Source organism: Caloenas nicobarica, chromosome 2 (assembly GCF_036013445.1).
Source record: "Caloenas nicobarica isolate bCalNic1 chromosome 2, bCalNic1.hap1, whole genome shotgun sequence".
Lineage (NCBI taxonomy): Eukaryota > Metazoa > Chordata > Aves > Columbiformes > Columbidae > Caloenas > Caloenas nicobarica.
In genome coordinates, this window is record NC_088246.1 from 164,278,228 (window position 1) to 164,487,187 (window position 208,960).

Below are 208,960 nucleotides of genomic sequence, written 5' to 3' on the forward strand. Positions count from 1 at the left end.
TACCAGAAGATTCCCCCATGTGCGAGGGAGAGTCCCCATATGCTGAAAGACAAGCTGGCAGGGAAGAAGACTGGCCTGTCCTTAACTGAGGAGTTTGGCTTGAACTCATGAGAAAAAAGAGAGCTTTTGACGTCTGCAAGAAGAGGCAAGATACTGAGGAGGAACACCAGGATGTTTTGAGTTTATGCAGGGGGAAAATTACAAGGGCTAAAGCCCAACTAGAACTTAATCCAGCTCCTGCTAGAAAAGACAATACAAACTTTTTGTTATATGTTTTTGCAGCAAAGGGAGATGTCTTGCTCTTTGCAACTGCTCAAAAAGAGGTTGTAGTGAGGAAGGGATTCAGTCTCTTTTCCCAAGTACCAAGTGACAGAACAAGTAGAAATGGCCTCAAGTTGTGCCATGGGAGGTCTAGATTGGATATTAGGAAAAATTTTTTTCCAGGAAGTGTTGTCGGGTATTGGAACAGGCTGCGCAAGGCAGTGGTGGAGTGACCATCCCTGGAGGTGTTGCAAAGATGCGTAGTTGAGGTTCCTAGTGACGCATGGAAAGTAACCTTACAACCTGTAAGATTGTAAAGCAGGTATGTTTGTTTCGGTGCTGTACACACGCGGAAATAATTTTCACCAAAGACATGTGCAACTTTCCAGTAGCCGTGAGCTTAGTTAAATACTGCAAAGTGTTACATATTCATGAAAGTTCTAGGAGCGCCTACACATATTCATAACCTGTCCCCGAGAAGGCGGTTCTTATTACAATGAGTTCCGGGAAATCATTTCCATAGTCTCCACCTTTGATCCCTCCTGGCTGAGCCTGCGCAGTGATCGTGGACCGGGGTCGTCTTCTCTGTACACGTTCACCTCTGGCCTGGTGTGCTGAGTTGGCTGGGACTCAGACTGCTGAGTTGGTTAGAACTGGCGTATCTCCTGTCCTGTGCCCAGGTTTCGGTTATCTAATTCAACCAAGGATGCACCAAGGATGCACCCAGGATTTTGTCTCTGTGCAAGGCCTGTAAAGTCATCAATAAACTTTTGTTTCTCTTACACAAGGCTAAGCAAAGCTAGGCAATTGTAATATGGGTTAAGGGTTCTAAGCGTTGTGGGTTAAGGGTTTGCTCTCTAAGCGTTAGCTCCTGAAGTGTTAGTTCTCTAAATATTAATTAGTTAAGTGTTAGTTAGTCAATTCTCTGTATCACTAGGGCCATGATTTAGAGGTGGGCTTGATAGTGTGGGGTTACCGGTAAAGACTCCATGATCCTCTACGTCTTTTCCAATCAATGTGATTCCCTAGCACAGGGCCTCAGGACATGCTGGGGTTTGACAGGCTGGAAAGCAGCTTTCTGCGCACGACTTTGTGGTGCTGGTGGAGGAAAAGCCGACAAGGAGGCAACAATGCAGCCTTGTGTGAAAAGAGGCCGAGATTCTCCAGGGCAGCTTTGGGATGAGCATTGCCAGTGGGTTTCAAGGTGGTCATGCTGTCTTTCAGTGTTGATGAGGCCCCTTGTTTCGTCTTGTGTCAAGGTAAGAGCTCCCCCAGTGTTACAAGGAAATGTTCTTAGTGGAGGGAGAGTAGTGCGGGACCACTGAAATACCAAAGGTACTGGAACATCCTTCGTATGAGCTGAAGGTGAGAGAGCTGGGAGGGTTTTAAAGACAGGAGACAAGGCAGCACAAGGAGATGTCATCAGTGTGTCTAAATACTCAAGTGAAAGGGAACAAGGACAAGGGAATGAGTCTCTTGTCATAGGTGCCCACGGCCAGGCCAAGGGTGAATGGGGAGAGTTGAGAAGCCGTGCCATTTCCTTGGAGGAGAAGGCAACACTTTTTCAGTGAGAGGATGCTCAAAAAGTGGAACCGCTTGCGCAGAGAGATACTGGAGTCTCTGTCCTTGGAGATACTGAACATCTGTTTGGAAACTGCATGGACAGCCTGCTTGAGCTGCTGATGCTTGAACAGGTTGGGTTGAACGAGATGATGTCCAGAGGCTCCTTGTGCAGTCAATGATTCTGTTTGCTGTGATGGGCAGCGAGTGGTGCTGGGGAAGTGATTTGGACAAGTACGTGCTGCCATGGGGAGACTGGATGAGAGGCCAGGGTAGAAGTGCATGAGCGCGCCCAAGCCTTTTCCTTGGGCAAGTGAAGGGTTTGTGTGACAGCCAGGCAGGCCACCAGGTGCATGTGGGTGGTGTTCCTGATGACGTATTTCCTAATAGACGTCTTGTAGCTCTTTTCCACCCACCATGATGGCTCCTTGAGCCCTGGCTTTGTGCCAGGTGAGACTGGACAAGCCATGGAAGAAGAAAGCAAGAGGAGACATCTCAGACTGGGATGCAAGAGAACTTTATTGAGGGAAAAAAAAGGAAGAGGCTGGAGTACCAAGTGGAAGAGAGCAAGTTGAAGCTCAAAGAAAGATGTGGGAGAAGAGGAGAAGGTCCAAGGGTAATGTTTGCAGGCAGCTGAGGCTGGCGCCTTCCCTCCTTCCATGCTTGGTGTCTTCAGAGGAGGAGGCATGGCTAGCAGGTCCCCGTGCCAAGAAGGGTCCAGTGGTGAGTCCACAATCCATGCCGCAGCTTCAATGCGGTAGGTGGTGTGCGTCAGGGGTGGTGGTGACAGCCCTTAGCAGATGTAGCCGCCCCTTCTGCCGCCGCAGGAGCCCAGGCCTCCGAAGCCACCCAGGCCTCCGAAGCCGCCCAGGCCTCTGAAGCCGTAGCCGTAGCCGAAGGCGCCGGAGTTGATGGCAACTCCCTGGGCACCAAGTTCGTTGCCCACGGCAGCCGATGAGGAGGATCCGACAGCGGTGCTCTGAGGGTGGGAGGTGAGGATGGGTCCTGGCAGGGTGACCAGCACGGCGGGAGGCTGGATGACGACGCGGGAGTCCTGGCACTGCAGGGCACAGGGCTCGTTGCAGCTGTTGGCCAGCGGGGTGGGTCCGCAGGGGCGGTAGGCGTCGTAGCAGGCCATGTGTGTGGTGCGGAGGGGCCCTGGAAGGGACGAGAGGCTGTTGAGCAAGCGCAGGGGCCTGGGGGTGTGAGGAGCGGTGTTGCAGGAGGGCGAGGGAGTGGGGAGGCTGGTGTGGGGCTGTGGGGAGGCGTGAGGGCTGCTGAGGCTGGGGGCAGAGCGTGCTGGAAGAGAGGGGCCAGGCGGGGCAGGAGAAGGAGGGGAAGGGGGCTGAGGCTCACCTTGTTGAGCGCGGAGGGAGGAGAAGGCGTCAGGAGAAGTGCGTGAGGGAGAGAGGCGCTGGGCCGGCTTTTATGCTGGTCCTGGCTGGGCGGGACAGCCTTTGCGCATGACGGCATTTTGCAGCCAGCAGCTGTTGGATGCCACAGCCTGGCCAGGAATGAGGAGGGTGTGTTTTCCTTGCGCAATGCTCCAATTTCTTGTCCTTGTCTTGAGGACGTGTCCACTTGTCCGTGGCGGCAGCTTTGAAGTGTGAGCATTAGAGGCCGAAGACTTGGTGTTGAAAGCGCATTTCAGGGCAGGCAGAGGATGCGGCCAAAGCGTAGGAGAGGTGGGGTGTCGTCAGTGAGGTCATCCCATGGCACTCGTGTGGTTTGCGGTTGCATTGTGTGGAGGGGGTCCCTTTTCCTCACAGCCCTGGCAGACTGGTCTGGGCTTTGGAGCTGTGCTGGGCCTGAGGAATTGCCTCTTCCATGGCGGAGGATCCCTGCCCTTCTTGCTTCCATCTCACTAAGCCTTTCCTTCCACGCTTGTTGTGCTCTCTGGGTGTCTTGGTGTGTGTCTTGCTTATGAGCTGGGTGTGCAGGGTTGATGTTTCAAGGTTTTATTAGTGAAGGAGATTACTCCTGCTACATAGAGAGTGTTCTGGTGTAGACGACAAGCTCACACTGTTTCTCCCAGAGAAAGTGGCTGCTCATGTCTTGGACGACTGTAGTCTTTGAAGACTGAAAAAGTGTCTGGACGGCTGAGCCCCAAGAGTTGTGGTACTGGAGGTAAATCCATTTGGTGGCCATTCACAAGTGCTTTTCCCCAGGGCTCAGTACTGGGGCCAGTTCTGTTTAATGTCTTTCTCCTTCATCTGGACAAGGAGATTGAGTGCACTCTCAGTACGTTTGCACACGACACCAAGTTAGGCAGGAGTGTTGACCCACTTGGCGCTATGAAGGCTCTACAGAAGGCCCTGGACAGGCTGGAGCCGTGGGCTGGGAGCAATTGCATGAGGTTGAACCAGGCCAAGTGTCAGGTCCTTCGCTTGGGTCAGCACAGCCCCATGAACGCTACAGGTTTGTGGAAGAGTGGCTGTAAAGCTGCCAGGTGGTAAAGGACCTGGGGATGTTGGTCGACAGTGGCTGAATACGAGGCGGTGTGTGCCCAGGTGAGCAGGACAACCACCAGCATCCTGGCTTGTCCTAGCGCGTGTCAGGGCGGGCAGAGGATGTGGCCAAAGCGTATGAGATGTGGAGTGTGGTCAGTGAGGTCATCCCATGGCACTCGTGTGGTTTGCGGGTGCGTTGTGAGGAGAGGGCCCCATTTGCTGCCACCTCTGACAGGCTGGGCTGGGCTTTGGAGCTGTGACAGGCGTGAGCGACTGCCCCTTCCATGGTGTTTGATGCCCCAGCTGCACTCTGCCATCTCATTAAGCCTGTCATTAGGCCTGGCCTTTGGTCTTGATTGTGCTCTGTGGGTGTCTTTGTGCCCTCTTGCTTGTAAGCTTGTAGCTGTGTATATTAATTTTCTGTGGCAAGGTTTGGTTGGCATATGGGCTTCATGGTTTTCTTCTGTGAGAAGGTACCAGAAGATTCCCCCATGTGCGAGGGAGAGTCCCCATATGCTGAAAGACAAGCTGTCAGGGAAGAAGACTGGCCTGTCCTTAACTGAGGAGTTTGGCTTGAACTCATGAGAAAAAAGAGAGCTTTTGACGTCTGCAAGAAGAGGCAAGATACTGAGGAGGAGCACGAGGATGTTTTGAGTTTATGCAGGGGGAAAATTACAAGGGCTAAAGCCCAACTAGAACTTAATCCAGCTCCTGCTAGAAAAGACAATACAATCTTTTTGGTATATGTTTTTGCAGGAAAAGGAAGCTAAGGAGAATCTCCAACTTGTAGTGGATTCAGGGAGCAAGACATCTACAATGGATGTGGAAAAGGCCTTAATGCCTTCTTTGCCTCAGTGGCTAATTGTAAAACCAGTTGTTCTCTGTGTAGCCAGCTCCCTGAGCTGGAAGACAGTGATGGGGCATAGAACGAAGCCCCAGGAATCGAAGGGGAAATGGTTGGTGAGCTGCTACACCACTTTGATACACCCAGGTGTATGGGGCTAGATAGGTTTTCCCCAGGAGCTGTGAGAGAGCTGGCGGAGGTGCTCCCCAAGCCACTTTCCATCATGTATCAGCAGACCTGACTCGCCGAGGAGGTGCTCACTGACTGGAAGTTAGCAAATATGACACCTATCTAGGAGAAGGGTCCAAAAGAGGAAGCGGGGAATTACAGATGTGTCAGTCTGACCTTGTTGCTTGGTAAGGTCATGGAACAGACCATCCTGAGTGCCATCATATGGCAGGTACAGGACCAGCAGGTCATCAGACGTAGTCAGCGTGGGTTTATGAAAGGCAGGTCCTGCTCGAGCAACCTGATCTCCTGCTATGACAAGGTGACCTGCTTTAGTGGATGAGGGCAAGGCTGTGGATGCTGTGGAGTAAGATTTTGGTAAAGTCTTTGACATCATTTCTCCTGGAGAAAGCGGCTGCTCATGGCTTAGACGGGCATAGCCTTCGCTGGCTAAAACACTGGCTGGATGGGTGGGCGCAAAGAGTTGCGGTGACTGGAGTTAAATCCAGTTGGTGGGCGCTCACAAGAGGTGTTCCCCAGGGCTCAGTACTGAGGCCAGTTCTGTTTAAGATCTTTCTCCATGATCTGGACAAGGGCGTGGAGTGCCCCCTCGGTAAGTTTGCAGATGACATCAAGTTGGGCAGGAATGTTGATCTGCTGGACAGTAAGAATGCTCTAGAGAAGGATGTGGGCAGCCTAGATCGAGCAAAAATGACAATTGTATGAGGTTCAACAAGGCCAAGTTTTGTGTTCTGCACTTGCATCAGTACCAGCCCGTGGAACACTAGAAGCTTGGTGAAAGAGAGGCTGTAAAGCTACCTGTTGGAAAAGGACCTGGGCTACTGGTGAGCAGCTGGCAGAACATGAGCCAGCGTGTGCCCAGGTGGCCAGGAAGGCCACCAGCATTCTGGCCTGTGTCATCAGTAGTGTGGCCAGCAGGAGCAGGGCAGTGGCCATCCCCCTGTATGTGGTGCTGCTGAGGCTGCAGCTAGAATGCGGGGTTCAGTTTTGGGCCCTTGATGACAAGAAAGACCTTGAGGTGCTGGAGCGAGTTCAGAAAAGGGCAATGAATCTGGTGAAGGGTCTGTAGCACAAGTGGGATGGGGAGCAGCAGAGGGCCCTGGGAGATTCAGTTTGGAGAACAGGAGGCTGAGGGGAGACCTTCTTGCTCTGTGCAACTACCTGAAAGGAGGTCGTAGAGCGGAGGGTGTTGGTCTCTTGTCGGAAGTGACAGAACTGGAGAAAGCGGCTTGAAGTTGGCCCAGGGGAGGTTTAGTGCGGCTATTAGGGAAAATGCCTTCCCCTAAAGGGTTTTGGGGCATTGGAACAGGCTGCCCAGGGCAGTGGTGGAGTCACCATCTCTGGAGGTGTGTAAAACTGTGTAGATGTGGTGCTTGACGACACGGGTGTGTGGTAGACTTGGTATTGTTAGGTTAACAGCAGGACTTGGTGATCTGAAAATTCTTTCGTAAGCCAACCAATTCCGTGATTCTACAAGACTAGCCAGCCAGCTCCAAGGCAGAGCCACTGCTGGCTAAAGCTGAGCCAGCGAGCAATGGTGGTAGCACCTCTGTGGAAACATGTTTATGAAGGGGCAAAAACTACTTCAGAATAGTAGCTGGAAGAGAGGAGGGAATAAAGGTGGGAGACAAATCTCTAGAGACAGCAAGGTGAGTGAAGAAGGAGGAGCAGGAGGTGCTGTAGGTTGTGGAGCAGAGATTGCCCTGCAGCCTGTGGTGAAGAACTGGGCTGAAGCAGGTTGTCCCCCTGCAGCCCGTGGAGGTTCACAGTGGAGGAAATGTCCACAGTGGAGGAGATAAGCACCTGCAGCCCGTGGAGGACCTGACGCTGGAGCAGGTGGGTGCACCCACAGGAGGCGTGACCCTGTAGGAAGCCTGTGTTGGACCACAGCCTTGGCAGGACCCGTGCACCCATGAGGAAAGTCTAAATACTTAATGATTCTGTGATTGTGCTTGTGGTAGAGCTGGGGAGTCACGCTGGGGAAGAAAGATAGTCAAGTGTGTGCTGGCCTTGGGAGGTCTCATCAGAGGCATGTTGAGGAGAGTGTTCTGGTGTCCAAGTCTTTCTTTGATCCAGTGATGGGCTTGTGTCATATTGTGGAAGAGCTCCGGAATACTGGTCTGTGTTCTTGGTGGTCTAGGTGGTGCCATATTTCCTGGGAGAGGTCTTGTGGCCCTTTTCCCCCCTATCCGGTTTGCTTCTTGAGCCCTGGCTTTGTGCTGGGTGAGGCTGGAAGAGCCTTGAGAGAAGAAAGTAAAGTGAGACGTGTCAGGCTGGGATGCAAGAGAACTTTATTGAGGAAAAAAAAGAGTGCAAAGGCAGGAGCACCAAGTAGAAGGTGACAAGTATAAGATGCACGTAGGGCGACCATCAGCTGAGGTTGCTTCTGTGACCTAGATGTTGCCAGAGCACCAAGATCTTCCTGGCTCCTTTAGAGGAGGAGCCATGGACAGCAGGTCCCCGTGCCAAGAAGGGTCCAGAGGTGAGTCCACAATCCATGCCGCAGCTTCGATGCGGTAGGTGGTGTGCGTCAGGGGTGGTGGTGACAGCCCTTAGCAGATGTAGCCGCCCCTTCTGCCGCCGCAGGAGCCCAGGCCTCCGAAGCCACCCAGGCCTCCGAAGCCGCCCAGGCCTCTGAAGCCGTAGCCGTAGCCGAAGGCGCCGGAGTTGATGGCAACTCCCTGGGCACCAAGTTCGTTGCCCACGGCAGCCGATGAGGAGGATCCGACGGCGGTGCTCTGGGGGTGGGAGGTGAGGATGGGTCCTGGCAGGGTGACCAGCACGGCGGGAGGCTGGATGACGACGCGGGAGTCCTGGCACTGCAGGGCACAGGGCTCGTTGCAGCTGTTGGCCAGCGGGGTGGGTCCGCAGGGGCGGTAGGCGTCGTAGCAGGCCATGTGTGTGGTGCGGAGGGGCCCTGGAAGGGACGAGAGGCTGTTGAGCAAGCGCAGGGGCGTGGGGGTGCGAGGAGCGGTGTTGCAGGAGGGCGAGGGAGTGGGGAGGCTGGTGTGGGGCTGTGGGGAGGCGTGGCGGTGGGGAGGCGTGAGGGCTGCTGAGGCTGGGGGCAGAGCGTGCTGGAAGAGAGGGGCCAGGCGGGGCAGGAGAAGGAGGGGAAGGGGGCTGAGGCTCACCTTGTTGAGCGCGAAGGGAGGAGAAGGCGTCAGGAGAAGCGTGTGAGGGTGAGAGGCGCTGGGCCGGCTTTTATGCTGGTCCTGGCTGGGCGGGACAGCCTTTGCGCATGACGGCATTTTGCAGCCAGCAGCTGTTGGATGCCACAGCCTGGCCAGGAATGAGGAGGGTGTGTTTTCCTTGCGCAATGCTCCAATTTCTTGTCCTTGTCTTGAGGACGTGTCCACTTGTCCGTGGCGGCAGCTTTGAAGTGTGAGCATTAGAGGCCGAAGACTTGGTGTTGAAAGCGCATTTCAGGGCAGGCAGAGGATGCGGCCAAAGCGTAGGAGAGGTGGGGTGTCGTCAGTGAGGTCATCCCATGGCACTCGTGTGGTTTGCGGTTGCATTGTGTGGAGGGGGTCCCTTTTCCTCACAGCCCTGGCAGACTGGTCTGGGCTTTGGAGCTGTGCTGGGCCTGAGGAATTGCCTCTTCCATGGCGGAGGATCCCTGCCCTTCTTGCTTCCATCTCGCTAAGCCTTTCCTTCCACGCTCGTTGTGCTCTCTGGGTGTCTTGGTGTGTGTCTTGCTTATGAGCTGGGTGTGCAGGGTTGATGTTTCAAGGTTTTATTAGTGAAGGAGATTACTCCTGCTACATAGAGAGTGTTCTGGTGTAGACGACAAGCTGACACTGTTTGTCCCAGAGAAAGTGGCTGCTCATGTCTTGGACGACTGTAGTCTTTGAAGACTGAAAAAGTGTCTGGACGGCTGAACCCCAAGAGTTGTGGTACTGGAGGTAAATCCATTTGGTGGCCATTCACAAGTGCTTTTCCCCAGGGCTCAGTACTGGGGCCAGTTCTGTTTAATGTCTTTCTCCTTCATCTGGACAAGGAGATTGAGTGCACTCTCAGTACGTTTGCACATGACACCAAGTTAGGCAGGCGTGTTGACCCACTTGGCGCTATGAAGGCTCTACAGAAGGCCCTGGACAGGCTGGAGCCATGGGCTGGGAGCAATTGCATGAGGTTGAACCAGGCCAAGTGTCGGGTCCTGCGCTTGGGTCACCACAGCCCCGTGAACGCTACAGGCTTGTGGAAGAGTGGCTGGAAAGCTGCCAGGTGGTAAAGGACCTGGGGATGTTGGTTGACAGTGGCTGAATATGAGGCGGTGTGTGCCCAGGTGAGCAGGACAACCACCAGCATCCTAGCTCGTCCTAGCGCGTGTCAGGGCGGGCAGAGGACGTGGCCAAAGCGTAGGAGAGGTGGAGTGTGGTCAGTGAGGTCATCCCATGGCACTCGTGTGGTTTGCGGGTGCGTTGTGAGGAGAGGGCCCCATTTGCTGCCATCTCTGACAGGCTGGGCTGGGCTTTGGAGCTGTGACAGGCGTGAGCGACTGCCCCTTCCATGGTGTTTGATGCCCCAGCTGCACTCTGCCATCTCATTAAGCCTGTCATTAGGCCTGGCCTTTGGTCTTGATTGTGCTCTGTGGGTGTCTTTGTGCCCTCTTGCTTGTAAGCTTGTAGCTGTGTATATTAATTTTCTGTGGCAAGGTTTGGTTGGCATATGGGCTTCATGGTTTTCTTCTGTGAGAAGCTACCAGAAGATTCCCCCATGTGCGAGGGAGAGTCCCCATATGCCGAAAGACAAGCTGGCAGAGAAGAAGACTGGCCTGTCCTTAACTGAGGAGTTTGGCTTGAACTCATGAGAAAAAAGAGAGCTTTTGACGTCTGCAAGAAGAGGCAAGATACTGAGGAGGAGCACGAGGATGTTCTGAGTTTTATGCAGGGGGAAAATTACAAGGGCTAAAGCCCAACTAGAGCTTAATCCAGCTCCTGCCAGAAAAGACAATACAACCTTTTTGGTATATGTTTTTGCAGGAAAAGGAAGCTAAGGAGAATCTCCAACTTGTAGTGGATTCAGGGAGCAAGACATTTACAATGGATGTGGAAAAGGCCTTAATGCCTTCTTTGCCTCAGTGGCTAATTGTAAAACCAGTTGTTCTCTGTGTAGCCAGCTCCCTGAGCTGGAAGACAGTGATGGGGCATAGAACGAAGCCCCAGGAATCAAAGGGGAAATGGTTGGTGAGCTGCTACACCACTTTGATACACCCAGGTGTATGGGGCTAGATAGGTTTTCCCCAGGAGTTGTGAGAGAGCTGGCGGAGGTGCTCCCCAAGCCACTTTCCATCATGTATCAGCAGACCTGACTCGCCGAGGAGGTGCTCACTGACTGGAAGTTAGCAAATACGACACCTATCTAGGAGAAGGGTCCAAAAGAGGAAGCGGGGAATTACAGATGTGTCAGTCTGACCTTGTTGTTTGGTAAGGTCATGGAACAGATCATCCTGAGTGCCATCATATGGCAGGTACAGGACCAGCAGGTCATCAGACGTAGTCAGCGTGGGTTTATGAAAGGCAGGTCCTGCTCGAGCAACCTGATCTCCTGCTATGACAAGGTGACCTGCTTTAGTGGATGAGGGCAAGGCTGTGGATGCTGTGGAGTAAGATTTTGGTAAAGTCTTTGACATCATTTCTCCTGGAGAAAGTGGCTGCTCATGGCTTAGACGGGCATAGCCTTCGCTGGCTAAAACACTGGCTGGATGGGTGGGCGCAAAGAGTTGCGGTGACTGGAGTTAAATCCAGTTGGTGGGCACTCACAAGAGGTGTTCCCCAGGGCTCAGTACTGAGGCCAGTTCTGTTTAAGATCTTTCTCCATGATCTGGACAAGGGCGTGGAGTGCCCCCTCGGTAAGTTTGCAGATGACATCAAGTTGGGCAGGAATGTTGATCTGCTGGACAGTAAGAATGCTCTAGAGAAGGATGTGGACAGCCTAGATTGAGCAAAAATGACAATTGTATGAGGTTCAACAAGGCCAAGTTTTGTGTTCTGCACTTGCATCAGTACCAGCCCGTGGAACACTAGAAGCTTGGTGAAAGAGAGGCTGTAAAGCTACCTGTTGGAAAAGGACCTGGGCTACTGGTGAGCCGCTGGCAGAACATGAGCCAGCGTGTGCCCAGGTGGCCAGGAAGGCCACCAGCATTCTGGCCTGTGTCATCAGTAGTGTGGCCAGCAGGAGCAGGGCAGTGACCATCCCCCTGTATGTGGTGCTGCTGAGGCTGCAGCTAGAATGCGGGGTTCAGTTTTGGGCCCTTGATGACAAGAAAGACCTTGAGGTGCTGGAGCGAGTTCAGAAAAGGGCAATGAATCTGGTGAAGGGTCTGTAGCACAAGTGGGATGGGGAGCAGCAGAGGGCCTTGGGAGATTCAGTTTGGAGAACAGGAGGCTGAGGGGAGACCTTCTTGCTCTGTGCAACTACCTGAAAGGAGGTCGTAGAGCGGAGGGTGTTGGTCTCTTGTCGGAAGTGACAGAACTGGAGAAAGCGGCTTGAAGTTGGCCCAGGGGAGGTTTAGTGCGGCTATTAGGGAAAATGCCTTCCCCTAAAGGGTTTTGGGGCATTGGAACAGGCTGCCCAGGGCAGTGGTGGAGTCACCATCTCTGGAGGTGTGTAAAACTGTGTAGATGTGGTGCTTGACGACACGGGTGTGTGGTAGACTTGGTATTGTTAGGTTAGCAGCAGGACTTGGTGATCTGAAAATTCTTTCGTAAGCCAACCAGTTCCGTGATTCTACAAGACTAGCCAGCCAGCTCCAAGGCAGAGCCACTGCTGGCTAAAGCTGAGCCAGCGAGCAATGGTGGTAGCACCTCTGTGGAAACATGTTTATGAAGGGGCAAAAACTACTTCAGAATAGTAACTGGAAGAGAGGAGGGAATAAAGGTGGGAGACAAATCTCTAGAGACAGCAAGGTGAGTGAAGAAGGAGGAGCAGGAGGTGCTGCAGGTTGTGGAGCAGAGATTGCCCTGCAGCCTGTGGTGAAGAACTGGGCTGAAGCAGGTTGTCCCCCTGCAGCCCGTGGAGGTTCACAGTGGAGGAAATGTCCACAGTGGAGGAGATAAGCACCTGCAGCCCGTGGAGGACCTGACGCTGGAGCAGGTGGGTGCACCCACAGGAGGCGTGACCCTGTAGGAAGCCTGTGTTGGACCACAGCCTTGGCAGGACCCGTGCACCCATGAGGAAAGTCTAAATACTTAATGATTCTGTGATTGTGCTTGTGGTAGAGCTGGGGAGTCATGCTGGGGAAGAAAGATAGTCAAGTGTGTGCTGGCCTTGGGAGGTCTCATCAGAGGCATGTTGAGGAGAGTGTTCTGGTGTCCAAGTCTTTCTTTGATCCAGTGATGGGCTTGTGTCATATTGTGGAAGAGCTCCGGAATACTGGTCTGTGTTCTTGGTGGTCTAGGTGGTGCCATATTTCCTGGGAGAGGTCTTGTGGCCCTTTTCCCCCCTATCCGGTTTGCTTCTTGAGCCCTGGCTTTGTGCTGGGTGAGGCTGGAAGAGCCTTGAGAGAAGAAAGTAAAGTGAGACGTGTCAGGCTGGGATGCAAGAGAACTTTATTGAGGAAAAAAAAGAGTGCAAAGGCAGGAGCGCCAAGTAGAAGGTGACAAGTATAAGCTGCACGTAGGGCGACCATCAGCTGAGGTTGCTTCTGTGACCTAGATGTTGCCAGAGCACCAAGATCTTCCTGGCTCCTTTAGAGGAGGAGCCATGGACAGCAGGTCCCCGTGCCAAGAAGGGTCCAGAGGTGAGTCCACAATCCATGCCGCAGCTTCGATGCGGTAGGTGGTGTGCGTCAGGGGTGGTGGTGACAGCCCTTAGCAGATGTAGCCGCCCCTTCTGCCGCCGCAGGAGCCCAGGCCTCCGAAGCCACCCAGGCCTCCAAAGCCGCCCAGGCCTCTGAAGCCGTAGCCGTAGCCGAAGGCGCCGGAGTTGATGGCAACTCCCTGGGCACCAAGTTCGTTGCCCACGGCAGCCGATGAGGAGGATCCGACGGCGGTGCTCTGGGGGTGGGAGGTGAGGATGGGTCCTGGCAGGGTGACCAGCACGGCGGGAGGCTGGATGACGACGCGGGAGTCCTGGCACTGCAGGGCACAGGGCTCGTTGCAGCTGTTGGCCAGCGGGGTGGGTCCGCAGGGGCGGTAGGCGTCGTAGCAGGCCATGTGTGTGGTGCGGAGGGGCCCTGGAAGGGACGAGAGGCTGTTGAGCAAGCGCAGGGGCGTGGGGGTGCGAGGAGCGGTGTTGCAGGAGGGCGAGGGAGTGGGGAGGCTGGTGTGGGGCTGTGGGGAGGCGTGAGGGCTGCTGAGGCTGGGGGCAGAGCGTGCTGGAAGAGAGGGGCCAGGCGGGGCAGGAGAAGGAGGGGAAGGGGGCTGAGGCTCACCTTGTTGAGCGTGGAGGGAGGAGAAGGCGTCAGGAGAAGTGTGTGAGGGAGAGAGGCGCTGGGCCGGCTTTTATGCTGGTCCTGGCTGGGCGGGACAGCCTTTGCGCATGACGGCATTTTGCAGCCAGCAGCTGTTGGATGCCACAGCCTGGCCAGGAATGAGGAGGGTGTGTTTTCCTTGCGCAATGCTCCAATTTCTTGTCCTTGTCTTGAGGACGTGTCCACTTGTCCGTGGCGGCAGCTTTGAAGTGTGAGCATTAGAGGCCGAAGACTTGGTGTTGAAAGCGCATTTCAGGGCAGGCAGAGGATGCAGCCAAAGCGTAGGAGAGGTGGGGTGTCGTCAGTGAGGTCATCCCATGGCACTCGTGTGGTTTGCGGTTGCATTGTGTGGAGGGGGTCCCTTTTCCTCACAGCCCTGGCAGACTGGTCTGGGCTTTGGAGCTGTGCTGGTCCTGAGGAATTGCCTCTTCCATGGCGGAGGATCCCTGCCCTTCTTGCTTCCATCTCACTAAGCCTTTCGTTCCACGCTCGTTGTGCTCTCTGGGTGTCTTGGTGTGTGTCTTGCTTATGAGCTGGGTGTGCAGGGTTGATGTTTCAAGGTTTTATTAGTGAAGGAGATTACTCCTGCTACATAGAGAGTGTTCTGGTGTAGACGACAAGCTGACACTGTTTGTCCCAGAGAAAGTGGCTGCTCATGTCTTGGATGACTGTAGTCTTTGAAGACTGAAAAAGTGTCTGGACGGCTGAAGCCCAAGAGTTGTGGTACTGGAGGTAAATCCATTTGGTGGCCATTCACAAGTGCGTTTCCCCAGGGCTCAGTACTGGGGCCAGTTCTGTTTAATGTCTTTCTCCTTCATCTGGACAAGGAGATTGAGTGCACTCTCAGTACGTTTGCACATGACACCAAGTTAGGCAGGAGTGTTGACCCACTAGGCGCTATGAAGGCTCTACAGAAGGCCCTGGACAGGCTGGAGCCGTGGGCTGGGAACAATTGCATGAGGTTGAACCAGGCCAAGTGTCGGGTCCTGCGCTTGGGTCACCACAGCCCCGTGAACGCTACAGGTTTGTGGAAGAGTGGCTGGAAAGCTGCCAGGTGGTAAAGGACCTGGGGATGTTGGTCGACAGTGGTTGAATATGAGGCGGTGTGTGCCCAGGTGAGCAGGACAGCCACCAGCATCCTGGCTCGTCCTAGCGCGTGTCAGGGCGGGCAGAGGACGTGGCCAAAGCGTAGGAGAGGTGGAGTGTGGTCAGTGAGGTCATCCCATGGCACTCGTGTGGTTTGCGGGTGCGTTGTGAGGAGAGGGCCCCATTTGCTGCCATCTCTGACAGGCTGGGCTGGGCTTTGGAGCTGTGACAGGCGTGAGCGACTGCCCCTTCCATGGTGTTTGATGCCCCAGCTGCACTCTGCCATCTCATTAAGCCTGTCATTAGGCCTGGCCTTTGGTCTTGATTGTGCTCTGTGGGTGTCTTTGTGCCCTCTTGCTTGTAAGCTTGTAGCTGTGTATATTAATTTTCTGTGGCAAGGTTTGGTTGGCATATGGGCTTCATGGTTTTCTTCTGTGAGAAGGTACCAGAAGATTCCCCCATGTGCGAGGGAGAGTCCCCATATGCCGAAAGACAAGCTGTCAGGGAAGAAGACTGGCCTGTCCTTAACTGAGGAGTTTGGCTTGAACTCATGAGAAAAAAGAGAGCTTTTGACGTCTGCAAGAAGAGGCAAGATACTGAGGAGGAACACCAGGATGTTTTGAGTTTATGCAGGGGGAAAATTACAAAGGCTAAAGCCCAACTAGAACTTAATCCAGCTCCTGCTAGAAAAGACAATACAAACTTTTTGGTATATGTTTTTGCAGCAAAGGGAGATGTTTTGCTCTCTGCAACTGCTCAAAAAGAGGTTGTAGTGAGGAAGGGATTCAGTCTCTTTTCCCAAGTACCAAGTGACAGAACAAGTAGAAACGGCCTCAAGTTGTGCCATGGGAGGTCTAGATTGGATATTAGGAAAAATTTTTTTCCAGGAAGTGTTGTCGGGTATTGGAACAGGCTGCGCAAGGCAGTGGTGGAGTGACCATCCCTGGAGGTGTTGCAAAGATGCGTAGTTGAGGTTCCTAGTGACGCGTGGAAAGTAACCTTACAACCTGTAAGATTGTAAAGCAGGTATGTTTGTTTCGGTGCTGTACACACGCGGAAATAATTTTCACCAAAGACATGTGCAACTTTCCAGTAGCCGTGAGCTTAGTTAAATACTGCGAAGTGTTACATATTCATGAAAGTTCTAGGAGCGCCTATACATATTCATAACCTGTCCCCGAGAAGGCGGTTCTTATTACAATGAGTTCCGGGAAATCATTTCCATAGTCTCCACCTTTGATCCCTCCTGGCTGAGCCTGCGCAGTGATCATGGACCGGGGTCGTCTTCTCTGTACACGTTCACCTCTGGCCTGGTGTGCTGAGTTGGCTGGGACTCAGACTGCTGAGTTGGTTAGAACTGGCGTATCTCCTGTCCTGTGCCCAGGTTTCGGTTATCTAATTCAACCAAGGATGCACCAAGGATGCACCCAAGATTTTGTCTCTGTGCAAGGCCTGTAAAGTCATCAATAAACTTTTGTTTCTCTTACACAAGGCTAAGCAAAGCTAGGCAATCGTAATATGGGTTAAGGGTTCTAAGCGTTGTGGGTTAAGGGTTTGCTCTCTAAGCGTTAGCTCCTGAAGTGTTAGTTCTCTAAATATTAATTAGTTAAGTGTTAGTTAGTCAATTCTCTGCATCACTAGGGCCATGATTTAGAGGTGGGCTTGATAGTGTGGGGTTACCGGTAAAGACTCCATGATCCTCTACGTCTTTTCCAATCAATGTGATTCCCTAGCACAGGGCCTCAGGACATGCTGGGGTTTGACAGGCTGGAAAGCAGCTTTCTGTGCATGACTTTGTGGTGCTGGTGGAGGAAAAGCCGACAAGGAGGCAACAATGCAGCCTTGTGTGAAAAGAGGCCGAGATTCTCCAGGGCAGCTTTGGGATGAGCATTGCCAGTGGGTTTCAAGGTGGTCATGCTGTCTTTCAGTGTTGATGAGGCCCCTTGTTTCGTCTTGTGTCAAGGTAAGAGCTCCCCCAGTGTTACAAGGAAATGCTCTTAGTGGAGGGAGAGTAGTGCGGGACCACTGAAATGCCAAAGGTACTGGAACATCCTTCGTATGAGCTGAAGGTGAGAGAGCTGGGAGGGTTTTAAAGACAGGAGACAAGGCAGCACAAGGAGATGTCGTCAGTGTGTCTAAATACTCAAGTGAAAGGGAACAAGGAGAAGGGAATGAGACTCTTGTCATAGGTGCCCACGGCCAGGCCAAGGGTGAATGGGGAGAGTTGAGAAGCCGTGCCATTTCCTTGGAGGAGAAGGCAACACTTTTTCAGTGAGAGGATGCTCAAAAAGTGGAACCGCTTGCGCAGAGAGATACTGGAGTCTCTGTCCTCGGAGATACTGAACATCTGTTTGGAAACTGCATGGACAGCCCGCTTGAGCTGCTGATGCTTGAGCAGGTTGGGTTGAACGAGATGATGTCCAGAGGTTCCTTGTGCAGTCAATGATTCTGTTTGCTGTGATGGGCAGCGAGTGGTGCTGGGGAAGTGATTTGGACAAGTACGTGCTGCCATGGGGAGACTGGATGAGAGGCCAGGGTAGAAGTGCATGAGCGCGCCCAAGCCTTTTCCTTGGGCAAGTGAAGGGTTTGTGTGACAGCCAGGCAGCCCACCAGGTGCATGTGGCTGGTGTTCCTGATGACGTATTTCCTAATAGACGTCTTGTAGCTCTTTTCCACCCACCATGATGGCTCCTTGAGCCCTGGCTTTGTGCCAGGTGAGATTGGACAAGCCATGGAAGAAGAAAGCAAGAGGAGACATCTCAGACTGGGATGCAAGAGAACTTTATTGAGGGAAAAAAAAGGAAGAGGCTGGAGTACCAAGTGGAAGAGAGCAAGTTGAAGCTCAAAGAAAGATGTGCGAGAAGAGGAGAAGGTCCAAGGGTAATGTCTGCAGGCAGCTGAGGCTGGCGCCTTCCCTCCTTCCATGCTTGGTGTCTTGAGAGGAGGAGGCATGGCTAGCAGGTCCCCGTGCCAAGAAGGGTCCAGAGGTGAGTCCACAATCCATGCCGCAGCTTCAATGGGGTAGGTGGTGTGCGTCAGGGGTGGTGGTGACAGCCCTTAGCAGATGTAGCCGCCCCTTCTGCCGCCGCAGGAGCCCAGGCCTCCGAAGCCACCCAGGCCTCCGAAGCCGTAGCCGTAGCCGAAGGCGCCGGAGTTGATGGCAACTCCCTGGGCACCAAGTTCGTTGCCCACGGCAGCCGATGAGGAGGATCCGACAGCGGTGCTCTGGGGGTAAGAGGTGAGGATGGGTCCTGGCAGGGTGACCAGCACGGCGGGAGGCTGGATGACGACGCGGGAGTCCTGGCACTGCAGGGCACAGGGCTCGTTGCAGCTGTTGGCCAGCGGGGTGGGTCCGCAGGGGCGGTAGGCGTCGTAGCAGGCCATGTGTGTGGTGCGGAGGGGCCCTGGAAGGGACGAGAGGCTGTTGAGGAAGCACAGGGGCATAGGGGTGCGAGGAGCGGTGTTGCAGGAGGGGGAGGGAGTGGGGAAGCTGGTGTGGGGCTGTGGCGAGCGTGGCGGTGGGGAGGCGTGAGGGCTGCTGAGGCTGGGGGCAGAGCGTGCTGGAAGAGAGGGGCCAGGCGGGGCAGGAGAAGGAGGGGAAGGGGGCTGAGGCTCACCTTGTTGAGCGCGGAGGGAAGAGAAGGCGTCAGGAGAAGTGTGTGAGGGAGAGAGGCGCTGGGCCGGCTTTTATGCTGGTCCTGGCTGGGCGGGACAGCCTTTGCACATGACGGCATTTTGCAGCCAGCAGCTGTTGGATGTCGCAGCCTGGCCAGGAATGAGGAGGGTGTGTTTTCCTTGCGCAATGCTCCAATTTCTTGTCCTTGTCTTGAGGACGTGTCCACTTGTCCGTAGCGGCAGCTTTGAAGTGTGAGCATTAGAGGCCGAAGACTTGGTGTTGAAAGCGCATTTCAGGGCAGGCAGAGGATGCGGCCAAAGCGTAGGAGAGGTGGGGTGTCGTCAGTGAGGTCATCCCATGGCACTCGTGTGGTTTGCGGTTGCATTGTGTGGAGGGGGTCCCTTTTCCTCATAGCCCTGGCAGACTGGTCTGGGCTTTGGAGCTGTGCTGGGCCTGAGGAATTGCCTCTTCCATGGCGGAGGATCCCTGCCCTTCTTGCTTCCATCTCGCTAAGCCTTTCCTTCCATGCTCGTTGTGCTCTCTGGGTGTCTTGGTGTGTGTCTTGCTTATGAGCTGGGTGTGCAGGGTTGATGTTTCAAGGTTTTATTAGTGAAGGAGATTACTCCTGCTACACAGAGAGTGTTCTGGTGTAGACAACAAGCTGACACTGTTTGTCCCAGAGAAAGTGGCTGCTCATGTTTTGGACGACTGTAGTCTTTGAAGACTGAAAAAGTGTCTGGACGGCTGAGCCCCAAGAGTTGTGGTACTGGAGGTAAATCCATTTGGTGGCCATTCACAAGTGCTTTTCCCCAGGGCTCAGTACTGGGGCCAGTTCTGTTTAATGTCTTTCTCCTTCATCTGGACAAGGAGATTGAGTGCACTCTCAGTACGTTTGCACATGACACCAAGTTAGGCAGGAGTGTTGACCCACTTGGCGCTATGAAGGCTCTACAGAAGGCCCTGGACAGGCTGAAGCCATGGGCTGGGAGCAATTGCATGAGGTTGAACCAGGCCAAGTGTCGGGTCCTGCGCTTGGGTCACCACAGCCCCGTGAACGCTACAGGTTTGTGGAAGAGTGGCTGGAGAGCTGCCAGGTGGTAAAGGACCTGGGGATGTTGGTTGACAGTGGCTGAATATGAGGCGGTGTGTGCCCAGGTGAGCAGGACAACCACCAGCATCCTGGCTCGTCCTAGCGCGTGTCAGGGCGGGCAGAGGACGTGGCCAAAGCGTAGGAGAGGTGGAGTGTGGTCAGTGAGGTCATCCCATGGCACTCGTGTGGTTTGCGGGTGCGTTGTGAGGAGAGGGCCCCATTTGCTGCCATCTCTGACAGGCTGGGCTGGGCTTTGGAGCTGTGACAGGCGTGAGCGACTGCCCCTTCCATGGTGTTTGATGCCCCAGCTGCACTCTGCCATCTCATTAAGCCTGTCATTAGGCCTGGCCTTTGGTCTTGATTGTGCTCTGTGGGTGTCTTTGTGCCCTCTTGCTTGTAAGCTTGTAGCTGTGTATATTAATTTTCTGTGGCAAGGTTTGGTTGGCATATGGGCTTCATGGTTTTCTTCTGTGAGAAGGTACCAGAAGATTCCCCCATGTGCGAGGGAGAGTCCCCATATGCCGAAAGACAAGCTGGCAGAGAAGAAGACTGGCCTGTCCTTAACTGAGGAGTTTGGCTTGAACTCATGAGAAAAAAGAGAGCTTTTGACGTCTGCAAGAAGAGGCAAGATACTGAGGAGGAGCACGAGGATGTTTTGAGTTTTATGCAGGGGGAAAATTACAAGGGCTAAAGCCCAACTAGAACTTAATCCAGCTCCTGCTAGAAAAGACAATACAATCTTTTTGGTATATGTTTTTGCAGGAAAAGGAAGCTAAGGAGAATCTCCAACTTGTAGTGGATTCAGGGAGCAAGACATTTACAATGGATGTGGAAAAGGCCTTAATGCCTTCTTTGCCTCAGTCGCTAATTGTAAAACCAGTTGTTCTCTGTGTAGCCAGCTCCCTGAGCTGGAAGACAGTGATGGGGCATAGAACGAAGCCCCAGGAATCGAAGGGGAAATGGTTGGTGAGCTGCTACACCACTTTGATACACCCAGGTGTATGGGGCTAGATAGGTTTTCCCCAGGAGTTGTGAGAGAGCTGGCGGAGGTGCTCCCCAAGCCACTCTCCATCATGTATCAGCAGACCTGACTCGCCGAGGAGGTGCTCACTGACTGGAAGTTAGCAAATATGACACCTATCTAGGAGAAGGGTCCAAAAGAGGAAGCGGGGAATTACAGATGTGTCAGTCTGACCTTGTTGCTTGGTAAGGTCATGGAACAGACCATCCTGAGTGCCATCATATGGCAGGTACAGGACCAGCAGGTCATCAGACGTAGTCAGCGTGGGTTTATGAAAGGCAGGTCCTGCTTGAGCAACCTGATCTCCTGCTATGACAAGGTGACCTGCTTTAGTGGATGAGGGCAAGGCTGTGGATGCTGTGGAGTAAGATTTTGGTAAAGTCTTTGACATCATTTCTCCTGGAGAAAGTGGCTGCTCATGGCTTAGACGGGCATAGCCTTCGCTGGCTAAAACACTGGCTGGATGGGTGGGCGCAAAGAGTTGCAGTGGCTGGAGTTAAATCCAGTTGGTGGGCACTCACAAGAGGTGTTCCCCAGGGCTCAGTACTGAGGCCAGTTCTGTTTAAGATCTTTCTCCATGATCTGGACAAGGGCGTGGAGTGCCCCCTCAGTAAGTTTGCAGATGACATCAAGTTGGGCAGGAATGTTGATCTGCTGGACAGTAAGAATGCTCTAGAGAAGGATGTGGACAGCCTAGATTGAGCAAAAATGACAATTGTATGAGGTTCAACAAGGCCAAGTTTTGTGTTCTGCACTTGCATCAGTACCAGCCCGTGGAACACTAGAAGCTTGGTGAAAGAGAGGCTGTAAAGCTACCTGTTGGAAAAGGACCTGGGCTACTGGTGAGCCGCTGGCAGAACATGAGCCAGCGTGTGCCCAGGTGGCCAGGAAGGCCACCAGCATTCTGGCCTGTGTCATCAGTAGTGTGGCCAGCAGGAGCAGGGCAGTGACCATCCCCCTGTATTTGGTGCTGCTGAGGCTGCAGCTAGAATGCGGGGTTCAGTTTTGGGCCCTTGATGACAAGAAAGACCTTGAGGTGCTGGAGCGAGTTCAGAAAAGGGCAATGAATCTGGTGAAGGGTCTGTAGCACAAGTGGGATGGGGAGCAGCAGAGGGCCTTGGGAGATTCAGTTTGGAGAACAGGAGGCTGAGGGGAGACCTTCTTGCTCTGTGCAACTACCTGAAAGGAGGTCGTAGAGCGGAGGGTGTTGGTCTCTTGTCGGAAGTGACAGAACTGGAGAAAGCGGCTTGAAGTTGGCCCAGGGGAGGTTTAGTGCGGCTATTAGGGAAAATGCCTTCCCCTAAAGGGTTTTGGGGCATTGGAACAGGCTGCCCAGGGCAGTGGTGGAGTCACCATCTCTGGAGGTGTGTAAAACTGTGTAGATGTGGTGCTTGACGACACGGGTGTGTGGTAGACTTGGTATTGTTAGGTTAACAGCAGGACTTGGTGATCTGAAAATTCTTTCGTAAGCCAACCAGTTCCGTGATTCTACAAGACTAGCCAGCCAGCTCCAAGGCAGAGCCACTGCTGGCTAAAGCTGAGCCAGCGAGCAATGGTGGTAGCACCTCTGTGGAAACATGTTTATGAAGGGGCAAAAACTACTTCAGAATAGTAACTGGAAGAGAGGAGGGAATAAAGGTGGGAGACAAATCTCTAGAGACAGCAAGGTGAGTGAAGAAGGAGGAGCAGGAGGTGCTGTAGGTTGTGGAGCAGAGATTGCCCTGCAGCCTGTGGTGAAGAACTGGGCTGAAGCAGGTAGTCCCCCTGCAGCCCGTGGAGGTTCACAGTGGAGGAGATGTCCACAGTGGAGGAGATAAGCACCTGCAGCCTGTGGAGGACCTGACGCTGGAGCAGGTGGGTGCACCCACAGGAGGCGTGACCCTGTAGGAAGCCTGTGTTGGACCACAGCCTTGGCAGGACCCGTGCACCCATGAGGAAAGTCTAAATACTTAATGATTCTGTGATTGTGCTTGTGGTAGAGCTGGGGAGTCACGCTGGGGAAGAAAGATAGTCAAGTGTGTGCTGGCCTTGGGAGGTCTCATCAGAGGCATGTTGAGGAGAGTGTTCTGGTGTCCAAGTCTTTCTTTGATCCAGTGATGGGCTTGTGTCATATTGTGGAAGAGCTCCGGAATACTGGTCTGTGTTCTTGGTGGTCTAGGTGGTGCCATATTTCCTGGGAGAGGTCTTGTGGCCCTTTTCCCCCCCTATCCGGTTTGCTTCCTGAGCCCTGGCTTTGTGCTGGGTGAGGTTGGAAGAGCCTTGAGAGAAGAAAGTAAAGTGAGACGTGTCAGGCTGGGATGCAAGAGAACTTTATTGAGGAAAAAAAAGAGTGCAAAGGCAGGAGCGCCAAGTAGAAGGTGACAAGTATAAGCTGCACGTAGGGCGACCATCAGCTGAGGTTGCTTCTGTGACCTAGATGTTGCCAGAGCACCAAGATCTTCCTGGCTCCTTTAGAGGAGGAGCCATGGACGGCAGGTCCCCGTGCCAAGAAGGGTCCAGAGGTGAGTCCACAATCCATGCCGCAGCTTCAATGCGGTAGGTGGTGTGCATCAGGGGTGGTGGTGACAGCCCTTAGCAGATGTAGCCGCCCCTTCTGCCGCCGCAGGAGCCCAGGCCTCCGAAGCCACCCAGGCCTCCGAAGCCGTAGCCGTAGCCGAAGGCGCCGGAGTTGATGGCAACTCCCTGGGCACCAAGTTCGTTGCCCACGGCAGCCGATGAGGAGGATCCGACAGCGGTGCTCTGGGGGTAAGAGGTGAGGATGGGTCCTGGCAGGGTGACCAGCACGGCGGGAGGCTGGATGACGACGCGGGAGTCCTGGCACTGCAGGGCACAGGGCTCGTTGCAGCTGTTGGCCAGCGGGGTGGGTCCGCAGGGGCGGTAGGCGTCGTAGCAGGCCATGTGTGTGGTGCGGAGGGGCCCTGGAAGGGACGAGAGGCTGTTGAGGAAGCACAGGGGCATAGGGGTGCGAGGAGCGGTGTTGCAGGAGGGGGAGGGAGTGGGGAAGCTGGTGTGGGGCTGTGGCGAGCGTGGCGGTGGGGAGGCGTGAGGGCTGCTGAGGCTGGGGGCAGAGCGTGCTGGAAGAGAGGGGCCAGGCGGGGCAGGAGAAGGAGGGGAAGGGGGCTGAGGCTCACCTTGTTGAGCGCGGAGGGAAGAGAAGGCGTCAGGAGAAGTGTGTGAGGGAGAGAGGCGCTGGGCCGGCTTTTATGCTGGTCCTGGCTGGGCGGGACAGCCTTTGCACATGACGGCATTTTGCAGCCAGCAGCTGTTGGATGTCGCAGCCTGGCCAGGAATGAGGAGGGTGTGTTTTCCTTGCGCAATGCTCCAATTTCTTGTCCTTGTCTTGAGGACGTGTCCACTTGTCCGTAGCGGCAGCTTTGAAGTGTGAGCATTAGAGGCCGAAGACTTGGTGTTGAAAGCGCATTTCAGGGCAGGCAGAGGATGCGGCCAAAGCGTAGGAGAGGTGGGGTGTCGTCAGTGAGGTCATCCCATGGCACTCGTGTGGTTTGCGGTTGCATTGTGTGGAGGGGGTCCCTTTTCCTCATAGCCCTGGCAGACTGGTCTGGGCTTTGGAGCTGTGCTGGGCCTGAGGAATTGCCTCTTCCATGGCGGAGGATCCCTGCCCTTCTTGCTTCCATCTCGCTAAGCCTTTCCTTCCATGCTCGTTGTGCTCTCTGGGTGTCTTGGTGTGTGTCTTGCTTATGAGCTGGGTGTGCAGGGTTGATGTTTCAAGGTTTTATTAGTGAAGGAGATTACTCCTGCTACACAGAGAGTGTTCTGGTGTAGACAACAAGCTCACACTGTTTGTCCCAGAGAAAGTGGCTGCTCATGTTTTGGACGACTGTAGTCTTTGAAGACTGAAAAAGTGTCTGGACGGCTGAGCCCCAAGAGTTGTGGTACTGGAGGTAAATCCATTTGGTGGCCATTCACAAGTGCTTTTCCCCAGGGCTCAGTACTGGGGCCAGTTCTGTTTAATGTCTTTCTCCTTCATCTGGACAAGGAGATTGAGTGCACTCTCAGTACGTTTGCACATGACACCAAGTTAGGCAGGAGTGTTGACCCACTTGGCGCTATGAAGGCTCTACAGAAGGCCCTGGACAGGCTGAAGCCATGGGCTGGGAGCAATTGCATGAGGTTGAACCAGGCCAAGTGTCGGGTCCTGCGCTTGGGTCACCACAGCCCCGTGAACGCTACAGGCTTGTGGAAGAGTGGCTGGAAAGCTGCCAGGTGGTAAAGGACCTGGGGATGTTGGTTGACAGTGGCTGAATATGAGGCGGTGTGTGCCCAGGTGAGCAGGACAGCCACCAGCATCCTGGCTCGTCCTAGCGCGTGTCAGGGCGGGCAGAGGACGTGGCCAAAGCGTAGGAGAGGTGGAGTGTGGTCAGTGAGGTCATCCCATGGCACTCGTGTGGTTTGCGGGTGCGTTGTGAGGAGAGGGCCCCATTTGCTGCCATCTCTGACAGGCTGGGCTGGGCTTTGGAGCTGTGACAGGCGTGAGCGACTGCCCCTTCCATGGTGTTTGATGCCCCAGCTGCACTCTGCCATCTCATTAAGCCTGTCATTAGGCCTGGCCTTTGGTCTTGATTGTGCTCTGTGGGTGTCTTTGTGCCCTCTTGCTTGTAAGCTTGTAGCTGTGTATATTAATTTTCTGTGGCAAGGTTTGGTTGGCATATGGGCTTCATGGTTTTCTTCTGTGAGAAGGTACCAGAAGATTCCCCCATGTGCGAGGGAGAGTCCCCATATGCCGAAAGACAAGCTGGCAGAGAAGAAGACTGGCCTGTCCTTAACTGAGGAGTTTGGCTTGAACTCATGAGAAAAAAGAGAGCTTTTGACGTCTGCAAGAAGAGGCAAGATACTGAGGAGGAACACCAGGATGTTTTGAGTTTTATGCAGGGGGAAAATTACAAGGGCTAAAGCCCAACTAGAACTTAATCCAGCTCCTGCTAGAAAAGACAATACAATCTTTTTGGTATATGTTTTTGCAGGAAAAGGAAGCTAAGGAGAATCTCCAACTTGTAGTGGATTCAGGGAGCAAGACATTTACAATGGATGTGGAAAAGGCCTTAATGCCTTCTTTGCCTCAGTCGCTAATTGTAAAACCAGTTGTTCTCTGTGTAGCCAGCTCCCTGAGCTGGAAGACAGTGATGGGGCATAGAACGAAGCCCCAGGAATCGAAGGGGAAATGGTTGGTGAGCTGCTACACCACTTTGATACACCCAGGTGTATGGGGCTAGATAGGTTTTCCCCAGGAGTTGTGAGAGAGCTGGCGGAGGTGCTCCCCAAGCCACTCTCCATCATGTATCAGCAGACCTGACTCGCCGAGGAGGTGCTCACTGACTGGAAGTTAGCAAATATGACACCTATCTAGGAGAAGGGTCCAAAAGAGGAAGCGGGGAATTACAGATGTGTCAGTCTGACCTTGTTGCTTGGTAAGGTCATGGAACAGACCATCCTGAGTGCCATCATATGGCAGGTACAGGACCAGCAGGTCATCAGACGTAGTCAGCGTGGGTTTATGAAAGGCAGGTCCTGCTTGAGCAACCTGATCTCCTGCTATGACAAGGTGACCTGCTTTAGTGGATGAGGGCAAGGCTGTGGATGCTGTGGAGTAAGATTTTGGTAAAGTCTTTGACATCATTTCTCCTGGAGAAAGTGGCTGCTCATGGCTTAGACGGGCATAGCCTTCGCTGGCTAAAACACTGGCTGGATGGGTGGGCGCAAAGAGTTGCAGTGGCTGGAGTTAAATCCAGTTGGTGGGCACTCACAAGAGGTGTTCCCCAGGGCTCAGTACTGAGGCCAGTTCTGTTTAAGATCTTTCTCCATGATCTGGACAAGGGCGTGGAGTGCCCCCTCAGTAAGTTTGCAGATGACATCAAGTTGGGCAGGAATGTTGATCTGCTGGACAGTAAGAATGCTCTAGAGAAGGATGTGGACAGCCTAGATTGAGCAAAAATGACAATTGTATGAGGTTCAACAAGGCCAAGTTTTGTGTTCTGCACTTGCATCAGTACCAGCCCGTGGAACACTAGAAGCTTGGTGAAAGAGAGGCTGTAAAGCTACCTGTTGGAAAAGGACCTGGGCTACTGGTGAGCCGCTGGCAGAACATGAGCCAGCGTGTGCCCAGGTGGCCAGGAAGGCCACCAGCATTCTGGCCTGTGTCATCAGTAGTGTGGCCAGCAGGAGCAGGGCAGTGACCATCCCCCTGTATTTGGTGCTGCTGAGGCTGCAGCTAGAATGCGGGGTTCAGTTTTGGGCCCTTGATGACAAGAAAGACCTTGAGGTGCTGGAGCGAGTTCAGAAAAGGGCAATGAATCTGGTGAAGGGTCTGTAGCACAAGTGGGATGGGGAGCAGCAGAGGGCCTTGGGAGATTCAGTTTGGAGAACAGGAGGCTGAGGGGAGACCTTCTTGCTCTGTGCAACTACCTGAAAGGAGGTCGTAGAGCGGAGGGTGTTGGTCTCTTGTCGGAAGTGACAGAACTGGAGAAAGCGGCTTGAAGTTGGCCCAGGGGAGGTTTAGTGCGGCTATTAGGGAAAATGCCTTCCCCTAAAGGGTTTTGGGGCATTGGAACAGGCTGCCCAGGGCAGTGGTGGAGTCACCATCTCTGGAGGTGTGTAAAACTGTGTAGATGTGGTGCTTGACGACACGGGTGTGTGGTAGACTTGGTATTGTTAGGTTAGCAGCAGGACTTGGTGATCTGAAAATTCTTTCGTAAGCCAACCAGTTCCGTGATTCTACAAGACTAGCCAGCCAGCTCCAAGGCAGAGCCACTGCTGGCTAAAGCTGAGCCAGCGAGCAATGGTGGTAGCACCTCTGTGGAAACATGTTTATGAAGGGGCAAAAACTACTTCAGAATAGTAACTGGAAGAGAGGAGGGAATAAAGGTGGGAGACAAATCTCTAGAGACAGCAAGGTGAGTGAAGAAGGAGGAGCAGGAGGTGCTGTAGGTTGTGGAGCAGAGATTGCCCTGCAGCCTGTGGTGAAGAACTGGGCTGAAGCAGGTAGTCCCCCTGCAGCCCGTGGAGGTTCACAGTGGAGGAAATGTCCACAGTGGAGGAGATAAGCACCTGCAGCCTGTGGAGGACCTGACGCTGGAGCAGGTGGGTGCACCCACAGGAGGCGTGACCCTGTAGGAAGCCTGTGTTGGACCACAGCCTTGGCAGGACCCGTGCACCCATGAGGAAAGTCTAAATACTTAATGATTCTGTGATTGTGCTTGTGGTAGAGCTGGGGAGTCACGCTGGGGAAGAAAGATAGTCAAGTGTGTGCTGGCCTTGGGAGGTCTCATCAGAGGCATGTTGAGGAGAGTGTTCTGGTGTCCAAGTCTTTCTTTGATCCAGTGATGGGCTTGTGTCATATTGTGGAAGAGCTCCGGAATACTGGTCTGTGTTCTTGGTGGTCTAGGTGGTGCCATATTTCCTGGGAGAGGTCTTGTGGCCCTTTTCCCCCCTATCCGGTTTGCTTCCTGAGCCCTGGCTTTGTGCTGGGTGAGGTTGGAAGAGCCTTGAGAGAAGAAAGTAAAGTGAGACGTGTCAGGCTGGGATGCAAGAGAACTTTATTGAGGAAAAAAAAGAGTGCAAAGGCAGGAGCGCCAAGTAGAAGGTGACAAGTATAAGCTGCACGTAGGGCGACCATCAGCTGAGGTTGCTTCTGTGACCTAGATGTTGCCAGAGCACCAAGATCTTCCTGGCTCCTTTAGAGGAGGAGCCATGGACGGCAGGTCCCCGTGCCAAGAAGGGTCCAGAGGTGAGTCCACAATCCATGCCGCAGCTTCGATGCGGTAGGTGGTGTGCGTCAGGGGTGGTGGTGACAGCCCTTAGCAGATGTAGCCGCCCCTTCTGCCGCCGCAGGAGCCCAGGCCTCCGAAGCCACCCAGGCCTCCGAAGCCGCCCAGGCCTCTGAAGCCGTAGCCGTAGCCGAAGGCGCCGGAGTTGATGGCAACTCCCTGGGCACCAAGTTCGTTGCCCACGGCAGCCGATGAGGAGGATCCGACGGCGGTGCTCTGGGGGTGGGAGGTGAGGATGGGTCCTGGCAGGGTGACCAGCACGGCGGGAGGCTGGATGACGACGCGGGAGTCCTGGCACTGCAGGGCACAGGGCTCGTTGCAGCTGTTGGCCAGCGGGGTGGGTCCGCAGGGGCGGTAGGCGTCGTAGCAGGCCATGTGTGTGGTGCGGAGGGGCCCTGGAAGGGACGAGAGGCTGTTGAGCAAGCGCAGGGGCGTGGGGGTGCGAGGAGCGGTGTTGCAGGAGGGCGAGGGAGTGGGGAGGCTGGTGTGGGGCTGTGGGGAGCGTGGCGGTGGGGAGGCGTGAGGGCTGCTGAGGCTGGGGGCAGAGCGTGCTGGAAGAGAGGGGCCAGGCGGGGCAGGAGAAGGAGGGGAAGGGGGCTGAGGCTCACCTTGTTGAGCGCGGAGGGAGGAGAAGGCGTCAGGAGAAGTGTGTGAGGGAGAGAGGTGCTGGGCCGGCTTTTATGCTGGTCCTGGCTGGGCGGGACAGCCTCTGCGCATGACGGCATTTTGCAGCCAGCAGCTGTTGGATGCCACAGCCTGGCCAGGAATGAGGAGGGTGTGTTTTCCTTGCGCAATGCTCCAATTTCTTGTCCTTGTCTTGAGGACGTGTCCACTTGTCCGTAGCGGCAGCTTTGAAGTGTGAGCATTAGAGGCCGAAGACTTGGTGTTGAAAGCGCATTTCAGGGCAGGCAGAGGATGCGGCCAAAGCGTAGGAGAGGTGGGGTGTCGTCAGTGAGGTCATCCCATGGCACTCGTGTGGTTTGCGGTTGCATTGTGTGGAGGGGGTCCCTTTTCCTCACAGCCCTGGCAGACTGGTCTGGGCTTTGGAGCTGTGCTGGGCCTGAGGAATTGCCTCTTCCATGGCGGAGGATCCCTGCCCTTCTTGCTTCCATTTCGCTAAGCCTTTCCTTCCATGCTCGTTGTGCTCTCTGGGTGTCTTGGTGTGTGTCTTGCTTATGAGCTGGGTGTGCAGGGTTGATGTTTCAAGGTTTTATTAGTGAAGGAGATTACTCCTGCTACACAGAGAGTGTTCTGGTGTAGACAACAAGCTGACACTGTTTGTCCCAGAGAAAGTGGCTGCTCATGTCTTGGACGACTGTAGTCTTTGAAGACTGAAAAAGTGTCTGGACGGCTGAAGCCCAAGAGTTGTGGTACTGGAGGTAAATCCATTTGGTGGCCATTCACAAGTGCTTTTCCCCAGGGCTCAGTACTGGGGCCAGTTCTGTTTAATGTCTTTCTCCTTCATCTGGACAAGGAGATTGAGTGCACTCTCAGTACGTTTGCACATGACACCAAGTTAGGCAGGCGTGTTGACCCACTTGGCGCTATGAAGGCTCTACAGAAGGCCCTGGACAGGCTGGAGCCGTGGGCTGGGAGCAATTGCATGAGGTTGAACCAGGCCAAGAGTCGGGTCTTGCGCTTGGGTCAGCACAGCCCCATGAACGCTACAGGTTTATGGAAGAGTGGCTGGAAAGCTGCCAGGTGGTAAAGGACCTGGGGATGTTGGTCGACAGTGGCTGAATACGAGGCGCTGTGTGCCCAGGTGAGCAGGACAGCCACCAGCATCCTGGCTCGTCCTAGCGCATGTCAGGGTGGGCAGAGGATGTGGCCAAAGCGTATGAGATGTGGAGTGTGGTCAGTGAGGTCATCCCATGGCACTCGTGTGGTTTGCAGGTGCGTTGTGAGGAGAGGGCCCCATTGCTGCCACCTCTGACAGGCTGGGCTGGGCTTTGGAGCTGTGACAGGCGTGAGCGACTGCCCCTTCCATGGTGTTTGATGCCCCAGCTGCACTCTGCCATCTCATTAAGCCTGTCATTAGGCCTGGCCTTTGGTCTTGATTGTGCTCTGTGGGTGTCTTTGTGCCCTCTTGCTTGTAAGCTTGTAGCTGTGTATATTAATTTTCTGTGGCAAGGTTTGGTTGGCATATGGGCTTCATGGTTTTCTTCTGTGAGAAGGTACCAGAAGATTCCCCCATGTGCGAGGGAGAGTCCCCATATGCTGAAAGACAAGCTGGCAGGGAAGAAGACTGGCCTGTCCTTAACTGAGGAGTTTGGCTTGAACTCATGAGAAAAAAGAGAGCTTTTGACGTCTGCAAGAAGAGGCAAGATACTGAGGAGGAACACCAGGATGTTTTGAGTTTATGCAGGGGGAAAATTACAAGGGCTAAAGCCCAACTAGAACTTAATCCAGCTCCTGCTAGAAAAGACAATACAAACTTTTTGGTATATGTTTTTGCAGCAAAGGGAGATGTTTTGCTCTCTGCAACTGCTCAAAAAGAGGTTGTAGTGAGGAAGGGATTCAGTCTCTTTTCCCAAGTACCAAGTGACAGAACAAGTAGAAACGGCCTCAAGTTGTGCCATGGGAGGTCTAGATTGGATATTAGGAAAAATTTTTTTCCAGGAAGTGTTGTCGGGTATTGGAACAGGCTGCGCAAGGCAGTGGTGGAGTGACCATCCCTGGAGGTGTTGCAAAGATGCATAGTTGAGGTTCCTAGTGACGCGTGGAAAGTAACCTTACAACCTGTAAGATTGTAAAGCAGGTATGTTTGTTTCGGTGCTGTACACACGCGGAAATAATTTTCACCAAAGATATGTGCAACTTTCCAGTAGCCGTGAGCTTAGTTAAATACTGCGAAGTGTTACATACTCATGAAAGTTCTAGGAGCGCCTATACATATTCATAACCTGTCCCCGAGAAGGCGGTTCTTATTACAATGAGTTCCGGGAAATCATTTCCATAGTCTCCACCTTTGATCCCTCCTGGCTGAGCCTGCGCAGTGATCATGGACCGGGGTCGTCTTCTCTGTACACGTTCACCTCTGGCCTGGTGTGCTGAGTTGGCTGGGACTCAGACTGCTGAGTTGGTTAGAACTGGCGTATCTCCTGTCCTGTGCCCAGGTTTCGGTTATCTAATTCAACCAAGGATGCACCAAGGATGCACCCAAGATTTTGTCTCTGTGCAAGGCCTGTAAAGTCATCAATAAACTTTTGTTTCTCTTACACAAGGCTAAGCAAAGCTAGGCAATCGTAATATGGGTTAAGGGTTCTAAGCGTTGTGGGTTAAGGGTTTGCTCTCTAAGCGTTAGCTCCTGAAGTGTTAGTTCTCTAAATATTAATTAGTTAAGTGTTAGTTAGTCAATTCTCTGTATCACTAGGGCCATGATTTAGAGGTGGGCTTGATAGTGTGGGGTTACCGGTAAAGACTCCATGATCCTCTACGTCTTTTCCAATCAATGTGATTCCCTAGCACAGGGCCTCAGGACATGCTGGGGTTTGACAGGCTGGAAAGCAGCTTTCTGTGCACGACTTTGTGGTGCTGGTGGAGGAAAAGCCGACAAGGAGGCAACAATGCAGCCTTGTGTGAAAAGAGGCCGAGATTCTCCAGGGCAGCTTTGGGATGAGCATTGCCAGTGGGTTTCAAGGTGGTCATGCTGTCTTTCAGTGTTGATGAGGCCCCTTGTTTCGTCTTGTGTCAAGGTAAGAGCTCCCCCAGTGTTACAAGGAAATGCTCTTAGTGGAGGGAGAGTAGTGCGGGACCACTGAAATGCCAAAGGTACTGGAACATCCTTCATATGAGCTGAAGGTGAGAGAGCTGGGAGGGTTTTAAAGACAGGAGACAAGGCAGCACAAGGAGATGTCGTCAGTGTGTCTAAATACTCAAGTGAAAGGGAACAAGGAGAAGGGAATGAGACTCTTGTCATAGGTGCCCACGGCCAGGCCAAGGGTGAATGGGGAGAGTTGAGAAGCCGTGCCATTTCCTTGGAGGAGAAGGCAACACTTTTTCAGTGAGAGGATGCTCAAAAAGTGGAACCGCTTGCGCAGAGAGATACTGGAGTCTCTGTCCTTGGAGATACTGAACATCTGTTTGGAAACTGCATGGACAGCCCGCTTGAGCTGCTGATGCTTGAGCAGGTTGGGTTGAACGAGATGATGTCCAGAGGCTCCTTGTGCAGTCAATGATTCTGTTTGCTATGATGGGCAGCGAGTGGTGCTGGGGAAGTGATTTGGACAAGTACGTGCTGCCATGGGGAGACTGGATGAGAGGCCAGGGTAGAAGTGCATGAGCGCGCCCAAGCCTTTTCCTTGGGCAAGTGAAGGGTTTGTGTGACAGCCAGGCAGCCCACCAGGTGCATGTGGCTGGTGTTCCTGATGACGTATTTCCTAATAGACGTCTTGTAGCTCTTTTCCACCCACCATGATGGCTCCTTGAGCCCTGGCTTTGTGCCAGGTGAGACTGGACAAGCCATGGAAGAAGAAAGCAAGAGGAGACATCTCAGACTGGGATGCAAGAGAACTTTATTGAGGGAAAAAAAAGGAAGAGGCTGGAGTACCAAGTGGAAGAGAGCAAGTTGAAGCTCAAAGAAAGATGTGCGAGAAGAGGAGAAGGTCCAAGGGTAATGTTTGCAGGCAGCTGAGGCTGGCGCCTTCCCTCCTTCCATGCTTGGTGTCTTGAGAGGAGGAGGCATGGCTAGCAGGTCCCCGTGCCAAGAAGGGTCCAGTGGTGAGTCCACAATCCATGCCGCAGCTTCAATGGGGTAGGTGGTGTGCATCAGGGGTGGTGGTGACAGCCCTTAGCAGATGTAGCCGCCCCTTCTGCCGCCGCAGGAGCCCAGGCCTCCGAAGCCACCCAGGCCTCCGAAGCCATAGCCGTAGCCGAAGGCGCCGGAGTTGATGGCAACTCCCTGGGCACCAAGTTCGTTGCCCACGGCAGCCGATGAGGAGGATCCGACAGCGGTGCTCTGGGGGTGGGAGGTGAGGATGGGTCCTGGCAGGGTGACCAGCACGGCGGGAGGCTGGATGACGACGCGGGAGTCCTGGCACTGCAGGGCACAGGGCTCGTTGCAGCTGTTGGCCAGCGGGGTGGGTCCGCAGGGGCGGTAGGCGTCGTAGCAGGCCATGTGTGTGGTGCGGAGGGGCCCTGGAAGGGACGAGAGGCTGTTGAGCAAGCGCAGGGGCGTGGGGGTGCGAGGAGCGGTGTTGCAGGAGGGCGAGGGAGTGGGGAGGCTGGTGTGGGGCTGTGGGGAGCGTGGCGGTGGGGAGGCGTGAGGGCTGCTGAGGCTGGGGGCAGAGCGTGCTGGAAGAGAGGGGCCAGGCGGGGCAGGAGAAGGAGGGGAAGGGGGCTGAGGCTCACCTTTTTGAGCGCGGAGGGAGGAGAAGGCGTCAGGAGAAGTGTGTGAGGGAGAGAGGTGCTGGGCCGGCTTTTATGCTGGTCCTGGCTGGGCGGGACAGCCTCTGCGCATGACGGCATTTTGCAGCCAGCAGCTGTTGGATGCCACAGCCTGGCCAGGAATGAGGAGGGTGTGTTTTCCTTGCGCAATGCTCCAATTTCTTGTCCTTGTCTTGAGGACGTGTCCACTTGTCCGTAGCGGCAGCTTTGAAGTGTGAGCATTAGAGGCCGAAGACTTGGTGTTGAAAGCGCATTTCAGGGCAGGCAGAGGATGCGGCCAAAGCGTAGGAGAGGTGGGGTGTCGTCAGTGAGGTCATCCCATGGCACTCGTGTGGTTTGCGGTTGCATTGTGTGGAGGGGGTCCCTTTTCCTCACAGCCCTGGCAGACTGGTCTGGGCTTTGGAGCTGTGCTGGGCCTGAGGAATTGCCTCTTCCATGGCGGAGGATCCCTGCCCTTCTTGCTTCCATTTCGCTAAGCCTTTCCTTCCATGCTCGTTGTGCTCTCTGGGTGTCTTGGTGTGTGTCTTGCTTATGAGCTGGGTGTGCAGGGTTGATGTTTCAAGGTTTTATTAGTGAAGGAGATTACTCCTGCTACACAGAGAGTGTTCTGGTGTAGACAACAAGCTGACACTGTTTGTCCCAGAGAAAGTGGCTGCTCATGTCTTGGACGACTGTAGTCTTTGAAGACTGAAAAAGTGTCTGGACGGCTGAAGCCCAAGAGTTGTGGTACTGGAGGTAAATCCATTTGGTGGCCATTCACAAGTGCTTTTCCCCAGGGCTCAGTACTGGGGCCAGTTCTGTTTAATGTCTTTCTCCTTCATCTGGACAAGGAGATTGAGTGCACTCTCAGTACGTTTGCACATGACACCAAGTTAGGCAGGCGTGTTGACCCACTTGGCGCTATGAAGGCTCTACAGAAGGCCCTGGACAGGCTGGAGCCGTGGGCTGGGAGCAATTGCATGAGGTTGAACCAGGCCAAGAGTCGGGTCTTGCGCTTGGGTCAGCACAGCCCCATGAACGCTACAGGTTTATGGAAGAGTGGCTGGAAAGCTGCCAGGTGGTAAAGGACCTGGGGATGTTGGTCGACAGTGGCTGAATACGAGGCGCTGTGTGCCCAGGTGAGCAGGACAGCCACCAGCATCCTGGCTCGTCCTAGCGCATGTCAGGGTGGGCAGAGGATGTGGCCAAAGCGTATGAGATGTGGAGTGTGGTCAGTGAGGTCATCCCATGGCACTCGTGTGGTTTGCAGGTGCGTTGTGAGGAGAGGGCCCCATTGCTGCCACCTCTGACAGGCTGGGCTGGGCTTTGGAGCTGTGACAGGCGTGAGCGACTGCCCCTTCCATGGTGTTTGATGCCCCAGCTGCACTCTGCCATCTCATTAAGCCTGTCATTAGGCCTGGCCTTTGGTCTTGATTGTGCTCTGTGGGTGTCTTTGTGCCCTCTTGCTTGTAAGCTTGTAGCTGTGTATATTAATTTTCTGTGGCAAGGTTTGGTTGGCATATGGGCTTCATGGTTTTCTTCTGTGAGAAGGTACCAGAAGATTCCCCCATGTGCGAGGGAGAGTCCCCATATGCTGAAAGACAAGCTGGCAGGGAAGAAGACTGGCCTGTCCTTAACTGAGGAGTTTGGCTTGAACTCATGAGAAAAAAGAGAGCTTTTGACGTCTGCAAGAAGAGGCAAGATACTGAGGAGGAACACCAGGATGTTTTGAGTTTATGCAGGGGGAAAATTACAAGGGCTAAAGCCCAACTAGAACTTAATCCAGCTCCTGCTAGAAAAGACAATACAAACTTTTTGGTATATGTTTTTGCAGCAAAGGGAGATGTTTTGCTCTCTGCAACTGCTCAAAAAGAGGTTGTAGTGAGGAAGGGATTCAGTCTCTTTTCCCAAGTACCAAGTGACAGAACAAGTAGAAACGGCCTCAAGTTGTGCCATGGGAGGTCTAGATTGGATATTAGGAAAAATTTTTTTCCAGGAAGTGTTGTCGGGTATTGGAACAGGCTGCGCAAGGCAGTGGTGGAGTGACCATCCCTGGAGGTGTTGCAAAGATGCGTAGTTGAGGTTCCTAGTGACGCGTGGAAAGTAACCTTACAACCTGTAAGATTGTAAAGCAGGTATGTTTGTTTCGGTGCTGTACACACGCGGAAATAATTTTCACCAAAGATATGTGCAACTTTCCAGTAGCCGTGAGCTTAGTTAAATACTGCGAAGTGTTACATACTCATGAAAGTTCTAGGAGCGCCTATACATATTCATAACCTGTCCCCGAGAAGGCGGTTCTTATTACAATGAGTTCCGGGAAATCATTTCCATAGTCTCCACCTTTGATCCATCCTGGCTGAGCCTGCGCAGTGATCATGGACCGGGGTCGTCTTCTCTGTACACGTTCACCTCTGGCCTGGTGTGCTGAGTTGGCTGGGACTCAGACTGCTGAGTTGGTTAGAACTGGCGTATCTCCTGTCCTGTGCCCAGGTTTCGGTTATCTAATTCAACCAAGGATGCACCAAGGATGCACCCAAGATTTTGTCTCTGTGCAAGGCCTGTAAAGTCATCAATAAACTTTTGTTTCTCTTACACAAGGCTAAGCAAAGCTAGGCAATCGTAATATGGGTTAAGGGTTCTAAGCGTTGTGGGTTAAGGGTTTGCTCTCTAAGCGTTAGCTCCTGAAGTGTTAGTTCTCTAAATATTAATTAGTTAAGTGTTAGTTAGTCAATTCTCTGTATCACTAGGGCCATGATTTAGAGGTGGGCTTGATAGTGTGGGGTTACCGGTAAAGACTCCATGATCCTCTACGTCTTTTCCAATCAATGTGATTCCCTAGCACAGGGCCTCAGGACATGCTGGGGTTTGACAGGCTGGAAAGCAGCTTTCTGTGCACGACTTTGTGGTGCTGGTGGAGGAAAAGCCGACAAGGAGGCAACAATGCAGCCTTGTGTGAAAAGAGGCCGAGATTCTCCAGGGCAGCTTTGGGATGAGCATTGCCAGTGGGTTTCAAGGTGGTCATGCTGTCTTTCAGTGTTGATGAGGCCCCTTGTTTCGTCTTGTGTCAAGGTAAGAGCTCCCCCAGTGTTACAAGGAAATGCTCTTAGTGGAGGGAGAGTAGTGCGGGACCACTGAAATGCCAAAGGTACTGGAACATCCTTCATATGAGCTGAAGGTGAGAGAGCTGGGAGGGTTTTAAAGACAGGAGACAAGGCAGCACAAGGAGATGTCGTCAGTGTGTCTAAATACTCAAGTGAAAGGGAACAAGGAGAAGGGAATGAGACTCTTGTCATAGGTGCCCACGGCCAGGCCAAGGGTGAATGGGGAGAGTTGAGAAGCCGTGCCATTTCCTTGGAGGAGAAGGCAACACTTTTTCAGTGAGAGGATGCTCAAAAAGTGGAACCGCTTGCGCAGAGAGATACTGGAGTCTCTGTCCTTGGAGATACTGAACATCTGTTTGGAAACTGCATGGACAGCCCGCTTGAGCTGCTGATGCTTGAGCAGGTTGGGTTGAACGAGATGATGTCCAGAGGCTCCTTGTGCAGTCAATGATTCTGTTTGCTATGATGGGCAGCGAGTGGTGCTGGGGAAGTGATTTGGACAAGTACGTGCTGCCATGGGGAGACTGGATGAGAGGCCAGGGTAGAAGTGCATGAGCGCGCCCAAGCCTTTTCCTTGGGCAAGTGAAGGGTTTGTGTGACAGCCAGGCAGCCCACCAGGTGCATGTGGCTGGTGTTCCTGATGACGTATTTCCTAATAGACGTCTTGTAGCTCTTTTCCACCCACCATGATGGCTCCTTGAGCCCTGGCTTTGTGCCAGGTGAGACTGGACAAGCCATGGAAGAAGAAAGCAAGAGGAGACATCTCAGACTGGGATGCAAGAGAACTTTATTGAGGGAAAAAAAAGGAAGAGGCTGGAGTACCAAGTGGAAGAGAGCAAGTTGAAGCTCAAAGAAAGATGTGCGAGAAGAGGAGAAGGTCCAAGGGTAATGTTTGCAGGCAGCTGAGGCTGGCGCCTTCCCTCCTTCCATGCTTGGTGTCTTGAGAGGAGGAGGCATGGCTAGCAGGTCCCCGTGCCAAGAAGGGTCCAGTGGTGAGTCCACAATCCATGCCGCAGCTTCAATGGGGTAGGTGGTGTGCGTCAGGGGTGGTGGTGACAGCCCTTAGCAGATGTAGCCGCCCCTTCTGCCGCCGCAGGAGCCCAGGCCTCCGAAGCCACCCAGGCCTCCGAAGCCATAGCCGTAGCCGAAGGCGCCGGAGTTGATGGCAACTCCCTGGGCACCAAGTTCGTTGCCCACGGCAGCCGATGAGGAGGATCCGACAGCGGTGCTCTGGGGGTGGGAGGTGAGGATGGGTCCTGGCAGGGTGACCAGCACGGCGGGAGGCTGGATGACGACGCGGGAGTCCTGGCACTGCAGGGCACAGGGCTCGTTGCAGCTGTTGGCCAGCGGGGTGGGTCCGCAGGGGCGGTAGGCGTCGTAGCAGGCCATGTGTGTGGTGCGGAGGGGCCCTGGAAGGGACGAGAGGCTGTTGAGCAAGCGCAGGGGCGTGGGGGTGCGAGGAGCGGTGTTGCAGGAGGGCGAGGGAGCGGGGAGGCTGGTGTGGGGCTGTGGGGAGCATGGCGGTGGGGAGGCGTGAGGGCTGTTGAGGCTGGGGGCAGAGCGTGCTGGAAGAGAGGGGCCAGGCGGGGCAGGAGAAGGAGGGGAAGGGGGCTGAGGCTCACCTTGTTGAGCGCGGAGGGAGGAGAAGGCGTCAGGAGAAGTGTGTGAGGGAGAGAGGCGCTGGGCCGGCTTTTATGCTGGTCCTGGCTGGGCGGGACAGCCTTTGCGCATGACGGCATTTTGCAGCCAGCAGCTGTTGGATGCCACAGCCTGGCCAGGAATGAGGAGGGTGTGTTTTCCTTGCGCAATGCTCCAATTTCTTGTCCTTGTCTTGAGGACGTGTCCACTTGTCCGTGGCGGCAGCTTTGAAGTGTGAGCATTAGAGGCCGAAGACTTGGTGTTGAAAGCGCATTTCAGGGCAGGCAGAGGATGCGGCCAAAGCGTAGGAGAGGTGGGGTGTCGTCAGTGAGGTCATCCCATGGCACTCGTGTGGTTTGCGGTTGCATTGTGTGGAGGGGGTCCCTTTTCCTCACAGCCCTGGCAGACTGGTCTGGGCTTTGGAGCTGTGCTGGGCCTGAGGAATTGCCTCTTCCATGGCGGAGGATCCCTGCCCTTCTTGCTTCCATCACGCTAAGCCTTTCCTTCCACGCTCGTTGTGCTCTCTGGGTGTCTTGGTGTGTGTCTTGCTTATGAGCTGGGTGTGCAGGGTTGATGTTTCAAGGTTTTATTAGTGAAGGAGATTACTCCTGCTACATAGAGAGTGTTCTGGTGTAGACGACAAGCTGACACTGTTTGTCCCAGAGAAAGTGGCTGCTCACGTCTTGGACGACTGTAGTCTTTGAAGACTGAAAAAGTGTCTGGACGGCTGAACCCCAAGAGTTGTGGTACTGGAGGTAAATCCATTTGGTGGCCACTCACAAGTGCGTTTCCCCAGGGCTCAGTACTGGGGCCAGTTCTGTTTAATGTCTTTCTCCTTCATCTGGACAAGGAGATTGAGTGCACTCTCAGTACGTTTGCACATGACACCAAGTTAGGCAGGCGTGTTGACCCACTAGGCGCTATGAAGGCTCTACAGAAGGCCCTGGACAGGCTGGAGCCATGGGCTGGGAACAATTGCATGAGGTTGAACCAGGCCAAGTGTCGGGTCTTGCGCTTGGGTCACCACAGCCCCGTGAACGCTACAGGCTTATGGAAGAGTGGCTGGAAAGCTGCCAGGTGGTAAAGGACCTGGGGATGTTGGTCGACAGTGGCTGAATATGAGGCGGTGTGTGCCCAGGTGAGCAGGACAGCCACCAGCATCCTGGCTTGTCCTAGCGCGTGTCAGGGCGGGCAGAGGACGTGGCCAAAGCGTAGGAGAGGTGGAGTGTGGTCATTGAGGTCATCCCATGGCACTCGTGTGGTTTGCGGGTGCGTTGTGAGGAGAGGGCCCCATTTGCTGCCATCTCTGACAGGCTGGGCTGGGCTTTGGAGCTGTGACAGGCGTGAGCGACTGCCCCTTCCATGGTGTTTGATGCCCCAGCTGCACTCTGCCATCTCATTAAGCCTGTCATTAGGCCTGGCCTTTGGTCTTGATTGTGCTCTGTGGGTGTCTTTGTGCCCTCTTGCTTGTAAGCTTGTAGCTGTGTATATTAATTTTCTGTGGCAAGGTTTGGTTGGCATATGGGCTTCATGGTTTTCTTCTGTTGGAAGGTACCAGAAGATTCCCCCATGTGCGAGGGAGAGTCCCCATATGCTGAAAGACAAGCTGGCAGGGAAGAAGACTGGCCTGTCCTTAACTGAGGAGTTTGGCTTGAACTCATGAGAAAAAAGAGAGCTTTTGACGTCTGCAAGAAGAGGCAAGATACTGAGGAGGAGCACGAGGATGTTTTGAGTTTTATGCAGGGGGAAAATTACAAGGGCTAAAGCCCAACTAGAACTTAATCCAGCTCCTGCCAGAAAAGACAATACAACCTTTTTGGTATATGTTTTTGCAGGAGAAGGAAGCTGAGGAGAATCTCCAACTTGTAGTGGATTCAGGGAGCAAGACATTTACAATGGATGTGGAAAAGGCCTTAATGCCTTCTTTGCCTCAGTGGCTAATTGTAAAACCAGTTGTTCTCTGTGTAGCCAGCTCCCTGAGCTGGAAGACAGTGATGGGGCATAGAACGAAGCCCCAGGAATCGAAGGGGAAATGGTTGGTGAGCTGCTACACCACTTTGATACACCCAGGTGTATGGGGCTAGATAGGTTTTCCCCAGGAGTTGTGAGAGAGCTGGCGGAGGTGCTCCCCAAGCCACTTTCCATCATGTATCAGCAGACCTGACTCGCCGAGGAGGTGCTCACTGACTGGAAGTTAGCAAATATGACACCTATCTAGGAGAAGGGTCCAAAAGAGGAAGCGGGGAATTACAGATGTGTCGGTCTGACCTTGTTGCTTGGTAAGGTCATGGAACAGATCAACCCGAGTGCCATCATATGGCAGGTACAGGACCAGCAGGTCATCAGACGTAGTCAGCGTGGGTTTATGAAAGGCAGGTCCTGCTCGAGCAACCTGATCTCCTGCTATGACAAGGTGACCTGCTTTAGTGGATGAGGGCAAGGCTGTGGATGCTGTGGAGTAAGATTTTGGTAAAGTCTTTGACATCATTTCTCCTGGAGAAAGTGGCTGCTCATGGCTTAGACGGGCATAGCCTTCGCTGGCTAAAACACTGGCTGGATGGGTGGGCGCAAAGAGTTGCGGTGACTGGAGTTAAATCCAGTTGGTGGGCACTCACAAGAGGTGTTCCCCAGGGCTCAGTACTGAGGCCAGTTCTGTTTAAGATCTTTCTCCATGATCTGGACAAGGGCGTGGAGTGCCCCCTCAGTAAGTTTGCAGATGACATCAAGTTGGGCAGGAATGTTGATCTGCTGGACAGTAAGAATGCTCTAGAGAAGGATGTGGACAGCCTAGATCGAGCAAAAATGACAGTTGTATGAGGTTCAACAAGGCCAAGTTTTGTGTTCTGCACTTGCATCAGTACCAGCCCGTGGAACACTAGAAGCTTGGTGAAAGAGAGGCTGTAAAGCTACCTGTTGGAAAAGGACCTGGGCTACTGGTGAGCCGCTGGCAGAACATGAGCCAGCGTGTGCCCAGGTGGCCAGGAAGGCCACCAGCATTCTGGCCTGTGTCATCAGTAGTGTGGCCAGCAGGAGCAGGGCAGTGACCATCCCCCTGTATGTGGTGCTGCTGAGGCTGCAGCTAGAATGCGGGGTTCAGTTTTGGGCCCTTGATGACAAGAAAGACCTTGAGGTGCTGGAGCGAGTTCAGAAAAGGGCAATGAATCTGGTGAAGGATCTGTAGCACAAGTGGGATGGGGAGCAGCAGAGGGCCTTGGGAGATTCAGTTTGGAGAACAGGAGGCTGAGGGGAGACCTTCTTGCTCTGTGCAACTACCTGAAAGGAGGTCGTAGAGCGGAGGGTGTTGGTCTCTTGTCGGAAGTGACAGAACTGGAGAAAGCGGCTTGAAGTTGGCCCAGGGGAGGTTTAGTGCGGCTATTAGGGAAAATGCCTTCCCCTAAAGGGTTTTGGGGCATTGGAACAGGCTGCCCAGGGCAGTGGTGGAGTCACCATCTCTGGAGGTGTGTAAAACTGTGTAGATGTGGTGCTTGACGACACGGGTGTGTGGTAGACTTGGTATTGTTAGGTTAACAGCAGGACTTGGTGATCTGAAAATTCTTTCGTAAGCCAACCAGTTCCGTGATTCTACAAGACTAGCCAGCCAGCTCCAAGGCAGAGCCACTGCTGGCTAAAGCTGAGCCAGCGAGCAATGGTGGTAGCACCTCTGTGGAAACATGTTTATGAAGGGGCAAAAACTACTTCAGAATAGTAACTGGAAGAGAGGAGGGAATAAAGGTGGGAGACGAATCTCTAGAGACAGCAAGGTGAGTGAAGAAGGAGGAGCAGGAGGTGCTGCAGGTTGTGGAGCAGAGATTGCCCTGCAGCCTGTGGTGAAGAACTGGGCTGAAGCAGGTTGTCCCCCTGCAGCCCGTGGAGGTTCACAGTGGAGGAAATGTCCACAGTGGAGGAGATAAGCACCTGCAGCCCGTGGAGGACCTGACGCTGGAGCAGGTGGGTGCACCCACAGGAGGCGTGACCCTGTAGGAAGCCTGTGTTGGACCACAGCCTTGGCAGGACCCGTGCACCCATGAGGAAAGTCTAAATACTTAATGGTTCTGTGATTGTGCTTGTGGTAGAGCTGGGGAGTCACGCTGGGGAAGAAAGGTAGTCAAGTGTGTGCTGGCCTTGGGAGGTCTCATCAGAGGCATGTTGAGGAGAGTGTTCTGGTGTCCAAGTCTTTCTTTGATCCAGTGATGGGCTTGTGTCATATTGTGGAAGAGCTGCGGAATACTGGTCTGTGTTCTTGGTGGTCTAGGTGGTGCCATATTTCCTGGGAGAGGTCTTGTGGCCCTTTCCCCCCCTATCCGGTTTGCTTCCTGAGCCCTGGCTTTGTGCTGGGTGAGGTTGGAAGAGCCTTGAGAGAAGAAAGTAAAGTGAGACGTGTCAGGCTGGGATGCAAGAGAACTTTATTGAGGAAAAAAAAGAGTGCAAAGGCAGGAGCGCCAAGTAGAAGGTGACAAGTATAAGCTGCACGTAGGGCGACCATCAGCTGAGGTTGCTTCTGTGACCTAGATGTTGCCAGAGCACCAAGATCTTCCTGGCTCCTTTAGAGGAGGAGCCATGGACGGCAGGTCCCCGTGCCAAGAAGGGTCCAGAGGTGAGTTCCACAATCCATGCCGCAGCTTCAATGCGGTAGGTGGTGTGCGTCAGGGGTGGTGGTGACAGCCCTTAGCAGATGTAGCCGCCCCTTCTGCCGCCGCAGGAGCCCAGGCCTCCGAAGCCACCCAGGCCTCCGAAGCCGCCCAGGCCTCTGAAGCCGTAGCCGTAGCCGAAGGCGCCGGAGTTGATGGCAACTCCCTGGGCACCAAGTTCGTTGCCCACGGCAGCCGATGAGGAGGATCCGACGGCGGTGCTCTGGGGGTGGGAGGTGAGGATGGGTCCTGGCAGGGTGACCAGCACGGCGGGAGGCTGGATGACGACGCGGGAGTCCTGGCACTGCAGGGCACAGGGCTCGTTGCAGCTGTTGGCCAGCGGGGTGGGTCCGCAGGGGCGGTAGGCGTCGTAGCAGGCCATGTGTGTGGTGCGGAGGGGCCCTGGAAGGGACGAGAGGCTGTTGAGCAAGTGCAGGGGCGTGGGGGTGCGAGGAGCGGTGTTGCAGGAGGGCGAGGGAGTGGGGAGGCTGGTGTGGGGCTGTGGGGAGGCGTGAGGGCTGCTGAGGCTGGGGGCAGAGCGTGCTGGAAGAGAGGGGCCAGGCGGGGCAGGAGAAGGAGGGGAAGGGGGCTGAGGCTCACCTTGTTGAGCGCGGAGGGAGGAGAAGGCGTCAGGAGAAGTGTGTGAGGGAGAGAGGCGCTGGGCCGGCTTTTATGCTGGTCCTGGCTGGGCGGGACAGCCTTTGCACATGACGGCATTTTGCAGCCAGCAGCTGTTGGATGTCGCAGCCTGGCCAGGAATGAGGAGGGTGTGTTTTCCTTGCGCAATGCTCCAATTTCTTGTCCTTGTCTTGAGGACGTGTCCACTTGTCCGTGGCGGCAGCTTTGAAGTGTGAGCATTAGAGGCCGAAGACTTGGTGTTGAAAGCGCATTTCAGGGCAGGCAGAGGATGTGGCCAAAGCGTAGGAGAGGTGGGGTGTCGTCAGTGAGGTCATCCCATGGCACTCGTGTGGTTTGCGGTTGCATTGTGTGGAGGGGGTCCCTTTTCCTCACAGCCCTGGCAGACTGGTCTGGGCTTTGGAGCTGTGCTGGGCATGAGGAATTGCCTCTTCCATGGCGGAGGATCCCTGCCCTTCTTGCTTCCATCTCACTAAGCCTTTCCTTCCACGCTCGTTGTGCTCTCTGGGTGTCTTGGTGTGTGTCTTGCTTATGAGCTGGGTGTGCAGGGTTGATGTTTCAAGGTTTTATTAGTGAAGGAGATTACTCCTGCTACATAGAGAGTGTTCTGGTGTAGACGACAAGCTGACACTGTTTGTCCCAGAGAAAGTGGCTGCTCACGTCTTGGACGACTGTAGTCTTTGAAGACTGAAAAGGATCTGGACGGCTGAAGCCCAAGAGTTGTGGTACTGGAGGTAAATCCATTTGGTGGCCATTCACAAGTGCGTTTCCCCAGGGCTCAGTACTGGGGCCAGTTCTGTTTAATGTCTTTCTCCTTCATCTGGACAAGGAGATTGAGTGCACTCTCAGTACGTTTGCACATGACACCAAGTTAGGCAGGCGTGTTGACCCACTAGGCGCTGTGAAGGCTCTACAGAAGGCCCTGGACAGGCTGGAGCCATGGGCTGGGAGCAATTGCATGAGGTTGAACCAGGCCAAGAGTCGGGTCCTGTGCTTGGGTCACCACAGCCCCGTGAACGCTACAGGTTTATGGAAGAGTGGCTGGAAAGCTGCCAGGTGGTAAAGGACCTGGGGATGTTGGTCGACAGTGGCTGAATATGAGGCGGTGTGTGCCCAGGTGAGCAGGACAGCCACCAGCATCCTGGCTCGTCCTAGCGCGTGTCAGGGTGGGCAGAGGACGTGGCCAAAGTGTAGGAGAGGTGGAGTGTGGTCAGTGAGGTCATCCCATGGCACTCGTGTGGTTTGCGGATGCGTTGTGAGGAGAGGGCCCCATTTGCTGCCATCTCTGACAGGCTGGGCTGGGCTTTGGAGCTGTGACAGGCGTGAGCGACTGCCCCTTCCATGGTGTTTGATGCCCCAGCTGCACTCTGCCATCTCATTAAGCCTGTCATTAGGCCTGGCCTTTGGTCTTGATTGTGCTCTGTGGGTGTCTTTGTGCCCTCTTGCTTGTAAGCTTGTAGCTGTGTATATTAATTTTCTGTGGCAAGGTTTGGTTGGCATATGGGCTTCATGGTTTTCTTCTGTGAGAAGGTACCAGAAGATTCCCCCATGTGCGAGGGAGAGTCCCCATATGCCGAAAGACAAGCTGGCAGAGAGGAAGACTGGCCTGTCCTTAACTGAGGAGTTTGGCTTGAACTCATGAGAAAAAAGAGAGCTTTTGACGTCTGCAAGAAGAGGCAAGATACTGAGGAGGAGCACGAGGATGTTTTGAGTTTTATGCAGGGGGAAAATTACAAGGGCTAAAGCCCAACTAGAACTTAATCCAGCTCCTGCCAGAAAAGACAATACAACCTTTTTGGTATATGTTTTTGCAGGAAAAGGAAGCTAAGGAGAATCTCCAACTTGTAGTGGATTCAGGGAGCAAGACATTTACAATGGATGTGGAAAAGGCCTTAATGCCTTCTTTGCCTCAGTGGCTAATTGTAAAACCAGTTGTTCTCTGTGTAGCCAGCTCCCTGAGCTGGAAGACAGTGATGGGGCATAGAACGAAGCCCCAGGAATCGAAGGGGAAATGGTTGGTGAGCTGCTACACCACTTTGATACACCCAGGTGTATGGGGCTAGATAGGTTTTCCCCAGGAGTTGTGAGAGAGCTGGCGGAGGTGCTCCCCAAGCCACTTTCCATCATGTATCAGCAGACCTGACTCGCCGAGGAGGTGCTCACTGACTGGAAGTTAGCAAATATGACACCTATCTAGGAGAAGGGTCCAAAAGAGGAAGCGGGGAATTACAGATGTGTCAGTCTGACCTTGTTGCTTGGTAAGGTCATGGAACAGATCAACCCGAGTGCCATCATATGGCAGGTACAGGACCAGCAGGTCATCAGACGTAGTCAGCGTGGGTTTATGAAAGGCAGGTCCTGCTCGAGCAACCTGATCTCCTGCTATGACAAGGTGACCTGCTTTAGTGGATGAGGGCAAGGCTGTGGATGCTGTGGAGTAAGATTTTGGTAAAGTCTTTGACATCATTTCTCCTGGAGAAAGTGGCTGCTCATGGCTTAGACGGGCATAGCCTTCGCTGGCTAAAACACTGGCTGGATGGGTGGGCGCAAAGAGTTGCGGTGACTGGAGTTAAATCCAGTTGGTGGGCACTCACAAGAGGTGTTCCCCAGGGCTCAGTACTGAGGCCAGTTCTGTTTAAGATCTTTCTCCATGATCTGGACAAGGGCGTGGAGTGCCCCCTCAGTAAGTTTGCAGATGACATCAAGTTGGGCAGGAATGTTGATCTGCTGGACAGTAAGAATGCTCTAGAGAAGGATGTGGACAGCCTAGATCGAGCAAAAATGACAGTTGTATGAGGTTCAACAAGGCCAAGTTTTGTGTTCTGCACTTGCATCAGTACCAGCCTGTGGAACACTAGAAGCTTGGTGAAAGAGAGGCTGTAAAGCTACCTGTTGGAAAAGGACCTGGGCTACTGGTGAGCTGCTGGCAGAACATGAGCCAGCGTGTGCCCAGGTGGCCAGGAAGGCCACCAGCATTCTGGCCTGTGTCATCAGTAGTGTGGCCAGCAGGAGCAGGGCAGTGACCATCCCCCTGTATGTGGTGCTGCTGAGGCTGCAGCTAGAATGCGGGGTTCAGTTTTGGGCCCTTGATGACAAGAAAGACCTTGAGGTGCTGGAGCGAGTTCAGAAAAGGGCAATGAATCTGGTGAAGGGTCTGTAGCACAAGTGGGATGGGGAGCAGCAGAGGGCCTTGGGAGATTCAGTTTGGAGAACAGGAGGCTGAGGGGAGACCTTCTTGCTCTGTGCAACTACCTGAAAGGAGGTCGTAGAGCGGAGGGTGTTGGTCTCTTGTCGGAAGTGACGGAACTGGAGAAAGCGGCTTGAAGTTGGCCCAGGGGAGGTTTAGTGCGGCTATTAGGGAAAATGCCTTCCCCTAAAGGGTTTTGGGGCATTGGAACAGGCTGCCCAGGGCAGTGGTGGAGTCACCATCTCTGGAGGTGTGTAAAACTGTGTAGATGTGGTGCTTGACGACACGGGTGTGTGGTAGACTTGGTATTGTTAGGTTAACAGCAGGACTTGGTGATCTGAAAATTCTTTCGTAAGCCAACCAGTTCCGTGATTCTACAAGACTAGCCAGCCAGCTCCAAGGCAGAGCCACTGCTGGCTAAAGCTGAGCCAGCGAGCAATGGTGGTAGCACCTCTGTGGAAACATGTTTATGAAGGGGCAAAAACTACTTCAGAATAGTAACTGGAAGAGAGGAGGGAATAAAGGTGGGAGACAAATCTCTAGAGACAGCAAGGTGAGTGAAGAAGGAGGAGCAGGAGGTGCTGTAGGTTGTGGAGCAGAGATTGCCCTGCAGCCTGTGGTGAAGAACTGGGCTGAAGCAGGTTGTCCCCCTGCAGCCCGTGGAGGTTCACAGTGGAGGAAATGTCCACAGTGGAGGAGATAAGCACCTGCAGCCCGTGGAGGACCTGACGCTGGAGCAGGTGGGTGCACCCACAGGAGGCGTGACCCTGTAGGAAGCCTGTGTTGGACCACAGCCTTGGCAGGACCCGTGCACCCATGAGGAAAGTCTAAATACTTAATGATTCTGTGATTGTGCTTGTGGTAGAGCTGGGGAGTCACGCTGGGGAAGAAAGATAGTCAAGTGTGTGCTGGCCTTGGGAGGTCTCATCAGAGGCATGTTGAGGAGAGTGTTCTGGTGTCCAAGTCTTTCTTTGATCCAGTGATGGGCTTGTGTCATATTGTGGAAGAGCTCCGGAATACTGGTCTGTGTTCTTGGTGGTCTAGGTGGTGCCATATTTCCTGGGAGAGGTCTTGTGGCCCTTTTCCCCCCCTATCCGGTTTGCTTCCTGAGCCCTGGCTTTGTGCTGGGTGAGGTTGGAAGAGCCTTGAGAGAAGAAAGTAAAGTGAGACGTGTCAGGCTGGGATGCAAGAGAACTTTATTGAGGAAAAAAAAGAGTGCAAAGGCAGGAGCGCCAAGTAGAAGGTGACAAGTATAAGCTGCACGTAGGGCGACCATCAGCTGAGGTTGCTTCTGTGACCTAGATGTTGCCAGAGCACCAAGATCTTCCTGGCTCCTTTAGAGGAGGAGCCATGGACAGCAGGTCCCCGTGCCAAGAAGGGTCCAGAGGTGAGTCCACAATCCATGCCGCAGCTTCGATGCGGTAGGTGGTGTGCGTCAGGGGTGGTGGTGACAGCCCTTAGCAGATGTAGCCGCCCCTTCTGCCGCCGCAGGAGCCCAGGCCTCCGAAGCCACCCAGGCCTCCGAAGCCGCCCAGGCCTCTGAAGCCGTAGCCGTAGCCGAAGGCGCCGGAGTTGATGGCAACTCCCTGGGCACCAAGTTCGTTGCCCACGGCAGCCGATGAGGAGGATCCGACGGCGGTGCTCTGGGGGTGGGAGGTGAGGATGGGTCCTGGCAGGGTGACCAGCACGGCGGGAGGCTGGATGACGACGCGGGAGTCCTGGCACTGCAGGGCACAGGGCTCGTTGCAGCTGTTGGCCAGCGGGGTGGGTCCGCAGGAGCGGTAGGCGTCGTAGCAGGCCATGTGTGTGGTGCAGAGGGGCCCTGGAAGGGACGAGAGGCTGTTGAGCAAGCGCAGGGGCGTGGGGGTGCGAGGAGCGGTGTTGCAGGAGGGCGAGGGAGTGGGGAGGCTGGTGTGGGGCTGTGGGGAGCGTGGCGGTGGGGAGGCGTGAGGGCTGCTGAGGCTGGGGGCAGAGCGTGCTGGAAGAGAGGGGCCAGGCGGGGCAGGAGAAGGAGGGGAAGGGGGCTGAGGCTCACCTTGTTGAGCGCGGAGGGAGGAGAAGGCGTCAGGAGAAGTGTGTGAGGGAGAGAGGCGCTGGGCCGGCTTTTATGCTGGTCCTGGCTGGGCGGGACAGCCTTTGCACATGACGGCATTTTGCAGCCAGCAGCTGTTGGATGTCGCAGCCTGGCCAGGAATGAGGAGGGTGTGTTTTCCTTGCGCAATGCTCCAATTTCTTGTCCTTGTCTTGAGGACGTGTCCACTTGTCCGTGGCGGCAGCTTTGAAGTGTGAGCATTAGAGGCCGAAGGCTTGGTGTTGAAAGCGCATTTCAGGGCAGGCAGAGGATGCGGCCAAAGCGTAGGAGAGGTGGGGTGTCGTCAGTGAGGTCATCCCATGGCACTCGTGTGGTTTGTGGTTGCATTGTGTGGAGGGGGTCCCTTTTCCTCACAGCCCTGGCAGACTGGTCTGGGCTTTGGAGCTGTGCTGGGCCTGAGGAATTGCCTCTTCCATGGCGGAGGATCCCTGCCCTTCTTGCTTCCATCTCGCTAAGCCTTTCCTTCCACGCTCGTTGTGCTCTCTGGGTGTCTTGGTGTGTGTCTTGCTTATGAGCTGGGAGTGCAGGGTTGATGTTTCAAGGTTTTATTAGTGAAGGAGATTACTCCTGCTACATAGAGAGTGTTCTGGTGTAGACGACAAGCTGACACTGTTTGTCCCAGAGAAAGTGGCTGCTCACGTCTTGGACGACTGTAGTCTTTGAAGACTGAAAAAGTGTCTGGACGGCTGAAGCCCAAGAGTTGTGGTACTGGAGGTAAATCCATTTGGTGGCCATTCACAAGTGCGTTTCCCCAGGGCTCAGTACTGGGGCCAGTTCTGTTTAATGTCTTTCTCCTTCATCTGGACAAGGAGATTGAGTGCACTCTCAGTACGTTTGCACATGACACCAAGTTAGGCAGGCGTGTTGACCCACTTGGCGCTATGAAGGCTCTACAGAAGGCCCTGGACAGGCTGGAGCCGTGGGCTGGGAGCAATTGCATGAGGTTGAACCAGGCCAAGAGTCGGGTCCTGCGCTTGGGTCACCACAGCCCCGTGAACGCTACAGGCTTGTGGAAAAGTGGCTGGAAAGCTGCCAGGTGGTAAAGGTCCTGGGGATGTTGGTCGACAGTGGCTGAATATGAGGCGGTGTGTGCCCAGGTGAGCAGGACAGCCACCAGCATCCTGGCTCGTCCTAGCGCGTGTCAGGGCGGGCAGAGGACGTGGCCAAAGTGTAGGAGAGGTGGAGTGTGGTCAGTGAGGTCATCCCATGGCACTCGTGTGGTTTGCGGGTGCGTTGTGAGGAGAGGGCCCCATTTGCTGCCATCTCTGACAGGCTGGGCTGGGCTTTGGAGCTGTGACAGGCGTGAGCGACTGCCCCTTCCATGGTGTTTGATGCCCCAGCTGCACTCTGCCATCTCATTAAGCCTGTCATTAGGCCTGGCCTTTGGTCTTGATTGTGCTCTGTGGGTGTCTTTGTGCCCTCTTGCTTGTAAGCTTGTAGCTGTGTATATTAATTTTCTGTGGCAAGGTTTGGTTGGCATATGGGCTTCATGGTTTTCTTCTGTGAGAAGGTACCAGAAGATTCCCCCATGTGCGAGGGAGAGTCCCCATATGCCGAAAGACAAGCTGGCAGAGAAGAAGACTGGCCTGTCCTTAACTGAGGAGTTTGGCTTGAACTCATGAGAAAAAAGAGAGCTTTTGACGTCTGCAAGAAGAGGCAAGATACTGAGGAGGAGCACGAGGATGTTCTGAGTTTTATGCAGGGGGAAAATTACAAGGGCTAAAGCCCAACTAGAACTTAATCCAGCTCCTGCCAGAAAAGACAATACAACCTTTTTGGTATATGTTTTTGCAGGAAAAGGAAGCTAAGGAGAATCTCCAACTTGTAGTGGATTCAGGGAGCAAGACATTTACAATGGATGTGGAAAAGGCCTTAATGCCTCTTTGCCTCAGTGGCTAATTGTAAAACCAGTTGTTCTCTGTGTAGCCAGCTCCCTGAGCTGGAAGACAGTGATGGGGCATAGAACGAAGCCCCAGGAATCGAAGGGGAAATGGTTGGTGAGCTGCTACACCACTTTGATACACCCAGGTGTATGGGGCTAGATAGGTTTTCCCCAGGAGCTGTGAGAGAGCTGGCGGAGGTGCTCCCCAAGCCACTCTCCATCATGTATCAGCAGACCTGACTCGCCGAGGAGGTGCTCACTGACTGGAAGTTAGCAAATATGACACCTATCTAGGAGAAGGGTCCAAAAGAGGAAGCGGGGAATTACAGATGTGTCAGTCTGACCTTGTTGCTTGGTAAGGTCATGGAACAGATCAACCCGAGTGCCATCATATGGCAGGTACAGGACCAGCAGGTCATCAGACGTAGTCAGCGTGGGTTTATGAAAGGCAGGTCCTGCTCGAGCAACCTGATCTCCTGCTATGACAAGGTGACCTGCTTTAGTGGATGAGGGCAAGGCTGTGGATGCTGTGGAGTAAGATTTTGGTAAAGTCTTTGACATCATTTCTCCTGGAGAAAGTGGCTGCTCATGGCTTAGACGGGCATAGCCTTCGCTGGCTAAAACACTGGCTGGATGGGTGGGCGCAAAGAGTTGCGGTGACTGGAGTTAAATCCAGTTGGTGGGCACTCACAAGAGGTGTTCCCCAGGGCTCAGTACTGAGGCCAGTTCTGTTTAAGATCTTTCTCCATGATCTGGACAAGGGCGTGGAGTGCCCCCTCGGTAAGTTTGCAGATGACATCAAGTTGGGCAGGAATGTTGATCTGCTGGACAATAAGAATGCTCTAGAGAAGGATGTGGACAGCCTAGATCGAGCAAAAATGACAATTGTATGAGGTTCAACAAGGCCAAGTTTTGTGTTCTGCACTTGCATCAGTACCAGCCCGTGGAACACTAGAAGCTTGGTGAAAGAGAGGCTGTAAAGCTACCTGTTGGAAAAAGACCTGGGCTACTGGTGAGCCGCTGGCAGAACATGAGCCAGCGTGTGCCCAGGTGGCCAGGAAGGCCACCAGCATTCTGGCCTGTGTCATCAGTAGTGTGGCCAGCAGGAGCAGGGCAGTGACCATCCCCCTGTATGTGGTGCTGCTGAGGCTGCAGCTAGAATGCGGGGTTCAGTTTTGGGCCCTTGATGACAAGAAAGACCTTGAGGTGCTGGAGCGAGTTCAGAAAAGGGCAATGAATCTGGTGAAGGGTCTGTAGCACAAGTGGGATGGGGAGCAGCAGAGGGCCTTGGGAGATTCAGTTTGGAGAACAGGAGGCTGAGGGGAGACCTTCTTGCTCTGTGCAACTACCTGAAAGGAGGTCGTAGAGCGGAGGGTGTTGGTCTCTTGTCGGAAGTGACGGAACTGGAGAAAGCGGCTTGAAGTTGGCCCAGGGGAGGTTTAGTGCGGCTATTAGGGAAAATGCCTTCCCCTAAAGGGTTTTGGGGCATTGGAACAGGCTGCCCAGGGCAGTGGTGGAGTCACCATCTCTGGAAGTGTGTAAAACTGTGTAGATGTGGTGCTTGACGACACGGGTGTGTGGTAGACTTGGTATTGTTAGGTTAACAGCAGGACTTGGTGATCTGAAAATTCTTTCGTAAGCCAACCAGTTCCGTGATTCTACAAGACTAGCCAGCCAGCTCCAAGGCAGAGCCACTGCTGGCTAAAGCTGAGCCAGCGAGCAATGGTGGTAGCACCTCTGTGGAAACATGTTTATGAAGGGGCAAAAACTACTTCAGAATAGTAACTGGAAGAGAGGAGGGAATAAAGGTGGGAGACAAATCTCTAGAGACAGCAAGGTGAGTGAAGAAGGAGGAGCAGGAGGTGCTGTAGGTTGTGGAGCAGAGATTGCCCTGCAGCCTGTGGTGAAGAACTGGGCTGAAGCAGGTTGTCCCCCTGCAGCCCGTGGAGGTTCACAGTGGAGGAAATGTCCACAGTGGAGGAGATAAGCACCTGCAGCCCGTGGAGGACCTGACGCTGGAGCAGGTGGGTGCACCCACAGGAGGCGTGACCCTGTAGGAAGCCTGTGTTGGACCACAGCCTTGGCAGGACCTGTGCACCCATGAGGAAAGTCTAAATACTTAATGATTCTGTGATTGTGCTTGTGGTAGAGCTGGGGAGTCACGCTGGGGAAGAAAGATAGTCAAGTGTGTGCTGGCCTTGGGAGGTCTCATCAGAGGCATGTTGAGGAGAGTGTTCTGGTGTCCAAGTCTTTCTTTGATCCAGTGATGGGCTTGCGTCATATTGTGGAAGAGCTCCGGAATACTGGTCTGTGTTCTTGGTGGTCTAGGTGGTGCCATATTTCCTGGGAGAGGTCTTGTGGCCCTTTTCCCCCCTATCCGGTTTGCTTCCTGAGCCCTGGCTTTGTGCTGGGTGAGGCTGGAAGAGCCTTGAGAGAAGAAAGTAAAGTGAGACGTGTCAGGCTGGGATGCAAGAGAACTTTATTGAGGAAAAAAAAGAGTGCAAAGGCAGGAGCGCCAAGTAGAAGGTGACAAGTATAAGCTGCACGTAGGGCGACCATCAGCTGAGGTTGCTTCTGTGACCTAGATGTTGCCAGAGCACCAAGATCTTCCTGGCTCCTTTAGAGGAGGAGCCATGGACAGCAGGTCCCCGTGCCAAGAAGGGTCCAGAGGTGAGTCCACAATCCATGCCGCAGCTTCGATGCGGTAGGTGGTGTGCGTCAGGGGTGGTGGTGACAGCCCTTAGCAGATGTAGCCGCCCCTTCTGCCGCCGCAGGAGCCCAGGCCTCCGAAGCCACCCAGGCCTCCGAAGCCGCCCAGGCCTCTGAAGCCGTAGCCGTAGCCGAAGGTGCCGGAGTTGATGGCAACTCCCTGGGCACCAAGTTCGTTGCCCACGGCAGCCGATGAGGAGGATCCGACGGCGGTGCTCTGGGGGTGGGAGGTGAGGATGGGTCCTGGCAGGGTGACCAGCACGGCGGGAGGCTGGATGACGACGCGGGAGTCCTGGCACTGCAGGGCACAGGGCTCGTTGCAGCTGTTGGCCAGCGGGGTGGGTCCGCAGGGGCGGTAGGCGTCGTAGCAGGCCATGTGTGTGGTGCGGAGGGGCCCTGGAAGGGACGAGAGGCTGTTGAGCAAGCGCAGGGGCGTGGGGGTGCGAGGAGCGGTGTTGCAGGAGGGCGAGGGAGTGGGGAGGCTGGTGTGGGGCTGTGGGGAGCGTGGCAGTGGGGAGGCGTGAGGGCTGCTGAGGCTGGGGGCAGAGCGTGCTGGAAGAGAGGGGCCAGGCGGGGCAGGAGAAGGAGGGGAAGGGGGCTGAGGCTCACCTTGTTGAGCACAGAGGGAGGAGAAGGCGTCAGGAGAAGTGTGTGAGGGAGAGAGGCGCTGGGCCGGCTTTTATGCTGGTCCTGGCTGGGCGGGACAGCCTTTGCGCATGACGGCATTTTGCAGCCAGCAGCTGTTGGATGCCACAGCCTGGCCAGGAATGAGGAGGGTGTGTTTTCCTTGCGCAATGCTCCAATTTCTTGTCCTTGTCTTGAGGACGTGTCCACTTGTCCGTAGCGGCAGCTTTGAAGTGTGAGCATTAGAGGCCGAAGACTTGGTGTTGAAAGCGCATTTCAGGGCAGGCAGAGGATGCGGCCAAAGCGTAGGAGAGGTGGGGTGTCGTCAGTGAGGTCATCCCATGGCACTCGTGTGGTTTGTGGTTGCATTGTGTGGAGGGGGTCCCTTTTCCTCACAGCCCTGGCAGACTGGTCTGGGCTTTGGAGCTGTGCTGGGCCTGAGGAATTGCCTCTTCCATGGCGGAGGATCCCTGCCCTTCTTGCTTCCATCTCGCTAAGCCTTTCCTTCCACGCTCGTTGTGCTCTCTGGGTGTCTTGGTGTGTGTCTTGCTTATGAGCTGGGAGTGCAGGGTTGATGTTTCAAGGTTTTATTAGTGAAGGAGATTACTCCTGCTACATAGAGAGTGTTCTGGTGTAGACGACAAGCTGACACTGTTTGTCCCAGAGAAAGTGGCTGCTCACGTCTTGGACGACTGTAGTCTTTGAAGACTGAAAAAGTGTCTGGACGGCTGAAGCCCAAGAGTTGTGGTACTGGAGGTAAATCCATTTGGTGGCCATTCACAAGTGCGTTTCCCCAGGGCTCAGTACTGGGGCCAGTTCTGTTTAATGTCTTTCTCCTTCATCTGGACAAGGAGATTGAGTGCACTCTCAGTACGTTTGCACATGACACCAAGTTAGGCAGGCGTGTTGACCCACTAGGCGCTGTGAAGGCTCTACAGAAGGCCCTGGACAGGCTGGAGCCATGGGCTGGGAGCAATTGCATGAGGTTGAACCAGGCCAAGAGTCGGGTCCTGTGCTTGGGTCACCACAGCCCCGTGAACGCTACAGGTTTGTGGAAGAGTGGCTGGAAAGCTGCCAGGTGGTAAAGGACCTGGGGATGTTGGTCGACAGTGGCTGAATATGAGGCGCTGTGTGCCCAGGTGAGCAGGACAGCCACCAGCATCCTGGCTCGTCCTAGCGCGTGTCAGGGCGGGCAGAGGACGTGGCCAAAGCGTAGGAGAGGTGGAGTGTGGTCAGTGAGGTCATCCCATGGCACTCGTGTGGTTTGCGGGTGCGTTGTGAGGAGAGGGCCCCATTTGCTGCCATCTCTGACAGGCTGGGCTGGGCTTTGGAGCTGTGACAGGCGTGAGCGACTGCCCCTTCCATGGTGTTTGATGCCCCAGCTGCACTCTGCCATCTCATTAAGCCTGTCATTAGGCCTGGCCTTTGGTCTTGATTGTGCTCTGTGGGTGTCTTTGTGCCCTCTTGCTTGTAAGCTTGTAGCTGTGTATATTAATTTTCTGTGGCAAGGTTTGGTTGGCATATGGGCTTCATGGTTTTCTTCTGTGAGAAGGTACCAGAAGATTCCCCCATGTGCGAGGGAGAGTCCCCATATGCCGAAAGACAAGCTGGCAGGGAAGAAGACTGGCCTGTCCTTAACTGAGGAGTTTGGCTTGAACTCATGAGAAAAAAGAGAGCTTTTGACGTCTGCAAGAAGAGGCAAGATACTGAGGAGGTGCACGAGGATGTTTTGAGTTTTATGCAGGGGGAAAATTACAAGGGCTAAAGCCCAACTAGAACTTAATCCAGCTCCTGCCAGAAAAGACAATACAAACTTTTTGGTATATGTTTTTGCAGGAAAAGGAAGCTAAGGAGAATCTCCAACTTGTAGTGGATTCAGGGAGCAAGACATTTACAATGGATGTGGAAAAGGCCTTAATGCCTTCTTTGCCTCAGTGGCTAATTGTAAAACCAGTTGTTCCCTGTGTAGCCAGCTCCCTGAGCTGGAAGACAGTGATGGGGCATAGAACGAAGCCCCAGGAATCGAAGGGGAAATGGTTGGTGAGCTGCTACACCACTTTGATACACCCAGGTGTATGGGGCTAGATAGGTTTTCCCCAGGAGTTGTGAGAGAGCTGGCGGAGGTGCTCCCCAAGCCACTTTCCATCATGTATCAGCAGACCTGACTCGCCAAGGAGGTGCTCACTGACTGGAAGTTAGCAAATACGACACCTATCTAGGAGAAGGGTCCAAAAGAGGATGCGGGGAATTACGGATGTGTCGGTCTGACCTTGTTGCTTGGTAAGGTCATGGAACAGATCAACCCGAGTGCCATCATATGGCAGGTACAGTACCAGCAGGTCATCAGACATAGTCAGCATGGGTTTATGAAAGGCAGGTCCTGCTCGAGCAACCTGATCTCCTGCTATGACAAGGTGACCTGCTTTAGTGGATGAGGGCAAGGCTGTGGATGCTGTGGAGTAAGATTTTGGTAAAGTCTTTGACATCATTTCTCCTGGAGAAAGCGGCTGCTCATGGCTTAGACGGGCATAGCCTTCGCTGGCTAAAACACTGGCTGGATGGGTGGGCGCAAAGAGTTGCGGTGACTGGAGTTAAATCCAGTTGGTGGGCGCTCACAAGAGGTGTTCCCCAGGGCTCAGTACTGAGGCCAGTTCTGTTTAAGATCTTTCTCCATGATCTGGACAAGGGCGTGGAGTGCCCCCTCGGTAAGTTTGCAGATGACATCAAGTTGGGCAGGAATGTTGATCTGCTGGACAGTAAGAATGCTCTAGAGAAGGAGGTGGACAGCCTAGATCGAGCAAAAATGACGATTGTATGAGGTTCAACAAGGCCAAGTTTTGTGTTCTGCACTTGCATCAGTACCAGCCCGTGGAACACTAGAAGCTTGGTGAAAGAGAGGCTGTAAAGCTACCTGTTGGAAAAGGACCTGGGCTACTGGTGAGCCGCTGGCAGAACATGAGCCAGCGTGTGCCCAGGTGGCCAGGAAGGCCACCAGCATTCTGGCCTGTGTCATCAGTAGTGTGGCCAGCAGGAGCAGGGCAGTGGCCATCCCCCTGTATGTGGTGCTGCTGAGGCTGCAGCTAGAATGCGGGGTTCAGTTTTGGGCCCTTGATGACAAGAAAGACCTTGAGGTGCTGGAGCGAGTTCAGAAAAGGGCAATGAATCTGGTGAAGGGTCTGTAGCACAAGTGGGATGGGGAGCAGCAGAGGGCCTTGGGAGATTCAGTTTGGAGAACAGGAGGCTGAGGGGAGACCTTCTTGCTCTGTGCAACTACCTGAAAGGAGGTCGTAGAGCGGAGGGTGTTGGTCTCTTGTCGGAAGTGACAGAACTGGAGAAAGCGGCTTGAAGTTGGCCCAGGGGAGGTTTAGTGCGGCTATTAGGGAAAATGCCTTCCCCTAAAGGGTTTTGGGGCATTGGAACAGGCTGCCCAGGGCAGTGGTGGAGTCACCATCTCTGGAGGTGTGTAAAACTGTGTAGATGTGGTGCTTGACGACACGGGTGTGTGGTAGACTTGGTATTGTTAGGTTAACAGCAGGACTTGGTGATCTGAAAATTCTTTCGTAAGCCAACCAGTTCCGTGATTCTACAAGACTAGCCAGCCAGCTCCAAGGCAGAGCCACTGCTGGCTAAAGCTGAGCCAGCGAGCAATGGTGGTAGCACCTCTGTGGAAACATGTTTATGAAGGGGCAAAAACTACTTCAGAATAGTAACTGGAAGAGAGGAGGGAATAAAGGTGGGAGACAAATCTCTAGAGACAGCAAGGTGAGTGAAGAAGGAGGAGCAGGAGGTGCTGTAGGTTGTGGAGCAGAGATTGCCCTGCAGCCTGTGGTGAAGAACTGGGCTGAAGCAGGTTGTCCCCCTGCAGCCCGTGGAGGTTCACAGTGGAGGAAATGTCCACAGTGGAGGAGATAAGCACCTGCAGCCCGTGGAGGACCTGACGCTGGAGCAGGTGGGTGCACCCACAGGAGGCGTGACCCTGTAGGAAGCCTGTGTTGGACCACAGCCTTGGCAGGACCCGTGCACCCATGAGGAAAGTCTAAATACTTAATGATTCTGTGATTGTGCTTGTGGTAGAGCTGGGGAGTCACGCTGGGGAAGAAAGGTAGTCGAGTGTGTGCTGGCCTTGGGAGGTCTCATCAGAGGCATGTTGAGGAGAGTGTTCTGGTGTCCAAGTCTTTCTTTGATCCAGTGATGGGCTTGTGTCATATTGTGGAAGAGCTCCGGAATACTGGTCTGTGTTCTTGGTGGTCTAGGTGGTGCCATATTTCCTGGGAGAGGTCTTGTGGCCCTTTTCCCCCCCTATCCGGTTTGCTTCCTGAGCCCTGGCTTTGTGCTGGGTGAGGTTGGAAGAGCCTTGAGAGAAGAAAGTAAAGTGAGACGTGTCAGGCTGGGATGCAAGAGAACTTTATTGAGGAAAAAAAAGAGTGCAAAGGCAGGAGCGCCAAGTAGAAGGTGACAAGTATAAGCTGCACGTAGGGCGACCATCAGCTGAGGTTGCTTCTGTGACCTAGATGTTGCCAGAGCACCAAGATCTTCCTGGCTCCTTTAGAGGAGGAGCCATGGACAGCAGGTCCCCGTGCCAAGAAGGGTCCAGAGGTGAGTCCACAATCCATGCCGCAGCTTCAATGCGGTAGGTGGTGTGCGTCAGGGGTGGTGGTGACAGCCCTTAGCAGATGTAGCCGCCCCTTCTGCCTCCAAAGCCACCCAGGCCTCCGAAGCCGCCCAGGCCTCTGAAGCCGTAGCCGTAGCCGAAGGCGCCGGAGTTGATGGCAACTCCCTGGGCACCAAGTTCGTTGCCCACGGCAGCCGATGAGGAGGATCCGACGGCGGTGCTCTGGGGGTGGGAGGTGAGGATGGGTCCTGGCAGGGTGACCAGCACGGCGGGAGGCTGGATGACAACGCGGGAGTCCTGGCACTGCAGGGCACAGGGCTCGTTGCAGCTGTTGGCCAGCGGGGTGGGTCCGCAGGGGCGGTAGGCGTCGTAGCAGGCCATGTGTGTGGTGCGGAGGGGCCCTGGAAGGGACGAGAGGCTGTTGAGCAAGCGCAGGGGCGTGGGGGTGCGAGGAGCGGTGTTGCAGGAGGGCGAGGGAGTGGGGAGGCTGGTGTGGGGCTGTGGGGAGCGTGGCGGTGGGGAGGCGTGAGGGCTGCTGAGGCTGGGGGCAGAGCGTGCTGCAAGAGAGGGGCCAGGCGGGGCAGGAGAAGGAGGGGAAGGGGGCTGAGGCTCACCTTGTTGAGCGCGGAGGGAGGAGAAGGCGTCAGGAGAAGTGTGTGAGGGAGAGAGGCGCTGGGCCGGCTTTTATGCTGGTCCTGGCTGGGCAGGACAGCCTTTTCGCATGACGGCATTTTGCAGCCAGCAGCTGTTGGATGCCACAGCCGGGCCAGGAATGAGGAGGGTGTGTTTTCCTTGCGCAATGCTCCAATTTCTTGTCCTTGTCTTGAGGACGTGTCCACTTGTCCGTGGCGGCAGCTTTGAAGTGTGAGCATTAGAGGCCGAAGGCTTGGTGTTGAAAGCGCATTTCAGGGCAGGCAGAGGATGCGGCCAAAGCGTAGGAGAGGTGGGGTGTCGTCAGTGAGATCATCCCATGGCACTTGTGTGGTTTGCAGTTGCATTGTGTGGAGGGGGTCCCTTTTCCTCACAGCCCTGGCAGACTGGTCTGGGCTTTGGAGCTGTGCTGGGCCTGAGGAATTGCCTCTTCCATGGCGGAGGATCCCTGCCCTTCTTGCTTCCATCTCACTAAGCCTTTCCTTCCACGCTCGTTGTGCTCTCTGGGTGTCTTGGTGTGTGTCTTGCTTATGAGCTGGGTGTGCAGGGTTGATGTTTCAAGGTTTTATTAGTGAAGGAGATTACTCCTGCTACACAGAGAGTGTTCTGGTGTAGACAACAAGCTGACACTGTTTGTCCCAGAGAGAGTGGCTGCTCATGTCTTGGACGACTGTAGTCTTTGAAGACTGAAAAAGTGTCTGGACGGCTGAGCCCCAAGAGTTGTGGTACTGGAGGTAAATCCATTTGGTGGCCATTCACAAGTGCGTTTCCCCAGGGCTCAGTACTGGGGCCAGTTCTGTTTAATGTCTTTCTCCTTCATCTGGACAAGGAGATTGAGTGCACTCTCAGTACGTTTGCACACGACACCAAGTTAGGCAGGAGTGTTGACCCACTTGGCGCTATGAAGGCTCTACAGAAGGCCCTGGACAGGCTGGATCCATGGGCTGGGAGCAATTGCATGAGGTTGAACCAGGCCAAGTGTCAGGTCCTGCGCTTGGGTCAGCACAGCCCCATGAACGCTACAGGTTTGTGGAAGAGTGGCTGGAAAGCTGCCAGGTGGTAAAGGATTTGGGGATGTTGGTCGACAGTGGCTGAATACGAGGCGCTGCGTGCCCAGGTGAGCAGGACAGCCACCAGCATCCTGGCTCGTCCTAGCGCATGTCAGGGTGGGCAGAGGATGTGGCCAAAGCGTATGAGATGTGGACTGTGGTCAGTGAGGTCATCCCATGGCACTCGTGTGGTTTGCAGGTGCGTTGTGAGGAGAGGGCCCCATTTGCTGCCACCTCTGACAGGCTGGGCTGGGCTTTGGAGCTGTGACAGGCGTGAGCGACTGCCCCTTCCATGGTGTTTGATGCCCCAGCTGCACTCTGCCATCTCATTAAGCCTGTCATTAGGCCTGGCCTTTGGTCTTGATTGTGCTCTGTGGGTGTCTTTGTGCCCTCTTGCTTGTAAGCTTGTAGCTGTGTATATTAATTTTCTGTGGCAAGGTTTGGTTGGCATATGGGCTTCATGGTTTTCTTCTGTGAGAAGGTACCAGAAGATTCCCCCATGTGCGAGGGAGAGTCCCCATATGCTGAAAGACAAGCTGGCAGGGAAGAAGACTGGCCTGTCCTTAACTGAGGAGTTTGGCTTGAACTCATGAGAAAAAAGAGAGCTTTTGACGTCTGCAAGAAGAGGCAAGATACTGAGGAGGAACACCAGGATGTTTTGAGTTTATGCAGGGGGAAAATTACAAAGGCTAAAGCCCAACTAGAACTTAATCCAGCTCCTGCTAGAAAAGACAATACAAACTTTTTGGTATATGTTTTTGCAGCAAAGGGAGATGTTTTGCTCTCTGCAACTGCTCAAAAAGAGGTTGTAGTGAGGAAGGGATTCAGTCTCTTTTCCCAAGTACCAAGTGACAGAACAAGTAGAAATGGCCTCAAGTTGTGCCATGGGAGGTCTAGATTGGATATTAGGAAAAATTTTTTTCCAGGAAGTGTTGTCGGGTATTGGAACAGGCTGCGCAAGGCAGTGGTGGAGTGACCATCCCTGGAGGTGTTGCAAAGATGCGTAGTTGAGGTTCCTAGTGACGCGTGGAAAGTAACCTTACAACCTGTAAGATTGTAAAGCAGGTATGTTTGTTTCGGTGCTGTACACACGCGGAAATAATTTTCACCAAAGACACGTGCAACTTTCCAGTAGCCGTGAGCTTAGTTAAATACTGCGAAGTGTTACATATTCATGAAAGTTCTAGGAGCGCCTATACATATTCATAACCTGTCCCCGAGAAGGCGGTTCTTATTACAATGAGTTCCGGGAAATCATTTCCATAGTCTCCACCTTTGATCCCTCCTGGCTGAGCCTGCGCAGTGATCGTGGACCGGGGTCGTCTTCTCTGTACACGTTCACCTCTGGCCTGGTGTGCTGAGTTGGCTGGGACTCAGACTGCTGAGTTGGTTAGAACTGGCGTATCTCCTGTCCTGTGCCCAGGTTTCGGTTATCTAATTCAACCAAGGATGCACCAAGGATGCACCCAAGATTTTGTCTCTGTGCAAGGCCTGTAAAGTCATCAATAAACTTTTGTTTCTCTTACACAAGGCTAAGCAAAGCTAGGCAATCGTAATATGGGTTAAGGGTTCTAAGCGTTGTGGGTTAAGGGTTTGCTCTCTAAGCGTTAGCTCCTGAAGTGTTAGTCCTCTAAATATTAATTAGTTAAGTGTTAGTTAGTCAATTCTCTGTATCACTAGGGCCATGATTTAGAGGTGGGCTTGATAGTGTGGGGTTACCGGTAAAGACTCCATGATCCTCTACGTCTTTTCCAATCAATGTGATTCCCTAGCACAGGGCCTCAGGACATGCTGGGGTTTGACAGGCTGGAAAGCAGCTTTCTGCGCACGACTTTGTGGTGCTGGTGGAGGAAAAGCCGACAAGGAGGCAACAATGCAGCCTTGTGTGAAAAGAGGCCGAGATTCTCCAGGGCAGCTTTGGGATGAGCATTGCCAGTGGGTTTCAAGGTGGTCATGCTGTCTTTCAGTGTTGATGAGGCCCCTTGTTTCGTCTTGTGTCAAGGTAAGAGCTCCCCCAGTGTTACAAGGAAATGCTCTTAGTGGAGGGAGAGTAGTGCGGGACCACTGAAATGCCAAAGGTACTGGAACATCCTTCGTATGAGCTGAAGGTGAGAGAGCTGGGAGGGTTTTAAAGACAGGAGACAAGGCAGCACAAGGAGATGTCATCAGTGTGTCTAAATACTCAAGTGAAAGGGAACAAGGAGAAGGGAATGAGACTCTTGTCATAGGTGCCCACGGCCAGGCCAAGGGTGAATGGGGAGAGTTGAGAAGCCGTGCCATTTCCTTGGAGGACAAGGCAACACTTTTTCAGTGAGAGGATGCTCAAAAAGTGGAACCGCTTGCGCAGAGAGATACTGGAGTCTCTGTCCTTGGAGATACTGAACATCTGTTTGGAAACTGCATGGACAGCCCGCTTGAGCTGCTGATGCTTGAGCAGGTTGGGTTGAACGAGATGATGTCCAGAGGCTCCTTGTGCAGTCAATGATTCTGTTTGCTGTGATGGGCAGCGAGTGGTGCTGGGGAAGTGATTTGGACAAGTACGTGCTGCCATGGGGAGACTGGATGAGAGGCCAGGGTAGAAGTGCATGAGCGCGCCCAAGCCTTTTCCTTGGGCAAGTGAAGGGTTTGTGTGACAGCCAGGCAGCCCACCAGGTGCATGTGGGTGGTGTTCCTGATGACGTATTTCCTAATAGACGTCTTGTAGCTCTTTTCCACCCACCATGATGGCTCCTTGAGCCCTGGCTTTGTGCCAGGTGAGACTGGACAAGCCATGGAAGAAGAAAGCAAGAGGAGACATCTCAGACTGGGATGCAAGAGAACTTTATTGAGGGAAAAAAAAGGAAGAGGCTGGAGTACCAAGTGGAAGAGAGCAAGTTGAAGCTCAAAGAAAGATGTGGAAGAAGAGGAGAAGGTCCAAGGGTAATGTTTGCAGGCAGCTGAGGCTGGCGCCTTCCCTGCTTCCATGCTTGGTGTCTTGAGAGGAGGAGGCATGGCTAGCAGGTCCCCGTGCCAAGAAGGGTCCAGTGGTGAGTCCACAATCCATGCCGCAGCTTCAATGGGGTAGGTGGTGTGCGTCAGGGGTGGTGGTGACAGCCCTTAGCAGATGTAGCCGCCCCTTCTGCCGCCGCAGGAGCCCAGGCCTCCGAAGCCGTAGCCATAGCCGAAGGCGCCGGAGTTGATGGCAACTCCCTGGGCACCAAGTTCGTTGCCCACGGCAGCTGATGAGGAGGATCCGACAGCGGTGCTCTGGGGGTGGGAGGTGAGGATGGGTCCTGGCAGGGTGACCAGCACGGCGGGAGGCTGGATGACGACGCGGGAGTCCTGGCACTGCAGGGCACAGGGCTCGTTGCAGCTGTTGGCCAGCGGGGTGGGTCCGCAGGGGCGGTAGGCGTCGTAGCAGGCCATGTGTGTGGTGCGGAGGGGCCCTGGAAGGGACGAGAGGCTGTTGAGCAAGCGCAGGGGCGTGGGGGTGCGAGGAGCGGTGTTGCAGGAGGGCGAGGGAGTGGGGAGGCTGGTGTGGGGCTGTGGGGAGCGTGGCGGTCGGGAGGCGTGAGGGCTGCTGAGGCTGGGGGCAGAGCGTGCTGGAAGAGGGGGGCCAGGCGGGGCAGGAGAAGGAGGGGAAGGGGGCTGAGGCTCACCTTGTTGAGCGCGGAGGGAGGAGAAGGCGTCAGGAGAAGCGTGTGAGGGAGAGAGGCGCTGGGCCGGCTTTTATGCTGGTCCTGGCTGGGCGGGACAGCCTTTGCGCATGACGGCATTTTGCAGCCAGCAGCTGTTGGATGCCACAGCCTGGCCAGGAATGAGGAGGGTGTGTTTTCCTTGCGCAATGCTCCAATTTCTTGTCCTTGTCTTGAGGACGTGTCCACTTGTCCGTGGCGGCAGCTTTGAAGTGTGAGCATTAGAGGCCGAAGACTTGGTGTTGAAAGCGCATTTCAGGGCAGGCAGAGGATGCGGCCAAAGCGTAGGAGAGGTGGGGTGTCGTCAGTGAGGTCATCCCATGGCACTCGTGTGGTTTGCGGTTGCATTGTGTGGAGGGGGTCCCTTTTCCTCACAGCCCTGGCAGACTGGTCTGGGCTTTGGAGCTGTGCTGGGCATGAGGAATTGCCTCTTCCATGGCGGAGGATCCCTGCCCTTCTTGCTTCCATCTCGCTAAGCCTTTCCTTCCACGCTCGTTGTGCTCTCTGGGTGTCTTGGTGTGTGTCTTGCTTATGAGCTGGGTGTGCAGGGTTGATGTTTCAAGGTTTTATTAGTGAAGGAGATTACTCCTGCTACATAGAGAGTGTTCTGGTGTAGACGACAAGCTCACACTGTTTGTCCCAGAGAAAGTGGCTGCTCATGTCTTGGACGACTGTAGTCTTTGAAGACTGAAAAAGTGTCTGGACGGCTGAACCCCAAGAGTTGTGGTACTGGAGGTAAATCCATTTGGTGGCCACTCACAAGTGCGTTTCCCCAGGGCTCAGTACTGGGACCAGTTCTGTTTAATGTCTTTCTCCTTCATCTGGACAAGGAGATTGAGTGCACTCTCAGTACGTTTGCACATGACACCAAGTTAGGCAGGCATGTTGACCCACTTGGCGCTATGAAGGCTCTACAGAAGGCCCTGGACAGGCTGGAGCCATGGGCTGGGAGCAATTGCATGAGGTTGAACCAGGCCAAGTGTCAGGTCCTGCGCTTGGGTCACCACAGCCCCGTGAACGCTACAGGCTTGTGGAAGAGTGGCTGGAAAGCTGCCAGGTGGTAAAGGACCTGGGGATGTTGGTCGACAGCGGCTGAATACAAGGCGGTGTGTGCCCAGGTGAGCAGGACAGCCACCAGCATCCTGGCTCGTCCTAGCGCGTGTCAGGGCGGGCAGAGGACGTGGCCAAAGCGTAGGAGAGGTGGAGTGTGGTCAGTGAGGTCATCCCATGGCACTCGTGTGGTTTGCGGGTGCGTTGTGAGGAGAGGATCCCATTTGCTGCCATCTCTGACAGGCTGGGCTGGGCTTTGGAGCTGTGACAGGCGTGAGCGACTGCCCCTTCCATGGTGTTTGATGCCCCAGCTGCACTCTGCCATCTCATTAAGCCTGTCATTAGGCCTGGCCTTTGGTCTTGATTGTGCTCTGTGGGTGTCTTTGTGCCCTCTTGCTTGTAAGCTTGTAGCTGTGTATATTAATTTTCTGTGGCAAGGTTTGGTTGGCATATGGGCTTCATGGTTTTCTTCTGTGCGAAGGTACCAGAAGATTCCCCCATGTGCGAGGGAGAGTCCCCATATGCCGAAAGACAAGCTGGCAGGGAAGAAGACTGGCCTGTCCTTAACTGAGGAGTTTGGCTTGAACTCATGAGAAAAAAGAGAGCTTTTGACGTCTGCAAGAAGAGGCAAGATACTGAGGAGGAGCACGAGGATGTTTTGAGTTTATGCAGGGGGAAAATTACAAGGGCTAAAGCCCAACTAGAACTTAATCCAGCTCCTGCCAGAAAAGACAATACAACCTCTTTGGTATATGTTTTTGCAGGAAAAGGAAGCTAAGGAGAATCTCCAACTTGTAGTGGATTCAGGGAGCAAGACATTTACAATGGATGTGGAAAAGGCCTTAATGCCTTCTTTGCCTCAGTCGCTAATTGTAAAACCAGTTGTTCTCTGTGTAGCCAGCTCCCTGAGCTGGAAGACAGTGATGGGGCATAGAACGAAGCCCCAGGAATCGAAGGGGAAATGGTTGGTGAGCTGCTACACCACTTTGATACACCCAGGTGTATGGGGCTAGATAGGTTTTCCCCAGGAGTTGTGAGAGAGCTGGCGGAGGTGCTCCCCAAGCCACTTTCCATCATGTATCAGCAGACCTGACTCGCCGAGGAGGTGCTCACTGACTGGAAGTTAGCAAATATGACACCTATCTAGGAGAAGGGTCCAAAAGAGGATGCGGGGAATTACGGATGTGTCAGTCTGACCTTGTTGCTTGGTAAGGTCATGGAACAGATCATCCTGAGTGCCATCATATGGCAGGTACAGGACCAGCAGGTCATCAGACGTAGTCAGCGTGGGTTTATGAAAGGCAGGTCCTGCTCGAGCAACCTGATCTCCTGCTATGACAAGGTGACCTGCTTTAGTGGATGAGGGCAAGGCTGTGGATGCTGTGGAGTAAGATTTTGGTAAAGTCTTTGACATCATTTCTCCTGGAGAAAGCGGCTGCTCATGGCTTAGACGGGCATAGCCTTCGCTGGCTAAAACACTGGCTGGATGGGTGGGCGCAAAGAGTTGCGGTGACTGGAGTTAAATCCAGTTGGTGGGCACTCACAAGAGGTGTTCCCCAGGGCTCAGTACTGAGGCCAGTTCTGTTTAAGATCTTTCTCCATGATCTGGACAAGGGCGTGGAGTGCCCCCTCGGTAAGTTTGCAGATGACATCAAGTTGGGCAGGAATGTTGATCTGCTGGACAGTAAGAATGCTCTAGAGAAGGATGTGGACAGCCTAGATCGAGCAAAAATGACAATTGTATGAGGTTCAACAAGGCCAAGTTTTGTGTTCTGCACTTGCATCAGTACCAGCCCGTGGAACACTAGAAGCTTGGTGAAAGAGAGGCTGTAAAGCTACCTGTTGGAAAAGGACCTGGGCTATTGGTGAGCCGCTGGCAGAACATGAGCCAGCGTGTGCCCAGGTGGCCAGGAAGGCCACCAGCATTCTGGCCTGTGTCATCAGTAGTGTGGCCAGCAGGAGCAGGGCAGTGACCATCTCCCTGTATGTGGTGCTGCTGAGGCTGCAGCTAGAATGCGGGGTTCAGTTTTGGGCCCTTGATGACAAGAAAGACCTTGAGGTGCTGGAGCGAGTTCAGAAAAGGGCAATGAATCTGGTGAAGGGTCTGTAGCACAAGTGGGATGGGGAGCAGCAGAGGGCCTTGGGAGATTCAGTTTGGAGAACAGGAGGCTGAGGGGAGACCTTCTTGCTCTGTGCAACTACCTGAAAGGAGGTCGTAGAGCGGAGGGTGTTGGTCTCTTGTCGGAAGTGACAGAACTGGAGAAAGCGGCTTGAAGTTGGCCCAGGGGAGGTTTAGTGCGGCTATTAGGGAAAATGCCTTCCCCTAAAGGGTTTTGGGGCATTGGAACAGGCTGCCCAGGGCAGTGGTGGAGTCACCATCTCTGGAGGTGTGTAAAACTGTGTAGATGTGGTGCTTGACGACACGGGTGTGTGGTAGACTTGGTATTGTTAGGTTAACAGCAGGACTTGGTGATCTGAAAATTCTTTCGTAAGCCAACCAGTTCCGTGATTCTACAAGAGTAGCCAGCCAGCTCCAAGGCAGAGCCACTGCTGGCTAAAGCTGAGCCAGCGAGCAATGGTGGTAGCACCTCTGTGGAAACATGTTTATGAAGGGGCAAAAACTACTTCAGAATAGTAACTGGAAGAGAGGAGGGAATAAAGGTGGGAGACAAATCTCTAGAGACAGCAAGGTGAGTGAAGAAGGAGGAGCAGGAGGTGCTGTAGGTTGTGGAGCAGAGATTGCCCTGCAGCCTGTGGTGAAGAACTGGGCTGAAGCAGGTTGTCCCCCTGCAGCCCGTGGAGGTTCACAGTGGAGGAAATGTCCACAGTGGAGGAGATAAGCACCTGCAGCCTGTGGAGGACCTGACGCTGGAGCAGGTGGGTGCACCCACAGGAGGCGTGACCCTGTAGGAAGCCTGTGTTGGACCACAGCCTTGGCAGGACCCGTGCACCCATGAGGAAAGTCTAAATACTTAATGATTCTGTGATTGTGCTTGTGGTAGAGCTGGGGAGTCACGCTGGGGAAGAAAGATAGTCAAGTGTGTGCTGGCCTTGGGAGGTCTCATCAGAGGCATGTTGAGGAGAGTGTTCTGGTGTCCAAGTCTTTCTTTGATCCAGTGATGGGCTTGTGTCATATTGTGGAAGAGCTCCGGAATACTGGTCTGTGTTCTTGGTGGTCTAGGTGGTGCCATATTTCCTGGGAGAGGTCTTGTGGCCCTTTTCCCCCCCTATCCGGTTTGCTTCCTGAGCCCTGGCTTTGTGCTGGGTGAGGTTGGAAGAGCCTTGAGAGAAGAAAGTAAAGTGAGACGTGTCAGGCTGGGATGCAAGAGAACTTTAATGAGGAAAAAAAAGAGTGCAAAGGCAGGAGCGCCAAGTAGAAAGTGACAAGTAAGAAAGTGACAAGCTGCACGTAGGGCGACCATCAGCTGAGGTTGCTTCTGTGACCTAGATGTTGCCAGAGCACCAAGATCTTCCTGGCTCCTTTAGAGGAGGAGCCATGGACAGCAGGTCCCCGTGCCAAGAAGGGTCCAGAGGTGAGTCCACAATCCATGCCGCAGCTTCGATGCGGTAGGTGGTGTGCGTCAGGGGTGGTGGTGACAGCCCTTAGCAGATGTAGCCGCCCCTTCTGCCGCCGCAGGAGCCCAGGCCTCCGAAGCCACCCAGGCCTCCGAAGCCGCCCAGGCCTCTGAAGCCGTAGCCGTAGCCGAAGGCGCCGGAGTTGATGGCAACTCCCTGGGCACCAAGTTCGTTGCCCACGGCAGCCGATGAGGAGGATCCGACGGCGGTGCTCTGGGGGTGGGAGGTGAGGATGGGTCCTGGCAGGGTGACCAGCACGGCGGGAGGCTGGATGACGACGCGGGAGTCCTGGCACTGCAGGGCACAGGGCTCGTTGCAGCTGTTGGCCAGCGGGGTGGGTCCGCAGGGGCGGTAGGCGTTGTAGCAGGCCATGTGTGTGGTGCGGAGGGGCCCTGGAAGGGACGAGAGGCTGTTGAGCAAGCGCAGGGGCGTGGGGGTGCGAGGAGCGGTGTTGCAGGAGGGCGAGGGAGTGGGGAGGCTGGTGTGGGGCTGTGGGGAGCGTGGCGGTGGGGAGGCGTGAGGGCTGCTGAGGCTGGGGGCAGAGCGTGCTGGAAGAGAGGGGCCAGGCGGGGCAGGAGAAGGAGGGGAAGGGGGCTGAGGCTCACCTTGTTGAGCGCGGAGGGAGGAGAAGGCGTCAGGAGAAGTGTGTGAGGGAGAGAGGCGCTGGGCCGGCTTTTATGCTGGTCCTGGCTGGGCGGGACAGCCTTTGCGCATGACGGCATTTTGCAGCCAGCAGCTGTTGGATGCCACAGCCTGGCCAGGAATGAGGAGGGTGTGTTTTCCTTGCGCAATGCTCCAATTTCTTGTCCTTGTCTTGAGGACGTGTCCACTTGTCCGTAGCGGCAGCTTTGAAGTGTGAGCATTAGAGGCCGAAGACTTGGTGTTGAAAGCGCATTTCAGGGCAGGCAGAGGATGCGGCCAAAGCGTAGGAGAGGTGGGGTGTCGTCAGTGAGGTCATCCCATGGCACTCGTGTGGTTTGCGGTTGCATTGTGTGGAGGGGGTCCCTTTTCCTCACAGCCCTGGCAGACTGGTCTGGGCTTTGGAGCTGTGCTGGGCCTGAGGAATTGCCTCTTCCATGGCGGAGGATCCCTGCCCTTCTTGCTTCCATCTCGCTAAGCCTTTCCTTCCACGCTCGTTGTGCTCTCTGGGTGTCTTGGTGTGTGTCTTGCTTATGAGCTGGGTGTGCAGGGTTGATGTTTCAAGGTTTTATTAGTGAAGGAGATTACTCCTGCTACATAGAGAGTGTTCTGGTGTAGACGACAAGCTGACACTGTTTCTCCCAGAGAAAGTGGCTGCTCATGTCTTGGACGACTGTAGTCTTTGAAGACTGAAAAAGTGTCTGGACGGCTGAACCCCAAGAGTTGTGGTACTGGAGGTAAATCCATTTGGTGGCCACTCACAAGTGCGTTTCCCCAGGGCTCAGTACTGGGGCCAGTTCTGTTTAATGTCTTTCTCCTTCATCTGGACAAGGAGATTGAGTGCACTCTCAGTACGTTTGCACATGACACCAAGTTAGGCAGGCGTGTTGACCCACTTGGCGCTATGAAGGCTCTACAGAAGGCCCTGGACAGGCTGGAGCCATGGGCTGGGAGCAATTGCATGAGGTTGAACCAGGCCAAGTGTCGGGTCTTGCGCTTGGGTCACCACAGCCCCGTGAACGCTACAGGCTTGTGGAAGAGTGGCTGGAAAGCTGCCAGGTGGTAAAGGACCTGGGGATGTTGGTCGACAGTGGCTGAATACAAGGCAGTGTGTGCCCAGGTGAGCAGGACAGCCACCAGCATCCTGGCTCGTCCTAGCGCGTGTCAGGGCGGGCAGAGGACGTGGCCAAAGCGTAGGAGAGGTGGAGTGTGGTCAGTGAGGTCATCCCATGGCACTCGTGTGGTTTGCGGGTGCGTTGTGAGGAGAGGGCCCCATTTGCTGCCATCTCTGACAGGCTGGGCTGGGCTTTGGAGCTGTGACAGGCGTGAGCGACTGCCCCTTCCATGGTGTTTGATGCCCCAGCTGCACTCTGCCATCTCATTAAGCCTGTCATTAGGCCTGGCCTTTGGTCTTGATTGTGCTCTGTGGGTGTCTTTGTGCCCTCTTGCTTGTAAGCTTGTAGCTGTGTATATTAATTTTCTGTGGCAAGGTTTGGTTGGCATATGGGCTTCATGGTTTTCTTCTGTTGGAAGGTACCAGAAGATTCCCCCATGTGCGAGGGAGAGTCCCCATATGCCGAAAGACAAGCTGGCAGGGAAGAAGACTGGCCTGTCCTTAACTGAGGAGTTTGGCTTGAACTCATGAGAAAAAAGAGAGCTTTTGACGTCTGCAAGAAGAGGCAAGATACTGAGGAGGAGCACGAGGATGTTTTGAGTTTATGCAGGGGGAAAATTACAAGGGCTAAAGCCCAACTAGAACTTAATCCAGCTCCTGCCAGAAAAGACAATACAACCTCTTTGGTATATGTTTTTGCAGGAAAAGGAAGCTAAGGAGAATCTCCAACTTGTAGTGGATTCAGGGAGCAAGACATTTACAATGGATGTGGAAAAGGCCTTAAGGCCTTCTTTGCCTCAGTCGCTAATTGTAAAACCAGTTGTTCTCTGTGTAGCCAGCTCCCTGAGCTGGAAGACAGTGATGGGGCATAGAACGAAGCCCCAGGAATCGAAGGGGAAATGGTTGGTGAGCTGCTACACCACTTTGATACACCCAGGTGTATGGGGCTAGATAGGTTTTCCCCAGGAGTTGTGAGAGAGCTGGCGGAGGTGCTCCCCAAGCCACTTTCCATCATGTATCAGCAGACCTGACTCGCCGAGGAGGTGCTCACTGACTGGAAGTTAGCAAATATGACACCTATCTAGGAGAAGGGTCCAAAAGAGGAAGCGGGGAATTACAGATGTGTCGGTCTGACCTTGTTGCTTGGTAAGGTCATGGAACAGATCAACCCGAGTGCCATCATATGGCAGGTACAGGACCAGCAGGTCATCAGACGTAGTCAGCGTGGGTTTATGAAAGGCAGGTCCTGCTCGAGCAACCTGATCTCCTGCTATGACAAGGTGACCTGCTTTAGTGGATGAGGGCAAGGCTGTGGATGCTGTGGAGTAAGATTTTGGTAAAGTCTTTGACATCATTTCTCCTGGAGAAAGTGGCTGCTCATGGCTTAGACGGGCATAGCCTTCGCTGGCTAAAACACTGGCTGGATGGGTGGGCGCAAAGAGTTGCGGTGACTGGAGTTAAATCCAGTTGGTGGGCACTCACAAGAGCTGTTCCCCAGGGCTCAGTACTGAGGCCAGTTCTGTTTAAGATCTTTCTCCATGATCTGGACAAGGGTGTGGAGTGCACCCTCAGTAAGTTTGCAGATGACATCAAGTTGGGCAGGAATGTTGATCTGCTGGACAGTAAGAATGCTCTAGAGAAGGATGTGGACAGCCTAGATTGAGCAAAAATGACAATTGTATGAGGTTCAACAAGGCCAAGTTTTGTGTTCTGCACTTGCATCAGTACCAGCCCGTGGAACACTAGAAGCTTGGTGAAAGAGAGGCTGTAAAGCTACCTGTTGGAAAAGGACCTGGGCTACTGGTGAGCCGCTGGCAGAACATGAGCCAGCGTGTGCCCAGGTGGCCAGGAAGGCCACCAGCATTCTGGCCTGTGTCATCAGTAGTGTGGCCAGCAGGAGCAGGGCAGTGACCATCTCCCTGTATGTGGTGCTGCTGAGGCTGCAGCTAGAATGCGGGGTTCAGTTTTGGGCCCTTGATGACAAGAAAGACCTTGAGGTGCTGGAGCGAGTTCAGAAAAGGGCAATGAATCTGGTGAAGGGTCTGTAGCACAAGTGGGATGGGGAGCAGCAGAGGGCCTTGGGAGATTCAGTTTGGAGAACAGGAGGCTGAGGGGAGACCTTCTTGCTCTGTGCAACTACCTGAAAGGAGGTCGTAGAGCGGAGGGTGTTGGTCTCTTGTCGGAAGTGACAGAACTGGAGAAAGCGGCTTGAAGTTGGCCCAGGGGAGGTTTAGTGCGGCTAGTAGGGAAAATGCCTTCCCCTAAAGGGTTTTGGGGCATTGGAACAGGCTGCCCAGGGCAGTGGTGGAGTCACCATCTCTGGAGGTGTGTAAAACTGTGTAGATGTGGTGCTTGACGACACGGGTGTGTGGTAGACTTGGTATTGTTAGGTTAACAGCAGGACTTGGTGATCTGAAAATTCTTTCGTAAGCCAACCAGTTCCGTGATTCTACAAGACTAGCCAGCCAGCTCCAAGGCAGAGCCACTGCTGGCTAAAGCTGAGCCAGCGAGCAATGGTGGTAGCACCTCTGTGGAAACATGTTTATGAAGGGGCAAAAACTACTTCAGAATAGTAACTGGAAGAGAGGAGGGAATAAAGGTGGGAGACGAATCTCTAGAGACAGCAAGGTGAGTGAAGAAGGAGGAGCAGGAGGTGCTGTAGGTTGTGGAGCAGAGATTGCCCTGCAGCCTGTGCTGAAGAACTGGGCTGAAGCAGGTTGTCCCCCTGCAGCGCGTGGAGGTTCACAGTGGAGGAAATGTCCACAGTGGAGGAGATAAGCACCTGCAGCCCGTGGAGGACCTGACGCTGGAGCAGGTGGGTGCACCCACAGGAGGCGTGACCCTGTAGGAAGCCTGTGTTGGACCACAGCCTTGGCAGGACCCGTGCACCCATGAGGAAAGTCTAAATACTTAATGGTTCTGTGATTGTGCTTGTGGTAGAGCTGGGGAGTCACGCTGGGGAAGAAAGGTAGTCAAGTGTGTGCTGGCCTTGGGAGGTCTCATCAGAGGCATGTTGAGGAGAGTGTTCTGGTGTCCAAGTCTTTCTTTGATCCAGTGATGGGCTTGTGTCATATTGTGGAAGAGCTGCGGAATACTGGTCTGTGTTCTTGGTGGTCTAGGTGGTGCCATATTTCCTGGGAGAGGTCTTGTGGCCCTTTCCCCCCCTATCCGGTTTGCTTCCTGAGCCCTGGCTTTGTGCTGGGTGAGGTTGGAAGAGCCTTGAGAGAAGAAAGTAAAGTGAGACGTGTCAGGCTGGGATGCAAGAGAACTTTATTGAGGAAAAAAAAGAGTGCAAAGGCAGGAGCGCCAAGTAGAAGGTGACAAGTATAAGCTGCACGTAGGGCGACCATCAGCTGAGGTTGCTTCTGTGACCTAGATGTTGCCAGAGCACCAAGATCTTCCTGGCTCCTTTAGAGGAGGAGCCATGGACAGCAGGTCCCCGTGCCAAGAAGGGTCCAGAGGTGAGTTCCACAATCCATGCCGCAGCTTCAATGCGGTAGGTGGTGTGCGTCAGGGGTGGTGGTGACAGCCCTTAGCAGATGTAGCCGCCCCTTCTGCCGCCGCAGGAGCCCAGGCCTCCGAAGCCACCCAGGCCTCCGAAGCCGCCCAGGCCTCTGAAGCCGTAGCCATAGCCGAAGGCGCCGGAGTTGATGGCAACTCCCTGGGCACCAAGTTCGTTGCCCACGGCAGCCGATGAGGAGGATCCGACGGCGGTACTCTGGGGGTGGGAGGTGAGGATGGGTCCTGGCAGGGTGACCAGCACGGCGGGAGGCTGGATGACGACGCGGGAGTCCTGGCACTGCAGGGCACAGGGCTCGTTGCAGCTGTTGGCCAGCGGGGTGGGTCCGCAGGGGCGGTAGGCGTCGTAGCAGGCCATGTGTGTGGTGCGGAGGGGCCCTGGAAGGGACGAGAGGCTGTTGAGCAAGTGCAGGGGCGTGGGGGTGCGAGGAGCGGTGTTGCAGGAGGGCGAGGGAGTGGGGAGGCTGGTGTGGGGCTGTGGGGAGGCGTGAGGGCTGCTGAGGCTGGGGGCAGAGCGTGCTGGAAGAGAGGGGCCAGGCGGGGCAGGAGAAGGAGGGGAAGGGGGCTGAGGCTCACCTTGTTGAGCGCGGAGGGAGGAGAAGGCGTCAGGAGAAGTGTGTGAGGGAGAGAGGCGCTGGGCCGGCTTTTATGCTGGTCCTGGCTGGGCGGGACAGCCTTTGCACATGACGGCATTTTGCAGCCAGCAGCTGTTGGATGTCGCAGCCTGGCCAGGAATGAGGAGGGTGTGTTTTCCTTGCGCAATGCTCCAATTTCTTGTCCTTGTCTTGAGGACGTGTCCACTTGTCCGTGGCGGCAGCTTTGAAGTGTGAGCATTAGAGGCCGAAGACTTGGTGTTGAAAGCGCATTTCAGGGCAGGCAGAGGATGTGGCCAAAGCGTAGGAGAGGTGGGGTGTCGTCAGTGAGGTCATCCCATGGCACTCGTGTGGTTTGCGGTTGCATTGTGTGGAGGGGGTCCCTTTTCCTCACAGCCCTGGCAGACTGGTCTGGGCTTTGGAGCTGTGCTGGGCATGAGGAATTGCCTCTTCCATGGCGGAGGATCCCTGCCCTTCTTGCTTCCATCTCACTAAGCCTTTCCTTCCACGCTCGTTGTGCTCTCTGGGTGTCTTGGTGTGTGTCTTGCTTATGAGCTGGGTGTGCAGGGTTGATGTTTCAAGGTTTTATTAGTGAAGGAGATTACTCCTGCTACATAGAGAGTGTTCTGGTGTAGACGACAAGCTGACACTGTTTGTCCCAGAGAAAGTGGCTGCTCACGTCTTGGACGACTGTAGTCTTTGAAGACTGAAAAGGATCTGGACGGCTGAAGCCCAAGAGTTGTGGTACTGGAGGTAAATCCATTTGGTGGCCATTCACAAGTGCGTTTCCCCAGGGCTCAGTACTGGGGCCAGTTCTGTTTAATGTCTTTCTCCTTCATCTGGACAAGGAGATTGAGTGCACTCTCAGTACGTTTGCACATGACACCAAGTTAGGCAGGCGTGTTGACCCACTAGGCGCTGTGAAGGCTCTACAGAAGGCCCTGGACAGGCTGGAGCCATGGGCTGGGAGCAATTGCATGAGGTTGAACCAGGCCAAGAGTCGGGTCCTGTGCTTGGGTCACCACAGCCCCGTGAACGCTACAGGTTTATGGAAGAGTGGCTGGAAAGCTGCCAGGTGGTAAAGGACCTGGGGATGTTGGTCGACAGTGGCTGAATATGAGGCGGTGTGTGCCCAGGTGAGCAGGACAGCCACCAGCATCCTGGCTCGTCCTAGCGCGTGTCAGGGTGGGCAGAGGACGTGGCCAAAGTGTAGGAGAGGTGGAGTGTGGTCAGTGAGGTCATCCCATGGCACTCGTGTGGTTTGCGGATGCGTTGTGAGGAGAGGGCCCCATTTGCTGCCATCTCTGACAGGCTGGGCTGGGCTTTGGAGCTGTGACAGGCGTGAGCGACTGCCCCTTCCATGGTGTTTGATGCCCCAGCTGCACTCTGCCATCTCATTAAGCCTGTCATTAGGCCTGGCCTTTGGTCTTGATTGTGCTCTGTGGGTGTCTTTGTGCCCTCTTGCTTGTAAGCTTGTAGCTGTGTATATTAATTTTCTGTGGCAAGGTTTGGTTGGCATATGGGCTTCATGGTTTTCTTCTGTGAGAAGGTACCAGAAGATTCCCCCATGTGCGAGGGAGAGTCCCCATATGCCGAAAGACAAGCTGGCAGAGAGGAAGACTGGCCTGTCCTTAACTGAGGAGTTTGGCTTGAACTCATGAGAAAAAAGAGAGCTTTTGACGTCTGCAAGAAGAGGCAAGATACTGAGGAGGAGCACGAGGATGTTTTGAGTTTTATGCAGGGGGAAAATTACAAGGGCTAAAGCCCAACTAGAACTTAATCCAGCTCCTGCCAGAAAAGACAATACAACCTTTTTGGTATATGTTTTTGCAGGAAAAGGAAGCTAAGGAGAATCTCCAACTTGTAGTGGATTCAGGGAGCAAGACATTTACAATGGATGTGGAAAAGGCCTTAATGCCTTCTTTGCCTCAGTGGCTAATTGTAAAACCAGTTGTTCTCTGTGTAGCCAGCTCCCTGAGCTGGAAGACAGTGATGGGGCATAGAACGAAGCCCCAGGAATCGAAGGGGAAATGGTTGGTGAGCTGCTACACCACTTTGATACACCCAGGTGTATGGGGCTAGATAGGTTTTCCCCAGGAGTTGTGAGAGAGCTGGCGGAGGTGCTCCCCAAGCCACTTTCCATCATGTATCAGCAGACCTGACTCGCCGAGGAGGTGCTCACTGACTGGAAGTTAGCAAATATGACACCTATCTAGGAGAAGGGTCCAAAAGAGGAAGCGGGGAATTACAGATGTGTCAGTCTGACCTTGTTGCTTGGTAAGGTCATGGAACAGATCAACCCGAGTGCCATCATATGGCAGGTACAGGACCAGCAGGTCATCAGACGTAGTCAGCGTGGGTTTATGAAAGGCAGGTCCTGCTCGAGCAACCTGATCTCCTGCTATGACAAGGTGACCTGCTTTAGTGGATGAGGGCAAGGCTGTGGATGCTGTGGAGTAAGATTTTGGTAAAGTCTTTGACATCATTTCTCCTGGAGAAAGTGGCTGCTCATGGCTTAGACGGGCATAGCCTTCGCTGGCTAAAACACTGGCTGGATGGGTGGGCGCAAAGAGTTGCGGTGACTGGAGTTAAATCCAGTTGGTGGGCACTCACAAGAGGTGTTCCCCAGGGCTCAGTACTGAGGCCAGTTCTGTTTAAGATCTTTCTCCATGATCTGGACAAGGGCGTGGAGTGCCCCCTCAGTAAGTTTGCAGATGACATCAAGTTGGGCAGGAATGTTGATCTGCTGGACAGTAAGAATGCTCTAGAGAAGGATGTGGACAGCCTAGATCGAGCAAAAATGACAGTTGTATGAGGTTCAACAAGGCCAAGTTTTGTGTTCTGCACTTGCATCAGTACCAGCCTGTGGAACACTAGAAGCTTGGTGAAAGAGAGGCTGTAAAGCTACCTGTTGGAAAAGGACCTGGGCTACTGGTGAGCTGCTGGCAGAACATGAGCCAGCGTGTGCCCAGGTGGCCAGGAAGGCCACCAGCATTCTGGCCTGTGTCATCAGTAGTGTGGCCAGCAGGAGCAGGGCAGTGACCATCCCCCTGTATGTGGTGCTGCTGAGGCTGCAGCTAGAATGCGGGGTTCAGTTTTGGGCCCTTGATGACAAGAAAGACCTTGAGGTGCTGGAGCGAGTTCAGAAAAGGGCAATGAATCTGGTGAAGGGTCTGTAGCACAAGTGGGATGGGGAGCAGCAGAGGGCCTTGGGAGATTCAGTTTGGAGAACAGGAGGCTGAGGGGAGACCTTCTTGCTCTGTGCAACTACCTGAAAGGAGGTCGTAGAGCGGAGGGTGTTGGTCTCTTGTCGGAAGTGACGGAACTGGAGAAAGCGGCTTGAAGTTGGCCCAGGGGAGGTTTAGTGCGGCTATTAGGGAAAATGCCTTCCCCTAAAGGGTTTTGGGGCATTGGAACAGGCTGCCCAGGGCAGTGGTGGAGTCACCATCTCTGGAGGTGTGTAAAACTGTGTAGATGTGGTGCTTGACGACACGGGTTAGTGGTAGACTTGGTATTGTTAGGTTAACAGCAGGACTTGGTGATCTGAAAATTCTTTCGTAAGCCAACCAGTTCCGTGATTCTACAAGACTAGCCAGCCAGCTCCAAGGCAGAGCCACTGCTGGCTAAAGCTGAGCCAGCGAGCAATGGTGGTAGCACCTCTGTGGAAACATGTTTATGAAGGGGCAAAAACTACTTCAGAATAGTAACTGGAAGAGAGGAGGGAATAAAGGTGGGAGACAAATCTCTAGAGACAGCAAGGTGAGTGAAGAAGGAGGAGCAGGAGGTGCTGTAGGTTGTGGAGCAGAGATTGCCCTGCAGCCTGTGGTGAAGAACTGGGCTGAAGCAGGTTGTCCCCCTGCAGCCCGTGGAGGTTCACAGTGGAGGAAATGTCCACAGTGGAGGAGATAAGCACCTGCAGCCCGTGGAGGACCTGACGCTGGAGCAGGTGGGTGCACCCACAGGAGGCGTGACCCTGTAGGAAGCCTGTGTTGGACCACAGCCTTGGCAGGACCCGTGCACCCATGAGGAAAGTCTAAATACTTAATGATTCTGTGATTGTGCTTGTGGTAGAGCTGGGGAGTCACGCTGGGGAAGAAAGATAGTCAAGTGTGTGCTGGCCTTGGGAGGTCTCATCAGAGGCATGTTGAGGAGAGTGTTCTGGTGTCCAAGTCTTTCTTTGATCCAGTGATGGGCTTGTGTCATATTGTGGAAGAGCTCCGGAATACTGGTCTGTGTTCTTGGTGGTCTAGGTGGTGCCATATTTCCTGGGAGAGGTCTTGTGGCCCTTTTCCCCCCCTATCCGGTTTGCTTCCTGAGCCCTGGCTTTGTGCTGGGTGAGGTTGGAAGAGCCTTGAGAGAAGAAAGTAAAGTGAGACGTGTCAGGCTGGGATGCAAGAGAACTTTATTGAGGAAAAAAAAGAGTGCAAAGGCAGGAGCGCCAAGTAGAAGGTGACAAGTATAAGCTGCACGTAGGGCGACCATCAGCTGAGGTTGCTTCTGTGACCTAGATGTTGCCAGAGCACCAAGATCTTCCTGGCTCCTTTAGAGGAGGAGCCATGGACAGCAGGTCCCCGTGCCAAGAAGGGTCCAGAGGTGAGTCCACAATCCATGCCGCAGCTTCGATGCGGTAGGTGGTGTGCGTCAGGGGTGGTGGTGACAGCCCTTAGCAGATGTAGCCGCCCCTTCTGCCGCCGCAGGAGCCCAGGCCTCCGAAGCCACCCAGGCCTCCGAAGCCGCCCAGGCCTCTGAAGCCGTAGCCGTAGCCGAAGGCGCCGGAGTTGATGGCAACTCCCTGGGCACCAAGTTCGTTGCCCACGGCAGCCGATGAGGAGGATCCGACGGCGGTGCTCTGGGGGTGGGAGGTGAGGATGGGTCCTGGCAGGGTGACCAGCACGGCGGGAGGCTGGATGACGACGCGGGAGTCCTGGCACTGCAGGGCACAGGGCTCGTTGCAGCTGTTGGCCAGCGGGGTGGGTCCGCAGGGGCGGTAGGCGTCGTAGCAGGCCATGTGTGTGGTGCAGAGGGGCCCTGGAAGGGACGAGAGGCTGTTGAGCAAGCGCAGGGGCGTGGGGGTGCGAGGAGCGGTGTTGCAGGAGGGCGAGGGAGTGGGGAGGCTGGTGTGGGGCTGTGGGGAGCGTGGCGGTGGGGAGGCGTGAGGGCTGCTGAGGCTGGGGGCAGAGCGTGCTGGAAGAGAGGGGCCAGGCGGGGCAGGAGAAGGAGGGGAAGGGGGCTGAGGCTCACCTTGTTGAGCGCGGAGGGAGGAGAAGGCGTCAGGAGAAGTGTGTGAGGGAGAGAGGCGCTGGGCCGGCTTTTATGCTGGTCCTGGCTGGGCGGGACAGCCTTTGCACATGACGGCATTTTGCAGCCAGCAGCTGTTGGATGTCGCAGCCTGGCCAGGAATGAGGAGGGTGTGTTTTCCTTGCGCAATGCTCCAATTTCTTGTCCTTGTCTTGAGGACGTGTCCACTTGTCCGTGGCGGCAGCTTTGAAGTGTGAGCATTAGAGGCCGAAGGCTTGGTGTTGAAAGCGCATTTCAGGGCAGGCAGAGGATGCGGCCAAAGCGTAGGAGAGGTGGGGTGTCGTCAGTGAGGTCATCCCATGGCACTCGTGTGGTTTGTGGTTGCATTGTGTGGAGGGGGTCCCTTTTCCTCACAGCCCTGGCAGACTGGTCTGGGCTTTGGAGCTGTGCTGGGCCTGAGGAATTGCCTCTTCCATGGCGGAGGATCCCTGCCCTTCTTGCTTCCATCTCGCTAAGCCTTTCCTTCCACGCTCGTTGTGCTCTCTGGGTGTCTTGGTGTGTGTCTTGCTTATGAGCTGGGAGTGCAGGGTTGATGTTTCAAGGTTTTATTAGTGAAGGAGATTACTCCTGCTACATAGAGAGTGTTCTGGTGTAGACGACAAGCTGACACTGTTTGTCCCAGAGAAAGTGGCTGCTCACGTCTTGGACGACTGTAGTCTTTGAAGACTGAAAAAGTGTCTGGACGGCTGAAGCCCAAGAGTTGTGGTACTGGAGGTAAATCCATTTGGTGGCCATTCACAAGTGCGTTTCCCCAGGGCTCAGTACTGGGGCCAGTTCTGTTTAATGTCTTTCTCCTTCATCTGGACAAGGAGATTGAGTGCACTCTCAGTACGTTTGCACATGACACCAAGTTAGGCAGGCGTGTTGACCCACTTGGCGCTATGAAGGCTCTACAGAAGGCCCTGGACAGGCTGGAGCCGTGGGCTGGGAGCAATTGCATGAGGTTGAACCAGGCCAAGAGTCGGGTCCTGCGCTTGGGTCACCACAGCCCCGTGAACGCTACAGGCTTGTGGAAAAGTGGCTGGAAAGCTGCCAGGTGGTAAAGGTCCTGGGGATGTTGGTCGACAGTGGCTGAATATGAGGCGGTGTGTGCCCAGGTGAGCAGGACAGCCACCAGCATCCTGGCTCGTCCTAGCGCGTGTCAGGGCGGGCAGAGGACGTGGCCAAAGTGTAGGAGAGGTGGAGTGTGGTCAGTGAGGTCATCCCATGGCACTCGTGTGGTTTGCGGGTGCGTTGTGAGGAGAGGGCCCCATTTGCTGCCATCTCTGACAGGCTGGGCTGGGCTTTGGAGCTGTGACAGGCGTGAGCGACTGCCCCTTCCATGGTGTTTGATGCCCCAGCTGCACTCTGCCATCTCATTAAGCCTGTCATTAGGCCTGGCCTTTGGTCTTGATTGTGCTCTGTGGGTGTCTTTGTGCCCTCTTGCTTGTAAGCTTGTAGCTGTGTATATTAATTTTCTGTGGCAAGGTTTGGTTGGCATATGGGCTTCATGGTTTTCTTCTGTGAGAAGGTACCAGAAGATTCCCCCATGTGCGAGGGAGAGTCCCCATATGCCGAAAGACAAGCTGGCAGAGAAGAAGACTGGCCTGTCCTTAACTGAGGAGTTTGGCTTGAACTCATGAGAAAAAAGAGAGCTTTTGACGTCTGCAAGAAGAGGCAAGATACTGAGGAGGAGCACGAGGATGTTCTGAGTTTTATGCAGGGGGAAAATTACAAGGGCTAAAGCCCAACTAGAACTTAATCCAGCTCCTGCCAGAAAAGACAATACAACCTTTTTGGTATATGTTTTTGCAGGAAAAGGAAGCTAAGGAGAATCTCCAACTTGTAGTGGATTCAGGGAGCAAGACATTTACAATGGATGTGGAAAAGGCCTTAATGCCTCTTTGCCTCAGTGGCTAATTGTAAAACCAGTTGTTCTCTGTGTAGCCAGCTCCCTGAGCTGGAAGACAGTGATGGGGCATAGAACGAAGCCCCAGGAATCGAAGGGGAAATGGTTGGTGAGCTGCTACACCACTTTGATACACCCAGGTGTATGGGGCTAGATAGGTTTTCCCCAGGAGCTGTGAGAGAGCTGGCGGAGGTGCTCCCCAAGCCACTCTCCATCATGTATCAGCAGACCTGACTCGCCGAGGAGGTGCTCACTGACTGGAAGTTAGCAAATATGACACCTATCTAGGAGAAGGGTCCAAAAGAGGAAGCGGGGAATTACAGATGTGTCAGTCTGACCTTGTTGCTTGGTAAGGTCATGGAACAGATCAACCCGAGTGCCATCATATGGCAGGTACAGGACCAGCAGGTCATCAGACGTAGTCAGCGTGGGTTTATGAAAGGCAGGTCCTGCTCGAGCAACCTGATCTCCTGCTATGACAAGGTGACCTGCTTTAGTGGATGAGGGCAAGGCTGTGGATGCTGTGGAGTAAGATTTTGGTAAAGTCTTTGACATCATTTCTCCTGGAGAAAGTGGCTGCTCATGGCTTAGACGGGCATAGCCTTCGCTGGCTAAAACACTGGCTGGATGGGTGGGCGCAAAGAGTTGCGGTGACTGGAGTTAAATCCAGTTGGTGGGCACTCACAAGAGGTGTTCCCCAGGGCTCAGTACTGAGGCCAGTTCTGTTTAAGATCTTTCTCCATGATCTGGACAAGGGTGTGGAGTGCACCCTCAGTAAGTTTGCAGATGACATCAAGTTGGGCAGGAATGTTGATCTGCTGGACAGTAAGAATGCTCTAGAGAAGGATGTGGACAGCCTAGATTGAGCAAAAATGACAATTGTATGAGGTTCAACAAGGCCAAGTTTTGTGTTCTGCACTTGCATCAGTACCAGCCCGTGGAACACTAGAAGCTTGGTGAAAGAGAGGCTGTAAAGCTACCTGTTGGAAAAAGACCTGGGCTACTGGTGAGCCGCTGGCAGAACATGAGCCAGCGTGTGCCCAGGTGGCCAGGAAGGCCACCAGCATTCTGGCCTGTGTCATCAGTAGTGTGGCCAGCAGGAGCAGGGCAGTGACCATCCCCCTGTATGTGGTGCTGCTGAGGCTGCAGCTAGAATGCGGGGTTCAGTTTTGGGCCCTTGATGACAAGAAAGACCTTGAGGTGCTGGAGCGAGTTCAGAAAAGGGCAATGAATCTGGTGAAGGGTCTGTAGCACAAGTGGGATGGGGAGCAGCAGAGGGCCTTGGGAGATTCAGTTTGGAGAACAGGAGGCTGAGGGGAGACCTTCTTGCTCTGTGCAACTACCTGAAAGGAGGTCGTAGAGCGGAGGGTGTTGGTCTCTTGTCGGAAGTGACAGAACTGGAGAAAGCGGCTTGAAGTTGGCCCAGGGGAGGTTTAGTGCGGCTATTAGGGAAAATGCCTTCCCCTAAAGGGTTTTGGGGCATTGGAACAGGCTGCCCAGGGCAGTGGTGGAGTCACCATCTCTGGAAGTGTGTAAAACTGTGTAGATGTGGTGCTTGACGACACGGGTGTGTGGTAGACTTGGTATTGTTAGGTTAACAGCAGGACTTGGTGATCTGAAAATTCTTTCGTAAGCCAACCAGTTCCGTGATTCTACAAGAGTAGCCAGCCAGCTCCAAGGCAGAGCCACTGCTGGCTAAAGCTGAGCCAGCGAGCAATGGTGGTAGCACCTCTGTGGAAACATGTTTATGAAGGGGCAAAAACTACTTCAGAATAGTAACTGGAAGAGAGGAGGGAATAAAGGTGGGAGACAAATCTCTAGAGACAGCAAGGTGAGTGAAGAAGGAGGAGCAGGAGGTGCTGTAGGTTGTGGAGCAGAGATTGCCCTGCAGCCTGTGGTGAAGAACTGGGCTGAAGCAGGTTGTCCCCCTGCAGCCCGTGGAGGTTCACAGTGGAGGAAATGTCCACAGTGGAGGAGATAAGCACCTGCAGCCCGTGGAGGACCTGACGCTGGAGCAGGTGGGTGCACCCACAGGAGGCGTGACCCTGTAGGAAGCCTGTGTTGGACCACAGCCTTGGCAGGACCTGTGCACCCATGAGGAAAGTCTAAATACTTAATGATTCTGTGATTGTGCTTGTGGTAGAGCTGGGGAGTCACGCTGGGGAAGAAAGATAGTCAAGTGTGTGCTGGCCTTGGGAGGTCTCATCAGAGGCATGTTGAGGAGAGTGTTCTGGTGTCCAAGTCTTTCTTTGATCCAGTGATGGGCTTGTGTCATATTGTGGAAGAGCTCCGGAATACTGGTCTGTGTTCTTGGTGGTCTAGGTGGTGCCATATTTCCTGGGAGAGGTCTTGTGGCCCTTTTCCCCCCTATCCGGTTTGCTTCCTGAGCCCTGGCTTTGTGCTGGGTGAGGCTGGAAGAGCCTTGAGAGAAGAAAGTAAAGTGAGACGTGTCAGGCTGGGATGCAAGAGAACTTTATTGAGGAAAAAAAAGAGTGCAAAGGCAGGAGCGCCAAGTAGAAGGTGACAAGTATAAGCTGCACGTAGGGCGACCATCAGCTGAGGTTGCTTCTGTGACCTAGATGTTGCCAGAGCACCAAGATCTTCCTGGCTCCTTTAGAGGAGGAGCCATGGACAGCAGGTCCCCGTGCCAAGAAGGGTCCAGAGGTGAGTCCACAATCCATGCCGCAGCTTCGATGCGGTAGGTGGTGTGCGTCAGGGGTGGTGGTGACAGCCCTTAGCAGATGTAGCCGCCCCTTCTGCCGCCGCAGGAGCCCAGGCCTCCGAAGCCACCCAGGCCTCCGAAGCCGCCCAGGCCTCTGAAGCCGTAGCCGTAGCCGAAGGTGCCGGAGTTGATGGCAACTCCCTGGGCACCAAGTTCGTTGCCCACGGCAGCCGATGAGGAGGATCCGACGGCGGTGCTCTGGGGGTGGGAGGTGAGGATGGGTCCTGGCAGGGTGACCAGCACGGCGGGAGGCTGGATGACGACGCGGGAGTCCTGGCACTGCAGGGCACAGGGCTCGTTGCAGCTGTTGGCCAGCGGGGTGGGTCCGCAGGGGCGGTAGGCGTCGTAGCAGGCCATGTGTGTGGTGCGGAGGGGCCCTGGAAGGGACGAGAGGCTGTTGAGCAAGCGCAGGGGCGTGGGGGTGCGAGGAGCGGTGTTGCAGGAGGGCGAGGGAGTGGGGAGGCTGGTGTGGGGCTGTGGGGAGCGTGGCAGTGGGGAGGCGTGAGGGCTGCTGAGGCTGGGGGCAGAGCGTGCTGGAAGAGAGGGGCCAGGCGGGGCAGGAGAAGGAGGGGAAGGGGGCTGAGGCTCACCTTGTTGAGCACAGAGGGAGGAGAAGGCGTCAGGAGAAGTGTGTGAGGGAGAGAGGCGCTGGGCCGGCTTTTATGCTGGTCCTGGCTGGGCGGGACAGCCTTTGCGCATGACGGCATTTTGCAGCCAGCAGCTGTTGGATGCCACAGCCTGGCCAGGAATGAGGAGGGTGTGTTTTCCTTGCGCAATGCTCCAATTTCTTGTCCTTGTCTTGAGGACGTGTCCACTTGTCCGTAGCGGCAGCTTTGAAGTGTGAGCATTAGAGGCCGAAGACTTGGTGTTGAAAGCGCATTTCAGGGCAGGCAGAGGATGCGGCCAAAGCGTAGGAGAGGTGGGGTGTCGTCAGTGAGGTCATCCCATGGCACTCGTGTGGTTTGTGGTTGCATTGTGTGGAGGGGGTCCCTTTTCCTCACAGCCCTGGCAGACTGGTCTGGGCTTTGGAGCTGTGCTGGGCCTGAGGAATTGCCTCTTCCATGGCGGAGGATCCCTGCCCTTCTTGCTTCCATCTCGCTAAGCCTTTCCTTCCACGCTCGTTGTGCTCTCTGGGTGTCTTGGTGTGTGTCTTGCTTATGAGCTGGGAGTGCAGGGTTGATGTTTCAAGGTTTTATTAGTGAAGGAGATTACTCCTGCTACATAGAGAGTGTTCTGGTGTAGACGACAAGCTGACACTGTTTGTCCCAGAGAAAGTGGCTGCTCACGTCTTGGACGACTGTAGTCTTTGAAGACTGAAAAAGTGTCTGGACGGCTGAAGCCCAAGAGTTGTGGTACTGGAGGTAAATCCATTTGGTGGCCATTCACAAGTGCGTTTCCCCAGGGCTCAGTACTGGGGCCAGTTCTGTTTAATGTCTTTCTCCTTCATCTGGACAAGGAGATTGAGTGCACTCTCAGTACGTTTGCACATGACACCAAGTTAGGCAGGCGTGTTGACCCACTAGGCGCTGTGAAGGCTCTACAGAAGGCCCTGGACAGGCTGGAGCCGTGGGCTGGGAGCAATTGCATGAGGTTGAACCAGGCCAAGAGTCGGGTCCTGCGCTTGGGTCACCACAGCCCCGTGAACGCTACAGGCTTGTGGAAAAGTGGCTGGAAAGCTGCCAGGTGGTAAAGGTCCTGGGGATGTTGGTCGACAGTGGCTGAATATGAGGCGGTGTGTGCCCAGGTGAGCAGGACAGCCACCAGCATCCTGGCTCGTCCTAGCGCGTGTCAGGGCGGGCAGAGGACGTGGCCAAAGTGTAGGAGAGGTGGAGTGTGGTCAGTGAGGTCATCCCATGGCACTCGTGTGGTTTGCGGGTGCGTTGTGAGGAGAGGGCCCCATTTGCTGCCATCTCTGACAGGCTGGGCTGGGCTTTGGAGCTGTGACAGGCGTGAGCGACTGCCCCTTCCATGGTGTTTGATGCCCCAGCTGCACTCTGCCATCTCATTAAGCCTGTCATTAGGCCTGGCCTTTGGTCTTGATTGTGCTCTGTGGGTGTCTTTGTGCCCTCTTGCTTGTAAGCTTGTAGCTGTGTATATTAATTTTCTGTGGCAAGGTTTGGTTGGCATATGGGCTTCATGGTTTTCTTCTGTGAGAAGGTACCAGAAGATTCCCCCATGTGCGAGGGAGAGTCCCCATATGCCGAAAGACAAGCTGGCAGAGAAGAAGACTGGCCTGTCCTTAACTGAGGAGTTTGGCTTGAACTCATGAGAAAAAAGAGAGCTTTTGACGTCTGCAAGAAGAGGCAAGATACTGAGGAGGAGCACGAGGATGTTTTGAGTTTTATGCAGGGGGAAAATTACAAGGGCTAAAGCCCAACTAGAACTTAATCCAGCTCCTGCCAGAAAAGACAATACAACCTTTTTGGTATATGTTTTTGCAGGAAAAGGAAGCTAAGGAGAATCTCCAACTTGTAGTGGATTCAGGGAGCAAGACATTTACAATGGATGTGGAAAAGGCCTTAATGCCTCTTTGCCTCAGTGGCTAATTGTAAAACCAGTTGTTCTCTGTGTAGCCAGCTCCCTGAGCTGGAAGACAGTGATGGGGCATAGAACGAAGCCCCAGGAATCGAAGGGGAAATGGTTGGTGAGCTGCTACACCACTTTGATACACCCAGGTGTATGGGGCTAGATAGGTTTTCCCCAGGAGCTGTGAGAGAGCTGGCGGAGGTGCTCCCCAAGCCACTCTCCATCATGTATCAGCAGACCTGACTCGCCGAGGAGGTGCTCACTGACTGGAAGTTAGCAAATATGACACCTATCTAGGAGAAGGGTCCAAAAGAGGAAGCGGGGAATTACAGATGTGTCAGTCTGACCTTGTTGCTTGGTAAGGTCATGGAACAGATCAACCCGAGTGCCATCATATGGCAGGTACAGGACCAGCAGGTCATCAGACGTAGTCAGCGTGGGTTTATGAAAGGCAGGTCCTGCTCGAGCAACCTGATCTCCTGCTATGACAAGGTGACCTGCTTTAGTGGATGAGGGCAAGGCTGTGGATGCTGTGGAGTAAGATTTTGGTAAAGTCTTTGACATCATTTCTCCTGGAGAAAGTGGCTGCTCATGGCTTAGACGGGCATAGCCTTCGCTGGCTAAAACACTGGCTGGATGGGTGGGCGCAAAGAGTTGCGGTGACTGGAGTTAAATCCAGTTGGTGGGCACTCACAAGAGGTGTTCCCCAGGGCTCAGTACTGAGGCCAGTTCTGTTTAAGATCTTTCTCCATGATCTGGACAAGGGCGTGGAGTGCCCCCTCGGTAAGTTTGCAGATGACATCAAGTTGGGCAGGAATGTTGATCTGCTGGACAATAAGAATGCTCTAGAGAAGGATGTGGACAGCCTAGATCGAGCAAAAATGACAATTGTATGAGGTTCAACAAGGCCAAGTTTTGTGTTCTGCACTTGCATCAGTACCAGCCCGTGGAACACTAGAAGCTTGGTGAAAGAGAGGCTGTAAAGCTACCTGTTGGAAAAGGACCTGGGCTACTGGTGAGCCGCTGGCAGAACATGAGCCAGCGTGTGCCCAGGTGGCCAGGAAGGCCACCAGCATTCTGGCCTGTGTCATCAGTAGTGTGGCCAGCAGGAGCAGGGCAGTGACCATCCCCCTGTATGTGGTGCTGCTGAGGCTGCAGCTAGAATGCGGGGTTCAGTTTTGGGCCCTTGATGACAAGAAAGACCTTGAGGTGCTGGAGCGAGTTCAGAAAAGGGCAATGAATCTGGTGAAGGGTCTGTAGCACAAGTGGGATGGGGAGCAGCAGAGGGCCTTGGGAGATTCAGTTTGGAGAACAGGAGGCTGAGGGGTGACCTTCTTGCTCTGTGCAACTACCTGAAAGGAGGTCGTAGAGCGGAGGGTGTTGGTCTCTTGTCGGAAGTGACAGAACTGGAGAAAGCGGCTTGAAGTTGGCCCAGGGGAGGTTTAGTGCGGCTATTAGGGAAAATGCCTTCCCCTAAAGGGTTTTGGGGCATTGGAACAGGCTGCCCAGGGCAGTGGTGGAGTCACCATCTCTGGAAGTGTGTAAAACTGTGTAGATGTGGTGCTTGACGACACGGGTGTGTGGTAGACTTGGTATTGTTAGGTTAACAGCAGGACTTGGTGATCTGAAAATTCTTTCGTAAGCCAACCAGTTCCGTGATTCTACAAGACTAGCCAGCCAGCTCCAAGGCAGAGCCACTGCTGGCTAAAGCTGAGCCAGCGAGCAATGGTGGTAGCACCTCTGTGGAAACATGTTTATGAAGGGGCAAAAACTACTTCAGAATAGTAACTGGAAGAGAGGAGGGAATAAAGGTGGGAGACAAATCTCTAGAGACAGCAAGGTGAGTGAAGAAGGAGGAGCAGGAGGTGCTGTAGGTTGTGGAGCAGAGATTGCCCTGCAGCCTGTGGTGAAGAACTGGGCTGAAGCAGGTTGTCCCCCTGCAGCCCGTGGAGGTTCACAGTGGAGGAAATGTCCACAGTGGAGGAGATAAGCACCTGCAGCCCGTGGAGGACCTGACGCTGGAGCAGGTGGGTGCACCCACAGGAGGCGTGACCCTGTAGGAAGCCTGTGTTGGACCACAGCCTTGGCAGGACCTGTGCACCCATGAGGAAAGTCTAAATACTTAATGATTCTGTGATTGTGCTTGTGGTAGAGCTGTGGAGTCACGCTGGGGAAGAAAGATAGTCAAGTGTGTGCTGGCCTTGGGAGGTCTCATCAGAGGCATGTTGAGGAGAGTGTTCTGGTGTCCAAGTCTTTCTTTGATCCAGTGATGGGCTTGCGTCATATTGTGGAAGAGCTCCGGAATACTGGTCTGTGTTCTTGGTGGTCTAGGTGGTGCCATATTTCCTGGGAGAGGTCTTGTGGCCCTTTTCCCCCCTATCCGGTTTGCTTCCTGAGCCCTGGCTTTGTGCTGGGTGAGGCTGGAAGAGCCTTGAGAGAAGAAAGTAAAGTGAGACGTGTCAGGCTGGGATGCAAGAGAACTTTATTGAGGAAAAAAAAGAGTGCAAAGGCAGGAGCGCCAAGTAGAAGGTGACAAGTATAAGCTGCACGTAGGGCGACCATCAGCTGAGGTTGCTTCTGTGACCTAGATGTTGCCAGAGCACCAAGATCTTCCTGGCTCCTTTAGAGGAGGAGCCATGGACAGCAGGTCCCCGTGCCAAGAAGGGTCCAGAGGTGAGTCCACAATCCATGCCGCAGCTTCGATGCGGTAGGTGGTGTGCGTCAGGGGTGGTGGTGACAGCCCTTAGCAGATGTAGCCGCCCCTTCTGCCGCCGCAGGAGCCCAGGCCTCCGAAGCCACCCAGGCCTCCGAAGCCGCCCAGGCCTCTGAAGCCGTAGCCGTAGCCGAAGGCGCCGGAGTTGATGGCAACTCCCTGGGCACCAAGTTCGTTGCCCACGGCAGCCGATGAGGAGGATCCGACGGCGGTGCTCTGGGGGTGGGAGGTGAGGATGGGTCCTGGCAGGGTGACCAGCACGGCGGGAGGCTGGATGACGACGCGGGAGTCCTGGCACTGCAGGGCACAGGGCTCGTTGCAGCTGTTGGCCAGCGGGGTGGGTCCGCAGGGGCGGTAGGCGTCGTAGCAGGCCATGTGTGTGGTGCGGAGGAGCCCTGGAAGGGACGAGAGGCTGTTGAGCAAGCGCAGGGGCGTGGGGGTGCGAGGAGCGGTGTTGCAGGAGGGCGAGGGAGTGGGGAGGCTGGTGTGGGGCTGTGGGGAGCGTGGCGGTGGGGAGGCGTGAGGGCTGCTGAGGCTGGGGGCAGAGCGTGCTGGAAGAGAGGGGCCAGGCGGGGCAGGAGAAGGAGGGGAAGGGGGCTGAGGCTCACCTTGTTGAGCGCGGAGGGAGGAGAAGGCGTCAGGAGAAGTGTGTGAGGGAGAGAGGCGCTGGGCCGGCTTTTATGCTGGTCCTGGCTGGGCGGGACAGCCTTTGCGCATGACGGCATTTTGCAGCCAGCAGCTGTTGGATGCCACAGCCGGGCCAGGAATGAGGAGGGTGTGTTTTCCTTGCGCAATGCTCCAATTTCTTGTCCTTGTCTTGAGGACGTGTCCACTTGTCCATAGCGGCAGCTTTGAAGTGTGAGCATTAGAGGCCGAAGACTTGGTGTTGAAAGCGCATTTCAGGGCAGGCAGAGGATGCGGCCAAAGCGTAGGAGAGGTGGGGTGTCGTCAGTGAGGTCATCCCATGGCACTCGTGTGGTTTGTGGTTGCATTGTGTGGAGGGGGTCCCTTTTCCTCACAGCCCTGGCAGACTGGTCTGGGCTTTGGAGCTGTGCTGGGCCTGAGGAATTGCCTCTTCCATGGCGGAGGATCCCTGCCCTTCTTGCTTCCATCTCACTAAGCCTTTCGTTCCACGCTCGTTGTGCTCTCTGGGTGTCTTGGTGTGTGTCTTGCTTATGAGCTGGGTGTGCAGGGTTGATGTTTCAAGGATTTATTAGTGAAGGAGATTACTCCTGCTACATAGAGAGTGTTCTGGTGTAGACGACAAGCTGACACTGTTTGTCCCAGAGAAAGTGGCTGCTCACGTCTTGGACGACTGTAGTCTTTGAAGACTGAAAAAGTGTCTGGACGGCTGAAGCCCAAGAGTTGTGGTACTGGAGGTAAATCCATTTGGTGGCCATTCACAAGTGCGTTTCCCCAGGGCTCAGTACTGGGGCCAGTTCTGTTTAATGTCTTTCTCCTTCATCTGGACAAGGAGATTGAGTGCACTCTCAGTACGTTTGCACATGACACCAAGTTAGGCAGGCGTGTTGACCCACTAGGCGCTGTGAAGGCTCTACAGAAGGCCCTGGACAGGCTGGAGCCATGGGCTGGGAGCAATTGCATGAGGTTGAACCAGGCCAAGAGTCGGGTCCTGTGCTTGGGTCACCACAGCCCCGTGAACGCTACAGGTTTGTGGAAGAGTGGCTGGAAAGCTGCCAGGTGGTAAAGGACCTGGGGATGTTGGTCGACAGTGGCTGAATATGAGGCGCTGTGTGCCCAGGTGAGCAGGACAGCCACCAGCATCCTGGCTCGTCCTAGCGCGTGTCAGGGCGGGCAGAGGACGTGGCCAAAGCGTAGGAGAGGTGGAGTGTGGTCAGTGAGGTCATCCCATGGCACTCGTGTGGTTTGCGGGTGCGTTGTGAGGAGAGGGCCCCATTTGCTGCCATCTCTGACAGGCTGGGCTGGGCTTTGGAGCTGTGACAGGCGTGAGCGACTGCCCCTTCCATGGTGTTTGATGCCCCAGCTGCACTCTGCCATCTCATTAAGCCTGTCATTAGGCCTGGCCTTTGGTCTTGATTGTGCTCTGTGGGTGTCTTTGTGCCCTCTTGCTTGTAAGCTTGTAGCTGTGTATATTAATTTTCTGTGGCAAGGTTTGGTTGGCATATGGGCTTCATGGTTTTCTTCTGTGAGAAGGTACCAGAAGATTCCCCCATGTGCGAGGGAGAGTCCCCATATGCCGAAAGACAAGCTGGCAGGGAAGAAGACTGGCCTGTCCTTAACTGAGGAGTTTGGCTTGAACTCATGAGAAAAAAGAGAGCTTTTGACGTCTGCAAGAAGAGGCAAGATACTGAGGAGGTGCACGAGGATGTTTTGAGTTTTATGCAGGGGGAAAATTACAAGGGCTAAAGCCCAACTAGAACTTAATCCAGCTCCTGCCAGAAAAGACAATACAAACTTTTTGGTATATGTTTTTGCAGGAAAAGGAAGCTAAGGAGAATCTCCAACTTGTAGTGGATTCAGGGAGCAAGACATTTACAATGGATGTGGAAAAGGCCTTAATGCCTTCTTTGCCTCAGTGGCTAATTGTAAAACCAGTTGTTCCCTGTGTAGCCAGCTCCCTGAGCTGGAAGACAGTGATGGGGCATAGAACGAAGCCCCAGGAATCGAAGGGGAAATGGTTGGTGAGCTGCTACACCACTTTGATACACCCAGGTGTATGGGGCTAGATAGGTTTTCCCCAGGAGTTGTGAGAGAGCTGGCGGAGGTGCTCCCCAAGCCACTTTCCATCATGTATCAGCAGACCTGACTCGCCAAGGAGGTGCTCACTGACTGGAAGTTAGCAAATACGACACCTATCTAGGAGAAGGGTCCAAAAGAGGATGCGGGGAATTACGGATGTGTCGGTCTGACCTTGTTGCTTGGTAAGGTCATGGAACAGATCAACCCGAGTGCCATCATATGGCAGGTACAGGACCAGCAGGTCATCAGACATAGTCAGCATGGGTTTATGAAAGGCAGGTCCTGCTCGAGCAACCTGATCTCCTGCTATGACAAGGTGACCTGCTTTAGTGGATGAGGGCAAGGCTGTGGATGCTGTGGAGTAAGATTTTGGTAAAGTCTTTGACATCATTTCTCCTGGAGAAAGCGGCTGCTCATGGCTTAGACGGGCATAGCCTTCGCTGGCTAAAACACTGGCTGGATGGGTGGGCGCAAAGAGTTGCGGTGACTGGAGTTAAATCCAGTTGGTGGGCGCTCACAAGAGATGTTCCCCAGGGCTCAGTACTGAGGCCAGTTCTGTTTAAGATCTTTCTCCATGATCTGGACAAGGGCGTGGAGTGCCCCCTCGGTAAGTTTGCAGATGACATCAAGTTGGGCAGGAATGTTGATCTGCTGGACAGTAAGAATGCTCTAGAGAAGGAGGTGGACAGCCTAGATCGAGCAAAAATGACGATTGTATGAGGTTCAACAAGGCCAAGTTTTGTGTTCTGCACTTGCATCAGTACCAGCCCGTGGAACACTAGAAGCTTGGTGAAAGAGAGGCTGTAAAGCTACCTGTTGGAAAAGGACCTGGGCTACTGGTGAGCCGCTGGCAGAACATGAGCCAGCGTGTGCCCAGGTGGCCAGGAAGGCCACCAGCATTCTGGCCTGTGTCATCAGTAGTGTGGCCAGCAGGAGCAGGGCAGTGGCCATCCCCCTGTATGTGGTGCTGCTGAGGCTGCAGCTAGAATGCGGGGTTCAGTTTTGGGCCCTTGATGACAAGAAAGACCTTGAGGTGCTGGAGCGAGTTCAGAAAAGGGCAATGAATCTGGTGAAGGGTCTGTAGCACAAGTGGGATGGGGAGCAGCAGAGGGCCTTGGGAGATTCAGTTTGGAGAACAGGAGGCTGAGGGGAGACCTTCTTGCTCTGTGCAACTACCTGAAAGGAGGTCGTAGAGCGGAGGGTGTTGGTCTCTTGTCGGAAGTGACAGAACTGGAGAAAGCGGCTTGAAGTTGGCCCAGGGGAGGTTTAGTGCGGCTATTAGGGAAAATGCCTTCCCCTAAAGGGTTTTGGGGCATTGGAACAGGCTGCCCAGGGCAGTGGTGGAGTCACCATCTCTGGAGGTGTGTAAAACTGTGTAGATGTGGTGCTTGACGACACGGGTGTGTGGTAGACTTGGTATTGTTAGGTTAACAGCAGGACTTGGTGATCTGAAAATTCTTTCGTAAGCCAACCAGTTCCGTGATTCTACAAGACTAGCCAGCCAGCTCCAAGGCAGAGCCACTGCTGGCTAAAGCTGAGCCAGCGAGCAATGGTGGTAGCACCTCTGTGGAAACATGTTTATGAAGGGGCAAAAACTACTTCAGAATAGTAACTGGAAGAGAGGAGGGAATAAAGGTGGGAGACAAATCTCTAGAGACAGCAAGGTGAGTGAAGAAGGAGGAGCAGGAGGTGCTGTAGGTTGTGGAGCAGAGATTGCCCTGCAGCCTGTGGTGAAGAACTGGGCTGAAGCAGGTTGTCCCCCTGCAGCCCGTGGAGGTTCACAGTGGAGGAAATGTCCACAGTGGAGGAGATAAGCACCTGCAGCCCGTGGAGGACCTGACGCTGGAGCAGGTGGGTGCACCCACAGGAGGCGTGACCCTGTAGGAAGCCTGTGTTGGACCACAGCCTTGGCAGGACCCGTGCACCCATGAGGAAAGTCTAAATACTTAATGATTCTGTGATTGTGCTTGTGGTAGAGCTGGGGAGTCACGCTGGGGAAGAAAGATAGTCGAGTGTGTGCTGGCCTTGGGAGGTCTCATCAGAGGCATGTTGAGGAGAGTGTTCTGGTGTCCAAGTCTTTCTTTGATCCAGTGGTGGGCTTGTGTCATATTGTGGAAGAGCTCCGGAATACTGGTCTGTGTTCTTGGTGGTCTAGGTCGTGCCATATTTCCTGGGAGAGGTCTTGTGGCCCTTTTCCCCCCCTATCCGGTTTGCTTCCTGAGCCCTGGCTTTGTGCTGGGTGAGGTTGGAAGAGCCTTGAGAGAAGAAAGTAAAGTGAGACGTGTCAGGCTGGGATGCAAGAGAACTTTATTGAGGAAAAAAAAGAGTGCAAAGGCAGGAGTGCCAAGTAGAAGGTGACAAGTATAAGCTGCACGTAGGGCGACCATCAGCTGAGGTTGCTTCTGTGACCTAGATGTTGCCAGAGCACCAAGATCTTCCTGGCTCCTTTAGAGGAGGAGCCATGGACAGCAGGTCCCCGTGCCAAGAAGGGTCCAGAGGTGAGTCCACAATCCATGCCGCAGCTTCAATGCGGTAGGTGGTGTGCGTCAGGGGTGGTGGTGACAGCCCTTAGCAGATGTAGCCGCCCCTTCTGCCTCCAAAGCCACCCAGGCCTCCGAAGCCGCCCAGGCCTCTGAAGCCGTAGCCATAGCCGAAGGCGCCGGAGTTGATGGCAACTCCCTGGGCACCAAGTTCGTTGCCCACGGCAGCCGATGAGGAGGATCCGACGGCGGTGCTCTGGGGGTGGGAGGTGAGGATGGGTCCTGGCAGGGTGACCAGCACGGCGGGAGGCTGGATGACGACGCGGGAGTCCTGGCACTGCAGGGCACAGGGCTCGTTGCAGCTGTTGGCCAGCGGGGTGGGTCCGCAGGGGCGGTAGGCGTCGTAGCAGGCCATGTGTGTGGTGCGGAGGGGCCCTGGAAGGGACGAGAGGCTGTTGAGCAAGCGCCGGGGCGTGGGGGTGCGAGGAGCGGTGTTGCAGGAGGGCGAGGGAGTGGGGAGGCTGGTGTGGGGCTGTGGGGAGCGTGGCGGTGGGGAGGCGTGAGGGCTGCTGAGGCTGGGGGCAGAGCGTGCTGGAAGAGAGGGGCCAGGCGGGGCAGGAGAAGGAGGGGAAGGGGGCTGAGGCTCACCTTGTTGAGCGCGGAGGGAGGAGAAGGCGTCAGGAGAAGTGTGTGAGGGAGAGAGGCGCTGGGCCGGCTTTTATGCTGGTCCTGGCTGGGCAGGACAGCCTTTTCGCATGACGGCATTTTGCAGCCAGCAGCTGTTGGATGCCACAGCCGGGCCAGGAATGAGGAGGGTGTGTTTTCCTTGCGCAATGCTCCAATTTCTTGTCCTTGTCTTGAGGACGTGTCCACTTGTCCGTGGCGGCAGCTTTGAAGTGTGAGCATTAGAGGCCGAAGGCTTGGTGTTGAAAGCGCATTTCAGGGCAGGCAGAGGATGCGGCCAAAGCGTAGGAGAGGTGGGGTGTCGTCAGTGAGATCATCCCATGGCACTTGTGTGGTTTGCAGTTGCATTGTGTGGAGGGGGTCCCTTTTCCTCACAGCCCTGGCAGACTGGTCTGGGCTTTGGAGCTGTGCTGGGCCTGAGGAATTGCCTCTTCCATGGCGGAGGATCCCTGCCCTTCTTGCTTCCATCTCACTAAGCCTTTCGTTCCACGCTCGTTGTGCTCTCTGGGTGTCTTGGTGTGTGTCTTGCTTATGAGCTGGGTGTGCAGGGTTGATGTTTCAAGGTTTTATTAGTGAAGGAGATTACTCCTGCTACACAGAGAGTGTTCTGGTGTAGACAACAAGCTGACACTGTTTGTCCCAGAGAGAGTGGCTGCTCATGTCTTGGACGACTGTAGTCTTTGAAGACTGAAAAAGTGTCTGGACGGCTGAGCCCCAAGAGTTGTGGTACTGGAGGTAAATCCATTTGGTGGCCATTCACAAGTGCGTTTCCCCAGGGCTCAGTACTGGGGCCAGTTCTGTTTAATGTCTTTCTCCTTCATCTGGACAAGGAGATTGAGTGCACTCTCAGTACGTTTGCACACGACACCAAGTTAGGCAGGCGTGTTGACCCACTTGGCGCTATGAAGGCTCTACAGAAGGCCCTGGACAGGCTGGATCCATGGGCTGGGAGCAATTGCATGAGGTTGAACCAGGCCAAGTGTCAGGTCCTGCGCTTGGGTCAGCACAGCCCCATGAACGCTACAGGTTTGTGGAAGAGTGGCTGGAAAGCTGCCAGGTGGTAAAGGACCTGGGGATGTTGGTCGACAGTGGCTGAATACGAGGCGCTGCGTGCCCAGGTGAGCAGGACAGCCACCAGCATCCTGGCTCGTCCTAGCGCATGTCAGGGTGGGCAGAGGATGTGGCCAAAGCGTATGAGATGTGGACTGTGGTCAGTGAGGTCATCCCATGGCACTCGTGTGGTTTGCAGGTGCGTTGTGAGGAGAGGGCCCCATTTGCTGCCACCTCTGACAGGCTGGGCTCGGCTTTGGAGCTGTGACAGGCGTGAGCGACTGCCCCTTCCATGGTGTTTGATGCCCCAGCTGCACTCTGCCATCTCATTAAGCCTGTCATTAGGCCTGGCCTTTGGTCTTGATTGTGCTCTGTGGGTGTCTTTGTGCCCTCTTGCTTGTAAGCTTGTAGCTGTGTATATTAATTTTCTGTGGCAAGGTTTGGTTGGCATATGGGCTTCATGGTTTTCTTCTGTGAGAAGGTACCAGAAGATTCCCCCATGTGCGAGGGAGAGTCCCCATATGCTGAAAGACAAGCTGGCAGGGAAGAAGACTGGCCTGTCCTTAACTGAGGAGTTTGGCTTGAACTCATGAGAAAAAAGAGAGCTTTTGACGTCTGCAAGAAGAGGCAAGATACTGAGGAGGAACACCAGGATGTTTTGAGTTTATGCAGGGGGAAAATTACAAAGGCTAAAGCCCAACTAGAACTTAATCCAGCTCCTGCTAGAAAAGACAATACAAACTTTTTGGTATATGTTTTTGCAGCAAAGGGAGATGTTTTGCTCTCTGCAACTGCTGAAAAAGAGGTTGTAGTGAGGAAGGGATTCAGTCTCTTTTCCCAAGTACCAAGTGACAGAACAAGTAGAAATGGCCTCAAGTTGTGCCATGGGAGGTCTAGATTGGATATTAGGAAAAATTTTTTTCCAGGAAGTGTTGTCGGGTATTGGAACAGGCTGCGCAAGGCAGTGGTGGAGTGACCATCCCTGGAGGTGTTGCAAAGATGCGTAGTTGAGGTTCCTAGTGACGCGTGGAAAGTAACCTTACAACCTGTAAGATTGTAAAGCAGGTATGTTTGTTTCGGTGCTGTACACACGCGGAAATAATTTTCACCAAAGACACGTGCAACTTTCCAGTAGCCGTGAGCTTAGTTAAATACTGCGAAGTGTTACATATTCATGAAAGTTCTAGGAGCGCCTATACATATTCATAACCTGTCCCCGAGAAGGCGGTTCTTATTACAATGAGTTCCGGGAAATCATTTCCATAGTCTCCACCTTTGATCCCTCCTGGCTGAGCCTGCGCAGTGATCGTGGACCGGGGTCGTCTTCTCTGTACACGTTCACCTCTGGCCTGGTGTGCTGAGTTGGCTGGGACTCAGACTGCTGAGTTGGTTAGAACTGGCGTATCTCCTGTCCTGTGCCCAGGTTTCGGTTATCTAATTCAACCAAGGATGCACCAAGGATGCACCCAAGATTTTGTCTCTGTGCAAGGCCTGTAAAGTCATCAATAAACTTTTGTTTCTCTTACACAAGGCTAAGCAAAGCTAGGCAATCGTAATATGGGTTAAGGGTTCTAAGCGTTGTGGGTTAAGGGTTTGCTCTCTAAGCGTTAGCTCCTGAAGTGTTAGTCCTCTAAATATTAATTAGTTAAGTGTTAGTTAGTCAATTCTCTGTATCACTAGGGCCATGATTTAGAGGTGGGCTTGATAGTGTGGGGTTACCGGTAAAGACTCCATGATCCTCTACGTCTTTTCCAATCAATGTGATTCCCTAGCACAGGGCCTCAGGACATGCTGGGGTTTGACAGGCTGGAAAGCAGCTTTCTGCGCACGACTTTGTGGTGCTGGTGGAGGAAAAGCCGACAAGGAGGCAACAATGCAGCCTTGTGTGAAAAGAGGCCGAGATTCTCCAGGGCAGCTTTGGGATGAGCATTGCCAGTGGGTTTCAAGGTGGTCATGCTGTCTTTCAGTGTTGATGAGGCCCCTTGTTTCGTCTTGTGTCAAGGTAAGAGCTCCCCCAGTGTTACAAGGAAATGCTCTTAGTGGAGGGAGAGTAGTGCGGGACCACTGAAATGCCAAAGGTACTGGAACATCCTTCGTATGAGCTGAAGGTGAGAGAGCTGGGAGGGTTTTAAAGACAGGAGACAAGGCAGCACAAGGAGATGTCATCAGTGTGTCTAAATACTCAAGTGAAAGGGAACAAGGAGAAGGGAATGAGACTCTTGTCATAGGTGCCCACGGCCAGGCCAAGGGTGAATGGGGAGAGTTGAGAAGCCGTGCCATTTCCTTGGAGGACAAGGCAACACTTTTTCAGTGAGAGGATGCTCAAAAAGTGGAACCGCTTGCGCAGAGAGATACTGGAGTCTCTGTCCTTGGAGATACTGAACATCTGTTTGGAAACTGCATGGACAGCCCGCTTGAGCTGCTGATGCTTGAGCAGGTTGGGTTGAACGAGATGATGTCCAGAGGCTCCTTGTGCAGTCAATGATTCTGTTTGCTGTGATGGGCAGCGAGTGGTGCTGGGGAAGTGATTTGGACAAGTACGTGCTGCCATGGGGAGACTGGATGAGAGGCCAGGGTAGAAGTGCATGAGCGCGCCCAAGCCTTTTCCTTGGGCAAGTGAAGGGTTTGTGTGACAGCCAGGCAGCCCACCAGGTGCATGTGGGTGGTGTTCCTGATGACGTATTTCCTAATAGACGTCTTGTAGCTCTTTTCCACCCACCATGATGGCTCCTTGAGCCCTGGCTTTGTGCCAGGTGAGACTGGACAAGCCATGGAAGAAGAAAGCAAGAGGAGACATCTCAGACTGGGATGCAAGAGAACTTTATTGAGGGAAAAAAAAGGAAGAGGCTGGAGTACCAAGTGGAAGAGAGCAAGTTGAAGCTCAAAGAAAGATGTGGAAGAAGAGGAGAAGGTCCAAGGGTAATGTTTGCAGGCAGCTGAGGCTGGCGCCTTCCCTGCTTCCATGCTTGGTGTCTTGAGAGGAGGAGGCATGGCTAGCAGGTCCCCGTGCCAAGAAGGGTCCAGTGGTGAGTCCACAATCCATGCCGCAGCTTCAATGGGGTAGGTGGTGTGCGTCAGGGGTGGTGGTGACAGCCCTTAGCAGATGTAGCCGCCCCTTCTGCCGCCGCAGGAGCCCAGGCCTCCGAAGCCGTAGCCATAGCCGAAGGCGCCGGAGTTGATGGCAACTCCCTGGGCACCAAGTTCGTTGCCCACGGCAGCCGATGAGGAGGATCCGACAGCGGTGCTCTGGGGGTGGGAGGTGAGGATGGGTCCTGGCAGGGTGACCAGCACGGCGGGAGGCTGGATGACGACGCGGGAGTCCTGGCACTGCAGGGCACAGGGCTCGTTGCAGCTGTTGGCCAGCGGGGTGGGTCCGCAGGGGCGGTAGGCGTCGTAGCAGGCCATGTGTGTGGTGCGGAGGGGCCCTGGAAGGGACGAGAGGCTGTTGAGCAAGCGCAGGGGCGTGGGGGTGCGAGGAGCGGTGTTGCAGGAGGGCGAGGGAGTGGGGAGGCTGGTGTGGGGCTGTGGGGAGCGTGGCGGTCGGGAGGCGTGAGGGCTGCTGAGGCTGGGGGCAGAGCGTGCTGGAAGAGGGGGGCCAGGCGGGGCAGGAGAAGGAGGGGAAGGGGGCTGAGGCTCACCTTGTTGAGCGCGGAGGGAGGAGAAGGCGTCAGGAGAAGCGTGTGAGGGAGAGAGGCGCTGGGCCGGCTTTTATGCTGGTCCTGGCTGGGCGGGACAGCCTTTGCGCATAACGGCATTTTGCAGCCAGCAGCTGTTGGATGCCACAGCCTGGCCAGGAATGAGGAGGGTGTGTTTTCCTTGCGCAATGCTCCAATTTCTTGTCCTTGTCTTGAGGACGTGTCCACTTGTCCGTGGCGGCAGCTTTGAAGTGTGAGCATTAGAGGCCGAAGACTTGGTGTTGAAAGCGCATTTCAGGGCAGGCAGAGGATGCGGCCAAAGCGTAGGAGAGGTGGGGTGTCGTCAGTGAGGTCATCCCATGGCACTCGTGTGGTTTGCGGTTGCATTGTGTGGAGGGGGTCCCTTTTCCTCACAGCCCTGGCAGACTGGTCTGGGCTTTGGAGCTGTGCTGGGCATGAGGAATTGCCTCTTCCATGGCGGAGGATCCCTGCCCTTCTTGCTTCCATCTCCCTAAGCCTTTCCTTCCACGCTCGTTGTGCTCTCTGGGTGTCTTGGTGTGTGTCTTGCTTATGAGCTGGGTGTGCAGGGTTGATGTTTCAAGGTTTTATTAGTGAAGGAGATTACTCCTGCTACATAGAGAGTGTTCTGGTGTAGACGACAAGCTGACACTGTTTGTCCCAGAGAAAGTGGCTGCTCATGTCTTGGACGACTGTAGTCTTTGAAGACTGAAAAAGTGTCTGGACGGCTGAACCCCAAGAGTTGTGGTACTGGAGGTAAATCCATTTGGTGGCCACTCACAAGTGCGTTTCCCCAGGGCTCAGTACTGGGACCAGTTCTGTTTAATGTCTTTCTCCTTCATCTGGACAAGGAGATTGAGTGCACTCTCAGTACGTTTGCACATGACACCAAGTTAGGCAGGCGTGTTGACCCACTTGGCGCTATGAAGGCTCTACAGAAGGCCCTGGACAGGCTGGAGCCATGGGCTGGGAGCAATTGCATGAGGTTGAACCAGGCCAAGTGTCAGGTCCTGCGCTTGGGTCACCACAGCCCCGTGAACGCTACAGGCTTGTGGAAGAGTGGCTGGAAAGCTGCCAGGTGGTAAAGGACCTGGGGATGTTGGTCGACAGCGGCTGAATACAAGGCGGTGTGTGCCCAGGTGAGCAGGACAGCCACCAGCATCCTGGCTCGTCCTAGCGCGTGTCAGGGCGGGCAGAGGACGTGGCCAAAGCGTAGGAGAGGTGGAGTGTGGTCAGTGAGGTCATCCCATGGCACTCGTGTGGTTTGCGGGTGCGTTGTGAGGAGAGGATCCCATTTGCTGCCATCTCTGACAGGCTGGGCTGGGCTTTGGAGCTGTGACAGGCGTGAGCGACTGCCCCTTCCATGGTGTTTGATGCCCCAGCTGCACTCTGCCATCTCATTAAGCCTGTCATTAGGCCTGGCCTTTGGTCTTGATTGTGCTCTGTGGGTGTCTTTGTGCCCTCTTGCTTGTAAGCTTGTAGCTGTGTATATTAATTTTCTGTGGCAAGGTTTGGTTGGCATATGGGCTTCATGGTTTTCTTCTGTGCGAAGGTACCAGAAGATTCCCCCATGTGCGAGGGAGAGTCCCCATATGCCGAAAGACAAGCTGGCAGGGAAGAAGACTGGCCTGTCCTTAACTGAGGAGTTTGGCTTGAACTCATGAGAAAAAAGAGAGCTTTTGACGTCTGCAAGAAGAGGCAAGATACTGAGGAGGAGCACGAGGATGTTTTGAGTTTATGCAGGGGGAAAATTACAAGGGCTAAAGCCCAACTAGAACTTAATCCAGCTCCTGCCAGAAAAGACAATACAACCTCTTTGGTATATGTTTTTGCAGGAAAAGGAAGCTAAGGAGAATCTCCAACTTGTAGTGGATTCAGGGAGCAAGACATTTACAATGGATGTGGAAAAGGCCTTAATGCCTTCTTTGCCTCAGTCGCTAATTGTAAAACCAGTTGTTCTCTGTGTAGCCAGCTCCCTGAGCTGGAAGACAGTGATGGGGCATAGAACGAAGCCCCAGGAATCGAAGGGGAAATGGTTGGTGAGCTGCTACACCACTTTGATACACCCAGGTGTATGGGGCTAGATAGGTTTTCCCCAGGAGTTGTGAGAGAGCTGGCGGAGGTGCTCCCCAAGCCACTTTCCATCATGTATCAGCAGACCTGACTCGCCGAGGAGGTGCTCACTGACTGGAAGTTAGCAAATATGACACCTATCTAGGAGAAGGGTCCAAAAGAGGATGCGGGGAATTACGGATGTGTCAGTCTGACCTTGTTGCTTGGTAAGGTCATGGAACAGATCATCCTGAGTGCCATCATATGGCAGGTACAGGACCAGCAGGTCATCAGACGTAGTCAGCGTGGGTTTATGAAAGGCAGGTCCTGCTCGAGCAACCTGATCTCCTGCTATGACAAGGTGACCTGCTTTAGTGGATGAGGGCAAGGCTGTGGATGCTGTGGAGTAAGATTTTGGTAAAGTCTTTGACATCATTTCTCCTGGAGAAAGCGGCTGCTCATGGCTTAGACGGGCATAGCCTTCGCTGGCTAAAACACTGGCTGGATGGGTGGGCGCAAAGAGTTGCGGTGACTGGAGTTAAATCCAGTTGGTGGGCACTCACAAGAGGTGTTCCCCAGGGCTCAGTACTGAGGCCAGTTCTGTTTAAGATCTTTCTCCATGATCTGGACAAGGGCGTGGAGTGCCCCCTCGGTAAGTTTGCAGATGACATCAAGTTGGGCAGGAATGTTGATCTGCTGGACAGTAAGAATGCTCTAGAGAAGGATGTGGACAGCCTAGATCGAGCAAAAATGACAATTGTATGAGGTTCAACAAGGCCAAGTTTTGTGTTCTGCACTTGCATCAGTACCAGCCCGTGGAACACTAGAAGCTTGGTGAAAGAGAGGCTGTAAAGCTACCTGTTGGAAAAGGACCTGGGCTATTGGTGAGCCGCTGGCAGAACATGAGCCAGCGTGTGCCCAGGTGGCCAGGAAGGCCACCAGCATTCTGGCCTGTGTCATCAGTAGTGTGGCCAGCAGGAGCAGGGCAGTGACCATCCCCCTGTATGTGGTGCTGCTGAGGCTGCAGCTAGAATGCGGGGTTCAGTTTTGGGCCCTTGATGACAAGAAAGACCTTGAGGTGCTGGAGCGAGTTCAGAAAAGGGCAATGAATCTGGTGAAGGGTCTGTAGCACAAGTGGGATGGGGAGCAGCAGAGGGCCTTGGGAGATTCAGTTTGGAGAACAGGAGGCTGAGGGGAGACCTTCTTGCTCTGTGCAACTACCTGAAAGGAGGTCGTAGAGCGGAGGGTGTTGGTCTCTTGTCGGAAGTGACAGAACTGGAGAAAGCGGCTTGAAGTTGGCCCAGGGGAGGTTTAGTGCGGCTATTAGGGAAAATGCCTTCCCCTAAAGGGTTTTGGGGCATTGGAACAGGCTGCCCAGGGCAGTGGTGGAGTCACCATCTCTGGAGGTGTGTAAAACTGTGTAGATGTGGTGCTTGACGACACGGGTGTGTGGTAGACTTGGTATTGTTAGGTTAACAGCAGGACTTGGTGATCTGAAAATTCTTTCGTAAGCCAACCAGTTCCGTGATTCTACAAGAGTAGCCAGCCAGCTCCAAGGCAGAGCCACTGCTGGCTAAAGCTGAGCCAGCGAGCAATGGTGGTAGCACCTCTGTGGAAACATGTTTATGAAGGGGCAAAAACTACTTCAGAATAGTAACTGGAAGAGAGGAGGGAATAAAGGTGGGAGACAAATCTCTAGAGACAGCAAGGTGAGTGAAGAAGGAGGAGCAGGAGGTGCTGTAGGTTGTGGAGCAGAGATTGCCCTGCAGCCTGTGGTGAAGAACTGGGCTGAAGCAGGTTGTCCCCCTGCAGCCCGTGGAGGTTCACAGTGGAGGAAATGTCCACAGTGGAGGAGATAAGCACCTGCAGCCTGTGGAGGACCTGACGCTGGAGCAGGTGGGTGCACCCACAGGAGGCGTGACCCTGTAGGAAGCCTGTGTTGGACCACAGCCTTGGCAGGACCCGTGCACCCATGAGGAAAGTCTAAATACTTAATGATTCTGTGATTGTGCTTGTGGTAGAGCTGGGGAGTCACGCTGGGGAAGAAAGATAGTCAAGTGTGTGCTGGCCTTGGGAGGTCTCATCAGAGGCATGTTGAGGAGAGTGTTCTGGTGTCCAAGTCTTTCTTTGATCCAGTGATGGGCTTGTGTCATATTGTGGAAGAGCTCCGGAATACTGGTCTGTGTTCTTGGTGGTCTAGGTGGTGCCATATTTCCTGGGAGAGGTCTTGTGGCCCTTTTCCCCCCCTATCCGGTTTGCTTCCTGAGCCCTGGCTTTGTGCTGGGTGAGGTTGGAAGAGCCTTGAGAGAAGAAAGTAAAGTGAGACGTGTCAGGCTGGGATGCAAGAGAACTTTAATGAGGAAAAAAAAGAGTGCAAAGGCAGGAGCGCCAAGTAGAAAGTGACAAGTAAGAAAGTGACAAGCTGCACGTAGGGCGACCATCAGCTGAGGTTGCTTCTGTGACCTAGATGTTGCCAGAGCACCAAGATCTTCCTGGCTCCTTTAGAGGAGGAGCCATGGACAGCAGGTCCCCGTGCCAAGAAGGGTCCAGAGGTGAGTCCACAATCCATGCCGCAGCTTCGATGCGGTAGGTGGTGTGCGTCAGGGGTGGTGGTGACAGCCCTTAGCAGATGTAGCCGCCCCTTCTGCCGCCGCAGGAGCCCAGGCCTCCGAAGCCACCCAGGCCTCCGAAGCCGCCCAGGCCTCTGAAGCCGTAGCCGTAGCCGAAGGCGCCGGAGTTGATGGCAACTCCCTGGGCACCAAGTTCGTTGCCCACGGCAGCCGATGAGGAGGATCCGACGGCGGTGCTCTGGGGGTGGGAGGTGAGGATGGGTCCTGGCAGGGTGACCAGCACGGCGGGAGGCTGGATGACGACGCGGGAGTCCTGGCACTGCAGGGCACAGGGCTCGTTGCAGCTGTTGGCCAGCGGGGTGGGTCCGCAGGGGCGGTAGGCGTCGTAGCAGGCCATGTGTGTGGTGCGGAGGGGCCCTGGAAGGGACGAGAGGCTGTTGAGCAAGCGCAGGGGCGTGGGGGTGCGAGGAGCGGTGTTGCAGGAGGGCGAGGGAGTGGGGAGGCTGGTGTGGGGCTGTGGGGAGCGTGGCGGTGGGGAGGCGTGAGGGCTGCTGAGGCTGGGGGCAGAGCGTGCTGGAAGAGAGGGGCCAGGCGGGGCAGGAGAAGGAGGGGAAGGGGGCTGAGGCTCACCTTGTTGAGCGCGGAGGGAGGAGAAGGCGTCAGGAGAAGTGTGTGAGGGAGAGAGGCGCTGGGCCGGCTTTTATGCTGGTCCTGGCTGGGCGGGACAGCCTTTGCGCATGACGGCATTTTGCAGCCAGCAGCTGTTGGATGCCACAGCCTGGCCAGGAATGAGGAGGGTGTGTTTTCCTTGCGCAATGCTCCAATTTCTTGTCCTTGTCTTGAGGACGTGTCCACTTGTCCGTAGCGGCAGCTTTGAAGTGTGAGCATTAGAGGCCGAAGACTTGGTGTTGAAAGCGCATTTCAGGGCAGGCAGAGGATGTGGCCAAAGCGTAGGAGAGGTGGGGTGTCGTCAGTGAGGTCATCCCATGGCACTCGTGTGGTTTGCGGTTGCATTGTGTGGAGGGGGTCCCTTTTCCTCACAGCCCTGGCAGACTGGTCTGGGCTTTGGAGCTGTGCTGGGCCTGAGGAATTGCCTCTTCCATGGCGGAGGATCCCTGCCCTTCTTGCTTCCATCTCGCTAAGCCTTTCCTTCCACGCTCGTTGTGCTCTCTGGGTGTCTTGGTGTGTGTCTTGCTTATGAGCTGGGTGTGCAGGGTTGATGTTTCAAGGTTTTATTAGTGAAGGAGATTACTCCTGCTACATAGAGAGTGTTCTGGTGTAGACGACAAGCTGACACTGTTTCTCCCAGAGAAAGTGGCTGCTCATGTCTTGGACGACTGTAGTCTTTGAAGACTGAAAAAGTGTCTGGACGGCTGAACCCCAAGAGTTGTGGTACTGGAGGTAAATCCATTTGGTGGCCACTCACAAGTGCGTTTCCCCAGGGCTCAGTACTGGGGCCAGTTCTGTTTAATGTCTTTCTCCTTCATCTGGACAAGGAGATTGAGTGCACTCTCAGTACGTTTGCACATGACACCAAGTTAGGCAGGCGTGTTGACCCACTTGGCGCTATGAAGGCTCTACAGAAGGCCCTGGACAGGCTGGAGCCATGGGCTGGGAGCAATTGCATGAGGTTGAACCAGGCCAAGTGTCGGGTCTTGCGCTTGGGTCACCACAGCCCCGTGAACGCTACAGGCTTGTGGAAGAGTGGCTGGAAAGCTGCCAGGTGGTAAAGGACCTGGGGATGTTGGTCGACAGTGGCTGAATACAAGGCGGTGTGTGCCCAGGTGAGCAGGACAGCCACCAGCATCCTGGCTCGTCCTAGCGCGTGTCAGGGCGGGCAGAGGACGTGGCCAAAGCGTAGGAGAGGTGGAGTGTGGTCAGTGAGGTCATCCCATGGCACTCGTGTGGTTTGCGGGTGCGTTGTGAGGAGAGGGCCCCATTTGCTGCCATCTCTGACAGGCTGGGCTGGGCTTTGGAGCTGTGACAGGCGTGAGCGACTGCCCCTTCCATGGTGTTTGATGCCCCAGCTGCACTCTGCCATCTCATTAAGCCTGTCATTAGGCCTGGCCTTTGGTCTTGATTGTGCTCTGTGGGTGTCTTTGTGCCCTCTTGCTTGTAAGCTTGTAGCTGTGTATATTAATTTTCTGTGGCAAGGTTTGGTTGGCATATGGGCTTCATGGTTTTCTTCTGTTGGAAGGTACCAGAAGATTCCCCCATGTGCGAGGGAGAGTCCCCATATGCCGAAAGACAAGCTGGCAGGGAAGAAGACTGGCCTGTCCTTAACTGAGGAGTTTGGCTTGAACTCATGAGAAAAAAGAGAGCTTTTGACGTCTGCAAGAAGAGGCAAGATACTGAGGAGGAGCACGAGGATGTTTTGAGTTTATGCAGGGGGAAAATTACAAGGGCTAAAGCCCAACTAGAACTTAATCCAGCTCCTGCCAGAAAAGACAATACAACCTCTTTGGTATATGTTTTTGCAGGAAAAGGAAGCTAAGGAGAATCTCCAACTTGTAGTGGATTCAGGGAGCAAGACATTTACAATGGATGTGGAAAAGGCCTTAAGGCCTTCTTTGCCTCAGTCGCTAATTGTAAAACCAGTTGTTCTCTGTGTAGCCAGCTCCCTGAGCTGGAAGACAGTGATGGGGCATAGAACGAAGCCCCAGGAATCGAAGGGGAAATGGTTGGTGAGCTGCTACACCACTTTGATACACCCAGGTGTATGGGGCTAGATAGGTTTTCCCCAGGAGTTGTGAGAGAGCTGGCGGAGGTGCTCCCCAAGCCACTTTCCATCATGTATCAGCAGACCTGACTCGCCGAGGAGGTGCTCACTGACTGGAAGTTAGCAAATATGACACCTATCTAGGAGAAGGGTCCAAAAGAGGAAGCGGGGAATTACAGATGTGTCGGTCTGACCTTGTTGCTTGGTAAGGTCATGGAACAGATCAACCCGAGTGCCATCATATGGCAGGTACAGGACCAGCAGGTCATCAGACGTAGTCAGCGTGGGTTTATGAAAGGCAGGTCCTGCTCGAGCAACCTGATCTCCTGCTATGACAAGGTGACCTGCTTTAGTGGATGAGGGCAAGGCTGTGGATGCTGTGGAGTAAGATTTTGGTAAAGTCTTTGACATCATTTCTCCTGGAGAAAGTGGCTGCTCATGGCTTAGACGGGCATAGCCTTCGCTGGCTAAAACACTGGCTGGATGGGTGGGCGCAAAGAGTTGCGGTGACTGGAGTTAAATCCAGTTGGTGGGCACTCACAAGAGGTGTTCCCCAGGGCTCAGTACTGAGGCCAGTTCTGTTTAAGATCTTTCTCCATGATCTGGACAAGGGTGTGGAGTGCACCCTCAGTAAGTTTGCAGATGACATCAAGTTGGGCAGGAATGTTGATCTGCTGGACAGTAAGAATGCTCTAGAGAAGGATGTGGACAGCCTAGATTGAGCAAAAATGACAATTGTATGAGGTTCAACAAGGCCAAGTTTTGTGTTCTGCACTTGCATCAGTACCAGCCCGTGGAACACTAGAAGCTTGGTGAAAGAGAGGCTGTAAAGCTACCTGTTGGAAAAGGACCTGGGCTACTGGTGAGCCGCTGGCAGAACATGAGCCAGCGTGTGCCCAGGTGGCCAGGAAGGCCACCAGCATTCTGGCCTGTGTCATCAGTAGTGTGGCCAGCAGGAGCAGGGCAGTGACCATCCCCCTGTATGTGGTGCTGCTGAGGCTGCAGCTAGAATGCGGGGTTCAGTTTTGGGCCCTTGATGACAAGAAAGACCTTGAGGTGCTGGAGCGAGTTCAGAAAAGGGCAATGAATCTGGTGAAGGGTCTGTAGCACAAGTGGGATGGGGAGCAGCAGAGGGCCTTGGGAGATTCAGTTTGGAGAACAGGAGGCTGAGGGGAGACCTTCTTGCTCTGTGCAACTACCTGAAAGGAGGTCGTAGAGCGGAGGGTGTTGGTCTCTTGTCGGAAGTGACAGAACTGGAGAAAGCGGCTTGAAGTTGGCCCAGGGGAGGTTTAGTGCGGCTATTAGGGAAAATGCCTTCCCCTAAAGGGTTTTGGGGCATTGGAACAGGCTGCCCAGGGCAGTGGTGGAGTCACCATCTCTGGAGGTGTGTAAAACTGTGTAGATGTGGTGCTTGACGACACGGGTGTGTGGTAGACTTGGTATTGTTAGGTTAACAGCAGGACTTGGTGATCTGAAAATTCTTTCGTAAGCCAACCAGTTCCGTGATTCTACAAGACTAGCCAGCCAGCTCCAAGGCAGAGCCACTGCTGGCTAAAGCTGAGCCAGCGAGCAATGGTGGTAGCACCTCTGTGGAAACATGTTTATGAAGGGGCAAAAACTACTTCAGAATAGTAACTGGAAGAGAGGAGGGAATAAAGGTGGGAGACAAATCTCTAGAGACAGCAAGGTGAGTGAAGAAGGAGGAGCAGGAGGTGCTGTAGGTTGTGGAGCAGAGATTGCCCTGCAGCCTGTGGTGAAGAACTGGGCTGAAGCAGGTTGTCCCCCTGCAGCCCGTGGAGGTTCACAGTGGAGGAAATGTCCACAGTGGAGGAGATAAGCACCTGCAGCCCGTGGAGGACCTGACGCTGGAGCAGGTGGGTGCACCCACAGGAGGCGTGACCCTGTAGGAAGCCTGTGTTGGACCACAGCCTTGGCAGGACCCGTGCACCCATGAGGAAAGTCTAAATACTTAATGATTCTGTGATTGTGCTTGTGGTAGAGCTGGGGAGTCACGCTGGGGAAGAAAGATAGTCAAGTGTGTGCTGGCCTTGGGAGGTCTCATCAGAGGCATGTTGAGGAGAGTGTTCTGGTGTCCAAGTCTTTCTTTGATCCAGTGATGGGCTTGTGTCATATTGTGGAAGAGCTCCGGAATACTGGTCTGTGTTCTTGGTGGTCTAGGTGGTGCCATATTTCCTGGGAGAGGTCTTGTGGCCCTTTTCCCCGCTATCCGGTTTGCTTCCTGAGCCCTGGCTTTGTGCTGGGTGAGGTTGGAAGAGCCTTGAGAGAAGAAAGTAAAGTGAGACGTGTCAGGCTGGGATGCAAGAGAACTTTATTGAGGAAAAAAAAGAGTGCAAAGGCAGGAGCGCCAAGTAGAAGGTGACAAGTATAAGCTGCACGTAGGGCGACCATCAGCTGAGGTTGCTTCTGTGACCTAGATGTTGCCAGAGCACCAAGATCTTCCTGGCTCCTTTAGAGGAGGAGCCATGGACAGCAGGTCCCCGTGCCAAGAAGGGTCCAGAGGTGAGTCCACAATCCATGCCGCAGCTTCAATGCGGTAGGTGGTGTGCGTCAGGGGTGGTGGTGACAGCCCTTAGCAGATGTAGCCGCCCCTTCTGCCGCCGCAGGAGCCCAGGCCTCCGAAGCCGCCCAGGCCTCTGAAGCCGTAGCCGTAGCCGAAGGCGCCGGAGTTGATGGCAACTCCCTGGGCACCAAGTTCGTTGCCCACGGCAGCCGATGAGGAGGATCCGATGGCGGTGCTCTGGGGGTGGGAGGTGAGGATGGGTCCTGGCAGGGTGACCAGCACGGCGGGAGGCTGGATGACGACGCGGGAGTCCTGGCACTGCAGGGCACAGGGCTCGTTGCAGCTGTTGGCCAGCGGGGTGGGTCCGCAGGGGCGGTAGGCGTCGTAGCAGGCCATGTGTGTGGTGCGGAGGGGCCCTGGAAGGGACGAGAGGCTGTTGAGCAAGCGCAGGGGCGTGGGGGTGCGAGGAGCGGTGTTGCAGGAGGGCGAGGGAGTGGGGAGGCTGGTGTGGGGCTGTGGGGAGGCGTGAGGGCTGCTGAGGCTGGGGGCAGAGCGTGCTGGAAGAGAGGGGCCAGGCGGGGCAGGAGAAGGAGGGGAAGGGGGCTGAGGCTCACCTTGTTGAGCGCGGAGGGAGGAGAAGGCGTCAGGAGAAGTGTGTGAGGGAGAGAGGCGCTGGGCCGGCTTTTATGCTGGTCCTGGCTGGGCGGGACAGCCTTTGCGCATGACGGCATTTTGCAGCCAGCAGCTGTTGGATGCCACAGCCTGGCCAGGAATGAGGAGGGTGTGTTTTCCTTGCGCAATGCTCCAATTTCTTGTCCTTGTCTTGAGGACGTGTCCACTTGTCCGTGGCGGCAGCTTTGAAGTGTGAGCATTAGAGGCCGAAGACTTGGTGTTGAAAGCGCATTTCAGGGCAGGCAGAGGATGCGGCCAAAGCGTAGGAGAGGTGGGGTGTCGTCAGTGAGGTCATCCCATGGCACTCGTGTGGTTTGCGGTTGCATTGTGTGGAGGGGGTCCCTTTTCCTCACAGCCCTGGCAGACTGGTCTGGGCTTTGGAGCTGTGCTGGGCATGAGGAATTGCCTCTTCCATGGCGGAGGATCCCTGCCCTTCTTGCTTCCATCTCACTAAGCCTTTCGTTCCACACTCGTTGTGCTCTCTGGGTGTCTTGGTGTGTGTCTTGCTTATGAGCTGGGTGTGCAGGGTTGATGTTTCAAGGTTTTATTAGTGAAGGAGATTACTCCTGCTACATAGAGAGTGTTCTGGTGTAGACGACAAGCTGACACTGTTTGTCCCAGAGAAAGTGGCTGCTCATGTCTTGGACGACTGTAGTCTTTGAAGACTGAAAAAGTGTCTGGACGGCTGAGCCCCAAGAGTTGTGGTACTGGAGGTAAATCCATTTGGTGGCCATTCACAAGTGCGTTTCCCCAGGGCTCAGTACTGGGGCCAGTTCTGTTTAATGTCTTTCTCCTTCATCTGGACAAGGAGATTGAGTGCACTCTAGGTAGGTTTGCACATGACACCAAGTTAGGCAGGCGTGTTGACCCACTTGGCGCTATGAAGGCTCTACAGAAGGCCCTGGACAGGCTGGAGCCATGGGCTGGGAGCAATTGCATGAGGTTGAACCAGGCCAAGTGTCGGGTCTTGCGCTTGGGTCACCACAGCCCCGTGAACGCTACAGGTTTGTGGAAGAGTGGCTGGAAAGCTGCCAGGTGGTAAAGGACCTGGGGATGTTGGTCGACAGTGGCTGAATACAAGGCGGTGTGTGCCCAGGTGAGCAGGACAGCCACCAGCATCCTGGCTCGTCCTAGCGCGTGTCAGGGCGGGCAGAGGACGTGGCCAAAGCGTAGGAGAGGTGGAGTGTGGTCAGTGAGGTCATCCCATGGCACTCGTGTGGTTTGCGGGTGCGTTGTGAGGAGAGGGCCCCATTTGCTGCCACCTCTGACAGGCTGGGCTGGGCTTTGGAGCTGTGACAGGCGTGAGCGACTGCCCCTTCCATGGTGTTTGATGCCCCAGCTGCACTCTGCCATCTCATTAAGCCTGTCATTAGGCCTGGCCTTTGGTCTTGATTGTGCTCTGTGGGTGTCTTTGTGCCCTCTTGCTTGTAAGCTTGTAGCTGTGTATATTAATTTTCTGTGGCAAGGTTTGGTTGGCATATGGGCTTCATGGTTTTCTTCTGTGCGAAGGTACCAGAAGATTCCCCCATGTGCGAGGGAGAGTCCCCATATGCCGAAAGACAAGCTGTCAGGGAAGAAGACTGGCCTGTCCTTAACTGAGGAGTTTGGCTTGAACTCATGAGAAAAAAGAGAGCTTTTGACGTCTGCAAGAAGAGGCAAGATACTGAGGAGGAGCACGAGGATGTTTTGAGTTTTATGCAGGGGGAAAATTACAAGGGCTAAAGCCCGACTAGAACTTAATCCAGCTCCTGCCAGAAAAGACAATACAACCTCTTTGGTATATGTTTTTGCAGGAAAAGGAAGCTGAGGAGAATCTCCAACTTGTAGTGGATTCAGGGAGCAAGACATTTACAATGGATGTGGAAAAGGCCTTAATGCCTTCTTTGCCTCAGTGGCTAATTGTAAACCCAGTTGTTCTCTGTGTAGCCAGCTCCCTGAGCTGGAAGACAGTGATGAGGCATAGAACGAAGCCCCAGGAATCGAAGGGGAAATGATGGTGAGCTGCTACACCACTTTGATACACCCAGGTGTATGGGGCTAGATAGGTTTTCCCCAGGAGTTGTGAGAGAGCTGGCGGAGGTGCTCCCCAAGCCACTTTCCATCATGTATCAGCAGACCTGACTCGCCGAGGAGGTGCTCACTGACTGGAAGTTAGCAAATATGACACCTATCTAGGAGAAGGGTCCAAAAGAGGATGCGGGGAATTACAGATATGTCAGTCTGACCTTGTTGCTTGGTAAGGTCATGGAACAGATCATCCTGAGTGCCATCATATGGCAGGTACAGGACCAGCAGGTCATCAGACGTAGTCAGCATGAGTTTATGAAAGGCAGGTCTTTCTCGAGCAACCTGATCTCCTGCTATGACAAGGTGACCTGCTTTAGTGGATGAGGGCAAGGCTGTGGATGCTGTGGAGTAAGGTTTTGGTAAAGTCTTTGACATCATTTCTCCTGGAGAAAGTGGCTGCTCATGGCTTAGACGGGCATAGCCTTCGCTGGCTAAAACACTGGCTGGATGGGTGGGCGCAAAGAGTTGCGGTGACTGGAGTTAAATCCAGTTGGTGGGCACTCACAAGAGGTGTTCCCCAGGGCTCAGTACTGAGGCCAGTTCTGTTTAAGATCTTTCTCCATGATCTGGACAAGGGCGTGGAGTGCCCCCTCAGTAAGTTTGCAGATGACATCAAGTTGGGCAGGAATGTTGATCTGCTGGACAGTAAGAATGCTCTAGAGAAGGATGTGGACAGCCTAGATCGAGCAAAAATGACAGTTGTATGAGGTTCAACAAGGCCAAGTTTTGTGTTTTGCACTTGCATCAGTACCAGCCCGTGGAACACTAGAAGCTTGGTGAAAGAGAGGCTGTAAAGCTACCTGTTGGAAAAGGACCTGGGCTACTGGTGAGCCGCTGGCAGAACATGAGCCAGCGTGTGCCCAGGTGGCCAGGAAGGCCACCAGCATTCTGGCCTGTGTCATCAGTAGTGTGGCCAGCAGGAGCAGGGCAGTGACCATCCCCCTGTATGTGGTGCTGCTGAGGCTGCAGCTAGAATGCGGGGTTCAGTTTTGGGCCCTTGATGACAAGAAAGACCTTGAGGTGCTGGAGCGAGTTCAGAAAAGGGCAATGAATCTGGTGAAGGGTCTGTAGCACAAGTGGGATGGGGAGCAGCAGAGGGCCTTGGGAGATTCAGTTTGGAGAACAGGAGGCTGAGGGGAGACCTTCTTGCTCTGTGCAACTACCTGAAAGGAGGTCGTAGAGCGGAGGGTGTTGGTCTCTTGTCGGAAGTGACAGAACTGGAGAAAGCGGCTTGAAGTTGGCCCAGGGGAGGTTTAGTGCGGCTATTAGGGAAAATGCCTTCCCCTAAAGGGTTTTGGGGCATTGGAACAGGCTGCCCAGGGCAGTGGTGGAGTCACCATCTCTGGAGGTGTGTAAAACTGTGTAGATGTGGTGCTTGACGACACGGGTTAGTGGTAGACTTGGTATTGTTAGGTTAACAGCAGGACTTGGTGATCTGAAAATTCTTTTGTAAGCCAACCAGTTCCGTGATTCTACAAGACTAGCCAGCCAGCTCCAAGGCAGAGCCACTGCTGGCTAAAGCTGAGCCAGCGAGCAATGGTGGTAGCACCTCTGTGGAAACATGTTTATGAAGGGGCAAAAACTACTTCAGAATAGTAACTGGAAGAGAGGAGGGAATAAAGGTGGGAGACAAATCTCTAGAGACAGCAAGGTGAGTGAAGAAGGAGGAGCAGGAGGTGCTGTAGGTTGTGGAGCAGAGATTGCCCTGCAGCCTGTGGTGAAGAACTGGGCTGAAGCAGGTTGTCCCCCTGCAGCCTGTGGAGGTTCACAGTGGAGGAAATGTCCACAGTGGAGGAGATAAGCACCTGCAGCCCGTGGAGGACCTGACACTGGAGCAGGTGGGTGCACCCACAGGAGGCGTGACCCTGTAGGAAGCCTGTGTTGGACCACAGCCTTGGCAGGACCCGTGCACCCATGAGGAAAGTCTAAATACTTAATGATTCTGTGATTGTGCTTGTGGTAGAGCTGGGGAGTCACGCTGGGGAAGAAAGATAGTCAAGTGTGTGCTGGCCTTGGGAGGTCTCATCAGAGGCATGTTGAGGAGAGTGTTCTGGTGTCCAAGTCTTTCTTTGATCCAGTGATGGGCTTGTGTCATATTGTGGAAGAGCTCCGGAATACTGGTCTGTGTTCTTGGTGGTCTAGGTGGTGCCATATTTCCTGGGAGAGGTCTTGTGGCCCTTTCCCCCCCTATCCGGTTTGCTTCCTGAACCCTGGCTTTGTGCTGGGTGAGGTTGGAAGAGCCTTGAGAGAAGAAAGTAAAGTGAGACGTGTCAGGCTGGGATGCAAGAGAACTTTATTGAGGAAAAAAAAGAGTGCAAAGGCAGGAGCGCCAAGTAGAAGGTGACAAGTATAAGCTGCACGTAGGGCGACATCAGCTGAGGTTGCTTCTGTGACCTAGATGTTGCCAGAGCACCAAGATCTTCCTGGCTCCTTTAGAGGAGGAGCCATGGACGGCAGGTCCCCGTGCCAAGAAGGGTCCAGAGGTGAGTCCACAATCCATGCCGCAGCTTCGATGCGGTAGGTGGTGTGCGTCAGGGGTGGTGGTGACAGCCCTTAGCAGATGTAGCCGCCCCTTCTGCCTCCAAAGCCACCCAGGCCTCCGAAGCCACCCAGGCCTCTGAAGCCGTAGCCGTAGCCAAAGGCGCCAGAGTTGATGGCAACTCCCTGGGCACCAAGTTCGTTGCCCACGGCAGCCGATGAGGAGGATCCGACAGCGGTGCTCTGGGGGTGGGAGGTGAGGATGGGTCCTGGCAGGGTGACCAGCACGGCGGGAGGCTGGATGACGACGCGGGAGTCCTGGCACTGCAGGGCACAGGGCTCGTTGCAGCTGTTGGCCAGCGGGGTGGGTCCGCAGGGGCGGTAGGCGTCGTAGCAGGCCATGTGTGTGGTGTGGAGGGGCCCTGGAAGGGACGAGAGGCTGTTGAGCAAGCGCAGGGGCGTGGGGGTGCGAGGAGCGGTGTTGCAGGAGGGTGAGGGAGTGGGGAGGCTGGTGTGGGGCTGTGGGGAGCGTGGCGGTGGGGAGGCGTGAGGGCTGCTGAGGCTGGGGGCAGAGCGTGCTGGAAGAGAGGGGCCAGGCGGGGCAGGAGAAGGAGGGGAAGGGGGCTGAGGCTCACCTTGTTGAGCGCGGAGGGAGGAGAAGGCGTCAGGAGAAGTGTGTGAGGGAGAGAGGCGCTGGGCCGGCTTTTATGCTGGTCCTGGCTGGGCGGGACAGCCTTTGCGCATGACGGCATTTTGCAGCCAGCAGCTGTTGGATGCCACAGCCTGGCCAGGAATGAGGAGGGTGTGTTTTCCTTGCGCAATGCTCCAATTTCTTGTCCTTGTCTTGAGGACGTGTCCACTTGTCCGTGGCGGCAGCTTTGAAGTGTGAGCATTAGAGGCCGAAGACTTGGTGTTGAAAGCGCATTTCAGGGCAGGCAGAGGATGTGGCCAAAGCGTAGGAGAGGTGGGGTGTCGTCAGTGAGGTCATCCCATGGCACTCGTGTGGTTTGCGGTTGCATTGTGTGGAGGGGGTCCCTTTTCCTCACAGCCCTGGCAGACTGGTCTGGGCTTTGGAGCTGTGCTGGGCCTGAGGAATTGCCTCTTCCATGGCGGAGGATCCCTGCCCTTCTTGCTTCCATCTCACTAAGCCTTTCCTTCCACGCTTGTTGTGCTCTCTGGGTGTCTTGGTGTGTGTCTTGCTTATGAGCTGGGTGTGCAGGGTTGATGTTTCAAGGTTTTATTAGTGAAGGAGATTACTCCTGCTACATAGAGAGTGTTCTGGTGTAGACGACAAGCTGACACTGTTTCTCCCAGAGAAAGTGGCTGCTCATGTCTTGGACGACTGTAGTCTTTGAAGACTGAAAAAGTGTCTGGACGGCTGAGCCCCAAGAGTTGTGGTACTGGAGGTAAATCCATTTGGTGGCCATTCACAAGTGCGTTTCCCCAGGGCTCAGTACTGGGGCCAGTTCTGTTTAATGTCTTTCTCCTTCATCTGGACAAGGAGATTGAGTGCACTCTCAGTACGTTTGCACATGACACCAAGTTAGGCAGGCGTGTTGACCCACTTGGCGCTATGAAGGCTCTACAAAAGGCCCTGGACAGGCTGGAGCCATGGGCTGGGAGCAATTGCATGAGGTTGAACCAGGCCAAGTGTCAGGTCCTGCGCTTGGGTCAGCACAGCCCCATGAACGCTACAGGTTTGTGGAAGAGTGGCTGGAAAGCTGCCAGGTGGTAAAGGACCTGGGGATGTTGGTCGACAGTGGCTGAATATGAGGCGCTGTGTGCCCAGGTGAGCAGGACAGCCACCAGCATCCTGGCTTGTCCTAGCGCATGTCAGGGTGGGCAGAGGATGTGGCCAAAGCGTATGAGATGTGGAGTGTGGTCAGTGAGGTCATCCCATGGCACTCGTGTGGTTTGCAGGTGCGTTGTGAGGAGAGGGCCCCATTTGCTGCCACCTCTGACAGGCTGGGCTGGGCTTTGGAGCTGTGACAGGCGTGAGCGACTGCCCCTTCCATGGTGTTTGATGCCCCAGCTGCACTCTGCCATCTCATTAAGCCTGTCATTAGGCCTGGCCTTTGGTCTTGATTGTGCTCTGTGGGTGTCTTTGTGCCCTCTTGCTTGTAAGCTTGTAGCTGTGTATATTAATTTTCTGTGGCAAGGTTTGGTTAGCATACGGGCTTCATGGTTTTCTTCTGTGAGAAGGTACCAGAAGATTCTCCCATGTGCGAGGGAGAGTCCCCATATGCCGAAAGACAAGCTGGCAGGGAAGAAGACTGGCCTGTCCTTAACTGAGGAGTTTGGCTTGAACTCATGAGAAAAAAAAGAGCTTTTGACGTCTGCAAGAAGAGGCAAGATACTGAGGAGGAACACCAGGATGTTTTGAGTTTATGCAGGGGGAAAATTACAAGGTCCAAAGCCCAACTAGAACTTAATCCAGCTCCTGCTAGAAAAGACAATACAAACTTTTTGGTATATGTTTTTGCAGCAAAAGGAGCTGTCTTGCTCTCTGCAACTGCTCAAAAAGAGGTTGTAGTGAGGAAGGGATTCAGTCTCTTTTCCCAAGTAACAAGTGACAGAACAAGTAGAAATGGCCTCAAGTTGTGCCATGGGAGGTCTAGATTGGAAATTAGGAAAAATTTTTTTCCAGGAAGTGTTGTCGGGTATTGGAACAGGCTGCGCAAGGCAGTGGTGGAGTGACCATCCCTGGAGGTGTTGCAAAGATGCGTAGTTGAGGTTCCTAGTGACGCGTGGAAAGTAACCTTACAACCTGTAAGATTGTAAAGCAGGTATGTTTGTTTCGGTGCTGTACACACGCGGAAATAATTTTCACCAAAGACGTGTGCAACTTTCCAGTAGCCGTGAACTTAGTTAAATACTGCGAAGTGTTACATATTCATGAAAGTTCTAGGAGCGCCTACACATATTCATAACCTGTCCCCGAGAAGGCGGTTCTTATTACAATGAGTTCCGGGAAATCATTTCCATAGTCTCCACCTTTGATCCCTCCTGGTTGAGCCTGCGCAGTGATCGTGGACCGGGGTCGTCTTCTCTGTACACGTTCACCTCTGGCCTGGTGTGCTGAGTTGGCTGGGACTCAGACTGCTGAGTTGGTTAGAACTGGCGTATCTCCTGTCCTGTGCCCAGGTTTCGGTTATCTAATTCAACCAAGGATGCACCAAGGATGCACCCAAGATTTTGTCTCTGTGCAAGGCCTGTAAAGTCATCAATAAACTTTTGTTTCTCTTACACAAGGCTAAGCAAAGCTAGGCAATTGTAATATGGGTTAAGGGTTCTAAGCGTTGTGGGTTAAGGGTTTGCTCTCTAAGCGTTAGCTCCTGAAGTGTTAGTTCTCTAAATATTAATTAGTTAAGTGTTAGTTAGTCAATTCTCTGTATCACTAGGGCCATGATTTAGAGGTGGGCTTGATAGTGTGGGGTTACCGGTAAAGACTCCATGATCCTCTACGTCTTTTCCAATCAATGTGATTCCCTAGCACAGGGCCTCAGGACATGCTGGGGTTTGACAGGCTGGAAAGCAGCTTTCTGCGCACGACTTTGTGGTGCTGGTGGATGAAAAGCTGACAAGGAGGCAACAATGCAGCCTTGTGTGAAAAGAAGCCGAGATTCTCCAGGGCAGCTTTGGGATGAGCATTGCCAGTGGGTTTCAAGGTGGTCATGCTGTCTTTCAGTGTTGATGAGGCCCCTTGTTTCGTCTTGTGTCAAGGTAAGAGCTCCCCCAGTGTTACAAGGAAATGCTCTTAGTGGAGGGAGAGTAGTGCGGGACCACTGAAATGCCAAAGGTACTGGAACATGTATGAGCTGAAGGTGAGAGAGCTGGGAGGGTTTTAGAGACAGGAGACAAGGCAGCACAAGGAGGTGTCATCAGTGTGTCTAAATACTCAAGTGAAAGGGAACAAGGAGAAGGGAATGAGACTCTTGTCATAGGTGCCCATGGCCAGGCCAAGGGTGAATGGGGAGAGTTGAGAAGCCGTGCCATTTCCTTGGAGGAGAAGGCAACACCTTTTCAGTGAGAGGATGCTCAAAAAGTGGAACCGCTTGCGCAGAGAGATACTGGAGTCTCTGTCCTTGGAGATACTGAACATCTGTTTGGAAACTGCATGGACAGCCCGCTTGAGCTGCTGATGCTTGAGCAGGTTGGGTTGAACGAGATGATGTCCAGAGGCTCCTTGTGCAGTCAATGATTCTGTTTGCTGTGATGGGCAGCGAGTGGTGCTGGGGAAGTGATTTGGACAAGTACGTGCTGCCATGGGGAGACTGGATGAGAGGCCAGGGTAGAAGTGCATGAGCGCGCCCAAGCCTTTTCCTTGGGCAAGTGAAGAGTTTGTGTGACAGCCAGGCAGCCCACCAGGTGCATGTAGGTGGTGTTCCTGATGACGTATTTCCTAATAGACGTCTTGTAGCTCTTTTCCACCCACCATGATGGCTCCTTGAGCCCTGGCTTTGTGCCAGGTGAGACTGGACAAGCCATGGAAGAAGAAAGCAAGAGGAGACATCTCAGACTGGGATGCAAGAGAACTTTATTGAGGGAAAAAAAAGGAAGAGGCTGGAGTACCAAGTGGAAGAGAGCAAGTTGAAGCTCAAAGAAAGATGTGGGAGAAGAGGAGAAGGTCCAAGGGTAATGTTTGCAGGCAGCTGAGGCTGGCGCCTTCCCTGCTTCCATGCTTGGTGTCTTGAGAGGAGGAGCCATGGACAGCAGGTCCCCGTGCCAAGAAGGGTCCAGAGGTGAGTCCACAATCCATGCCGCAGCTTCAATGCGGTAGGTGGTGTGCGTCAGGGGTGGTGGTGACAGCCCTTAGCAGATGTAGCCGCCCCTTCTGCCGCCGCAGGAGCCCAGGCCTCCGAAGCCACCCAGGCCTCCGAAACCGTAGCCGTAGCCGAAGGCGCCGGAGTTGATGGCAACTCCCTGGGCACCAAGTTCGTTGCCCACGGCAGCCGATGAGGAGGATCCGACAGCGGTGCTCTGGGGGTGGGAGGTGAGGATGGGTCCTGGCAGGGTGACCAGCACGGCGGGAGGCTGGATGACGACGCGGGAGTCCTGGCACTGCAGGGCACAGGGCTCGTTGCAGCTGTTGGCCAGCGGGGTGGGTCCGCAGGGGCGGTAGGCGTCGTAGCAGGCCATGTGTGTGGTGCGGAGGGGCCCTGGAAGGGACGAGAGGCTGTTGAGCAAGCGCAGGGGCGTGGGGGTGCGAGGAGCGGTGTTGCAGGAGGGTGAGGGAGTGGGGAGGCTGGTGTGGGGCTGTGGGGAGCGTGGCGGTGGGGAGGCGTGAGGGCTGCTGAGGCTGGGGGCAGAGCGTGCTGGAAGAGAGGGGCCAGGCGGGGCAGGAGAAGGAGGGGAAGGGGGCTGAGGCTCACCTTGTTGAGCGCGGAGGGAGGAGAAGGCGTCAGGAGAAGTGTGTGAGGGAGAGAGGCGCTGGGCCGGCTTTTATGCTGGTCCTGGCTGGGCGGGACAGCCTTTGCGCATGACGGCATTTTGCAGCCAGCAGCTGTTGGATGCCACAGCCTGGCCAGGAATGAGGAGGGTGTGTTTTCCTTGTGCAATGCTCCAATTTCTTGTCCTTGTCTTGAGGACGTGTCCACTTGTCCGTAGCAGCAGCTTTGAAGTGTGAGCATTAGAGGCCGAAGACTTGGTGTTGAAAGCGCATTTCAGGGCAGGCAGAGGATGCGGCCAAAGCATAGGAGAGGTGGGGTGTCGTCAGTGAGGTCATCCCATGGCACTCGTGTGGTTTGCGGTTGCATTGTGTGGAGGGGGTCCCTTTTCCTCACAGCCCTGGCAGACTGGTCTGGGCTTTGGAGCTGTGCTGGGCCTGAGGAATTGCTTCTTCCATGGCGGAGGATCCCTGCCCTTCTTGCTTCCATCTCACTAAGCCTTTCGTTCCACGCTCGTTGTGCTCTCTGGGTGTCTTGGTGTGTGTCTTGCTTATGAGCTGGGTGTGCAGGGTTGATGTTTCAAGGTTTTATTAGTGAAGGAGATTACTCCTGCTACACAGAGAGTGTTCTGGTGTAGACAACAAGCTGACACTGTTTGTCCCAGAGAAAGTGGCTGCTCATGTCTTGGACGACTGTAGTCTTTGAAGACTGAAAAAGTGTCTGGACGGCTGAGCCCCAAGAGTTGTGGTACTGGAGGTAAATCCATTTGGTGGCCATTCACAAGTGCGTTTCCCCAGGGCTCAGTACTGGGGCCAGTTCTGTTTAATGTCTTTCTCCTTCATCTGGACAAGGAGATTGAGTGCACTCTCAGTACGTTTGCACATGACACCAAGTTAGGCAGGAGTGTTGACCCACTTGGCGCTATGAAGGCTCTACAGAAGGCCCTGGACAGGCTGGAGCCATGGGCTGGGAGCAATTGCATGAGGTTGAACCAGGCCAAGTGTCAGGTCCTGCGCTTGGGTCAGCACAGCCCCATGAACGCTACAGGTTTGTGGAAGAGTGGCTGGAAAGCTGCCAGGTGGTAAAGGACCTGGGGATGTTGGTCGACAGTGGCTGAATATGAGGCGGTGTGTGCCCAGGTGAGCAGGACAGCCACCAGCATCCTGGCTCGTCCTAGCGCGTGTCAGGGTGGGCAGAGGACGTGGCCAAAGTACAGGAGATGTGGAGTGTGGTCAGTGAGGTCATCCCATGACAATCGTGTAGTTTGCGGGTGTGTTGTGAGGAGAGGGCCCCATTTGCTGCCACCTCTGACAGGCTGGGCTGGGCTTTGGAGCTGTGACAGGCGTGAGCGACTGCCCCTTCCATGGTGTTTGATGCCCCAGCTGCACTCTGCCATCTCATTAAGCCTGTCATTAGGCCTGGCCTTTGGTCTTGATTGTGCTCTGTGGGTGTCTTTGTGCCCTCTTGCTTGTAAGCTTGTAGCTGTGTATATTAATTTTCTGTGGCAAGGTTTGGTTAGCATACGGGCTTCATGGTTTTCTTCTGTGAGAAGGTACCAGAAGATTCTCCCATGTGCGAGGGAGAGTCCCCATATGCCGAAAGACAAGCTGGCAGGGAAGAAGACTGGCCTGTCCTTAACTGAGGAGTTTGGCTTGAACTCATGAGAAAAAAAAGAGCTTTTGACGTCTGCAAGAAGAGGCAAGATACTGAGGAGGAACACCAGGATGTTTTGAGTTTATGCAGGGGGAAAATTACAAGGTCCAAAGCCCAACTAGAACTTAATCCAGCTCCTGCTAGAAAAGACAATACAAACTTTTTGGTATATGTTTTTGCAGCAAAAGGAGCTGTCTTGCTCTCTGCAACTGCTCAAAAAGAGGTTGTAGTGAGGAAGGGATTCAGTCTCTTTTCCCAAGTAACAAGTGACAGAACAAGTAGAAATGGCCTCAAGTTGTGCCATGGGAGGTCTAGATTGGAAATTAGGAAAAATTTTTTTCCAGGAAGTGTTGTCGGGTATTGGAACAGGCTGCGCAAGGCAGTGGTGGAGTGACCATCCCTGGAGGTGTTGCAAAGATGCGTAGTTGAGGTTCCTAGTGACGCGTGGAAAGTAACCTTACAACCTGTAAGATTGTAAAGCAGGTATGTTTGTTTCGGTGCTGTACACACGCGGAAATAATTTTCACCAAAGACGTGTGCAACTTTCCAGTAGCCGTGAACTTAGTTAAATACTGCGAAGTGTTACATATTCATGAAAGTTCTAGGAGCGCCTACACATATTCATAACCTGTCCCCGAGAAGGCGGTTCTTATTACAATGAGTTCCGGGAAATCATTTCCATAGTCTCCACCTTTGATCCCTCCTGGTTGAGCCTGCGCAGTGATCGTGGACCGGGGTCGTCTTCTCTGTACACGTTCACCTCTGGCCTGGTGTGCTGAGTTGGCTGGGACTCAGACTGCTGAGTTGGTTAGAACTGGCGTATCTCCTGTCCTGTGCCCAGGTTTCGGTTATCTAATTCAACCAAGGATGCACCAAGGATGCACCCAAGATTTTGTCTCTGTGCAAGGCCTGTAAAGTCATCAATAAACTTTTGTTTCTCTTACACAAGGCTAAGCAAAGCTAGGCAATTGTAATATGGGTTAAGGGTTCTAAGCGTTGTGGGTTAAGGGTTTGCTCTCTAAGCGTTAGCTCCTGAAGTGTTAGTTCTCTAAATATTAATTAGTTAAGTGTTAGTTAGTCAATTCTCTGTATCACTAGGGCCATGATTTAGAGGTGGGCTTGATAGTGTGGGGTTACCGGTAAAGACTCCATGATCCTCTACGTCTTTTCCAATCAATGTGATTCCCTAGCACAGGGCCTCAGGACATGCTGGGGTTTGACAGGCTGGAAAGCAGCTTTCTGCGCACGACTTTGTGGTGCTGGTGGATGAAAAGCTGACAAGGAGGCAACAATGCAGCCTTGTGTGAAAAGAAGCCGAGATTCTCCAGGGCAGCTTTGGGATGAGCATTGCCAGTGGGTTTCAAGGTGGTCATGCTGTCTTTCAGTGTTGATGAGGCCCCTTGTTTCGTCTTGTGTCAAGGTAAGAGCTCCCCCAGTGTTACAAGGAAATGCTCTTAGTGGAGGGAGAGTAGTGCGGGACCACTGAAATGCCAAAGGTACTGGAACATGTATGAGCTGAAGGTGAGAGAGCTGGGAGGGTTTTAGAGACAGGAGACAAGGCAGCACAAGGAGGTGTCATCAGTGTGTCTAAATACTCAAGTGAAAGGGAACAAGGAGAAGGGAATGAGACTCTTGTCATAGGTGCCCATGGCCAGGCCAAGGGTGAATGGGGAGAGTTGAGAAGCCGTGCCATTTCCTTGGAGGAGAAGGCAACACCTTTTCAGTGAGAGGATGCTCAAAAAGTGGAACCGCTTGCGCAGAGAGATACTGGAGTCTCTGTCCTTGGAGATACTGAACATCTGTTTGGAAACTGCATGGACAGCCCGCTTGAGCTGCTGATGCTTGAGCAGGTTGGGTTGAACGAGATGATGTCCAGAGGCTCCTTGTGCAGTCAATGATTCTGTTTGCTGTGATGGGCAGCGAGTGGTGCTGGGGAAGTGATTTGGACAAGTACGTGCTGCCATGGGGAGACTGGATGAGAGGCCAGGGTAGAAGTGCATGAGCGCGCCCAAGCCTTTTCCTTGGGCAAGTGAAGAGTTTGTGTGACAGCCAGGCAGCCCACCAGGTGCATGTAGGTGGTGTTCCTGATGACGTATTTCCTAATAGACGTCTTGTAGCTCTTTTCCACCCACCATGATGGCTCCTTGAGCCCTGGCTTTGTGCCAGGTGAGACTGGACAAGCCATGGAAGAAGAAAGCAAGAGGAGACATCTCAGACTGGGATGCAAGAGAACTTTATTGAGGGAAAAAAAAGGAAGAGGCTGGAGTACCAAGTGGAAGAGAGCAAGTTGAAGCTCAAAGAAAGATGTGGGAGAAGAGGAGAAGGTCCAAGGGTAATGTTTGCAGGCAGCTGAGGCTGGCGCCTTCCCTGCTTCCATGCTTGGTGTCTTGAGAGGAGGAGCCATGGACAGCAGGTCCCCGTGCCAAGAAGGGTCCAGAGGTGAGTCCACAATCCATGCCGCAGCTTCAATGCGGTAGGTGGTGTGCGTCAGGGGTGGTGGTGACAGCCCTTAGCAGATGTAGCCGCCCCTTCTGCCGCCGCAGGAGCCCAGGCCTCCGAAGCCACCCAGGCCTCCGAAACCGTAGCCGTAGCCGAAGGCGCCGGAGTTGATGGCAACTCCCTGGGCACCAAGTTCGTTGCCCACGGCAGCCGATGAGGAGGATCCGACAGCGGTGCTCTGGGGGTGGGAGGTGAGGATGGGTCCTGGCAGGGTGACCAGCACGGCGGGAGGCTGGATGACGACGCGGGAGTCCTGGCACTGCAGGGCACAGGGCTCGTTGCAGCTGTTGGCCAGCGGGGTGGGTCCGCAGGGGCGGTAGGCGTCGTAGCAGGCCATGTGTGTGGTGCGGAGGGGCCCTGGAAGGGACGAGAGGCTGTTGAGCAAGCGCAGGGGCGTGGGGGTGCGAGGAGCGGTGTTGCAGGAGGGTGAGGGAGTGGGGAGGCTGGTGTGGGGCTGTGGGGAGCGTGGCGGTGGGGAGGCGTGAGGGCTGCTGAGGCTGGGGGCAGAGCGTGCTGGAAGAGAGGGGCCAGGCGGGGCAGGAGAAGGAGGGGAAGGGGGCTGAGGCTCACCTTGTTGAGCGCGGAGGGAGGAGAAGGCGTCAGGAGAAGTGTGTGAGGGAGAGAGGCGCTGGGCCGGCTTTTATGCTGGTCCTGGCTGGGCGGGACAGCCTTTGCGCATGACGGCATTTTGCAGCCAGCAGCTGTTGGATGCCACAGCCTGGCCAGGAATGAGGAGGGTGTGTTTTCCTTGTGCAATGCTCCAATTTCTTGTCCTTGTCTTGAGGACGTGTCCACTTGTCCGTAGCAGCAGCTTTGAAGTGTGAGCATTAGAGGCCGAAGACTTGGTGTTGAAAGCGCATTTCAGGGCAGGCAGAGGATGCGGCCAAAGCATAGGAGAGGTGGGGTGTCGTCAGTGAGGTCATCCCATGGCACTCGTGTGGTTTGCGGTTGCATTGTGTGGAGGGGGTCCCTTTTCCTCACAGCCCTGGCAGACTGGTCTGGGCTTTGGAGCTGTGCTGGGCCTGAGGAATTGCTTCTTCCATGGCGGAGGATCCCTGCCCTTCTTGCTTCCATCTCACTAAGCCTTTCGTTCCACGCTCGTTGTGCTCTCTGGGTGTCTTGGTGTGTGTCTTGCTTATGAGCTGGGTGTGCAGGGTTGATGTTTCAAGGTTTTATTAGTGAAGGAGATTACTCCTGCTACACAGAGAGTGTTCTGGTGTAGACAACAAGCTGACACTGTTTGTCCCAGAGAAAGTGGCTGCTCATGTCTTGGACGACTGTAGTCTTTGAAGACTGAAAAAGTGTCTGGACGGCTGAGCCCCAAGAGTTGTGGTACTGGAGGTAAATCCATTTGGTGGCCATTCACAAGTGCGTTTCCCCAGGGCTCAGTACTGGGGCCAGTTCTGTTTAATGTCTTTCTCCTTCATCTGGACAAGGAGATTGAGTGCACTCTCAGTACGTTTGCACATGACACCAAGTTAGGCAGGAGTGTTGACCCACTTGGCGCTATGAAGGCTCTACAGAAGGCCCTGGACAGGCTGGAGCCATGGGCTGGGAGCAATTGCATGAGGTTGAACCAGGCCAAGTGTCAGGTCCTGCGCTTGGGTCAGCACAGCCCCATGAACGCTACAGGTTTGTGGAAGAGTGGCTGGAAAGCTGCCAGGTGGTAAAGGACCTGGGGATGTTGGTCGACAGTGGCTGAATATGAGGCGGTGTGTGCCCAGGTGAGCAGGACAGCCACCAGCATCCTGGCTCGTCCTAGCGCGTGTCAGGGTGGGCAGAGGACGTGGCCAAAGTACAGGAGATGTGGAGTGTGGTCAGTGAGGTCATCCCATGACAATCGTGTAGTTTGCGGGTGTGTTGTGAGGAGAGGGCCCCATTTGCTGCCATCTCTGACAGGCTGGGCTGGGCTTTGGAGCTGTGCTGGGCATGAGGAGTTGCCTCTTACATGGTCTTTGGTCTCTCTGCTCTTTGCTAACATCTTTCTAAGCCTGTCTTTAGGCCTGGGTTCCCAGTTGGGTTTGATCTGTTCATGTCTTGGTGCCTCTCTTGCTTTTAAGCTTCTAGCTGTGTGGATTTGTTATACATCACAAGGTTGTGGAGCAGGGGAGCAACAGGGGTGGTTTCTGAGATAAGATTCCAGAAGATTCTGTTATGTTCGATAGAGAGTTCGCATGTGTGAAAATATGAAGCTGTGGGGAAGAAGACCATCCTGGCTAAACAGAAAGCTTTAGCTGGAACATGGGGAAAAAAAAGAGAGTTTATGACTTTTACAGGAAGGGGCAGGTAACTCAGGAGGACTACAGGGATGTCATGAGGTTATGCAGGGAGGAAATTAGAACAGTGCAAGTGCAACTACAACATAATCTGGGTACTGTTGGAAAATAAAATAAAATTATTCTAGACGTACATTATCAACAAAAGGAGGGCTAACGAGAATCTCCATCCTTTACTGGACATGGGGGCACTCACAGGGCAAAGGATGAGGAAAATGCTTTAGTGCTTTCTTCGTCTCAGTCTTTCTACTAAGACTAATTGTTCTCTGGATACCAAGCCTCTGATGCAGAAGACAGGGAGCAGAACGAAGCCCCCAGAATCCAAGGGGTAATGGTTGGAAACCTCCTACACCAGTTAGACACATACAAGTCTGTGAGGCCTGATGGGATCCAGCCAAGAGTGCTGAGGGAGCTGGCGCAGGTGCTCCCCAAGCCACTTTGCATCATTTCTCAGCAGTCCTGGCTCACCCGGGAGGTCCCATTTGACTGGAGGTTGGCAAATGTGATGCTTATGTAAGAAGAAGGGCCAGAAGGAGGATCAGAGGATCTGCAGGCCTGTCAGTCTGACCTTGGTGCCAGGGAAGGCCATGGGGCAGATCATGTTGAGTGACATCACGCAGCACGTACAGGACAACCAGGCGATCAGGCCCAGTCAGGATGGCGTGATGAAAGGCAGGTCCTGCCTGGCTAACCTGATCTCCTGCTATGACCAGGTGACTCACTTAATGGATGAGGGAATGGCTGTGGATATTGTCTACCTAGACTTTCTGAAATCCTTTGACATCATTTGTTCTCGAGAAAGTGGCTTGGATGGGTGTATTCTTCGTTGGCTGAAAAACTGTCTGGATGGCTGGGCCCAAATAGTTGTGGTGACTGGAGTTAAATGCAGTTGGTGGCTGCTCACAAGTGGTGTTCCCCAGGGCTCAGTACTGGGGCCAGTTCTGTTTAATATCTATCTCCATGATGTGGACGAGGGGATCGAGTGCACCCTCAATAAGTGTAGCCTGGAGAAAGGGAGGCAGAGGGGAGACCTTCTCACTCTCTACAACTACCTGAAAGGAGGTTTTAGTGCTGTCGGCGTCAGTCTGTTTCCCAAGGAACAAGCAACAGGACAAGAGGAAATGGCCTCAAGCTGTGCCATGGGAGGTTTACTTTGGATATTAGAGAAGTTTATTCACTGAAAGTGTTGTCAAGCACTGGAATGGACTGCCCAGGGTAGTGGTGGAGTCGTCATCCCTGGAGGTGTTCAAAAGATGTGTGAATGTGGTGCTTAGGGACATGGTTTAGCAGGGGCCTTGGAACTGCTGGGTGAATATCTGGATTTGATGATCTTAAGGGTCTTTTGTAACTAAAATAATTATTTGATTCTATGAGATGGCACCAGTCAGGTCCAACCAGACTGGCTGCTGGCCCAACCTGAACCAATCAGCAATGGTGGTAGCACAAACGTGTGAACATATTTAAGAAGGGGAAGAAAATAACTGTACAATTATAACTAGAAGACAGAGGTGGATACATGTGATAGAAAAATCTCTGCAGACAGCAAGGTCAGTGAAGAAGGAGGGGCAGGACGTGCTCCTGGTGCTGGAGCAGAGATTCTCCTGCAGACCGTTGTGAACACTACGATGGAGCAGATTGTCCCACTGCAGCCTCTGGGGATCGCCCTGTCCTTACAAAGACTCAGCACGCTTTCCTCTTATTTTTTCTCCTCATCCAGGTGAGGAGGGGGAGTGACAGAGCAGCTTGGTGGGCACCTGACATCCAGCCAAGGTCAACCCACCACAGAGCCCCATCTTCCTGGCAGAGCAGGGTCACAGGCTTGTTCCTGCCCCTGGTCCTCAGTGCCCCAGGCCGTGCCTCAGGGACCTCACACTGAGGAGGACGATGACCTCACAAAGGGGCTTTCTGTGTGACCTCAGAGCACAGGGACGGTTGCTTAGTGTCCCCTGCACTGGTGCTTCATGGACCTTGCAGCAGGGAGGCTGGTGGTCCAGAGACCCCCTGTGTGGGTCACTGTGGGGCTCTGCACTGAAGAGGGAATGGTGGCCTCGGGATTCTCCCCACCAAGCAATCAGTTGGGGATCTCACAGCAAGGTGAGACCATGGCCTGGGGACTCCTGCATAGTTGGAATGGGGACCATGCAGCCACGTGGACAGCGCAACAAGGACCCACACTTGGGTGAGCTGAGGACCCCACAGCAAGGGAGTGGTGACCTGAGCACCCAGGGTCCTGGTAACAAGGAGACTCAGGATACGGGACTATTTTTTGGCTCTGTGACCTGACCATGAGGGAAGATGGTGTCATGGGCACTGCCCGATGGTTGTGCTGGGGACCACGGCAAGAATTGGCCATGACAGGGGATCCCACATGGGTACCGTGACAACCTGCAGCACAGGCAAGAAGTGCAGGGTGTGTTGATGTATTTACTGATGGCAGCTGCCTCCTGATTGGCAGGTTGTTACCTGCCACCTGATGGTCAGGTTCTTATCTGCCCCCTGATTGGCTGCTCAAGGAGGTGCTGAGGCAGTGCCTGGCTGTGGGGAGGGGAGGCTGCAACTGGGGTCTGAGGCTGGTGAGGTCTGGGAGAGCTGGTGAGGCTGGTGAGAGGCCCAGGGGAGGCTGGTGAGTGACGGCCTTTGGGGTGTGAATGTGGGGTGAGTGCCGAGGGGTGAGGCCATTTCTCTGTGCAGTGTTTGTGGGGCCAGAGCGGGACTGGGCGTAGTGGAGGGGCAATGGGAGGTGTGTGCGGTGCGCAGGGCTGTGCGCCTGAGAAGCTCAAGGGGATGTTTGCATGGCAAAGGCTGGGTGAAGCGGAACAGACAAGGCTAGGCTAGAGCAGTGCCATTGGAAGGGACCTATGGTGATCATCTAGTCCCCAAAACAGGGTTCTTAACCTGGTGTGCATACAAATGAGCAAAATTTAGGACAGAGGGGCAGGATGTCATTTATTACAGAGTTGTGCAAGTCTGGATGCTAGAATAAAGCCAGCATGCCAGCAAGAAAAGTAAAAGGCGTTATAAACATAATGTTATCACTAGCTTTACACCCTAAAGAGCCAATTGGTTGCACATTTGCATATTGCATTACATAATCCTTTTAGTGTATAATGAGCAACATTCAGCTGAAGGACAATTTATCCAACCATCTTGAGATATGTGTTAAAGCAAGACAACTATTCGTGTGGGCCTCAAAATGTCTAAAGCTGCGCGGTCAGTGGTGTCCGTAGTTCATGATTAGGTGTTATGCAAGTCACTCTTCTCTTTGTTTCATGAGTACACTGACCTGAATCTGAAAGGATTTATGTATCTTTTGGTTAGCAATTGCAGACAGGATTCATTCTTTTAAGTGATGACAACAGCCTGACCATTTCAGGGCTGAGCAGAAGTGAAAGCAAGATAATGAGGGCATTGTCCCAATGCCTCTGAAACACTGACAGGCTTGGGGTATTGACCAACTCTCTAGAAAGTCTGTTCCAGTGTTCGGCCACCACCTCAGAAAATATATCTTTCCTATAATATAGTCTGAACCTCCCTGATTCAGCTTTGAACCATTCCCTTGTGTCCTGTCACTGGATCCCAAGGAGAAGAGCTCAGCACTTCTCTCTCCACGTCCCCTCCTCAGGAAGCTGCAGAGAGCAATGGGGTCACCCCTCCACCTCCTTCTATCCCAATGAGACAAGCCCGGTGTCCTCCGTTGCTTCCCTAAGACATGCCTTCCAGCCCTTTCACCAGCTTTGTTGCCAGACTCCTGGTGCCTTCAAGTACCTTCAGGTCCTTCTTAAACTGTGGGACTCAGAAGAGCTCACAGTACTCCCCTACTGGGGACAGGATCAAAAGCTTTACTAAAACCCAGAGAAAATACATCCTCCATCTTCCCTTCATCCACGAGGCAGGTGACCTTATCGTAGAAGGACAGGAAATCAGTTAAACAGGACTTGCCCTTAGTGAACCCCTGTTGACTGCACATTGTCTGTAAATGCCTTCCAGCAGCACTCAGTTGGATCTTCTCCATAATTTTCCAGGTACTGTGGTCAGACTAACAGGTCTGCAGATTCCTGGTGCTTCACTCACACTCTTTTTTTAAATTGGAATAACGTTGGCTGGCTTGCAGTGAGTAAGGAGCTCTCTGCACTCCCCAAACCGGCTGAATTCAGTGGAGGTGAGTGTTGAGACGGTCGTTCACCGTGTGAGCAGTGTTTGTTGGTGAGCAAGATGAGGTGGGGCAGGAAGGGTCTCTGTGCGTCTGTGTTGATGGTGCTGGAGTGGCTGGCAGGCAAGAGGCAGGTTGGGCCAGTGCAGGGCTGGGCTGAGGGTACTGATGAGTCAGGGAGACTCACGTCTGCCCCCCCAGAAAGGGGGGTTGTGTATCTGGATGTGCATAAGTCCACAGGGAAAGGTGGTTTAAGCCATGATTGCTGAGGAACCTTCCTGATTTCCTTGCACTGGACAAACATAGTGAAATCTCATGGAGCTGAGCAAGGGGAGAGGCCAAGTCCTGTTTCTGGGGAGAACTCAGCGCTGGCAGCAGCCATGGCTGGGAGACAGTTGGATAGAAAGCAGCTCAGCAGAGAAGGACCTTGTGTTCCTGGTGGAGAACAAATGGACCCTAAGGTGGCAATGAACCCCTGAGGCAAAAGGGCCCACCAGTCTCCAGGGCAAAGTGTTGCCAAGAGGTTGAGGGAGGTGGCCCTTCCTCTCTCTTCAACATTGTGAAGGTCCCATGTGGGGTCCTGTGTGCAGGTCTTGGCTCCGCAGTGGAAAAAGGGCATGGAATTAGTGGAGCAAGACAAGTGCAGGGCCATGAAGATGCTAAAGGGGCTGCAACATCTTCCACCTGAGGAGACGCTGAGAGAGCTTGATAGTGGCATGTGCAGGGAAGCATTATGAGGTCGAAGCCTTTGTTTGAGCCAGTGATGCTCTTGTGACACATCGCTGCAGCCCCATAGATTCCAGTCTGTTTGGGTGGTGGTCGTGCTGGTTACATGTTTCAAAGGAGAGGTCTTGTGGTGCATGTTCACCCACCCTGATGGCCTGTTGAACCCTGCCATTGCTTTGGGTCAGGTAGGAAAATCTCAGGTGAAAAAAGGAAGACGAGGCTTCTCATGCTGGGATGCAAGTGAACTTTATTGAGGAAAAAAAAAGAGTGAAAAGGCGGGAGTGCCAAGTAGAAATTCACAAGTAAAAGCTGCATGCAGAGCGACCATCAGCCGAGGTTTTTTCTGAGACATAGATCTTGCCAGAACACCAAGATCTTCCTGCCTCCTTTAGAGGAGGAGCCATGGACAGCAGGTCCTCGTGCCAAGAAGGGTCCAGAGGTGAGTCCACAATCCATGCCATAGCTTCAATGGCCCTTAGCAGATGTAGCCGCCCCTTCTGCCGCCGAAGCAGCCCAGGCCTCTGAAGCCGCCCAGGCCTCCGAAGCCGTAGCCAAAGCCGAAGGAACCTGAGTTGATGGCAACTCCCTGGGCACCAAGTTCGTTGCCCACGGCAGCCGATGAGGAGGATCCAACGGCGGTGCTCTGGGGATAAGAGGTGAGGATGGGTCCTGGCAGGGTGACCACCACGGTGGAAGGCTGGATGAGGACGCGGGAGTCCTGGCACTGCAGGGAACAGGGCTCGTTGCAGCTGTTGGCCAGCGGGGTGGGTCCGCAGGGGCGGCAGACGTCGTAGCAGGCCATGTGTGTGGTGCGGAGGGGCCCTGGAAGGGACGAGAGGCTGTTGAGCAAGCGCGGGGGCGTGGGGGTGCGAGGAGCGGTGTTGCAGGAGGGCGAGGGAGTGGGGAGGCTGGTGTGGGGCTGTGGGGAGCGTGGCGGTGGGGAGGCGTGAGGGCTGCTGAGGCTGGGGGCAGAGCGTGCTGGAAGAGAGGGGCCAGGCAGGGCAGGAGAAGGAGGGGAAGGGGGCTGAGGCTCACCTTGTTGAGCGCGGAGGGAGGAGAAGGCGTCAGGAGAAGTGTGTGAGGGAGAGAGGCGCTGGGCCGGCTTTTATGCTGGTCCTGGCTGGGCGGGACAGCCTTTGCGCATGACGGCATTTTGCAGCCAGCAGCTGTTGGATGCCACAGCCTGGCCAGGAATGAGGAGGGTGTGTTTTCCTTCCCGCAACGCTCCAATTTCTTGTTCTTGTCTTGCGGACGTGTCTGCTTGGCCTTGGCGGCAGCTTTGAAGTGCAAGCATTAGAGGCTGAAGACTTGGTGTTTGATGGTGCATGTCAGGGCGGGCAGAGGACGCGTCCAAAGCATAGGAGAGGTGGGGTGTCATCAGTGAGGTCATCGCATGGCACTTGTGTGGTTTGCGGTGTGTTCTGAAGAGGGGCCCCATTTCTTCGCAGCCCTGGCAGGCTGGTCTGGGCTTTGGAGCTGTGCCAGGCTCTAGGAAAATCCTTACCCATGTGGTTTGGAACCTCTGTGTCTTGCTGCCATCTCATTAAGCCTGTCTTTAGGCTTGGCCTTCCTTCTTGATTGTACTCTGTGGGTGTCTTTTTTTTCAGTTTGTAGCCGGTTGTATTGGGTTTGAGTGGCAAGGTTTTGATAGCGAGGGAGCCACAGGAGTGGTTTCTGACATGAGGTTTCAGAAGATTCTGCCATGTTCGATAGAGAGTCCACATGTGCAAAAGTATGAGGCTGCGGGGAAGAAGACCATCCTTGGTGAACAGAGATCTTTGGCTGGATCTCAGGAAAACAAAGAGAGTTTATGACTTTTAGAAGAAGGGGCTGATAACTCAGGAGCACTAACAGAGGTGTCATGAGGGTATGCATGGAGAAAATTAGAATTGCCAAAGCCCAGCTGGGACTTAATCTAGCTACTGTCCTAAAAGAGAATAAAATTTGTTTCTAGACATACATCATCAGCAAAAGGAGGGTAAGGAGAATCTCCATCCTTTATAGGGTGTCTGGAGGAACATAGAGACACAGCATGAAAAAAAGGCCCTAATGTCTTCTTTGCCTGAGTATTTAATAGGAAGAGCAGTTGTCCTCTGTGTACCCAGCCCTCTGAGCTGGAAGACAGGGATGAGGAGCAGAATGAAGCCCCCGAAATCGAAGAGAAAATGGTTGGTGACCTGCTACACCAGTTAGACACACACAAGTCTGTGAGGCCTGATGGGAACCAACCAAGGGTACTGCGGGAGCTGCTGGAGGTGCTCCCCAAGCCACTTTCCGTCATTTCTCAGCAGTCCTGGCTCACCAGGGAGGTCTCAGTTGACTGGAGGTTGGCAAATGTGATACTTATCTACAAGAAGGGCAGGAAGGAGGATCTGTGGAACTAAAACCCTGTCAGTCTGACCTCGGTGCCGGGTGAGGTCATGGAGCAGATCATGTGGTATGGCGTCATGCTGCACATACAGGACAACCAAGCAGGTGATCAGGCCCAGTCTGCGTGTGTTTATGAAAGGCAGGTCCTGCCTGACTAACCTCATCTCTTCTATGACAATGTGACCCGCTTAGTGGATGAGGGAATGGCTGTGGATTTTGTCTACCAAGATGTTAGTAAAGCCTTTGACGCTGTTTCCTCAGGAGAAAGTGGCTGCTCATGGCTTGGACAGTCATCCTCTACTCAGGCTAAACCACTGGCCGGATGGCTGGGCCTGAAGAGTTGTGGTGACTGGAGTTAAATTCTGTTGGGGCCGGTCACAAGGGGTGTTCCCCGGTGCTCATTACTCGGGCCATTTCTGTTTAACATGTTTCTCCATGATCTGGATGAGGGATCGATTTGGTGCGCTCCTTTTTGCAGATAACACCAAGTTAGGTGGGAGTGTTAATCTGCTGGAGGGCAGGAAGGCTCTGCAGAGGCCCCTGGACAGGCTGGATGAATGGGTTGAGACCAATTGCATGAGGTTCATCAAGGCCAAATGCCGGGTCCTGCACGTGGATCAGCACAACCCCGTGAACACTACAGGCTTGGGAAAGAGCGGCTGGAAAGCTGCCTGGCAGAAAAGGTCCTGGTTGTGTTGGTTGACAGATGGCTAAATGTGAGCCAGCAGTGTACTGAGGTGGCCAGGAGGTCCACCAGCATCCTGGCTTGTGCTAGTACTAGTGTGGCCAGCAGGAGGAGGGCAGTGACTGTCCCCCTGTCCTGGGCACTGGTGGGGCCAAACCTCGAATCCTGGGTTCAGTTTTGGGCCTCTCATGACATGAAAGACCTTGAGGTGCTGGAGCGTGTTCAGGGAAGGTCAACAAAGCTGGGTCGAAGGACAGATCTGATGGTGTGAAGCTGAGGGACCTGGGGGTGTTTTGCCTGGAGAAAAGCAGGCTGAAGGGAGACCTCCTTGCTCTCTAAAATTACCTGAAATGAGCCTGTAGCAAGGGGGAGGTTGGTATCTTCTCCCAAGCAGTAAGCAACAAGATGAGAGGAAGTTGCCTCAAGTGGCACCAGGGGAGGTTTAAACTGCATATTAGGAAAAATTTCTTCCCCAGAAAGGGCTGTCAGGCACTGGAACAGGCTGCTTAGGGAAGTGGTGGAGTCACCATCCTTGGAGGTGTTTAGCAGACATGTAGACCAGGTTCTTAGGGACATGGTTTAGAGGCGGGCTTGACCATGTTGGCTACATGGTTACACTCAGTGATCATAGGTCTTTTCCAATAAAAATGGTTCTATGATTCAATAGTGCCGGGCCCCAGGGCATGCTGGGGGTCGACAGGATGCAAAGCTGTTTTGCTGAGCACAACTTTGTGGTGCTGGTGGAGGAAAAGCTGACAAGGAGGCAATAATGCAGCCTTGTGGCAAAAGAGGTCAAGGTTCTCCAGGGCAGCGTTGGGATGAGCGTTGGCAGCAGGTCAGCGGAGGTGATCTTGCTGTCTCATCAGTGCTTGTGAAGCCCCATGTGAAGCTGTGTGTCGAGCTGAGGGCTCCTCAGTGGAAGAAGGACGTGAACTTAGTGGAGCGAGTCAAGAACTGGGCCACTGAGGCACTAAATGGACTGGAGAATCCTTCCTGTGCTGAGAAGGTGGGAGAGCTAGGAGGTTTTTCAGGCACAAGGACAGGTCGCATAGAGGAGATGTCATCAATGTGTCTAAATGCCTAAGTGACGTGAACAAGGACAAGGGAATGAGACTCGTGACATTGGTGCCCACGGCCAGGCCAAGGGTGAATGGAGAAAGCAGAGAAGCCGTGCCGTTTCCTTGAAGGAGAAGGCAACCCTTTCTCCCTGAGAAGGTGGTCAAGCAGTGGAACAGGTTGCAGAAAGAGATCTTGGAGTGTCCATCCTTGGAGATACAGAACATCTGACTGGACATTGCATGGACAGCCCGCTTGAGCTGACCATGCTCAAGCAGGTTGGGTTGAACTAGATGATGTCCAGAGGTTCCTTGTGCAGTCAATGATTCTGTTTGCTGTGATGGGCAGCGAGTGGTGCTGGGCAAGAGAGTTGGAGAAGTACGTGCTGCCATAGGGAGCCTGGGTGAGAGGCCAGGGTAGAAGTGCATGAGCGTGTCCAAGCCATTGTTGGGTGGAGTGAAGGGCTTGTGTGACAGCCTGGAAGACCAGCTGGTCCTTGGGTGTTGTACCTGAAGACATGCTTCCTAAGAGAGGTCTTGTGGCTCTTTTCCAACCACTGTGATGGCCTTTTGAGCCCTGGCTTCATGCCAGATGAGGTTGGAAGTGGTTTGGGAGAAAAAAGGAAAGAAAAAAGGAAGACAAGGCATATCAATCTGGGATGCAAGGGAACTTTATTGAGGGGAAAGAGTGAAAAGGCAGGAGCGCTAAGTGGAAGACAGCAAGTCTGAGGTGCAATGAAGGAAGAGGGAGGAGAAGGTCCACAGGCCACGTTTGGCAGCAGCCCAGGCTGGTCCCTTCCCTGCTTCTGTGCTTGGTGCCTGGAGGAGAGGAGCCGTGGACAGCAGGTCCGTGTGCCAGGAAGGGCCTAGAGGTGCGTGTCCTCAGTCCGTGCCGTGGCTTCCAGGGTGTGCGTGGTTGGTATAATGAGCAACATTCAGCTGAAGGACACGTAATCCAACTGTCTTGAGATACGTTTTAAAGCAGGACTCAACTATTTGTGCAGGCTTCCAAATGTCTACATGTGCACAGTCAGTGGTGTCTGTAGTTCGTGATTAGGTGTCATTCTTCTGTTTGTTCTATCAGCAGGCTGACCTAAAACTGAAAGGATTTACAAATCTTTAGGTTAGCAAATGCAGACAGGATTCATTCTTTTAAGTGATGAGAGAAACCTGACCACTTCAGGGCTGAGCAGAAGTGAAAGCAAGATAATGGGGGCATTGTCCCAATGCCTCTGAAAAACTGACAGACTTGGGGTATCGACCGGCTCTCTAGGAAGCCTGTTCCAGTGTTTGGCCACCACCTCAGTAAATATATCTTTCCCGTAATATAGTCTGAACCTCCCTGATTCAGCTTTGAACCATTCCCGTGTGTCCTGTCACTGGATCCCAAGGAGAAGAGCTCAGCACCTCTCTCTCCACGTCCCCTCCTCAGGAAGCTACAGAGAGCAATGGGGTCACCCCTCAGCCTCCTTCTATCCCAACGAGATAAGCCCAGTGTCCTCGGTTGCTTCCCTAAGATATGCCTTCCAGCCCTTTCACCAGCGTTGTTGCTGAACTCCTGGTGCCTTCAAGTACCTTCAGGTCCTTCGTAAACTGTGGGACTCAGAAGAGCTCACAGTACTCCCCTACTGGGGACAGGATCAAAAGCTTTACTAAAACCCAGAAAAACTACATCCTCTACTTTCCCTTCATCCACGAGGCAGGTGACCTTATCGTAGAAGGATATGGAATTAAGCAGGATTTTCCCTTAATGAACCTCTGTTGACTCTACCTGATGAATACATTATCCCTAAATGCCTTTCAGCAGCACTCAGTTGGATCTTCTCCATAATTTTCCAGGTACTGTGGTCAGACTAACAGGTCTGCAGATTCCTGGTGCTTCACTCACACTCTTTTTTTAAATTGGAATAACGTTGGCTGGCTTGCAGTGAGTAAGGAGCTCCCTAGACTCCCCAAACCTGCTGAATTCAGTGGAGGTGAGTGTCGAGATGTTTGTTCACTGTGTGAGCAGTTTTTGTTGGTGAGCAAGATGAGGTGGGGCAGGAAGGGTCTCTGTGCGTCTGTGTTGATGGTGCTGGAGTGGCTGGCAGGCAAGAGGCAGGTTGGGCCAGTGCACGGCTGGGCTGGGGGTGCTGGTGAGCCAGGTGGACTCATGTCTGTCCCTCAGAAGCGGGGGTTGTATATCTGGATGTGCATAAGTCCATGGGGAAAGGTGGTTTGAACCCACAATTGCTCAGGGAGCTTCTTGATTTCCTTGCACTGGACACAGAGGAATCTCATGGAGCTGAGCAAAGGGAGAAGCCAAGTGCTGTTCCTGGGGAGGAGTCAGTGCTGCCAGAAGGAATGGCTGGGGGGCAGTTGGATAGAAAGCAGCTTAGCAGAGAAGCAACTTGTAGTCCTTGTAAAGAACAAATAGACCTAGAGCTGGGCATGAACCCTTGAGGGAAAAGGGTCCACCAGTCTCCAGGGCAGCATTGGGAAAAGTGCTGCCAGGAGGTTGAAGGATGTGATCCTTCCTCTCTCCTCAGCCCTGGTGAGTTCCCATGTGGGGTCTTGTGGGCAGGTTGAGGATCCCCATTGTAAGAAGGGCATGGAATTGGTGCAGCATGACCAGTGCAGGGCCACAAATTGCTAAATGGACTGGAATATCTTCCACCTGAGGAGAGGCTGAGAGAGCTGGGACTATGGAGTAGAGGTGGTGGAGACTCCATCCTGGGAGACACTGAAGCCCTGAGCGACCATGGTCACTGACAACATGCTCTGGGTGTCCCTGCCTTAGCAGGTGGGTTGAAGCACATGCTCTCCAGACTTTCCTGCAACACTAAATGATTCTGAGATTCTGTTAACCAGGAGGACCAAAGGCTCATACTGGGGAAGAGAGTCAGGTGTGTGCTGGCATGGGGAGATGTCGTTAGAATTATGTTCAGGGGGACATTATCGGGTCAAAGTATTTGTCTGAGCTAGTGATAGTCTTGTGCCACATCATGGAAGCCCCATTGATGACAGCTTGTTTTGGTGGTGGTCATGCTGGTTACGTGTTTCAGAGGAGAGGTCTTGTGGTGCATGTTCACCTACTCCGATGGCCTATTGAGCCCTGTCATTGCTTTGAGTGAGGATGGAATAACCTCAGGAGAAAAAAGGAAAAGGAGGCGCCTCAGGCTGGGATGCAGGAGAGCTTTATTGAGGAACAAAAAGAGAGAAAAGGCAGGAGCACCAGGTAGAAGATCACAAGTATAAGTTGACCACAGGGTGACGATCTGATGATGTCACTTGTGTGACATAGATCTTGCCAGAGCACCAAGATCTTCCTGCCTCCTTTAGAGGAGGAGCCATGGACAGCAGGTCCACGTACCAAGAAGGGTCCAGAGGTGAGTCCTGAGTCCATGCCTGCAATCTGGGGTTTGGTTTTGGGCCCCTGATGACAAGAAGGACCTTGAGGTGCTGGAGTGAGTTCAGAAAAGGGGAAGGGATCTTGTGAAAAGCCTGGAGCACAAGTGGGATGGGGAGCAGCTGAGGGACTTGGGGGTTTCCATCTGGAGAACAGGAGGCTGAGAGGAGACCTTCTCGCTCTCTGCAACTGCCTGAAAGGAGGTCGTAGAGCGGAGGGTGTTGGTCTCTTGTCGGAAGTGACAGAACTGGAGAAAGTAGCTTAAAGTTGCCCCAGGGGAGGCTTAGTACAGCTATGAGGGAAAAAGCCTTCCCCTAAAGGGTTTCAGGCATTGAACAGGCTGCCCAGGGCAGTGGTGGAGTCACCCTCTCTGGAGGTGTGTAAAAGCTGTGTACATGTGGTGCTTGACGACAGGGGTTAGTGGTAGACTTGGTATTGTTAGGCTGGCAGCAGAACTTGATGATCTGGAAAGTTATTTTGTAACTCAAACAATTCCATGATTCTACAAGACTGGCCAGCCAGCTCCAAGGGAAACCCACTGCTGGCTAAAGCTGAGCCAGTCAGCAATGGTGGTAGCACCTCTGCGAAAACATGTTTATGAAGGGGCAAAAACTACTTCAGAATAGTAACTGGAAGAGAGGAGGGAATAAAGGTGGGAGACAAATCTCTAGAGACAGCAAGGTGAGTGAAGAAGGAGGAGCAGGAGGTGCTGTAGGTTGTGGAGCAGAGATTGCCCTGCAGCTTGTGGTGAAGAACTGGGCTGAAGCAAGTTGTCCCCCTGCAGCCCGTGGAGGTTCACAGTGGGGGAAATGTCCACAGTGGAGGAGATAAGCACCTGCAGCCCGTGGAGGACCTGACGCTGGAGCAGGTGGGTGCACCCACAGGAGGCGTGACCCTGTAGGAAGCCTGTGTTGGACCACAGCCTTGGCAGGACCCGCAAACCCATGAGGAATGTATAAATACTTAATGATTCTGTGATTGTGCTTGTGGTAGAGCCGGACAGTCGTGCTGAGGAAGAAACATAGTCAAGTGTGTGCTGGCCTTGGGAGGTCTCATCAGAGGCATGTTGAGGAGAGTGTTCTGGTGTCCAAGTCTTTCTTTGGTCCAGTGATGGGCTTGTGTCATGTTCTGGAAGAGCTCCAGAATACTGGTCTGTGTTCTTGGTGGTCTAGGTGGTGCCATATTTCCTGGGAGAGGTCTTGTGGCCCATTTCCCCCTATCCAGTTTGCTTCTTGAGCCATGGCATTGTGCTGTATGAGGTTGGAGGAGCCTTGAGAGAAGAAAGTGAAGTGAGACGTGTCAGGCTGGGATGCAAGAGAACTTTATTGAGGAAAAAAAAGAGTGCAAAGGCAGGAGTGCAAGTAGAAGGTGACAAGTATAAGCTGCACGTAGGGCAACCATCAGCTGAGGTTGCTTCTGTGACCTAGATGTTGCCAGAGCACCAAGATCTTCCTCCCTCCTTTAGAGGAGGAGCCGTGGACAGCAGGTCCCCGTGCCAAGAAGGATCCAGAGGTGAGTCCACAATCCATGCCATAGCTTCAATGGCCCTTAACAGATGTAGCCGCCGCGTCTACCGCCGAAGCAGCCCAGGCCTCTGAAGCCGCCCAGGCCTCCAAAGCCGTAGCCATAGCCGAAGGCACCTGAGTTGATGGCAACTCCCTGGGCACCAAGTTCGTTGCCCACGGCAGCCGATGAGGAGGATCCGACGGCGGTGTTCTGGGGATAAGAGGTGAGGATGGGTCCTGGCAGGGTGACCAGCACGGAGGGAGGCTGGATGACGACGCGGGAGTCCTGGCACTGCAGGGAACAGGGCTCGTTGCAGCTGTTGGCCAGCGGGGTGGGTCCGCAAGGGCGGCAGACGTCGTAGCAGGCCATGTGTGTGGTGCGGAGGGGCCCTGGAAGGGACGAGAGGCTGTTGAGCAAGCGCAGGGGCGTGGGGGTGCGAGGAGCGGTGTTGCAGGAGGGCGAGGGAGTGGGGAGGCTGGTATGGGGCTGTGGGGAGCGTGGCGGTGGGGAGGCGTGAGGGCTGCTGAGGCTGGGGGCAGAGCGTGCTGCAAGAGAGGGGCCAGGCGGGGCAGGAGAAGGAGGGGAAGGGGGCTGAGGCTGACCTTGTTGAGCGCGGAGGGAGGAGAAGGCGTCAGGAGAAGTGTGTGAGGGAGAGAGGCGCTGGGCCGGCTTTTATGCTGGTCCTGGCTGGGCGGGACAGCCTTTGCGCATGACGGCATTTTGCAGCCAGCAGCTGTTGGATGCCACAGCCGGGCCAGGAATGAGGAGGGTGTGTTTTCCTTCCCGCAATGCTCCAATTCCTTGTTCTTGTCTTGCGGACGTGTCTGCTTGGCCCCAGCGGCAGCTTTGAAGTGCGAGCATTAGAGGCTGAAGACTTGGTGTTTATGGCGCATGTCAGGGCGGGCAGAGGACGCAGCCAAAGTATAGGAGGGGTGGGGTGTTGTCGGTGAGGTCAACCCATGGCATCCGTGTGGTTTGCGGTTCCATTGTGTGGAGGGGGCCGCATTTCCTTGCAGCGCTGGCAGACTGGTCTGGGCTTTGGAGCTGTGCTGGGCTTGTGGAATTGCATTGTCCATGATGTGGGATCCCTGCCCCCCTTGCTTCCATCCCACTAAGCCTTTCCTTCCACGCTCGTTGTGCTCTATGTGTGTCTTGGTGTGTGTCTTGCTTATGAGCTGGGTGTGCAGGGTTGATGTGTCAAGGTTTTATTAGTGAAGGAACTACACGGTTGGAAGCTGTGACGAGGTTCTAGAAGATTACTCCTGCTACATAGACAGTGTTTGTGTGTAGACGACAAGCTGACACTGTTTCTCCCAGAGAAAGTGGCTGCTCATGTCTTGGACAGCCGTAGTCCTCAAAAACTGAAAAACTGGCTGGATGACTGAGCCCCAAGAGTTGTGGTACTAGAGTTAAATCCATTTGGTGGCCATTCACAAGTGCTTTGCCTCAGGGCTCAGTACTGGGGCTAGTTGTGTTTAATGTCTTTCTCCTTCATCTGGACAAGGAGATTGAGTGCACCCTCAGTACGTTTGCAGATGACACCCAGTTAGGCAGGAGTGTTGACTCACTTGGCACTATGAAGGCTCTACAGAGGGCCCTGGACAGGCTGGATCCCTGGGCTGGGAACAATTGCATGAGCTTCAACAAGGCCAAGTGTCGGGTCCTGCACTTGGGTCACCACAGCCCCATGAATGCTATACGCTTTTGGAAGAGTGGCTGGAAAGCTGCTCGGTGGTATAAGGACCTGGGGCTGTTGGTCGACAGTAGCTGAATATGAGCCAGTGTGCGCACAGGTGGCCAGGACGACCAGCAGCATCCTGGCTTGCGTCAGCACTAGTGTGGCCAGCAGGAGCGGGACAGTGACCATCCCCTGTCCTTGGCACTGGTGAGGCCACACCTTGAATGGTGCGTCCAGTTTTGGGCCCGTCAGGAAAAGGAAGATCTTGAGGTGCTGGAGTGAGTTCAGAGAAGGGGAAAGAAGCTTGTGAAAAGTCTGGAGCACAAGTGTGATGAGGAGCAACTGAGGGACCTGGGGGGTCCAGCCTGGAGAGAAGGAGGCTGAGAGGAGACGTCTTGCTCTCTGCAACTGCTCAAAAAGAGGTTGTAGTGAGGAAGAGATTCAGTCTCTTTTCCCAAGTAACAAGTGACAGAACAAGTAGAAATGGCCTCAAGTTGTGCCAGGGGAGGTCTAGATTGGATATTAGGAAAAACTTCTTCCCAGGAAGGGTTGTCGGGTATTGGAACAGGCTGCGCAAGGCAGTGGTGGAGTGACCATCCCTGGAGGGGTTGAAAAGATGCGTAGTTGAGGTGCCTAGGGCCATGATTTAGAGGTGGGCTTGATAGTGTGGGGTTACCGGTTAGACTCAGTGATCCTCTAGGTCTTTTCCAATCAATATGATTCCCTAGCACAGGGCCTCAGGACATGCTGGGGTTTGACAGGCTGGAAAGCAGCTTTCTGCACACGACTTTGTGGTGCTGGTGGATGAAAAGCCGACAAGGAGGCAACAATGCAGCCTTGTGTGAAAAGAGGCCGAGATTCTCCAGGGCAGCTTTGGGATGAGCATTGCCAGTGGGTTTCAAGGTGGTCATGCTGTCTTTCAGTGTTGATGAGGCCCCTTGTTTCGTCTTGTGTCAAGGTAAGAGCTCCCCCAGTGTTACAAGTGTTACTCTCCCTCTTAGTGGAGGGAGAGTAGTGCGGGACCAGTGAAATGCTGAAGGTACTGGAACATGCTTCGTATGAGCTGAAGGTGAGAGAGCTGGGAGGGTTTTAGAGACAGGAGACAAGGCAGCACAAGGAGTTGTCATCAGTGTGTCTAAATACTCTAGTGAAAGGGAACAAGGAGAAGGGAATGAGACTCTTGTCATAGGTGCCCATGGCCAGGCCAAGGGTGAATGGGGAGAGTTGAGAAGCCGTGCCATTTCCTTGGAGGACAAGGCAACACTTTTTCAGTGAGAGGATGCTCAAAAAGTGGAACCGCTTGCACAGAGAGATACTGGAAAGACTGTTCTCGGAGATACTGAACATCTGTTTGGAAAGTGCATGGACAGCCCGCTTGAGCTGCTCATGCTTGAGCCGGTAGCAGGTTGGGTTGAACGAGATGATGTCCAGAGGTTCCTTGTGCAGTCAATGATTCTGTTTGCTGTGATGGGCAGCGAGTGGTGCTGGGGAAGTGATTTGGACAAGTACATGCTGCCATGGGGAGACTGGGTGAGAGGCCAGGGTAGAAGCGCATGAGCGTGTCCAAGCCTTTTCCTTGGGCAAGTGAAGGGTTTGTGTGACAGGCAGGGCCAGGCAGGCCACCAGGCGCATGTGGGTGGTGTTCCTGATGGCATATTTCCTAAGAGACATCTTGTAGCTCTTTTCCACCCACCATGATGGCTCCTTGAGCCCAGGCTTTGTGCCAGGTGAGACTGGACAAACCATGGAAGAAGAAAGCTAGAGGAGACATCTCAGACTGGGATGCAAGAGAACTTTATTGAGGGAAAAAAATGAAGAGGCTGGAGCACCAAGTGGAAGAGAGCAAGTTGAAGCTCAAAGAAAGATGTGGGAGAAGAGGAGAAGGTCCAAGGGCCATGTTTGCAGGCAGCTGTGGCTGACGCCTTCCCTGCTTCCATGCTTGGTGCCCTGAGAGGAGGAGGCATGGCCAGCAGGTCCATGTGCCAAGAAGGGTCCAGTGGTGAGTCCACAATCCATGCTGTAGCTTCAATGCGGTAGGTGGTGTCGGTCAGGGGTGGTAGCGACAGCCCTTAGCAGATGTAGCCGCCCCTTCTGCCGCCGCAGGAGCCCAGGCCTCCGAAGCCGCCCAGGCCTCCGAAACCGTAGCCGTAGCCAAAGGCGCCGGAGTTGATGGCAACTCCCTGGGCACCAAGTTCGTTGCCCACGGCAGCCGATGAGGAGGATCCAACGGCGGTGTTCTGGGGGTAAGAGGTGAGGATGGGTCCTGGCAGGGTGACCAGCACGGCGGGAGGCTGGATGACGACGCGGGAGTCCTGGCACTGCAGGGAACAGGGCTCGTTGCAGCTGTTGGCCAGCGGGGTGGGTCCGCAGGGGCGGCAGACGTCGTAGCAGGCCATGTGTGTGGTGCGGAGGGGCCCTGGAAGGGACGAGAGGCTGTTGAGCAAGCGCAGGGGCGTGGGGGTGCGAGGAGCGGTGTTGCAGGAGGGCGAGGGAGTGGGGAGGCTGGTGTGGGGCTGTGGGGAGCGTGGCGGTGGGGAGGCGTGAGGGCTGCTGAGGCTGGGGGCAGAGCGTGCTGGAAGAGAGGGGCCAGGCGGGGCAGGAGAAGGAGGGGAAGCGGGCTGAGGCTCACCTTGTTGAGCGCGGAGGGAGGAGAAGGCGTCAGGAGAAGCGTGTGAGGGTGAGAGGCGCTGGGCCGGCTTTTATGCTGGTCCTGGCTGGGCGGGACAGCCTTTGCGCATGACGGCATTTTGCAGCCAGCAGCTGTTGCATGCCACAGCCTGGCCAGGAATGAGGAGGGTGTGTTTTCCTTCCCGCAATGCTCCAATTTCTTGTTCTTGTCTTGCGGACGTGTCCAGTTGGCCCTGGCGGCAGCTTTGAAGTGCGAGCATTAGAGGCTGAAGACTTGGTGTTTATGGCGCGTGTCAGGGCGGGCAGAGGACGCGGCCAAAGTGTAGGAGAGATGGGGTGTTGTCAGTGAGGTCAAGCCATGGCATCCGTGTGGTTTGCGGTTGCATTGTGTGGAGGGGGCCTCATTTCCTTGCAGCGCTGGCAGACTGGTCTGGGCTTTGGAGCTGTGCTGGGCTTGTGGAATTGCATTGTCCATGATGTGGGATCCCTGCCCTTCTTGCTTCCATCCCACTAAGCCTTTCCTTCCACGCTCGTTGTGCTCTATGTGTGTCTTGGTGTGTGTCTTTCTTATGAGCTGGGTGTGCAGGGTTGATGTGTCAAGGTTTTATTAGTGAAGGAACTACACGGTTGGAAGCTGTGACGAGGTTCTAGAAGATTACTCCTGCTACATAGACAGTGTTTGTGTGTAGACGACAAGCTGACACTGTTTCTCCCAGAGAAAGTGGCTACTCATGTCTTGGACAGCCGTAGTCCTCAAAAACTGAAAAACTGGCTGGATGACTGAGCCCCAAGAGTTGTGGTACTAGAGTTAAATCCATTTGGTGGCCATTCACAAGTGCTTTGCCTCAGGGCTCAGTACTGGGGCTAGTTGTGTTTAATGTCTTTCTCCTTCATCTGGACAAGGAGATTGAGTGCACCCTCAGTACGTTTGCAGATGACACCCAGTTAGGCAGGAGTGTTGACTCACTTGGCACTATGAAGGCTCTACAGAGGGCCCTGGACAGGCTGGATCCCTGGGCTGGGAACAATTGCATGAGCTTCAACAAGGCCAAGTGTCGGGTCCTGCACTTGGGTCACCACAGCCCCATGAATGCTATACGCTTTTGGAAGAGTGGCTGGAAAGCTGCTCGGTGGTATAAGGACCTGGGGCTGTTGGTCGACAGTAGCTGAATATGAGCCAGTGTGCGCACAGGTGGCCAGGACGACCAGCAGCATCCTGGCTTGCGTCAGCACTAGTGTGGCCAGCAGGAGCGGGACAGTGACCATCCCCTGTCCTTGGCACTGGTGAGGCCACACCTTGAATGGTGCGTCCAGTTTTGGGCCCGTCAGGAAAAGGAAGATCTTGAGGTGCTGGAGTGAGTTCAGAGAAGGGGAAAGAAGCTTGTGAAAAGTCTGGAGCACAAGTGTGATGAGGAGCAACTGAGGGACCTGGGGGGTCCAGCCTGGAGAGAAGGAGGCTGAGAGGAGACGTCTTGCTCTCTGCAACTGCTCAAAAAGAGGTTGTAGTGAGGAAGAGATTCAGTCTCTTTTCCCAAGTAACAAGTGACAGAACAAGTAGAAATGGCCTCAAGTTGTGCCAGGGGAGGTCTAGATTGGATATTAGGAAAAACTTCTTCCCAGGAAGGGTTGTCGGGTATTGGAACAGGCTGCGCAAGGCAGTGGTGGAGTGACCATCCCTGGAGGGGTTGAAAAGATGCGTAGTTGAGGTGCCTAGGGCCATGATTTAGAGGTGGGCTTGATAGTGTGGGGTTACCGGTTAGACTCAGTGATCCTCTAGGTCTTTTCCAATCAATATGATTCCCTAGCACAGGGCCTCAGGACATGCTGGGGTTTGACAGGCTGGAAAGCAGCTTTCTGCACACGACTTTGTGGTGCTGGTGGATGAAAAGCCGACAAGGAGGCAACAATGCAGCCTTGTGTGAAAAGAGGCCGAGATTCTCCAGGGCAGCTTTGGGATGAGCATTGCCAGTGGGTTTCAAGGTGGTCATGCTGTCTTTCAGTGTTGATGAGGCCCCTTGTTTCGTCTTGTGTCAAGGTAAGAGCTCCCCCAGTGTTACAAGTGTTACTCTCCCTCTTAGTGGAGGGAGAGTAGTGCGGGACCAGTGAAATGCTGAAGGTACTGGAACATGCTTCGTATGAGCTGAAGGTGAGAGAGCTGGGAGGGTTTTAGAGACAGGAGACAAGGCAGCACAAGGAGTTGTCATCAGTGTGTCTAAATACTCTAGTGAAAGGGAACAAGGAGAAGGGAATGAGACTCTTGTCATAGGTGCCCATGGCCAGGCCAAGGGTGAATGGGGAGAGTTGAGAAGCCGTGCCATTTCCTTGGAGGACAAGGCAACATTTTTTCAGTGAGAGGATGCTCAAAAAGTGGAACCGCTTGCACAGAGAGATACTGGAAAGACTGTTCTCGGAGATACTGAACATCTGTTTGGAAAGTGCATGGACAGCCCGCTTGAGCTGCTCATGCTTGAGCCGGTAGCAGGTTGGGTTGAACGAGATGATGTCCAGAGGTTCCTTGTGCAGTCAATGATTCTGTTTGCTGTGATGGGCAGCGAGTGGTGCTGGGGAAGTGATTTGGACAAGTACATGCTGCCATGGGGAGACTGGGTGAGAGGCCAGGGTAGAAGCGCATGAGCGTGTCCAAGCCTTTTCCTTGGGCAAGTGAAGGGTTTGTGTGATAGGCAGGGCCAGGCAGGCCACCAGGCGCATGTGGGTGGTGTTCCTGATGGCATATTTCCTAAGAGACATCTTGTAGCTCTTTTCCACCCACCATGATGGCTCCTTGAGCCCAGGCTTTGTGCCAGGTGAGACTGGACAAACCATGGAAGAAGAAAGCAAGAGGAGACATCTCAGACTGGGATGCAAGAGAACTTTATTGAGGGAAAAAAATGAAGAGGCTGGAGCACAAAGTGGAAGAGAGCAAGTTGAAGCTCAAAGAAAGATGTGGGAGGAGAGGAGAAGGTCCAAGGGCCATGTTTGCAGGCAGCTGTGGCTGACGCCTTCCCTGCTTCCATGCTTGGTGCCCTGAGAGGAGGAGGCATGGCCAGCAGGTCCATGTGCCAAGAAGGGTCCAGTGGTGAGTCCACAATCCATGCTGTAGCTTCAATGCGGTAGGTGGTGTCGGTCAGGGGTGGTAGCGACAGCCCTTAGCAGATGTAGCCGCCCCTTCTGCCGCCGCAGGAGCCCAGGCCTCCGAAGCCGCACAGGCCTCCGAAACCGTAGCCGTAGCCAAAGGCGCCGGAGTTGATGGCAACTCCCTGGGCACCAAGTTCGTTGCCCACGGCAGCCGATGAGGAGGATCCGACGGCGGTGCTCTGGGGGTAAGAGGTGAGGATGGGTCCTGGCAGGGTGACCAGCACGGCGGGAGGCTGGATGACGACGCGGGAGTCCTGGCACTGCAGAGAACAGGGCTCGTTGCAGCTGTTGGCCAGCGGGGTGGGTCCGCAGGGGCGGCAGACGTCGTAGCAGGCCATGTGTGTGGTGCGGAGGGGCCCTGGAAGGGACGAGAGGCTGTTGAGCAAGCGCAGGGGCGTGGGGGTGCGAGGAGCGGTGTTGCAGGAGGGCGAGGGAGTGGGGAGGCTGGTGTGGGGCTGTGGGGAGCGTGGCGGTGGGGAGGCGTGAGGGCTGCTGAGGCTGGGGGCAGAGCGTGCTGCAAGAGATGGGCCAGGCGGGGCAGGAGAAGGAGGGGAAGGGGGCTGAGGCTCACCTTGTTGAGCGCGGAGGGAGGAGAAGGCGTCAGGAGAAGTGTGTGAGGGAGAGAGGCGCTGGGCCGGCTTTTATGCTGGTCCTGGCTGGGCGGGACAGCCTTTGCGCATGATGGCGTTTTGCAGCCAGCAGCTGTTGGATGCCACAGCCTGGCCAGGAATGAGGAGGGTGTGTTTTCCTTCCCACAACACTCCAATTTCTTGTTCTTGTCTTGCGGACGTGTCCAGTTGGCCCTGGCGGCAGCTTTGAAGTGCGAGCATTAGAGGCTGAAGACTTGGTGTTTATGGCGCATGTCAGGGCGGGCAGAGGACGCATCCAAAGTGTAGGAGAGGTGGGGTGTCGTCGGTGAGGTCATCGCATGGCACTTGTGTGGTTTGAGGTGTGTTCTGAAGAGGGGCCCCATTTCTTCGCAGCCCTGGCAGGCTGGTCTGGGCTTTGGAGCTGTACCAGGCTCTAGGAACATCCTTATCCATGTGGTTTGGAACCTCTGTGTCTTGCTGCCATCTCATTAAGCCTGTCTTTAGGCTTGGCCTTCCTTCTTGATTGTACTCTGTGGATGTCTTGCTTTTAAGTTTGTAGCCAGTTGTATTGGGTTTGAGTGGCAAAGTTTTGATAGCGTGGGAGCCACAGGAGTGGTTTCTGACATGAGGTTTCAGAAGATTCTGCCATGTTCGATAGAGAGTCCACATGTGCAAAAGTATGAGGCTGCGGGGAAGAAGACCATCCTTGGTGAACAGAGATCTTTGGCTGGTTCTCAGGAAAACTAAGAGAGTTTATGACTTTTAGAAGAAGGGGCTGATAACTCAGGAGCACTAACAGAGGTGTCATGAGGGTATGCAGGGAGAAAATGAGAATTGCCAAAGCCCAGCTGGAACTTAATCTAGCTACTGTCCTAAAAGAGAATAAAATTTGTTTCTAGACATACATCATCAGCAAAAGGAGGGTAAGGAGAATCTCCATCCTTTATAGGGTGTCTGGAGGAACATAGAGACACAGCATGAAAAAAAAGGCCCTAATGTCTTCTTTGCCTGAGTATTTAATAGGAAGAGCAGTTGTCCTCTGTGTACCCAGCCCTCTGAGCTGGAAGACAGGGATGAGGAGCAGAATGAAGCCCCCGAAATCGAAGAGAAAATGGTTGGTGACCTGCTACACCAGTTAGACACACACAAGTCTGTGAGGCCTGATGGGAACCAACCAAGGGTACTGCGGGAGCTGCTGGAGGTGCTCCCCAAGCCACTTTCCGTCATTTCTCAGCAGTCCTGGCTCACCAGGGAGGTCTCAGTTGACTGGAGGTTGGCAAATGTGATACTTATCTACAAGAAGGGCAGGAAGGAGGATCTGTGGAACTAAAACCCTGTCAGTCTGACCTCGGTGCCGGGTAAGGTCATGGAGCAGATCATGTGGTGTGGCGTCATGCTGCACATACAGGACAACCAAGCAGGTGATCAGGCCCAGTCTGCGTGTGTTTATGAAAGGCAGGTCCTGCCTGACTCACCTCATCTCTTCTATGACAATGTGACCCGCTTAGTGGATGAGGGAATGGCTGTGGATTTTGTCTACCAAGATGATAGTAAGGCCTTTGACGCTGTTTCCTCAGGAGAAAGTGGCTGCTCATGGCTTGGACAGTCATCCTCTACTCAGGCTAAACCACTGGCCGGATGGCTGGGCCTGAAGAGTTGTGGTGACTGGAGTTAAATTCTGTTGGGGCCGGTCACAAGGGGTGTTCCCCGGTGCTCATTACTCGGGCCATTTCTGTTTAACATGTTTCTCCATGATCTGGATGAGGGATCGATTTGGTGTGCTCTTTTTTGCAGATAACACCAAGTTAGGTGGGAGTGTTAATCTGCTGGAGGGCAGGAAGGCTCTACAGAGGCCCCTGGACAGGCTGGATGAATGGGTTGAGACCAATTGCATGAGGTTCATCAAGGCCAAATGCCGGGTCCTGCACGTGGGTCAGCACAACCCCGTGAACACTACAGGCTTGGGAAAGAGCGGCTGGAAAGCTGCCTGGCAGAAAAGGTCCTGGTTGTGTTGGTTGACGGATGGCTAAATGTGAGCCAGCAGTGTGCTGAGGTGGCCAGGAGTTCCACCAGCATCCTGGCTTGTGCTAGTACTAGTGTGGCCAGCAGGAGGAGGGCAGTGACTGTCCCCCTGTCCTGGGCGCTGGTGGGGCCAAACCTCGAATCCTGGGTTCAGTTTTGGGCCTCTCATGACATGAAAGACCTTGAGGTGCTGGAGTGAGTTCAGAGAAGGTCAACAAAGCTGGGTCGAAGGACAGATCTGATGGTGTGAAGCTGAGGGACCTGGGGGTGTTTTGCCTGGAGAAAGGCAGGCACCTCCTTGCTCTCTAAAATTACCTGAAATGAGCCTGTAGCGAGGGGGAGGTTGGTATCTTCTCCCAAGAAGTAAGCAACAGGATGAGAGGAAGTTGCCTCAAGTGGCACCAGGGGAGGTTTAGACTGCATATTAGGAAAGATTTCTTCCCCAGAAAGGGCTGTCAGGCACTGGAACAGGCTGCTTAGGGAAGTGGTGGAGGCACCATCCCTGGAGGTGTTTAGCAGACATGTAGACCAGGTTCTTAGGGACATGGTTTAGAGGCGGGCTTGACCATGCTGGCTACATGGTTACACTCAGTGATCATAGGTCTTTTCCAATAAAAATGGTTCTATGATTCAATAGTGCCGGGCCCCAGGGCATGCTGGGGGTCGACAGGATGCAAAGCTGTTTTGCTGAGCACAACTTTGTGGTGCTGGTGGAGGAAAAGCTGACAAGGAGGCAATAATGCAGCCTTGTGGCAAAAGAGGTCAAGGTTCTCCAGGGCAGCGTTGGGATGAGCGTTGGCAGCAGGTCAGCGGAGGTGATCTTGCTGTCTCATCAGTGCTTGTGAAGCCCCATGTGAAGCTGTGTGTCGAGCTGAGGGCTCCTCAGTGGAAGAAGGACGTGAACTTAGTGGAGCGAGTCAAGAACTGGGCCACTGAGGCACTAAAGGGCCTGGAGAATCCTTCCTGTGCTGAGAAGGTGGGAGAGCTAGGAGGTTTTTCAGGCACAAGGACAGGTCACATAGAGGAGATGTCATCAATGTGTCTAAATGCCTAAGTGACGTGAACAAGGACAAGGGAATGAGACTCGTGACATTGGTGCCCACGGCCAGGCCAAGGGTGAATGGAGAAAGCAGAGAAGCCGTGCCGTTTCCTTGGAGGAGAAGGCAACCCTTTCTCCCTGAGAAGGTGGTCAAGCAGTGGAACAGGTTGCAGAAAGAGATCTTGGAGTGTCCATCCTTGGAGATACAGAACATCTGACTGGACATTGCATGGACAGCCCGCTTGAGCTGACCATGCTCAAGCAGGTTGGGTTGAACTAGACGATGTCCAGAGGTTCCTTGTGCAGTCAATGATTCTGTTTGCTGTGATGGGCAGCGAGTGGTGCTGGGCAAGAGAGTTGGAGAAGTACGTGCTGCCATAGAGAGCCTGGGTGAGAGGCCAGGGTAGAAGTGCATGAGCGTGTCCAAGCCATTGTTGGGTGGAGTGAAGGGCTTGTGTGACAGCCTGGAAGACCAGCTGGTCCTTGGGTGTTGTACCTGAAGACATGCTTCCTAAGAGAGGTCTTGTGGCTCTTTTCCAACCGCTGTGATGGCCTTTTGAGCCCTGGCTTCATGCCAGATGAGGTTGGAAGTGGCTTGGGAGAAAAAAGTAAAGAAAAAAGGAAGACAAGGCATATCAATCTGGGATGCAAGCGAACTTTATTGAGGGGAAGGAGTGAAAAGGCAGGAGCGCTAAGTGGAAGACAGCAAGTCTGAGGTGCAATGAAGGAAGAGGGACGAGAAGGTCCACAGGCCACGTTTGGCAGCAGCCCAGGCTGGTCCCTTCCCTGCTTCTGTGCTTGGTGCCTGGAGAGGAGGAGCCGTGGACAGCAGCTCCGTGTGCCAGGAAGGGCCTAGAGGTGCGTGTCCTCAGTCCATGCCGTGGCTTCCAGGGTGTGCGTGGTTGGTAAAATGAGCAACATTCAGCTGAAGGACACTTTATCCAACTGTCTTGAGATACGTTTTAAAGCAGGACTCAACTATTTGTGCAGGCTTCCAAATGTCTACATGTGCACAGTCAGTGGTGTCTGTAGTTCGTGATTAGGTGTCATTCTTCTGTTTGTTCTATCAGCAGGCTGACCTAAAACTGAAAGGATTTACAAATCTTTAGGTTAGCAAATGCAGACAGGATTCATTCTTTTAAGTGATGAGAGAAACCTGACCACTTCAGGGCTGAGCAGAAGTGAAAGCAAGATAATGGGGGCATTGTCCCAATGCCTCTGAAAAACTGACAGACTTGGGGTATCGACCGGCTCTCTAGGAAGCCTGTTCCAGTGTTTGGCCACCACCTCAGTAAATATATCTTTCCTGTAACATAGTCTGAACCTCCCTGATTCAGCTTTGAACCATTCCCGTGTGTCCTGTCACTGGATCCCAAGGAGAAGAGCTCAGCACCTCTCTCTCCACGTCCCCTCCTCAGGAAGCTACAGAGAGCAATGGGGTCACCCCTCAGCCTCCTTCTATCCCAACGAGATAAGCCCAGTGTCCTCGGTTGCTTCCCTAAGATATGCCTTCCAGCCCTTTCACCAGCTTTGTTGCTGAACTCCCGGTGCCTTCAAGTACCTTCAGGTCCTTCGTAAACTGTGGGACTCAGAAGAGCTCACAGTACTCCCCTACTGGGGACAGGATCAAAAGCTTTACTAAAACCCAGAAAAACTACATCCTCTACTTTCCCTTCATCCACGAGGCAGGTGACCTTATCGTAGAAGGATATGGAATTAAACAGGACTTTCCCTTAATGAACCTCTGTTGACTCTACCTGATGAATACATTATCCCTCAATGCCTTTCAGCAGCACTCAGTTGGATCTTCTCCATAATTTTCCAGGTACTGTGGTCAGACTAACAGGTCTGCAGATTCCTGGTGCTTCGCTCACACTCTTTTTTTAAATTGGAATAACGTTGGCTGGCTTGCAGTGAGTAAGGAGCTCTCTAGACTTCCCAAACCTGCTGAATTCAGTGGAGGTGAGTGTCGAGATGTTTGTTCACTGTGTGAGCAGTGTTTGTTGGTGAGGAAGATGAGGTGGGGCAGGAAGGGTCTCTGTGCGTCTGTGTTGATGGTGCTGGAGTGGCTGGCAGGCAAGAGGCAGGTTGAACCAGTGTAGGGCTGGGCTGGGGGTGCTGGTGAGCCAGGTGGACTCATGTCTGCCCCTCAGAATGGGGGGTTGTATATCTGGATGTGCATAAGTCCATGGGGAAAGGTGGTTTGAACCCACAATTGCTCAGGGAGCTTCTTGATTTCCTTGCACTGGACATAGAGGAATCTCATGGAGCTGAGCAAAGGGAGAAGCCAAGTGCTGTTCCTGGGGAGGAGTCAGTGCTGCCAGAAGGAATGGCTGGGGGGCAGTTGGATAGAAAGCAGCTTAGCAGAGAAGCAACTTGTAGTCCTTGTAAAGAACAAATAGACCTAGAGTGGGGCATGAACCCTTGAGGGAAAAGGGTCCACCAGTCTCCAGGGCAGCATTGGGAAAAGTGCTGCCAGGAGGTTGAAGGATGTGATCCTTCCTCTCTCCTCAGCCCTGGTGAGTTCCCATGTGGGGTCTTGTGGGCAGGTTGGGGATCCCCATTGTAAGAAGGGCATGGAATTGGTGCAGCATGACCAGTGCAGGGCCACAAATTGCTAAATGGACTGGAATATCTTCCACCTGAGGAGAGGCTGAGAGAGCTGGGACTATGGAGTAGAGGTGGTGGAGACTCCATCCTGGGAGACACTGAAGCCCCGAGCGACCATGGTCACTGACAACATGCTCTGGGTGTCCCTGCCTTAGCAGGTGGGTTGAAGCACATGCTCTCCAGACTTTCCTGCAACACTAAATGATTCTGAGATTCTGTTAACCAGGAGGACCAAAGGCTCATACTGGGGAAGAGAGTCAGGTGTGTGCTGGCATGGGGAGATGTCGTTAGAATTATGTTCAGGGGGACATTATCGGGTCAAAGTATTGGTCTGAGCTAGTGATAGTCTTGTGTCACATCATGGAAGCCCCATTGATGACAGCTTGTTTTGGTGGTGGTCATGCTGGTTACGTGTTTCAGAGGAGAGGTCTTGTGGTGCATGTTCACCTACTCCGATGGCCTATTGAGCCCTGTCATTGCTTTGAGTGAGGATGGAATAACCTCAGGAGAAAAAAGGAAAAGGAGGCGCCTCAGGCTGGGATGCAGGAGAGCTTTATTGAAGAACAAAAAGAGAGAAAAGGCAGGAGCACCAGGTAGAAGATCACAAGTATAAGTTGACCACAGGGTGACGATCTGATGATGTCACTTGTGTGACATAGATCTTGCCAGAGCACCAAGATCTTCCTGCCTCTTTTAGAGGAGGAGCCATGGACAGCAGGTCCACGTACCAAGAAGGGTCCAGAGGTGGGTCCTGAGTCCATGCCTGCAATCTGGGGTTTGGTTTTGGGCCCCTGATGACAAGAAGGACCTTGAGGTGCTGGAGTGAGTTCAGAAAAGGGGAAGGAATCTTGTGAAAAGTCTGGAGCACAAGTGGGATGGGGAGCAGCTGAGGGACTTGGGGGTTTCCATCTGGAGAACAGGAGGCTGAGAGGAGACCTTCTCGCTCTCTGCAACTGCCTGAAAGGAGGTCGTAGAGCGGAGGGTGTTGGTCTCTTCTGGGAAGTGACAGAACTGGAGAAAGTGGCTTAAAGTTGCCCCAGGGGAGGCTTAGTACAGCTATGAGGGAAAAAGCCTTCCCCTAAAGGGTTTCAGGCATTGGAACAGGCTGCCCAGGGCAGTGGTGGAGTCACCCTCTCTGGAGGTGTGTAAAAGCTGTGTACATGTGGTGCTTGACGACAGGGGTTAGTGGTAGACTTGGTATTGTTAGGCTGGCAGCAGAACTTGATGATCTGGAAAGTTATTTTGTAACTCAAACAATTCCATGATTCTACAAGACTGGCCAGCCAGCTCCAAGGGAAACCCACTGCTGGCTAAAGCTGAGCCAGTCAGCAATGGCGGTAGCACCTCTGCGAAAACATGTTTATGAAGGGGCAAAAACTACTTCAGAATAGTAACTGGAAGAGAGGAGGGAATAAAGGTGGGAGACAAATCTCTAGAGACAGCAAGGTGAGTGAAGAAGGAGGAGCAGGAGGTGCTGTAGGTTGTGGAGCAGAGATTGCCCTGCAGCCTGTGGTGAAGAACTGGGCTGAAGCAGGTTGTCCCCCTGCAGCCCGTGGAGGTTCACATTGGAGGAGATGTCCACAGTGGAGGAGATAAGCACCTGCAGCCCATGGAGGACGGGACGCTGGAGCAGGTGGGTGCACCCACAGGAGGCGTGACCCTGTATGAAGCCTGTGTTGGACCACAGCCTTGGCAGGACCCGCAAACCCATGAGGAATGTATAAATACTTAATGATTCTGTGATTGTGCTTGTGGTAGAGCCAGACAGTCGTGCTGAGGAAGAAAGATAGTCAAGTGTGTGCTGGCCTTGGGAGGTCTCATCAGAGGCATGTTGAGGAGAGTGTTCTCGTGTCGAAGTCTTTCTTTGATGCAATGATGGGCTTGTGTCATATTCTGGAAGACCTCCAGAATACTGGTCTGTGTTCTTGGTGGTCTAGGTGGTGCCATATTTCCTGGGAGAGGTCTTGTGGCCCATTTCCCCCTATCCAGTTTGCTTCTTGAGCCATGGCATTGTGCTGTATGAGGTTGGAGGATCCTTGAGAGAAGAAAGTAAAGTGAGACGTGTCAGGCTGGGATGCAAGAGAACTTTATTGAGGAAAAAAAAGAGTGAAAAGGCAGGAGTGCCAAGTAGAAGGTGACAAGTATAAGCTGCACGTAGGGCGACCATCAGCTGAGGTTGCTTCTGTGACCTAGATGTTGCCAGAGCACCAAGATCTTCCTCCCTCCTTTAGAGGAGGAGCCGTGGACAGCAGGTCCCCGTGCCAAGAAGGATCCAGAGGTGAGTCCACAATCCATGCCATAGCTTCAATGGCCCTTAGCAGATGTAGCCGCCCCGTCTGCCGCCGAAGCAGCCCAGGCCTCTGAAGCCGCCCAGGCCTCCAAAGCCGTAGCCATAGCCGAAGGCACCTGAGTTGATGGCAACTCCCTGGGCACCAAGTTCGTTGCCCACGGCAGCCGATGAGGAGGATCCGACGGCGGTGTTCTGGGGATAAGAGGTGAGGATGGGTCCTGGCAGGGTGACCACCACGGTGGAAGGCTGGATGAGGACGCGGGAGTCCTGGCACTGCAGGGAACAGGGCTCGTTGCAGCTGTTGGCCAGCGGGGTGGGTCCGCAAGGGCGGCAGACGTCGTAGCAGGCCATGTGTGTGGTGCGGAGGGGCCCTGGAAGGGACGAGAGGCTGTTGAGCAAGCGCAGGGGTGTGGGGGTGCGAGGAGCGGTGTTGCAGGAGGGCGAGGGAGTGGGGAGGCTGGTGTGGGGCTGTGGGGAGCGTGGCGGTGGGGAGGCGTGAGGGCTGCTGAGGCTGGGGGCAGAGCGTGCTGGAAGAGAGGGGCCAGGCGGGGCAGGAGAAGGAGGGGAAGGGGGCTGAGGCTCACCTTGTTGAGCGCGGAGGGAGGAGAAGGCGTCAGGAGAAGTGTGTGAGGGAGAGAGGCGCTGGGCCGGCTTTTATGCTGGTCCTGGCTGGGCGGGACAGCCTTTGCGCATGACGGCATTTTGCAGCCAGCAGCTGTTGGATGCCACAGCCGGGCCAGGAATGAGGAGGGTGTGTTTTCCTTCCCGCAATGCTCCAATTCCTTGTTCTTGTCTTGCGGACGTGTCTGCTTGGCCCCAGCGGCAGCTTTGAAGTGCGAGCATTAGAGGCTGAAGACTTGGTGTTTATGGCGCATGTCAGGGCGGGCAGAGGACGCGGCCAAAGTATAGGAGGGGTGGGGTGTTGTCGGTGAGGTCAAGCCATGGCATCCGTGTGGTTTGCGGTTCCATTGTGTGGAGGGGGCCTCATTTCCTTGCAGCGCTGGCAGACTGGTCTGGGCTTTGGAGCTGTGCTGGGCTTGTGGAATTGCATTGTCCATGATGTGGGATCCCTGCCCTTCTTGCTTCCATCCCACTAAGCCTTTCCTTCCACGCTCGTTGTGCTCTATGTGTGTCTTGGTGTGTGTCTTGCTTATGAGCTGGGTGTGCAGGGTTGATGTGTCAAGGTTTTATTAGTGAAGGAACTACACGGTTGGAAGCTGTGACGAGGTTCTAGAAGATTACTCCTGCTACATAGACAGTGTTTGTGTGTAGACGACAAGCTGACACTGTTTCTCCCAGAGAAAGTGGCTGCTCATGTCTTGGACAGCCGTAGTCCTCAAAAACTGAAAAACTGGCTGGATGACTGAGCCCCAAGAGTTGTGGTACTAGAGTTAAATCCATTTGGTGGCCATTCACAAGTGCTTTGCCTCAGGGCTCAGTACTGGGGCTAGTTGTGTTTAATGTCTTTCTCCTTCATCTGGACAAGGAGATCGAGTGCACCCTCAGTACGTTTGCAGATGACACCCAGTTAGGCAGGAGTGTTGACTCACTTGGCACTATGAAGGCTCTACAGAGGGCCCTGGACAGGCTGGATCCCTGGGCTGGGAACAATTGCATGAGCTTCAACAAGGCCAAGTGTCGGGTCCTGCACTTGGGTCACCACAGCCCCATGAATGCTATACGCTTTTGGAAGAGTGGCTGGAAAGCTGCTCGGTGGTATAAGGACCTGGGGCTGTTGGTCGACAGTAGCTGAATATGAGCCAGTGTGCGCACAGGTGGCCAGGACGACCAGCAGCATCCTGGCTTGCGTCAGCACTAGTGTGGTCAGCAGGAGCGGGACAGTGACCATCCCCTGTCCTTGGCACTGGTGAGGCCACACCTTGAATGGTGCGTCCAGTTTTGGGCCCGTCAGGAAAAGGAAGATCTTGAGGTGCTGGAGTGAGTTCAGAGAAGGGGAAAGAAGCTTGTGAAAAGTCTGGAGCACAAGTGTGATGAGGAGCAACTGAGGGACCTGGGGGGTCCAGCCTGGAGAGAAGGAGGCTGAGAGGAGACGTCTTGCTCTCTGCAACTGCTCAAAAAGAGGTTGTAGTGAGGAAGGGATTCAGTCTCTTTTCCCAAGTAACAAGTGACAGAACAAGTAGAAATGGCCTCAAGTTGTGCCAGGGGAGGTCTAGATTGGATATTAGGAAAAACTTCTTCCCAGGAAGTGTTGTCGGGTATTGGAACAGGCTGCGCAAGGCAGTGGTGGAGTGACCATCCCTGGAGGGGTTGAAAAGATGCGTAGTTGAGGTGCCTAGGGCCATGATTTAGAGGTGGGCTTGATAGTGTGGGGTTACCGGTTAGACTCAATGATCTTCTAGGTCTTTTCCAATCAATATGATTCCCTAGCACAGGGCCTCAGGACATGCTGGGGTTTGACAGGCTGGAAAGCAGCTTTCTGCGCACGACTTTGTGGTGCTGGTGGAGGAAAAGCCGACAAGGAGGCAACAATGCAGCCTTGTGTGAAAAGAGGCCGAGATTCTCCAGGGCAGCTTTGGGATGAGCATTGCCAGTGGGTTTCAAGGTGGTCATGCTGTCTTTCAGTGTTGATGAGGCCCCTTGTTTCGTCTTGTGTCAAGGTAAGAGCTCCCCCAGTGTTACAAGTGTTACTCTCCCTCTTAGTGGAGGGAGAGTAGTGCGGGACCAGTGAAATGCTGAAGGTACTGGAACATGCTTCGTATGAGCTGAAGGTGAGAGAGCTGGGAGGGTTTTAGAGACAGGAGACAAGGCAGCACAAGGAGTTGTCATCAGTGTGTCTAAATACTCAAGTGAAAGGGAACAAGGAGAAGGGAATGAGACTCTTGTCATAGGTGCCCACGGCCAGGCCAAGGGTGAATGGGGAGAGTTGAGAAGCCGTGCCATTTCCTTGGAGGACAAGGCAACACTTTTTCAGTGAGAGGATGCTCAAAAAGTGGAACCGCTTGCACAGAGAGATACTGGAGACTCTGTCCTCGGAGATACTGAACATCTGTTTGGAAAGTGCATGGACAGCCCGCTTGAGCTGCTCATGCTTGAGCCGGTAGCAGGTTGGGTTGAACGAGATGATGTCCAGAGGTTCCTTGTGCAGTCAATGATTCTGTTTGCTGTGATGGGCAGCGAGTGGTGCTGGGGAAGTAATTTGGACAAGTACATGCTGCCATGGGGAGACTGGGTGAGAGGCCAGGGTAGAAGCGCATGAGCGTGTCCAAGCCTTTTCCTTGGGCAAGTGAAGGGTTTGTGTGATAGGCAGGGCCAGGCAGGCCACCAGGCGCATGTGGGTGGTGTTCCTGATGGCATATTTCCTAAGAGACATCTTGTAGCTCTTTTCCACCCACCATGATGGCTCCTTGAGCCCAGGCTTTGTGCCAGGTGAGACTGGACAAACCATGGAAGAAGAAAGCAAGAGGAGACATCTCAGACTGGGATGCAAGAGAACTTTATTGAGGGAAAAAAATGAAGAGGCTGGAGCACCAAGTGGAAGAGAGCAAGTTGAAGCTCAAAGAAAGATGTGGGAGAAGAGGAGAAGGTCCAAGGGCCATGTTTGCAGGCAGCTGTGGCTGACGCCTTCCCTGCTTCCATGCTTGGTGCCCTGAGAGGAGGAGGCATGGCCAGCAGGTCCATGTGCCAAGAAGGGTCCAGTGGTGAGTCCACAATCCATGCTGTAGCTTCAATGCAGTAAGTGGTGTCGGTCAGGGGTGGTAGCGACAGCCCTTAGCAGATGTAGCCGCCCCTTCTGCCGCCGCAGGAGCCCAGGCCTCCGAAGCCTCCCAGGCCTCCGAAGCCGTAGCCGTAGCCAAAGGCGCCGGAGTTGATGGCAACTCCCTGGGCACCAAGTTCGTTGCCCACGGCAGCCGATGAGGAGGATCCGACAGCGGTGCTCTGGGGGTAAGAGGTGAGGATGGGTCCTGGCAGGGTGACCAGCACGGCGGGAGGCTGGATGACGACGCGGGAGTCCTGGCACTGCAGGGAACAGGGCTCGTTGCAGCTGTTGGCCAGCGGGGTGGGTCCGCAGGGGCGGCAGACGTCGTAGCAGGCCATGTGTGTGGTGCGGAGGGGCCCTGGAAGGGACGAGAGGCTGTTGAGCAAGCGCGGGGGTGTGGGGGTGCGAGGAGCGGTGTTGCAGGAGGGCGAGGGAGTGGGGAGGCTGGTGTGGGGCTGTGGGGAGCGTGGCGGTGGGGAGGCGTGAGGGCTGCTGAGGCTGGGGGCAGAGCGTGCTGGAAGAGAGGGGCCAGGCGGGGCAGGAGAAGGAGGGGAAGGGGGTTGAGGCTCACCTTGTTGAGCGCGGAGGGAGGAGAAGGCGTCAGGAGAAGTGTGTGAGGGAGAGAGGCACTGGGCCGGCTTTTATGCTGGTCCTGGCTGGGCGGGACAGCCTTTGCGCATGAGGGCATTTTGCAGCCAGCAGCTGTTGGATGCCACAGCCTGGCCAGGAATGAGGAGGGTGTGTTTTCCTTGCGCAATGCTTCAATTTCTTGTTCTTGTCTTGCGGACGTGTCCAGTTGGCCCTGGCGGCAGCTTTGAAGTGCGAGCATTAGAGGCTGAAGACTTGGTGTTTATGGCGCATGTCAGGGCGGGCAGAGGACGCATCCAAAGTGTAGGAGAGGTGGGGTGTCGTCGGTGAGGTCATCGCATGGCACTTGTGTGGTTTGCGGTGTGTTCCGAAGAGGGGCCCCATTTCTTCGCAGCCCTGGCAGGCTGGTCTGGGCTTTGGAGCTGTACCAGGCTCTAGGAACATCCTTATCCATGTGGTTTGGAACCTCTGTGTCTTGCTGCCATCTCATTAAGCCTGTCTTTAGGCTTGGCCTTCCTTCTTGATTGTACTCTGTGGATGTCTTGCTTTTAAGTTTGTAGCCGGTTGTATTGGGTTTGAGTGGCAAGGGTTTGATAGCGTGGGAGCCACAGGAGTGGTTTCTGACATGAGGTTTCAGAAGATTCTGCCATGTTCGGTAGAGAGTCCACATGTGCAAAAGTATGAGGCTGCGGGGAAGAAGACCATCCTTGGTGAACAGAGATCTTTGGCTGGTTCTCAGGAAAACTAAGAGAGTTTATGACTTTTAGAAGAAGGGGCTGATAACTCAGGAGCACTAACAGAGGTGTCATGAGGGTATGCAGGGAGAAAATGAGAATTGCCAAAGCCCAGCTGGAACTTAATCTAGCTACTGTCCTAAAAGAGAATAAAATTTGTTTCTAGACATACATCATCAGCAAAAGGAGGGTAAGGAGAATCTCCATCCTTTATAGGGTGTCTGGAGGAACATAGAGACACAGCATGAAAAAAAAGGCCCTAATGTCTTCTTTGCCTGAGTATTTAATAGGAAGAGCAGTTGTCCTCTGTGTACCCAGCCCTCTGAGCTGGAAGACAGGGATGAGGAGCAGAATGAAGCCCCCGAAATCGAAGAGAAAATGGTTGGTGACCTGCTACACCAGTTAGACACACACAAGTCTGTGAGGCCTGATGGGAACCAACCAAGGGTACTGCGGGAGCTGCTGGAGGTGCTCCCCAAGCCACTTTCCATCATTTCTCAGCAGTCCTGGCTCACCAGGGAGGTCTCAGTTGACTGGAGGTTGGCAAATGTGATACTTATCTACAAGAAGGGCAGGAAGGAGGATCTGTGGAGCTAAAACCCTGTCAGTCTGACCTCGGTGCCGGGTGAGGTCATGGAGCAGATCATGTGGTGTGGCGTCATGCTGCACATAGAGGACAACCAAGCAGGTGATCAGGCCCAGTCTGCGTGTGTTTATAAAAGGCAGGTCCTGCCTGACTCACCTCATCTCTTCTATGACAATGTGACCCGCTTAGTGGATGAGGGAATGGCTGTGGATTTTGTCTACCAAGATGATAGTAAGGCCTTTGACGCTGTTTCCTCAGGAGAAAGTGGCTGCTCATGGCTTGGACAGTCATCCTCTACTCAGGCTAAACCACTGGCCGGATGGCTGGGCCTGAAGAGTTGTGGTGACTGGAGTTAAATTCTGTTGGGGCCGGTCACAAGGGGTGTTCCCCGGTGCTCATTACTCGGGCCATTTCTGTTTAACATGTTTCTCCATGATCTGGATGAGGGATCGATTTGGTGTGCTCTTTTTTGCAGATAACACCAAGTTAGGTGGGAGTGTTAATCTGCTGGAGGGCAGGAAGGCTCTGCAGAGGCCCCTGGACAGGCTGGATGAATGGGTTGAGACCAATTGCATGAGGTTCATCAAGGCCAAATGCCGGGTCCTGCACGTGGGTCAGCACAACCCCGTGAACACTACAGGCTTGGGGAAGAGCGGCTGGAAAGCTGCCTGGCAGCAAAGGTCCTGCTTGTGTTGGTTGACAGATGGCTAAATGTGAGCCAGCAGTGTGCTGAGGTGGCCAGGAGGTCCACCAGCATCCTGGCTTGTGCTAGTACTAGTGTGGCCAGCAGGAGGAGGGCAGTGACTGTCCCCCTGTCCTGGGCACTGGTGGGGCCAAACCTCGAATCCTGGGTTCAGTTTTGGGCCTCTCATGACATGAAAGACCTTGAGGTGCTGGAGCGAGTTCAGAGAAGGTCAACAAAGCTGGGTCGAAGGACAGATCTGATGGTGTGAAGCTGAGGGACCTGGGGATGTTTTGCCTGGAGAAAAGCAGGCTGAAGGGAGACCTCCTTGCTCTCTAAAATTACCTGAAATGAGCCTGTAGCGAGGGGGAGGTTGGTATCTTCTCCCAAGAAGTAAGCAACAAGATGAGAGGAAGTTGCCTCAAGTGGCACCAGGGGAGGTTTAAACTGCATATTAGGAAAGATTTCTTCCCCAGAAAGGGCTGTCAGGCACTGGAACAGGCTGCTTAGGGAAGTGGTGGAGTCACCATCCCTGGAGGTGTTTAGCAGACATGTAGACCAGGTTCTTAGGGACATGGTTTAGAGGCGGGCTTGACCATGCTGGCTACATGGTTACACTCAGTGATCATAGGTCTTTTCCAATAAAAATGGTTCTATGATTCAATGGTGCCGGGCCCCAGGGCATGCTGGGGGTCGACAGGATGCAAAGCTGTTTTGCTGAGCACAACTTTGTGGTGCTGGTGGAGGAAAAGCTGACAAGGAGGCAATAATGCAGCCTTGTGGCAAAAGAGGTCAAGGTTCTCCAGGGCAGCGTTGGGATGAGCGTTGGCAGCAGGTCAGCGGAGGTGATCTTGCTGTCTCATCAGTGCTTGTGAAGCCCCATGTGAAGCTGTGTGTCGAGCTGAGGGCTCCTCAGTGGAAGAAGGACGTGAACTTAGTGGAGCGAGTCAAGAACTGGGCCACTGAGGCACTAAATGGACTGGAGAATCCTTCCTGTGCTGAGAAGGTGGGAGAGCTAGGAGGTTTTTCAGGCACAAGGACAGGTCGCATAGAGGAGATGTCATCAATGTGTCTAAATGCCTAAGTGACGTGAACAAGGACAAGGGAATGAGACTCGTGACATTGGTGCCCACGGCCAGGCCAAGGGTGAATGGAGAAAGCAGAGAAGCCGTGCCGTTTCCTTGGAGGAGAAGACAACCCTTTCTCCCTGAGAAGGTGGTCAAGCAGTGGAACAGGTTGCACAAAGAGATCTTGGAGTGTCCATCCTTGGAGATACAGAACATCTGACTGGACATTGCATGGACAGCCCGCTTGAGCTGACCATGCTCAAGCAGGTTGGGTTGAACTAGATGATGTCCAGAGGTTTCTTGTGCAGTCAATGATTCTGTTTGCTGTGATGGGCAGCGAGTGGTGCTGGGCAAGAGAGTTGGAGAAGTACGTGCTGCCATAGGGAGCCTGGGTGAGAGGCCAGGGTAGAAGTGCATGAGCGTGTCCAAGCCATTGTTGGGTGGAGTGAAGGGCTTGTGTGACAGCCTGGAAGACCAACTGGTCCTTGGGTGTTGTACCTGAAGACATGCTTCCTAAGAGAGGTCTTGTGGCACTTTTCCAACCACTGTGATGGCCTTTTGAGCCCTGGCTTCATGCCAGATGAGGTTGGAAGTGGTTTGGGAGAAAAAAGGAAAGAAAAAAGGAAGACAAGGCATATCAATCTGGGATGCAAGGGAACTTTATTGAGGGGAAAGAGTGAAAAGGCAGGAGCGCTAAGTGGAAGACAGCAAGTCTGAGGTGCAATGAAGGAAGAGGGAGGAGAAGGTCCACAGGCCACGTTTGGCAGCAGCCCAGGCTGGTCCCTTCCCTGCTTCTGTGCTTGGTGCCTGGAGAGGAGGAGCCGTGGACAGCAGCTCCATGTGCCAGGAAGGGCCTAGAGGTGCGTGTCCTCAGTCCGTGCCGTGGCTTCCAGGGTGTGCGTGGTTGGTATAATGAGCAACATTCAGCTGAAGGACACTTTATCCAACTGTCTTGAGATACGTTTTAAAGCAGGACTTAACTATTTGTGCAGGCTTCCAAATGTCTACATGTGCACAGTCAGTGGTGTCTGTAGTTCGTGATTAGGTGTCATTCTTCTGTTTGTTCTATCAGCAGGCTGACCTAAAACTGAAAGGATTTACAAATCTTTAGGTTAGCAAATGCAGACAGGATTCATTCTTTTAAGTGATGAGAAAAACCTGACCACTTCAGGGCTGAGCAGAAGTGAAAGCAAGATAATGGGGGCATTGTCCCAATGCCTCTGAAACACTGACAGACTTGGGGTATCGACCGGCTCTCTAGGAAGCCTGTTCCAGTGTTTGGCCACCACCTCAGTAAATATATCTTTCCCTTAATATAGTCTGAACCTCCCTGATTCAGCTTTGAACCATTCCCATGTGTCCTGTCACTGGATCCCAAGGAGAAGAGCTCAGCACCTCTCTCTCCACGTCCCCTCCTCAGGAAGCTACAGAGAGCAATGGGGTCACCCCTCAGCCTCCTTCTCTCCCAACGAGATAAGCCCAGTGTCCTCGGTTGCTTCCCTAAGATATGCCTTCCAGCCCTTTCACCAGCGTTGTTGCTGAACTCCTGGTGCCTTCAAGTACCTTCAGGTCCTTCGTAAACTGTGGGACTCAGAAGAGCTCACAGTACTCCCCTACTGGGGACAGGATCAAAAGCTTTACTAAAACCCAGAAAAACTACATCCTCTACTTTCCCTTCATCCACGAGGCAGGTGACCTTATCGTAGAAGGATATGGAATTAAGCAGGATTTTCCCTCAATGAACCTCTGTTGACTCTACCTGATGAATACATTATCCCTAAATGCCTTTCAGCAGCACTCAGTTGGATCTTCTCCATAATTTTCCAGGTACTGTGGTCAGACTAACAGGTCTGCAGATTCCTGGTGCTTCACTCACACTCTTTTTTTAAATTGGGATAACGTTGGCTGGCTTGCAGTGAGTAAGGAGCTCTCCAGACTCCCCAAACCTGCTGAATTCAGTGGAGGTGAGTGTCGAGATGTTTGTTCACTGTGTGAGCAGTTTTTGTTGGTGAGCAAGATGAGGTGGGGCAGGAAGGGTCTCTGTGCATCTGTGTTGATGGTGCTGGAGTGGCTGGCAGGCAAGAGGCAGGTTGGGCCCCTGCAGGGCTGGGCTGGGGGTGCTGGTGAGCCAGGTGGACTCATGTCTGTCCCTCAGAAGCGGGGGTTGTATATCTGGATGTGCATAAGTCCATGGGGAAAGGTGGTTTGAACCCACAATTGCTCAGGGAGCTTCTTGATTTCCTTGCACTGGACACAGAGGAATCTCATGGAGCCGAGCAAAGGGAGAAGCCAAGTGCTGTTCCTGGGGAGGAGTCAGTGCTGCCAGAAGGAATGGCTGGGGGGCAGTTGGATAGAAAGCAGCTTAGCAGAGAAGCAACTTGTAGTCCTTGTAAAGAACAAATAGACCTAGAGTTGGGCATGAACCCTTGAGGGAAAAGGGTCCACCAGTCTCCAGGGCAGCATTGGGAAAAGTGCTGCCAGGAGGTTGAAGGATGTGATCCTTCCTCTCTCCTCAGCCCTGGTGAGTTCCCATGTGGGGTCTTGTGGGCAGGTTGGGGATCCCCATTGTAAGAAGGGCATGGAATTGGTGCAGCATGACCAGTGCAGGGCCACAAATTGCTAAATGGACTGGAATATCTTCCACCTGAGGAGAGGCTGAGAGAGCTGGGACTATGGAGTAGAGGTGGTGGAGACTCCATCCTGGGAGACACTGAAGCCCTGAGCGACCATGGTCACTGACAACATGCTCTGGGTGTCCCTGCCTTAGCAGGTGGGTTGAAGCACATGCTCTCCAGACTTTCCTGCAACACTAAATGATTCTGAGATTCTGTTAACCAGGAGGACCAAAGGCTCATACTGGGGAAGAGAGTCAGGTGTGTGCTGGCATGGGGAGATGTCGTTAGAATTATGTTCAGGGGGACATTATCGGGTCAAAGTATTGGTCTGAGCTAGTGATAGTCTTGTGTCACATCATGGAAGCCCCATTGATGACAGCTTGTTTTGGTGGTGGTCATGCTGGTTACGTGTTTCAGAGGAGAGGTCTTGTGGTGCATGTTCACCTACTCCGATGGCCTATTGAGCCCTGTCATTGCTTTGAGTGAGGATGGAATAACCTCAGGAGAAAAAAGGAAAAGGAGGCGCCTCAGGCTGGGATGCAGGAGAGCTTTATTGAAGAACAAAAAGAGAGAAAAGGCAGGAGCACCAGGTAGAAGATCACAAGTATAAGTTGACCACAGGGTGACGATCTGATGATGTCACTTGTGTGACATAGATCTTGCCAGAGCACCAAGATCTTCCTGCCTCTTTTAGAGGAGGAGCCATGGACAGCAGGTCCACGTACCAAGAAGGGTCCAGAGGTGGGTCCTGAGTCCATGCCTGCAATCTGGGGTTTGGTTTTGGGCCCCTGATGACAAGAAGGACCTTGAGGTGCTGGAGTGAGTTCAGAAAAGGGGAAGGAATCTTGTGAAAAGTCTGGAGCACAAGTGGGATGGGGAGCAGCTGAGGGACTTGGGGGTTTCCGTCTGGAGAACAGGAGGCTGAGAGGAGACCTTCTCGCTCTCTGCAACTGCCTGAAAGGAGGTCGTAGAGCGGAGGGTGTTGGTCTCTTGTCGGAAGTGACAGAACTGGAGAAAGTGGCTTAAAGTTGCCCCAGGGGAGGCTTAGTACAGCTATGAGGGAAAAAGCCTTCCCCTAAAGGGTTTCAGGCATTGGAACAGGCTGCCCAGGGCAGTGGTGGAGTCACCCTCTCTGGAGGTGTGTAAAAGCTGTGTACATGTGGTGCTTGACGACAGGGGTTAGTGGTAGACTTGGTATTGTTAGGCTGGCAGCAGAACTTGATGATCTGGAAAGTTATTTTGTAACTCAAACAATTCCATGATTCTACAAGACTGGCCAGCCAGCTCCAAGGGAAACCCACTGCTGGCTAAAGCTGAGCCAGTCAGCAATGGCGGTAGCACCTCTGCGAAAACATGTTTATGAAGGGGCAAAAACTACTTCAGAATAGTAACTGGAAGAGAGGAGGGAATAAAGGTGGGAGACAAATCTCTAGAGACAGCAAGGTGAGTGAAGAAGGAGGAGCAGGAGGTGCTGTAGGTTGTGGAGCAGAGATTGCCCTGCAGCCTGTGGTGAAGAACTGGGCTGAAGCAGGTTGTCCCCCTGCAGCCCGTGGAGGTTCACAGTGGAGGAAATGTCCACAGTGGAGGAGATAAGCACCTGCAGCCCGTGGAGGACGTGACGCTGGAGCAGGTGGGTGCACCCACAGGAGGCGTGACCCTGTATGAAGCCTGTGTTGGACCACAGCCTTGGCAGGACCCGCAAACCCATGAGGAATGTATAAATACTTAATGATTCTGTGATTGTGCTTGTGGTAGAGCCGGACAGCCGTGCTGAGGAAGAAAGATAGTCAAGTGTGTGCTGGCCTTGGGAGGTCTCATCAGAGGCATGTTGAGGAGAGTGTTCTCGTGTCGAAGTCTTTCTTTGATGCAATGATGGGCTTGTGTCATATTCTGGAAGACCTCCAGAATACTGGTCTGTGTTCTTGGTGGTCTAGGTGGTGCCATATTTCCTGGGAGAGGTCTTGTGGCCCATTTCCCCCTATCCAGTTTGCTTCTTGAGCCATGGCATTGTGCTGTATGAGGTTGGAGGATCCTTGAGAGAAGAAAGTAAAGTGAGACGTGTCAGGCTGGGATGCAAGAGAACTTTATTGAGGAAAAAAAAAGAGTGCAAAGGCAGGAGTGCCAAGTAGAAGGTGACAAGTATAAGCTGCACGTAGGGCGACCATCAGCTGAGGTTGCTTCTGTGACCTAGATGTTGCCAGAGCACCAAGATCTTCCTCCCTCCTTTAGAGGAGGAGCCGTGGACAGCAGGTCCCCGTGCCAAGAAGGATCCAGAGGTGAGTCCACAATCCATGCCATAGCTTCAATGGCCCTTAACAGATGTAGCCGCCCCGTCTACCGCCGAAGCAGCCCAGGCCTCTGAAGCCGCCCAGGCCTCCGAAGCCGTAGCCATAGCCGAAGGCACCTGAGTTGATGGCAACTCCCTGGGCACCAAGTTCGTTGCCCACGGCAGCCGATGAGGAGGATCCGACGGCGGTGCTCTGGGGGTAAGAGGTGAGGATGGGTCCTGGCAGGGTGACCAGCACGGCGGGAGGCTGGATGACGACGCGGGAGTCCTGGCACTGCAGGGAACAGGGCTCGTTGCAGCTGTTGGCCAGCGGGGTGGGTCCGCAAGGGCGGCAGACGTCGTAGCAGGCCATGTGTGTGGTGCGGAGGGGCCCTGGAAGGGACGAGAGGCTGTTGAGCAAGCGCAGGGGCGTGGGGGTGCGAGGAGCGGTGTTGCAGGAGGGCGAGGGAGTGGGGAGGCTGGTGTGGGGCTGTGGGGAGCGTGGCGGTGGGGAGGCGTGAGGGCTGCTGAGGCTGGGGGCAGAGCGTGCTGGAAGAGAGGGGCCAGGCGGGGCAGGAGAAGGAGGGGAAGGGGGCTGAGGCTCACCTTGTTGAGCGCGGAGGGAGGAGAAGGCGTCAGGAGAAGTGTGTGAGGGAGAGAGGCGCTGGGCCAGCTTTTATGCTGGTCCTGGCTGGGCGGGACAGCCTTTGCGCATGACGGCATTTTGCAGCCAGCAGCTGTTGGATGCCACAGCCGGGCCAGGAATGAGGAGGGTGTGTTTTCCTTCTCGCAATGCTCCAATTCCTTGTTCTTGTCTTGCGGACGTGTCTGCTTGGCCTCAGCGGCAGCTTTGAAGTGCGAGCATTAGAGGCTGAAGACTTGGTGTTTATGGCGCATGTCAGGGTGGGCAGAGGATGCGGCCAAAGTGTAGGAGAGGTGGGGTGTTGTCGGTGAGGTCAACCCATGGCATCCGTGTAGTTTGCGGTTGCATTGTGTGGAGGGGCCCTCATTTCCTTGCAGCGCTGGCAGACTGGTCTGGGCTTTGGAGCTGTGCTGAGCTTGTGGAATTGCATTGTCCATGATGTGGGATCCCTGCCCCCCTTGCTTCCATCCCACTAAGCCTTTCCTTCCACGCTCTTTGTGCTCTATGTGTGTCTTGGTGTGTGTCTTGCTTATGAGCTGGGTGTGCAGGGTTGATGTGTCAAGGTTTTATTAGTGAAGGAACTACATGGTTGGAAGCTGTGACGAGGTTCTAGAAGATTACTCCTGCTGCATAGACAGTGTTTGTGTGTAGACGACAAGCTGACACTGTTTCTCCCAGAGAAAGTGGCTGCTCATGTCTTGGACAGCCGTAGTCCTCAAAAACTGAAAAACTGGCTGGATGACTGAGTCCCAAGAGTTGTGGTACTAGAGTTAAATCCATTTGGTGGCCATTCACAAGTGCTTTGCCTCAGGGCTCAGTACTGGGGCTAGTTGTGTTTAATGTCTTTCTCCTTCATCTGGACAAGGAGATCGAGTGCACCCTCAGTACGTTTGCAGATGACACCAAGTTAGGCAGGAGTGTTGACTCACTTGGCACTGTGAAGGCTCTACAGAGGGCCCTGGACAGGCTGGATCCCTGGGCTGGGAACAATTGCATGAGCTTCAACAAGGCCAAGTGTTGGGTCCTGCACTTGGGTCACCACAGCCCCATGAATGCTATACGCTTTTGGAAGAGTGGCTGGAAAGCTGCTCGGTGGTATAAGGACCTGGGGCTGTTGGTCGACAGTAGCTGAATATGAGCCAGTGTGCGCACAGGTGGCCAGGACGACCAGCAGCATCCTGGCTTGCGTCAGCACTAGTGTGGCCAGCAGGAGCGGGACAGTGACCATCCCCTGTCCTTGGCACTGGTGAGGCCACACCTTGAATGGTGCGTCCAGTTTTGGGCCCGTCAGGAAAAGGAAGATCTTGAGGTGCTGGAGTGAGTTCAGAGAAGGGGAAAGAAGCTTGTGAAAAGTCTGGAGCACAAGTGTGATGAGGAGCAACTGAGGGACCTGGGGGGTCCAGCCTGGAGAGAAGGAGGCTGAGAGGAGACGTCTTGCTCTCTGCAACTGCTCAAAAAGAGGTTGTAGTGAGGAAGAGATTCAGTCTCTTTTCCCAAGTAACAAGTGACAGAACAAGTAGAAATGGCCTCAAGTTGTGCCAGGGGAGGTCTAGATTGGATATTAGGAAAAACTTCTTCCCAGGAAGTGTTGTCGGGTATTGGAACAGGCTGCGCAAGGCAGTGGTGGAGTGACCATCCCTGGAGGGGTTGAAAAGATGCGTAGTTGAGGTGCCTAGGGCCATGATTTAGAGGTGGGCTTGATAGTGTGGGGTTACCGGTTAGACTCAGTGATCCTCTAGGTCTTTTCCAATCAATATGATTCCCTAGCACAGGGCCTCAGGACATGCTGGGGTTTGACAGGCTGGAAAGCAGCTTTCTGCGCACGACTTTGTGGTGCTGGTGGAGGAAAAGCCGACAAGGAGGCAACAATGCAGCCTTGTGTGAAAAGAGGCCGAGATTCTCCAGGGCAGCTTTGGGATGAGCATTGCCAGTGGGTTTCAAGGTGGTCATGCTGTCTTTCAGTGTTGATGAGGCCCCTTGTTTCGTCTTGTGTCAAGGTAAGAGCTCCCCCAGTGCTACAAGTGTTACTCTCCCTCTTAGTGGAGGGAGAGTAGTGCGGGACCACTGAAATGCTGAAGGTACTGGAACATGCTTCGTATGAGCTGAAGGTGAGAGAGCTGGGAGGGTTTTAGAGACAGGAGACAAGGCAGCACAAGGAGTTGTCATCAGTGTGTCTAAATACTCAAATGAAAGGGAACAAGGAGAAGGGAATGAGACTCTTGTCATAGGTGCCCACGGCCAGGCCAAGGGTGAATGGGGAGAGTTGAGAAGCCGTGCCATTTCCTTGGAGGACAAGGCAACATTTTTTCAGTGAGAGGATGCTCAAAAAGTGGAACCGCTTGCACAGAGAGATACTGGAGACTCTGTCCTCGGAGATACTGAACATCTGTTTGGAAAGTGCATGGACAGCCCGCTTGAGCTGCTCATGCTTGAGCCGGTAGCAGGTTGGGTTGAACGAGATGATGTCCAGAGGTTCCTTGTGCAGTCAATGATTCTGTTTGCTGTGATGGGCAGCGAGTGGTGCTGGGGAAGTGATTTGGACAAGTACGTGCTGCCATGGGGAGCCTGGGTGAGAGGCCAGGGTAGAAGCGCATGAGCGTGTCCAAGCCTTTTCCTTGGGCAAGTGAAGGGTTTGTGTGATAGGCAGGGCCAGGCAGGCCACCAGGCGCATGTGGGTGGTGTTCCTGATGGCATATTTCCTAAGAGACATCTTGTAGCTCTTTTCCACCCACCATGATGGCTCCTTGAGCCCAGGCTTTGTGCCAGGTGAGACTGGACAAACCATGGAAGAAGAAAGCAAGAGGAGACATCTCAGACTGGGATGCAAGAGAACTTTATTGAGGGAAAAAAATGAAGAGGCTGGAGCACCAAGTGGAAGAGAGCAAGTTGAAGCTCAAAGAAAGATGTGGGAGAAGAGGAGAAGGTCCAAGGGCCATGTTTGCAGGCAGCTGTGGCTGACGCCTTCCCTGCTTCCATGCTTGGTGCCCTGAGAGGAGGAGGCATGGCCAGCAGGTCCATGTGCCAAGAAGGGTCCAGTGGTGAGTCCACAATCCATGCTGTAGCTTCAATGCGGTAGGTGGTGTCAGTCAGGGGTGGTAGCGACAGCCCTTAGCAGATGTAGCCGCCCCTTCTGCCGCCGCAGGAGCCCAGGCCTCCGAAGCCTCCCAGGCCTCCGAAGCCGTAGCCGTAGCCAAAGGCGCCGGAGTTGATGGCAACTCCCTGGGCACCAAGTTCGTTGCCCACGGCAGCCGATGAGGAGGATCCGACAGCGGTGCTCTGGGGGTAAGAGGTGAGGATGGGTCCTGGCAGGGTGACCAGCACGGCAGGAGGCTGGATGACGACGCGGGAGTCCTGGCACTGCAGGGAACAGGGCTCGTTGCAGCTGTTGGCCAGCGGGGTGGGTCCGCAGGGGCGGCAGACGTCGTAGCAGGCCATGTGTGTGGTGCGGAGGGGCCCTGGAAGGGACGAGAGGCTGTTGAGCAAGCGCGGGGGTGTGGGGGTGCGAGGAGCGGTGTTGCAGGAGGGCGAGGGAGTGGGGAGGATGGTGTGGGGCTGTGGGGAGCGTGGCGGTGGGGAGGCGTGAGGGCTGCTGAGGCTGGGGGCAGAGCGTGCTGGAAGAGAGGGGCCAGGCGGGGCAGGAGAAGGAGGAGAAGGGGGTTGAGGCTCACCTTGTTGAGCGCGGAGGGAGGAGAAGGCGTCAGGAGAAGTGTGTGAGGGAGAGAGGCGCGGGGCCGGCTTTTATGCTGGTCCTGGCTGGGCGGGACAGCCTTTGCGCATGACGGCATTTTGCAGCCAGCAGCTGTTGGATGCCACAGCCTGGCCAGGAATGAGGAGGGTGTGTTTTCCTTGCGCAATGCTTCAATTTCTTGTTCTTGTCTTGCGGACGTGTCCAGTTGGCCCTGGCGGCAGCTTTGAAGTGCGAGCATTAGAGGCTGAAGACTTGGTGTTTATGGCGCATGTCAGGGCGGGCAGAGGACGCATCCAAAGTGTAGGAGAGGTGGGGTGTCGTCGGTGAGGTCATCGCATGGCACTTGTGTGGTTTGCGGTGTGTTCCGAAGAGGGGCCCCATTTCTTCGCAGCCCTGGCAGGCTGGTCTGGGCTTTGGAGCTGTACCAGGCTCTAGGAACATCCTTATCCATGTGGTTTGGAACCTCTGTGTCTTGCTGCCATCTCATTAAGCCTGTCTTTAGGCTTGGCCTTCCTTCTTGATTGTACTCTGTGGATGTCTTGCTTTTAAGTTTGTAGCCGGTTGTATTGGGTTTGAGTGGCAAGGGTTTGATAGCGTGGGAGCCACAGGAGTGGTTTCTGACATGAGGTTTCAGAAGATTCTGCCATGTTCGGTAGAGAGTCCACATGTGCAAAAGTATGAGGCTGCGGGGAAGAAGACCATCCTTGGTGAACAGAGATCTTTGGCTGGTTCTCAGGAAAACTAAGAGAGTTTATGACTTTTAGAAGAAGGGGCTGATAACTCAGGAGCACTAACAGAGGTGTCATGAGGGTATGCAGGGAGAAAATGAGAATTGCCAAAGCCCAGCTGGAACTTAATCTAGCTACTGTCCTAAAAGAGAATAAAATTTGTTTCTAGACATACATCATCAGCAAAAGGAGGGTAAGGAGAATCTCCATCCTTTATAGGGTGTCTGGAGGAACATAGAGACACAGCATGAAAAAAAAGGCCCTAATGTCTTCTTTGCCTGAGTATTTAATAGGAAGAGCAGTTGTCCTCTGTGTACCCAGCCCTCTGAGCTGGAAGACAGGGATGAGGAGCAGAATGAAGCCCCCGAAATCGAAGAGAAAATGGTTGGTGACCTGCTACACCAGTTAGACACACACAAGTCTGTGAGGCCTGATGGGAACCAACCAAGGGTACTGCGGGAGCTGCTGGAGGTGCTCCCCAAGCCACTTTCCATCATTTCTCAGCAGTCCTGGCTCACCAGGGAGGTCTCAGTTGACTGGAGGTTGGCAAATGTGATACTTATCTACAAGAAGGGCAGGAAGGAGGATCTGTGGAGCTAAAACCCTGTCAGTCTGACCTCGGTGCCGGGTGAGGTCATGGAGCAGATCATGTGGTGTGGCGTCATGCTGCACATAGAGGACAACCAAGCAGGTGATCAGGCCCAGTCTGCGTGTGTTTATAAAAGGCAGGTCCTGCCTGACTCACCTCATCTCTTCTATGACAATGTGACCCGCTTAGTGGATGAGGGAATGGCTGTGGATTTTGTCTACCAAGATGATAGTAAGGCCTTTGACGCTGTTTCCTCAGGAGAAAGTGGCTGCTCATGGCTTGGACAGTCATCCTCTACTCAGGCTAAACCACTGGCCGGATGGCTGGGCCTGAAGAGTTGTGGTGACTGGAGTTAAATTCTGTTGGGGCCGGTCACAAGGGGTGTTCCCCGGTGCTCATTACTCGGGCCATTTCTGTTTAACATGTTTCTCCATGATCTGGATGAGGGATCGATTTGGTGTGCTCTTTTTTGCAGATAACACCAAGTTAGGTGGGAGTGTTAATCTGCTGGAGGGCAGGAAGGCTCTGCAGAGGCCCCTGGACAGGCTGGATGAATGGGTTGAGACCAATTGCATGAGGTTCATCAAGGCCAAATGCCGGGTCCTGCACGTGGGTCAGCACAACCCCGTGAACACTACAGGCTTGGGGAAGAGCGGCTGGAAAGCTGCCTGGCAGCAAAGGTCCTGCTTGTGTTGGTTGACAGATGGCTAAATGTGAGCCAGCAGTGTGCTGAGGTGGCCAGGAGGTCCACCAGCATCCTGGCTTGTGCTAGTACTAGTGTGGCCAGCAGGAGGAGGGCAGTGACTGTCCCCCTGTCCTGGGCACTGGTGGGGCCAAACCTCGAATCCTGGGTTCAGTTTTGGGCCTCTCATGACATGAAAGACCTTGAGGTGCTGGAGCGAGTTCAGAGAAGGTCAACAAAGCTGGGTCGAAGGACAGATCTGATGGTGTGAAGCTGAGGGACCTGGGGATGTTTTGCCTGGAGAAAAGCAGGCTGAAGGGAGACCTCCTTGCTCTCTAAAATTACCTGAAATGAGCCTGTAGCGAGGGGGAGGTTGGTATCTTCTCCCAAGAAGTAAGCAACAAGATGAGAGGAAGTTGCCTCAAGTGGCACCAGGGGAGGTTTAAACTGCATATTAGGAAAGATTTCTTCCCCAGAAAGGGCTGTCAGGCACTGGAACAGGCTGCTTAGGGAAGTGGTGGAGTCACCATCCCTGGAGGTGTTTAGCAGACATGTAGACCAGGTTCTTAGGGACATGGTTTAGAGGCGGGCTTGACCATGCTGGCTACATGGTTACACTCAGTGATCATAGGTCTTTTCCAATAAAAATGGTTCTATGATTCAATGGTGCCGGGCCCCAGGGCATGCTGGGGGTCGACAGGATGCAAAGCTGTTTTGCTGAGCACAACTTTGTGGTGCTGGTGGAGGAAAAGCTGACAAGGAGGCAATAATGCAGCCTTGTGGCAAAAGAGGTCAAGGTTCTCCAGGGCAGCGTTGGGATGAGCGTTGGCAGCAGGTCAGCGGAGGTGATCTTGCTGTCTCATCAGTGCTTGTGAAGCCCCATGTGAAGCTGTGTGTCAAGCTGAGGGCTCCTCAGTGGAAGAAGGACGTGAACTTAGTGGAGCGAGTCAAGAACTGGGCCACTGAGGCACTAAATGGACTGGAGAATCCTTCCTGTGCTGAGAAGGTGGGAGAGCTAGGAGGTTTTTCAGGCACAAGGACAGGTCGCATAGAGGAGATGTCATCAATGTGTCTAAATGCCTAAGTGACGTGAACAAGGACAAGGGAATGAGACTCGTGACATTGGTGCCCACGGCCAGGCCAAGGGTGAATGGAGAAAGCAGAGAAGCCGTGCCGTTTCCTTGGAGGAGAAGACAACCCTTTCTCCCTGAGAAGGTGGTCAAGCAGTGGAACAGGTTGCACAAAGAGATCTTGGAGTGTCCATCCTTGGAGATACAGAACATCTGACTGGACATTGCATGGACAGCCCGCTTGAGCTGACCATGCTCAAGCAGGTTGGGTTGAACTAGATGATGTCCAGAGGTTCCTTGTGCAGTCAATGATTCTGTTTGCTGTGATGGGCAGCGAGTGGTGCTGGGCAAGAGAGTTGGAGAAGTACGTGCTGCCATAGGGAGCCTGGGTGAGAGGCCAGGGTAGAAGTGCATGAGCGTGTCCAAGCCATTGTTGGGTGGAGTGAAGGGCTTGTGTGACAGCCTGGAAGACCAGCTGGTCCTTGGGTGTTGTACCTGAAGACATGCTTCCTAAGAGAGGTCTTGTGGCACTTTTCCAACCACTGTGATGGCCTTTTGAGCCCTGGCTTCATGCCAGATGAGGTTGGAAGTGGTTTGGGAGAAAAAAGGAAAGAAAAAAGGAAGACAAGGCATATCAATCTGGGATGCAAGGGAACTTTATTGAGGGGAAAGAGTGAAAAGGCAGGAGCGCTAAGTGGAAGACAGCAAGTCTGAGGTGCAATGAAGGAAGAGGGAGGAGAAGGTCCACAGGCCACGTTTGGCAGCAGCCCAGGCTGGTCCCTTCCCTGCTTCTGTGCTTGGTGCCTGGAGAGGAGGAGCCGTGGACAGCAGCTCCGTGTGCCAGGAAGGGCCTAGAGGTGCGTGTCCTCAGTCCGTGCCGTGGCTTCCAGGGTGTGCGTGGTTGGTATAATGAGCAACATTCAGCTGAAGGACACTTAATCCAACTGTCTTGAGATACGTTTTAAAGCAGGACTTAACTATTTGTGCAGGCTTCCAAATGTCTACATGTGCACAGTCAGTGGTGTCTGTAGTTCGTGATTAGGTGTCATTCTTCTGTTTGTTCTATCAGCAGGCTGACCTAAAACTGAAAGGATTTACAAATCTTTAGGTTAGCAAATGCAGACAGGATTCATTCTTTTAAGTGATGAGAAAAACCTGACCACTTCAGGGCTGAGCAGAAGTGAAAGCAAGATAATGGGGGCATTGTCCCAATGCCTCTGAAACACTGACAGACTTGGGGTATCGACCGGCTCTCTAGGAAGCCTGTTCCAGTGTTTGGCCACCACCTCAGTAAATATATCTTTCCCTTAATATAGTCTGAACCTCCCTGATTCAGCTTTGAACCATTCCCATGTGTCCTGTCACTGGATCCCAAGGAGAAGAGCTCAGCACCTCTCTCTCCACGTCCCCTCCTCAGGAAGCTACAGAGAGCAATGGGGTCACCCCTCAGCCTCCTTCTCTCCCAACGAGATAAGCCCAGTGTCCTCGGTTGCTTCCCTAAGATATGCCTTCCAGCCCTTTCACCAGCGTTGTTGCTGAACTCCTGGTGCCTTCAAGTACCTTCAGGTCCTTCGTAAACTGTGGGACTCAGAAGAGCTCACAGTACTCCCCTACTGGGGACAGGATCAAAAGCTTTACTAAAACCCAGAAAAACTACATCCTCTACTTTCCCTTCATCCACGAGGCAGGTGACCTTATCGTAGAAGGATATGGAATTAAGCAGGATTTTCCCTCAATGAACCTCTGTTGACTCTACCTGATGAATACATTATCCCTAAATGCCTTTCAGCAGCACTCAGTTGGATCTTCTCCATAATTTTCCAGGTACTGTGGTCAGACTAACAGGTCTGCAGATTCCTGGTGCTTCACTCACACTCTTTTTTTAAATTGGGATAACGTTGGCTGGCTTGCAGTGAGTAAGGAGCTCTCTAGACTCCCCAAACCTGCTGAATTCAGTGGAGGTGAGTGTCGAGATGTTTGTTCACTGTGTGAGCAGTTTTTGTTGGTGAGCAAGATGAGGTGGGGCAGGAAGGGTCTCTGTGCATCTGTGTTGATGGTGCTGGAGTGGCTGGCAGGCAAGAGGCAGGTTGGGCCCGTGCAGGGCTGGGCTGGGGGTGCTGGTGAGCCAGGTGGACTCATGTCTGTCCCTCAGAAGCGGGGGTTGTATATCTGGATGTGCATAAGTCCATGGGGAAAGGTGGTTTGAACCCACAATTGCTCAGGGAGCTTCTTGATTTCCTTGCACTGGACACAGAGGAATCTCATGGAGCCGAGCAAAGGGAGAAGCCAAGTGCTGTTCCTGGGGAGGAGTCAGTGCTGCCAGAAGGAATGGCTGGGGGGCAGTTGGATAGAAAGCAGCTTAGCAGAGAAGCAACTTGTAGTCCTTGTAAAGAACAAATAGACCTAGAGTTGGGCATGAACCCTTGAGGGAAAAGGGTCCACCAGTCTCCAGGGCAGCATTGGGAAAAGTGCTGCCAGGAGGTTGAAGGATGTGATCCTTCCTCTCTCCTCAGCCCTGGTGAGTTCCCATGTGGGGTCTTGTGGGCAGGTTGGGGATCCCCATTGTAAGAAGGGCATGGAATTGGTGCAGCATGACCAGTGCAGGGCCACAAATTGCTAAATGGACTGGAATATCTTCCACCTGAGGAGAGGCTGAGAGAGCTGGGACTATGGAGTAGAGGTGGTGGAGACTCCATCCTGGGAGACACTGAAGCCCTGAGCGACCATGGTCACTGACAACATGCTCTGGGTGTCCCTGCCTTAGCAGGTGGGTTGAAGCACATGCTCTCCAGACTTTCCTGCAACACTAAATGATTCTGAGATTCTGTTAACCAGGAGGACCAAAGGCTCATACTGGGGAAGAGAGTCAGGTGTGTGCTGGCATGGGGAGATGTCGTTAGAATTATGTTCAGGGGGACATTATCGGGTCAAAGTATTGGTCTGAGCTAGTGATAGTCTTGTGCCACATCATGGAAGCCCCATTGATGACAGCTTGTTTTGGTGGTGGTCATGCTGGTTACGTGTTTCAGAGGAGAGGTCTTGTGGTGCATGTTCACCTACTCCGATGGCCTATTGAGCCCTGTCATTGCTTTGAGTGAGGATGGAATAACCTCAGGAGAAAAAAGGAAAAGGAGGCGCCTCAGGCTGGGATGCAGGAGAGCTTTATTGAAGAACAAAAAGAGAGAAAAGGCAGGAGCACCAGGTAGAAGATCACAAGTATAAGTTGACCACAGGGTGACGATCTGATGATGTCACTTGTGTGACATAGATCTTGCCAGAGCACCAAGATCTTCCTGCCTCTTTTAGAGGAGGAGCCATGGACAGCAGGTCCACGTACCAAGAAGGGTCCAGAGGTGGGTCCTGAGTCCATGCCTGCAATCTGGGGTTTGGTTTTGGGCCCCTGATGACAAGAAGGACCTTGAGGTGCTGGAGTGAGTTCAGAAAAGGGGAAGGAATCTTGTGAAAAGTCTGGAGCACAAGTGGGATGGGGAGCAGCTGAGGGACTTGGGGGTTTCCGTCTGGAGAACAGGAGGCTGAGAGGAGACCTTCTCGCTCTCTGCAACTGCCTGAAAGGAGGTCGTAGAGCGGAGGGTGTTGGTCTCTTCTGGGAAGTGACAGAACTGGAGAAAGTGGCTTAAAGTTGCCCCAGGGGAGGCTTAGTACAGCTATTAGGGAAAAAGCCTTCCCCTAAAGGGTTTCAGGCATTGGAACAGGCTGCCCAGGGCAGTGGTGGAGTCACCCTCTCTGGAGGTGTGTAAAAGCTGTGTACATGTGGTGCTTGACGACAGGGGTTAGTGGTAGACTTGGTATTGTTAGGCTGGCAGCAGAACTTGATGATCTGGAAAGTTATTTTGTAACTCAAACAATTCCATGATTCTACAAGACTGGCCAGCCAGCTCCAAGGGAAACCCACTGCTGGCTAAAGCTGAGCCAGTCAGCAATGGCGGTAGCACCTCTGCGAAAACATGTTTATGAAGGGGCAAAAACTACTTCAGAATAGTAACTGGAAGAGAGGAGGGAATAAAGGTGGGAGACAAATCTCTAGAGACAGCAAGGTGAGTGAAGAAGGAGGAGCAGGAGGTGCTGTAGGTTGTGGAGCAGAGATTGCCCTGCAGCCTGTGGTGAAGAACTGGGCTGAAGCAGGTTGTCCCCCTGCAGCCCGTGGAGGTTCACAGTGGAGGAAATGTCCACAGTGGAGGAGATAAGCACCTGCAGCCCGTGGAGGACGTGACGCTGGAGCAGGTGGGTGCACCCACAGGAGGCGTGACCCTGTATGAAGCCTGTGTTGGACCACAGCCTTGGCAGGACCCGCAAACCCATGAGGAATGTATAAATACTTAATGATTCTGTGATTGTGCTTGTGGTAGAGCCGGACAGCCGTGCTGAGGAAGAAAGATAGTCAAGTGTGTGCTGGCCTTGGGAGGTCTCATCAGAGGCATGTTGAGGAGAGTGTTCTCGTGTCGAAGTCTTTCTTTGATCCAGTGATGGGCTTGTGTCATATTCTGGAAGACCTCCAGAATACTGGTCTGTGTTCTTGGTGGTCTAGGTGGTGCCATATTTCCTGGGAGAGGTCTTGTGGCCCGTTTCCCCCTATCCAGTTTGCTTCTTGAGCCATGGCATTGTGCTGTATGAGGTTGGAGGATCCTTGAGAGAAGAAAGTAAAGTGAGACGTGTCAGGCTGGGATGCAAGAGAACTTTATTGAGGAAAAAAAAAGAGTGCAAAGGCAGGAGTGCCAAGTAGAAGGTGACAAGTATAAGCTGCACGTAGGGCGACCATCAGCTGAGGTTGCTTCTGTGACCTAGATGTTGCCAGAGCACCAAGATCTTCCTCCCTCCTTTAGAGGAGGAGCCGTGGACAGCAGGTCCCCGTGCCAAGAAGGATCCAGAGGTGAGTCCACAATCCATGCCATAGCTTCAATGGCCCTTAACAGATGTAGCCGCCCCGTCTACCGCCGAAGCAGCCCAGACCTCTGAAGCCGCCCAGGCCTCCGAAGCCGTAGCCATAGCCGAAGGCACCTGAGTTGATGGCAACTCCCTGGGCACCAAGTTCGTTGCCCACGGCAGCCGATGAGGAGGATCCGACGGCGGTGCTCTGGGGGTAAGAGGTGAGGATGGGTCCTGGCAGGGTGACCAGCACGGCGGGAGGCTGGATGACGACACGGGAGTCCTGGCACTGCAGGGAACAGGGCTCGTTGCAGCTGTTGGCCAGCGGGGTGGGTCCGCAGGGGCGGCAGACGTCGTAGCAGGCCATGTGTGTGGTGCGGAGGGGCCCTGGAAGGGACGAGAGGCTGTTGAGCAAGCGCAGGGGCGTGGGGGTGCGAGGAGCGGTGTTGCAGGAGGGCGAGGGAGTGGGGAGGCTGGTGTGGGGCTGTGGGGAGCGTGGCGGTGGGGAGGCGTGAGGGCTGCTGAGGCTGGGGGCAGAGCGTGCTGGAAGAGAGGGGCCAGGCGGGGCAGGAGAAGGAGGGGAAGGGGGCTGAGGCTCACCTTGTTGAGCGCGGAGGGAGGAGAAGGCGTCAGGAGAAGTGTGTGAGGGAGAGAGGCGCGGGGCCGGCTTTTATGCTGGTCCTGGCTGGGCGGGACAGCCTTTGCGCATGACGGCATTTTGCAGCCAGCAGCTGTTGGATGCCACAGCCTGGCCAGGAATGAGGAGGGTGTGTTTTCCTTCCCACAACACTCTAATTTCTTGTTCTTGTCTTGCGGATGTGTCCAGTTGGCCCTCGCGGCAGCTTTGAAGTGCAAGCATTAGAGGCTGAAGACTTGGTGTTTATGGCGCATGTCAGGGCGGGCAGAGGACGCGGCCAAAGTGTAGGAGAGGTGGGGTGTTGTCGGTGAGGTCAAGCCACGGCATCCGTGTGGTTTGCGGTTGCATTGTGTGGAGGGGCCCTCATTTCCTTGCAGCGCTGGCAGACTGGTCTGGGCTTTGGAGCTGTGCTGGGCTTGTGGAATTGCATTGTCCATGATGTGGGATCCCTGCCCTTCTTGCTTCCATCCCACTAAGCCTTTCCTTCCACGCTCGTTGTGCTCTATGTGTGTCTTGGTGTGTGTCTTGCTTATGAGCTGGGTGTGCAGGGTTGATGTGTCAAGGTTTTATTAGTGAAGGAACTACACGGTTGGAAGCTGTGACGAGGTTCTAGAAGATTACTCCTGCTACATAGACAGTGTTTGTGTGTAGACGACAAGCTGACACTGTTTCTCCCAGAGAAAGTGGCTACTCATGTCTTGGACAGCCGTAGTCCTCAAAAACTGAAAAACTGGCTGGATGACTGAGCCCCAAGAGTTGTGGTACTAGAGTTAAATCCATTTGGTGGCCATTCACAAGTGCTTTGCCTCAGGGCTCAGTACTGGGGCTAGTTGTGTTTAATGTCTTTCTCCTTCATCTGGACAAGGAGATTGAGTGCACCCTCAGTACGTTTGCAGATGACACCCAGTTAGGCAGGAGTGTTGACTCACTTGGCACTATGAAGGCTCTACAGAGGGCCCTGGACAGGCTGGATCCCTGGGCTGGGAACAATTGCATGAGCTTCAACAAGGCCAAGTGTCGGGTCCTGCACTTGGGTCACCACAGCCCCATGAATGCTATACGCTTTTGGAAGAGTGGCTGGAAAGCTGCTCGGTGGTATAAGGACCTGGGGCTGTTGGTCGACAGTAGCTGAATATGAGCCAGTGTGCGCACAGGTGGCCAGGACGACCAGCAGCATCCTGGCTTGCGTCAGCACTAGTGTGGCCAGCAGGAGCGGGACAGTGACCATCCCCTGTCCTTGGCACTGGTGAGGCCACACCTTGAATGGTGTGTCCAGTTTTGGGCCCGTCAGGAAAAGGAAGATCTTGAGGTGCTGGAGTGAGTTCAGAGAAGGGGAAAGAAGCTTGTGAAAAGTCTGGAGCACAAGTGTGATGAGGAGCAACTGAGGGACCTGGGGGGTCCAGCCTGGAGAGAAGGAGGCTGAGAGGAGACGTCTTGCTCTCTGCAACTGCTCAAAAAGAGGTTGTAGTGAGGAAGGGATTCAGTCTCTTTTCCCAAGTAACAAGTGACAGAACAAGTAGAAATGGCCTCAAGTTGTGCCAGGGGAGGTCTAGATTGGATATTAGGAAAAACTTCTTCCCAGGAAGTGTTGTCGGGTATTGGAACAGGCTGCGCAAGGCAGTGGTGGAGTGACCATCCCTGGAGGGGTTGAAAAGATGCGTAGTTGAGGTGCCTAGGGCCATGATTTAGAGGTGGGCTTGATAGTGTGGGGTTACCGGTTAGACTCAGTGATCCTCTAGGTCTTTTCCAATCAATATGATTCCCTAGCACAGGGCCTCAGGACATGCTGGGGTTTGACAGGCTGGAAAGCAGCTTTCTGCGCACGACTTTGTGGTGCTGGTGGAGGAAAAGCCGACAAGGAGGCAACAATGCAGCCTTGTGTGAAAAGAGGCCGAGATTCTCCAGGGCAGCTTTGGGATGAGCATTGCCAGTGGGTTTCAAGGTGGTCATGCTGTCTTTCAGTGTTGATGAGGCCCCTTGTTTCGTCTTGTGTCAAGGTAAGAGCTCCCCCAGTGCTACAAGTGTTACTCTCCCTCTTAGTGGAGGGAGAGTAGTGCGGGACCACTGAAATGCTGAAGGTACTGGAACATGCTTCGTATGAGCTGAAGGTGAGAGAGCTGGGAGGGTTTTAGAGACAGGAGACAAGGCAGCACAAGGAGTTGTCATCAGTGTGTCTAAATACTCAAGTGAAAGGGAACAAGGAGAAGGGAATGAGACTCTTGTCATAGGTGCCCACGGCCAGGCCAAGGGTGAATGGGGAGAGTTGAGAAGCCGTGCCATTTCCTTGGAGGACAAGGCAACACTTTTTCAGTGAGAGGATGCTCAAAAAGTGGAACCGCTTGCACAGAGAGATACTGGAGACTCTGTCCTCGGAGATACTGAACATCTGTTTGGAAAGTGCATGGACAGCCCGCTTGAGCTGCTCATGCTTGAGCCGGTAGCAGGTTGGGTTGAACGAGATGATGTCCAGAGGTTCCTTGTGCAGTCAATGATTCTGTTTGCTGTGATGGGCAGCGAGTGGTGCTGGGGAAGTGATTTGGACAAGTACGTGCTGCCATGGGGAGACTGGGTGAGAGGCCAGGGTAGAAGCGCATGAGCGTGTCCAAGCCTTTTCCTTGGGCAAGTGAAGGGTTTGTGTGATAGGCAGGGCCAGGCAGGCCACCAGGCGCATGTGGGTGGTGTTCCTGATGGCATATTTCCTAAGAGACATCTTGTAGCTCTTTTCCACCCACCATGATGGCTCCTTGAGCCCAGGCTTTGTGCCAGGTGAGACTGGACAAACCATGGAAGAAGAAAGCAAGAGGAGACATCTCAGACTGGGATGCAAGAGAACTTTATTGAGGGAAAAAAATGAAGAGGCTGGAGCACCAAGTGGAAGAGAGCAAGTTGAAGCTCAAAGAAAGATGTGGGAGAAGAGGAGAAGGTCCAAGGGCCATGTTTGCAGGCAGCTGTGGCTGACGCCTTCCCTGCTTCCATGCTTGGTGCCCTGAGAGGAGGAGGCATGGCCAGCAGGTCCATGTGCCAAGAAGGGTCCAGTGGTGAGTCCACAATCCATGCTGTAGCTTCAATGCGGTAGGTGGTGTCGGTCAGGGGTGGTAGCGACAGCCCTTAGCAGATGTAGCCGCCCCTTCTGCCGCCGCAGGAGCCCAGGCCTCCGAAGCCTCCCAGGCCTCCGAAACCGTAGCCGTAGCCAAAGGCGCCGGAGTTGATGGCAACTCCCTGGGCACCAAGTTCGTTGCCCACGGCAGCCGATGAGGAGGATCCGACAGCGGTGCTCTGGGGGTAAGAGGTGAGGATGGGTCCTGGCAGGGTGACCAGCACGGCGGGAGGCTGGATGACGACGCGGGAGTCCTGGCACTGCAGGGCACAGGGCTCGTTGCAGCTGTTGGCCAGCGGGGTGGGTCCGCAGGGGTGGCAGACGTCGTAGCAGGCCATGTGTGTGGTGCGGAGGGGCCCTGGAAGGGACGAGAGGCTGTTGAGCAAGCGCAGGGGCGTGGGGGTGCGAGGAGCGGTGTTGCAGGAGGGCGAGGGAGTGGGGAGGCTGGTGTGGGGCTGTGGGGAGCGTGGCGGTGGGGAGGCGTGAGGGCTGCTGAGGCTGGGGGCAGAGCGTGCTGGAAGAGAGGGGCCAGGCGGGGCAGGAGAAGGAGGGGAAGGGGGCTGAGGCTCACCTTGTTGAGCGCGGAGGGAGGAGAAGGCGTCAGGAGAAGTGTGTGAGGGAGAGAGGCGCGGGGCCGGCTTTTATGCTGGTCCTGGCTGGGCGGGACAGCCTTTGCGCATGACGGCATTTTGCAGCCAGCAGCTGTTGGATGCCACAGCCTGGCCAGGAATGAGGAGGGTGTGTTTTCCTTGCGCAATGCTCCAATTCCTTGTTCTTGTCTTGCGGACGTGTCCAGTTGGCCCTGGCGGCAGCTTTGAAGTGCGAGCATTAGAGGCTGAAGACTTGGTGTTTATGGCGCATGTCAGGGCGGGCAGAGGACGCGGCCAAAGTGTAGGAGAGGTGGGGTGTTGTCGGTGAGGTCAAGCCACGGCATCCGTGTGGTTTGCGGTTGCATTGTGTGGAGGGGCCCTCATTTCCTTGCAGCGCTGGCAGACTGGTCTGGGCTTTGGAGCTGTGCTGGGCTTGTGGAATTGCATTGTCCATGATGTGGGATCCCTGCCCTTCTTGCTTCCATCCCACTAAGCCTTTCCTTCCACGCTCGTTGTGCTCTATGTGTGTCTTGGTGTGTGTCTTTCTTATGAGCTGGGTGTGCAGGGTTGATGTGTCAAGGTTTTATTAGTGAAGGAACTACACGGTTGGAAGCTGTGACGAGGTTCTAGAAGATTACTCCTGCTACATAGACAGTGTTTGTGTGTAGACGACAAGCTGACACTGTTTCTCCCAGAGAAAGTGGCTACTCATGTCTTGGACAGCCGTAGTCCTCAAAAACTGAAAAACTGGCTGGATGACTGAGCCCCAAGAGTTGTGGTACTAGAGTTAAATCCATTTGGTGGCCATTCACAAGTGCTTTGCCTCAGGGCTCAGTACTGGGGCTAGTTGTGTTTAATGTCTTTCTCCTTCATCTGGACAAGGAGATTGAGTGCACCCTCAGTACGTTTGCAGATGACACCCAGTTAGGCAGGAGTGTTGACTCACTTGGCACTATGAAGGCTCTACAGAGGGCCCTGGACAGGCTGGATCCCTGGGCTGGGAACAATTGCATGAGCTTCAACAAGGCCAAGTGTCGGGTCCTGCACTTGGGTCACCACAGCCCCATGAATGCTATACCCTTTTGGAAGAGTGGCTGGAAAGCTGCTCGGTGGTATAAGGACCTGGGGCTGTTGGTCGACAGTAGCTGAATATGAGCCAGTGTGCGCACAGGTGGCCAGGACGACCAGCAGCATCCTGGCTTGCGTCAGCACTAGTGTGGCCAGCAGGAGCGGGACAGTGACCATCCCCTGTCCTTGGCACTGGTGAGGCCACACCTTGAATGGTGTGTCCAGTTTTGGGCCCGTCAGGAAAAGGAAGATCTTGAGGTGCTGGAGTGAGTTCAGAGAAGGGGAAAGAAGCTTGTGAAAAGTCTGGAGCACAAGTGTGATGAGGAGCAACTGAGGGACCTGGGGGGTCCAGCCTGGAGAGAAGGAGGCTGAGAGGAGACATCTTGCTCTCTGCAACTGCTCAAAAAGAGGTTGTAGTGAGGAAGGGATTCAGTCTCTTTTCCCAAGTAACAAGTGACAGAACAAGTAGAAATGGCCTCAAGTTGTGCCAGGGGAGGTCTAGATTGGATATTAGGAAAAACTTCTTCCCAGGAAGTGTTGTCGGGTATTGGAACAGGCTGCGCAAGGCAGTGGTGGAGTGACCATCCCTGGAGGGGTTGAAAAGATGCGTAGTTGAGGTGCCTAGGGCCATGATTTAGAGGTGGGCTTGATAGTGTGGGGTTACCGGTTAGACTCAGTGATCCTCTAGGTCTTTTCCAATCAATATGATTCCCTAGCACAGGGCCTCAGGACATGCTGGGGTTTGACAGGCTGGAAAGCAGCTTTCTGCGCACGACTTTGTGGTGCTGGTGGAGGAAAAGCCGACAAGGAGGCAACAATGCAGCCTTGTGTGAAAAGAAGCCGAGATTCTCCAGGGCAGCTTTGGGATGAGCATTGCCAGTGGGTTTCAAGGTGGTCATGCTGTCTTTCAGTGTTGATGAGACCCCTTGTTTCGTCTTGTGTCAAGGTAAGAGCTCCCCCAGTGCTACAAGTGTTACTCTCCCTCTTAGTGGAGGGAGAGTAGTGCGGGACCACTGAAATGCCGAAGGTACTGGAACATCCTTCGTATGAGCTGAAGGTGAGAGAGCTGGGAGGGTTTTAGAGACAGGAGACAAGGCAGCACAAGGAGTTGTCATCAGTGTGTCTAAATACTCAAGTGAAAGGGAACAAGGAGAAGGGAATGAGACTCTTGTCATAGGTGCCCACGGCCAGGCCAAGGGTGAATGGGGAGAGTTGAGAAGCCGTGCCATTTCCTTGGAGGACAAGGCAACACTTTTTCAGTGAGAGGATGCTCAAAAAGTGGAACCGCTTGCACAGAGAGATACTGGAGACTCTGTCCTCGGAGATACTGAACATCTGTTTGGAAAGTGCATGGACAGCCCGCTTGAGCTGCTCATGCTTGAGCCGGTAGCAGGTTGGGTTGAACGAGATGATGTCCAGAGGTTCCTTGTGCAGTCAATGATTCTGTTTGCTGTGATGGGCAGCGAGTGGTGCTGGGGAAGTAATTTGGACAAGTACGTGCTGCCATGGGGAGACTGGGTGAGAGGCCAGGGTAGAAGCGCATGAGCGCGTCCAAGCCTTTTCCTTGGGCAAGTGAAGGGTTTGTGTGATAGGCAGGGCCAGGCAGGCCACCAGGCGCATGTGGGTGGTGTTCCTGATGGCATATTTCCTAAGAGACATCTTGTAGCTCTTTTCCACCCACCATGATGGCTCCTTGAGCCCAGGCTTTGTGCCAGGTGAGACTGGACAAACCATGGAAGAAGAAAGCAAGAGGAGACATCTCAGACTGGGATGCAAGAGAACTTTATTGAGGGAAAAAAATGAAAAGGCTGGAGCACCAAGTGGAAGAGAGCAAGTTGAAGCTCAAAGAAAGATGTGGGAGAAGAGGAGAAGGTCCAAGGGCCATGTTTGCAGGCAGCTGTGGCTGACGCCTTCCCTGCTTCCATGCTTGGTGCCCTGAGAGGAGGAGGCATGGCCAGCAGGTCCATGTGCCAAGAAGGGTCCAGTGGTGAGTCCACAATCCATGCTGTAGCTTCAATGCGGTAGGTGGTGTCGGTCAGGGGTGGTAGCGACAGCCCTTAGCAGATGTAGCCGCCCCTTCTGCCGCCGCAGGAGCCCAGGCCTCCGAAGCCGCCCAGGCCTCCGAAACCGTAGCCGTAGCCAAAGGCGCCGGAGTTGATGGCAACTCCCTGGGCACCAAGTTCGTTGCCCACGGCAGCCGATGAGGAGGATCCGACAGCGGTGCTCTGGGGGTAAGAGGTGAGGATGGGTCCTGGCAGGGTGACCAGCACGGCGGGAGGCTGGATGACGACGCGGGAGTCCTGGCACTGCAGGGCACAGGGCTCGTTGCAGCTGTTGGCCAGCGGGGTGGGTCCGCAGGGGCGGCAGACGTCGTAGCAGGCCATGTGTGTGGTGCGGAGGGGCCCTGGAAGGGACGAGAGGCTGTTGAGCAAGCGCAGGGGCGTGGGGGTGCGAGGAGCGGTGTTGCAGGAGGGCGAGGGAGTGGGGAGGCTGGTGTGGGGCTGTGGGGAGCGTGGCGGTGGGGAGGCGTGAGGGCTGCTGAGGCTGGGGGCAGAGCGTGCTGCAAGAGAGGGGCCAGGCGGGGCAGGAGAAGGAGGGGAAGGGGGCTGAGGCTCACCTTGTTGAGCGCGGAGGGAGGAGAAGGCGTCAGGAGAAGTGTGTGAGGGAGAGAGGCGCGGGGCAGGCTATTATGCTGGTCCTGGCTGGGCGGGACAGCCTTTGCGCATGACGGCATTTTGCAGCCAGCAGCTGTTGGATGCCACAGCCTGGCCAGGAATGAGGAGGGTGTGTTTTCCTTCCCACAACACTCTAATTTCTTGTTCTTGTCTTGCGGATGTGTCCAGTTGGCCCTCGCGGCAGCTTTGAAGTGCGAGCATTAGAGGCTGAAGACTTGGTGTTAATGGCGCATGTCAGGGCGGGCAGAGGACGCGGCCAAAGTGTAGGAGAGGTGGGGTGTTGTCGGTGAGGTCAAGCCACGGCATCCGTGTGGTTTGCGGTTGCATTGTGTGGAGGGGCCCTCATTTCCTTGCAGCGCTGGCAGACTGGTCTGGGCTTTGGAGCTGTGCTGGGCTTCTGGAATTGCATTGTCCATGATGTGGGATCCCTGCCCTTCTTGCTTCCATCCCACTAAGCCTTTCCTTCCACGCTCGTTGTGCTCTATGTGTGTCTTGGTGTGTGTCTTTCTTATGAGCTGGGTGTGCAGGGTTGATGTGTCAAGGTTTTATCAGTGAAGGAACTACACGGTTGGAAGCTGTGACGAGGTTCTAGAAGATTACTCCTGCTACATAGACAGTGTTTGTGTGTAGACGACAAGCTGACACTGTTTCTCCCAGAGAAAGTGGCTACTCATGTCTTGGACAGCCGTAGTCCTCAAAAACTGAAAAACTGGCTGGATGACTGAGCCCCAAGAGTTGTGGTACTAGAGTTAAATCCATTTGGTGGCCATTCACAAGTGCTTTGCCTCAGGGCTCAGTACTGGGGCTAGTTGTGTTTAATGTCTTTCTCCTTCATCTGGACAAGGAGATTGAGTGCACCCTCAGTACGTTTGCAGATGACACCCAGTTAGGCAGGAGTGTTGACTCACTTGGCACTATGAAGGCTCTACAGAGGGCCCTGGACAGGCTGGATCCCTGGGCTGGGAACAATTGCATGAGCTTCAACAAGGCCAAGTGTCGGGTCCTGCACTTGGGTCACCACAGCCCCATGAATGCTATACGCTTTTGGAAGAGTGGCTGGAAAGCTGCTCGGTGGTATAAGGACCTGGGGCTGTTGGTCGACAGTAGCTGAATATGAGCCAGTGTGCGCACAGGTGGCCAGGACGACCAGCAGCATCCTGGCTTGCGTCAGCACTAGTGTGGCCAGCAGGAGCGGGACAGTGACCATCCCCTGTCCTTGGCACTGGTGAGGCCACACCTTGAATGGTGCGTCCAGTTTTGGGCCCGTCAGGAAAAGGAAGATCTTGAGGTGCTGGAGTGAGTTCAGAGAAGGGGAAAGAAGCTTGTGAAAAGTCTGGAGCACAAGTGTGATGAGGAGCAACTGAGGGACCTGGGGGGTCCAGCCTGGAGAGAAGGAGGCTGAGAGGAGACGTCTTGCTCTCTGCAACTGCTCAAAAAGAGGTTGTAGTGAGGAAGAGATTCAGTCTCTTTTCCCAAGTAACAAGTGACAGAACAAGTAGAAATGGCCTCAAGTTGTGCCAGGGGAGGTCTAGATTGGATATTAGGAAAAACTTCTTCCCAGGAAGTGTTGTCGGGTATTGGAACAGGCTGCGCAAGGCAGTGGTGGAGTGACCATCCCTGGAGGGGTTGAAAAGATGCGTAGTTGAGGTGCCTAGGGCCATGATTTAGAGGTGGGCTTGATAGTGTGGGGTTACCGGTTAGACTCAGTGATCCTCTAGGTCTTTTCCAATCAATATGATTCCCTAGCACAGGGCCTCAGGACATGCTGGGGTTTGACAGGCTGGAAAGCAGCTTTCTGCGCACGACTTTGTGGTGCTGGTGGAGGAAAAGCCGACAAGGAGGCAACAATGCAGCCTTGTGTGAAAAGAGGCCGAGATTCTCCAGGGCAGCTTTGGGATGAGCATTGCCAGTGGGTTTCAAGGTGGTCATGCTGTCTTTCAGTGTTGATGAGGCCCCTTGTTTCGTCTTGTGTCAAGGTAAGAGCTCCCCCAGTGTTACAAGTTTTACTCTCCCTCTTAGTGGAGGGAGAGTAGTGCGGGACCACTGAAATGCTGAAGGTACTGGAACATCCTTCGTATGAGCTGAAGGTGAGAGAGCTGGGAGGGTTTTAGAGACAGGAGACAAGGCAGCACAAGGAGTTGTCATCAGTGTGTCTAAATACTCAAGTGAAAGGGAACAAGGAGAAGGGAATGAGACTCTTGTCATAGGTGCCCACGGCCAGGCCAAGGGTGAATGGGGAGAGTTGAGAAGCCGTGCCATTTCCTTGGAGGACAAGGCAACACTTTTTCAGTGAGAGGATGCTCAAAAAGTGGAACCGCTTGCACAGAGAGATACTGGAGACTCTGTCCTCGGAGATACTGAACATCTGTTTGGAAAGTGCATGGACAGCCCGCTTGAGCTGCTCATGCTTGAGCCGGTAGCAGGTTGGGTTGAACGAGATGATGTCCAGAGGTTCCTTGTGCAGTCAATGATTCTGTTTGCTGTGATGGGCAGCGAGTGGTGCTGGGGAAGTAATTTGGACAAGTACGTGCTGCCATGGGGAGACTGGGTGAGAGGCCAGGGTAGAAGCGCATGAGCGTGTCCAAGCCTTTTCCTTGGGCAAGTGAAGGGTTTGTGTGATAGGCAGGGCCAGGCAGGCCACCAGGCGCATGTGGGTGGTGTTCCTGATGGCATATTTCCTAAGAGACATCTTGTAGCTCTTTTCCACCCACCATGATGGCTCCTTGAGCCCAGGCTTTGTGCCAGGTGAGACTGGACAAACCATGGAAGAAGAAAGCAAGAGGAGACATCTCAGACTGGGATGCAAGAGAACTTTATTGAGGGAAAAAAATGAAGAGGCTGGAGCACCAAGTGGAAGAGAGCAAGTTGAAGCTCAAAGAAAGATGTGGGAGAAGAGGAGAAGGTCCAAGGGCCATGTTTGCAGGCAGCTGTGGCTGACGCCTTCCCTGCTTCCATGCTTGGTGCCCTGAGAGGAGGAGGCATGGCCAGCAGGTCCATGTGCCAAGAAGGGTCCAGTGGTGAGTCCACAATCCATGCTGTAGCTTCAATGCGGTAGGTGGTGTCGGTCAGGGGTGGTAGCGACAGCCCTTAGCAGATGTAGCCGCCCCTTCTGCCGCCGCAGGAGCCCAGGCCTCCAAAGCCTCCCAGGCCTCCGAAACCGTAGCCGTAGCCAAAGGCGCCGGAGTTGATGGCAACTCCCTGGGCACCAAGTTCGTTGCCCACGGCAGCCGATGAGGAGGATCCGACAGCGGTGCTCTGGGGATAAGAGGTGAGGATGGGTCCTGGCAGGGTGACCAGCACGGCGGGAGGCTGGATGACGACGCGGGAGTCCTGGCACTGCAGGGAACAGGGCTCGTTGCAGCTGTTGGCCAGCGGGGTGGGTCCGCAGGGGCGGCAGACGTCGTAGCAGGCCATGTGTGTGGTGCGGAGGGGCCCTGGAAGGGACGAGAGGCTGTTGAGCAAGCGTGGGGGCGTGGGGGTGCGAGGAGCGGTGTTGCAGGAGGGCGAGGGAGTGGGGAGGCTGGTGTGGGGCTGTGGGGAGCGTGGCGGTGGGGAGGCGTGAGGGCTGCTGAGGCTGGGGGCAGAGCATGCTGCAAGAGAGGGGCCAGGCGGGGCAGGAGAAGGAGGGGAAGGGGGCTGAGGCTCACCTTGTTGAGCGCGGAGGGAGGAGAAGGCGTCAGGAGAAGTGTGTGAGGGAGAGAGGCGCTGGGCCGGCTTTTATGCTGGTCCTGGCTGGGCGGGACAGCCTTTGCGCATGACGGCATTTTGCAGCCAGCAGCTGTTGGATGCCACAGCCTGGCCAGGAATGAGGAGGGTGTGTTTTCCTTCCCACAACACTCTAATTTCTTGTTCTTGTCTTGCGGATGTGTCCAGTTGGCCCTCGCGGCAGCTTTGAATGCGAGCATTAGAGGCTGAAGACTTGGTGTTTATGGCGCATGTCAGGGCGGGCAGAGGACGCGGCCAAAGTGTAGGAGAGGTGGGGTGTCGTCGGTGAGGTCATCGCATGGCACTTGTGTGGTTTGTGGTGTGTTCTGAAGAGGGGCCCCATTTCTTCGCAGCCCTGCCAGGCTGGTCTGGGCTTTGGAGCTGTACCAGGCTCTAGGAACATCCTTATCCATGTGGTTTGGAACCTCTGTGTCTTGCTGCCATCTCATTAAGCCTGTCTTTAGGCTTGGCCTTCCTTCTTGATTGTACTCTGTGGATGTCTTGCTTTTAAGTTTGTAGCCGGTTGTATTGGGTTTGAGTGGCAAGGTTTTGATAGCGTGGGAGCCACAGGAGTGGTTTCTGACATGAGGTTTCAGAAGATTCTGCCATGTTTGATAGAGAGTCCACATGTGCAAAAGTATGAGGCTGCGGGGAAGAAGACCATCCTTGGTGAACAGAGATCTTTGGCTGGATCTCAGGAAAACTAAGAGAGTTTATGACTTTTAGAAGAAGGGGCTGATAACTCAGGAGCACTAACAGAGGTGTCATGAGGGTATGCAGGGAGAAAATCAGAATTGCCAAAGCCCAGCTGGAACTTAATCTAGCTACTGTCCTAAAAGAGAATAAAATTTGTTTCTAGACATACATCATCAGCAAAAGGAGGGTAAGGAGAATCTCCATCCTTTATAGGGTGTCTGGAGGAACATAGAGACACAGCATGAAAAAAAGGCCCTAATGTCTTCTTTGCCTCAGTATTTAATAGGAAGAGCAGTTGTCCTCTGTGTACCCAGCCCTCTGAGCTGGAAGACAGGGATGAGGAGCAGAATGAAGCCCCCGAAATCGAAGAGAAAATGGTTGGTGACCTGCTACACCAGTTAGACACACACCAGTCTGTGAGGCCTGATGGGAACCAACCAAGGGTACTGCGGGAGCTGCTGGAGGTGCTCCCCAAGCCACTTTCTGTCATTTCTCAGCAGTCCTGGCTCACCAGGGAGGTCTCAGTTGACTGGAGGTTGGCAAATGTGATACTTATCTACAAGAAGGGCAGGAAGGAGGATCTGTGGAACTAAAACCCTGTCAGTCTGACCTCGGTGCCAGGTAAAGTCATGGAGCAGATCATGTGGTGTGGCGTCATGCTGCACATACAGGACAACCAAGCAGGTGATCAGGCCCAGTCTGCGTGTGTTTATGAAAGGCAGGTCCTGCCTGACTCACCTCATCTCTTCTATGACAATGTGACCCGATTAGTGGATGAGGGAATGGCTGTGGATTTTGTCTACCAAGATGTTAGTAAAGCCTTTGACGCTGTTTCCTCAGGAGAAAGTGGCTGCTCATGGCTTGGACAGTCATCCTCTACTCAGGCTAAACCACTGGCCGGATGGCTGGGCCGGAAGAGTTGTGGTGACTGGAGTTAAATTCTGTTGGGGCCGGTCACAAGGGGTGTTCCCCGGTGCTCATTACTCGGGCCATTTCTGTTTAACATGTTTCTCCATGATCTGGATGAGGGATTGATTTGGTGTGCTCTTTTTTGCAGATAACACCAAGTTAGGTGGGAGTGTTAATCTGCTGGAGGGCAGGAAGGCTCTACAGAGGCCCCTGGACAGGCTGGATGAATGGGTTGAGACCAATTGCATGAGGTTCATCAAGGCCAAATGCCGGGTCCTGCACGTGGGTCAGCACAACCCCGTGAACACTACAGGCTTGGGAAAGAGTGGCTGGAAAGCTGCCTGGCGGCAAAGGTCCTGGTTGTGTTGGTTGACAGATGGCTAAATGTGAGCCAGCAGTGTGCTGAGGTGGCCAGGAGGTCCACCAGCATCCTGGCTTGTGCTAGTACTAGTGTGGCCAGCAGGAGGAGGGCAGTGACTGTCCCGCTGTCCTGGGCACTGGTGGGGCCAAACCTTGAATCCTGGGTTCAGTTTTGGGCCCCTCATGACATGAAAGACCTTGAGGTGCTGGAGCGAGTTCAGAGAAGGTCAACAAAGCTGGGTCGAAGGACAGATCTGATGGTGTGAAGCTGAGGGACCTGGGGGTGTTTTGCCTGGAGAAAGGCAGGCACCTCCTTGCTCTCTAAAATTACCTGAAATGAGCCTGTAGCGAGGGGGAGGTTGGTATCTTCTCCCAAGAAGTAAGCAACAGGATGAGAGGAAGTTGCCTCAAGTGGCACCAGGGGAGGTTTAGACTGCATATTAGGAAAAATTTCTTCCCCAGAAAGGGCTGTCAGGCACTGGAACAGGCTGCTTAGGGAAGTGGTGGAGTCACCATCCCTGGAGGTGTTTAGCAGACATGTAGACCAGGTTCTTAGGGACATGGTTTAGAGGCGGGCTTGACCATGTTGGCTACATGGTTACACTCAGTGATCATAGGACTTTTCCAATAAAAATGGTTCTATGATTCAATAGTGCTGGGCCCCAGGGCATGCTGGGGGTCGACAGGATGCAAAGCTGTTTTGCTGAGCATGACTTTGTGGTGCTGGTGGAGGAAAAGCTGACAAGGAGGCAATAATGCAGCCTTGTGGCAAAAGAGGTCAAGGTTCTCCAGGGCAGCGTTGGGATGAGCGTTGGCAGCAGGTCAGCGGAGGTGATCTTGCTGTCTCATCAGTGCTTGTGAAGCCCCATTTGAAGCTGTGTGTCGAGCTGAGGGCTCCCCAGTGGAAGAAGGACGTGAACTTAGTGGAGCGAGTCAAGAGCTGGGCCACTGAGGCACTAAAGGGGCTGGAGAATCCTTCCTGTGCTGAGAAGGTGGGAGAGCTAGGAGGTTTTTCAGGCACAAGGAAGGTCGCATAGAGGAGATGTCATCAATGTGTCTAAATGCCTAAGTGACGTGAACAAGGACAAGGGAATGAGACTCGTGACATTGGTGCCCACGGCCAGGCCAAGGGTGAATGGAGAAAGCAGAGAAGCCGTGCCGTTTCCTTGGAGGAGAAGGCAACCCTTTCTCCCTGAGAAGGTGGTCAAGCAGTGGAACAGGTTGCACAAAGAGATCTTGGAGTGTCCATCCTTGGAGATACAGAACATCTGACTGGACATTGCATGGACAGCCCGCTTGAGCTGACCACGCTCAAGCAGGTTGGGTTGAACTAGACGATGTCCAGAGGTTCCTTGTGCAGTCAATGATTCTGTTTGCTGTGATGGGCAGCGAGTGGTGCTGGGCAAGAGAGTTGGAGAAGTACGTGCTGCCATAGGGAGCCTGGGTGAGAGGCCAGGGTAGAAGTGCATGAGCGTGTCCAAGCCATTGTTGGGTGGAGTGAAGGGCTTGTGTGACAGCCTGGAAGCCCAACTGGTCCTTGGGTGTTGTACCTGAAGACATGCTTCCTAAGAGAGGTCTTGTGGCTCTTTTCCAACCACTGTGATGGCCTTTTGAGCCCTGGCTTCATGCCAGATGAGGTTGGAAGTGGCTTGGGAGAAAAAAGGAAAGAAAAAAGGAAGACAAGGCATATCAATCCGGGATGCAAGCGAACTTTATTGAGGGGAAGGAGTGAAAAGGCAGGAGCGCTAAGTGGAAGACAGCAAGTCTGAGGTGCAATGAAGGAAGAGGGAGGAGAAGGTCCACAGGCCACGTTTGGCAGCAGCCCAGGCTGGTCCCTTCCCTGCTTCTGTGCTTGGTGCCTGGAGGGGAGGAGCCGTGGACAGCAGGTCCGTGTGCCAGGAAGGGCCTAGAGGTGCGTGTCCTCAGTCCGTGCCGTGGCTTCCAGGGTGTGTGTGGTTGGTATAATGAGCAACATTCAGCTGAAGGACACTTTATCCAACTGTCTTGAGATACGTTTTAAAGCAGGACTCAACTATTTGTGCAGGCTTCCAAATGTCTACATGTGCACAGTCAGTGGTGTCTGTAGTTCATGATTAGGTGTCATTCTTCTGTTTGTTCTATCAGCAGGCTGACCTAAAACTGAAAGGATTTACAAATCTTTAGGTTAGCAAATGCAGACAGGATTCATTCTTTTAAGTGATGAGAAAAACCTGACCACTTCAGGGCTGAGCAGAAGTGAAAGCAAGATAATAGGGGCATTGTCCCAATGCCTCTGAAACACTGACAGACTTGGGGTATGGACCGGCTCTCTAGGAAGCCTGTTCCAGTGTTTGGCCACCACCGCAGTAAATATATCTTTCCCGTAATATAGTCTGAACCTCCCTGATTCTGCTTTGAACCATTCCCGTGTGTCCTGTCACTGGATCCCAAGGAGAAGAGCTCAGCACCTCTCTCTCCACGTCCCCTCCTCAGGAAGCTACAGAGAGCAATGGGGTCACCCCTCAGCCTCCTTCTCTCCCAACGAGATAAGCCCAGTGTCCTCGGTTGCTTCCCTAACATATGCCTTCCAGCCCTTTCACCAGCTTTGCTGCTGAACTCCTGGTGCCTTCAAGTACCTTCAGGTCCTTCGTAAACTGTGGGACTCAGAAGAGCTCACAGTACTCCCCTACTGGGGACAGGATCAAAAGCTTTACTAAAATCGAGAAAAACTACATCCTCCACTTTCCCTTCATCCACGAGGCAGGTGACCTTATCGTAGAAGGATATGGAATTAAACAGGGTTTTCCCTTAATGAACCTCTGTTAACTCTACCTGATGAATACATTATCCCTCAATGCCTTTCAGCAGCACTCAGTTGGATCTTCTCCATAATTTTCCAGGTACTGTGGTCAGACTAACAGGTCTGCAGATTCCTGGTGCTTCGCTCACACTCTTTTTTTAAATTGGAATAACGTTGGCTGGCTTGCAGTGAGTAAGGAGCTCTCTAGACTCCCCAAACCTGCTGAATTCAGTGGAGGTGAGTGTCGAGATGTTTGTTCACTGTGTGAGCAGTGTTTGTTGGTGAGGAAGATGAGGTGGGGCAGGAAGGGTCTCTGTGCGTCTGTGTTGATGGTGCTGGAGTGGCTGGCAGGCAAGAGGCAGGTTGGGCCAGTGCACGGCTGGGCTGGGGGTGCTGGTGAGCCAGGTGGACTCAGGTCTGCCCCTCAGAAGGAGGGGATGTATATCTGGATGTGCATAAGTCCATGGGGAAAGGTGGTTTGAACCCACAATTGCTCAGGGAGCTTCTTGATTTCCTTGCACTGGACATAGAGGAATCTCATGGAGCTGAGCAAAGGGAGAAGCCAAGTGCTGTTCCTGGGGAGGAGTCAGTGCTGCCAGAAGGAATGGCTGGGGGGCAGTTGGATAGAAAGCAGCTTAGCAGAGAAGCAACTTGTAGTCCTTGTAAAGAACAAATAGACCTAGAGCTGGGCATGAACCCTTGAGGGAAAAGGGTCCACCAGTCTCCAGGGCAGCATTGGGAAAAGTGCTGCCAGGAGGTTGAAGGATGTGATCCTTCCTCTCTCCTCAGCCCTGGTGAGTTCCCATGTGAGGTCTTGTGGGCAGGTTGGGGATCCCCATTGTAAGAAGGGCATGGAATTGGTGCAGCATGACCAGTGCAGGGCCACAAATTGCTAAATGGACTGGAATATCTTCCACCTGAGGAGAGGCTGAGAGAGCTGGGACTATGGAGTAGAGGTGGTGGAGACTCCATCCTGGGAGACACTGAAGCCCCGAGCGACCATGGTTACTGACAACATGCTCTGAGTGTCCCTGCCTTAGCAGGTGGGTTGAAGCACATGCTATCCAGACTTTCCTGCAACACTAAATGATTCTGAGATTCTGTTAACCAGGAGGACCAAAGGCTCATACTGGGGAAGAGAGTCAGGTGTGTGCTGGCATGGGGAGATGTCGTTAGAATTATGTTCAGGGGGACATTATCGGGTCAAAGTATTTGTCTGAGCTAGTGATAGTCTTGTGTCACATCATGGAAGCCCCATTGATGACAGCTTGTTTTGGTGGTGGTCATGCTGGTTACGTGTTTCAGAGGAGAGGCCTTGTGGTGCATGTTCACCTACTCCGATGGCCTATTGAGCCCTGTCATTGCTTTGAGTGAGGATGGAATAACCTCAGGAGAAAAAAGGAAAAGGAGGCGCCTCAGGCTGGGATGCAGGAGAGCTTTATTGAGGAACAAAAAGAGAGAAAAGGCAGGAGCACCAGGTAGAAGATCACAAGTATAAGTTGACCACAGGGTGACGATCTGATGATGTCACTTGTGTGACATAGATCTTGCCAGAGCACCAAGATCTTCCTGCCTCCTTTAGAGGAGGAGCCATGGACAGCAGGTCCACGTACCAAGAAGGGTCCAGAGGTGAGTCCTGAGTCCATGCCTGCAATCTGGGGTTTGGTTTTGGGCCCCTGATGACAAGAAGGACCTTGAGGTGCTGGAGTGAGTTCAGAAAAGGGGAAGGAATCTTGTGAAAAGTCTGGAGCACAAGTGGGATGGGGAGCAGCTGAGGGACTTGGGGGTTTCCGTCTGGAGAACAGGAGGCTGAGAGGAGACCTTCTCGCTCTCTGCAACTGCCTGAAAGGAGGTCGTAGAGCGGAGGGTGTTGGTCTCTTGTCGGAAGTGACAGAACTGGAGAAAGTGGCTTAAAGTTGCCCCAGGGGAGGCTTAGTACAGCTATTAGGGAAAAAGCCTTCCCCTAAAGGGTTTCAGGCATTGAACAGGCTGCCCAGGGCAGTGGTGGAGTCACCCTCTCTGGAGGTGTGTAAAAGCTGTGTACATGTGGTGCTTGACGACAGGGGTTAGTGGTAGACTTGGTATTGTTAGGCTGGCAGCAGAACTTGATGATCTGGAAAGTTATTTTGTAACTCAAACAATTCCATGATTCTACAAGACTGGCCAGCCAGCTCCAAGGGAAACCCACTGCTGGCTAAAGCTGAGCCAGTCAGCAATGGTGGTAGCACCTCTGCGAAAACATGTTTATGAAGGGGCAAAAACTATTTCAGAATAGTAACTGGAAGAGAGGAGGGAATAAAGGTGGGAGACAAATCTCTAGAGACAGCAAGGTGAGTGAAGAAGGAGGAGCAGGAGGTGCTGTAGGTTGTGGAGCAGAGATTGCCCTGCAGCTTGTGGTGAAGAACTGGGCTGAAGCAGGTTGTCCCCCTGCAGCCCGTGGAGGTTCACATTGGAGGAGATGTCCACAGTGGAGGAGATAAGCACCTGCAGCCTGTGGAGGACCTGACGCTGGAGCAGGTGGGTGCACCCACAGGAGGCGTGACCCTGTATGAAGCCTGTGTTGGACCACAGCCTTGGCAGGACCCGCAAACCCATGAGGAATGTATAAATACTTAATGATTCTGTGATTGTGCTTGTGGTAGAGCCAGACAGTCGTGCTGAGGAAGAAAGATAGTCAAGTGTGTGCTGGCCTTGGGAGGTCTCATCAGAGGCATGTTGAGGAGAGTGTTCTCGTGTCAAAGTCTTTCTTTATCCAGTGATGGGCTTGTGTCATGTTCTGGAAGACCTCCAGAATACTGGTCTGTGTTCTTGGTGGTCTAGGTGGTGCCATATTTCCTGGGAGAGGTCTTGTGGCCCATTTCCCCCTATCCAGTTTGCTTCTTGAGCCCTGGCTTTGTGCTGGGTGAGGTTGGAAGAGCCTTGAGAGAAGAAAGTAAAGTGAGACGTGTCAGGCTGGGATGCAAGAGAACTTTATTGAGGAAAAAAAAGAGTGAAAAGGCAGGAGTGCCAAGTAGAAGGTGACAAGTATAAGCTGCACGTAGGGCGACCATCAGCTGAGGTTGCTTCTGTGACCTAGATGTTGCCAGAGCACCAAGATCTTCCTCCCTCCTTTAGAGGAGGAGCCGTGGACAGCAGGTCCCCGTGCCAAGAAGGATCCAGAGGTGAGTCCACAATCCATGCCATAGCTTCAATGGCCCTTAGCAGATGTAGCCGCCCCGTCTGCTGCCGAAGCAGCCCAGGCCTCCGAAGCCGCCCAGGCCTCCGAAGCCGCCCAGGCCTCCGAAGCCGTAGCCATAGCCGAAGGCACCTGAGTTGATGGCAACTCCCTGGGCACCAAGTTCGTTGCCCACGGCAGCCGATGAGGAGGATCCAACGGCGGTGTTCTGGGGATAAGAGGTGAGGATGGGTCCCGGCAGGGTGACCACCACGGTGGAAGGCTGGATGACGACGCGGGAGTCCTGGCACTGCAGGGCACAGGGCTCGTTGCAGCTGTTGGCCAGCGGGGTGGGTCCGCAGGGGCGGCAGACGTCGTAGCAGGCCATGTGTGTGGTGCGGAGGGGCCCTGGAAGGGACGAGAGGCTGTTGAGCAAGCGCAGGGGCGTGGGGGTGCGAGGAGCGGTGTTGCAGGAGGGCAAGGGAGCGGGGAGGCTGGTGTGGGGCTGTGGGGAGCGTGGCGGTGGGGAGGCGTGAGGGCTGCTGAGTCTGGGGGCAGAGCGTGCTGGAAGAGAGGGGCCAGGCGGGGCAGGAGAAGGAGGGGAAGGGGGCTGAGGCTCACCTTGTTGAGCGCGGAGGGAGGAGAAGGCGTCAGGAGAAGTGTGTGAGGGAGAGAGGCACTGGGCCGGCTTTTATGCTGGTCCTAGCTGGGCGGGACAGCCTTTGCGCATGACGGCATTTTGCAGCCAGCAGCTGTTGGATGCCACAGCCTGGCCAGGAATGAGGAGGGTGTGTTTTCCTTCCTGCAATGCTCCAATTTCTTGTTCTTGTCTTGCGGACGTGTCTGCTTGGCCTCGGCGGCAGCTTTGAAGTGCGAGCATTAGAGGCTGAAGACTTGGTGTTTATGGCGCATGTCAGGGCGGGCAGAGGACGCGGCCAAAGTGTAGGAGGGGTGGGGTGTTGTCGGTGAGGTCAACCCATGGCACCCGTGTGGTTTGCGGTTGCATTGTGTGGAGGGGGCCTCATTTCCTTGCAGCGCTGGCAGACTGGTCTGGGCTTTGGAGCTGTGCTGGGCTTGTGGAATTGCATTGTCCATGTTGTGGGATCCCTGCCCGCCTTGCTTCCATCCCACTAAGCCTTTCCTTCCACGCTCGTTGTGCTCTATGTGTGTCTTGGTGTGTGTCTTGCTTATGAGCTGGGTGTGCAGGGTTGATGTGTCAAGGTTTTATTAGTGAAGGAACTACACGGTTGGAAGCTGTGACGAGGTTCTAGAAGATTACTCCTGCTACATAGACAGTGTTTGTGTGTAGACGACAAGCTGACACTGTTTCTCCCAGAGAAAGTGGCTACTCATGTCTTGGACAGCCGTAGTCCTCAAAAACTGAAAAACTGGCTGGATGACTGAGTCCCAAGAGTTGTGGTACTAGAGTTAAATCCATTTGGTGGCCATTCACAAGTGCTTTGCCTCAGGGCTCAGTACTGGGGCCAGTTGTGTTTAATGTCTTTCTCCTTCATCTGGACAAGGAGATTGAGTGCACCCTCAGTACGTTTGCAGATGACACCCAGTTAGGCAGGAGTGTTGACTCACTTGGCACTATGAAGGCTCTACAGAGGGCCCTGGACAGGCTGGATCCCTGGGCTGGGAACAATTGCATGAGCTTCAACGAGGCCAAGTGTCGGGTCCTGCACTTGGGTCACCACAGCCCCATGAATGCTATACCCTTTTGGAAGAGTGGCTGGAAAGCTGCTCGGTGGTATAAGGACCTGGGGCTGTTGGTCGACAGTAGCTGAATATGAGCCAGTGTGCGCACAGGTGGCCAGGACGACCAGCAGCATCCTGGCTTGCGTCAGCACTAGTGTGGCCAGCAGGAGCGGGACAGTGACCATCCCCTGTCCTTGGCACTGGTGAGGCCACACCTTGAATGGTGTGTCCAGTTTTGGGCCCGTCAGGAAAAGGAAGATCTTGAGGTGCTGGAGTGAGTTCAGAGAAGGGGAAAGAAGCTTGTGAAAAGTCTGGAGCACAAGTGTGATGAGGAGCAACTGAGGGACCTGGGGGGTCCAGCCTGGAGAGAAGGAGACTGAGGGGAGACGTCTTGCTCTCTGCAACTGCTCAAAAAGAGGTTGTAGTGAGGAAGGGAATCAGTCTCTTTTCCCAAGTAACAAGTGACAGAACAAGTAGAAATTGCCTCAAGTTGTGCCAGGAGAGGTCTAGATTGGATATTAGGAAAAACTTCTTCCCAGGAAGTGTTGTCGGGTATTGGAACAGGCTGCGCAAGGCAGTGGTGGAGTGACCATCCCTGGAGGGGTTGAAAAGATGCGTAGTTGAGGTGCCTAGGGCCATGATTTAGACGTGGGCTTGATAGTGTGAGGTTACCGGTTAGACTCAATGATCCTCTACGTCTTTTCCAATCAATGTGATTCCCTAGCACAGGGCCTCAGGACATGCTGGGGTTTGACAGGCTGGAAAGCAGCTTTCTGCACACGACTTTGTGGTGCTGGTGGAGGAAAAGCCGATAAGGAGGCAACAATGCAGCCTTGTGTGAAAAGAGGCCGAGATTCTCCAGGGCAGCTTTGGGATGAGCATTGCCAGTGGGTTTCAAGGTGGTCATGCTGTCTTTCAGTGTTGATGAGGCCCCTTGTTTCGTCTTGTGTCAAGGTAAGAGCTCGCCCAGTGTTACAAGTGTTACTCTCCCTCTTAGTGGAGGGAGAGTAGTGCGGGACCACTGAAATGCTGAAGGTACTGGAACATGCTTCGTATGAGCTGAAGGTGAGAGAGCTGGGAGGGTTTTAGAGACAGGAGACAAGGCAGCACAAGGAGTTGTCATCAGTGTGTCTAAATACTCAAGTGAAAGGGAACAAGGAGAAGGGAATGAGACTCTTGTCATAGGTGCCCACGGCCAGGCCAAGGGTGAATGGGGAGAGTTGAGAAGCCGTGCCATTTCCTTGGAGGACAAGGCAACACTTTTTCAGTGAGAGGATGCTCAAAAAGTGGAACCGCTTGCACAGAGAGATACTGGAGACTCTGTCCTCGGAGATACTGAACATCTGTTTGGAAAGTGCATGGACAGCCCGCTTGAGCTGCTCATGCTTGAGCCGGTAGCAGGTTGGGTTGAACGAGATGATGTCCAGAGGTTCCTTGTGCAGTCAATGATTCTGTTTGCTGTGATGGGCAGCGAGTGGTGCTGGGGAAGTGATTTGGACAAGTACATGCTGCCATGGGGAGACTGGGTGAGAAGCCAGGGTAGAAGTGCATGAGCGTGTCCAAGCCTTTTCCTTGGGCAAGTGAAGGGTTTGTGTGACAGGCAGGGCCAGGCAGACCACCAGGCGCATGTGGGTGGTGTTCCTGATGGCATATTTCCTAAGAGACATCTTGTAGCTCTTTTCCACCCACCATGATGGCTCCTTGAGCCCAGGCTTTGTGCCAGGTGAGACTGGACAAGCCATGGAAGAAGAAAGCAAGAGGAGACATCTCAGACTGGGATGCAAGAGAACTTTATTGAGGGAAAAAAATGAAGAGGCTGGAGCACCAAGTGGAAGAGAGCAAGTTGAAGCTCAAAGAAAGATGTGGGAGAAGAGGAGAAGGTCCAAGGGCCATGTTTGCAGGCAGCTGTGGCTGATGCCTTCCCTGCTTCCATGCTTGGTGCCCTGAGAGGAGGAGGCATGGCCAGCAGGTCCATGTGCCAAGAAGGGTCCAGTGGTGAGTCCACAATCCATGCTGTAGCTTCAATGCGGTAGGTGGTGTCGGTCAGGGGTGGTAGCGACAGCCCTTAGCAGATGTAGCCGCCCCTTCTGCCGCCGCAGGAGCCCAGGCCTCCGAAGCCGCCCAGGCCTCCGAAGCCGTAGCCGTAGCCAAAGGCGCCGGAGTTGATGGCAACTCCCTGGGCACCAAGTTCGTTGCCCACGGCAGCCGATGAGGAGGATCCGACAGCGGTGCTCTGGGGGTAAGAGGTGAGGATGGGTCCTGGCAGGGTGACCAGCACGGCGGGAGGCTGGATGACGACGCGGGAGTCCTGGCACTGCAGAGAACAGGGCTCGTTGCAGCTGTTGGCCAGCGGGGTGGGTCCGCAGGGGCGGCAGACGTCGTAGCAGGCCATGTGTGTGGTGCGGAGGGGCCCTGGAAGGGACGAGAGGCTGTTGAGCAAGCGCAGGGGCGTAGGGGTGCGAGGAGCGGTGTTGCAGGAGGGCGAGGGAGTGGGGAGGCTGGTGTGGGGCTGTGGGGAGCGTGGCGGTGGGGAGGCGTGAGGGCTGCTGAGGCTGGTGGCAGAGCGTGCTGGAAGAGAGGGGCCAGGCGCGGCAGGAGAAGGAGGGGAAGGGGGCTGAGGCTCACCTTGTTGAGCGCGGAGGGAGGAGAAGGCGTCAGGAGAAGTGTGTGAGGGAGAGAGGCGCTGGGCCGGCTTTTATGCTGGTCCTGGCTGGGCGGGACAGCCTTTGCGCATGACGGCATTTTGCAGCCAGCAGCTGTTGTATGCCACAGCCTGGCCAGGAATGAGGAGGGTGTGTTTTCCTTCCCACAACACTCTAATTTGTTGTTCTTGTCTTGCGGACGTGTCCGCTGGGCCCCGGCGGCAGCTTTGAAGTGCGAGCATTAGAGGCTGAAGACTTGGTGTTTATGGCGCGTGTCAGGGCGGGCAGAGGACGCATCGAAAGTGTAGGAGAGGTGGGGTGTCGTCGGTGAGGTCATCACATGGCACTTGTGTGGTTTGCGGTGTGTTCTGAAGAGGGGCCCCATTTCTTCGCAGCCCTGCCAGGCTGGTCTGGGCTTTGGAGCTGTGCCAGGCTCTAGGAACATCCTTATCCATGTGGTTTGGAACCTCTGTGTCTTGCTGCCATCTCATTAAGCCTGTCTTTAGGCTTGGCCTTCCTTCTTGATTGTACTCTGTGGATGTCTTGCTTTTAAGTTTGTAGCCGGTTGTATTGGGTTTGAGTGGCAAGGTTTTGATAGCATGGGAGCCACAGGAGTGGTTTCTGACATGAGGTTTCAGAAGATTCTGCCATGTTCGGTAGAGAGTCCACATGTGCAAAAGTATGAGGCTGCGGGGAAGAAGACCATCCTTGGTGAACAGAGATCTTTGGCTGGATCTCAGGAAAACTAAGAGAGTTTATGACTTTTAGAAGAAGGGGCTGATAACTCAGGAGCACTAACAGAGGTGTCATGAGGGTATGCAGGGAGAAAATTAGAATTGCCAAAGCCCAGCTGGAACTTAATCTAGCTACTGTCCTAAAAGAGAATAAAATTTGTTTCTAGACATACATCATCAGCAAAAGGAGGGTAAGGAGAATCTCCATCCTTTATAGGGTGTCTGGAGGAACATAGAGACACAGCATGAAAAAAAGGCCCTAATGTCTTCTTTGCCTCAGTATTTAATAGGAAGAGCAGTTGTCCTCTGTGTACCCAGCCCTCTGAGCTGGAAGACAGGGATGAGGAGCAGAATGAAGCCCCCGAAATCGAAGAGAAAATGGTTGGTGTCCCGCTACACCAGTTAGACACACACAAGTCTGTGAGGCCTGATGGGAACCAACCAAGGGTACTGCGGGAGCTGCTGGAGGTGCTCCCCAAGCCACTTTCCGTCATTTCTCAGCAGTCCTGGCTCACCAGGGAGGTCTCAGTTGACTGGAGGTTGGCAAATGTGATACTTATCTACAAGAAGGGCAGGAAGGAGGATCTGTGGAACTAAAACCCTGTCAGTCTGACCTCGGTGCCGGGTAAGGTCATGGAGCAGATCATGTGGTGTGGCGTCATGCTGCACATACAGGACAACCAAGCAGGTGATCAGGCCCAGTCTGCGTGTGTTTATGAAAGGCAGGTCCTGCCTGACTCACCTCATCTCTTCTATGACAATGTGACCCGCTTAGTGGATGAGGGAATGGCTGTGGATTTTGTCTACCAAGATGTTAGTAAAGCCTTTGACGCTGTTTCCTCAGGAGAAAGTGGCTGCTCATGGCTTGGACAGTCATCCTCTACTCAGGCTAAATCACTGGCCGGATGGCTGGGCCGGAAGAGTTGTGGTGACTGAAGTTAAATTCTGTTGGGGCCGGTCACAAGGGGTGTTCCCCGGTGCTCATTACTCGGGCCATTTCTGTTTAACATGTTTCTCCATGATCTGGATGAGGGATCGATTTGGTGTGCTCTTTTTTGCAGATAACACCAAGTTAGGTGGGAGTGTTAATCTGCTGGAGGGCAGGAAGGCTCTACAGAGGCCCCTGGACAGGCTGGATGAATGGGTTGAGACCAATTGCATGAGGTTCATCAAGGCCAAATGCCGGGTCCTGCACGTGGGTCAGCACAACCCCGTGAACACTACAGGCTTGGGAAAGAGCGGCTGGAAAGCTGCCTGGCAGCAAAGGTCCTGGTTGTGTTGGTTGACAGATGGCTAAATGTGAGCCAGCAGTGTGCTGAGGTGGCCAGGAGGTCCACCAGCATCCTGGCTTGTGCTAGTACTAGTGTGGCCAGCAGGAGGAGGGCAGTGACTGTCCCCCTGTCCTGGGCACTGGTGGGGCCAAACCTCGAATCCTGGGTTCAGTTTTGGGCCCCTCATGACATGAAAGACCTTGAGGTGCTGGAGTGAGTTCAGAGAAGGTCAACAAAGCTGGGTCGAAGGACAGATCTGATGGTGTGAAGCTGAGGGACCTGGGGGTGTTTTGCCTGGAGAAAAGCAGGCTGAAGGGAGACCTCCTTGCTCTCTAAAATTACCTGAAATGAGCCTGCAGCGAGGGGGAGGTTGGTATCTTCTCCCAAGAAGTAAGCAACAGGATGAGAGGAAGTTGCCTCAAGTGGCACCAGGGGAGGTTTAGACTGCATATTAGGAAAAATTTCTTCCCCAGAAAGGGCTGTCAGGCACTGGAACAGGCTGCTTAGGGAAGTGGTGGAGGCACCATCCTTGGAGGTGTTTAGCAGACATGTAGACCAGGTTCTTAGGGACATGGTTTAGAGGCGGGCTTGACCATGCTGGCTACATGGTTACACTCAGTGATCATAGGTCTTTTCCAATAAAAATGGTTCTATGATTCAATAGTGCCGGGCCCCAGGGCATGCTGGGGGTCGACAGGATGCAAAGCTGTTTTGCTGAGCACAACTTTGTGGTGCTGGTGGAGGAAAAGCTGACAAGGAGGCAATAATGCAGCCTTGTGGCAAAAGAGGTCAAGGTTCTCCAGGGCAGCGTTGGGATGAGCGTTGGCAGCAGGTCAGCGGAGGTGATCTTGCTGTCTCATCAGTGCTTGTGAAGCCCCATTTGAAGCTGTGTGTCGAGCTGAGGGCTCCTCAGTGGAAGAAGGACGTGAACTTAGTGGAGCGAGTCAAGAACTGGGCCACTGAGGCACTAAAGGGGCTGGAGAATCCTTCCTGTGCTGAGAAGGTGGGAGAGCTAGGAGGTTTTTCAGGCACAAGGACAGGTCACATAGAGGAGATGTCATCAATGTGTCTAAATGCCTAAGTGACGTGAACAAGGACAAGGGAATGAGACTCGTGACATTGGTGCCCACGGCCAGGCCAAGGGTGAATGGAGAAAGCAGAGAAGCCGTGCCGTTTCCTTGGAGGAGAAGGCAACCCTTTCTCCCTGAGAAGGTGGTCAAGCAGTGGAACAGGTTGCACAAAGAGATCT

At 54.0% G+C, this 208,960-nt stretch overlaps 37 protein-coding genes across 37 annotated transcripts; all 37 read right to left on the minus strand.

Annotated features, from left to right (window-relative positions):
* Positions 1-2,614: 2,614 nt before the first annotated feature.
* LOC135985045 (feather beta keratin-like) lies at positions 2,615-2,959 on the minus strand. Its single transcript, XM_065627961.1, has one exon. The coding sequence runs from the start codon at positions 2,957-2,959 to the stop codon at positions 2,615-2,617; it is 345 nt and encodes a 114-aa protein (XP_065484033.1).
* Positions 2,960-7,856: 4,897 nt separating this feature from the next.
* LOC135985046 (feather beta keratin-like) lies at positions 7,857-8,201 on the minus strand. Its single transcript, XM_065627962.1, has one exon. It carries the CDS (start codon positions 8,199-8,201, stop codon positions 7,857-7,859), a length of 345 nt encoding a protein of 114 aa, XP_065484034.1.
* A 4,914-nt stretch (positions 8,202-13,115) lies between these two features.
* On the minus strand, positions 13,116-13,460 carry LOC135985047 (feather beta keratin-like). The gene has a single exon (XM_065627964.1). The coding sequence runs from the start codon at positions 13,458-13,460 to the stop codon at positions 13,116-13,118; it is 345 nt and encodes a 114-aa protein (XP_065484036.1).
* Positions 13,461-17,860: 4,400 nt separating this feature from the next.
* Positions 17,861-18,187, minus strand: LOC135986321 (feather beta keratin-like). Its single transcript, XM_065630279.1, has one exon. The coding sequence runs from the start codon at positions 18,185-18,187 to the stop codon at positions 17,861-17,863; it is 327 nt and encodes a 108-aa protein (XP_065486351.1).
* A 4,914-nt stretch (positions 18,188-23,101) lies between these two features.
* Positions 23,102-23,488, minus strand: LOC135985048 (feather beta keratin-like). The gene has a single exon (XM_065627965.1). The coding sequence runs from the start codon at positions 23,486-23,488 to the stop codon at positions 23,102-23,104; it is 387 nt and encodes a 128-aa protein (XP_065484037.1).
* A 4,853-nt stretch (positions 23,489-28,341) lies between these two features.
* LOC135985049 (feather beta keratin-like) lies at positions 28,342-28,686 on the minus strand. The gene has a single exon (XM_065627966.1). It carries the CDS (start codon positions 28,684-28,686, stop codon positions 28,342-28,344), a length of 345 nt encoding a protein of 114 aa, XP_065484038.1.
* Positions 28,687-33,100: 4,414 nt separating this feature from the next.
* On the minus strand, positions 33,101-33,427 carry LOC135984696 (feather beta keratin-like). Its single transcript, XM_065627118.1, has one exon. It carries the CDS (start codon positions 33,425-33,427, stop codon positions 33,101-33,103), a length of 327 nt encoding a protein of 108 aa, XP_065483190.1.
* A 4,414-nt stretch (positions 33,428-37,841) lies between these two features.
* On the minus strand, positions 37,842-38,168 carry LOC135984900 (feather beta keratin-like). Its single transcript, XM_065627670.1, has one exon. It carries the CDS (start codon positions 38,166-38,168, stop codon positions 37,842-37,844), a length of 327 nt encoding a protein of 108 aa, XP_065483742.1.
* A 4,914-nt stretch (positions 38,169-43,082) lies between these two features.
* Positions 43,083-43,427, minus strand: LOC135985050 (feather beta keratin-like). The gene has a single exon (XM_065627967.1). The coding sequence runs from the start codon at positions 43,425-43,427 to the stop codon at positions 43,083-43,085; it is 345 nt and encodes a 114-aa protein (XP_065484039.1).
* A 4,898-nt stretch (positions 43,428-48,325) lies between these two features.
* LOC135985051 (feather beta keratin-like) lies at positions 48,326-48,670 on the minus strand. The gene has a single exon (XM_065627968.1). The coding sequence runs from the start codon at positions 48,668-48,670 to the stop codon at positions 48,326-48,328; it is 345 nt and encodes a 114-aa protein (XP_065484040.1).
* Positions 48,671-53,582: 4,912 nt separating this feature from the next.
* On the minus strand, positions 53,583-53,927 carry LOC135985052 (feather beta keratin-like). The gene has a single exon (XM_065627969.1). The coding sequence runs from the start codon at positions 53,925-53,927 to the stop codon at positions 53,583-53,585; it is 345 nt and encodes a 114-aa protein (XP_065484041.1).
* Positions 53,928-58,841: 4,914 nt separating this feature from the next.
* LOC135985860 (feather beta keratin-like) lies at positions 58,842-59,168 on the minus strand. Its single transcript, XM_065629524.1, has one exon. It carries the CDS (start codon positions 59,166-59,168, stop codon positions 58,842-58,844), a length of 327 nt encoding a protein of 108 aa, XP_065485596.1.
* Positions 59,169-63,583: 4,415 nt separating this feature from the next.
* LOC135986037 (feather keratin 1-like) lies at positions 63,584-63,892 on the minus strand. The gene has a single exon (XM_065629779.1). It carries the CDS (start codon positions 63,890-63,892, stop codon positions 63,584-63,586), a length of 309 nt encoding a protein of 102 aa, XP_065485851.1.
* A 4,922-nt stretch (positions 63,893-68,814) lies between these two features.
* LOC135985053 (feather beta keratin-like) lies at positions 68,815-69,159 on the minus strand. Its single transcript, XM_065627970.1, has one exon. It carries the CDS (start codon positions 69,157-69,159, stop codon positions 68,815-68,817), a length of 345 nt encoding a protein of 114 aa, XP_065484042.1.
* A 4,913-nt stretch (positions 69,160-74,072) lies between these two features.
* Positions 74,073-74,417, minus strand: LOC135985054 (feather beta keratin-like). The gene has a single exon (XM_065627973.1). It carries the CDS (start codon positions 74,415-74,417, stop codon positions 74,073-74,075), a length of 345 nt encoding a protein of 114 aa, XP_065484045.1.
* A 4,898-nt stretch (positions 74,418-79,315) lies between these two features.
* On the minus strand, positions 79,316-79,660 carry LOC135985055 (feather beta keratin-like). Its single transcript, XM_065627974.1, has one exon. It carries the CDS (start codon positions 79,658-79,660, stop codon positions 79,316-79,318), a length of 345 nt encoding a protein of 114 aa, XP_065484046.1.
* A 4,912-nt stretch (positions 79,661-84,572) lies between these two features.
* On the minus strand, positions 84,573-84,917 carry LOC135985056 (feather beta keratin-like). Its single transcript, XM_065627975.1, has one exon. It carries the CDS (start codon positions 84,915-84,917, stop codon positions 84,573-84,575), a length of 345 nt encoding a protein of 114 aa, XP_065484047.1.
* A 4,912-nt stretch (positions 84,918-89,829) lies between these two features.
* On the minus strand, positions 89,830-90,174 carry LOC135985057 (feather beta keratin-like). Its single transcript, XM_065627976.1, has one exon. The coding sequence runs from the start codon at positions 90,172-90,174 to the stop codon at positions 89,830-89,832; it is 345 nt and encodes a 114-aa protein (XP_065484048.1).
* Positions 90,175-95,088: 4,914 nt separating this feature from the next.
* Positions 95,089-95,415, minus strand: LOC135986021 (feather beta keratin-like). Its single transcript, XM_065629764.1, has one exon. The coding sequence runs from the start codon at positions 95,413-95,415 to the stop codon at positions 95,089-95,091; it is 327 nt and encodes a 108-aa protein (XP_065485836.1).
* A 4,415-nt stretch (positions 95,416-99,830) lies between these two features.
* Positions 99,831-100,139, minus strand: LOC135986114 (feather keratin 1-like). Its single transcript, XM_065629923.1, has one exon. The coding sequence runs from the start codon at positions 100,137-100,139 to the stop codon at positions 99,831-99,833; it is 309 nt and encodes a 102-aa protein (XP_065485995.1).
* A 15,402-nt stretch (positions 100,140-115,541) lies between these two features.
* LOC135986029 (feather beta keratin-like) lies at positions 115,542-115,868 on the minus strand. Its single transcript, XM_065629773.1, has one exon. The coding sequence runs from the start codon at positions 115,866-115,868 to the stop codon at positions 115,542-115,544; it is 327 nt and encodes a 108-aa protein (XP_065485845.1).
* A 4,410-nt stretch (positions 115,869-120,278) lies between these two features.
* Positions 120,279-120,605, minus strand: LOC135984901 (feather beta keratin-like). The gene has a single exon (XM_065627671.1). It carries the CDS (start codon positions 120,603-120,605, stop codon positions 120,279-120,281), a length of 327 nt encoding a protein of 108 aa, XP_065483743.1.
* A 4,410-nt stretch (positions 120,606-125,015) lies between these two features.
* Positions 125,016-125,342, minus strand: LOC135985058 (feather beta keratin-like). The gene has a single exon (XM_065627977.1). The coding sequence runs from the start codon at positions 125,340-125,342 to the stop codon at positions 125,016-125,018; it is 327 nt and encodes a 108-aa protein (XP_065484049.1).
* Positions 125,343-132,632: 7,290 nt separating this feature from the next.
* Positions 132,633-132,959, minus strand: LOC135984740 (feather beta keratin-like). The gene has a single exon (XM_065627225.1). The coding sequence runs from the start codon at positions 132,957-132,959 to the stop codon at positions 132,633-132,635; it is 327 nt and encodes a 108-aa protein (XP_065483297.1).
* Positions 132,960-141,203: 8,244 nt separating this feature from the next.
* LOC135984739 (feather beta keratin-like) lies at positions 141,204-141,530 on the minus strand. The gene has a single exon (XM_065627224.1). It carries the CDS (start codon positions 141,528-141,530, stop codon positions 141,204-141,206), a length of 327 nt encoding a protein of 108 aa, XP_065483296.1.
* A 3,378-nt stretch (positions 141,531-144,908) lies between these two features.
* Positions 144,909-145,235, minus strand: LOC135984742 (feather beta keratin-like). The gene has a single exon (XM_065627227.1). It carries the CDS (start codon positions 145,233-145,235, stop codon positions 144,909-144,911), a length of 327 nt encoding a protein of 108 aa, XP_065483299.1.
* A 3,378-nt stretch (positions 145,236-148,613) lies between these two features.
* Positions 148,614-148,940, minus strand: LOC135984741 (feather beta keratin-like). Its single transcript, XM_065627226.1, has one exon. The coding sequence runs from the start codon at positions 148,938-148,940 to the stop codon at positions 148,614-148,616; it is 327 nt and encodes a 108-aa protein (XP_065483298.1).
* An 8,237-nt stretch (positions 148,941-157,177) lies between these two features.
* LOC135985344 (feather beta keratin-like) lies at positions 157,178-157,504 on the minus strand. The gene has a single exon (XM_065628574.1). It carries the CDS (start codon positions 157,502-157,504, stop codon positions 157,178-157,180), a length of 327 nt encoding a protein of 108 aa, XP_065484646.1.
* Positions 157,505-160,882: 3,378 nt separating this feature from the next.
* Positions 160,883-161,209, minus strand: LOC135985303 (feather beta keratin-like). Its single transcript, XM_065628453.1, has one exon. It carries the CDS (start codon positions 161,207-161,209, stop codon positions 160,883-160,885), a length of 327 nt encoding a protein of 108 aa, XP_065484525.1.
* Positions 161,210-169,455: 8,246 nt separating this feature from the next.
* LOC135985120 (feather beta keratin-like) lies at positions 169,456-169,782 on the minus strand. Its single transcript, XM_065628098.1, has one exon. It carries the CDS (start codon positions 169,780-169,782, stop codon positions 169,456-169,458), a length of 327 nt encoding a protein of 108 aa, XP_065484170.1.
* A 3,378-nt stretch (positions 169,783-173,160) lies between these two features.
* On the minus strand, positions 173,161-173,487 carry LOC135986288 (feather beta keratin-like). The gene has a single exon (XM_065630237.1). The coding sequence runs from the start codon at positions 173,485-173,487 to the stop codon at positions 173,161-173,163; it is 327 nt and encodes a 108-aa protein (XP_065486309.1).
* An 8,246-nt stretch (positions 173,488-181,733) lies between these two features.
* On the minus strand, positions 181,734-182,060 carry LOC135986287 (feather beta keratin-like). The gene has a single exon (XM_065630236.1). It carries the CDS (start codon positions 182,058-182,060, stop codon positions 181,734-181,736), a length of 327 nt encoding a protein of 108 aa, XP_065486308.1.
* Positions 182,061-185,438: 3,378 nt separating this feature from the next.
* On the minus strand, positions 185,439-185,765 carry LOC135985810 (feather beta keratin-like). The gene has a single exon (XM_065629438.1). The coding sequence runs from the start codon at positions 185,763-185,765 to the stop codon at positions 185,439-185,441; it is 327 nt and encodes a 108-aa protein (XP_065485510.1).
* Positions 185,766-189,142: 3,377 nt separating this feature from the next.
* LOC135985482 (feather beta keratin-like) lies at positions 189,143-189,469 on the minus strand. The gene has a single exon (XM_065628849.1). The coding sequence runs from the start codon at positions 189,467-189,469 to the stop codon at positions 189,143-189,145; it is 327 nt and encodes a 108-aa protein (XP_065484921.1).
* A 3,378-nt stretch (positions 189,470-192,847) lies between these two features.
* LOC135984823 (feather beta keratin-like) lies at positions 192,848-193,174 on the minus strand. Its single transcript, XM_065627432.1, has one exon. It carries the CDS (start codon positions 193,172-193,174, stop codon positions 192,848-192,850), a length of 327 nt encoding a protein of 108 aa, XP_065483504.1.
* An 8,232-nt stretch (positions 193,175-201,406) lies between these two features.
* On the minus strand, positions 201,407-201,751 carry LOC135984822 (feather beta keratin-like). The gene has a single exon (XM_065627430.1). The coding sequence runs from the start codon at positions 201,749-201,751 to the stop codon at positions 201,407-201,409; it is 345 nt and encodes a 114-aa protein (XP_065483502.1).
* Positions 201,752-205,129: 3,378 nt separating this feature from the next.
* Positions 205,130-205,456, minus strand: LOC135984824 (feather beta keratin-like). Its single transcript, XM_065627433.1, has one exon. It carries the CDS (start codon positions 205,454-205,456, stop codon positions 205,130-205,132), a length of 327 nt encoding a protein of 108 aa, XP_065483505.1.
* Between the last annotated feature and the right edge of the window lie 3,504 nt (positions 205,457-208,960).

Coding starts and splice junctions, on each gene's coding strand:
- LOC135985045 (XM_065627961.1), bottom strand. CDS start 2,959: ATGGCCTGCTACGACGCCTACCGCCCCTGCGGACCCACCCCGCTGGCC.
- LOC135985046 (XM_065627962.1), bottom strand. CDS start 8,201: ATGGCCTGCTACGACGCCTACCGCCCCTGCGGACCCACCCCGCTGGCC.
- LOC135985047 (XM_065627964.1), bottom strand. CDS start 13,460: ATGGCCTGCTACGACGCCTACCGCCCCTGCGGACCCACCCCGCTGGCC.
- LOC135986321 (XM_065630279.1), bottom strand. CDS start 18,187: ATGGCCTGCTACGACGCCTACCGCCCCTGCGGACCCACCCCGCTGGCC.
- LOC135985048 (XM_065627965.1), bottom strand. CDS start 23,488: ATGCCCCTGTGCTTCCTCAACAGCCTCTCGTCCCTTCCAGGGCCCCTC.
- LOC135985049 (XM_065627966.1), bottom strand. CDS start 28,686: ATGGCCTGCTACGACGCCTACCGCCCCTGCGGACCCACCCCGCTGGCC.
- LOC135984696 (XM_065627118.1), bottom strand. CDS start 33,427: ATGGCCTGCTACGACGCCTACCGCCCCTGCGGACCCACCCCGCTGGCC.
- LOC135984900 (XM_065627670.1), bottom strand. CDS start 38,168: ATGGCCTGCTACGACGCCTACCGCCCCTGCGGACCCACCCCGCTGGCC.
- LOC135985050 (XM_065627967.1), bottom strand. CDS start 43,427: ATGGCCTGCTACGACGCCTACCGCCCCTGCGGACCCACCCCGCTGGCC.
- LOC135985051 (XM_065627968.1), bottom strand. CDS start 48,670: ATGGCCTGCTACGACGCCTACCGCTCCTGCGGACCCACCCCGCTGGCC.
- LOC135985052 (XM_065627969.1), bottom strand. CDS start 53,927: ATGGCCTGCTACGACGCCTACCGCCCCTGCGGACCCACCCCGCTGGCC.
- LOC135985860 (XM_065629524.1), bottom strand. CDS start 59,168: ATGGCCTGCTACGACGCCTACCGCCCCTGCGGACCCACCCCGCTGGCC.
- LOC135986037 (XM_065629779.1), bottom strand. CDS start 63,892: ATGGCCTGCTACGACGCCTACCGCCCCTGCGGACCCACCCCGCTGGCC.
- LOC135985053 (XM_065627970.1), bottom strand. CDS start 69,159: ATGGCCTGCTACAACGCCTACCGCCCCTGCGGACCCACCCCGCTGGCC.
- LOC135985054 (XM_065627973.1), bottom strand. CDS start 74,417: ATGGCCTGCTACGACGCCTACCGCCCCTGCGGACCCACCCCGCTGGCC.
- LOC135985055 (XM_065627974.1), bottom strand. CDS start 79,660: ATGGCCTGCTACGACGCCTACCGCCCCTGCGGACCCACCCCGCTGGCC.
- LOC135985056 (XM_065627975.1), bottom strand. CDS start 84,917: ATGGCCTGCTACGACGCCTACCGCCCCTGCGGACCCACCCCGCTGGCC.
- LOC135985057 (XM_065627976.1), bottom strand. CDS start 90,174: ATGGCCTGCTACGACGCCTACCGCCCCTGCGGACCCACCCCGCTGGCC.
- LOC135986021 (XM_065629764.1), bottom strand. CDS start 95,415: ATGGCCTGCTACGACGCCTACCGCCCCTGCGGACCCACCCCGCTGGCC.
- LOC135986114 (XM_065629923.1), bottom strand. CDS start 100,139: ATGGCCTGCTACGACGCCTACCGCCCCTGCGGACCCACCCCGCTGGCC.
- LOC135986029 (XM_065629773.1), bottom strand. CDS start 115,868: ATGGCCTGCTACGACGCCTACCGCCCCTGCGGACCCACCCCGCTGGCC.
- LOC135984901 (XM_065627671.1), bottom strand. CDS start 120,605: ATGGCCTGCTACGACGCCTACCGCCCCTGCGGACCCACCCCGCTGGCC.
- LOC135985058 (XM_065627977.1), bottom strand. CDS start 125,342: ATGGCCTGCTACGACGCCTACCGCCCCTGCGGACCCACCCCGCTGGCC.
- LOC135984740 (XM_065627225.1), bottom strand. CDS start 132,959: ATGGCCTGCTACGACGTCTGCCGCCCCTGCGGACCCACCCCGCTGGCC.
- LOC135984739 (XM_065627224.1), bottom strand. CDS start 141,530: ATGGCCTGCTACGACGTCTGCCGCCCTTGCGGACCCACCCCGCTGGCC.
- LOC135984742 (XM_065627227.1), bottom strand. CDS start 145,235: ATGGCCTGCTACGACGTCTGCCGCCCCTGCGGACCCACCCCGCTGGCC.
- LOC135984741 (XM_065627226.1), bottom strand. CDS start 148,940: ATGGCCTGCTACGACGTCTGCCGCCCCTGCGGACCCACCCCGCTGGCC.
- LOC135985344 (XM_065628574.1), bottom strand. CDS start 157,504: ATGGCCTGCTACGACGTCTGCCGCCCTTGCGGACCCACCCCGCTGGCC.
- LOC135985303 (XM_065628453.1), bottom strand. CDS start 161,209: ATGGCCTGCTACGACGTCTGCCGCCCCTGCGGACCCACCCCGCTGGCC.
- LOC135985120 (XM_065628098.1), bottom strand. CDS start 169,782: ATGGCCTGCTACGACGTCTGCCGCCCTTGCGGACCCACCCCGCTGGCC.
- LOC135986288 (XM_065630237.1), bottom strand. CDS start 173,487: ATGGCCTGCTACGACGTCTGCCGCCCCTGCGGACCCACCCCGCTGGCC.
- LOC135986287 (XM_065630236.1), bottom strand. CDS start 182,060: ATGGCCTGCTACGACGTCTGCCGCCCCTGCGGACCCACCCCGCTGGCC.
- LOC135985810 (XM_065629438.1), bottom strand. CDS start 185,765: ATGGCCTGCTACGACGTCTGCCACCCCTGCGGACCCACCCCGCTGGCC.
- LOC135985482 (XM_065628849.1), bottom strand. CDS start 189,469: ATGGCCTGCTACGACGTCTGCCGCCCCTGCGGACCCACCCCGCTGGCC.
- LOC135984823 (XM_065627432.1), bottom strand. CDS start 193,174: ATGGCCTGCTACGACGTCTGCCGCCCCTGCGGACCCACCCCGCTGGCC.
- LOC135984822 (XM_065627430.1), bottom strand. CDS start 201,751: ATGGCCTGCTACGACGTCTGCCGCCCCTGCGGACCCACCCCGCTGGCC.
- LOC135984824 (XM_065627433.1), bottom strand. CDS start 205,456: ATGGCCTGCTACGACGTCTGCCGCCCCTGCGGACCCACCCCGCTGGCC.